The sequence below is a fragment of the Dermochelys coriacea genome, chromosome 1 (genome assembly GCF_009764565.3).
Source record: "Dermochelys coriacea isolate rDerCor1 chromosome 1, rDerCor1.pri.v4, whole genome shotgun sequence".
Classification (NCBI taxonomy): domain Eukaryota; kingdom Metazoa; phylum Chordata; order Testudines; family Dermochelyidae; genus Dermochelys; species Dermochelys coriacea.
The window spans coordinates 265,708,474-265,921,698 of record NC_050068.2 but is presented as its reverse complement, the minus strand read 5'-3'; the positions used below and the strand labels follow the sequence as shown (position 1 = coordinate 265,921,698).

General features: G+C 41.4%; 3 protein-coding genes across 7 annotated transcripts; 1 reads left to right on the top strand and 2 right to left on the bottom strand.

Moving 5' to 3' along the window:
• Positions 1–5,886: 5,886 nt before the first annotated feature.
• UTP20 (UTP20 small subunit processome component) lies at positions 5,887–88,356 on the top strand. Of its 2 annotated transcripts, XM_038400079.2 has the most exons (62): positions 5,887–6,047; positions 11,113–11,193; positions 11,914–11,980; positions 12,262–12,394; positions 12,956–13,144; positions 13,299–13,380; positions 14,668–14,805; positions 15,311–15,466; positions 16,314–16,460; positions 16,934–17,068; positions 18,204–18,281; positions 19,651–19,829; positions 21,546–21,701; positions 22,222–22,310; positions 24,858–24,963; positions 26,514–26,664; positions 26,903–26,965; positions 27,297–27,455; positions 29,198–29,274; positions 30,198–30,277; positions 31,000–31,243; positions 31,663–31,863; positions 33,593–33,683; positions 35,952–36,037; positions 36,768–36,893; positions 38,091–38,257; positions 38,956–39,164; positions 44,074–44,217; positions 47,895–47,974; positions 49,695–49,927; positions 50,868–51,012; positions 52,964–53,051; positions 54,339–54,482; positions 55,183–55,233; positions 55,326–55,478; positions 56,176–56,331; positions 57,303–57,443; positions 58,664–58,801; positions 59,915–60,054; positions 60,314–60,393; positions 61,066–61,376; positions 63,329–63,468; positions 64,056–64,212; positions 65,354–65,452; positions 66,108–66,275; positions 67,029–67,195; positions 68,416–68,557; positions 68,886–69,002; positions 70,813–70,983; positions 72,528–72,656; positions 73,241–73,351; positions 75,560–75,639; positions 76,914–76,983; positions 79,105–79,287; positions 80,288–80,419; positions 82,054–82,186; positions 83,480–83,676; positions 84,154–84,225; positions 85,368–85,610; positions 86,667–86,793; positions 87,537–87,682; positions 87,860–88,356. In XM_038400079.2, the coding sequence occupies exons 1-62, from the start codon at positions 6,003–6,005 to the stop codon at positions 88,013–88,015; spliced, it is 8,379 nt and encodes a 2,792-aa protein (XP_038256007.1). In that variant the 5' UTR covers positions 5,887–6,002; the 3' UTR covers positions 88,016–88,356. The 2 variants fall into 2 exon arrangements, with proteins under 2 accessions (XP_038256007.1, XP_043347372.1); XM_043491437.1 differs by lacking the exons at positions 84,154–84,225; positions 85,368–85,610; positions 86,667–86,793; positions 87,537–87,682; positions 87,860–88,356 and adding an exon at positions 83,815–84,142 and having other exon boundaries at positions 83,480–83,725.
• Positions 86,627–99,755, bottom strand: ARL1 (ADP ribosylation factor like GTPase 1). Its single transcript, XM_038400095.2, has 6 exons — positions 99,424–99,755; positions 95,355–95,492; positions 94,503–94,584; positions 91,685–91,796; positions 89,703–89,881; positions 86,627–89,486 (listed from the first exon to the last, which is right to left on the bottom strand). Exons 1-6 carry the CDS (start codon positions 99,425–99,427, stop codon positions 89,456–89,458), a joined length of 546 nt encoding a protein of 181 aa, XP_038256023.1. The 5' UTR covers positions 99,428–99,755; the 3' UTR covers positions 86,627–89,455.
• Positions 99,756–100,870: 1,115 nt separating this feature from the next.
• NUP205 (nucleoporin 205) lies at positions 100,871–180,004 on the bottom strand. Of its 4 annotated transcripts, none has more exons than XM_043491447.1 (43): positions 179,813–180,004; positions 173,173–173,315; positions 171,833–172,004; positions 170,271–170,415; positions 168,902–169,061; positions 163,303–163,531; positions 160,248–160,412; positions 159,218–159,393; positions 155,935–156,051; positions 154,193–154,330; positions 152,937–153,087; positions 151,654–151,859; positions 149,909–150,091; positions 144,522–144,572; positions 140,642–140,851; positions 139,413–139,512; positions 136,601–136,738; positions 136,146–136,335; positions 134,984–135,104; positions 134,158–134,239; positions 133,534–133,698; positions 128,680–128,804; positions 127,586–127,700; positions 125,501–125,650; positions 124,054–124,128; positions 123,162–123,319; positions 121,212–121,292; positions 120,560–120,751; positions 118,519–118,789; positions 117,912–118,010; positions 116,498–116,646; positions 115,252–115,443; positions 113,893–114,014; positions 112,047–112,185; positions 111,694–111,820; positions 110,531–110,607; positions 108,686–108,814; positions 108,347–108,473; positions 107,047–107,213; positions 106,204–106,327; positions 105,374–105,502; positions 104,549–104,628; positions 100,871–103,259 (listed from the first exon to the last, which is right to left on the bottom strand). In XM_043491447.1, the coding sequence occupies exons 1-43, from the start codon at positions 179,838–179,840 to the stop codon at positions 103,107–103,109; spliced, it is 6,051 nt and encodes a 2,016-aa protein (XP_043347382.1). In that variant the 5' UTR covers positions 179,841–180,004; the 3' UTR covers positions 100,871–103,106. The 4 variants fall into 4 exon arrangements, with proteins under 4 accessions (XP_043347382.1, XP_038267141.1, XP_043347392.1 ...); XM_038411213.2 differs by having other exon boundaries at positions 104,549–104,622; XM_043491457.1 differs by lacking the exon at positions 108,686–108,814.
• Between the last annotated feature and the right edge of the window lie 33,221 nt (positions 180,005–213,225).

The following is a 213,225-nucleotide window of genomic DNA, read 5'->3' as shown; positions in this document are numbered from 1 at the left end:
TTTACTCTATGACTGTATTTTAATCAACAGGAATGTTGCAAAACAAGCGGGAAGGCAAAATAATGATTCAAGGTAAGATTTCCCCTAAGCAAACACTTGAAGACAGAACCATGGGAGAGTCCTTAGCTCTGAGGAGACTATCTCGACCTTTCATGGAGCCCAACAAACTGGTTTTGGACAATACAGCCAAAAAGCACAAGTACTGAGAAGACAAAGGAACACCGACAGGATAAAAAGAACTCTATAGGGAAGAGGCAGTTATTGCTGGGGGCTTCCTGGGCCACTATCACAGATAGTGAGATAAGACATACACAGGCTGTTGTTTTAAAATCCTGTTTTCTAAGTGCTTTGTTCCCATTGTTAAAATTAAACAATTGTTTGGTTTAAGAAGGCAGTCTGGTCACTCTATTCACCACTGGTCACAGACTCCTGAAGGCCTGTGGGTGCTGAATACAATCAGACCTACTAGGTAAGCATGGTTGAAACACAGGGTACAGGAGCCCAGGGCCTGGTCTAACAGTGGGGGAATTGTATGATTCCTTTCCAGGAGAGGTAAATGCACAAAACCTAAGACCTGAGTGGCGGGCACTCAGAAAGGGGACAAAAGTGCAGTTAGCCCTGCAACCTGTAGCAAAGGGTTCCTGTGAAAGGAAAATCATCATTGTTGACCACTTTCTTGTGGTCTAACTGATCTCCATATCTGGGGTCAGGAAGGAATTTTCCACTTGTTCAGATTGGCAGAGACCCTGGTTTCTGCTGTTATTGTTGTTGTTGTTTTGCCCTTCTCTGCAGCATTGGGCACAGCTCACTTGCAGGTTTAAACTAGTGTAAATGGTGGATTCTCTGTAACTTGAGGTCTTTAAATCATGAATTAAAGATGTCAGTAGCTCAGGCAGAGGTTAGGGGTCTATTACAAGAGAGGGTAGGTGAAGTTCTGTGACCTGCAATGTGCAGGAGGTCACACTAAATGATTACGAGTCCATTGGACCGGATGCACTGCATCTGAGGGTGCTAAAAGAGTTGGTGGATGTGATTGCAGAGACATTGGCCATTATCTTTGAAAACTCATGGTGATCGGGGGAGGTCCCAGAAGACTGGAAAAAAGGCTAATGTAGTGCCACTCTTTAAAAAAGGAAAGAAGGAGGATCCGGGGAACTACAGGCCGGTCAGCCTCACCTCAGTCCCTTGAAAAATTATTGAGCAGGTCCTCAAGGAATCAATTCTGAAGCACTTGGAGGCGAGGAAAGTGATCAGGAACAGTCAGCATGGATTCGCCAAGGGCAAGTCATGCCTGACTAACCTAATTGCCTTCTATGATGAGATAACTGGCTCTGTGGATGAGGGGAAAGCAGTGGATGTGTTATTCCTTTACTTTAGCAAAGCTTTTGATACAGTCTCCCACAGTATTCTTGCCAGCAAGTTAAAGAAGTATGGGCTGGATGAATGGACTATAAGGTGGATAGAAAGCTGGCTAAATCATCAGGCTCAACAGGTAGTGATCAATCCATGTCCACCTGGCAGCTGGTATCAAGTGGAGTGCCCCAAGGGTTGGTCCTGGGGCCGGTAATGTTCAATATCTTAATTAAGGATCTGGAGGATGGCGTGGACTGCACCGTCAACAAGTTTGCAGATGACACTAAACTGGGAGGACTAGTAGATACGCTGGAGGGTAGGGATAGGATACAGAGGGACCTAGGCAAATTAGAGAATTGGGCCAAAAGTAATCTGATGAGGTTCAACAAGGACAAGTGCAGAGTCCTGCACTTAGGACAGAAGAATCCCATGCACTGCTACAGACTAGGGACCGAATGGCTAGGCAGCAGTTCTGCAGAAAAGGACCTAGGGGTTACAGTGGATGAGAAGCTGGATATGATTCAACAGTGTGCCCTTGTTGCCAAGAAGGCTAATGGCATTTTGGGATGTATAAGTAGGGGCATTGCCAGCAGATCAAGGGACGTGATCATTCCCCTCTTTTCGACATTGGTGAGGCCTCATCTGGAGTACTGTGTCCAGTTTTGGGCCCCACACTACAAGAAGGATGTGGAAAAATTGGACAGAGTCCAGCGGAGGGCAACAAAAATGATTAGTGGGCTGGAGCACATGACTTATGAGGAAAGGCTGAGGGATCTGGGATTGTTTATTCTGCAGAAGAGAAGAATGAGGGGGGATTTGATAGCTGCTTTCAACTACCTGAAAGGGGGTTCCAAAGAGGATGGATCTAGACTGTTCTCAGTGGTACCAAATGACAGAACCAGGAGGGAACCAAGTTGCAGTGAGGGAAGTTTAGATTGGATATTAGGAAAAACTTTTTCACTAGGAGGGTGATGAAGCACTGGAATGGGTTACCTAGGGAGGTGGTGGAATCTCCTTCCTTTGAGGTTTTTAAGGTCAGGCTTGACAAAGCCCTGGCTGGGATGATTTAATTGGGAATTGGTCCTGCTTTGAGCAGGGTGTTGGACTAGATGGCCTCCTGAGGTCCCTTCCAACCCTGATATTCTATGATTCTATGATCATGATGGTCCCTTCTGACCTTAAAGTGTGTGAGTCTAAATCAGTCACCATTTCCTTTTGGGTTAATATCTGACACATGTGCCCAGTTACCAGCTTTAGTGTTAATTAGAGTCTCAGTTTTCAAACTGTGAGTGGGTTACAAGTTTAAAAACATTTAGCGTTTGTGACTTTTGAAAACATCTCTTATGTTGCAGAATATCCAGCTTTCTTGCTGAAATCAGCCAGAACAGGTTGAGTTCTTCTCCTTGTTATCTGGTGCATATGCTAGTGCCTAGCTCTCTCCTTTATGAATTTGGGAGCATGCATATCCCAGGAAATCCACAATTTCGTAGTGTGCCTCCCACAAGAAAGAAAACCACAGATCTCCTGAACTGTGCCGCTCACAAGTTTGGAATATTGGGTGGGATACACTTTTCCATAGCATTAATTGGGTTTAGGCATAATTTACCTGCCATGCCTGTACTTCCTCATGGAGACATTTGGGTATGAGAGTACTAATGCCAACACTTTCAAACCTGGATGCCTAAAGTTAGGCATTTAGGCCCAGATCCTGAAAAGTAGTTAGGTGCCTAATTCATGGGCATTAGGTACCTAGCTCCCTTTGAGGATCTGGGCCTTATACCAGTCTTCCCCCACTGAATGTAAATAGCAAAAGTACCAATTACACAGCAGGAGGAAGACCAAGTGCTGGAAATAAAATAGTTCTTGTGATCTCACAGGTGAATACAATCATCCTCTTTTTACATATCTCTATCTCAGTTACGTATATGGCCCTTATTACACATTATCTGAGCTCTCCTTTAATGTCTTTATCCTCACAACAGAGCATTATTTAGATTGTAAGCTCATTGAGGCAGGGATTCGCTGTACAGTGCCTAGCATAATGGGGCCCCATTTTTGGTTGGCCCATAGGGTACCTCTACATGATGAACGAGGAGTGTGATTCTCCTGCTCATGTGCACATGTTCACTCTAGCTCTCACTGAGGTATCACAAGTATAAATAGTAGTGTAGCTGCAGTAGCAGTGGTAGTGGCAGCAGAGATATGGCTAAGCCTGTCTGAAGCTGATGGGTATGTAGTCAGCATGGCTAAGCTGTGCTTCTGCTACCTTGGCTACTCTATACTTGTGTTAGCTGGATGAGAGCTAGTGTGAGTGGGCGTAGCTAGGCTGGGGAATCACATCCAGCTCACAATGCAAATGTAATCTTAGTCATTACTGTAATAAATATGATTCAGAATAATAATCCCCACTTTATCTATTGGGATCTGAGGCACACATGAAGTCTGTGGGAAGGGAACCCATATCTCTCAAATCCCAGATTTACAGGCTAACCACTGGACCATCTTTCCTCCCAGTTGGAGAGGGAAGATAAGGAAACAGAGGTATAGAGAGGTGAAGCGACTTGCACAAAGTTACACAGCAAGCCAATGTCCAAGCTGGGACTAAGAACACAGGTTCCACAGTGCTATCCATGGGACCCAATTGCCTTCCTAAATGAGTGTGTGGTGGGTTTTTTTTGTTATAGTTTGGGAGAGTAGGGGTGTTTTAGCACATCTATCTCAGCAATTTCCAAAAGTTTATTAGCATGGCACAGTGTACAAGTGCAGCCCAAGTTAACATCCCAAGTGTCTAGATCTAGGAAAGGTTTCACACTGGAGTAGGGGGAATGCAATATTCAGTGTGTCAGTCTTGCATTGTTGTACATTTCTGGTTCGGTGGCAGGCTGTCATATACTGTGGGTGTTTCAGCAGCATCTTTCCTTTCTTTCAATGATATCTGTAAGTCTTCTTCACTGCTCTTTAGTGGGAAGCAAAAATGCAATGTAAATATCATTATACAAATAGCACGATAGCAGTGTCAAACATAGGATACATACACATACAAAAGAGTCTTACATTGAAACACCTACTTTTATTTGATAAATAATTTTAGCAGCATCATTATATTAGTTCAGATGATCAAGTACTAAGATACTTATATAGAGAGGGCCAGTGGTTAGGGCACTAGTCTTAGGGAGACCTGGGTTAAGCCCCTGCTCCACCAAAGGCTTCCTCTGCAACCCTGGGTAAGTCACGTAGCCTATCTGTACCTCAGTTCCCCGTCTGTAAAATGAGGATAATTGCACTTTCCTACTTCCCAGGGGTGCTGTGAGGATCAGTATGTTAAAGATTGTGAGGTATTCAAATACCGTAACTATGGGGGGCATATAAGTACCTATGATGGGTAGAAATAAACATAACTTTAATTTATCTTCACTAAAACTGTACCAGGTAAATATAGTAGGTGTGCTTACTAACTGTCCCACTAATATTTATTATATAGTAGTGATGTATATATATTGAGGGCTTGAAAAATCTACCTGCCCAGGATGAATAAGAAGCTCTCTCAAGTAAGTATATGAACTTAATTTTTTATTTAAAACAAAACAAAAAACCAATCCAAGTTTCTAGCCCTTATTGATTACAAAGATGACCTTCTGTAACCAAGCGTAGTCCTGTGCTGTACAGTAGAAGGTCAGAATTACGAACACCAGAGTTATGAACAGAGCAGTCAACTACACGCCTCATTTGGAACTGGAAATACGCAATCAGGCAGCACCAGAGACCAAAAAAAAAAAAAAAAAGCAGTAGTGTTAAATCTAGGTTACTAAAAAAAAATAAAGGGAAAGCAGCATTTTTCTTCTGCATAGTAAAGTTTCCAAGCGGTATTAAGTCAATGTTCAGTTGTAAACTTTTGAAAGAACAACCATAATGCTTTGTTTGGGATTTTGAACCTTTCAGAGTTAGGAACAACTTCATTCCCGAGGCGTTCGTAACTCTGAGGTTCTACTGTATTTGTCTTTCTAAGGCCTGGTGTACACTTAAAAATTCAGTTTTTTGAGCAGCTACGTTGCTCAGGGCTGTGAAATATTTCTGTGCCCTGAGCACTGTAGTTAGGTCAATCTAACCGCCCCAGGTGGATGCAAGCAGGTGGACAGAAGAATCCTGTCGATTCTCGGACAAATGGTCAATTTGCACTGCAGCTATTAAGACACTTGCAGGAACATGGGGATGTCGGGGAAGCCCACAAGTACCCCGGCATCGGGGAGGCAGAGCCGGAGGCTGGCACAAGACAGGGCCGCACTGGTATTTTTCAAGCTAGCTTCGACCTGGGGCAAGTCCTGCCGGATCTGATCGTGCCAATGTGCGTGGCGCTGCCAGTGTATCCGGCACCAGACCAGCCGCCAGCAGCTCCGTCCCGGGGCAAGCCCGGGCTCCTGGGGCAGAGGCCGCAGCCGGCAGGACTCTCCTTGGGCCAGTGAAGCGGCTTTGCCGGGCAGCAGCGGAGAGCTGCAGGGAGCCCGACGCCCGGCCCGGCCCGCCCCCGCCCGGCGCACGCGCGGCGGCCGCTGCCCGCCCCACTCCGACAAGATGGCGGCGCCCAGCAGCTAGGGCCGCACGTGTGTTTGGGTCCCGGCGCCCCGCGGAGGAGGCCCCGGCTGCTCGGGGCCATGAAGCCCAAATCCGCCTCGCACCGGTCCGAGAACACGCACAGGGTGAGTAGCGGCCCGGGTGGGCGAGCGGCGCCGCCGGCCCTGCCTGAGCCCCCGGCAGAGCCACGGGGGAGACGCCTGGTCATGAGTCACAGCCCCGGAGAGTGGGGCCGCCGAGCGCTGGCCTGGCCTGGCCTGGCCTGGCCTGGGGGTGCAGCACACGGCGGTGGCGGGTTAACGAACTGGCCCCGGGCTGAGAACACGCGTCTGGGGGGTGGCTCCTCCTCTTCCTCAAGCAGTATCCCCCTCCCCATTGCTGTTTTGGGCTCCCTAATTATTCTTTTAAGGCCCACATGCTGTGCTGGGCCCTGAAGACACAGTTGTGAAGAGGTTATAATCTCATCGCACTGTTCAAATGATGTTTCTGTTTAGAGTCCAGATATTACCCCGATCCCTCTTTGCATTTCCTGTTAGAATGAGTTTCAATTCATTTGGCCCTCTGCTATTCACCACTGCCCTTATCAGAATTCCTCCTCCACTTTCCCCTCACTGTGTGGGGCAGAGGAAACCAAAAGCAAAAATCCTGCTTTGGGGTCCTCACGCTGTTAGTGGATAAGAGAGCAAAAGCTGTAGTTTCCTCCCTGACTCTGAGTTCATGGAAACTTCTTCATACGAGCACAGTTTTTCCTACACTAGGGAAAAGCGCGTACCACTTGTCCAAACATGGATGCAGCACATGTTGTTGGGAATCTGCAGATTCACCTACACTAGGGAAATTTGTGTAAAAAAAATCTTACCATTGCCAATATCAATTTGACTGGCTCCACCAGTGCTAGCAATGTTGGCTAGTGTAGATGGCTGCTGGGAGCTTTTGTGTTATAAGCAGAGTGTCTTTTGGATCAGGGTTAGATACCACAGTGCTCAAGGCAGCAGACTATCCCTATGTTTGGGACCTAATGTTATCACCACCAGTAGAGCAGAAGTGATGTGAGCAAATTTTTGTCAAACTTTCCTAGCATAGAAAAGGCTTTTTATGAGTGTAAGTAAGAGGGGAGGTGGAGGTGTGGCTGGAGACAACATCCTTTGGCAAACCCCCAGGGAAACTTCCACAGGATTTACTGTAGACCCTGTCACCACAACATTATAAGTGCTTGACTTTGTTCCTTTTGTGGGGGTGAGAGTAAAAGTGCAGGGGTGAGATGGGCATAGGTAACGAGACTCTAGAGCAGTGGTTCTCAAACTGGGAGTCAAGACCCTCAGAGGGTCGCAAGGTTATTACATGGGTGGTCGCAAGCTGTCAACCTCCACCCCAACTCCGCTTTGCCTCCAACATTTATAATGGTGTTAAATATATTAAAAAGTGTTTTTAATTTATAAGGGGGGGAGTTGCACTCAGAGGCTTGCTATGTGAAAGGGGTCACCAGTAAAAAAGATTGAGAACCACTGCTCTAGAGGGAATCAGACTCCCTGGGTACGGCTGGAGGGATTCCCTGTCTGTCTGATCTGATGTTATGAGTCTCAGTGATTTCCTTCAGGGTTATGGGATATCTGCATGATTAGAGCATCCTGCCTAGATAACATAGAACACTCTACAAGTGCCTCCTGTATGTTTTTCTGCTATAGGGCATGATTTGGCCCTAGGAAACCTTTTAGTTGCATCTTTCTGCATTGTTATAGCAAACCTTGTATTTTGCTGAGGTTTTTTGCAGGAACATGTAATAGCCCTTATAATCTCTTTAATGTGAATATCTCAAAAATGGGTTTCTAAGTGATGTAACTGATGTTTAAAGAGACAGCATTAACTCAATTATTATATTTTTGTCTGACGGTTTTGTGCTTGCTATAGTTGCAAGTAATACTCAACACTGGTATAACAGAAAGGAGATAACAACAACAAAAAAAGTTCTAATTTTTTGGTTTGTTTACTTTGTGTATTTGATGACATTTCGCATGTACAGGTGAGTCGCATCATATGCGCATTTAACTTATGCGAATTCAACTATATGCACTTGGCAAAGAAAAAGAAAAATAACAAGATATCTGTAAATAGTACAGGTGGTTCCGCCCATCATTCTACTCAATGAGTGTATGGCCCGGAGTGAGCATGAGATGGGAGACATGAATCTGCTGTTCCCTCAGTCGGTCTCAGTTCCTGCTTGCCTCTCATAGTGTGAGCATCTCACCACGCTGAGTGTGATTCTAATGTTTAAAGATACTGTATGTATTTTTCATACAACATGGCTCCTAAACGCAAGCCAACTACTTCATCTGGTGCTCAACCGAAGAAACAGCAATATGTTCCAACGCTGGAGGAAAAACTGGCTGTGCTGGATTTATTGAGAGATGGTATGTCGGTCTCCAACGTGGCACGTAAATATGGCCGCAATGAATCTAGCATCCATGCCATCAAGATTAGAGAGAGAAATTCGTCAAGCCGTGGCATCAAATGCTCCAATAACTGCTAAGGTGACGAGCCCGGTGCGTGATAAGACTTAGTGAAGACTGAAAAGGCATTAAACTTATGGCTGGAAGACATGAACCGTAACCGTGTGCCTATCGATGGCAACACATTGCGAGAAAAGGCTCTTCGCCTCTACATGCTGTTCAAACCTCCCGCCGAAGCGGGACAGCCTTCTGATGAGAAGGAATTCAAAGCCAGCCAAGGTTGGCGTAACAGTTTTAGGAACTGCTTCAACCTCAAAAACGTGCAGACTATTGGTGAAGCTGCCTCTGCCAGTGAAGAAGCAGCAAAAGCCTACCCCGAACAATAGAAAAGAAAACAAAAGAAAATCATAGAAGAAAAGGGCTATCTTTTGGAACAAGTTTTTAATACTGATGAGACTGGGCTCTTCTGGAAAAAAAAAATGCCCAACTGCACTTACACTTCGAAATCAGAAAGACAAACCCAATTTGCTGAAGTTTTCCAAGTAGTGAAACACTTGAATGATTTAATTTCTGAATACGATCCCTCTATGGAACAAAGCCTCAAAATCACACGTAGTATTACGGACGATTTGAAACTGCATTAAGAAATGTTTGAGCAGCTCAAGAGACAATAGCAACAGTTGCCTATCACCATGTTTTTCAAGGAAAAACAACCAGCAGCAGATGAGCCTCTGCAATCAACTTCTTGAGCTGAACCAGAGCCAACCACTTTGTCTAGGACTCGCTCTCTGTCACCCAAGCTCTCCGTCTCCTGGATCGACATCAAGCCCTGACACCCCCCTGTAATTACTCCCTGTAATTAAAAATACAGTACAGTAAAATTATATTTTGCATATATACTCTTTATTATATACTGTACATTACTGTATACATTATACATATTACTGTACACGGCTGTGTACACAATCATGTACAGTATACTGTACTTTATGGGCGATTTAAGGGATTTTCAAGGATAATTTTGACTATACGCGATTTTAGCCTTTTGCGCTGACTTTAGAACCTAACCCCCGCATAAGATGCGACTCCACTGTAGTCATTTTCACTGTTTCCCAAGTCAGTCAATGTGCCCCCCTTGCTGAAAAGAGTCTAGAAACCCATTGACAGGATACGATGAGAAAACCCCCAATAAAATATTTCAGAAAGGCATTTACAAAAAATGAATTGAGGACATATTATTTAAAGACTACTCAGTCGGAAATTGTATTTTAAAATAAATCCGAATAGTGTCTGTTTAAAACAATGTTTAGTTGAATGATGCAAAATATTTGCTGTAATTCTTTGTTTTGGAAAGACTCCTTATACTGAAATATAACTAGTGTTCAGTCAGTCATTATTATTTTTATAGACATCTATAGATGAGTAATGTTCTGATAACTGAAGACAATTATGAACATGAAGATAATATATCTTTTAAAAAAGTTCTTGTGTTACTTGTAAAACTTTAGACAGTGTTAATAATCAATCTTCCATTGTGATCATGCAAGCTAACTGGCACTTGCATGCACACCCCCTTTCTTCCCCCTCCTATCCCTTACCTACCCTATCTCTACTCATCCATTGAAGACAATGGGGCACTGCATAGGCATTACTTAAGGCCAGGATCAAGCTCTGTGATAGGGGTGGCCAAACGTACTGACTCTCTGAGCCGCCTACAATAATCTTCAGAAGTTCAAAAGCTGGGTGCACCTGTCAGGATGGTGGGGCTAGCGGCTTTAGCCCCCCAGGAGACGCATTCCGGGGTTCGGGACTTCAGCCATAGCAGGGCTGAAGCCCCAAGCCCCTGCAAGTGCCTGTTGTGGGGCTGACACCCCTAGCACCACCCCACCACAGGGGAGAAGGCCCAAGCTTTCCCCCCCACCCCCTTTTGGTAGGTGGAGAATGGGCAGAGGCATAGGGGTTTTGTGAACCACACTTTAACTGTAAAAGAGCCGCATGTGGTTCGTGAGCCATGGTTTGGCCACCCCGCACTATGGTATGTGTTAGAACAGCTATGCACTGAAAACTAATCATTTTAAAAATCTAATGTTTACCTTCCTTCCCACCTTCCATTTATGCTCTTAGCTTACTTAAGTGTGCTTCACGCCACTTAGGCTTTGTCTACACTGGCACTTTGTTGGATATTTGGAGTGTTAACCCTCCCCCCCATGACAAAAATGTTACTGACGAAAAGCGCCGGTGTGAACATCGCTTTGTCGGAAAACTCCTGCCGACAAAACCGCTGCCACTCATGGTGGGGTGGAAATTTTCTGTCCGCAGGAGAGCTCTTTCCTATCGACAAACAGCAGCTACACCGCATGCCTTGTAGCGGTACATCCGTGTTGCTAAAAGCCTTAGAAATGAAACTTAAGTGACTGCTGTAGGTCTTTGTTTTTGTTCTCCTGCGTTAACAGGTACTACAGTGTTCAGCTGTAAACACCCCAGGCAGATATTTCTATCCACTCCCCCAATTAAAAAACAAACTAACAAAAAGACTGATTTCATTGACATAAAACCAGAATCTCTCTCTCTCTCTGTATATATATAAACAGCTTAATTTACACAACCTGAACTATTGACAGTGTTTTCTTTAAAAGCAGTGTCTGCAGTTATATAGTACATGTCATTGAGACTCATGTAAAAGGGATAATTCTGAAATAAACAGAACAAAGGCAACATTTGACTTAAGTTTTTGTTTTTACAGTTTCTCACCTTCTCTGAACGCTTAGGCAATGTTAATATCGATATTATTCATCGGATTGACAGGACTGGGAGCTATGCTGAGGTGAGAAGAATATAATAATTCTGCAATTCTATAACATCTTTCGACCGAGGATCTCAGAGCACTTTTTAGAAATGTATATTCACCAAGGTTCAGATTATCTAAAGATATTTAGTTTGTGTTGCTCCATTTAGACAGCTAAGTCCCATTTTCAAAAGTGACTTAAGAATTTAGGAGCCTAAGTCTTATTGAAAGTCAATGTTTCAGATTTGTTTGTAAGAGAAGAAAAAACAGTGGAATAAAGTGAGGTCCCGCTCCCACAAAGACATACACACACGGTTAATTTTATGGACAGTTGATAGCTCCATTTATTTTAATGGGACTAACTCCTAGTGTTTACATGTAAGCACTTATGTAAGTCTGTGCGAGATCATGGATTTAATTAGTTAATACATCGTGAAATTGCAGTAAAATCTCAAAGTATGTTTTTCACACATCAATAGCGTTACTTTTTAAAGATACTCTCTGATAATAAAACATTCGGGAGCTTATATGGCTTTGCACTTTGCATTATCGGGCCATATATTTTAAGCATTAAATGTGTTTCAGTAACTGATGCTGTTTTAAAGTGAAGTCATCAGCATTTCTTTAAATATCTCTCAAATGAATACTTGAGGCATTTGATTGTGCTTCATCTATTGAGCCTTCTATCTAATCTTTACATTGAAAGAATAGTTTTTATTTAGGGCTGTTTGCCTAATGCATGATCTTGATTTCTGACAGGAGGTTGAAACCTACTTTTATGAAGGACTGCAGAAATGGAGAGAACTGAACCTCACACAGCACTTTGGTATCTCTTTATAGTAAATCGTTTATAATTCATTTGCACTCTTTGCTTGCATAATGAGTTCATGCTTTACAGGGTGGAATTTGTTTACCTAGAATACCATCCTAATGCAGGGGGATTAGGATCCTGGTTCAGAGCTCATTGAAATCACTGGGAGACTTTCCATCAGCTTCAGTGGGTTTTGGATTGGGCTCTAGAGGAGGTGTTGTTATTCTCTTTAAAGTCCTTTATGTTTACCAGTAACTGGGACATAGTTCTTAAGTGTTCCTTTGTTTTTTGTACAGTGAAATTCTACAAAGAAGTGGCCGGCAAATGCCAGTCATTCAACCAGCTGGTGTATTATCAGGATGCCATAGTGCAGAGCTTGAAGACTCATCTGCAAGTCAAAAACAGTCTTGCGTATCAGCCCCTTTTGGAGTAAGTAAACACTAAAATAAATTCAGTGCCTTTGTGTCAATGTAGGGCGAAAAGTGTAAATGTGTCCTTGTTGTCACTGAAGAAAGAATTGCACTGCATGGATGTTACTGAGAGAGAGCCATACCGGTGATATTTTCTGTGTCTTTTATAATAGCATTCTAATTCTATGGTTTACTTTCAAAAATACTCCTAGAATATAACTAACCAAACAAATCTCCTCAACAACCCAAGAAACATGTTGGTGTGAGCTCATATCTTGTCACTGACGTATTCATGGCTGCTCTTGGTTTTGAGTCTCACTCTTAATGTCACCTAAACATGAAATTATTTGAGGTTGTTTGGTTGGTTTGTTTTCAGTTCAAAAACCCCTTTCATTCAAGCTAACATCATGTGTAGTGGTCAGATAAGAGACAGTGACAGCTTTACTTCCAATGAATCTGCATACTGAACACCCACTAGAGCCATTTTAATCTGCAGTGTAGTTGCACAATCAGGCAGTGACTATTTAGGTGTTTGGCATTTTAAACATATGAACATTGACATTTGTTGTTTGAACTCTAGCCTTGTGGTACAGCTGGCTCGAGATCTCCAGACAGACTTCTACCCTCACTTTCAAGACTTTTTTCTGACCATCACCATGTTATTGGATACCCAAGACACAGAGCTGCTAGAGTGGGCTTTTACCGCTCTTTCCTACCTTTACAAATACCTGTGGAGACTGATGGTGAAGGATATGGCCAATATATATAGGTAAGTTTTATTGGTCTGTGTTCACTAGATTATATTTTAATGTAAATGCCTCTTACTCTTCAGAATTAGTTGTCTTTTTAACAAAGAAATTATTGATGAGTTCTTTCTGGCTGAGTGTGAGTTGAATGGTTTTAATTGCCTGTTGTATTTGTAGTTTATACAGTACCTTGTTGGCACACAACAAGCAACACATCAGAAACTTTGCCGCAGAAAGCTTCACCTTTCTAATGAGGAAGGTAGGTGATGTGTTATTAACATGACTTTAACAACTTTCCACGGGGGCCCTTGGCTTCAAGCTAACCAATACTGAACAAAGCTGTAATGAGTCATGACAATGGGTGCCCTCTAGAGAATAAAGGGTTTAACAAAACACAAACTAGCATTCTATCCATTCTGAGTGGTTTGGTTTGATTTATGTAGTGACAAAGGTTTTATAGGAGACTTTATATGTAGCACAGCCGGAACAAAATGTGTTCATCACTTCACAGGATCAGGCCCTGACTATATATGTAATACGGATGATTTTTTTTTAAGAGCAGTGAAACTGAAGAGCTCATGGTCATCTTTCCAACATTTCTATAGAATCCCCGATAAGGAGAAAGGAACTCCACTGGACCTGGCTGGACTGCACCCTTAGTTTTTATACTTCACGTTTGGTCAATGCATTTTTTAAATAATGATTTGAGACATTTTGCTGCATTGTTTACAATTTCTGTGCCTCTTCATTTGAGCGCAGAAAATCTGAGTACATAATTTTTCTAGCCAAATTAATCAACCCTAAACTGCCATCATTTTGGTGAAGTAGGGAATAGAATGTATAGCCATTTGGTGTTGATTAAGCCAATATGTGCAGAAGCCAGGGTTCTCTAAAGTGACTGGTGAATTTGGCTGCCTTGAATTTTGGACATCCAACCTGAGACACCTTTAATGGAGCCTGATTTTCAGAAAGTGCTGATCCCTAATCCCTACAATTCAGGACCCTTTAAGGAGCCACAGGTTGGACGCCCAGAAACTGAGGATTTTGAAAATTTTGGGCAGAAATTCAAGCAGTGTTCTCCCATCTGTTTGCAGCATCAGAGTTCTTAATTATTGAATTCTGACTTAAAATGATCCAGTCCTTTTCTTAGACCCTAATGGAGTCCTTAGTGTTCCAGTGACTAGTTTACTACCACTTATTCACTGTGACATCTCATTATGGTCCGAGTTCAGCAAAGCACTTAACATGTACTTAACATTAAGCATGGAAGTAATCCCATCCTTGTTCATCAAAGCTCTTCAGCATGTGCTTAAGTCCCATTGATTTGAATGGGTATTGTTAGTGGAATTACACTGAGCGACATCAGCTGAGGATATGATCCTTCCTCTCCATTCTGTTGATGCATGTTATTGTAGAGAGAACGAGTTTGAACTGTTGGAGGGTGGAGTAGAGGAGTAAGATGGCACTGGCAGGAGTCATTTATGATTTCTTTCCATTTGATAGGTTTGAACTGAAGATAACTTTCTCTGTGGATTTTGTTTTGTAGGTTTCTGATAAAAATGCACTTTTCAATGTAATGTTTCTTGACCTGGGAGAGCACCCAGAAAAAGTAGAAGGCGTGGGACAGTTACTCTTTGAGATGTGCAAGGGGGTTAGGAACATGTTTCACTCCTGTGCAGAGAAGGTAAATAGCCTGAGCACATAAACCAAGTGGAAAATGACAAAGTTTTAAAGTACCTAATATGGGACATCACTATATTAGAGCCTGATATCGCACTCCTTGAAGGCAACAGGTGTCTTTCTGTTTGCTTCAGTGGATTTGGGATGTAAATTGTGCTGTTTATTGTAAGGTAATACATGTAATGATATCTCTTTAAAGATGGCTTTTCAAGTTTTTGCTTTTAGTAAATCCTGGGCAATATGTATGTGTTTTGAAATGATTGCATTGGGTGATAATGTGCATTTCTGTGGATTTATTTAGAGTCTATGAAACAATTTTGGATTTAAATATTAACTTTGGTACTGGGCAAAAAAAGACAGTTTTATAGGGGGGATCCAAATCCCCGTAATATTTTTAAAAAGTATCACATTGTCATTTAAAAAAAAAAAAATTCTGAAGCTAAAGGGTTTTAGAAATTTTTGGTCTCTTTTCTAAGCGTGAAGACATAACTGGCCTTTTCCTTCCACAGGCTATAAAGTTCATTCTGCTAAAGCTGGGGCCCATTACCGAGATTGAAGCTAAACTCCCATGGATTATTGTTGGAGAAGCTTTCAAACATATGGTAAAATCGGCTGCAGTGCATATCTACAAGGAGCATTTTGAGGTTCTTTTCAAATGTTTGGAAGTAAGTTTTAATTGTTGAGAAGCTGAAAAAAAAGGATGGTCTCCCTCCCCAAGAATAACATTTTGTGTGTGTTAAAGGAAAAGTGCGTGGTGTGTGATTTTTTTCTGCAGTAGGAACATTAAAATAAATGTTGCACAAAGGAGGAAAGCCTGGCCTTTTATCTGTGGGGACAGAGGGCCCTGATGGTTGTTGAACTGGTGCAGTTATGCTGTGCAGTTTGGGGTGGGATTTGGGGAAAGTAACTACTGCTTTCCTGCCATGGTTTTAGCTGCCAGCGAAGATCCTTCTCATCCTCTCTTCCCACTCCAACCAGTATAATAGCAATTCTTTGCCTTCCGCTATTAGGAGTTGTTTTATGTGATTAGTATTTTTGCATTCCCTGGACTAGATTCTGATCTCACACTAGTATACAACAAGGGTGAAGTATGGGTCCCATTGAAATCAATTGCAAAACTCCCACTGACTTCAATAGGACCATGATTTCACCACAGGAGTCAGTGGAGGTACTGAGATCAGTTGTGGTCAGAATCTGGCTCCAACCGTTCACGTGTAGCTAAGCACAAGGCATTTGTTTCTTCTCCTGTTTCTTTCCTATGCAACCTGTAAGCCTTCTGTGAAAGAGCACTTCATCTTGCAAGACTTCCAAGGGATGTGAGATGTTCATTATTGGATTATTGGAACAATCTGGCTATATTTTTCTTTTCCTGGAAAGGTTCATTTGTTGGATCAGAATAAGAAAGCTAGCAATAGTTTATCAGGCCAATGGAACATGCAGTTACCAGAATCGCTTCAGCTTAGCGTTATCCATGACAGGATCTGATCATTCATGTGAAACTGTCTCTTGCAGGAATCAGTGTTAGAATTGCAGGAGAGAATAACAAAGGCCAACTGCTGCGAAAGCTCAGAACAGATTGAAAGGATATTGCAAGTGTATTTGATCCTAGCAGAACATGCAAATGGGTCCAAAATCTCTCAACCTGAAGCAGTTTGTAAGGTGGGTCAGACCATCCTTTAGGCTACTGTGCACACAGATGAAGAGTGGGAAACCAGAGCATCTTCAGTATGCTCACCTGTTTTCTCTGGTTGTGTGGGTGTGCTGAGGTTTAGAAGTTGTGCTGGGGTAAAGTCAGTTTGGCAACCTTTGGGAGCCACCCCAGCAAATTTATGGGAATTCCCCTGTGTAATATAATGCTGATTCTGTCATCGTGATCTTATGGGAGTCCTTCTCTAAATGAATCCTCCACTGAGAGCAGGGCAGGAGGAGAAGTGGTCATAGACAATAGCTGCTGAGGACCATGTGAGGTCATGGTTCTTGAAGGAACTGTGCTGCTGTGGAGAAGGCAGCAGCCTGCGCAGCTGTGAAAGAGCATTTCCACATGGGTCATCATCCCCTCTGGCACGGCTGGAAGAAGTCATTGTCCTGTGGTGTGTGTGTAACATTGTCTTTCTCTCTCTCTTGTTCCTCAGACGTTAGCAAAAATGTTACAAACACCTGATCTCTCGGTGCCTTGCTGTAAGACCCTGCTTAAAACGGTTTCTGTTTTGCTGCTTGCTGAGAATGTTTTCCTGCCAGATGCTGTGACCAGGGAAACCATTGAGAAGGTAATGCAGTGCATTTTGCAACAGAAGAACCATAGATCAGTCTCTCTTGAATGAGTTGATTGCCACGCACAGCACTTACATTCTAGGAAATGTGTTACTCAGGGCTACTCTCATCCTTTTTGTGCAGGCGAGGTACAAGCCACTCCCTGGCTCAGCATATGGTGAATTTAGGGGGCTGATCCAAAGCCCAAGTCTGTTGTTTATTTGTATGACAGTAGTGCCTAGAGGTGCTAACTGAGAATGAAGTCCCATTATGACCTGTACAAATGCACTGTGAGCAACAGTCCCTGTCTAAGCAGACAAGGAAACAGAGAAGTGAAGTGACTTGCCCAAGGTTGTACAGCAGGTCAGTGGATTAGAACCCAGTCCCCTGACTCCTAGTCTGGTGACCTGTCCACTAGACTGTGCTGCCTCTTGATCTCAGGGACCTTTTTATCAGGCCCTTTGGCAAGCCTGGCAGTATTTTCTAAAGCAGGTTACATGTATATATTAGCACCGCTGCTGCTGCTGCTGGACCCAAACACAATGCTGCTTTGGTAGTGTATGCTTATTTTTAATCTGTTTTGTTGATTGAGGTGTATGTGAGGTGGCAGTATTTATTTTGGACATTTCAGTTTTTGTATGTTACTGTACATATTTATAATATAATTAATATGGGCAACTAGTTGTGCTGTAAGCAAAATAGATTTGCAGAGCAAAACAAAGCGATGGAGGTACATCTCTTGTATTTCTTGCAAAGGATGAAACCAAAAAATGTTTTCACAATAATGAAATAAGGCTGGAGGAATTATTAAGTCTGTCCGGTCTTTGGTGTTGATCTCTGGCTTAGTAGTATTAATTTTCTGCCTATCAACCCTGACAAATCTCTCAAGTTCTTCCCATAAGACCTGCATCCCGCCTATGTGAGTAATCCCATTGAACTCGATGGGGCTACTAACGTACATTGGAGTTATCCATGTGTGTAAGTATTTGCAGGGTCAGGAGGGGAGTAAGTATTTATATGTAACTCCTTTCAGTATTAAGAAACACTGTGTGCACTGGAGGAACATGGCTCATATGTCTTGATTCCCTTCATGAACAAATAAAGTGCTTGTTGCTTATATGCCCCTTCTAACCCTTCATTTGCTTTTGACAGGTATTTGGAAGTGGGTTTGAAAGGCGCCTCCTTTTGGATTTCTCCAAAACAGTGTTTTCAATGAATCAGTTTGAGCAGGTAGGTGAAGTTTTCATTCATGTATTTATTTTGTAGTCAGATGAGCAATGAGGAGTTGTGTTTCTGGGTGGGGAAAAATGAGTCTGATGGAGAGTTGTTTTGACTGCTGATCCTAGGAATGCCATTACACTTGGCAAATTCATAATATATATAGTTCCTATGATGAGTTATTTTTATTTGACATATATTTGAACTATCCATCTTCTGTGTCTTGGATGTTACCTGATGGGAGTAAAAGGGGCTGTTATTCTTCTGAGAGTGACTGAAAATGGCAATGCAAAAAAAGTCTTTTCATTACAATTTTATAGATTTTTTAAGAGCCAGAAGGGACCACTGTAATTATCTAATTTGAACTCCCACATAACACAGATCAGGGGATTCCTGCTGGGTTACTGAAGGGGCAGACATGGTCCAGGAGTCAAGGAGATGTCAGTGGTCTCTAATTAGTGTTATGTTGCAGCTTTGCATCTGACAGGAGCTTGAATGCCCATTGTGGCTGCACACCTCAATATGTACCCCCAACACTTGCTTGCCAGTGTCTTGTCTCTGGTATTCGTGACTTTTTCATGGTAGATTGGTTAATAGGGGATGTGTCTCAATGGAGGTATCAGTAGGCTGAGTATTTCAGGGTGTCTCTCTCACCTCTTTCCAGATCTTTTTTACACACATAGGACAGCCCAGAGAGATGGGGAAATTGCAAGGAGCGTACAGAGAGGCTCTCGGTTTAAGCCAGTCCCCGTTTTGAATGTAAAAGAGACAGTAAATGGGGAGGATAAAAGAGGGTTCCTACCATAACGAGTTGTAGCTCCTCCAAAAGCCGCTGGCCAGCTTCCTTAGCTGAGGTTTGATCTCTGACACCATGATTCAGAAGCAGAATCAGTGAATGGGGCAACAGATCTCTGTGTTGATGGAAGGAAAGTGGGGAGAGGAAACAAGTGTGAAGACGTGGGGTTGGGATGTGTATGGAATTTCTGTGTGGGGGTGGCGAAGGCTGAAATGGAGAACCAGGGATGTCTGATGGGTGGGGCCTGCGCATGGTGGCCCAGGACTCTGAGGAGAAGCATGGAGTTGAGGGGAGCAGGTTCTCTGCATGCTGTGAGGGGCTGAGCTTGGGGATCCTGAGCTCTGGTGGGAACCTGGAGTTTGGACAGGCCAGGGTCTTTATGTCAAATCACTGGCTTCTCAAAGGCTCCTGGTACTGATGCCTTGGTATCTTGGTGATCAGATGCATCAGGACTGGAGGAAACCTTTGTACTGCGACAGCTCATCCCAAAAAGCTTGGCTTTCCTGGCCCTAGTATCTTGGATCCCTGATTTGCTTGGTCAGAATTGGAGAGGCATGTTAAATCTCAATTTCTTTTCCCTTTCAGCATTTTCTTCCATGCTTTCTAGTGTATGTCGAGGACTGCTTCTCTGGAGAAGATGTCCTAGCTAGGGATGAGGCCATGGCAATTTTGGCTAAACTCATTCTGGAGAAAGCAGAACCTCCCACTGTTGGCTCAATGGCTTTTGAAAAATATCCCCTTGTTTTTACAGAACCACCGATAGGGTAAGTTCCTCACGCTCCACAGACGCTCTTACCTTGGAGCACTTTCAAAAGGTTTGGAATGTAGTGTTGCTAAGCCGACTGACAGTGGCGTCAGAACTGCCACTTCACCTAGTGTTCAGTCTTTCTTTGAGGACTTGGAATAATCTCTGCAGAGCTGGGTATTTAAATACTTGCTGCATTTCTGTCACAGAGAGGGGTGAATATTTGTCCCTTGTATAGGATTTTGTCTCATCTCAAAACAATGTAGAAATACTTTTTCTTCCTCTTATTCTTTGCTTCTGAGAATGCTGACATCAGGGACAAGAGAACAGGAAGAAGCAAATCGAATTGTATCTGATTGTATCGCTCTCTCCTCAGCTTGTCTTTCATATGTCACATAGTCTTTTAATCTGTAAGATCTTTAGATTAGGAACCTTGTCTTCCTAAACATTTTGTTCAGCCCAGGCAGGCCCAATCCCGATTTGGATGTCTGGATGGCAGTGCAATATAAATACCCAAAAATGATTATGAAGGAACAGCAGCAGCAGTCACAATAAATATTCTGCTGAGATGAATTCCATGTGCTCCTACAGTCTGTTTTTGTTTTAATCACGTTTCCATTTAGATGGTATCTAAGTGTAAGCAGGATTCTCCTATTTGGGGGCTATTTTTGTACAATTCAGCATTTCTCATAATAAATCTGCAGGGGAGTGCTGATTTTTTCCTGTGGGAAGAGGAGGGAATTATTCCCCTTCTACACCGCCAAGCTTCATTTCTCAGAAATTTCATAAACATTTATTTTTCTCTACAGTAATAGTGAACTCTTTCTCCACTGGCTTTTGTGATTATTAAGGATTTAGTTATGAGTACGCTCCCCTGCACGGGCTACCCACATCACGGATGACCAAAGAGGGGGCAAGAGGAGAGCACCACCCACTGGATCACAACATTACTTCCTCGTCTGGTGCAGATTGGTGGGGAGTGGGAGGAACCAAGGGTCCCCGGCCTCCCCATCCCAATGTACTCACAATACAGCTGAGCCAGCAACATGGGGGAAGTAATTTACACCAGAAAACAGGCTGCTGCAGTCACTTACTCCCCATGGAGCAAGGAGGAGGTAGTCAGTTTAGTCCTAGCTCTGCATCTGAGATAATACAGCTACATACTGCTCTCCAATTGGGGCAAATGGCAGGGCCCTTAGGTATCAAAAGGAGAACTTTCCTTATGACTAACTTCATCTTGTGAGTTAGATCGATTTGTAGCCTGTTGCAAATTCAGATGTATATGAAGTTGTTTTGGAGGAAAGTTCCAGGAGCTGGATCAGTTTGCTTGAGAACCACTTGCTGTAGAGCAGGTCTTACAGCTGTGTTGGAAATGTGGCAAAATCCCTTTAATGAATACAGAGCAGCATCAAAAAAGACACCATTCTTTTATACTTGAAAATTAATGGAATAACAGTGTTTACAGTACAGGAGCAAGCCCCGGATTCTGCTGGACCTCTTACTGTTGAGATGTAACCTTTTATGGAGCATTTCCTGCCTTGCACATTAGAAATGACTGTGTGGTACTTTGTGCCATGGAGATAGTGAAGATCCCATCAAAAAGTGTACTGTCCAAGTCAATGTGAAGCTTAGCCTTTTCTTAAAAGGAGACAACTTAATTTTAAATATCAGAGGAAGAAAAGTTCCACTGCTGTTGTTAAACTAGGTTACTGATTAAGCTTGGTTTTATTTTTAGATCCAATACAAGACAGAAGATGAGTAAGAGAAATGGAGAAAGGAAACAAATGCCAGTGTTGGATCATATTCTGTCTCTAATCCACTTACCAGAAAATGAAGACATTATTGATCTTTCACACCCTTGGGCTGCCCTTGTTGTACTTCCGCATGTTAGGTGAGGATGCTAAACATTCTGTTGCTGTTGTCTTGTATCTGAATAATAATACTACTTAGCTCATGTCTGATGTTTTTCACATATTGCTCTTCATTCAAAGCTTTTGCAAAGGAAAGGGAAAGTATTGTTACCCTGTTTGTACGAAAGGGGAAACTGAGGCACAGAGCCGTGATGTGACCTTGCCCATGGTTGCCCAGCAGGTCTGTGGCAGAGCTGGTAACAGAATGCAGGTTTCCTGCTTTCCTGTTCAGAAGGTCACATTTGCTGATACGAAACGGAGCCCTTAGAATTTTGTTGTTTCAGTCCCTAGGAAGAGAGCATGCTCAGTCAGTGCAATTACATTTTGTGGAAGAAAGACTTAGAAAGTAATCATTGGTGAAATGATTAGCAAAATAGTGGACTAATAATCAATTTGTTTGAAATCTATATTTAACATAAGAGAAATGTGAGAGAGAATCCAATGTTATCAAGTGTCTGACTTTAACAAAGAAATAAGCATTTGTACCTTTATTTTTGGCAGACCAATAGACAAGGAAAAAATCCTGCTACCAGTTACAAGTTTTATAGAATCTCTCTTCCTGGCTATTGACAGAGGAAGGCTCCTCAAAGGTCAGTTACAGTCATCTCTTGTTCATTAACTTTTTACTGGCACATAAAAAGACACAACTCTGCAATTATACTAGAGACCCAAGACATAACAATGAATAATAACTGCATTGTATCCTGATTTAATAAGCAGCACAATGAAACATAAAAGGCAAGATGGAAAAAATAACATGCAGGAAATAATATACCAAATGCCATCTATACTAATAATAGGATGGTGAAATAAATGTCATGCCAGGGACATGTAATTGGACAAGGAACTCACAAAAGTATAGATTCAAAATCTGAGTGACCAAGATGTTTAGAAAGATAGAATTTGAGAGACAGATTGTGAAGAAAAGGAAGAGGGAGTAAAAGAAATGGAAACTAAACCAAGCTGGGCTATCAAAGTCAAGCTTATAGCAAAAAGATAGGGATACACTTTTACATGTGTTCTTTGACTACATCGTTCACAATCTTTGGCTCCAGATCTGGAATTTTTCTTTCAACATCCTGGGTCTTGACAGTAATTCTAAAACTAAATAGTTTGCCTACATTTATAGCTTCACATATTAACAAATTGGTAGTCCTATCTATAACCTTTGCCCAGAGAAATCTTATGATTTAATTGGAAATATGCATCAAAATGATAACACTGAGTGGTTTTTAAAAAATTCAGCTTCTTAGAGAAGTATGAAAAAGTATCCAAACTTCCCTTAGTAAAGGGCTTTGAGGTCTATGGATGAAAAGGACTATATAAGAGGTAGGTATTCTTAGTGGCTATTAAATCCATTATACTTACTATCAATCTGCATAGAAATATCCAAAGTAGTGTACTACCTTCTGCTTTTCTTTTCTAATATTGCTTAGTCTGCGTCAGGAACATCCCCTATACTTCCTAACCCCTTTTTTCTATGTGGTATCCAGCTGTTGTAATCTATTGTAATTACTTTAAGGGGGGAAAAAACAACCAACTTTCTAAATTGGGGTGGGCAAACTTTTTGGTCTGAGGGCCACATCAGGGTTGAGAAATTGTATGGAGGGCTGGGTAGGGAAGGCTGTGCCTCCCCAAACAGCCTGGCTTCCGCCCCCTCCCACTTCCTGCCTCCTGACAGGCCCCCCGGGATTCCCATGCCTATCCAACCCCACCCTGTTCCCTGTCTTCTGACCACCCCCCACTAGAACCTCCACGCCATCCAACTGCCCCCTGCTCCCTTTCCCCTGACCACCCCCTGGAACCTCCTGCCCCTTATCCAACCCCCCCCCTCCCGCCCCCTTACCATGTCGCTCAGAGCAGCAGGAGCTCGCAGCCCTGCTGCCCGGCTGGAGCCAGCCATGCCACCGCGCTGCCCGGTAGGAGCAGCGGGCCAGAGTGTTGGCGGCACAGTGAGCTGAGGCTGCGGGGGAGGGGGGACAGCAGGGGAGGGGCTGGGGTCTAGTCTCCCTGGCCAGGAGCTCAAGAGCCAGGTAGGACAGTCCTGCAGGCTGTAGTTTGCCCACCTCTGTTCTAAATGGATATATAAAAGCGTGATTCTGCCATCAGTTTCTGTTTTTAAATGGAGAGCTTCCCATTTATTTCAGTAGGGAATTCCCTGTACAGACTAATGGTAAGAAAGAATCCCCAGGTAGCTGGGGAATTAAAGCAAATCAAAATTGAGGAGATTTTCTGAGACACAAGAAGGATTTAGATTCCCCAGCTCCCGTTCATTTTCTGTAAGAGTTGATTGCTTGACTGTCCTTTGTGCCATTGTAAGTCTCCCTTGATGTCCCTTGCATAGGGACAGTGACTCTTCTGTAAGAGAAGAAGGAAGGGAGTGAACCCTCTGGCCAATTTAGGAGTGGCATTGATGGGAACTGCTCTTCCCCATTCCTGACTGAGAGGATTTTGGCTGCAGTTAGGTGTTGATTATGATGAGAGTGGACCTGAGAGCTGTAGAGAAACTCTCTAACTCTAAAGAAAGGGAGCAGAAAGGAAACTACTTTCAGAGTTATCTTGGGTAAATGAAAGCTTAGTCCCATTAATTTTAGTGGGAATTGAGCTTCTGACTCACGTAGATGGGTCTGCAGATCCCACCCTGCATTTCCAAGGTGCAAGGATATATGGATGCTTGTGCAATTATCGTGTCCCCCCCTCTGCCCCCCTTTCCTTTCGGTAGTGCATTTGACAGCTCTTTCTGGTTTCCCAAGCACCATTTGTTGAGCAAAATTCTCTGAGACCCATCCAGCAGAGCTTAATTTCAGTACTGCTCTCCTCATATGCCCAGACTTCACATAGACAGACACGAACTGGGTATTCTGCATGTTCAGGGATGGCAGGGTTTCAAGATGGAGATCTGCCGTGATGATCAGAGGAGAATTCTACTCTAAACTTAGATCGTGGGTGGTGATGAATGTTGAATTGTTGCAGTTAGAAATAAAAATGTCATTTGTGGGCTATAGCATGTGAAATTACATTATAATCCTGTACACTTCTGTGGCACCTCTCATTTGAGGATCCCAAAGCACTTTACAAACAGAAATTCAATGTGAATGAATAACTACACAGTTTGTTCCCATTCCCTCTGCCCCTAGGAAGCTTGTTTGTGGCCTGCCAAGCTGTGAGCACGCTACTTAGTTTAACAGAATCTTCTGAAATTCTCCATTTGTTACCTGTGGAACGTGTGAAGAACTTGGTGAGGTAAGGGAACTCTTGACTCTCTGGTGTTCCACTTAATGTAGTGAAGAGATAACTTTGCCTTTATTTAAAAACTATTAAGCAAAACAAACACACTTGCTTTGTTTATTTCTTGTTGTCTTACACCAGCATGTTTCTTCAGGTTTTTAGCCATCCAGGGTAGGGATGTTGTCAGGCACTGCCAGATTACTGTACTGTATGGTGTACGCTTCATAGCCCTATCTCCATAATAACAATCTGCTCCTTTGAATTGTTTGAAAGCTGCAGATTAACTGTTTTGATGCTGTTGAATGTGTGAATGCAACAATGTTGGTTTTATCTTGCAGGATTGCAGCCGGCAATCTTGTTTTGCTTTACTTACAAAAAAAAGTAAAGTGAAAATAGTCTTGGCTAAACATAAATATCACATTTTAATTCTTGTTGTGGACTAGAGGATTCTCCTATAGTATTAGGAGGATTCCATTCCCCCCCTTAAATATTGATTTTAGACATTATTTTGTACTCTCCCTCAGTAAGAGGGAGCACCTCGCTTTTGACCTCCACATTTTAATAAACACTTATGAAAACTGACTACTCCATTAACCCTCTTCAACTAATAATTAACATATATAATAACTAGGGCCCTACCAAATTCATGGTCCATTTTGGTCAATTTTATAGTTGTAGGACTTCAAAAATAGTACATTTCATGATTTCAGCTATTTAAATCTGAAATTTCACAGTATTGTAATTGTAGGGGTCCTGACCCAAAAAGGAATGAGCGGCGGGGGGAGGTTTCAAAGTTATTGTGGGGTGGAGGAGGGAGTTTGCGGTACTGCTACCCTTACTTCTGCGCTGCTGCTGGTGGCGGCGCTGCATGCAGAGCTGGGCACCTGGCCAACAGCTGCCACTCTCTGGCCACCCAGCTCTGGGAGGCAGTGCAGAAGTAAGGGTGACAATACCGTGATCCCTCTAAAATAACCTTTTGACTCCTCTGCAACTCCCTTTTGGGTCAGGACCCCCAATTTGAGAAATGCTGGTCTTCCCCATGAAATCTGTATAATATAGGGTAAAAGCACACAAAAGACCAGATTTCACGGTCCGTGACACGTTTTTCATGGCCATGAATTTGGTAGGGCCCTAATAATAACTGAGCAGCTACAGAAAGTGTTTAAGATCTGTATGATCTCCCAACATAGTTCTCCCAATCCAGCCAGAGAAAACAGATTGGGACTTGCAGCATTACTACTTATATGGGCCCCCATCACCATTATATCTGAGTGCTTGACCGACATTAATGGGTTTTGTCCTCACAGCACCCTGTGCAGGTCCCTGCTCATTCAGGGTCTCTGCATGCACACGCTTAACCTTCCAGCCACAGAGCTGCAGGTCCAATTACAGGAAGAGAGGGAAACGAAAGACCCTCACACGTCTCATTTTGCCCTACATAACTTAGGCCTTACTGGTGTGAAATGTGCTAGCTGTCCTGATTTCAGGGAAGAGGGTTCCCCCATATGAGAATTTTTTTTATCATGGTTCACCTTGTACAATAATAAACAAATATTTTGTTTCAGCATCTTTCCTTCAGACCCATCAGCCTTGCTACTGGCTGATCTCTATTATACGAGGTTGGCTTTGTGTGGTTGCCTGGATTCTCTTTCCCATGAGAACTTAATGGATTTGTTTGATAAACTGAAAACAAATATTTCCTCCAGCATCTCCAAGGTAATCTTCTTTTCTAACTGTTTCCAATATGTGCAAGCTGATTTGTGTTTTAATGGAAAAATTAATTCTTAACTAGCGGGAAGTTGTCCTTGCGGTTTTTGAAATAAGCTGAATAAGGAAAGCCTAAAGGTGAAATGTGCAAGAATGAATGCCGTTCGTCTCTTTAAAATTGTGCCCATTTTCAGTGGCCTTTCACCATTTGCAGTACAGCTCTAAAATATGCTTTCACTTTTAATAGGTCCGACTCTTGACAGTAAGGATTTTAAATCATTTTGAGGCTCAGCTTCCTACATCAACCAAGGTAGTATTACAATTGCTGCTTTAACATTTCAAAGCCATGGGGTGTGTGGGGGTTAATATAAGTGGTTTTCTTGACACTGACTTTATTTGCCAGTTACACATGCTAGACTCTGTTCTTTAGTTAAAGTGGGCTCCCTTTATATCTGGTTTGTTTTTTCAGACTGTAACTTTGGGCCCAATCCTCAGCCGGTGGAAATCTCTGAAGCTCCATCGAGTTCAGTAGAGCTATGTCAGTTTACAGCAGCTGAGGCTCTGCCTTTAAATAGAGAATTATGACAAAACAATTGTCTAGAGGAATCCTCTAACAAAAGGCATTTCACTGGTTTGTTCAGGATGATGGAACAGGAGAGCTTCAGTCCGTGTTTGCCATATTACTTCAAGCTGAACTCGTACCAGCCAGTGTGAATGATTATAGAGAAAAACTTCTTCATTTAAGGAAACTGAGGCATGATGTGGTGCAGTCTGCAGTACCAGATGGACCTTTACATGAGGTGAGACGTTACTGCCAGAACATACACTGGATTGTTTCCTTTTATTAAGGCAAGAAAATTTTGCATTTTACTTAGCATGAGTTTTTTCAGTAACTTGTGAAGGCTTCCGTAAATGCAGGCCAGAAACAAACTAATCATCATGAGTGAGTTAGGAGCTCAATTCTCATTGCTAGTCACTAGGATTTGGCTCCCAACTCCCTTCGGTTTTCAGCACCAGAGCTCAAAGATGCAGGGTTTTACCCTGAAGATCAATGGAGAGCAAGGTGGAAAGATATCAGCATCCCGAACAAACGTCATCAAGCACACAACCGAAGAACCATGTGGGTTTTCGCTCCTGTGGAAAATATGGGTCACTTTAAACCACATCCGCACATTGCATGGTATTACGTGCCTGCCTTCTCCATACATGGGAATTAAGTGCTACAAACTTCTGCTGGTATAACTACGTTGCTCCGATGTGGAAAATCCACACTCCTGAGTAACATAGTTATACTGACGTGACCCCCAGGGTAGATAGGGCTGTGTTAACAGGAGGGCTTCTCCCATTGCCATAGCTACCACCTCTTGGGAGGTAGAGAAGCTCTCCCGTCGGCATAGGTAGCATCTTCATTAACATCTGCAATGCTGACTCCCAAAAACAGACATCAAACTATAGAACAGTGCTCAAAACCATCTCATTCCAGTGGTATCTCTGCTATCCACTCCACATCACTGGAAGCAATCAGTTGGATTGCCAATCTAGGCTTGGACATCACAAAAGAAGACAATGACTTGTGTGCTTTTGAAAGTCCCACCTGAGCAATGGTCTCTCTAGCCCATCCTTTCTCCACCAATGGCCAGTGCTTGATGTTTCAGAGGAAAGTATATGGTGCCATAATGCATTTAAATGTGCAGTATTGCACTAAGTTGGGAAATATCTTTGGCTCCAGTTGATGATCAGCATGTCTTGTTGTTGGGTGTTTTTATCCTGAACTGACTAAACAATATTTGCCTCAATATCTAGCCGGGGCAGAAACCGAAAAAAAGTGATGGTATTTCAATAAATGAGCTAAACATGACTGTGAAGAGTAGCGATAGTGAGAGGAGAAAGCAGGTGGAGGTGATGCAAAGGGCTTGGATGAGCTGTTAGCAATTTATCCCCGGACCTGGCAATGAACTCTGTGTCACTGGACCTCGTTGGAGCTTTGCATGGGCTCAGGGGTCTGCCTACTTAGAGCTCATTGCAGGATTGAGGCCTTATAGATTGCAGGGACATCTGTCTACGGTGGCTGAATCTGACTGTGCTGCTGTGGGCTTCACACTGTCGAGGCTGCTACGATCAGGATTTTTCCTGTACTAGCTAAATATTAACTTTTATTACTACTGATACTTAACTGCTTTTATAACTTTCCTCCTTGAGTTATAACTCCTTGGGGCAGGGATTGTGTGTGTGTCTGTATGTCACTTAGCTCAGTGAGGAGCCCAATCCAGATGGGGCCCTGGGTCTAATGCAGTGTAAGCTCTTCAGGGCAGGGAATATTCTCCTTGTTTTATATGTTTGTATAGTGCCTAGCACAATGTAGCCTTGGTGCTACCAAAGTACAAATAATAACCTAAATGTCTTAATTATTGGTGTTGATTCTGAGAGATTTTGACTTCATTGCTTTTTCTTGCAGTTCATCAATCAGTGGAGCTGTTTTTATACCTACTTTAAATATCATTGTTAGCTTTTTAAAACAAGGTTTTCTTGTGTGTCACTTTAGGTGCCTCTTCAGTATTTACTGGGAATGCTCTACATTAACTTCAGCCCTCTCTGGGATCCTGTTGTTGAGCTCATAACGTAAGTATGTGCTAGTGGATTGTGGGAGCCTGTTCTGTTGTATTGCAGCTGCCCCCAGACTTTTAAAAAAATGAAATAAAAATGTCGCATCCCTAAAAATAAATGCAAATATGCTCAAGCATGATGAACATTTACATGAGGTACCATAGAAATGCCTCTGATCTGTCAAGTAAATCTTGCTCTTTATAGACTGTTACTTTTTAACTTGTTTTGGGATGCACAAATATTAAAGACCACTCATAGGCAAAAGTATTGTTAAATTACATAGAGGGTTGGGACACAAAGGTAGCAGACTCGAATCCAAGATAGCCAACTCCTTATCTCACACTATTATGACTATCACGTGATAGGTGTTATATAAATAATAAATCAGTCCATCTCTCCTTCCTGCCCTCACTAAGGGCCTGGTGCAAAACCTACTTAAGTCAATGGAAGAGCTTCCATTGATTTGAATGGGCACTGGATTGAGCCCTGAGTTTGCAATGTCAGCTTTCAGGATGAATTGCTGGGATTTTGACCACTTAGCTTTTTGTCTGTACGTTCTGTGATATTATGTGTCATTTTCCCCATTAGAGAAGTGAAATCATGAAAATGATAACCTGCATCGTCAGTGAGTGAATCCTCGCTGACTCTGTGATGGGTTTAAGTGCTATGTTATTGCATAGGCAATATTGAAAGACGTGAAAACATCTGTACCAAAGGGTCCCTTTGTATTCACATGCTATAACCAGGCTATTCTGATAACAATGAACCTTTGGAATCTTCAGATGAAGGCAAAGAAATGTTATAGCTGCACACAGGAAATGTCTGGCCTTCATACATGCAGACTAGGGCTGGACACCAAGCCTTTAAACATACTAGCAGTATAACTGGCTAATATCACACGGAATTTTTTACTTAATTACTGTTTTGTTTATTGTTAGATCTCATGCAAACGAAATGGAGAATAAACAGTTCTGGAAAGTCTATTATGAGCACTTGGAGAAAGCGGCTGTCTATGCTGGTAATTCATGTCTTGTAGATGTTTAGACACTAACTTAACTATGGTCCGGGTGGTTCATGAACAGGGCTGGCTTTATGCTCTGGTATGCTCCAAACTGGCAAAAAGGGAAAAATCAGGATGTAAGTTTCCCCTCTACCTTTCTGGCCTCATTTCCTGAGTGGAGATCTGTCAGAATTGTTGCCTCCCCCTTGTCCTACTTGCCATGAAGTAAATAGGGACAGTCCATGAGTTGCAGAGTCCTCCTAGCGTATGGGGCACCAGGCAGTGCTTGTTTTGTGCCTAGACTGGCTCTGCCCAAGATGATGAGGGACACTAGGAGTCTGTGAGAATTTTCAATAATGTCTAGTCGCTAGAGAATCTTCCTCCCATCTTGTTCAACATGGAATCAGTAGAATTTCTGCCAAATGTATCTGTTTTCCTTGACCCTGCTCTTGAATGTGAATACTGGATTTCACTGTATGGCACAAGGACAGCCATTTATTGGGGCTACATGTGCTTAAAGTTAGGCTCCTTGCTGAAGTTCTAACATCCTAGGGTACCTTCTAACCTGTGTTGCAATTTCAGATCAATATTAAGCAGAATTTGCTAGGTAGATGGCCAACATTAATATAAACGGTTGCTGTTACTTACTCCAGGGCACTGACCCTACCACCAGCAATTACTGAATAAACTCTTTGAAGATTTCTTGAGGTAATGAGGATGGTGGTTTGTTTCCAATATAGAGAGGGAGCTGCAAGATGAGCTGAGTGAAGAGCAGGCAGGCACTGCAGATGCAGAGAGTGAGAAGATCCGAGAAGGAAATGTGGGAAGCTTGTATCTCGAGCAGCTGAGGTTTAGAACGGATTGCAGTGAGCGGATAGATTACGCAAACTTCCGGTTTCTGCTTTGGAAGGCATTGGCCAAGGTTCCAGACAGAGTGGAGCCCAGGTCAAGGGAGCTTTCCCCGCTTCTCTTGAGATTCATTAGGTAAGTGACCATGTTCAACAATGAGACATGTTGCTTGGAAATGTCATAAATGAAGGCAGAGTTACTAGGGTCCCTATAAGACAACTGATGGGTGGGTTTTGTTTTGTTTTGTTTTTAATGGATTTTATTTTCTGAGACCTCTGAATCCATAGAGTGGTATGATTTTATATTGAAATTGGTCCTTCCTTTTGGTTAAACATGGCTCATGCCAGAGAGAGAGAGAGTGGAAAAAATAAAAGCAACCTGAAATGTAAGCTGTCAATTGGTTGCTGCATTGAGCTTGAACCGGGGATCTTGAACTGTACAGTGTCACCAGGCACAACTCTGTGGATAATTGGAACTTCCAATTGTGAACAGCTTCAAATAAACCTCCCGCCAGCAGATACTGTTCTATTGATCGATTTTTATTTTTAATATAGCAATGAGTATTATCCAGCAGATTCTCTGGTGGCTCCAACCCAGGATCTTAGAAAGAAAAACAGTGGTGTAGTAGAAGAGGAAGAAAAACCCACTGAAGAGATACACCGAGCTACCGAGGAGGAGAAAGAGGAGGTGGAGGGAATGGACGAACCGGTGGTTGAAGGGTTGCAAAAAAAGAAAACAAGAAGAGCTGCAGCAAAGTGAGTTTTGCTTTGTTTGATGGGGCAGGGAGCAAGTAAAATGCAAACGTTAACCATTTGGTGTTTTAAAAAGTTTCATAGGAATGGGGTGACTCGCTTTGTTATGTTTCAGAGTAGCAGCCGTGTTGGTCTGTATCCACAAAAAGAACAGGAGGACTTGTGGCACCGCTCACAAAGAGCTCACAATCTCATGAAAGACTGGAACAGACAAAGGAAGGGGAAAGGGATGCACATAAGCCCAGTGATCATAACAAAGCGAAAAGAACAGGAGGACTTGTGGCACCTTAGAGACTAACAAATTTATTAGAGAAGTGGGCTATAGCCCACGAAAGCTTATGCTCTAATAAATTTGTAAGTTAGTAACAAAGTTAGTGTTTGGGGTGGGGATGGGGATAACTGTTGCATCTGTGTGTGTGTCTGCTTTTCTTTTAAAGTCAGTGGGAGCTGATGGGCGTGCAGCCCATTTTGAAAATCATTGTAGGCACCCAATTATGGATTTCAGAGTCTAGCTTTAGACACCCATTTTTGAAAATCTTGGCCCTGATGTCCTTGTACTGGACAGGTTTTTTGGTATTTCTTACTATAAATATCTGCTATTGTGACATCATTGTTCCACAGTATCAAGTTATTTTGTGAGTAAATGGTCTATGGCTTGTGTCTTAAAACACAGTTTGAAACTTCTTGATTATGGCCTTTTTACCCGGTTGATATCTGTGAAATACGCATTTTAGGTGATTCACATGAACTATTTTTGCCTGTTTGAGAATGACATTTGTAGCAACAAAGAACTTTAAAAATGTCATCTTGCACGAATTCTAGCCTATATTCTGGCTTAGTTGTAGGTGTTTTATCAGTTCTGTTATTTTGTTCTGTTCCCTAATCTGAGTGGTTCATATCTGTGAATTAGTAATAATTACAAAAATCAGATTGTCACCAGATTTGAACTTCCGCTTCAAAATGTTCTTGTTCCTAAATGGAAACTTTTAAAATGCTGGTAGCAATAACTAAGGTGTAAAAGATTTACTGGCTAGTTGTTAATGAATTCTTTAGTGAACGCTTTTCCTCTAGACCATGGACTCCTCATTATACTTTCAGATTTGCACCATTGTAGTTTAAGCTCTCACAAAATGTATATTGCAAACTCCTCCTTGAAAATGATGGAAAAATAAGAGCTAGGCGTGATGTGAGAGACTAGTGTGTGCCTGGTAACATGCAGAGTGCACAACTTCATCATTCAGCGGAAACCATAGTACTGGCTTTGGAGGGCAGGTAGTGGTTAAAGCACCTCTCTTTGCTGGGGTTAGACAGGGTGGAGGAAATTCAAATCATGTAGCAGATTCAGTAGAATTTTTTGGTGTGAAGCTCTGCAGGGAACTACTGAATCAGCATAGACTCTTGCTGTTCTGCACGTGTACCTTTTTGACCAGTCCTGACCGTTTTTGGCACGGTTGATTTCCTCCTCCCTCCACTTCTCCCTTTCCCCAGCAAATGGAGATGTGGCTGTTCTTGGGTGGTGCAGTCTCGTCCCCAGGTCCAGTTTACCCCTACTGCTCTTTTTGCACTGGTATAAATCAAATCCTTCCACTGCCATTTGAGCCTGTTGGTAAATGTAGTCCTACATACTGATATTCAGAAACTCCGAATCTTGGTACCATTCTCCTGCCCATTGGTAATAACACAGGGTGTGTATCTGTTTCATTGTTAAAAGCGTGTTTTGTTTTTGTTTCAGGCAGCTAATAGCCCATTTGCAAGTTTTCTCCAAGTTTTCGAATCCCCGTGCGCTGTATCTGGAACCAAAGTTAAATGAGTTGTACAATCAGGTGATAATACTTAACATTTTTGTATTGCTTAATAAACAAATACATTCCTGTCTTATCTGAACACCAAGCCAAAGGGTCCTTCTTTGTAAAGAGAATGACTGTTGCAGTGCAGTGTACAGCAGTTGTGTCTTAAAGGGACACTGTCAACTTGAATATCACCATCTGAAAATTTTGCACCATGTTAAAAGTGACTCTTAACGTTACCATAGCTTGGCAGTTCTTGATCTTTTCTATATTGTAGCCCCAGAGTACAAAGGAAAGTTTCAGGATCCCCTTTCCATCTAGCCATGGAGAAAGAAAGCTTGGTCATGACCATTAGTCTAAGCCCTGGTCTACACTTAAAATTCAGATTGACCTAACTATGTTGCTCAGGGGGTGTGAGAAATTCACACCCTTTGAGTGCTGTAGTTAAGCCAGCCTCACTGCCTCTCGGGGAGGTGGATTACCTGCACTGACAGGAAAATCTCTTTCATCGGTGTAGAGGAGCATCAGTGGGCAAAGCTGTGCTGCTGTAGCGCATGTAGTATACACATACCCTGAGAAACCATGCCAGATAGCTGAAAGAAATTGGAGAGGAAAATGCCTTTCTCTTTATTTTTCAGTTTCTTCACTTTTATTGTTTGATGGTGTCCATCCCTCCCCAGGCTCTGCAAAGGGGTTTTGCCGGTAATAGCAGACCACAAAGCTGAAACTGAATGTAAACGGGCAGCAAGCGGTAGCCAGAGGTGCAAAGAGAGAGGAAAGAGGGGGAGCATGTGTGGCTTATCTTGCCTAAAAGTCCCCTTCTAAATGTAGATGGGGAGAAGGGGAAAAGTAATTTTCAAGGGAAATTATAAAACTGTAAATCCAGGATATGCTATTTAAAGGGTGCTCCCTCAGGAAACCGAGCTGAGTTTATCAACTTGATTTTTGTGGAAATAAGTCTTTGTAAAAGTGTTCTGCAAAAGGAATTGCCAAAATCTTGTCTCCTTTAACAACACGTGTTGAATGATCATGCGTGAGACGTGAACTTAACTTGGATGTGTGAATGTATGTCTTGAATGATCATTCGGCACATACCAGCTAACCATTCATTCTGTGTTACTGCTTTAGTTCCCCAGTGTCCAGCCTGTCTCAGATCACCAGCTTCTGCTCTAGTGGAATGCTTTAGCATTCATTGTGCTCCTGTAAACCTCTGAACTTGGCTTAGAAAAGAGCTGCTCTCTGTGGGTTCGATTGCTTCTCTGTGATTTTTAGGAAAATATTGACCAGATTTGTACATTTTAAAAATATTTTATTTAACCAACATTTTTAAAGAGTGCAGAACAACCAAACATGGCAAAACAGGCATTTACCTGGTCTGCTATTTGTTAGCTCCGTGCTCTAGCATAACTACTGGATTGATACCATGCCTTCAGAATACTGGGGTGTTACAACAGATCACATCAAAAATGGGGATTCTGATATGTGCTGTTTATCATGAAACTGAAGAACTAGGTGGGGGAAAGGTGAGGTTTTTGGTAATGTTAGCCTGGCTACTGGGGCCATTCACCCTTTAATGCTATTGATGAGTTTTTGATTATTCCTCTTGTATTTCTCTTTTTAACAAGTCTAATGTTCTATGTGCATTTTTGTAACTTGGATATATGTGGTGCAAACCTTTTGGAATGGTTTGGCTGATCCATTATTTTACCTAGTGTGACACACAGCCTGAACCAATGCTGGTCCAAAGTGATCTTGCAAAAGACACTCTATTAAAAATAACTTGTTAAAACACAATTTATGATTGCGTAGTTTAATTGCTGTACCCATCAAACGGGCGCTGGAACAATTTGTACAGTTAGGGTTCTGAGAGCCATTGAACCAAACTAAACCCTGTATATGATGGAAACCACTTCAAGCCAGGGGGTGCTGCTGCACCCCCTGCATCTCTAGTTCCAGCACCTATGCCATCAAATACCAGCAATGATATCCTGTTTTTTTGGGTTTTGTTTTGTTTTTGTTTTTTAGAAACAAGTAACTTTTGTGTTCTGTAATTATCTCTCTTGGATGTATAGTGGTAGGAAATATTTGCTGCTTGGTGTCTTTTTTTTTTTTAAATGACCGTTCTAAAATGAAATTCCCTTTATTGTGGATCCCTTTAGGTTAGATGATTACTTCCCCCCTTCCCCCAAATTTAAGGGCTGAATTCTCTCTTGAATAAATCATCTTGATATAGTGGTAGAAGGAGAGGTATATATTATTTGGGCTTTCTCCTAATTTTCTTTTCTCGTAAAATGTTACCTTCAGCTGTTGTCCCATCAAGACCAGAATGTGCAAAAAGTAGCCCTTGACTGCATCATGACTTACAAGCATCCACATCTGCTGCCATACAAGTAAGAGCTTTAAAATTCTTCCAACATAGATAAATCACTAAGTATCACATCAACATATATTTATGATATTTGGCATCATCCGCTTCTAAGAGAAATATCCACAACTTTCTGAATCCAAGAAAAAATAATAATCCTATTCCAAATCTGAATTTGGAAATGGACAGAATTAAAAAAAGCTTCTCCTATTTATATTTAAATTAAAATGGAAAAAGCTTTTGTAGACTATAAAGAAGAAAAGAGGTTGTCACCTCCATGCCATTGTGCCTGAGATCTAGATACAGTCACAGAAGGTAACCTGGACTCATCTTGAAAAGCAGATATCTGAGAAGAGGAATTGCTGTTTTGTTTTAAAGGAGGAGTGCAGCAGGGCCATGTTCGTTCAGAAATGGAAAAACTGAAATATTTTATCTATCAGATTTGAACTCTTTCTCAAAACAAAACAAACCTTTTCAAACCTCCAGACCCACCATGGTATGTAGTGGCCAATTGTGTTCTTTTCAGTAAAGGAGTTTTGTAGTTCTTTATAATCATTAGGTAAAACTGTCAGCATAATACTATTGCACCCACTTGGATAGCCTTTACAGAACCTTGTATGATAAATAGTGGTCTATGCAGTGGTATTGAGCTAGTTGATTTACTTACCCTTTTATTAAAAGGGTAAGGATGTGATCTTTGAATAAATTGCATAGATCTTTTTTTAAACAAAAATAACTGTGTTTAATACTTGCAGGGAGAACTTGCAAAGGTTACTGGAAGATAAGAGCTTTAAAGAAGAAATAGTCCATTTCAGCATATCCGAGGAGAACACTATAGTTAAAATGCAACACCGACCAGATCTTGTTCTTGTTCTTATGAGGTGCGTGGGTGAAACACTACATAAACTTTGCATATTAAAATAAAACAATGTCTATAAAAGAAGCATAATGCAGCCTCTGGTTGATATTTTAAAGAGACAATACAAACTTATGGCTCTCACAGCAACTAAGGCTTCCTCGTTCATTACTGTACATGATATTCTCTTGAATACATTTGGGCTGTGTGTGGTGTATTGTTGAATGCATTAGTTAAGCTCATATTTTCCAGAAAAGTTCATCTTAAATGCCTAAGAAAAAATCTGAGAGATTTTCACCCTCAGGGTATTAGTTGTTTGATAAATACATGGAAATAGTGATTTACAGTGAAAGTGCTTCCTCAGCTATAACGTTGTCTTCATACTAGCACAGAGGTGGGCAAACTACGGCCCGTGGGCCACATCCGGCCAGTGGGATCATCCTGGCTAGCCCCTGGCCCCTCCCCCACTGTCCCCGCTCCTCTGCAGCTACGCCGCCGCGCAGTTTGCGCCCGTCCACCTCCCAGGCTTTCCAAAAAGCCTGTCCTGCCGCTCTGAGTGGCATGGTAAGGGGACGGGGAGGATTGGATAAGGGGCAGGAGGTCGCAGGGGGCAGTCAGGGGACAGAGGGCAGTTGGATGGGGCAGAGGTTCGGGGGGGTGGAGGGGAGCGGTCAGGAGACAGGGAGCAGGGGGGGTTGGATAGGTAGTGGGGTCCGGGGGGGGCAGTTAGGAATGGGGGTCCCGGGAGGGGGCGATAGGGGACAAGGAGCAGGGGGGGTTGGATGGGTCGAGGGTTCTGAGGGGGGTGGGAAGTGGGAGGGGGCAGATAGGGGGCAGGGGCCAGGCTGTTTGCAGAGGCACAGCCTTTGCTTCCCGGCCCTCCATACCTTTTCGCAACCCCGATGTGGCCCTTGGGCCAAAAAGTTTGCCCACCCCATACTAGAACGATGCTTTGCTAATTCATACTTAAGCCATGCTCCCATTCAGATCACTTGCAACATTTCCAGTGACCTTGTTGGGAGCAAGAGCACGCCGTTTCTGTTCATGCTACTGGGTGCCAAGCAGCAACAGAGGTAATAGTGGGGAGCATTAGTTAAGCCATGTAGTTCAGGTTATAGTTTCTAAACAAAGATTGTGAACCAGCCAGACTGCTCCTGCAATGCTTCAGAAACAGGCAGCTAGTGGAGAACTCACTAATACGATTTTCGTTTGGCTTTTGAAGAATTCTGTATGGGCGGATGAGAAACAAAACTGGAAGCAGAACTCAGGGCAAATCTGCAACAGGCACTCGTATGTCAATTGTTCTGAGGTTCCTTGCTGGCTCACTGCCTGAAGAGATTAGAATGTTCCTGGACCTGCTCTTTGAACCTGTGAAGCACTTCAGTGCTGGTATGCTTCTGCCATTAGAAACTGGGGATAATAGTTCTTCCCTACCTCACGGGTGGGGGAGGATAAATACTTTGAGGACTGTGAGGGGCTTAGATGTTATGGAAATGAGGACCATATAAGTACCCAGGATAAATTAAAGCACCCAATGGCACTGGTTATTTTTTTAAAATAAGAGTCAAGATTCCCCTGAGTCCTTGGCCACAGTTTCCCTTCCCTGCTGTACAATGTACTATTATTCCTGTACCGTTATTACAGAACTGAGGCACTGAGAGACTGAGTGACTTACCCATGGTCACCCAGGAGATCTGTGGCAGAGCAGGGAATTGAACCCAGAACGCCAGAGTCCCAGGCTGGCATCCGAACTACTGTGTTGTCCTTCCTCTCTGAAGGGCTGGTGAGCACAATGCCACAGGGGTATTATGAGGATAAGTGCATACACTGATTGTGAGGCACTCCGACACTACAGCAATGAGGGCCATATAAGAGCCATGATAGACAGGTGGGGCTGTTTGTTAATTTTACGTAAGAAGCTGAATTAGGAGCATTTAAAGATCTTGTAATTTAGGGCCAGATTTTGCCACCCTTTCTCACATTGAGACGAACCTCAGACATTGACATTTGGACCATTGAAATCGGGTCCTTACTTACCAAGGTAAAGATGAAATGATATATTTTCACTGTCCTCTTTCCTTCTGTAGGACCTTGCCAGGTTGCAGTACTCCAAACAATATCAGAACTGGATTTATCTAAAGTCCTGCCTCTAGGCCGTCAGCACAGTCTGTTCAACAGCCTTGAGGTTGTACTGAAAAACATGGGCCATCTGATCACTCAGTACTTACCTGAGATTTTACAGATTTTACTTTGTATGACAGCAACAGTATCCCACATCCTTCAACAAAGAGAGAAGGTAAGGAATATGGTACTGTGTGTGTGTGTGTGTGTGTGTGTGTATATATATATATATATATATGTGTATATATATATATGTATATTTTTCTCAACTCTATTGGTTCAAATTACGCTTGATGCCAATAAGGAGTAAAGCTTTAGAAACCAGTGAATAATAGAAAGATGGATAAAAATATAGGCCAGCAACATTGGTCTTAAAATGCCACAGCGATTATATAGAAAGAGTATATTGCTGTTAAACAGTTGTTTAAAATGCTGTTAAATTGTTGGCATTTCAGTCAGTCACAGTGTTGAATGTATTTAATAAAATAAGCTTTTTAAAACATTGCTTGTAACAATTCATACAAACAAGAATTTGAATGTCAAATACATTTTTTTTAAAAAAAACAATTACATTTCATTAAACAAAAGTGCACACACTAACTAGGAGTTTGTTTGGGGCAACTAGAACCCTTTCTGGACTTGAATTCAAACAGGTAAAGAAAAATTCTGTCTGTTTCTTTTTTTGGCCTTAATATCATGGTTCACCTCATGCTTCTCTAAGTGCTGTAGCAGTAGCTAGCAACAAGGGAGGGGTAATTTTAGGGCAGTTACAGTCCATAATCCAATTTACAGTAGTACACAAGTAATTTTATTTATCTCCAGAGTAATCATTTTTGTACTGTAAAGTTATTCAAGTAATGCTGTCTCTCACCTTCAGTTGTGACTGAGTAACTCTTGGAGAGGTATTTGTGGTGCCATGCTGTCATTTGTTAAACTTAATTTAACACTTCATTAGCTAGTGAGGTGTTAAGAGTTCAGAGAAGGATGCTAGAAATCTGTTTATCTTGGATAATTATTACAAGAAATTCCTGTGGGTTTGAGAGTCATTTATTGCAGGATGGTATTGCCCAAAGAGTTAAATATCTACTTTTGTAGTTCTGAGCTCAGTTACAGGTTTACTGTTTCCTACTGTTCACTTTCAATATGGAATCTGTCCATGTCTTTACATAGGCCTCTTCTCAAGGGGCATGCTCTATCTCCTTCCTCTTGTTTGAGTAGATGGGGAATCTGATTCAGTTTATTTGGTGCAAAAATTATCGTCTATCATTCTAATTTTTAGTAGCAAAAATCTTGTCTCTTGTGATAAAGATTGTGGTTGAGCATTAGACAAGGAGGAAACTAAGCTCAAAAGAAACAAGATTAAAGCACGGGACCTTAAGGGGAAGGACAGCAGAGAAGTTTGTACAAGCAGTAAGATAAGTGCCTGGAAACAGATTTGGTATTGGCTGAAGAAGAGTGGAACCACATCAAAAGAGTGAGGATTGCAGCAGCAGAAGAGGTGTGTGGACAATACAGTTGGGGAAAATGAAGGGAAAGAGAGGAGTTGTGTTGGACCGACGAAATGCAGGTAGCGATCTGAAATAAGAAAATGGTGCATAAAGAAAAAGACATAAGCCCATCAAGTGTGATTGAAAGCGAATACAAAGAAGCAAAGTGAGCTGCTAAGCAGGCAGTGACTGAAGCCAAAGAAAGTGCCATAGATGACCTGTATGCGGAGCTAGTAAACCACCCACATCTGGCTGGCCAAAAGATCTATAACATTGCAAAAATCAGATGCAAAGGGAAGGAGTATGGTATTGCAGCACCATTTGTAAATGATGACCAGGAGAGACTGCTAGTAACACCTGAAAGAATGAAGGTGAGGTGGAAGCAATGCTTCGAGAGTCTCTTAAATAAAGCAAACCCCTTTTTGGAAGAATTGCCAATATCCTAATATGCCTGAGTCTGACACAATGGAGGTGAGAAATGCAGTCTAGATAATGAAGAACAGTAAGGTGGTGGGACCGACGAAGTGACGGCGGACCTGGGGAAAGTCCTGTGCGAGAGAGGCATAAAATGGATGAGCAGAGCAGTTAAAGCAGGGGTCGACAGCCTTTGGCACGTGGCCCATCAGGGTAATCTGCTGGCGGGTCGCGAGACATTTTGTTTACATTGACCGTCCACAGGCATGGGAGCAGGCCAACGGGAGCTGCGGGAAGCGGCACGGGCCACGGGGATGTGCTGGCTGCTGCTTCCCGCAGCTCCCATTGGCTGGGAATGGTGAACTGTGGCCACTGGGAGCTACGGGTGGGCCAAGCCTGTGGACGGTCAACGTAAACAAAATGTCTTGCGGCCCACCAGCGGATTACCCTGATGGGCTGCGTGCCGAAGTTTGCTGACCCTGGGTTAAAGCCATACGGTGAGATATGTGAATATCCAAAGATTGGTGCAGGTCTATCTTGGTCCCAGTACATAAGCAGGGGAGCATCCTCGAATGTGTAAACTGTTGAAGGATAAAGTTCCTGTTGCATAGAATGAAGGTACTGGAACACATCTTGGATGCTACGGTTAGGAGAATGGTGGAACCCCTCCTCAGATAAGAACATTTCAGCTTCAGGAAAGGATGAGGAACCACAGATGCCATGTTTGTAATTCGGCAAGTGATCAAGAAGCAGTTAGAGCACCAACAGGATCTCTTCTGGGCTTTAATAGACTAAGAAAAGGCATAGTATAAAGTGGACAGAAGGATGCTCGCTCTAGTGCTGAGGAAATATGGCATGTCTGAGGATTTAATATCATCGAAAACAGCGATCTGAGCATGTTTTGGAATGACAGGCCCCTTTGATATGAAAGTCCAACTGCACCTGGGGCCCTTAGTCTGCTGCTGTTTATTATGTTGATGGAAGATCTCAATAGGAAAGGTGAGAAGCTGCTATATGCAGATGACATAGCTATAAGGGTGTCCTCAGAAGACAAGCTAGAGCAAAGAGTAAATCAATGGTAGGGCCAGGTAAGCTGACAAGGGAAGAAAATGGATATGACTAAGACCGAGGTAATATGGGTCAGTAGAGGTGCCTTAGGGAGATTGAATATAAAGATGAATGGAGTCTGACTAAACCAGACTGAATGGTTCAGGTATCTGGGTTGTGGACGACAGTGAGCATGAACGAGATACAGTCCTGACTGGGGAGTTCTGGAAGGCAGTGGAATAACATCCCACTGACGCTGAAAGCCCAATTGTATGTAGCAATGGTGTGCCCTGCAATGCTGTATGGTGCAGAAGCACGGGCAGAAAAGAGACGGGAAGTTCAATGCCTGATGATGTCCGAGATGAGATGTCTTTGTGCAGTATAGTCCCACAAAGGGATGGATTGCGATATGAAAGCATTAGGATGGAAATCTCAGCCCATGATGTGGCTGACAGAATCCGGGAAGCTCAACTTTGCTGGTTCAGACAGAGAGAGAGTGAATGAAGAGGATCTGGGGAAGATGGCATGGCAGGAGAGGGTGGAGAGGAAAGAGACCCAGAGGAAGTGATGGTGGATTGCATCAAAAAAGATGGTAAGCTGATGGACCTTAGTGCTGCCTCGGACCGACGAAGATGGCAGATGTTTTCACGGTGACCCAACCCTAGATGATGGGATAAGAGGAAGAAGTAGTAGTTTCTAAGTCACTTAGGAACTTTTGAAAGTGTTACCTAGAGGCCGTGTCTATACTTTGGGGAGTGTAGGGTACATGTAGCTACACACTGCAGCAAAAGGCAGGCTGCAGCCACACTCACTGCCATGTATAGCTGTATGTGACAGTGAAAGGCTCTGGCAGGGGGAAGTAGTGGGATGCTACACTGGTAAAAATAGCACGGAGGCACTGCATGGTTGTGCAGAGAGCCGTGTAGGGTACGTACCCACAGGGTTCTGGTGTGTCTATATTCCACTCACCTAAGCAGAGCCTCACCATCTGCCCTGCTGTTTATACCCATGCTAGGGAGGTATGCGGTGTCTGTACTCTGCATGTCGCCATAAGTGTAGCCCTTCCCAGGGGAGACCAGCAGAAAAGGCTGTAATATTATAAACAGATGGCTGATGAGCGTGCTTTATTCCAGTGTTGAATATCTTCCCCAAGGAAAGCTATAGAATGTAACTTCGTTATTGTTAAATGCATGGGTAGCGTAACTCTTTTTACTAGATTTTAGCCCTCTCCTCCTCATTCTGTCTTTGCTGGATTCCTCTCTCTCCTCTAAGTACATTTTCATGTGCTAAGAGGAAACTGACCTTTGGTCTCTAGTTTTGGTTGTGCTCTTTTTGGGGGGGTAATTTATTTAATATATTTTCATACAGAAACAGACAAAAGTACAAAAAAAATGTATGTGAGCTCCAATAGAATTATGCAATTGCAAGATTTTACAGTTTGTCAAAGATGCAAGACCAGGCAATGTACATAGACATAACATGTTAGGGTGGGGTAACAGTAGTAAAATAGGAGGGAAGGAGGGGACCAGGATGGGAGGGATGGAGGTTTGGCATTCCTTGAAGCATCTCAATATTTTTGTATTCAAATGTATCTAGAAATGGGGTCCACATTTCTCTGAATTCATATAATTGCTCTCTATAGCAATAAGTTATTCTGTATTTGGCTGCTAATTCAGATAGGCCCAAATACCACAGCTCTATTCTGGTGGTACTTTTGAAGACGTGTAAAGTAGTTTGAATATTGGGAGTGGGGTTTGTAGATTTCTTAAGGGCAGTGCTAAAAGCTGTAGTATTCACTTACAGTGGTTTTGGCCCCAGTCCTTCAGCGAGCTGTGTGCAAGTCGACTCTCGTTCCCAGGCAGAGTCCCAGTTAAGCCTTATGACTCTGTGCAGGATGTCACTTTCTTAGTCAGAAAGTTAAAATCATCTTTACAAGATAAAGGTAACTTGTTCACAGTAGCAAACAGGAGGAAACAATGTAATAGTCCAAGCAACAATCACTCATATCCATGATTGATTAAATACAGTATTTCATGCAGGGTAATTAACTTGTTATAGCTACAATAGTATTGTTATAGTACAATATAGAAGGTGTATTGCAGCAAGAATAGGTATTTTTGTTTTTATTTTTTCCAGATCCAACTAAGGTTTATTAACCCACTGAAAAATTTGAGGCGTCTTGGGATCAAACTTGTGGCAGAGTTTTTTTCTGATTTTGAGACCTACAGCTTTACAGTGGACGAGATTGATGCCATTTTTGAGGCAGTGATATGGCCCCAGGTAATGTTGACAGAGTAATGCATTTTATTCTGAGTTATCTAGTATGTAAAGATAAGCAAAGAATTGAAATACTTCTCTGATGGATTGTATTTACGTGGGACAACCTATCCTAATTTCTCAATTATTGAGGGACAATCTACACTCATCGCTATGCTTACTTTCCACAAGCTATTTTTAGTATAACTTTTTATGAGTGAAAAGAACGAGGAGTACTTGTGGCACTTTAGAGACTAATAAATTTATTTGAGCATAAGCTTTCATGGGCTAAAACCCACTTCATCAGATACATGCAGTGGAAAATATAGTAGGAAGATAGATAGATAGATATCAAGCCTAATTTAATGGTGAATAATGAGTAGAGACTGGGAGTGGATGGGTAATTACACAAAGTAAAACTATTTCCCCATGTTTATTTTCCCCCCCTTACTGTTACTCTCACCTTCTTGTCAACTGTTGGAAATGGGCCATCCTGATTATCACTACAAAAAGTTTTTTTTTTCTCCTGCTGATAATAGCTCACCTTAATTGATCACTCTCATTATAGTGTGTATGGCAACACCCATTTTTTCATGTTCTGTGTGCGTGTGTATGTATCTATATCTTCCTACCTTATTTTCCACTGCATGCATCTGATAAAGTGGGTTTTAGCCCGCGAAAACTTATGCTCAAATAAAATTATTAGTCTCTAAGGTGCCACAAGTACTCCTCGTTCTTTTTGCTGATACAGACTAACACGGCTACCACTCTGAAATCTGTTTTTATGAGTGATGTATCCGAATATTTGGATGCTTGTATTTAAAATTTAACGTATTGTTAAATTTATTAACCTTAATTTGGGATACTGCAGATTATGTACTATATTAATTGTATGACTTTTTAAACAAAACATTGTACTTTTGGATAATTTAAGCATTATAGCCAGATATATTAAAAACTCTTTTTAACTTGTATACTAGATAATTTTAACATTTGCTGCCTAGAAATCTCTAATTTCATTTGCTTGTATTAGGTGTGTGAAGGGCCGATCTTGGGTCTTAATAAGAAGGCCAAGCATCTGATTAATGCTGGGACTGCTTCTACATTCAAGTCATAATCAAAAATACTTACAGATTAATCTGAATAAAGTAAAAACTGTATCTCTCTTCTTTAACAATTGAAGCAAACTACTTGCTCTGACACTTCCTGGGGAACAAAATTGTACTGTTGGTATATGTTAGATGCCTAATCTGTCCAATTTAAAATGCCTGAGTATTTACCATTGAAAAAAATCTGAATAGTATCAGACATTACCTTGGTGGGCTAGGTATTCCTGTTCTGTGGTCAGTCTTAACCTATAATATGCCCCCTTCATCCATTTTTGTTCATTTTACTTATTTATTCCTTCCATATTTCTTGCATCTACCAGTATGGCACCTTACATGTGGCCAAATGACAGATGAACTAGCTGTATGCAAAGCACATAACCTTGTACCTCGGTTGATTAGGTAGAAGAAAATGTTGTTTTCCTGTCCCTCTTAGCCTTTCAGCTGTCTCTTTCTATGCCCCCAGCTACTCCAGCATTGGGAAACTAAGACTCCGATTCAGCAAAGTCCCATAGAAGTCAAAGCAGGATGTGATTAAGTGCTTTGCTAAATCAGTGTCTCAGAGCTTTGTGTTTGGAAAGCACTGTGTACATAAGAATGACCATAACTGGGTCAGACCAAAGGTCCATCTAGCCCAGTATTCCGTCTTCCAACAATGGCCAGTGCCAAGTGCCCCAGAGGAAATGAACAGAACATTCCCAGCTTCTGGCAAACAGAGGCTAGGGACGCCATCCCTGCCCATCCTGGCTAATAGCCATCAGTGGACCTATCCTCCGTGAATTTATCTAGTTCTTTTTTGAACCCTGTTACAATCTTGGCTTTCACAACATCCCCTGGCAAAGAGTTCCACAGGCTGTCTTGTGTTGCCATTGTCTGAATATTTTCCAATTCCAATATATCATTTTTGAGATGGAGTGATCACATCTGCACGCAGTATTCAAGATGTGGGCGTACCATGGATTTATACAGAGGCAATATAATATTTTCAGTTTTATTATCTATGCCTTTCTTAATGATTCCCAACATTTTCTTAGCTTTTTTGAGTGCCGCTGCACATTGAGTGGATGTTTTCAATGAACTATCCACAATGATTCCAAGAGCTCTTTCTTGAGCGGTAACAGCAAATTTAGATTCCATCATTTTATATATATAGTTGGGATTATGTATCCCAAGATCCTTTGGTAGCTCTTCACAGTCTGCTTTGGACTTAACTGTCTTGAGTAGTTTTGTATCATCTGCAAATTTTGCCACTTCACTGTTTACCCCTTTCCTCCAGATCATTTATGAATTTGTTGAATAGGACTGGTCCCATTTGATGATGCTCTATAATTTCTGTAAATAGGAATGATAACTGGTTTAAAGAAATAATGCTCATTTCCTGTATGACCTAGTGTATCCCAGGGGGTGTCTACACTGCAATTAAAAACCCACATCTGGCCTGTCCTAGCTGACTCAGCCTGAGCCTTATGAGCCTAAGAGGCTGTTTAACTGCAGTGTAGACATTCAGGCTCAGGCTGGAGCCTGAGATCTGGGACCCTGCGAGGTGGGAAGGACCCAGAGTTTGGGCCGAGCGTGAATTCCTGCACCGCAATTAGCCCCTTAGCCTGAATCCTGTGAGCCTGAGTCAGCTGGCACAGGTCCCTGTCTGTATCTAACTGCAGTGTAGGCATATCTCCAGAGACCAGCACTATATGATAGGATACTGACTCCAAAAATAATCCAGTAGCTCCCTCTAGGGGAATTTCAGCCATTGATTCTCTCTGAGATATTTTTTGCAGAAGACTCATTTGATTTTGTGCTTTATTTTAAAGGCTTTGAAACCATGAGGCTTGTGAGATGGTGCGGGAGGAGGGAGAATTCTAATCCTTGTGCTTGGAATTGGAGTTTCCTGATTGTTAACTGCACAAAAATCTACTAGTGGGACTCGATAGTAGTAGTCCACATAGCAGACTTCCTTCCCATAGGATTGCATTAAAGATTCCTTTGTTTCTGTTATGTTCAGAAAAGCACTGCTTAATACAGAGCAGTGGGGCACTCAATCATTTTGGGCAACTGAATAAGCTTTCTAAGACTTAGATCTGTTCCCCCCATTGCCTCCATTTCAGTTTTACACAGTCCAATCTGCAGTGCAGACTGAGCATCCCTAAACTCCACTCTCACCATCCTGATGCATTAAACCAAAAGAACATGGACGACCTCCTGGCTGCTCAGTAGCAGTCAACACATAGCAGAGGCGTTCTCACTCATATTGATGCCGCTGATCCTGCTGCAGACAGGAATATAAGTGTGAGACAGTCACTTTGGCTGCATCTGTGTGCAAAGCACAAGGAGAGGGAAAATAACTCCCAAGGGGAGGACAAAAATAGTGGGTGGGATAATTTTGTTTTCAAGCTTTTAAGGTGAAACAAAAGATGCTCCATTAGTAGCTATCAGCAGTATTGAAGGGATTAGAAAGTGAGCAATGATATTTTTTAAGATAAATTTATCATTCACAGAGAATTATTTAAACTTATTTTCTGTCAAATTTGATGTTTTAAATAGTGATGCGTGGTCACACTGTTTTGTTTTGTGATTTATCCTCTCTTTGTCTTCTAGATCAGCAGGCTCGCTTCCGAAAGCCAGTATTCTCCTACTCTGTTACTCAAACTCATTCACATCTGGAGCAAGAATTCCAGGTAAACTTTTCCTTTGTGGAGAAGCAAGATAAATGCATAGTGTCTGCTGTGAATAACACACAACACGGAAAGAAAGATGGTCACACATTATTCCTCCTTGCAACCTCAAAAAAGTTATTGGGTACAAAATGGCTGCAAAGAGCAGTATTTTGATCAACATGTAAATTTCATAGATTCCAAGGCCAGAAAGGATCATTGTGATCACTTAGTCTGACCTCCTGTGTAACTGAGGCCAGAGAACTTCCCCCAAATAAATCCTAGAGCAGATCTTTTAGAAAAACATCCAATCTTGATTTTGAAATGGTCAGTGATGGAGAATCCACCACAACCCTGGGTAAATTGTTCCACTGGTTAATTACTTTCACTATTAAAAAAGGTGATTTTGCACTTCATTTAATGTTATTTAGCTCTTTTTCATCGTAGTTCACAAAGCCATGACAAAGGACGGTATTGTTATTCCTCTGTTAAATATGGGGAAACTGAGGCTCAGAGTGGGGAATTGATTTGTGCAAGATCTCACAATAGTTCAGTGAGAGCACCTGGATTAGAATCCAGGTTTCCAGGCTCCCCAGTCTAGGGCTGTATCCACTAGACCAAACAGCTGTGCTTGCTTTTCTTTTCCTCTTTTCCTTTAATTACTGTACTTTCTTGTTATTGCTTAACAGTATTTTACATAGGGTATTGAGCCTGAGGGAAAAGCCTAGAATAGGAAATATACCAAATACCTGAATTCCAGCCACTCTATTTTAAGTGGTGGACTTCGATTTTCCGTTACATTTTTCTGAAAATGTAAGTATAAACCTGGGCCTCAACCCTGCAGACACATATACATGCGCTTAACTTAAAATGCATGAATAATCCCATTACCAATTGACTTGTCAATGGGATTATTTGCATGCTTAAAGTTAAACATTTACCTAAGTATTTGCAGGACTGGGGTCTTAATTCTGATTTATTTCCCCTAGGAATAAACAGGGTATAAAATAACTGTAGCTATGTTGTGTCAAGACCCTGGTGTATCTAGACTATGACTCTAATGCTCCCTAATAAATGCAACTCCCGATCTTTCCAGTTTTTGGAGATTATTCTCTGTAATATCAGGCCATTTTCCCCACATATGAACAGCCAGACAGGTTTGTAGCCAACATCTAGCTCAGATTTTGAGGGGAGAGGGATGAGCTAGTGGAAAATGGTAGCCAATCCAGTTTTAAATAAAAATCTTGTGTCCTTCCCCTTTGAACTGTATTGATTTGTTAATGTTCTGTAGTGTCAGCTAGATCCCTGTTTACTATTCATTTACATAATAACGTGTGAATTGGATACCGCTCAGATATAGAAGTAAAACAAGTCAGAAGGAGTTGGCCTTTAGATATCTGGGGTGAAATCCTGGCTCTACTGAAGTCAATAGGACCCGGATTTCACCCCTGACTTTTAACTCCCCTTCGTACTCTCATTTGGTTCCATCACCATGGTATTTCAGTTCTTACCTCCAGATTTACCATTGTCAGAAATGAAGAATGTATTTTCTGTTTACGTACCAAACTGGTCTTGGGTCATAAGAATTTTTCCTTTTTAATGGTCTCTCCCAGAAGGTAGAAGAACATCTCTTTACCTTCAGTCTTTTTGTATGTGACTTTATGGAGGAAGTGTTTGTAAAAGTTTTATTTTTTTTTTTTAAAAGTGAACTGTGAATTTTTCTTGTTCTGTGTCTGTTACTCAGGTATTTCCCTTTGCTGGCCAAGCAGAGACCAGGGCACCCAGAATACGATACACTGTTGAATGTCTTTGCTCTGCTGTCCACCAAGAATCTCTGTGAGGCAACAGCTGGTGTTGTGATGGATGTGGCTGGCAACCTCCTCAATAGTCCAGATTTTGAACCCACAGACCTGATTTCCAGCTTGACAGTGACTGACTGCGTTTGTATAGAGTCTGACACCGATGGAATGACAGAAGGTATGAATGAACAGTAATCAGAATGATGAGGAACTCGACTAAGCATGAGTGTATGTTTTGGATCCTGTTGGGATATTCTGCGCCTTTGGCAAGAACGCCTTTTTAGAAGGAAAATTCCCTGCTAAGGCTTGTCTTCCCTTAGTATGTTCATTCATCCCTCTGCAGACAAGTTCCATATTTGTGTGCTAGTCGCCAGGACCCAGAAAGGTTTATTCTCTGTTAAAGGGAAGGGGGAGAATGTTCATAGTAACGGGCGAACTCCATTGGTTAAGTTATAACCCGGAGGGCAGCCTTGGCAATTAGAACAAGTGGTTTGCACGAACGTCCACTTAATTTTTTTCTTTAAAAATAAATTCACCCAGCCATACACTCACTGCAATTCATTTTAATTTGCACTCCCTTGCAATAAAGACTTGTAGTTCATCACCTTTACCCTTCGCCTGCACTTCCTTTAACATTGGTTAGCTCTTTTTCAGCGGTTGCTCTCAAAGCCATGACAAAGGAAGGCAGGGATTGTTATCCCCTTGGTACAGATGGGGAAACTGAGGCTCAGAATGGGGAATTGATTTGCACAAGGTCACACAACAGCCCATTGACAGAACCGGGATTAGAATCCAGTCTGGGGCTCTGTCCACTGGACTAGCTAAGCCCTTGTATCACAGACTTGTTAGTGAACTAATGAGGAGGGGAGCTCTTGAGGTTTTTGTGTGTGGGGGGGGCGTTAATAGCCTTCAGTCCCGTAGAATTTTAAACGCCTGCAGGGCTGATTTTCAGAGGCATTGAGCACTCGCAGCTCCCGCTGACTTCCTTTGGAGTGGAGGATGCTCAGCACTTCTGAACATCGGGCCTCCTAGTTCACCATTGTCCCCATGTTTGTGTAGGATTGGGTCTCTTCTTTTTGCTCTAAAACGCACTAGTAACCACCTTGTATCCATTACAGAGTCCCCCAGCTTGGGTGCACGGTTAATTCTGCCTCACGTTCCTGCAGTACTTCAGTATCTCGGCAAAACCATGTTAAATGTGGAAAAGGTGAAAAAGAAAAAATTCAGAGCTCAAGTCAGCAAAGAGCTCAACATTCTTTCCAGGTAAGTGATTCCTCATGGTTCAAAAGAGAGAAGCTTTGAAACAATGATCCCTCAGGATGGACTGCAAATATACAATCAGTTACTTGTCACAATGAATTTAAATTCAAAGCCATTTAAAACGTGTGAACTTGTCACTCGACTTCCAGGTCACTGGTGGTCAATTCCCATCACCGCTGACTGAATTTTAAAAGCGTCCATAAGTGAAACTGGCATTGTGACAGAGTCTGTGTAGCCTAAGGCACTGTGACAAGTGTCCCCACAAGGAGATAATTGGTTAAGGACTGGATGATTAACCAATTAACAAAGTGAATCAGCTCCTCAGTCGAGGAGACAAAGAGGGGCATGGGGAAGTCAGGAAGGAAGAGCCGACGAAGCCCAGGAGCTCGGAGGATATGTCTACGCTGCAGTTAAAAAACATGACTGGGCTGTGCCAGATGATTCAGGCTCACGGGACTGTTTAATTGTTGTGTAGACATTCGGGCTTGGGCTGGAGCCCAGGTTGTAGGATCCTGTGAAGTGGGAGGGTCCCAGAGCCCAGGCTGCAACCCGAATCCAAATGTCTACACATAAACAGTCCCTTAGCTCAAGCTCAATTCAGCTGGCACGGGCCAGCCGGGAGTGTTTCACTGCAGTGTAGACATACCCTGAGCTATGAGATCTTTCCCCCCTCTTGCTATGTGCCTTGGGAGAAGGTAAAAGACTTTTGTTGTGGGGAAACAAGTACTTGTATAGCACACTAAGAAAAGCAGTTGGCATTGAACTTGCTGCTGGTTTGGATGAGGACTGTTTGTGGTGAGAATCCAGGGTGAGGAAACCCTGTCCTGTGACAGGCACTCTAGATATTAATACTATGAGCAATCTGAGACTGCTCCCCTTGGGGCTATAAAAATATTGAAGTGGTCAAAAGTGGCTGCAGCATTCTGGTTTGCATGGATACAGCAAACTTGTACGTCGGGTTCTTTGTAACTCTCTTCCCAAAGAAGGAAACAAATCATGAATTTGCAGGGCAGACAGTTATACTGTGTTTCTAGAAAAGGAGAAATACAGATGTACATATCCACACAGGCACAGAGTGGATCCAGTTGCCGAATCAAGACCTTTGTTCCCAGACATAGAAAATTCAAAATTGTAGTCCGAGTTCAGATGTCAGCCTTGACTTTGAATTTCTTGCCTTTCACCAATTTTGTGTCTCAAACTTTGTTTAAGTGTACTTTTAAATGATGAAGAACAATCAGTGAGGGCTGTAAAACAAGGGAGTCATTGGACTTCTTAATCCAGGCAGATAACTTACCCAGGACTGATTTGATTGTCTGTTGCATAACTTTGTTTTGAGGGCACTATTTAAATGTCTTAAAATGATCAGAAAAAACCTTTATGGAAAATAGTTTAACATATCCACATTGTTTAGTTTTTTGTTCTTTTTAAAATTCAAAATACTAATGACTATTTAACAGGAGACATATTTTGTCCTCGTATGACAACTCCCACCTGACTGAAGGCAGAATTTAACCCTCAGTGACGTGCTAGGCATTAGTTTTAAAATTGACCCTTGTGCAATTTAAAATGGGCTGATCTGATTTTATTTGAATATTCTCTTTAAAAAATCTTCAGCTGATTCCTCACGTGCTAAATTGCATCCTACTGTTAATGTAAATGTTTGAGGCCCTGATCCTGCCTCTGAGTGTATGGGTCTTAGGTCCACAGAGTCCTTTTGAAGTCGGTGGCTCTATGTGAGTTCAAGAGTCCATTCACATGGATTCAAAGGCAACATCAGGACCTGAGCTTGTAACCCTTAAAAATACAGGTTCAGAGTGGATGTGCTGACATAATTTTCTATTCTAGCACCAAAGTTTCACAGCTTTTATTGCAGCTCATGAAATCCCTGTTCACTTTGTATGGGTGAGTATGTGGATGCAAGATTAACCAATTAACCTTTTTTTAAATAATGTAGGATCAGCAAGTTTATACAGGACAAGGGTCAGAGTTCTGTGCTCATCAGCCTCCTCCTCCCTTTCCTTCACCAGAGTAGCATTATGCAGGTAGGTGTTACTACTTTCAGTGAAACACATTTATTTTCTTTTGTAAATGGGATTATTTTTATGATGCATTTAAAAAATCTAGTAATTATGTGCGAGTTATTGCAGTCATTCTTAACCATTTGAACGGATGTAATAAATCTATAGGATATTTCTAGAATGCAACACTTGGTGCCATGTGCAAGACTACAATAACACCGTTTTTGTCCAGGAAAGGCCTTCTAGTGAATCCCCCTTTTATTCCCCACACAGACTATTCTGTCATATTAAGCTGCCCTCCCCAGTAGAATCAGTCTTAGTGGTTGTCTTGCAAGAGAAAACATAGCTGGGGTGGTTGTGCCCCCTCTTTTGCCAAGGGAAGATTTGCAGAAGTACTTCTGTGATTTCTAATGCTTTGACCATTCTCACCACTGCGATGTAGTTTATTTCCCAAGTAGCGGGAGCCCATGAAACCCTCACACTTATTATTGCGACAGTATTAGAGCTGCTGTGATCCATCAGTTGCAGCCACTGAAGAGCAATCTAAACACACACTGGAGTAGGTCTGACATTCCTTCAGGTATCCACAAATGGTACATAAGTACGTTGTGAGAGGAGAGATAAAGGTAACATAGTATTATACACAGGGTCCCGCTTGTTTGCCAAGCCTCATTTTTCAAAGCAAGACTCCATCCCCGGTGAATGAAGTGCACAGGCCATCCAGCTGCAGGCCCAAATCATTAAATCAAGATGTGGATACCTTTCTAAAGGGTGTGCCGGAGTTCAGTTAGAAATTATGGGCTTGATGTAGGAATTACTTGGTGAAATTCTGTGGTCTTTGTTATACAGGAGGTCAGACTAGATTATCATAATAGTCCCTCTGGCGTGAAAATCTACGAATCTATAAGGAAATGTATTAAGTTTTGTTAGGAAGACATTATAACTACATGCTGCTGTAACAAAGACTTCATTGCTCAGCTCTGCCAGTCCTACTTGCCTTTCATTTGAGAAAGGATCCAAAAGAAATCACCGTAGGCATGATTAGTCTAACCTGCTCACACTGTGTAATTAATAGCTAATTAAAACACTGAGTTATTTCTCCAAGTGCTTATAGGAAATCTGTAATGAGGGAATTGATTTTCTGCTTACAGTCACTAATTCTCATTTAATATTTGTAATGTGCATAAATCAAATCAAAAGCTTAAGATCACACTATGGCATGAGACACTTCTCAAGGAAATTAAATGATTTAACAATGCTCTTATGATTCTTGGACAACTGTCTCTTTCTTTCTTTCTTTCTTTCTTTCAGGATACAGAGATTGACATCTTGGTGACAGTGCAGAACTTGCTGAGGCATTGCTTAAACCCCACAAGCTTCCTTAAGCCTCTGGCAAAACTGTTTTCAGTTATCCAGAACAAATTATCTCGACAGACACTCTGTGTGGTTTTTCAGGTATTACATTTTTAAGTGCCTTTCTGTAATTTTCTTATCCTTCTAGTTCTGAAAGATAAGGAACAATCATAAGTAAATTCATCTGCATTGTTCCATATAGACTTATAGATCTTTAAATCTACATCAAGTTATATAATAAAAATAATTGTGCCTGACAGCTGTTAGTGAAGTAGAAAGACAGTTGTCAACATACTATTTTGGCCTGCTGCATTCCGATTGATATGCGAATCTATTTAGATCTGTTGCATTTTAAACCAATCAAAGAGCACCTTATTTATAACAAATCCTCTACATGTATGAGGAAAAGCTGGATTTTGACTGCCTGAAGTAGATTTTATTTTTACTCCCCCATCCCCAGTGTGATAAGCATCACCTAAGCTGTTTTGCATGTTCCTGGAATGGCACACATTACATTCGTTTTCAGTAGGAAATCTGTGAAAGATACAGCATAGATCCAGAAATTAGAAATGTGCACCTTTGAAATCGAAGGAGAGAGGCCCTGGTGTTAAAATGACAAAATGTCAGTTTCTCTCCTTCACACTCTCCTGTATTTTTTTAACCTACTTTCTAAAGGGGTCAAAATTAAGAGCCTGATTCTCCTCCAAATTGTAGTAGGAAGAGGCTCTAAGGTTCTAATATTTATTTGCTGCATATGATTTAACTAGTTTTGGTTTTAACTTTTTTTTTTTATTTTTTAAAGACTTTATCTGATCTGGAAGGTGAATTGAAATACATTACTGAGGTAGTTAAGGTATGTACATTTTTTTACTTTTTTTAATCAATGTGTTGAATCATTTTTTAAAAATTCTTTTAAATTAATGATTTGTTGTTCGTCTCTGTTAGTTGAATGCCTTTGATCAACGACATCTCAATGATATCAATTTTGATGTTCGCTTGTCAGCGTTCCAAGGAATCACTTCTCAGGTCAAAGAAATGCAAAGAGTGGACAGCAACTTTCTTATTCCAGTTATGCATAACTGTTTCCACACCATACAGGTTAGTGGAAAGTTTCTTCTCTTGTGTTATCATAGGGATTGTGTAATTAATGTTACTTTCCAGTTCTTTTGCTAGTTTTTGGTGCCAAGAAATAGCATCCATAAAATGGTTTCCTTTTCACAAAAGCCAAGATTTGGCACTTCCCTAGCGATGTCCATGCTGCGTTTTCTATGAATGTTCTGATATGCAAGCACAGTGCAGCAAGAGGAATACGAACTGCCTAACACTGGACCATGGTGCCTCTTCAGCACAGAGCCAAGGACCTCTGTGATGAATCTGGGCTTCACGGCCACAGAGGTACACTGGGAATCTTGAAAAGCTGCTTTTCCCTCAGTGGCAGTTACATGGGCCCTATTCTAACACTCAGTGACGTCCAATGAGAGTCTTTCCATTGAGTTCAACGGGCCATTGGATCTGGCCCATATCTTTTCCTGGGAAGGGAATAGAAAGTTTTGTATAACTTCTGGATCCATGGTGGGCTTTGTTATAATATTTCAAATGGTACCACCCAGTCTAGACTTGTGGAGAGTAAATGTTCTCTCTGTTACAGCTCTCTGAAACAGGTGTGTTGGGGTGGAGGAAGGGGAGAGTGGTAATCAAGTGTTGAAGCTGTAGCTCATGGTGAAATATGGAGATTTAGTCTTTCATTGTGGTCTTGTTTTTAGACTTATGTGATATGATCTTTTTACTGTCTCAGTTAGGGGACATGTCTTTAAGTGACAGTGCCAGCCTGTGTTTGACCAGTATTATCTACCGGATAGCAGAAATCAGCCACACAGAAGATGAATACAAAGAAATAATCCAGCACACTCTCCTGCTGTCTCTGAGAAAAGGACTGAAGAGCAAGACTGAGGTAAGCACTTGAGGTCATAATGATTATCCTCTGGTTATACTGATGATTAGAGCCTACCAAATTTATGGTCCATTTTGATCAATTTCACAGCCAGAGGGTTTTAAAATTGGTCAGTTTCACATTTTCACTGTTTTCATCTGAAATTTCAGGGTGTTGTAACTCTGGGGGTCCGAACCCAAAAGGTACGCGGAGGTGGGTCTGATCTCCCTCCCTTCCCACCCCACAGCAGCCCTGCAGGGGAAGAACAAGTCCTGTCCCTCCCCAGCCCAGCAGGGATTCAGAGCTAGGAGCCCGCTGGCTGGGGCACTTCCAGCAGCAGGGGGAGATCCGACCCACCTCCATAAGCCACCTCCAGGGCTGCTGCCAACACTGGAGCTTCCTCAGCCAGGGGCTGCACTCAGAGCTGGTTCTGATCTCCCTCCAAGAGCAGCTGTGCAAGGAATTGACAAGTTCTGTCCCTCCCCAACCTGACGGGGACATGCAGCTAGGATCCCCCTGCTGGGGCGCTCCCAGCAGCAAATGGGAGATCAGATTTCACGAGGAAGGGCTTATTTCACGGTCTGTGACACGTTTTTTGCGGCCGTGAAATTGATAGGGCTGTGCTGATGATATTAGAATCCATGAAGCATTTGATCATCTTTACCATTGTAATGGCAAACAGGAGTGGTTTAATGCACAGAAAATTTATTCTTGGATTTAAATCTTAAAAAAAAAAACACCAAAAAACAGCCCACCCTCTTTTCTGTATTTCCCTGCATAGCTTAGCTTTCCTCTAGGTAGCCCTTTGGGGCAGGGATTTTCTTAATTTTTGTGCACATTGCACAAAACTAAACAATCTGTACTAAACAAATAATAAAAGGCATGACTGTGTCAAACATGTTTGTAAGTAGCACTGACATTACTAGCTGTTCTACACCAGGGATTGCTGCATTTCCTATCAACACTAACCTTTGGTCACTTGCTGTTTGTAGAACATTCAACAAGACTATACTTCGTTACTTTCCTGCTTGATTCGAACTTTTCCAAAGCACCCAGAGTTTCAAGACTTGGTCCAGCTAACTAACTGTCATGATCCTGAAATGGATTTCTTTGAGAATATGAAACACATTCAGGTAAAACACAGTGTGCTCCTTTTCCATTGTAAAACATTAGCATTTGCTCAAGAGTAAAATTTTCAAAAGTGACTTAGGCTTATAAGGCACTGGGAGTTTAAGCCAGAATTCCAGTGGGCGGCGGGGACTGTGGGAACTGGGGGATAGCTACCCGCAGTGCACTGCTACGGCATTTGATGCTAGCCTTGGTACTGTGGACGCATTCCGCCGAATTCATGTGCTTTAGTGGGGACACAGAAGACCGAATATATAAAAAAGCTTCCGAAAATTTGAATAGAATAATGTCAAAATAATTTTTGTACTGTAGAAGTACCCTTAGGTTCACAACTACTTCTGAAAATGGGACTGGGTGCCTTAGTTACTTCAGTGATTAATTGCTTTATCTCAACTCTCTTTTATAAATCTAAGTAAAGTTTGTATTTACATAAAATTGTTCATACTTTAGTTACAGTATCTTGTATTGTCTGTATATATACTCTCCATCATTTGGCTAAAAGGAGTGATCTCTTCAGTATTCATTAGTAAAATGTCATAGATTTGAATGTTCTTATTTCTTAGCAGCCCCATGTTCCTGACTGTAACTCAATCTTGCTTTGTCCCTTCTTAACAGTATGAATAAAACCTGTGAGGGTTTGTTGTACAAACACTATCCATGTATGTTTGTATTGAATAAATTGATGAATAGTCTTTGAAAATATTTTAGCATGCATGTAGGGCCTGACTTGAATGGGCATTGGATCAGGTCTTGAATTTCCTAATCTCTGTTGCATCTCTTCATTCTTTTTTAAATATATCCATCTGGAAGCTTCAATTTCCCCTTTTTGCTTAGAGTAAATATGTGACATACAGTATTCCTTTTCAGAGAGAGCTTTTCTTACATTCCTAGCTACATGCTGCCTATGTTGTCTAAATTTCCCTTCTCACATAATTTCTCATCCACTTTTCCCCCATTATAATCAATTACCTTCTCCTGTCTGATGCCTTGAGGATGCCATAAGCCACTGTTTGTAATTTATTTACTGAATTTGCTCCATTCATAAAGAAGCAAAGCTAAAGAAGGTTCAGAGATGGAGGGGGGAAAATGTAACCCTTCAATAGAAATGGTGACGCATATTTATTTAATTGTGTTTAAGCTTTTGGCACTCTTACAATTGTTTCATCAAAAATTATTAAATGCAAATGTTCTGTTAAATGTTCATGAATTTGCCAATCTCTCCCAGATCCACAGAAGAGCTCGAGCCTTAAAGAAATTGGCGAAGCTGCTAACTGAAGACAAAATCGTACTGTCCTCCAAATCTCTGCAGAACTACATCATGCCTTATGCAACTACTACGATTTTTGATGAGAAAATGCTTAAGGTAGGTTATTAACATAAAGCTAATTTAATTCCAATGTATCCATCTTTGTCACATTGTTCTGCCTACAGTACTTGTCACCTTAAAAGGGTGACAGATGTGGAGTATTTTGCTTTTTAGATGACAGTACTGTGCCTCTTTCCATTGGTGAAGGAGGATTAAGAAGGCACAGATGCAGCTAGGATCCAGTCCTGTCAGATGTGAAGCACTTCCTGCATCTTAGAGAATTTGGTCCCTTTATTACTTTCCTTGCTTTCTATGTTGCTAATTTTTTGTCATACAGATGATTAATTTACAAAGTGGTGTCGGTGGAAATTTTTCCCTCTGTCTCCAAAATTCCCAGAAGCTCCATTGCAGAGAGCTTGTCATATTAGTTTCTCAAGGAGACAGTATGCACCTGGTATGGAGTGTGTACAGAGAGAGAGATAGGTATGACATCAATAAAAAACTCAGATCATCCAAAGTCAGCAGCAATTTCGTAATTGAAATAGCCAACTTGAAGCATGATGACATCTAGTCTGTCATTCTTGTTTAAAAGGTTATTTCTTGTACAAAATATACGAAACAAAACTACTTTTAGGGCCAGGGTTACATAGACTCACAACACTATGTCGGGTTGATATTTAGAAAGCCAGAGGTGGGTTGGGTTTTTTTGTTTGTTTTTTTTTTAAAAGAGTTGTTCTGTACTGCCTGAGAGATTTCAGTGTTCTAGAGATAAACAGCAAAGGATCTAGCAGGGAATCACAACAAGCAAATAGGATTTGTTCAATTTTTGTAATGTGAGAAATTCTCTTTGGCCCGGACACTGAAAATGCTTTCATGTGTTTATCTTTACACAAGTGGTCCCATTGTCTTTGATGGAATTACTCATGTGATCAAAGTTTATTACGTGGATAAGTATTTGCAGGATTGGCACCTTAGAAATCTATTTCTTAGTCCATTCTGTGACTATCTGATTCATTTTCAGGGACTTGGGAAAATCTGAAAGAGCTAGAAAGAAATCCGCCATATATTGACTTCGTTTATTTTAGTCCTGTGTTTCATTGATTTAAATACGTTTTATATCTTGTTTAAAATATATTAATCATTATGATTTTTTTGTTTGTGTTTCGGCAGCATGAAAATATGATAACGGCTTCAGTTGAAGTTGTAGGCGCTGTTTGCAGGCGTCTCTCTTGGTCAGCATATATGTACCATTTAAAACATTTCATACACGTTTTGCAAACTGGACAGATGAATCAAAAACTGGCTGTCAGGTACAGTAATGCTTATTTTCAGTGCTCACTGTCATGCTACAAATAAAGATTCAGCATGTTAATGGATGGTTTTAGGATTTTAGTGTTGTCACTGTTTTGAGGCAACTGCACTCTCAGTTGGAGTCCTGTAACTGAAAATCAGTTGGAAAAAAAATCCCTAAAAAAGTGGCTTCAAGGTTTTTTTCACCCACAATCACTCTAAACATCCTTTTCCTTATATGCAAATAACTGATCTTTAATTCAATCTGTTGTTTGACAGCTTGTTAGTGACTGTGCTAGAAGCTTTTCATTTTGACCATGAAACCCTTGAAAAGCAACTTGAGACTCTTCAGAATGAAGGTGAGTTTTCAGATTCCTAGTGATGGAACCTCACATGCTAGTTGCTCATAGTCTAGATACTTAAAGTTTTCTGAGTAGCAGCTGTGTTAGTCTGTATCTGCAAAAAGAAAAAGAGTACTTGTGGCACCTTAGAGACTAACACATTTATTTGAGCATAAGCTTTCGTGAGCATCCAATGAAGTGAGCTGTAGCTCACGAAAGCTTATGCTCAAATAAATGCGTTAGTCTCCAAGGTGCCACAAGTACTCCTTTTCTTTTTAAAGTTTTCTATCGCTTTATACCTCAGGTTAGCTCCTTCAGGCTGTTAAGACATACTAATTGGAAGGTCTGTTTTGACTAATCTAGTCTTTGTCTGTCTTCATAATTAGCACTGGTCTTGGAGCTTCCACAAGTCAAAATAGCCTTGGCATAACTTAGACTGGGCTAAGGGATGCTCTAATTTACACAGGCTGGAGCAGCAGTCTTGCAGGGATTGCTTTGCTGGCCAAAGATTGGGTAGAGTGCTGTGTGCTCCACCCTATCCCTACTGCAGCTACAATGAAGGAACTTGTGTTTGTAGCATATTCACATTTGTGGTTATTTATTTAGTGACTTTGGGGCTTTTCTGGAAGTGGTGTGGGGACATCTCACATGCTGCCTCCACGTGGTCTGTGATTTGATTTTGCCCGACAGATGCAGCGGCCATGGATGCTGAGGAAGCAGCAGAGAATGAAGCCATGGAATTGGAGCAGAGTGAGGGGGAGGAGGAGGCTGAGGGAGAGAAGAGCAAGAACCTGCCTGAGGACAGTGAGAAGCAGAGGGATCCTGAACTGGTTCAGCATGAACAGGCAGGCACTGGAGAATCTGAGGAGACCCAGAAAGCCACAAAATCCATTTCTTCCCTTCCCAGAAATAAGGAGGAGCTAGAGTGTCTGATTGAACACATTCAAGGAACAGTAACTGGCAGCATCTTGCCCAAATTACACAGGTGTCTTGCCGCAAAGGTGCGTGTTCAGCATTGAAAAGATGGTCTGTAAATGTACGTGGCTGTAAGTGACTCTTGTGCAGGTGCCAAGAGCCAGGCTGAAGGGTACTATTCAGAGAACAGGTACAGCATGTGCAGGAGAATGGCAAATTGCCTAGACTCATTACTTCAACCCTTGACTTGGAAAGAGGCCATATCGAAGCATGAGAGAGTGTTCACTCTCCTTTGCAATCACTGGGATTGCTGACAAGCCCTTATAGAATCATAGAATACCAGGGTTGGAAGGGACCTCAGGAGGTCATCTAGTCCAACCCCCTGCTCAAAGCAGGATCAATCCCCAGCTTTTGCCCCAGATCCCTAAATGGCTCCCTTAAGGATTGAACTCACAACTCTGGGTTTAGCAGGCCAATGCTCAAACCACTGAGTTATCCCTCCCCCTTCAATTCACCTCGGTTGTGACGCATTCACCTGCCTGCTGTGGATGGGTTTGGAACCACTTACTTCATGCAGGCCTCTCAACGGCCCTCGGCTGATTGTCAATACCCAGTTTAGTTTCAGTGTTACGGATGCAGAAAAAAGATGGTCCAGTGTTTAGGGTGCTCGCCAGAGACCTGGGTTCAGTTCCCTGTCTGCCAGACTTCTGGTATGGGCTTGGGAAAGTCACTTAGTTTCTCCGTGCCTCAGTTCGGTAAAATGGGGATTCCCTGCCTCATGGGGGTGTTTGGAGGATCAGTATATTGCATACAGTGGGGTGCTTGGTAAAGGGCGCCATATAGGAAGCTAAGACAAATGCGTTTAGCTCAGCGGTTCTCAACGTGCTGCCTGCGGGCTACATGCAACACAGTTAGCACACAGCTGTGGCCCTGCTGTGTGCTAGAGGCTGCAGGCCCACGAGGCTGGGGTCTGGGCTGCTGGACTGCTCCGCCGGCACAGCAGGGTCTGGAGTCGCCAGGGCTGCCCTGCCCTTCTCTGTCCCATGTGGCGGGGTCCAGGACTGCTGGGCATGATGGTGACCAGGGCTACCCTGCCCTTCCCTGCCCGATGCAGCTGGGTCTGGGTCTGGGGCTGCCCTGCCTTGCTGCATGGTGGGGTCCGGGGCTTCCCAGCCTCCCAACCCTGCAGTGGGGTCTACTCCTGGCCCCACTCTGTGGAAGGGCCTCTTCTGGGCAGGGACAGGTGCTGGGCACAGGGGTGGGGTGGGGGGCCCACAGTGGTTTTCACTTGATTACAGACCTAAGAGTGGCTATCCTTCAACAAAAAAGCTTCAAAAACAGACTCCAACGAGAGACTGCTGAATTGGAATTAATTTGCAAACTGGATACAATTAACTTAGACTTGAATAGAGACTGGGAATGGATGAGTCATTACACAAAGTAAAACTATTTCCCCATGTTGTTTCTCTCCCTCACCCCACCCCCCACTGTTCCTCAGATATTCTTGTTAACTGCTGGAAATAGCCTAACTTGCTTGTCACCATGAAAGGTTTTCCTCCTTTTTCTCCCCCTGCTGCTGGTGATGGCTTATCTTAAGTGATCACTCTCCTTACAGTGTGTATGATAAACCCATTGTTTCATGTTCTGTGTGTGTGTATATCAATCTCCCCTCTGTTTTTTCCACCAAATGCATCCGATGAAGTGAGCTGTAGCTCATGAAAGCTTATGCTCTAATAAATTTGTTAGTCTCTAAGGTGCCACAAGTACTCTAAACAGTGTGTCACTGTAACAGAGTCCCCGATAAACAGTTTCCAAAGGACATAGTCTATGAAGTTCTCTGGGGTTCTTCAGGATGGATAAGGTGTTAGGCACATATACAATAACATTTGTTAAAAGGTAATTACTGGACTGTCCAGTTTACTTAAAACTTTAAAATGCAGTCAGCCTGCTCTTCATGGGGTTAAGAACTGGGTACTTGAAAAAGTTGTTCATTTGCATCACCAGTGTAGTGTTAAAAGGGATCTGCCCCATGTTCCAGGTGAAAAGAGATGAGGAACACAAGCTTGTGAAATCCAAGGCTGTGAATGATGAAGAGGTGGTTCGGGTGCCATTAGCGTTTGCCATGGTCAAAGTGATGCAGTCTCTCCCACAAGAGGTCATGGAAGCTAACCTGCCAAGGTATGGGGGAAGAGTCGCTCCTCAAATGTCAGTTATTGTGCTAAAAGATTAAGGGCCGGATTTTTAAAAGCCTGCATTTTTGCATCTGGCTAAAGCCAGGCTGGAGAGAAATGGCCCTTAAAATACCTTGCAATTTTTTTTACAAACATATATTTTCACAATGTGTTTGGGTTTAATGTTGATGCCCTTTGGCCCTTGACTTTTTCCTTATATAGGGTCCAGCTACATGTGAAAAGTGCTTGATAAATCCTTAAGTAGTAATCAGAACTGTGGGGTGAAGCATGAAGAGGTGACAGAGCTGGGGGTTAGAAACCAGACTGTCAGTCCTGTAATTTACCCACCTTTCCTCTATACAATAACACCATTTGAGGATGGTACATTTGTGTGTGATACACACATGGTCTTAAGGCCATATATGAAAAGAAGAGGGCCTCAGTGCCTGGTTTTAGGGTAGCTCAACTATTCCCTATGTAAAGCTGTCTGAGAAAATCAGTGAAATTGTCCTGGAAAGCAGCCAGGGCAGTTAGTGTAGTGTTTGGTTCTGTGCTGGTTTGTGACTGTGCTGAGCTGTTGATCTCTGGTTCCAGCATTCTTCTGAAAGTCTGCTCACTTCTGAGGAACCGGGCGCAGGAAATCCGGGACATCGCACGCAACACCCTCACCAAAATCATGGAGGCTTTGGGAGCACAGTACCTGCAGTATGTCTTAAGAGAGATGCAGTCGATACTCATCCATGGCTACCAGGTAATCCCATGGTTCTTCCTCTTGTTCTCTGTAGCTTTTTCTAATTAAGAACATAAGAATGGTCATACTGGGTCAGACCAAAGCTCCATCTAGCCCAGTATCCTGTCGTCCCACAGTGGCCAGTGCCAGGTTCCCCAGAGGGAATGAACAGAACAGGTAATCATCAACAATCCATCCCCTGTCGTCCATTCCCAGCTTCTGGCAAACAGACGCTAGGGACACTGCAGAGCATGGTTTTGCTGGGAGTAGACTTCAATGGGAAATTAGAACCAGGATTTTTACTTTGCTTTGTGCTGTGGAAAAATAACTTAGTATTAATTTGTAGTACAGTAGTGGCTGCAGGCCCCAACTGAGAATCAGTTCTCATTGTGCTGGGCACGTTACAGACATAAAGGCAGTCCTGGAAGATAGACAAGATGGGGAAAGGAAGTGATATTGTCCCCAATTTACAGAAGGGTTAAGGGTGAAATCCTGACCCAACTGAAGTTTTCCCCCTGACTTCAGTAGGGCCAGGATTTCACCCTCAATTCCTTGTCCAAGGTCAGACAGTGAGTGTGTGACAGAGCTGGGAATAGAAACCCAATCTCTTGAGTCCCAGTCCAGTGCCTTAACCACACGGTCATTGTTCCTCTCACTGTAACCTATGATAAGAATGGCTTGTCAGATGAGCTGTCCCAGTGGGGAGATGCTAGCTTTCTGCTGCTGGACTCTGGCAGATGAAAAGTGCTGGTCTTAGCTGTGGGAAGAGAACAATCTCTAAAAGCTCTGTCTGTATCACCGTCTGCTCAGAACAGTGCTGGTGTGGCTCTGGACATGTGTGTGTACCATTCTAGCTGTCTGAAATGAGCTGCTGGCCAAGCAGGCATCTTGGGATATGCTGAAATGGGTAAAAAATACAAATTTTGAAAAAAAGTGACTCATTTTGAATTGAGTTTTGAGAGAACAGGTAAATCCTTTCCAGCCGTGGGTTTTTGGACAATTCTCAGTAGTTTTCCCGTCGAGAGTATTTGAGTATATTATTTGAGAAATGTGAGAGCTCTGCTGTGGGAATTCTCAAGTCTGATTATTTTCAAAACAACCCCACCACCAAAAAAATCCCAGCTTGGGAATGGTAAATGTAATGCTGATTGTTTGTCTCTAGGTCCATGTGCTGACTTTCACTGTGCACCTGTTACTGAAAGGCCTGACCAGCAGGCTTAGCACTGGCGATTTGGACACCTGCTTAGACATTATGATTGAGGTAGGAGTTAATTGAAATTGAAGTCATGACACTTGTCAAATGCGAAGGGAACATGCTTGGATAAAGAGACATGTTGCAAGAGATGACGCTGGCAACCTCAGCCTTCTGAAAGGGGAATCTTTGATTTCAATATACATTGATTGTGTACTACAAAAATCCTATTCTTAGCACAAGTAACTGGCTGTGTGCATGGTGGCGGGAGAGGGGAGATAACTCTCCACGCATAGCTTGTGCTCTTCTACTGCAGTCTCATGGCTACAGGTGCCACTCTGATCCTACACCACCCCCTGATGGGGGAAGAACTGGCTTGCCATTCCAGGGCACATCCACAGGTTCCTTCCCTCCTTCCCCTTGTTTCCAGGAACTTTCTCCATAGAGGATTCAGAGAACACCCATGGAGCTGTGTTCCACAGGGAATTGGTGTATGGACTACCTGCATGTATTCCCAGTGTCCCCTTCCCCTCTGCTGCGCCTGATGCAGTACCAAGTCCTTTGTGCCTGCAAGACAGGGGAGGGCAGAATCTGCTTTGAGCTTCCAGAACTTTTTTTTTTATTGTGGTTGCAAAGAAAATGCCGTTCTCTGCTGTTGCTGCAATAATCAAGTCCCTAGTGATTCTGCTGTTCTCATTAGTTTCTCTCTACTATATTTCAAAAGATTTTCAATCAGGAGCTGTTTGGGGATGTTGCTGAGGAAAAGGAAGTGAAGGGGATAGTCTCCAAGGTCATGGAGGCTCGCAGAAGCAAGAGTTACGATTCTTACGAAATCCTTGCCAAGTACGTAGGGAAGGACCAAGTCACAAAGATCATTCTTCCGTTGAAAGAGGTAAGCATATCCAGTCAGCACTTTCGGTAGGAGCTCTGCCTTTAACACTGAACGCGATCAGATGGGCTGTGTGAAAGGAAGAATCGGAGAGCTCCGAGGGGCAAAGGTGGCATAACCGCACAGGTGGGATCTGGCTGTTGGTTTTTCCCTTGCTGGAAATCAGTATTCTTTTAGAGGATAAAATAGGGATTTACTGTTTATTTCTATAGCAAGAGGTAACTTACCTCCTCCTTCTCCCCACCCCGTGCAAAAGAAGTATCCACTCTGGATGTTTTCTGCTCGACTTCTCAGATGTCATTTGCCTCTGATTACGTTATTTATACTGGAACTCATAAAGGCCCCAATCCTGCAAGTTATTCTGCCTGAGTGGAAGCCTGTGTATGCATGGAACCCTGCTGAAGTCAGGGACTCCAGACATGGAGAAATACCCACCCATGGGGCACCCTAGTGACTTGAGTGGGGCTCTCCACGTGAGTGGACTTCTGCCCATGTAGAACGTTGGCAGGAATGGAGTCCCATACACTCATACGCTCTGGGGCCCCACTGTGCTTTTAGACTCTTCATTTGCTGATTAATCTGGAGGTGGGTGGGGAGAATGTGAAGGGATTTCTCTGTCCTGGTGAGGCGGGTGGGCAGCAGGATTCTGCTTGTGCTGGAGGCAATTTGGATTGGCCGTTCTTGTAACTTCCTCCTGCTGCCCACAGAGAGCTGCCCTGCTGTGTTAAAGCTTAACGTGACTCTTGTGCTGTCTAGATTTTAGAGAGCACCATGAGCCTGAAAATGTCCCGCAAAGTGCACGAAACGTTACGTCGCATCGTGTCAGGGTTGATCCTAAATCCGGAAATGAGTGCGGAATCCATTCTCGTGCTCAGCCACGGCCTGATCAGCGAAAATCTGCCCCTGCTAACGGAAAAAGCCAGGTAAATTACAGAGAATGACATCGTCCATCTGCTATTGATTGGTCTTTGCTGTCTGAGAGTTCTGGTTTCTTGAGATTTTGCTCTTGGAATGATTCTATGAAATCTGGGGAAACTACAGTGGCTCATAGGGAGAAGTGAACTGTCAGACTGGAGGAGGGAGGTCTCCCATGTTTAAGAAAGATGAATTCAGACTTGAACAAGTGCAGAGAAGGGCTTCTAGGATGATCTGAGGAATGGAAAACCTACTGTATGAGAGGAGATTTCTCCCAAATCAGATTGGCAGAGACTCTGGGGGTTTTTCGCCTTCCTCTGCAGCATGGGCCAGGCTCACTTGCAGGTTTAAACTAGTGTAAATGGTGGATTCTCTGTAACTTGAAGTCTTTAAACCATGATTTGAAGACTTCAGTAACTCAGCCAGAGATGAGGGCTCTATTACAGGAATGGATGGATGAGGTTCTGTGGCCTGCAACTTGCAGGATGTCCAACTAAATGATCATGATGGTCCCTTCTGGCCTTAAAGTCTATGAGTTTCCCCCAGTCACATTAGGGTTTCTCCCTCATGCTCCTCACAGCCTTAAATTTACACTTCATCCCAGGTTGGGACAGATTATACTGAGCCTCTGAAAAGCAGGGCTGCCAAAGTCTGAAGATGGCTGGGTTAGGAGATGGTAGAAGCGGGACTCTCTCAGGAGTCTGTACTTGTATCCCATGGGCTGCTCTCCTGTTGGAAAAGGGTTGGATTTCGATGGCTTCCCTGCTTAAGTTTTTGTTCCAAGTGTTTTCGTTTTCTCATTTTAGCTAGAAGCTTCTCCCGATACAGGGAAGGGCCGTTTATAAATGAGATGAAAGCTGCGGTTATTGTGGATCAGGTTTGGAAATTGAAATGCCTTTCAATTTGGACAGTTTTTTAAAAGAAAGTTTTTAAATTTGCATTGCACTAGCTATTGGATTTTGCCTCTTTAGGAGGGTTTTTACCAGTGATAAACTTAAACGTGAGAAAACAGTAGAAATGTTACATGACACAAAACACACTTCTTAGTCCTCACAGAAGTAAAAATGCTCTTCCATTTGTTCCATTGACTTTCACTTCTAGGACCTGAATTGCTCTTTGCAATGTGTGTTGTCAGCAATAGAGGCAGTGAAATTCTCTTCACTGCCAGCAGTGAGTCTCCAGTGACATCAAAGTCTAACAGTACCTTTCACCTCATGATAATTTTCAGAACGAAAGCCCCGGCTCCTCCAGATTCTCGTCTGCAGCCAGAAAGCTGCTTGTTACTCCCACCAGTCCCAGCTCGAGGCGGGCAGAAAGCACCTGTTAGCAGCAAGACTAACATGCATATCTTGGTCGACTCGGGACTTAGGGTAAGGGTCTCCCCAGATGTGAAACAAGTGCTGTGGGGTCAATTGTTCTGCTTTCCTTAAAAAAAAAAACAAAAAAAAAAAACCTTCTGTCCCTGTCTGGTATTAATGACAATCCCTGGGGGTCTGGCTGCCCATAGTAACTTCAGTGCGGAGCTTCTAGGGTGCTGCTAAGAGCACTTAATTTGTTAAAGTCTTAATGTGCTGTTGTGTGGTTTCTAATGTGTCCTGAAATTGTGTTTTGGGGTTTTTTTTAACCCCTTTTGAGTTACATGACAATGTCCTCATCCTCTCTTTGTGACTAATGAAAAATGTGTTTTCAACACTGTAGCTACTGTACATGAGCCTGAAGAGATCCAAAATAAATTCCTCGGATGAGCATGTGTTAGAAATGTTGGATCCTTTTGTTCAGCTGCTTATAGATTGCCTGCAGTCCACGGATGTTAAGGTAGGGGGTCTTAGGTCAATTTACACTTGCCTCTTCTACCCAGCTCCATTTCAGAATTCAGGCTAACCACGGATTCCAAAGACTTCCCTACATTGTCCTTGAACTATAAAGCCCAGTTTGAAACCTGATTTCTTAGCTGTTAAGGTAAATAATTAGTTTGGGGGTACGATACCTTGGGAGTTTTGTAATCCAGGGGATACTGAATGTTTTGCCTCTGAATTGCTGGTTGAAACATGGCCAAAGTCAGCAGTGAGGGGTTCTTACCATGCAGGTGCTGCTAGACAGCTGCGAAATACATGGGTGCTCTTGATCTCGTTCTAGCAATTGTCCCTGTCCCTATCATAACTAGCCTCCTTGTTGGGAATCTCAGCAGAGTCCAAGGATCGAACGGGCCTAGAAACAGGACCTGCCCAGTTGCTCTGGAGGAGAGGTCCCTTGAGATCAGAGTTAAAGGGCAGTGTAGGGAGCTGACATGATCTCTGCACACCTTGTGCTGTGGCTGTTCTGCAGATTGGGCCATCTGCCTCTGGTGCTATTACTGTGACACCTTTGCGACCGTAGTTCACTTACAATAATAATTAAAAGGGAAACCCTAAATTTTTCTTCCCCTGTAGAGAAAAGGTAACAAGATCCTGCTGTGAAACTTTTCCTTTCGTTTCCTTCTCTTCCCCCTCCTCTTCTTTGTTCCTGTTCAGATTGTAGAAACTACCCAGGAGCAGAACCTGCTCTTGCTGCTGCCGCAGTGACGCTTTTCTGCCTGTGGGACAGCCGCACTCAGTACTGGCTTAACCTGCCTTGGGAGGGAGCTTCCCGAAGTTTTCTTGTGCTGCCTTGGGCCCACCCTAATTAACTAAACTTGGGGCTCTTTGAGCTTTTCTTAATTCCTTAGCTTGATTTCTCCCCTATCACTACCACCCATCCTGTTCCCTTTGCAGTGCATAAGTATGAAATCCTGGATTCCCAGCGCCAGGGGATCAACTTGCATCCCTTTCCTTCACCCGAATGCATTGCTTACTGAGTAATGTAGTCTGACAAAAACCTTATGCAGTCCTTCATAACTGGCTTAACCTCGCTAAGTGCTGGGCATGCCTATCTCACTAAATCCATGGGATTTGAGGGCACTCAGCACCTCTCCCAGGATTAGGCCCACTAGGACAGTTAAAGCTTCAGAAGCAGAATGGTCTCGTAGCAAAGGACCAATGTTTTGTGCTCGGTAGCAGGCAGGTTCTAAGCGAGGGGAGAGCCGTGAGGTTCTCGCTTGTATGCTAACTTGCGGGGCAGACATCAGGTTAACCAGTCACCAGGCAGTGCAGCAGTACTGTATCCAAGTGAGCAAAGCGGCCAAATAAACCCCTCCCTCTGCAGATTTTGGGGTGTTCAGGAATGCAGAGTCTGACCTGGGCACTCTTTTCTCCACAACAAAAGGCACCTGACACACTGGCTCAGGTGGCTCGACTAATTTGCCAACAAACACTGGGGCCAAGATTTTCATGTGACTGGTGATTTTGGGGCACCCACCCTCTGAAAATCAGACCCCTTAGAGGTGTCTCAAGCTAGGCACCAGAAATCAGTAGCCACATCTGAAAATCTTGGCCCTAGATTGGTGTGTGCTATGTATTACCTTTCCCGTCAGGTTGACTAGCCATTTCTATTTCACGTAAAAGGTTTGGGAGATCTTAACTTGCATGTTAATTCCAGCTTCCAGCTGTAGATAGTCACCTGAGCGTGCTAGTAATTATAGACGGGGGGGGGGGCAATGCTCTTTAAATCCTGTTAATCTCACATGCTGTTCTTCGGCTCCTATTCCCAGGTGATCACTGGCGCCCTGCAGTCTTTGGTGTGGATTTTAAAGTTCCCTTTGCCTTCTATTGAAAAGAACACAGAGCAACTAACCAAGCAGCTTTTTCTGCTGCTGAAGGACTTTGCCAAGCCAGGAGCAGCCAGGGGCCAGAACTTCCATTTGGTGGTGAACTGTTTCAAAGTAAGCGGGGCCAAATAGGACAGTTCATAGGCGACTCGTGGGGAAGGAAGGGTCGAATGTCCCCTACCCCCCAACAGCTCCGGGCATGCCTGGGTGAGGAGTGGAAGGCCAGAGCCTCTTCCAGCCAGGCTGCCTGAGACGCTGACTGGGACTGGGAGAGCAGCGGGCTGCCCCCTGCCCAGGCTCAGCTTCCGGGAACAGTGGCCAAGGGAGCTGGAACACGCTCCCTCTCTCCCCAGCATGCTCGGAGCCTGGGCAGGGAGCGGGCTGCCGCTGCCACCCCTCCCCAGAAAGGCTCTTGCTGCTGCGCACAGAGCATGGCGGGTGGGCTCCAGTTCCCTCAGCTGCTGTCCCGGAAGCCAAGCCCGGGCGGGAAGCAGCCTCCTGCTGCTGCTGTAGCCAGGCACTCTCCCAGGCAGCTGTTGCGCTGCACGAGGCAGTGTCTCAGTGTGGCTCAGTCCTGCTCCCTGCCTGTGTCTGGCTGCCAGGAAGAGCAGCCAAATGTGCCCGGAGGGGGGAGGGGGAACCGGCGCAGCAGGAGGACAGAGACCACCCCCCCAGGTAACATGGGCTGGGGAGAGCGTGGGGGACTTGGCTGGTTGGGGAGGAGACACACATAGGGAAGTCATGTGTCCTCTTTAGCTGGTGCCCCTCTGTATGGGGGCGGGGTGTGTGCACCAGTCATCTGTGGAACAGTTCAATGTTAATTTCATGGAATCAGGAAAGCCCAGCTATAGATCACTCAACCCTGCAGTCTGTGCCTGCACGGAACCTCTTATGCCCGTCTGCACGATTCAGGACGCTAGGGAGGGAAAGAAATTGTCTTGCTGTTGCTGTCTTCACTGAAAACCTAATAAAAGTCACCTGAATGAGCACAGGTCTCTGTGTTAGCAAAGTGTTTTACAGAAGCGTGTTTGCTGGACACTTTTGTTTCACTGAAACAGTTTTTTGTTCCCATTGTCTCTCTCGATAGATGTCACTTCTGTTTGATCAGCTTGTTTGCTTTTAAATTAAATAGGTTTAAAAAAAAAACAGCAGCTGAAATGAGCGTAGGAAAACTGGGCAATTAACAGCAGTAATCTTTATTTTGTGTAGTGTATTTCTGACAAATATATCTCCAAAATGCTTTACCAAATTATAATTACCTTATCCTGGGGATAGTTGCAGGATAAATAATACTAAATAGAAGCGTGGAAGGATTTTTTCTCAGTGTGGTCCTGATTCCGCAAACCTTTTTGTTCCCGGGCCAATGTTTTGTTGAATGTGTTGGTATATATTTCGTCTCCAACCTTAGTCACGCTTTTTGTCTCAAATTTGCCAGCTGTAAACATGCTAACGTTTGCTTCTTGTGGGAAGAAGACCAGCTGTATCCTCCAGGGTTAACGTTTGTGTATTACACCAGTGCTATCCACTAAATCAGGCTTCAACAAGAGTGTGTGTTGCTGAATGTAGCAGTTATTGATTTTATCACATTATGGAAGTGCAAATTATCTGCTGGAACATGCCGTTCTAGTCATGTTACAATACCTACTTTTAATTTGCAGTGCGTAACTAGACTTGTGAGGAACACAAACAGTCACATAACAGAGAAACAGCTCCAAGTGTTGCTGGGATATGCTGAAGAAGATATCTATGATTCCTCGCGGCAAGCCACTGCCTTCGGCCTTTTAAAGGTATTACTATAGAGCGTGTGTTTGGTTTACAATTTCCGAATTGTAGAAATGAAAGTGCTTATACTGTCTACCTGTTAATACAAAGCAGGTGAAAGATTACACAATGTCTGTTAAAGGTGCCCTTGCTGTAAAGAAGGCCATGAAGCTTTTCTGCTTGACCTTAACATTAGAAGTTAAGGTTCTGTCTAGGTTAGACCATCTACAATGACTAGAGAACTAGTGAAATGATGAGATCACAAGAGTTCTTAGAGGAAAAGTAGAGCAATATGGAGTTTAAAACTATTTCTGGGAGTTGTTTTGTTAACACATTTAACTTCAAAGAGTAATGAACATTTTGGATAAATGATGCCTGTGTTAAAAACTTGACAATCCCCGTCCCTTCAACTGAGCTCACCATGAACATGCTAACAGTCCTCCAGCAAAAGCAGACCTGACTTTGCAGGCCACCTCCTTTAAAAGGAGTTACTCTGGCAATAAGACATTCAAAGGCGGATGTTAAAATAACACTAAAGTTTGTTTTGCCACTGGGTGGTGCTGTTGTATCTGAGAATGACATGGGTTGTACTTTCACATGTTTTTTTAAGGCTATTTTATCCAGAAAGCTGATTGTTCCTGAAATCGATGCCATCATGCAGAAGGTTGCCAAGTTTGCCATCACAGGCCAGAGTGAGCCAGTGCGAGTCCAGTGCAGGCAGGTCAGTAGAAGGAGGTTTCTTTCCTTAAGCTCCATGATCTATTTTTATAAAACCCTATTAACAGAATCTCTTTTATTAATGATGATAAGCATGTTTAACAGCCCAGCTTCTAGCACTCAACCCAAAATTGGCCTCATATCTTAGGAGTTGCCTGACTGGATCAGACCCCAAGTCCATCTAGTCTGGTATCTTGTCTCAGACAGTGGTCAGTACCAGATGCTCAAGAGGAAGATGTAAGACTCCTGCAGCAGGCAGATATGGGATAATCTGCCCCCTCCACCATTAAGTCTCCTCTTGATCTATAATAGTTCAAGATCAGCTTAAGCACTGAGCAGGAGGTTTAACATCTCTTACAACTTTTTTTGTTAGCGATATCTGTTTATAACTCTACATAGTCTTGTTATTGCTATAAATGTTGAGTCCCATTTTGAATCTCTTATTTCTCAGCCTTGATTACTTCATGTGGCAGTAAGTTCCACAGTCTCATCGCACATTGTGTGAAAAGTATTTCCTTTTGAATTTCCCACATTTAATTTTGCTGCCTGCCCCCTTTTTCTTGTTTGTATAAGATAGGGAGAGCAGAAGCTTCCAGCCTACCTTCTCTAAACCATTCATTATTTTATATACTTGTCCCCTCTTATTCATCTCCTTTCAAAGGTAAAGAAGCCCAATTTCTTGGTTATTCTTGTTTTCCCTTCTCTGAACTCCCTCTCACGTTTAGGATATTTATTGTCTGATAAGGAACAGCATTACAGCCCTGACTCAACTAGACGCCCAAGTACATGCTTAACCTGAAACATAAGAACAGTCCCGGGATGTTATTTCTAGCATGCTTAAAGGCCAGTATATCCTTCAATGCTTTGCTGAATTAGGACCTGAGTTACAGAGGGAGGAAGGGATAAATATCTTAGAGAGCAAGGTGAATCCTACTTCCTCTCAGAGAGCAAACTGGTTGGTGCTCTGCTGTATTTGGAAGGGCTCCCAGGTTGTGGTTGGAAAAGGAAGGGGTAGTATTTAAGAAGTAGAATTGGATGATGATCATTGTCAGGGGAACGCGGTTCCAGATTGTGGGGCTGAAAACAGAATTTTTAAAAAAAACAACCCATCCTCTGCACATGAACCCTTTTGAAATCACTGGAGCATCAAGACACAGCAAAGAAATTTGCCACCTGGGGTGATGTGGGTTCGCCCTACTGTATTTGACTCTCAAAAAATGAAAATGTTTTCTGAAGAAATAATTTGCAGCCAGGCTGACCACTTGGATATTTTTATTTATTTTCTGTATTGTGATGTGTCTGATGCCTACTGCGACCTTTATAGCACCACCCACATAAACTTAAATTCATGCTAAGGTGTCCTTTTTTAACACTAAAGGTAATTAACCTTTGGAACAATGTTCATAGGATCCTCTCACTTCAAGTCTTTACATCAAGACTGGATGAGTTTCTAAAAGATCTGCTCTAGCTGATACAGGAATTATTCTAAGGCCTGTGTTATGGAGGTGGTGAGGCTAGATGTTCACAATGGTCCCTTCGGAGTCCGTTACAATAAACAGGGCAGATTTATAATGGACGCAGCTGATGATCTTAGCATTAGGGACCGTACTAAAATGAGTTTTAGTTTAATATTTAGAGAACTTATTTTGAGGTTTGTTGAGCCTGTCATTTTAAACAGAGACATCATATATTCATAAGTGCATTACCAAGACAGTCATTACCAAGACTAAAGGCTTGTCCACACTGTGGGGACCATAGCAGTGTAGCTATGCCATTATAACCCCACAGTCTAGACACATCCTACAGCAGTGGAAGGGGTTTTTCGATTGCTCTAGGAACTCCACCTCCTCAAGTGACAGCAACTAGGTTGACTGAAGCATTCTTCCAGTGACTTACCGTATCTACCCTGGGCGTTAGGTTGGCCTACCGACAAAGTTCAAGGGTGTGGATTTTTCACACCCCTGAGGGCCGTAGCTATGTCGACTTAAGTTTTTAAGGGACTGATCTGGTAAGGTGCTGTGTGTCTGTAACTCCCATGCAAGTCAATGGAAGTTGAGATGGCTTGTGCTTTGCAAGATGAGGCTTTATGTACACACGAAAGGGAGATGTGGATCTTGTTAATAGTTTGTTGCAAAAAGCGTTGTTCTCATCGTTACATTTTCACAAACTGATCTCGTTGTTTCTGGTAATTCTTCCTTCTCTATTTTTTCAGATTTACCTGAAATACATTCTTGACTATCCCCTTGGTGAAAAGCTGAAACCCAATTTGGAGTTCATATTTGCTCAGCTCAAGTGAGTTTGCAATCCTTGTTGTGTGCATGGCTTTTCAAAAAGAGCAGTGCTATAAATCTTTTCTCATGCAAATGTTCCATTGATCCCAGTGGCGCTGCTCATGAGAATAAGGGTATGCAGGGTCGGCACCACGTTTTCCTAGCTGTAAAAGTAAAATGTTCACTTTGTTAGAAGCAAACAAAAGAACATTTATGGCAAATAGATACCGCACCTATCGATTTTTTTCTTAATTTCTGTACTGGTTTTGTCTGTTGCTGTTACATAACCAAAGTATGGCTTTAATTGTTTGCTGTTAATGGTTAGTCAGCTGCACTGCTGGCTTGTGTACACACCCCTGTCATCCACACTGTGACAGTGAATTACAGAGCACGCCAGTGTGGTGGGCTAACTGCCTCTTGTGGACCGTGTTAATGTAGCCCTCTTCACAGGATGATGTTAACACAGACTTAAGTAGCTTCTAGTTTGCATTAGCAGCATCCACCTAGGGCAGTTACAACACATTCTGGTGCATTCTGCAAATGTCCCTGTATAATTTACTCTCAGTGCCAGCAGCATATTCCAATACCCGCCATGCTGACTCAGTGGCGTTGACCATTAAGTGCGGGATGGAAGAGTAGAGCCAACAGACTCCCCATTCCTGTCTCTGTACATGTGCTCTGGGAGGTGGAGTAAGTGATCACTGTGGTTGGTTACTCCTAATGCCAAGACCCAAGTCCCAGGTAACCTGCACTGGGGTGCAAGGGAGGTCTTTAATTCCCCTCCCTCCCTTGCCTGGGTAGGTAACACATGTCATTCTAGCCCCAACTAGTTTATTTTTTGTAAGATCCCATTCATCTTTCCACTTGGGCAGTGGTCCTTTGGGGATGTGCATGCCGTCTCCATTGACGCTGCATTCATCAGTGGGTCCTCTTGTGTACTGTGAATTCTGCTGATAGAACACATAACATGGAGGGCTGAATCCTGCTACCCTACCCCACTCAGAAGTATCTTACTCCTCCAGTAGTGTCTGTGGGGTGCCGGAGGGGAGAGGTACTTCTCTAGGTGAGTAAGGCCGACTCTTAGTTATCACAGTTCAAATGTGTTAGTCTTCAGTTAAGCAAGTTGAGCAAATTGTTTGTCTCCACTATGGAACAGGCATCGATTATAAAGATCTGTTTGTTCAAAGATCCTTGGTGCATATATTTGGAGAAACCCAAAATGTTTGCAATTTTCTGAATTTCCTGCAATTTTGGAAGATGCTAACCCACTCCATCTTGTTAATTATTTTCTTTCAGTTATGACTATGAGACGGGAAGAGAGTCTGCGCTGGAGATGATTGCTTACCTCTTTGAAATGTTCCCTCAGGTAACATATGTCTTAGTTTCAAGCATCAAGCAATCAGTGCTTTTTAGTTATATCCAGTAACTGGATTTGCAGATTTATTAGAACTGGATGCACTTGGCTGTTCACATCCTCTCCTATCACAAATGTACGGCACAGTTCTCAGAACATTAGTGTTGGTTGTGCTCTAAAAAGTGACAGTTGAAATGACACACTGGAGTTTCACACGGATTGTCTTTCATGGTTCCATGTCAGATTTGCTCATTTTACAAGCAAAATGGTGTTGCTATATGCACTAGAAGCTGCTTAAACCAACTTGGAAATGTTTGAGTTAGTGAGAAATGCTAAAAGAGCAGAAATGAAACACAACAGGATTGGGGAGTGCATTTAAATGCAATCACTGTATAATGGAGTAGCAGTAGCTGTTCTGTAGTTCAGGTTGAAGTAGCCTTCTATGAGCTTCCTTTTCCCTTCAACTTTGGGGAACATTTTTCAGAAATGTTAGGGAAAAAAGTCAGTATTGGAATTTTAAAACTAGGCTGTTTCAAGAATTGTCCTGTTTTTAAGATTTTCCTAAATCTTTTTTTGGACTTCCCATCTTTAAACTAATTTGGCCAACAATCTCCAGACTTGTGTCTTGGCTTTTCTGGAGAGAGACTGTGCTTTTAGTGGGGGGACTCACAACAAGGTCTAAAGAACTGGACTCATGTCCGTACAGAGTAACATTTAAAACAGTGTTACATTTATTTATAAACAGACCCGCTGCTGACTCCAGGAGGATCTGTTGCAACTGCTGGGCTGAATCAGAGGCTGTGGGCGTGGATTGGGATGTAGGAGACTCAGGAATGGGAAGAAAGACCATCATGCATAATGAGATGTGAATTTCCATCTATTGCAGTGGTGCCTAAACTTTTCCTGGCGCGCCCCAGTTTACCAATAATGGAATCTGTTCACACCCCCCTTCCATTACTGCACAGTTGGCTGAGCAGAGGAGCTTGGGCTGAAGGCGGAGCTGGGGGCAGAACTGGGGGTAGGGGAGGAGCTGGCTTGGGGGCAGAGAGGGAATGAGGGTAGAGCTGGGTTGGGGACAGCAGGGGGTGGAGTAAAGCTGCGGTTGGAGTCAGAGCTGGTCTGGGAGCAGAGCGGGGCTGGGTGGTGCTCCCTCCCCACCCCCCATGAGGGCTGGCCTGGGCCCCGCCATGCCCCCCCACCCCCGGAATGTTCCTCTGCAGCCCTCTAAGTTTGAGGACCACAGTTTGAGCACCACTGATCTATCATATGTAGATGGCTCCAATTCCAATGATGTCTGAGCACCTCACAATCTTTACTATATTTATCCCCCCGACATCCCTGTGAGGTAGGGATTAAATGGGGAAGCAAAGCACAGAGAGACTAATTAATTCCCTGCCTTGATAAGGGCCACGGTCATTAGTGGCACCTTGGTCTCTCCTGCTCTCTGCCTGAGGCACACAGCATTTTAGTCTCCTGAGGACTGAAATACTTTAGGTCTTTGGGCTTAATATAGAGCTGCAGTTCCCAAACTGTGGGTGACAACCCCAGCAGATGGGGTCATGACAATCCCTGCTGTGCACAGGATGCCATTTTGCTCCACGCAGTATGAACGTCACAAAACATGTAGAATGCCATTTCACTTCACAAAATGGCATCCTCTATGCAGCATGACCTTGCACACGCCATACATATGAGGTCACGCTGTGCGGAGGACGCCATCTCGCTCTTCTGGTGTCCCAGCAAGAATGACTTCATTCAAACGGGGTCATGCTGGCAGAAAGTTTGAGAACCCGTGATCTAGAGGTCTCTGGGTGAAGATGAAGGGCCTGTGGTACACAGGAGGGCAGACGGGTTGATCGGATCGTCCCTTCTGGCTTTTAACTCTGTGAAATACATGGATTGCCCAAGGTTGCATGAGAAGTCAGTGGCAGACCAGCAGGTACAGGTCTCTGAAGTCCAACAACTGGACCACCCTTCCTCTGTTTGGCTTCCTCTATTTGGGCCCAGAGTTGGGTCTCAGGAATCCTCCTGTTTGTGTTGGGGGGGTAAAATAAAACTTTTTTTTTTTTTTTTTTTAAATGCAGAAAGCCTTCTGTAGATTGCCAGGTGATTGACTGATTTGTTTCCTTTCAGGGATTACTCCATCAATACTGCGGGCTGTTCTTTGTCCCTCTCTGTATGATGATGGTAAATGACGACTCTGCCAAGTGCAAGAAAATGGCAGCCATGGCAAACAAATCTCTGCTCATTAAAGTAAACTCTGCAAATCGAGATTTGATGTTCTCACTAGTCACCATGTGGTTTAACAGCGAGAAGGTATTGTTCGTTTCAGTGCACTCCGGCTCTTTTCACTGGGAGAATGGAATTGGAGCAATCCAGGGTTTATAAATGTTTAATCTCAGAGGGTAGGTGGTGTGTTTAGTTAAACTTGTGTGGTGGTGCAGGGATAAGATTGTGGAGCATACCAGTCCTAGAGTCACAGCTTGTTAAAACTCCACTGTCCTGCAGAGTCCTCGCTGGCAAGGAGTGGAAGAAGCTATGTAGATTCATTCTTGAATAGGTCCAGCAGAAGTGGCTGCTCTAGCTAAGGTTATAAAACAATTTCCGTTAGAGCCTGCCTTGTTTTACATGCTTATGGCTTCCTGAAAGTTCACCATTTGGGTTGAACAATTCTCCTTGTTCAGTGTTTGCCCAAAGCTACACGTTTTGGTGGTGAAATTTGAGCAAAATCCCTTTGAACTTGAGCTTAGTAATTGGCTGATGATGCTATTTTTGTTCATCTGCTGCTTAGTCAATCCTCTCTATTACTGGGATGTAGCAGATTTAAGACCTTTTGGGTCCAGTCCTGACTTGAGTAGTTCTGTTGACTTTTTGAATAGGCAAAGTGTGTCTCCATTTGAGCTCTTTCATCTACAATATGCTAATCAAATAGATGATCTGAAGCTATGGGTAACTTTGTGTTGTGCTTCAAAACCCTGTAGTTTTGGAAACTTGCTAAAAATTAGCATTCTTGAAAATTCAGCTTTATGATGTGAGCCTACGTTTTCTCACATGACTAGGGATATTGCGTGTCTTAGGCTCCCAACCTGACACCATAAAGAGGCCTGATTTTTCAGAGAGTGGATTGGTGCGCACATTCTGGAAATCAGTTTCCTTTAAAATTGTCCCAGTTTGGGTATGCAGAACAGAGGCACTCAAAATCACTAGTGACATCTGAAAATTTAATGCCTTATTCGCTGAGTTGTATTACAGAGTGATGAGTTCTTCATATTATATCAAGAAATAATGATTGCTCTGCCCTCCCCTCTGTTGGCAGAGCTCACACAAGAGGCTAGCCACCCAGGCCTGTGGTTTGTTCGTGGAAGCCGAGGGAGTGGCGTTTGAAAGTCAACTTGGAGCCGTTCTCCCACTGATCGAAAAAGAAATTGAACCTCTGAAATTTGAAGATGTAAGTCATTAGACCGGGGATGAAACTTTGGGAAAGAGACAGGTTTAGCTGGAGAAATTGCAATAAATAAGTGGGAGGGGGAAGAGAAAAGGATAATGGAGGCAAGAATAAAAGATTAAACTCTTTGGGCCTGTTACTTGACCAGCGTGACTGATAAGACATGTGCCCAATACATAAGTTCTTAAAGGGACACTGTCAACAAAAATCACACTGTGTCTGTAAATGAAAACCTTCTCATGTGAAATGTCAGTCTACAGGGAGGTTGGTCTGCGTGTGTGTGGGAGAATCTAATAGAACCACCAAACTGTATGCATACCTATGCTGAGTGACCACATGATCATGTTGCTGTAAATGTCAGCTCTTCTTGCCCCAGCCTCTCTCCAACTTTTGTCACCCTTGCTCATTGTCACATCTGAAATTCCTATTGTAAGCTCATCAGGACAGGGACAGGTCTGCTGTGAGGTGCCCAGTATGCTTTTGGGCACTATAAAATAATGGTAGTAAGATGACTGGAACTGAAAAAGATTAGAGAAAAAGCATCTGACCTTCTCTTTTTATAATTTGTTGACTTTGTGCATTTGAGAGCATCTGATGTGTAGCATGTCAGCTCTTCCTGTCTGGATGAGGCTCTTCCACAGCAGTAGGAGAGAAGAAACACTTCTTTAAACAAAATGGGGATTGTAAAACCACAAAAATGGGCAGGAGGCTGATGTCGCGTCTGACACTTTTTGGGATCCATTTATTTAAAAACAGACTAACTATCAAGTTGGTGGTATTCTTGTAACTGAGAATATCAACTCCCAGAAGCCCATAGGTTTACATGGATATGAAAGGTCAGAAATACTTCACTGAGATTCTTAGTTTAACATATAGAAAATATTAAAGTATTCAGTTCAATTCCCTTCCTGTAATTCAGTCACTGGTTTATTTGATGAAAGTCAGTTCAGTGCACCTGTTTTGGCTTCAGATTACGTGGCTTCCACTGATTCTGATCAGTTGGTGAGCACTCTGTCATACTAATCACTGGTCATAAAGAAGCTGCCATGTATTTAATAAGGAATGCCAAAACAATGAACAAGATAGAAGAGCTCAAGGAAGACCCAGGTGATGTGAGACAACTACAGCTGCAACTGGATTATTCTGACATGGTTGCTGACACTGTAATCACTACATGTACATCCTTAATGATCCTGTGGATAAGCAGGCTGACTACAGTCAAGCTGATAGCTGCAGAGCTGATCAAAAGCAGGAAGCAGTTTAATACTATGCAGTTTACACTGTGTCACTCTAACAGGAACACGGTGCTTCACAGTTGCTACTGATAAAATCAAACCTAGTTCATGAGAAGATTTAAGTACTAGTTATAAATGATATAGTGTGTTTGTGTACATATGTCTGCATGTACATATATACAAAGATAAGCGACACAACAATCTTCCCTTGGAAACTGTGAATCCTTGTGAAACAGTTTTAATGGACTCGTTACATTAAATTCATATAGTAAATATAAAGCGGTCATAGGGGTCAACGTGGAAGATTTCAGCCATCAGATACTAAACATACAAAATAAGCCCTTCTGTACAATTTCTAGCCAGCCATTATAACTGTCTTTGTTGATTTATGTTTCTTTTTAGATAACAGAAGAGACTGAAGAAAAGGCAGCAGACAGATTGTTGTTCAGTTTTCTAACTTTGATAATAAAATTAATCAAGGAATGCAACATTATTCTGTTAATCAAACATAATGAGATTTTGAGCAATATCTGGCGTAAGTATGAATAATATTTTCTTCTGTCTTAGAACAGAATTAGAATTAGAATTATTGGTAATTTGTGTAGTTGTGGTTGTCCTAATGCAAACAGACAAAGATCTGTGCCGTAAGATTTGCATTTTGAAGAGGCATCTATAATATATGGCAGTTACTAGTGAAAGAACAGATGCTAATAGAAAAGGTTAGAGCATCAGGGAAAACAATCGGCCTCTCTCTTCTGGTTGCTAAGAACTATTTTGGGTAATCCAAAGACTGCAAACTGGTGCCTGTTTGGCTGTAATTATATCCCCTCAGAATACAGCTTTCAGTTCTCTAAGAAAAATGGTTGTCTCTGTTAGATCATAAATAGCAGCCAGTGAACAGGTGACACGTGGCATAGCAGCTCTTAAACAGGGTGTGTGTTTGGAAGGTCCATCTCAAAACCATTTTATTGATTGGCTATAAGTGATGCACTGACATGTTAAGCTAACTCATTTTGGCGTGTGGTGTTGGTGGGTTGTATTTTTTTTTAATTGCTTCTCTCACTGTCTGAAAAGGGCTTGTATTGGATTGATTGTGTCTTTAAGAACAACAGGCCTCCAAGGGTCTTTTTAAAAATCCCAGCAGGTGTCCTTGACAGGACTGGAGGTCCTGAATTCATCCATGGAACAGATGCAGCAGGGCAGAGATGATGCAAACTTCCCCATGCTGTGCCGCTGTTGTCCTTCAATGTGTGGCTGGAGATGCAAGCTCTAGGGGACAGAGGGCAACTCACTCTGCTTACTGGGGCAATCGCTGGCTTCTTCGCTGAGCTTGTCTATAAGGTTGCCAGTGGTGATGGATTTTAGAATGTGGTCACCTGTCCCCTGAGAACTGGACTGAGACCTTCAACACAGCTCACAGGAGAAGTCACTGAACAGCCCCTGGTTTAAAAAAATACTCAACAGCAGAGTTTCAAACCATAGCACTTAAACTAATGTAGGCTGTTCAGGGATGGGAGCATTGCTGTAGCCTACTGGAGTGTTGTTCTTATGCAGGGGAGGGGGGCTCTCAGATGGCCACAACCTTTGTCCCCTGCCGTCCTGGGCTGGATTGGAATGGCTGGTGACCCAGAAGCCTGCAGTCAAACTCAAAACAAATCAGCACAGTTTACAGTACTCTCCTCCTGACTGTAGCATGAACAGTGATGACTCCAGTCCCCATAACTGTATATGCTGGGCATGTGCATAACCTTGCTGAGGTGCCTGGGTACTTTCCCCTCTCGTATGGAAAGGGTTATGTTGGTTGAAAAGCTTTTTCTTTTCCCTGAAGGTCACGTTCAGTCCCATTTGTGGTACCCTCACAGCTGGGTGTGGCTGACAGCTGCTCAAATTTTTGGCTTGTTGTTTGCTTCTCACAAGCCAGAGGAACTTGTTAGCAAATGGAATGAGAGGAAGGCAGGCAATGGCAAAAAGACCATGTTGGAGCCAGCAGCAACCAGGTTCTTCACAGATGAGCTGGACAAAAAGGTAAGGATGTTCCTGCTAATTCCCCCCCGCTGCCAGTGTCTGTTGCCTGGCTAAAAAGAAAAGGAGGACTTGTGGCACCTTAAAGACTAACACATTTATTTGAGCATAAGCTTTCATGAGCTACAGCTAACTTCATCAGCTGGCGTTTCTGGTTGTTGCAATGCAAAGTAGCATTAGTTGCTGGTCTCCCATTTGTCTTTAAAGTTTGGACGCTCTCCACTGCTCTGTACTGATTGTTGGCAGGCTTCTCCCATAGGATTGCAGACTGCCTCACTTGGGTCTCGCCCTCATCAGGAAAAAGGCTCCCATGAAGATCAGTATCTCTGAGCAAGAATTCTAGCCCATCTAAGTGTTTGGGCCTCCCTTTAGCCTTTGGGAATTGTCTCTATAGGACGGTAAACTAACCCCTTGGGCTTCAACATCATCCTGCATGTTCCCTGTTATGTAAAGAATTCCAACTCCCTTTTCTCTCCACAGATGAAGGAACTTGCTTTAGCGTTCTGTCACCAGCTGCAGTCCAAGTTCCTGGATCAGTCTCTGGGAGAGCAGGTACGAGTCTGAGTAGGTTTCAAACTGCTGGGGGTATAGACTAAACTATGGGATAATCCACTATCCCTACAGAAAGCGCGAGTGCTCTTGGCTAGAAAGTGGAACACGCGGCATGTGCCATAGAAATGGTGAACGTTGAGGTGAAGATAAAATATCGCCAGAGAACCAGATTCTCTGGTCAGCTGAGATCAGCACTTACGCAAACGGCCTAGTGGAAAATCCTGTCGTGCGGAGGAACTTTCTGTTGATGTAAATCTGCCAGCAGTGGTGCTGCCACTACCCGCCTGAGCTGCATTGTCACATCTAGCGTGAGAGGCAGGGAACTACCCATGGTACCCTCTCCTAGCAGGGTGTGGAGGCTGTATGCTGGAGTTGGGCTCTGTGATACCAGATCCTTCATTGGCAGAAGGTTCCTGAGCTCCCAGGGCTGTCCTGTGCAGCCGTCGCATGGTGAGCTGGGCAACTCTGAATCATGGAGCCACAACCAGCTTCCCTGCAACCAGCTCACCTCACTCCCCCCTTGCAAGTCCAGCTCAGACAGTGTGGAGAATCGAAGCCTGCCTGCTCGCTGTGAACCAAAACTTCTGCACTCAGCTCGAGTTATATGGCTGAGCTGAAGTTCTGATGTCCGTTGGAATTGGCTTAGATCCACCCAGTGCGAGCCAGATTCTGTTCTAGGATGGGCAGGCCACAGGGAGCACTCCCACTGCAGGCCCTGACTAGACATAGAGCCTGCTCCCTCTGAGCACTGCTATGGACGCTAGCCATCTCCAGGGGAAGAATGGGGGCATGACCATAGCATCCCCACCAGCTCCCAGGGCAGCCTCTGTAAGGGCGCAGGAGATAACTCTCTGATGTGTCTCTGGCATAATTCTGAACTGTTTGGCCTTAATACATTTTCCTCCCAAAGCCCACTGAAGTCCATGGGAATTTTCCATTGGCTTCTATGGTCTTTGGATTGGGCCCAAAGGGGGGTGTCTGCATTCTAAGTACAAAACTTGCTTTGCTGTGTGCAGCGGTCTACATGAATTGCACTCCCTTGGGTTTGATAATCCCAACCTCTTTAAAACCTCTCACCTGCCTCCTTCATGCCCCAGGGTCCATACTGGCAGCTCAATTGTTTTTTCTTTTCACTGTTGAAGGTTATAAAGAACTTGTTGTTTGTGGCCAGAGTTCTCTACCTTCTGGTCCCAGATTCAGAGGAAGGGGAGGAGACCAAAGATTATGAAATGGGAGGGCAGGAGGATGCTTCTGAAGACGAAGGTGAAAAGGCAGCATCTGCTCAGGAAGAGAAAAGCAGACCAGCCACAGTGTTGTGGGTGATGAAAAGACTTTCTCTGATGGCAAAGCGAGAAGCAGCATATTCCCCTAAAAACCCTGTGAAGGTAAGAACTGTCTTGTCCCTCCCTCCATTTGACAGCATTGGGAGCTGCTCCGTGGAAAGCCTACAAATGTTGTCCTTTAGCTCCTCAGGAACTAGCTTGGGATGCCTGCTGGGAGGCAGGTGCTAGGCCGAGGAGGAATAGAAGTTTGAGTAGCGAGAGATGATGGAGCTTGTTGCTGTAGAGAGTCCCCGTTCTGGTTCTCTGCTCTGCCTTCCCTCCCTCCCTCTGCTTCCTGCTCTACCTTCTTTCCCCACCCCTGCTCCTTTCATTCCCAGGCCTCCACCTTCTCTACATTAGTATTTTTTAACTTTGAGCGAATTGGCCAGTCAGGATGCTCCACGAATGTTTGTTCTTTATGTTGGGAGCCATGTGTGTCCTGGAACAAGTGCTCAGTGTCCAGACAGGCACGTAGAGGAAAGTTCCATCTTCCTCTTTCTGCCTGGGGCACTGGGCTGCTCTCTCATACATTCCCCCACTCCCATGAAGCACCAGAACACACCCTCTCCCCCTTAGCAAGGGTCACAAGTGTTACCTTCCCCACTGGTCTGCTGCCACACAGCTCATGATGACAGTTCGGTAGGGCAGAGGTTCTCAAACTGTGGTCCGTGGATAGTTCCCTCTAAGGTGTGTGCCCTGGGCAGTTGCATATGAGAGAATGGAAGAGCCACCCATCTGTGTGGCTTCAAGAATTAGGTGCATGGATCAGATGCTGAGGATAGGGGGGAATCAGGGCTGCGGTGGGGAGAGAAAGGTGACTTTCCCGGGCTGCAGCTGCTGGGGAAAGACCCCCCTTCCCAGCCCTAGCTCGGGGGCGGCCGCAGCGGGGGAGAGAGGGCACATCCATCGCATTAGAAAGGTAAGACTACTGATAGTAAAATATGAGTTTTTTTATATAGCGCTTTTATCCAAAGCGCTTTACAATAGTTAGCTAATGGTGGTCAGCCGAGACCCTCAACAATTTTCAGGTAGTCTGTGGAAAATAAAGTTTGAGAACCACAGCTGTGCATTTTTTTTTCCCCTTCCAGTCTCTCATTTCTGGCATGTCTGTACTTTCAGAGAACTTGCATCTTTAAGTTCCTTGGAGCTGTAGCAATGGATCTTGGGAAAGACAGGATCAAGCCATACCTTCCAACAATCATCACCCCTCTGCACAGAGAGCTGAGTAGCACCTATGCAGAACAAGGTAATTGCCAAACCCCACTAAGGAAATGGCACTGGGTCTGTTCTGCTTAGCGCTGTCCATGCAGACAGCCCCAATCCAAACACCCTCTGTCATTCACATTGTCACCCAGATGCCTTCATTCAGGGAATGGAAGCTAATTAAAATATAGCCAGCATATATGGATAGTGGAGCAGAGGAGATTAAGAGGGGGAAAGCAGTGATGCAGGCCTTTGAAGGTGAGAACATGAGATGGAGGAAGGGGACTCGTGCAGAGGGAAAGGTGCTATAACCAGACTGACCGACAAAGGTGGTTACCACGAGGCATGGCACATACAGAGCTAAGATGGGGAGTTGGGAAATAGGCAAGCTTATTACAAATATGAAGTGCTAAGATCTGGAGGCAGGAGTACACTCCTTGAAGTGTATGAAATGTTCCTTAGTAGTTTCTCCCTCCCATGATACTCCTGAATAAGTATGGTCCATTGTGGCTCACTGATAAATGACCGAAAAAAGACATTAATGCAACTCCTGTTTAACATGTTCCAGAACACTGCTTAATGTGCAATTCATATCTACAGGAAACATGCTGTCTGGGGGTAAGTTCTAATGTTACATGCAGGTTAGGCCATTGGAAAATAAGCACCAGAGACAAATCTTCGCTTTTAAGCTTGTACATTGTGTTTTCATGCAAATGGAAGAGAAATCAGTAGAGTCCCCTAAGTAGACTGTTTCAGAATGAGGAAGTCATCTCTTTATTTTACTAGATCCAACACTGAAGAACCTATCCCAGGAAATCATAGAACTGCTCAAGAAACTAGTTGGCCTGGAGACCTTTTCACTTGCCTTTGCTTCTGTGCAGAAACAGGCTAGTCAGAAGAGGGCTAGCAGGAAAAAACAGAGAGCGCTGCAGGTAAGACTTTATTTTCAACTCTGATTGCCCTTTCAGTACAAAAGAGTACTAAAAATTTTAAGGTAGGACCTTACTTCAGAGGTGCTTGATCAGAAAGATTTTTTTAAAGGGACAATGTCAGCTTTAAACATCACCATATTCTTGAAAAGCACAAAATTAATATCTGCTTTTTATTAGACTGTAGCGAACCCTGACATTGCTGCCAGGAAGAAGCTGAAGAAACACAAGAATAAAATAGAAGCAAGGAAGAGGAAAATAGAATTCCTGCGTCCTGGCTACAAGGCCAAGAAATCAAGGAGCCATGCGCTAAAAGACTTAGCAATGGTGGAATGAAACATACTTGGAAACAGCGCTATGGTCATGTGTATATATGATGGTCGAGTACTGAATTTCTTTTCAATACCTAACACAGGGTAGAGAGCTACACTTTTCACTGCTGATGCAGTAGCTTAACTGCCTCTTGGTATTTTTTTTATGCGAGTTCAATCTTAATGTATTTATTTGTAATTAATTGTAAAGTCTGCACAGATCTTATGTAAAAACCATCAAGCTGTTTGCTCTCCTTTCATGCAGAGAATGCAACAGGCTGACTTGCTGTGCTTGAGTAAAAATGGAACACGTGAATGTAGAGTTTAATGTACCAAGACTGTGCATTTTTCTAATTAAATGTGTTTCCACCCTGTTTTATGAATAAAGGTCTAGGCTCTGATCTTTCAGGTATGCTGAGCACATGAAATCTACAATAAAGCCATGCGAGTCCCTTAAATATTCTATTGGTTAAGGATTAATAACCCTGCTGTTTTCTCTATAGCGTTCCACTTATTTACAGCAGAAGGCAGCTCTATCCAATACTCTAGGTTAAGTTAAATGTGGTAGTTACAACAGTATATGATCACTTAACTTTGCAACATAACCACAGAAAGGAGCAAGGTACTGCCAACTCTGAGTGGTACAGGAGGGGGAGAACTACTTCACCCATCCCCAACTTGAAATGGTGCAAAATAGGATAATGAGCACTCCTGTAATCACAGACTCCCATAGCTGTGCACACTAGGTATTTAAATCACTGACCAAAGGTGACATTCAATCATAGCCTCTAAGATTGTAGGACAGCATCTTTGAAAAATATTTTATCTACTCAAACAAAACTTGCTACCATCATGTGTTAAAATATAAAAAACCCTGCACTTGCTTCAAATCTGGAAGACTGCTAGCTATATCCTGCAACTGAGATTCCAGCTCTGAACACCTAGATACTAATTTCAAAACTAGACTTTCCTCATCTACAGGTGGGTTTTTCAACTCATGACTAAGAAGTGGGCATGGTCTATGAGAGCGAGCACTAATGCTCAGTTGAGTTTCCAACAGCACTCTAAAGTAGCTCAAAACAGGTGACAGGCTTCAAGTGTGGGACATGCACCTAACAGAAATATTTAGACAAGTGACACTTCAAAGATTTGTGTTTACAGGAATAAAATAGGTGATGCTACTAAAGATTCATAACAAAAATTTATTTTAACCTGTCTCAGTCTATTGTCAATTAAGTCTTCCATACAAATTAACATAAGTACATACCTTAACACAGGAGAGCAAGGAAGGAGTATTTTAATATAATACAGACAGACAGACATTCATTCATGTTTACAAGACAAGTCAGCCCCCTTTACGACAGTCAATTCCATCAGTCCTATTTACAGTACATGGCATTAACTTGCTTGACTGCAAAGAAAGGGATGCTTGGATGTGTTTAACCATCATGTGGCAAGGTTGTTTTTACTGCCTGTTCTTCAAGGCCTCCACCAACCTAAGGAAAAAATTGAGAGAGTTTATTTACTGAAGACTCCATTTCCAATATGCTGAGAAGTTGTGCATAGTGCACTGGAATAATCATGTAGCCTAGGGGCTCATGCTTTGTTCACTTAGAAAAAAAGTTAAAATTAGCACCAAGAATATCCAATGTTAGATCTTTTGAGGAACATTATAACAGCATTAGTTATCAAGACTTGAGTTAAACAGTTACCATTCCATTGCCTCATCAAGCCCAGTGCCTTTGGTTGCAGAGGTTTTGAAAATCTGCCACTTTTTGTCCTTCAAAGCTGGTAGGCCAAGTGAGTTTGCCATTTCTGTGGGAGTCATGGCCTGCTCCATGTCCTGTTTGTTTGCAAACACCACTAAAATGGCTTTTTTCAGCTCTTCTTCCTAAAAAAGAAATTATGCAAGTAACTCTATTCTTCCCCTGACCTCAACAGAATTTAAAGCAAACTACAGGTTTATTCATGTAGAGAAAACTTTGGTTCAGTCTTTACATACAGTAAATCCTTCAAAAGTAAAAGCTAGGCTTACTAGTAAACCTAAACTAAAATTTGATGTCCGTTTACTATAGGAAGTAGTTTCAAATAGACTTTTACAGAATACTTTAAATCCAAGTATAGATTTATCATTCATTGGGCCAACAAAGGTATCCAAAATTCATTAAATTCAGTTACTTAGGGCACAATTCTGCCACCCTTGCATCATAAGATACTAAATTTCATAAGTAATCCTATTAAAATCATTGATATCACTAAGTTCAAGGCTGGCAGAACTGGCCCTAAATAATGACAAAGCACTAAGAAGCTATACTAGTAACAGATTATATTCAGGTAAGTGCCCACACAAAGGCTTATCTGAACTGACATGAAACATGGAAGACTGATAAAAGCATTAAACATATTGAAAATATTCTGCAGTCAAAAGCTTTGTACAATACCTCTTCACTTAATATCGTCCCGGTTAACATTGTTACATTGCTGATCAATTAGAGAACATGCTTGTTTAAAGTTGCGCAGTGCTCCCTTGTAACATTGGGTGGCAGCTCCCTGTTTTGTCCACTGCTTGCAGAAAGAGCAGCTTATTGGAGCTAGCTGGTGGGGGGCTTGGAACCAGGGTGGACCAGCAGCCCCCCTAAGTTCCCTGTGCAGCAGCTGCCCCTCTCCCCCGACTGCCGTGTGCTGCTCCTGCCCTCTGCCTTGGAGCTGCTCTTGGGAACCTCCTGCTTGCTGTGCAAGTGGGGGGGGAGAGAAGAGGGGTACTAATGTTAGGGTGTCTGCTGCCCCCCACTCCTGCACCTCATTTCCACAGAGTGGGACAGGGGACATAACAGGGTGCAGATGGAGGGAGCGTGCTGGCAGCAGCTGCTGCTGTCAATTTGCTGATCTACTTAAAAAAGTGTACTTAGAGTGGGGTCAGCATACTTAAAGGGGCAATGCACAGAGACAATGATGTGTCTCCTTCCTCCATTCCTGCTGCCTTGTAGGGCGTGAAGCTATATTGTGTTAACCCTTGAGGGCTGAGCCGAGTGCTAGTTCATCATTTAGCAGGAATCAGAGTAGCAGCCATGTTAGTCTGTATTTGCAAAAAAAGGACTTGTGGCACCTTAGAGACTAACAAATTTATTTGAGCATAAGCTTTCGTGAGCTACAGCTCACTTCATCGGATGCATTCTGTGGAAAATACAGTGGGGTGCATCCAATGAAGTGAGCTGTAGCTCACGAAAGCTTATGCTCAAATAAATTTGTTAGTCTCTAAGGTGCCACAAGTCCTCCTTTTCTATTTAGCAGGAAGGCATTCCCTGGGAAATATCCCTCCCTCTTCCACCCTCTGACTTCACCACCTCAACCAAGCTTCACAATCATCATTATTGTGTACACTATTAAAATGTTTAAAACATATGCACTGTGTATATATTATGAGAGAGTCTTGTCTGGTGAAAAATGTTTTCCTGGAACCTACCCCTCCATTTACATTATGGGGAAATTGGATTCCTTTAAACAATTTCACTTAAAGTTGCATTTTTCAGGAACATAACTACAACGTTAAGGGAACAGTTACTGTAATATGCTACTTCCTTCCTAAGGATGCAAGACAACTTGATTCTAAGCAGAGTTCATTGTGGTAGGTGCTGGTTTGTTTTAGATTTTCTTTAAGAAGAAAGATCTACAGTTAGTATCTTTGTTTTCTTACCTCCAACATAGCAACAAGTTCTGATTTTGAAATGCCAATTCTGTCTCGATCACAGCTGTCTACTACATAAATGACTGCATCTGTATTTGAATAGTAACACCGCCAATATGGCCTAGAAAAGAACAGGCTAGTTTAGTTCACAAAGTTTAGTTTAACTAAAATGAAAGGAACCCAACACAATGGCAGTTATAACAATGTGATGGCCAATGCTTGGGGGGGGGGGGGGGGGAAAACACCTACTTGCTCAGGGAGAGTCAAGTTGTCCCCATCAGGTAAGTGGCCTAAAAGGCGACTGAGTATCTTAAAAGGGGAGGAAAGGAGCAGACCACTCCAAACACTATTACTCAAAGAAGAAGGGAGTAAAACTACATGTGGACAACTATTTATTGGCAGAATGAAGATGTGCCAAAGTTAAGTTCATTGTTTTGAGGGGCAGTGCTACAGATATTTCAGTTAAGTGTTTCTAAGCCCTGTCTTTTACCATGAAAGCTCCAATTAAGCTTTAAATAAAGTTTGACAAAATTAGTTGTGCAAAAAGCATCTGCCATGGATTTTGCTATTAAGGCAAAAAAATTAAAGCAAACAAAAAATAAGACCTGATTTGATTCTTCAAATTAACTAGGTTCCCAATTAAATCTTCATTTTAGAAGAACTGTGCCTACTGAAGTATTTTATTCAGGATCAAAAGTGAGCTTTGCATCTGAGGAAAGTAGTTCTTGATCTTCAGCAACTAAAGTTTGTAAAAATCTATTTTTGAAAGAAACACGGCAAACAAGATTCCACAAAAGGATATCTACTGCAAGAGATGGCCATATTCCCAAGGTTGTACTATATCATTAAAATTGTCAAAGGAATTTGTTACCCATTCCTAAATTTAACATTAGGGCTGTCACAAAGTAATTGTGCAATTAATCATGCTGTTAAACAATAGAATACCCTTTATTTAAATATTTTTGGGTGTTTTCTACATTTTCAAATCATTCATTTCAATTACAACACAGAATACAAAGTGTACAGTGCTCACTTTGATTACAAGTATTTGCAGTGTAAAAAACACAAATAGTATTTTTCAATTCACCTATCACAAGTATTGTAGTGCAATCTCTCCATAATGAAAGTTGAACCCACAAATGTAGAATTATGTGCAAAAAACTGCATTCAAAAACAAAATGCAAAACCTCAGAGCCCTCAAGTCCACTCAGTCCCACTTCTTGTTCAGCCAATCGCACAAACAAGTTTGTTTACACCTGCAGGAGAATGCTGCCCACTTGTTCACAATGTCACCTGAAAGTGAGAACTGGTGTTCTCGTGGCATCACAAGACATCCAAGTGCCAGATGCACCAAAGACTCATGTCCCCTCATGCCTCAGCCACCATTCCATGCTGATGACTGTTTCTGCTCTGTAACAATCCAAAGCAGTGCAGTCCGATACATGATTATGTTAATTTTCATTATCTGAGTCAGGCACCAGCAGCAGAAGGTTGATTTTCATTTTTGGTGGTTTGGGTTCTATAATTTCCGCATCGGAGTGTTGCTCTTTTAAGACTTCGAAAAGCATGCTCCACACCTCATCCAACTCAGATTTTGAAAGGCACTTCAGATTCTTAAACCTTGGGTCTAGTGCTGTAGCTATCTTTAGAAATCTCACATTGGTACCTTCTGTGTGTTTTGTCAAATCTACAGAGAGAGTGTTCTTAAAATGAAGAATGTGCTGGGTCATCCGAGACTGCTATAACATGAAATATATTGCAGAATGTGGATAAAACACAGTAGGAGACATTGAACTCCTCGGGGGGGAACTGTGTCACAAATTTAATTAACGCATTTTTTTTTTAACGAGCATCAGCATGAAAGCATGTCCTCTGGAATGGTGGCCGAAGAATGAAGAGGCATACGAATGTTCAGCATAGCTGGCATGCAAATACGCAACGCCAGCAACAAAAGTGCCATGCAAATGCCTGCTCTCACTTTCTGGTGACATTGCAAACAAGAAAAGGGCAGCATTATCTCCTGCAAATGTAAACAAACTTGTTAGTCTTAGCAACTGTCTGAACAAGAAGTAGGACTGAGTGGACCTGCAGGCTCCGAAGTTCCACATTGTTCTGTTTGAGTGCAGTTATATAATACCCCCCACCCCTGAATCTACATTTGTAAGTTGCACCTTTACCACAAAGAGATTGCACTATAGTGCTAGTATGAGGCAAACTGAAAAATACTATTTCTCCTGTTTACAAATATTTGCACTGTAAAAATGATCAAAAATATACACTTTGATTTCAGTTACAACACAGAATACAATATATATGCAAATGTAGAAAAACATCCAAAATATTTAATAAATTTCAATTGGTATTCTATTGTTTAACAGTGCAATTAATCGACAGCCCTATTTATCATTTTAGCCTAACATGCTAAAATGTCGAGATATTTCAAAGATACATGGAAATAAAGCTAAGCATTACCAGTTTCTATTATCTCAACACTGCATAGATTAGTAGAAAAATTCATTTAAAGACCTTATTTTCTTAACATTTTTATTTGCATGCAGATAAAGTTTCTGTATTTTGTATCAAAATTGGATTGCAAAATTTAATGTATTTAGCCAATCCAAACATAAGAACATTCCATACAGCCACTATCCCCTCATGTTAATTGGAATGCTTCTAAAATCAAATTTATGGGCTTGATGTTCAGAAGTACAGAGCACCCAAGATTCCCACCAAAGTTCTACGTTGTCAGCACTTCTGAATATCAGGTCCCAAGCGTTCATTCCAGTTGGTTATGCCGTATCAGTCTCAGTAACGTGAAATTTCTTACCTGATACTTGTCTGTCCTCCCAAGTCCCAGACTTGAAACTTTAGATTCTTGTATGTTACTGTCTCAACATTGAAACCAATTGCTGAAATATATATAGAGAGACTACCTTAGTGCTGCTCTTGGGGAAGAACATTCCAGCAAGAGAGGAGCTGTAATACATTCCAACTTCAGCTAGAATCTTTAATCCTCACAAGTGTAATTAAAGCCTACACAGCTAGTTAAGTCCATACTTCTTCACAGACCATGTTACTAGCTGCTTTTTTGATGATCAAATAAATGCACTGTGCTTTGACTGAGATAAAATGCAGTATTTTAAAAAGAAATAAGAGCAACTTTTAAAAAATTTGTGGAGTTACAAAAGTATATATACGGTTGTTTTAAATAAGAGCATTGTTTATAACAAAAGCTTAGGCCCAGGGACGCCTGCTTTCCCTGTGAGAACGAACACAAACGAATTTAGCATTGACTTTCTCTTTCCTGTCTAGAGAGTTTGATTTGTAGATAAAGAGAGCCTTCACAGAGTTCATGTTAAAGATACATTTGAGAGCTTGACTTTGCTGGACTGCCATCATTAATGCACATTAACACTACAACAAGAACCTACCAAACTCATGGAAACAAAATTCAGATGTGTGACTAAACACTTTAGTGTGTAGTTAGCAGCATTAAATACTTCCTTTCTCAGTGTAGCTGCATATGGGAAGACACACAAACAAGGATACATGAGGTTCCAGCAACTTCTAAAGACTGCTGATTAACTAAACCAAACTTTGTGCATGCACACTTCATAAACAAAGAAAGTGTATGTATTAGATCTTCACTGGATCAGTTAGTCTTGAGAGAAGCACTTACTGGGGATGGTGGTAACAACTTCACCAACTTGTAGCCTGTACAGAATTGTTGTTTTTCCTGCCCCATCTAGTCCCAAGATTAAGATTCTCATCTCCCGAGTGCCAAACAAACTGGAAAAGATAGTGGAAAAAAAGCCACCTAAAAAAAACAGAACAGAAACAAAATTTCAGTACCATGTTACAGTAGCATTAACACTAAGAAGTCAGAGAGCTTTGACAACGTGTCCTATTGAACACCAGGAAGTATATCTGCTTTAAAAATATCCACTAGTCTGAACTATTGGATTGTTCCCTTCAGGGGAAGTGAAAACAGCTCAAGCTGTTGATTAGTTACATACCTGCCGGCTCAATCACACCTACCCCTTCCTGTTCTCCAAAAGTTTGACCTCAGTCAGCAAGATCAGGTGGCAGAAGCAATTTTTCCTGCTGTTAGTTCACTAACTGCCAGTAGAGAAGCAAATGCTTATTCCTTTTTCTATTGCCCTCTATGTTTCTGGTGCATTAAATTACACAGGGACCTTAAAAACCTGATGTTAGAAAGGAAATTAAGTTCTCCTTCAATATGACCCACCAACATGTACATTTATTAGTTTAATAGGGTACATGCTGTATAGTCTGATATATGCTAACTGAGGCCAGGCCTACACTATAATCTTACATCACTATAACTGCGTCACTCAGGGTTCTGAAAAAACTCACACCCTCGCAATGCAGTTACACCGACCTAACCCCCTGCTGTAGACAGCACTATGTTGACAAGAGAAGCTCAACAGGTGGAGACAATGCTGTCAATGGGACATAGCTATTCCTTCTTGTGGAGGTTAATTAACTACACCGATGGAAGCAGCTCTCCTGTCAGCGTAATAGCGTCTTCACTGAAGCACTACACTGGTGCCGCTGCAGTGTTTTAAGTGTAGCCATGTCTTTAATGTTAAAGATTATGAAAGTGTACTGACAATAAATGTATACAAACAGGTGTCTAACCCACCTTCAGAAGTGTTCACCTAGGCTGGGACAGGAATAGGAAAAGGGTGGCTGGACAGACAGATTATTAAGCAAAAGCTTCAACTATCTTCATTTCCACTGTAGAGAGAAACAGTACAATACTGCAAACTAGCGTAGATGTTAATGACCTAACTTTCTTTGAGACAAGTTTTTTAATCCATGTGGAATACATTCTTGTCAGTTGTTAGTTTAAATTCAGAGCTTTAAAGAGATGGGCTAGGTTCAAAATTTGACTTTATCATCTGATAGGTGACACCTCCAAATCAAATTAATGAGAAATTTTACATCAAACTGTTACGATTAGAATAGGCATGCTTGTTGGACCAAAGAGTCCACCATCCAAGCCGAGTTTTGTTACACAAGCAATAAAGCTATTTTTGAAGTGAGGTTTAGTTCATGACTCCATTCCAGTTAACTTTGTGTCAATCGTCTAGTGTGTAACATCCTTATTTGGTATTCCATATCCAATCTGTCCGGCAGTCTGTTTGCTGCTAGCTTTATAACTAGCATATCTATCTATCTATCTATCTATGTTATATGCTATATAACTAGCATATGAGATAACTTTCCCCTTAACTTTACAAGCCTGACAATAAGAAGTTTTGGGTGGATGGGACATGTCCTCCTGCAATCTCAACCGTCAACAATTTTGCAAATATCCTGCCTAAAAAGAGATCAGAATTACACACAATATTCTAAATGTGGTACATAAAGGGACACCACCAATTTAAAGTTACTATTCTATTTGAAAGTTATTTTACCTACTATATTTATAACAACTAATACTAGAACTGGAAGTTGTGAGAAATAGTATAGCCAGTTTCCCCTTTTGTTTATGTGGGTCTCAAAGTGGTTATCAAAACACAAAGTGGTAGGAAAATATAAAAGGGGCAAGATGAGGTAACAAAAAGCTTTAAATCTAATTTTATTTCCAGTTGATATTGCTTAAGTGTCCAGCCCAAAATGATTTCATCGACTCCAAGGCCAGAAGGGGTCACTGATGTCACATGATCTGACCTCCTGTACAACACAGACCACAGAACTTCCTCAATATAAATTCCTAGATCTTTCAGTGAAAACATCCAATCTGGATTTAAAAATTGCCAGCGAGGACAAACCACCACAACCCTTGGTAAATTGATCCAGCGGTTAATTACCCTCACTGTTAAAAATCTACACCTTCTAATTTCAATTTATCTAGTTTCAATTTCTAGCTGGTCCCACTATACCTTTCTTTGCTAAACTGAAGATCACATTATCAAATATTTGTTCCCCATGTAGGTACTTATAGACTGTAATCAAGTCACCACTTAACCTTTTCTTTGTTAAACTAAATAGACTGAGCTCAAGTCTCTCACTATGAAGCATGTTTTCTAACCCTTTAATCATTCTTGTGGCTCTTCCCTGAATCCTCTCCAATTTCATTCTTCTTGAATTGTGGGCATCAGATCTAAACACAGTATTCCAGCAGTAGTCACACCCCAGTGCCAAATGCAGAGGTAAAATAACCTGTCCGCTCCTATCCGAGACTCCTGGTCATGCATCCGAGGATTACATTAGCCCTTTTGGCCAACATGACGCACTGCAAACTCATGTTCAGCTGATTATTCGCTAGAACCCCCAAATCTTCAGAGTCACTACTGCCCAGGACAGGCCCGCATCCTGTAAATATAGCTTACATTCTTTGTTCCTAGATGCATACATTTGCATTTGGCTGTATTAAAACATACACTGATTGGTTGTGCCCAGCTTACCAAGCCATCCAAATAGTTTTGTATAGTGACCTGTCCTCCTCTTTATTTACCACTCCCTCAATTTGTGTATCATCTGAAAACTTTATCAGCTATGATTTTATGTTTTCTTCCAGATCATTGATAACCATGTTAAATAGCATAGGGCCAAGAGCTAATCCCTGGGGGACCCCACTAGAAATACACCCACTTTGAGGAAGTCTGATCAACAGAAAAGCAAGGTTGATTGGAAACTGCTTCATAACCAGGGATACTACTGTTTGTGGTTAGTGATTGCTGTGTCTGCATAAATCCTACCAGATTCTATTTCAGTCCAATATATCCATCTCAGATTCTCTTTGTATTTTCACACCCACAGTATCAAATAATGAGTTGATGGCTCTAGTAGAGTCATCAACACTTTGAAGAACATTCCTGGTGTTTAGTTGTACAGAGCAGAACATATAAAGCTGCATTTAACTTGGTTTTCCTTCAAATAGATACTGTACTGCATTAGGTAAATGGCAATGTCTCAAGTATGGTTTAGAAGAACTATCAGATGAAGCTATTTGAGAGATCAGGAGAGACTGTGGCCCTGGGAGGGGACTAGACAGGGAGATTACAGCACTTTACACCCATAGTTACAAAGGAGCTTTGTATCATTATCCCCATTTTAACGGATGGGAAAATGGAGGCACAGGTAAGGAACTGACTTGGCCAGGTCACCCTGTAAAGTGGAGGTAGAGCTAGGAACTGAACCCATGGCTCCGGGTCCCAGTCCACGCAGTGCCCCAGCCACGGAGCCTCCCTGACAGACTTCTGGTTGCAGGTGCAGCCTCTGCCCTAGCTTGACCTTCGCAGCGTCCTTACATCTGTTTTCTCAAAAGGCCTTTGTAAAGACACGACCGGCGTTCACACTGCCGGGGGCTCCGGGAGGGGAAGCTCTGCCTGCTCCTCGCCAGGGACCCCACCCCCGAAATAGCGACAATGGCACGATCTGCCCCGGCACCGACCCACGCAGTCGCCTCGGCCAGGCCGGGACTTCCCACTCTCCCTCCGCCGCGCGGACTGACCTGCCAGCCCCCGCCCCCGCCCCCGCCGCCAGCCGGGCTGCTGCTGCTCAGGGGCTTCGCACCCGCCTCTGGAGAACAGGCGGCCCCGCGTCCCGCTCCCCTAAGGGCGGCTACCTGCCGGCGCCGGGTGGGGGGGGGGCTCCCCGCCCCCGAGCAGCAGCGCGGCCCGGGCCCCCGCCCGGTACTGTGGGGCCGAGTCTCGCGCTGCCCCCTCCCCCCAGCAAGCGCCGGCAAGACCCGTCCCCGCCGCCACCGAGCTCACCCATGGTGCCGCCGCCGCCGCCACCAGTTTCCACGTCGGCGCAGTCGCTTCTGCTGCGGGAAGTAAATGAGGCGCCGCCCGCCGCCTCCCACTTTCGGCACGGAGTCGAGCTTTAGCCCGTTGGAGCCGGTGGGGGAGGGGCCGCTGGCGGGGGCAGGGGTCGAGCGCGCGCAGGGTTCCCTAATCCCGCGGGCCAGGGACGCTCCCCCTCTCCCGTCCGGGCTTCTTCCCACCAACGCGAAGCGACGAATCTGCGGCTGCGGACCCGGGCGCTAGAGCCGCTGCGACGTGCCGAAGAGGGGAGGGGTGACTCGGCGCAAATGGGGCGGGGCCTGCTAGCGCAAATAGGGCGGAGCTACCCGCGTTCCTCCTCCTGCCTCTGGCCCGCGGCCGGCGGCGGAGCGCAGAGGGCTGGAACGAGCCGGGAAGGCTCCGGGCCCCAGCGCTGCCCCTGCCCGAGGGGAGGGAGCGGTGCAGGGCGCAGCACGTTCCCCTTTAGGCGTTGTTCACGGTCGGGGGGTAGGGAACCGCTTTACGGTCATACGCCCCCAGGCTTTGCAACCCTGCCTTCAGCCCCCACTTTTTACTCAGGCCAGGCAGGAGCGGGGCTAGGGCCTTGCACCCTCCTACAATCCTGGGTCAGATCAATAGAACAAGGGGACAAAACATTAAGCAAGGAAGGACCCACGCTACAGGAGGTCTACCGCCTTCAAGGCCCTGGAAGGGTACAACAAAAGCGTGGAGAGGGTTGTTTTTTGTTTTTAAAAGTGTAATTTTGGAAACAGGATTTATACCTCAGTGCATCTTGCCAGGACTGTAGTTCTGTCCTCCAAGGTACACCTCTAAAAGCCGCAAAGCAGAAGAGAATCTATTCTCCCATCCCTCAGCTCATAATATAAACAGTACCATATGCATTGCCTCCTCTGAACAAGCATTACCGGGTTATTTGGTTAGAGGTCTAATACCAAGGGAGATGAATCAAAATTGCTGAGGACACATTTACTGCTCTTCTTGCCTTTCTAAGGGAGCAGATAGTCCTCTGTACACAAGCATCCATGTCAGCAAAATGTATAACCTAGTGAAAGTGTGCAAGTTACATAGTAGATACAGAATAGTAAGGTACAATAACTGTACAAGACCAAAAGGAAGCTTTAAAGAAGTTATTTTCCAGAAGAGTTGCATCACACTATTGCAATATAACACATTTTTTTAAAAAAAATCACAAGAGGGATTTATTCAACAAATGATCCTTTAAAAGAATAAAAGCTAAAGAATACTGTGCAACCCTCTTAAACATGTATTATAGCCACATCCCCTCATTTAACTATTTTTAAGGGGGCATTGAGCCATTCAATACCAAAATCTTAACTAATATTAATTAGGTTATTAATAGCAATTACTGCTACTTACACTTATTTCCCTCATTTATTAGCAGCAAGATTTCCAGTTAAGCTGAAATGTTTATTGCACTGGGGAGTATATGAACAGTATGTTTACAGCTTAATAATCATCATAGAAAAGCTTAGATATTAACTAATTACAAGCCATGTATTTTTTCACAACTATTCATGTTATTCTTTTTTTAAACAGGACAAAACTAAAGCACATATGAAACAAAAAGTAAAACAAAACCCACTGCTTTTCTACCCCTGCATGGGTTTTAAAAAATGACATCTTTTTCCAAGATGTCTCCGTAGTGTAAACATGGAAGTTTAACTAATTTGATCAAATAACTATGGACACAGGTTAAAATGAATTTTTCATTTTTTCTTTTAGGTCATTCCTGAAATCACTATGATTGGTCAGTGTAATGTTAGGCTTGTAGCCCAGAAAAAGCTGCTACATATTTGTACAGCACTAACAGTGTGGTAGGTGCTCTACAGACACTTAATCTTCATAAGGTTCCTTGACCTAAAGAGTTTCTAATCTAAATAACATAATTACTCTTGATTTGGGACATAAGAATATTAATAATATGGGTGCATTTCTCAGGATTGTTAAACATGTGCAAGGTGGCCAAATATAAAACAGGAAAAATGGATGCATGCCTCTGTTTTTTAACTGAGAGAACAAGGAGGAATGGTTTCAGGTAATGCATACTATAGGTCCTTGGGCAATAGGGTCTACTATTTTATAAAACATGGTAAAAATGTGGCAGATTATTACAAAATGTATTATCCAAAGAGTAAACCAGAGTTTGAAAAGTTATAGCACCACCTATTTATGTTGGTGTAGTAGAGAGTAAGTTAATTTCATTGGCTTTCAGGAGTCCTGACCCAATAAGGAATTATTATTGGCCAAAATAAAGAATTCCCTTAATCTGTTCTTGAAGTACTGAACAAATACTAGTCAGTTCCATATCACAGTTTTCCAAGGTGCAGTAAAGTACGTTAAGGTCATCAGATTTCTAGAATTATAGTTTTGCATTCTCTTCACAGGGAGTCCTGTCCACTTACTTTCTTCATTTTGTGGGGATAAGATAGGTGTGTGTATGAGGAAGAGAAGGGAAATTGGTTGAGAATCACCAAGACTTCACTAAAGAATAAACAATTTGTATCTAACACTATTCTGTCAAAACCACTAATAACCACATATTGAAAGACTGGACCATAAAATAATCCCAGCTAGACAAATATACCAATCTACTGTACACCACAAACTGATGACAAAGGGAGCAATTATTAATTGTGATTAATAAAAAATTCTAGGCAATGGAAATTTAGAAAAGACAGAACTCACCTGCAAATGTGAAGTCTGCAGTAAAAACAATATATGGAAGTATTAAAGAGTTCCAATGGCAATGTATACCAGAGTTGATTTACTATTCTTCTCTGTGTAAAAGAAGATTTTGGTATCTCTTTTTCCTCTTTTGGGCCAAACACAATGTTCAAGTCTGTTTCCTCTTTTGTCACAAATTTCATTCTGTCCCTTAGGTATCTTTATGCCCAATGCCTGGCACGCTAGCAAATAGGAATGAACCCCAAAGGAGGCCTAAGATGTAGAACAAGCCACATACGAGGAGCAAGTGAATAGAACTCAGCTTTTCCAATCACATTTCCCAGCATGGATCAGCCTCCCCCCACATACTTCCCCATTTCCTCAGCACCTAGAATCGTACAAATACACATATATACATTCATGTCTGTTGGAAGGAACAAGACAAGAAGTGAACAGAAGCAGGCTAGTCATTGGATGGAATAATGGCCTTCCACCAAGCAATCCATTTTGAGAATGACACACACATCTTATCCTCAAGAACTGGACCAAGAAATCCACATTTCCATTAAGCGGGTGATCCACAATGTGGAGGAAGCATCAGTGAGAACACCATAAATGGGGCCTGGCAGTTTCGCATTTCTTTCAAATCATCACATGGATATGTGCAGGATTTCCCAAATACAAAACTCGAGATTCTTGTTAAATTTTCCGTTGTATTTCCAGTATATTCCGTCTATTCTCTTACAGTGACCATAACGCATCTTTAAAAAAAATCCTTTATTTTTCCTGTGAGGATGGCAGTAGGCAAGAAAGAATACACAACACTGATTAATTAGTGATATGAAAAAAAGGTAACAAAATATTTTTGGCCATAATTTAGAAAAGGTAGGTTCTATAAACTCTGAGTTTAGGCAGTTTGTCCTGGTTCGTTACTTGTGGAGGCAGGTAGCATGAGGAGGAGTCCTTTAGGTCCTTGATACCCTTAGTAGACCACGGATACGTCTGACAAGTGCTTGAATGAAAGTATAGCGTGACCGGACTTTCGAGTATAACCCTTCAATATCAAGGAGCTTCTTCTGCAGAGATTCACCAAAGCTGTTGGTGGCTTCAATCTGAAGCTGAGGAAGAGAAGAAATTTGGTGAAATGGACAGTGATGTCTAGTCCTCTTGTTAAAGGAGGTCTTTTCATCATTAATCACCACCCATCACCCTTACCCATGCCACACCCCCTTCCATTGCTTCAAGCCCCCTCTTAGAAGAATATAAATATGGCTGGGGGGGAATCTAGTTTGGCAAATATTAAACAGATCCTTATGTTTGTCAATCTGAATCATACACTGGAAAGTATTTCTGTGGAGGGTTTTCTGGTGAAGTACTTAACATTTTAAAACACATGTATATGTTTTGACTTTAAAAATACTACTTATGTGCTGCAATCTAAGCACATACACGTTTGGCAAATCAGAGCCTTAGTGTTATATAACTTGACTTCTTAAATTAAGGAATTGTAGTAGAGAGTTGCCCTTACAGGCAAAATCTCAATATACGTTACAAGCTATATAAGAAAAAAATCTATGTATTGAAAAACATGTTTTGTTATTACTGATGGAAAAGGCTATTTTTAAAAAGAGCTGAATTCTAGACGTTGTAGGATGTTATTGTATATATTCTCTTGAGTGGTTGGGTATAGCCACAAAAGCGTATGCACCTTATTTTACAACTCTTGTATACCGTTAATTGTGATTGAAACAAAAAGTTTTTAATTTTCTTATTTGCACACAAACATCAAGGCTTTATGTTCACAGAGTTCTGAGAATAGATCATTAGTTAACCTATGCTGGTTTTGCAGGCCTTACCTCCAAAGAGCACAAATTATTTTAGGTTCTACATAAGCAGTGGAAATTTCTTAGTTACATCATAGTCAGCTCACCTTTCTCTCTCTTTACTATGGTCCATCTGCAGCTGACCAAAAATGAACAGTTGCAGCATCACACAAAACTAGGAACCCTGTCTTCAATACATAAAACTAGCCATCCTTCAAGGACAACTGACAATTTATTTCAGAAGCAAATTATTAAACAGCTGCAGTTTATTAGTCTAATTTGCAAGAGAATAAGAAAAATATTTTTTTCAGTAATTTGGACCTTGGTATTTTATTTGCAATGTTCTAGATTTTGTGCATTAACATGGCTGTGTGCAGGATTCGAAAATACACGTATAGCTGTGCAACTGATACCTTTTGAAAAATCGTGTTACACCCTTTTTGTAGTTCAACTAAGAATTTAGCAGCAAGGTATCACAGATCACTCCTAAACATGGAAGCTATAGACAGACTGCTGACAATAACTGCATGTTAGCAACACATCAGGTATGCCGTAATTAAGAATATTTTTCTGCTGCATCTCACCTGATCTATGTCATGCTGGCTCACTCGATTCTTCCCATTTCTAAAATCCAAGTTAGGCTCCGAACTGAAGGAATCTTGGAATAAAATTCACAAATTTAAATTCTTCATTCCACCTGCTGGTGAATACCATATATGTGCAGGTATGAAGCAAGGTTAACACACCAAATGCCTATTTTGTACATAACAGAAAGTTAAACAAGGATGAAGAGAAAAATCACAATTGATCTTTCTCGACCTATTGATGAATTCTCTCTCAACCATTAGTGTAGTAACTTCATATAGTTCTGGATTACACAACATGGCATGGTCAGCAACAATAACCTCCCCGTATTATCTTTCCTTCCCTGACTTTTTTCCCTTCCTCACCAAATCCACTGGTGAGTTAATACTGTATCAAGTTAAAAATACTTTTAGAAAACAAATGTCCTTACATCTATTCTTAATATCACCTTCAATTATTACATTTGAAAACATTTTAAAAAATATGTAATTTACTTTTCACCATTATTACTTGTTTACTTTTTCAATTTCACTCAGTTTGACCAACAGAAACAAGACTTGTTTCTAGACAAACTCACTTTTTACTTCTCATCCACTACTACAATGCAGCAATATTTGGGCTGCAAATACTGCATGGGTATGTTTAAATCCAAACAAAAACCTTTTATTACAAACAAATTAGTAAAATGTTATTAATGTTAAGTTTTGTAAAAATCTATTTTAGAAAACCTAAATTTTGATGTTCAATCTCTTGGTATTGCCACATATTTTTATGTTTAATTTACAAACTAATGTAAAGGCACCTTGGGGTTTAAGAAATGTTACCTTGTAGCCTTCTGCTCTTAAATGGAGTCCTGGAGGTCAGCAACGAATCTTGGGAATCAGTAGGGGTGCAATGCAATAGATAGTATTCCAGGTGACGCCAAAGAATAAAGAGGCATGTTTCTATGATATCTGTAGACATGCTCAGTGAAGGAGACTAAAGTTAATTTATGCTGATTTTAGATTGTAGCCCTATTAGAGGTTTCAAAAACTTCCATGCATGTTTAACTCCGTGCATCGTGAGTAGTGATTGCAATGGGCCTATTCATATGGGTAAAGTTAAGCATGTGTTTGCAAGACTGGGGACCAAGGTATCTGTTTCCTGGGGACCGAAATAACTCTGATAAACAGCTCCTAGTTGCCATGGCCCTCCATTTTTTGCACAACAACAGTTCCAAGTTACACACATGGCTTGTACATCCTGACAGCATGCTTGGTGGACCCATACACTTGATTCTTTTACTGTTACCTGCTTCCAGCTCTAAGAGCTTTGTTATTCAGCTGTATTTCCACTTCACCACAATGGAGGAAAATCACCAGCCTAATCACGTCAATTAACTTTATTTGTTGCTGACTTCTGTGGAGAGGATGCTATGTTACCACAAATAGAAAATAAACGTTTACATGCTGAGCGTAGAGAAACATGTGCCTCCTATCAACTGATTTAATCATCAATATCTGAATATTTTCTTTCCTAAGATTGGCATTTTTTAAAGTGGCCTGAAACCCAATTGACTGCTAGGCAATAAAGCAAACTACTCCCATTTCTCAGCCAACTTTTTCAATTTTTCTGGAGTGTCATCATTGGAGCTGTCATAATTCCAAAAGGATACAGGAACATAGGGAAAGCAACTTGGCCCGATTGTTTATCAGCTTCACCAGACGCCGCCTTGCCAAAACGTATTTTTGGGCAGTAGAAATTTTGTCTACCCCAGCTGGCATCACTGACTGACACAGCTATGGCAAGAAGAAAAGATGCACAAAGATTCAACATTATGTAGCAAACCAGAACAAAGTGTTAAAAGTCAAGAAAATACCCACAACAGCCTTGTAGCATTTTGTCTCCTGGGAAAGTTCTCTCTCTCTCTTCTTAGCCTCCCTCTCTCCCCACCCCAGTCACCACAAAAACAAATAAACCAAGTCCTACCCCACACTTTTCTGGCAAAATCTAAAGTGTTCCTTCAGGATCAAAACTATTTTATCAGTTCATGTTGGTGGAACAGTGGTCACTTATCTTCAGTTCAATTATCCCTCCCCTCTGTAACCCAATCATCGCTGCAGAGACTGATGGGAAACTCATACCTGTTTAATGTCTACTTATTTTGTCTGGCTGGCTAGTCACGAGATATCAGTGGCGACCAGTCTGATAAAGGTCAGCATGACATATACATTAAGAGTGACAGTAGTAATAGTTTCCAATATAATTCGCAGTAAATATCCACTCAGTACCCTCCACAAAACTTAACCTGACATTTTTTTACCCTAATATAAATGATCACTTCCATGGCCATTTAGTTCCCACTTCGTCAACTCCAACACACCCCACACCCCGACAGTAAAAAGGAATAAGTATAAGATTGTCACAGCTCCATACTACAGTTGTTTATACATTTAGTTTAATTTACAGGCAACAGATACTTCTGACTGTTCATGATAAAGTCTACAGATTCTGTTACCTCCTTTATCTCATCTGGTGGGAGCTGCTCCACATTCTGTAGCTTGTTAACATTCTGACGGTGGCTATCATAGTAACTGAAGAAATCATTAGCATTCTGTTTCAGCAGATAGACAATGATGCCCAAGCCAGGCAGGCGCCAATATGGGACCACTGGTGCTTGTGTATCTAGGGGAGACCACCATCAAAGTTAAAACAAGTTCTCTCTGAAGCCCCCACAGCTATGCAGCTTTTCCTCTACTGTTTGTCACCACCATAGTGTCAAGGATATGTAAGTACTGGTAAACTTTATTTTGGATGTGTGGGCCACACTTATTACAAATGAGATACTAGGACAAAACTCAGTGATTTCATCTCTTGCTGACACATGGCAGGCAAGCAGACAGCTGTTAGCATTCAATTCCCCACATTTTCTTTTGTCTTTTTCCTTATCATTCTTTTCTTTTTCCTTATAATTTCTGCTTTGTGCTGAGCTCACATCCAGTCTCCCTCCCTGTTAATCAGCGGCAACAAAAAGAGCTTAACGGTGTATGCCGTACAAGGGGAAATTTCAACTGTGGTGCAAATCATTATTTCAAGCCTGGGGTAGTAGGAGTACTGGAGCTATACGTTAGCCACAAAAGATTACTTCCATGATTTGCACAACAGCTCAGGGTTATTAAACCCTAGAATTTTCAAGTGTCCTCAGACAGTCATTCTGGGATGCTGAAAGGATAAAAACAAATGACTTCACGTAAACCCAATCCATTTATCACTCAGGCTTTCCACCATAGATCACTCTCAATAGTATACATGCTACCTATAATTTTTCACTGAACTAACTCAGGCTTCAAAGGTCTCAAAAAGCTAATTTTTATAGTAATAGTAATTCTACACCTTTTAAGATGGCTATTCTAACAGGGGAAGAGGAGAATTCTTGAAAAACATGTTCTTACACATATAAGATAATTAAATGGAAAATAAAAGTCACTGGTTGGATCAAGGCATTGGTATCAAGACAACTTAGAGATAACAGCACCATTTCTTTCTAATAGCACTGCAAAACATTTACTGCCAAGAAAAACTTAATTTGCGCTGTTGGGGTTTTGGTGTATTGTTTTAATATACTAAATTTTCCACCAGTCAGTCAATCTCATGCTACCCCCATCCCCCAATTTGTTGCAACTTGGCACAATTAACATCTCCAATAAGTTAGAAAAGGCACGTTGCACACGTCATGAACGAGGTGTATTACCTGCTATCAGTCCAACTTTCACAATTCAGTCTCGGATGCATACAAAACAAGTAAACCACAAACTCACCCTGACGGGGACCATCTCGATTAGTTGACTCTGACAGACTAGGAGTGAACAGACAAACTGTGTGCTGAAAGGTGGGGGCACACTGTAACATAAGTGACTGGCAGTACTCCATTACATTTGCACAGATCTACAGAAGAGGAATCACAGCAAGTCAATACAAATAAGACTGATGAAATATTGGGTAGACAATTAATACTATTTTCAGAACTCTTCAAATTGCATACATCAGTATGACGACTAGAAATGGCTACAAATCAGCCATGCCAGATATTTCATAATTCCCAACTGATGATTTTAGCAGTGCTGTGAAGATGTAACTTTGTTCCTCAGTTTCCTCACCTGTTGCATGGCCAATTCAATCTCATCCCTCTTGCTCACTCTGTCTCCCTCAGCACTGTCATCTTGCAGTTTAAACTGATGGAGTCTGTCTGAACCTCCAAACCGACTTAGAAGTCCCAAGCACTGGCGCTGTGACAGGAAGCAAACTTTGGTGAGTATCTCCACCAAAAAGTTAAAAAAATCCTTTGATATTTACAAGCAATAAAAATGATACATTTGCATTAATAATAATCTTACAGCCCTCATTAACCCTTTACTATCCATTCTATAACACAAGAAGCGGCAAGACAAATTAAGCATTTCACATCACATGGGAATAATTTTGTAAGCTAAGAAACTCATATTTACCTTAAAATGTTTAAATCACAAAGAATATAAGTGTACTTTTTGCCTGTCCTTAAATCAATTTGAAAGCAAATGGTACTTTTAAAGGGCCCCAATGGAACCCAATCTTAAATTTTGAGAAATTATCCCAATTCAGATATGTCCAGTTTAGTTAGACTGTATCCTCCAGTATGTCATCTGAAAACACATTGGAGATAAATGTCTTCAAACCCTCTTCATGTTTTCAGTTTCCTGAAAAAGGCCCAATGTCACCAAACTGTGTTGGTTTAGATAAGAACAGACAACACTGGATTGTGATTAGCACCAACCATTTACAAATTCTAAAACGAAGATTAGACAAGAAGATACTAAACCGTGTAAATCTGAATTAACCAACCATTTCCAAGTCAAATACTCTGTATATTGCATGGCCTGACAGGACAGCAGTAATAACTACCTACCAGGATGGTTGTGTTCTTTGTTTAAGTAGGGCTATTAAGATCACCAAATATACCTCAAACACTAAACCAGTTCCACATGGCAATTATTAAAATATACCTTAGAAATACTTATTGCTAAATACTTTTGGGGGGAGGGAAGTGTAGAGAGAAAAATAATTAAGTCTTCTTTTCTTACTTGATGACTACAGTGGCATATGGGCTAGAATACAGTACTTGCTATCTTTTCACTCAATTTGTTATAAGCATATTATTCAGGCCACCCATTTTTAAATTAATAAAGAAATTAAATTGCAGAAAATAGGAACCCTTTCTTTGGTTTTCCAGGGGGACTCATGCTGAGGGATGCAGAAGTTGAGCACTCAGTCCCATCAGTACTACAAGCTGCTTACTGCTTGCAAGCCCTCTTTTGGCTCATCTGTGGGGTAGCAATAATCAGGGGTTCAAGAGAACACATTATCTTACTCTCCTGTTCAAAAGCACTTGGTGTGGCAGCCTCTTTATACAATTAGGTTAGAAAGAAGTAGTTCCTACTAGTGGAAAAAAGCAGTACAACAGCAAGGCTTCAGAGCAGAAAGTAGGGTGTGAACCCTGGATATGGGACTGTTGTTATGGATTCTAATCAAGACCTACTGACCTGCACCATATATCTGGTTTCTCCTTAAAAGGGACAAGGAAAGAAATATGACTTTGGGTGTATCAGACACATCAACAGGTGGAGCTGAGGATGTCCTTGTGGTGAAAGTGGAATACTTCTGAATTACTTCATTTTGGTATTGGTCTCAAATCCCTCCCCCTTCTTCACATCTAGTAGATGAATCCTTCAGATCTTTGCAGGCTCGACTGTAAAATGAAAGTCTCTAACCTAACTTTCCTTTTGTCAAAGACTTCAATTCTTTTTTTTTTTTTTTTGAGGGGTGGGGAGGGGAGGTAAGATTCTCAATTCTTAGTTAGAGAGTAACAGGTATTTGTTCTATGAAAACCGGTACAAAATTAGGATGCAATTCTCATTTAAATATGAAATTCCAAATAGACATGAGACTAAAACATAAAACTCAGTTACCTGAAATCGTCCTATATGCCCTTGTAGCTCCATTTGCGTCCCTTCATTAATATCAATATCGAATTCACCTAACACACCTAACAAAACAGACATGAGAGGATACAATACCTGGGTGTTTTTTCTTTTAATTAAAAACACTTATGGTTTAGTATTTTACATTTAACTAATAGAGCTGGTCAGAAAATGTCCATCAAAATGAAATTTTGACAAAACTTTGCACAAACATTTTTGTGAAGAATGTGTTCAGATCTAGCTGTAGCTACTTGGATATATACGATTATGTAATTACTTTATTTTTTGAGTAATACTATATGCATTTTTTAAAATAAAAGTTTTGGGGTGAATTTCAGCACTTATGAAAAAAAAAAAAAGCCTTGGCAAAGAACTGGCAGTTGTTGTGCTAGTCTTTCCACATAGCTAAACCAATAAACTTCAGTTACGACCTACAGCACTGTATGGCCATTGTAATTCTAGTCATAGGCCCCTCGTGAGGAAACACTGCCAATCATGATTTTAAACATAGTATGGTGAATTTGGGAGGAGCCCAAATATGTCCACAAGGGTCTAGAGAAGACCACCAAACCCAGCACAATAGCGAATAGATACTTTCATGAAGGTAGACCCTCAGAGAGAGGAGGTTAGTGCACTAACCTACAGTATCGCCCCCCCCAAAAAAACTTTGTATAAATAAAAATGTAGGAAACATTAATTATCACCAACTAGGAAAAAAAACTAGATTATTTTAGGCAAATAAATTTCTGTGCCTGCATTTTCTCAGTTGTAAAGTGGACTGGCTGAACAATCCCCTTGTATCTACCTCCCAGTTGCATTGTGAAGATGAATTGTAGTAGGCTAATATTAGAACACTGAAAGCACTGTAGAAGTATTAGGTATTATTATGCAAATGCAGCAGGAAAGTCAAGCCTACATCAACATATTGTGGATTCCACATCCACTGCCAGCCTACCATTCTTTGCCTCAATAACAATTATTTTCCATGTCTCTTTCCAAAGCCATACATTCCAATAAGATACAATTTTTAACAGATTTTCCATGATGCATTTTATTCCTTTGACAGTACATCAAAAAGAATCAAGCTTATGCGACTAAGTCAGACAAGTGTAACAAAATTGGAGTTTTTGCAATCTAAGATATAACCCTACCAGGCAGAGCTGCTTTGCTGATTATTCCTGTCAGAAAGGCTAGTTCCTGAAGTGATCCTGCACTGACATCTTGACACCGCAAGATTGCCTGAATAGTATCTGAATGGGATATTAGAAACTGCAAAACCTAAACCACAGAAAGGGGGAAGGAAAACATGAGTGATGAAAAAATTGAATATAATAAATAAAATCAGAATTATTACTATTAGAACTTTAGTGCAATTTCTCATATTGGTGAAAACATTATAAAGAAAATGTTACTGACAGAACAAATATTATACATAATCTGGCAGCAAACAGTATCATCAGCCAATGTTGGACACCGAAAGATAATTCTTGGCCTCTTAGCTTACCTGTCCAGCTGCCTGCAGATGCTGTGCCATGCTGGATGTGAGGATCACCTGGCACAGCTGGAGGGCTGGGAGAAGAATCTGGCGATAGCGCTCCACAGGAGCGGGAATGAAGACAGGCGGATCTCTCATTCCAAACATTCTGAAGAGATTTAAGATGAAAGGTATCAATAGTTGAAGGAAACTGGAGGCTACAAAAACAGGCAGTTTACAAGTACCTTAAAGGGTACAGAAACATCACAGTACTCAATAATAGCTCCTTAGTTAAGGATGTTAGCTTTCCAGTAGAAGGCCAATTTCACATAGATCCCTTTTTAACTTCCTCGGAAAGCTGCTTTAGATCTGAAGTTTCCCATACATTCTCTAGCTAGACAATTTTCAGAGTAGCAGCCGTGTTAGTCTGTATTCGCAAAAAGAAAAGGAGTACTTGTGGCACCTTAGAGACTAACAAATTTATTAGAGCATAAGCTTTCGTGAGCTACAGCTCACTTCATCGGATGCATTTTTCATCCGATGAAGTGAGCTGTAGCTCACGAAAGCTTATGCTCTAATAAATTTGTTAGTCTCTAAGGTGCCACAAGTACTCCTTTTCTTTTAGCTAGACAATGTTTCTTTGAAAATGTCCAGATTAATCAGATGGACTTGGTCTAGAAACACCAGATTTGTCTTCCTCAGTTGTCCTCAGTGAAAACAAGCGGCTTCTAAAACACTCCTTTCAGGTTCCAACAGAGCATGTAAACTCCAGCTGATATATTTAGACCTAAGTGCTTATTGAAACCTCCCTATGCCGCCCCCCCCCCCTTTTTTTTTTTTTTTTTTTTAGTTTCTAGCTCTTTTTGTTACAAAGATTACCTTGGAAATGTAAAGTGAATATCAGGGTTGGAAATTAGTCAAGATGTTTTTTTCCTAAACATACAAGTTACTCCTTTTCTTCCCCCAGCCGCCTCACAACCAAAAGTTGCACATTGTGTCCCCACCCCAACAGATACTGGCCATCTGAGCTCCTGCTCCTGATTGCTAGCACCTTAAAAATAATTAGACATACAAACTTCCTGCTGGGTAAGTTAGGCAGTGTTTAGATTACTCTAATTAACAAATTTAACAATACTGTACAACTCCATGGAGTTCATAGAATCATAGAATATCAGGGTTGGAAGGGACCTCAGGAGGTCATCTAGTCCAACCCCCTGCTCAAAGCAGGACCAATCCCCAATTTTTGGCCCAGATCCCTGAATGGCCCGCTCAAGGATTGAACTCACAACCCTGTGTTTAGCAGGCCAATGCTCAAACCACTGAGCTATCCCCTCCCCCCAAGTTGCTGTGTCACATATTATGAATATCATGAAAACTTGGAAATTAAATTTACTTCAATATTGTATGTTCTGTGTGTTCTTATAGGAAGGAAGAGGAGAATGTATCAAACATGGGCTCTAACCACCACCTTCAAACCACCTCCAATCCCTCAAAAATTAAATCTACAATATATAGAAAAATGGTTTAAAGAACACTAATTTTCGCTGCTGTAGATTTCAGCAACTTCAGCTCTAAACTAGCAGAACCTAATTTATGTTTAAAAAATTCTGGACTACTTTCCACAGAATCAGATAAGCTAGAGGGCTTTATATCCTGGATCCAACTGGAAAGTACCATAATTTACCCCTTCATGCCTGGTACACTGGAATTTTCCATGCCAACAAGACAGCTTTAATTTAGCTACTGAAAAGTTAAACAGAGAAAACATTTTTAACACAAGGATGAAAGACTACAAAAGTCAGTGATTTTCGCATCCTCCAAGAATGGGTTTTATGGTCTAGCACTCAGTTAAAGGACCAACTCCATGGACACCTACCCCTGATGATGTGTCTCTGGTCGCATGTCATATACCTGACACTGTGCAAGCCTCACAATCACTCCAGACCTCAGCAACTCTAATGCTCCCTGTTGGATTTTAGCAACTCTGGTCAAGAATGCCTAGAGTATAGAAGAGAACAGGGAAAAAACAGTCTTGCAAACTTACAGTGAGACTCCATTTATAGGTTTCAGAGTGGTAGCCGTGTTAGTCTGTATCAGCAAAAAGAACGAGGAGTACTTGTGGCACCTTAGAGACTAACAAATTTATCATGGCATAAGCTTTCATGGGCTAAAACCGACTTCATCAGATGCATGCAGTGGAAAATACAGTAGGAAGATAGACAGATAGATAGACAGACAGACAGAGAACATGAAAAAATGGGGGTTGCCATACCAGTTGACAAGAAGCTGTGAGTAACAGAAGCGGAAAAATTAGCAGGTTTAAATAGTCACATCAGCCACACCATCAGGGGCTAGTTCACCTGCACATCTACCAATGTGATATATGCCATCATGTGCCAGCAATGCCCCTCTGCCATGTACATTGGCCAAACCGGACAATCTCTACGCAAAAGAATAAATGGACACAAATCAGACATCAAGAATTGTAACATTCAAAAACCAGTCGGAGAACACTTCAACCTCCCTGGACATTCAATTACAGACCTAAAAGTCGCAATTCTTCAACAAAAAACTACAAAAACAGACTTCAACGAGAAACTGCAGAACTGGAATTAATTTGCAAACTGGACACCATTAAATTAGGCTTGAATAAAGACTGGGAGTGGATGGGTCATTACACAAACTAAAAACTATTTCCACCTGCTAATTTTTCCCCTACTGTTACTCACACCTTCTTGTCAACTATTTGAAATAGGCCATCCTGATTATCACTACAAAAGGTTTTTTTATTTTTTTCCTCTGGCTGATAACAGCCCACCTTAATTGATTAGTCTCGTTAGAGTTGGTATTGCAACCCCCTTTTTTCATGTTCTCTCTCTCATTTCTATTCCTACTGTATTTTCCACTGCATGCATCCGATGAAGTGGGTTTTAGCCCATGAAAGCTTATGCCATGATAAATTTGTTAGTCTCTAAGGTGCCACAAGTACTCCATTTATATTAATGTTCTCGCACTCCTTGCTTTCAACAGTATCCCAAAACATATCTATTATATGCAGAACAACTTTTGTTGTTGTTGAAAATACCATAAATTGAAAACGTATTGATGAAACAGAAAGGCCCATATGTTTTTTAAATATGTCATCTGTTAATTGGACATGCACTCTTATCAAGAATGTGAAGCTCGAGAAAGCAACTTTTGTTTGTGAAGAAAACAGTCCCGGGTGAGCTCATACCATTTTGGATTCATAGGTGTAAAGAGCTTTAAGTAAAGGAGGTTGAGGCGTGAGTAAGCTCTGAAGAGTGAAGTCATCATCTGCTAGGCTATCCACAAGCACCTTCAGGTAGCCACTGTTGGAGAGATACAAGAGCCATTGCTGCTGCTTGTCTACTGAGACAATGCGATCAAGTAAAGCCAGTGCTAGCATCTAAAAATAATAAACAAAAAATAATTAAATCAATTAGCCTGAATGCTGAGATTTCTAATACATGCCTAGAGACAGGCAACGTGTTTATATATTGAAATTCAGACCTTGTTTTGGTCCATTATTTGTAGAAATCTCTTAACAAATCTGAATATATTTTTTCCCCACACACTAACCTGTTCTTTTATTTGGAAGTTATTGCACCATCTAGTTCGTGGGGTTTTAATACAGAGGAAACCAACTTGACTCCCTTTGTTGTTTATGGCTCTATCTAGCAAAACTAATACTTAGAATATCTTCAAAATGCTTCCAAACACTATAGGGACACTTATCTACTTGAAAATAATATTTGTATTTTTTTTTAAGTCTACTCTTGTTACAAATAGCATATAACCTCACTATATCTGAAAAATAAGTGAAAACATTTTCTCTCTTCAGTTTCTTTACTGGCACATTTTGACAAAACTACCTGTCTCGTCATTTTCACTCCTTCCCCTGGATCTTTCATACAGCAAGAGGAGAAAGAGAAATGTTTTAAAAAATTGAAAATATGATGGTATAAATCACTAAGATAGGACAGTGAAATACCTGAAATTATCTTTAAACACAGTTTTTGAAAATGATGAAATCCCTGTGAGGATTTTATTCACATTTTGTAAGTAAGGAAACGGACACAAGGAAATCAAGAGATTTGCCCAAAATCAAACAGCAGGTCAATATCAGATCTAGACATGGGATTCAGCAAGTCCTAGCTTCCACTCCTGTGCTTTGTCCTCTAGACCATACTACCTCTGCAACTGCATTAATAACGGTCCTGCTTCGCACAGCTAGCAGGGTGAGTTCACACATTGCTTTTCAATGGAACATACGAAAATAATATTTTTTTAAAAAAAATACATCTAAATTGTCGAGTGATTTTTTATTTCAGTAGATATTTGTAATACTCACCAAATTACAATTTAAAAAATTATCAAATGTTCTCCGAAATAGTTGAAAAGCATCCCTTTAAAAACAAACAAACAACAAGTTTAGGCTACAAGGGAATAGATTCATTTACCCGGCCTATCTCATGGCCATCACAGGCATCTCTGCAGACCACCTCCATGAGGGCAGCACCGTAGCTTTCAATAATTGCCATGTTTTCTCGCTGCAGTTTACTGAATGCATCTTCTGGAGCTGTCAGACGTTCCCACATTGTTTTCTTGGCTATAAAAAAAGTGAGAAAAATAGAATTAAAGGAGATGCAGAAGGATGAAGTGGTTTGATGCAGCAAACAGCAACCTAGATGCAGCAAAACAGCAGCCACTACTTTCTATTAAAGTAGTCATAATCTACACATAGTCTCAGTAAGTGTGTGGGCGGGGGGGAAGGAAGCGCGCTGCTGAAATGACAAGGTTCCTGTACAAATATATTTGGTCCTAAAATCAGTTACCCTGGCCAGAACATCCAAGTAGGGGGTGTGTGTATACATGTACGTGTATCTCCCCTCCCCTCAGATGGTCTGGTCAGGAAAACTTACTGTAGGATAAAATACATATACATGCGTAGGTACTGGAACTAGGGGTATGGGGGGGGTCTGGCTTGAAGTGGTTACCATTATATACAGGATTTACAGTTTGGTTCAATGGCTCACAGCACCCCCGCTATAAAAAATTGCCCCTGTACACATGCAAACTCTTTCAATTGAGCCTAAAAAACTTCCACTGAGATCAAAGCAATCAATCTTAAGGGAAGCAAACAAGATGCATCCAGTGGAAAATAGTTATGTCCAAAGCAATCAATAAACTGTAAAGAAATTGTAACAATTTTACTGACACTTTCAATCACTGCAATTCCCAGCACTAATCAAATCATAGTGGTGGTAGTCTGAATGACCAGGCATGAGAACCAAGCTTGATTTCTGATTCTGATCCCTTGCTCTGAGATTCAGCAGTGGCTAGGAATATCGAAGAGGCAAAGAATTCTGCCCTTAGACAGAAAGAGTGTGGCTGGCACCAGTAGCCCTGCTGGTTGCTTAAGGAGCAGTCTCGATTAGCTTTGAAAATGAGTTCCTTCCAAGTCATCTTCAGCTAGAGGAATAAAAACAGCACCAAAGAGCAGTAAGAGGTTCCTGTAGTTCCAAATGAAACATTGAGAGAGAGTACATAAGCAGGAATGCAAAGAATGTTTTCCAATAGCTTCCAACAATGTTAACAAATTTAATAATTTCCCACAGGCCCCGAGACCTTTAACAGATTTGTAATTATGGTTCACTCCTCGTTAAATGGACACTGAATAACAAATCACATATTTTAATCCTTGATATCAGGAAATCCAAAGCTCATGGTACAGAATACATTTTGAATGAATACTTAGAAATGGCCGTTGACAATTCTCTGTCCTGACTTAATTCTAACACAGTGGGATAACAAACAGCACTGGGTTTGATACCCAATTGGTCTTCTTTTTCTCAAAACACAATTGTATCCTACCTGCTTCTAAGGTGTCTGGTTCATCTGGTCTCTGGGCAATCTGTAAGTAATAAAGCAGTGATCCATACAGATGTGTTCTCACTCGTTGGAATCCACCACCTGGTCATAGGAAACAGTTATTTGTAACAGGGAACAAATTGGTATAAGTCAAATTATTATTCTGTTAATACCATCTGTGCCCCCCACTTAATTTATCTTCACAATGCTAGTGCTGACAGTAGCAAAACAAGTGAAAAATTACGTTTTCTTATACGAGAGCTTTGCCTTACTGATCCAGGGTTACGAGAATGAGTTTAGCAAAGCAAGGTCTTGTCTGATAAGCTATAACCACTGCAATATTCAATCCCCTTTTATACATACACACTACATAGCCCTCTACCTCAACAGTTCTGATTTTCAGGATAGCATGCTAAGTAACTGTCTCCTCAGAGTAACGTAAAACTTACAGGATATCTATAAAGGTAACTCTGAAAGGTGCACCTGTATTAATGCCATAAAGAAGTTCAATCCAATGATTTAAGGGTGGTTCACAGTGCATTTATGCAGTTTTGGCATGTTAGAATCCACTCACAGACAGTGCAATTATTTTATGCTTTTAACGGCATACCTGTTTTCAAAATGAAATCCAATAGTTTTTTTAAGATGATATGGAGGGAAGAGTCACCAATGGAAGCAAAACCCACAGATATGCCCTCTGAACCAGGTGATGATGTGAAAGAACCATCCAGCATCAAGACATACTGGGAGTGTCCAGGTACAGGGACTGCAAGTGGCCGCTTTTGCTCAGTGCGCACAGACTGGCTAAGGTGGGCAGTGAGGGTAAACACAGCCCCTGCCACCACTGGCATTAACTCCTGAGCTGCATCATCATCCAGAATCTTAAGAGGACGGGGGGAAAAAAGAGAACATGTTTGATTTCAGGAGGTACCAGACCACTTATTCAGCTGCCCACAGCTGCATAATTTCTGCAAGCAAAAGGAACGCATCTTAATGTTACATTATTTGACATTTTTATTTCATGAAATTAGAAATAGAAGATTTTCTATACAAAATAAATCAATAACTGAACACAGTGTCTTTTTTCAAAAACAGTGTAATATAATATTTTGGACTAGACTCTTAGCCTTATGGTTCTCACTCCCCCAAACATAATGACACATGTATTTGGGCAGGGAAACAGAAGGGAGTAGAGTGCAGATGTATTAAAGCCTGATTTTAAATATTTCACATATAAACAAACAAGTCAGAGAAAGAACAATTCAGCTATGTTACATTTCAATATCTAAAAAAAAATCTGTATTAGTAAAAAGAAAAGTTAAACAAGACACAATTTAGTAAAACTTGGTACCCATCTGAGAGCAGCCACAAGAATTCTTCAGGAAGGGGATAAAGTCAGTCTTTCATTTGACCATTTAAAGGGTAAAATTACCTTCTCAGTTCCTTGTTTATATAAATATCCTTTGCAACCCAAGTTCTTTTCCTAACTTGCCTTTTTATACATATAAAATGATTTGGCACAATTATTTCTTTGTTGTCTTTACAAACTGGTAAAAATTATTCATTTGCACAAGAATATGACGACATAAAAGCTTCAGCAAAATAAATAAATAAATCACTCTTAACACAACCAGTAATATGTACATTTCAAAGAAGCAGATGGTTTAGCTGTTGATCTCCAAAATACTCTGGGAATTCAATGTGCTTTGGCCATGGGAGGCCTCCCTTATGTTTCCATTAGTGTAACAAACATCTTGGGAATAAAAAAGAGAGACTCATACAATTTTTCTTTAAAATAATTCCTACCAAACACACACAGATGGAAAATGTAATAAAAATCAGACAATTTGTACTTTTACCTGGACAAAAATGAGAATAAAAATGTTTCGAAAATTCTGCTATAAATTTCTCCATAAATAGGACACCTAATAAAACGATTGTGTATGACATGTCAGACATTAGGTCGCTGCAAGAAAATCAAAAATAAAGTTGGAATGCTTCAGTGCTCTAACCACCACAATATTCCTCATCAAACGTTGTCCTGGATAGACAGTAATGGTTGTGGCCAGTTGTTCAGCTAGTAACAAATTACTGAAACAATTCAGTGGTAAAACAGCCCAAGATATTTTAGTTACAAAATAATTCACATTTTTAAAAGTCCCTCCCTACTGTAAAATCAAATTTTTGCATTTTCATGCGACATATTTTTTCTCTCCCCAAGAAACCAAAAACGGAATATGCAGCTAATCATCCAAATGGACTGAATTAACATCTGAGGTGTTTATTTTTCCCTGCTGGGGGTCCACTATGTCCCTGAGGATTCTCCTTTCCCAAAACATTATTTTTCCTTTTAACACATTCCTACCAGTCACTGTCTTTCTGGCTTTCATAATCAGACTGAAACCTCTTTGGCATTTGTCAACAAGTTGTTCTATAGTCAACATATTGTTAATGAGTGATACAAAGCATTCCCTCTCTCCATAGCACATGCAATTTTTGCTAGCATAGTGATAGTGATGGAGGAAAACTGAAATACGAACGCAGCCCAGTAGGTGTTTTGTAAAATGGTAAAAAGATGAAATTTTCCCTTTAATGCAAAATCAAGTACTACCACAGTTCAGAAAGATGGTTGGTTTCCAAAAGAGCATTACCTTGTCATGCACATCTTGTAAGAGGTCCCGTATAATCAGCTGTCTATCTTCAGCCTGTATGAGGTCTTGTGGGCAGGCAGTGAGTATAATTTCCACCAGCTGTCTCCAGGACTCCAGTGCATGCCGCTTTGCATGGAGACACTGCAGCAACTTATTCCGCTCCACCACATACTGCAGAATTGTGTTGATCTCCTGGACTCCCAAGAAAAGGAAATTATAGTTAAATTATATAGCACAAGAATATGATGACAGACTACAGGTGGCTTCTCTTACTTTATGATCATAATCTCTGAAAAAAATAAACCTCTTAAATATCTTTAGGCTATCAGAAAAAGCAATGGGATTGTTCATTCAATTCAATGGGACTAGGAACTTTTCCAAGTAGGGTGTAAATCTACAGAGCTCTAGAGTGCCGTGCACTAACTGGCCATATTGACCCTGCTACCAGGCATTAAAAGTTCCCTCGTGTGCTTTGACCTTCTCCCATTTCAAACATCAGTAGGTCAAAGCACACAAGGGAACTTTTAGTGCATGGAGGCAGGTTCCACACAATTAGTGCACACCAATCTTGTGTGCTGTAGATTTACACCCCAGCTTGCTGCATACTACCTCTCTATCAAGGCAAGCTCTAGGTTATTTTGACTAGATTTACCTCCATAAGTAAAGGTCTCTGTCCAATGGCTGCCATTCCTGGAAGGGCATTAACTTCTGCAACCAGAACTCTGTGAAGATACTGGAATTGAAAGAGCAGGAGAAAAAAAAAAAATCAAACTAATAGAATGAAAGAGGGTTCCAGTATGCCTAAATACTGCCGTGTCTAGATTGTGAACTTCCCCGCTGTCTGGAAATGTTTGCAACACATAAACATAGTGGATTCAGCTTAGGAGACAGCTGCACACTTAGGTCTTGTCTACACTACCAAGGTAAGTCGACCTAAGTTATGCTACTCCAGCTACAGGAATAACATAGTTGGAATCAACGGAGCTTAGGTCGATTTACTGTGGTGACTACACTGTGCTGCGTTGATGGGAGACACTCTCCCATTGACTTACCATACTCATCTCATTCTGGTGGAGTACCAGAGTCGACAGGAGAGTGCTCTGTGGTCGATTTAGCAGGTCTTCACTAGACCTGCTAAATCAACCCCCCCTGCATCGATTGCAGCGGCAGCAATCCCCATTAAGTGTAGACATGGCCTTAGTTTCCTTGATTTTGCATATCCCCCCTTATCTCACCCCTCTCCTATTTCTGCAGCCCTTCAACTGCCCAATTTCACTCTCTCTACCCATTGTGCTTCACACCCTCCTTTCCTCACTTCCCATTTTCCTTTTCCCTAACAGTTTTCCTCTTCCTTTATCCACCCCCTCTTATTCCCACAATCCCTTCCTCTTCCCACTTCAATTGCAACTACTCCAAAAAAAAGTCCTAAAGATTTTTAAAACAATTATATTTTAAAAGTCATGGAACACCCTGGAATCAACATGGCCAAGTTCTTACAATCACCCAGATCACTGCTTACATGTTGTATCCTTTCCCCGACCCTTTATCTGCTCTTTGTCTTACAGACTTTAAAGTCTTCAAGGCAGAGATTTGGTCTTCCTATATGTTCATACAGCACCCAGCCCAATGGAACCATGATCCTGACTGCTGCCTTTGCATGCTACTCCAATCTATAGGTATATAAATAAGTGACAATTTATATATGTATATAAATAAGTGACAATTTAAGTCACATTATTAATAAAATTTGGGGGGAGAGGGAGTTTAGAATGGAAAAATATTGCAAAACACAAAAACTCCCCTGACAGCATCCATCGTCAGTATAACACAGATGGAGGACCAAGAGCTCTTATACAAGATATGGACATTAAAAAGAAAATCAGTTTTAAGTCTAATTAGCTCACACAATGAAACATCCAACTAAAACCAGTAAAAATAACTGTGTTCACATACTGAAATGGCTAAACTCTTTCTTTTGGAGAAGGAATAACAGGTTTGGGTCTGTAAATGGAGGTAAACCTAATGGCTTTTAATATAATAACCAGGCAATTGTAGTGATGTAAGTAGTTGCTAGACAAAACTTGTTTAACCTGTGTCTGAGCTAATGAAGGAGAAACAGCAAGGGTAGTAAACAAGATCCAGTTAAAACAAGTTCTGAGTGCTTTGGAACTTTCTACTCGATAATAAAGGGTAACAACAATAGCAGGTGAAGTTGCTCATAAGGTCCACAGGTAGCCAAGACTCTGGAGCACTTGGTAGAAGTGGAGGTTCTGCTCCTGGCCCTACTGTAACTGATCGCAGCTCACAGTGGTTGGGAGGGTGGGGGATAGATAATAAGTGAATTGCCAATTGTTGCATGCTTGTAACATGCTACTGAGCTGATCAGCCTTTATTAGTTCAAAGATATTTTTAGTTTAATTGTCCACTATCTAAACCTCATTGGGAAGGTAAATCCCAGCATGGGGGCCAGGGGCACTATCAGTGTGTACAATGACCAGTAATAACAGAACCCAAACCCCACCAGCCATTTTTTTTAAAATTACCAAATTAAATTTTAGACATCGTGTTTATCTTGAGACAGCACTCTCCAAACACTGTTTACCTTGACGTTGCAGATAATTTGTCCACGTGCATTCTTGTGCTCACAGTTAGCAATCACCTGCTCAACCTGAGCACGATCAAAAAAATCCAGCTGCAAAGGTTCAGGAATCTCCTGGCTGAAGTCAATGGAATCCAGAATACTCAAGATCTTCCTGCGTACTGTGGAAGAAAATGAACTATTGTCCTATTCAGAAATACCAAGGACCTATTGGGACCTTAACTGACCTTTGTAAATACAATTCTTCACTTTAACAAGCCTCACAAGAAGAGCTTTCTGAGCCGCTAAGGCTATGAATCTATGTTAACAGAATAGATATTTGTCTTTTATGATTTAGATGACTAACTCATTTCTACATCATTTCTCATTTTATATATGCACATGGGCCAAAATTTTCAGGTGTCTAAAATTCAGCTCCTAAATAAAAACAGCCTGATTTTAAGAGGTGAAGAGAACTTGCAGCAACATTTGGGTGCCTGACATGGATTTAGGAGTTCAACTTTAGTTACCTAGGGTTTTTTAAAAAAATAATTATTTTTTAAACACAAATGCAAATATTTTCAGTCACAGAAACTTAATGACACTATTTTGGGGTGTGTCACAGTAAAATGGGTTACGTGCCAGTTCACTTGACTGCATCCTCCTGCCTTTTGCCCTCCCTTGTGCATTACTCTTTTACCTCCTCTCCTGTTCCCGTATTTTTCCCTCATTATAAAACGGTCACTTGCTTTCTAAAATCCATTATTTCATGCTAAATAATAGTCTGCATACTGCAATTGTTGCTGTTGCTTATGTCTCCCATTTTTCATGCTGAAGTAGATCTGCTAGAGGCAGCCCTTCCTGTTCATAAGCAGAAAATCTTTATTAAGAAATAATGAATCTCCAGAGCATTTACCTTTGGAGGCAATGTCAATGTGAAGAAATGCACTGATCGATCGACTTTCATCTTCCATCCCTCCTTCACCATCAGCTAAGGATATTGAAATACAATAAATCAGAAAATGAAGGTAGAGAAAATATGCAAACAATTTGACCAAGCCCGAAAGGGCACATAACACGACAGCAGACCAGTCAATTTCTCACTTTTAGGTCACTACTTTTAGGATGGTAGAAAGTGAAAATAGTTACTGTCTGTTCGCTGGTAACTGGTAATGTCTGTAGAATACTTTAAAGGGTTAAAACACAATGGAAATGATAAGTATTGATATTACTGTTTGGTGGCCAATGTAAAATGAATAGATGGTCTCAATCCAGTTCCTAATAATCATACATCCACCTCACCAAAATCAGGTCAGGGTTGAGACTGGTGAAGGCGGATGGGGAAGAAACTGTTTGGTTGTGGCCCTTCCTGTGCATCTCCTCAGCTATTCCACTTACTTTATAATGGGAAGATTTCTGCTGCCACCTTTTAACATTTGTTTTGCAGAACAAAGTAAATATATAATGTGGTGACATTGTGTCTTTGAGTTGCAACATGACATCATTGAGTACTGTCATGATACAATATTGTATCATAATGATACAACCTCAAAGCCTGAAATAACTTGGGACTCGACTTGCTACAAGAGACTTGTGAAGAGTGAAACTGTCTGACTTTCAGCCTGGGTGAAAACCTTATCTAAACCAGCCAGCAAGGAAGATGCTCCACCTGCTAGGAGACAGAAACAAGCAAGGACTATGAGCCATCAACCTTTTATATAGTACATGATTTTACCAAATCCATCTACTGGCCTCTAAAACCAAGTGTCTAGACCAGTGGTTCTCAAACTATGGGTTGGGACCCCCTTTGAATGGGGTTTCCAGGGCTGGCTTAGACTTGCTGGGGTCCAGGCCTGAAGCCTGAGGCCCACTGCCCAGGGCCAAAGCCAAAGCCTGAGGGCTTCAGCTTTGGCCCCCCTGCCCAGAACGATGAGGCTTGGGCTTTGGCCCCACCACCCCAAGGTAGTGGGGCTCAGGGAAGCTTAAGCTTCGGTCCCCGCTCCTGGGATTGTGAAGTAATTTTTGTTGTCAGAAGGGGGTCGCAGTGCAATTAAGTTTGAGAACCCCTGGTCCAGACTGATACAGAAGAATGAACAGAGACGCTTCAAACTAACCAACAGCCAAACGAAAAAGAATGAAAGGGAGAAAAAGAGTGTAATCCTGTGTTCCATATATTGCAGTCCACATTCCTCACTCTCGCAGTGCCAATACCAAACCAAATACCAGAAAGGTTTTCAAATGTTAGATGAGAACTAAAATGTGTATGTATATAAAAGAGGAGTAATTTAAGTAAAGAAAGAGGATTCTCTCACTAGTTCAAGTCTTGGTTTCCCCATTCTCCCCCAGAACATACCCCTTTTTACCTAAGTAAGGTTTTACAGGCATGTCATCCAGCAGCAGATGCAACAGTCTCTGTGTGTGGGAACGCTGGCGATTCAACGATGTCACACGCAGTTCTATAGATGCAGTTTTCATCAGCCAAGACATCTGGTTTAGAGCTGAAATCTCATGTTCTAGGTAAGGGAGATACAGAAAGAATCACACAGCTGAGTAAAAATAATACTCCATATTACAAGAAAATTGTTTCTTTGTTTGGGTGGGGTTTTTTGGATGGTGTGGTTTGGATGGATGGGTTTTATAATAGCGTGTGAGAGAAGTGATTTTCAACTTAATTGAACCTGGCTAAATTGTTTCCTTACTTCTTGCTCATGAAAGGTAAGGACTGACAGAACTGTCCAATGCCAGGAATAGCTGCAGTTTGTGGTGGTCACACATGTATGCACAAAAAATTCTGACAATTAATTTCAGTCTTAACTTGCAGCACCATCTACATTACACAGTACTCTGCCTTTTCTGAGCAAAGAGGGTCAATTCTGATCAATTATGATGTCTTTATGATCTGGATAAATATCAACTAGGGACTAAGCAGAGACAGAATGTACTCAGCCTAAGTCTATAATTACAGCAGCATGGAGAGCACACATTGGACACCCAGTTAGCATGGGTGTAAACAGCAGTGTAGATGGTGAGGCACGGCTTAGATGAGTAGAGTAGAGGAGTAGAGCAGAGCACCCTACATGCCTGAACCCCATAGATATATACCATGAATGGGCTCTCTACAAGCCCAAGCAGTGCCTCCCGTATCTGTAGTGTCCCACTGCCTCCAGACTGCCAGAGCCTTTCCCTGCCACAATGAGAAAGGCTCTGGCAGCAGGGCTAGGCTCTGACAAGAGGGAAAGAGTAGGGAAAGGCTCCAGCAGAGAGAAGGCAGAGGGGAAAGGCTCCAGAAGGGAGAAGCTGACAGAGCCTTTCCCCACAGCCTCCCTGCTGCTGGAACCTTTCATTGCAGCATGTAGCTACACATGTATCAGAGTAGCAGCCGTGTTAGTCTGTATTTGCAAAAAGAAAAGGAGTACTTGTGGCACCTTAGAGACTAACAAATTTATTAGAGCATAAGCTTTCGTGCATCTGATGAAGTGAGCTGTAGCTCACGAAAGCTTATGCTCAAATAAATTTGTTAGTCTCTAAGGTGCCACAAATACTCCTTTTCTTTTTGCTACACATGTAGTGTCTCTACTTTATACGCTGCCATTAGTCAAACTTCACCAGGCTTGAACTGTCGTCTCCAGAAATCTTCATGTTCTATGTTCATCTAATTTAGGATTGTAAAATCTTTGAGCGAGACACTGTTTTTTAATCTCTGTAAAGGATTATCCAAAGTCATGGCACTATATACACATTCACTAACAAATAGTAAATTAATACACTGCATCACCTAGACCAGCCTTTGTTACATCCAAATAATTTTTAAACTTATTCTCATTATTACAGCTGAGAAATATCTTTAGAAACATTAAAATGTACTTATTATTCAAAAATTAATGCCAGCACTAGAAATAATATCAGCCAATTATTCATAACAAGGAAGCCCTTCGTAACATCTCATAACATTCATACTTGGCATGGTGCAATGAACAATTCTTCACTTCCTGGCTCTACCTGGATCCAAAAGCCTTCCCCACTTTTCAGAATGTAAGATTCCGTAGTAGGATCTAACAGATTTGTAACGGAAGTGAAACTTACAAATACTCTAGACTTTTGTGGGATGTGCAAAGTAAACAGGGATGAATTGCAAACCACAATAATAAAATATTTTGAGAAAAAAATGTACCTTGAAATGTGTCTCTGTCTTCCATGTCCCCTCTCACCCATGCCTACTCAGTCTGCAAACTTGATATGATGGTGTACAACAGCTTCACAATTAGTTTGGATTTCAGACTAGCTAATCCAAGGAGATTACTTGGCTAAATCAACAAGTCAGCAGACAGGTTGGATTAAATCCATTCAATCAAGAATTTACCTAGAACCTTGACTCCTCTCAGTATCAAAGGGATAAACTTAATTTTAAATTAACATGAATTTTTCTTCTAAATAAAAACAAGTTTTACCTTTGATAGAAAATGGCAAATGCTGCAACTGAGAGAATAAGAAATCCTGGCTGGTCCTCAAATATCTCATAGTTGGACCTGATGTATCTGAGCATGCACACAACTGATAGATCACCTGATAACGGAACAAAAGTAAGATTTTAATTTCTGTTCCAAACTTAAAAGACACTAAGTCAAAAGAAAAATAAAATACACACAAAAATACATGACTTAACTAATACTATGTCTGTGTTTAAAACAAACATCCCATCGGTCTACTCCCAGGCTGAATAAATCACTTATATCAAACACCAGATTGTCACACCATTGAAGGACTAGATGAACAGGTAGATGATTAGCTTCTATTCAGACATGCTGTGGCACCATATAAGCACCATCCTGTTCTCTTAGCTGGGAAGGTATGGAGGCTTCTCAATCCTTGGATCCACCAAAGGAAGGAAATATACTCCATGTCTCTTTCCTTCTGTGGCACGTCTTCCTTCCTGACTTTAGAACCAATTTGAATGAATTCCATTTGAAGTCATTTTTATTTCAAAAGGCTTTTAGCATGACATGTTGACTCATTTATATTTTTATCTGATTTGATTTTATATGCAAGGCACCTAGCTCATCAATGACGCATACATGCCTAATTAAATTATGTCCATTTAGAGTACAATTATTTATCATTGCTGCAAAGTTAAGGGGAGACACTCCACACTAGATTTTGAGAATTCTTTAAAGTAAGGATTAGTCTTAATTTTTATTCTCTAGGCAAACAATTGATGGTGCAAAAATAGAGTAACCCACTCCTTGTTTAATTAACCAGCCACACATTAGTAGGAGAAACACAAAGCGAAGGTTGATTTATAAAGAGTATCCATTTACTAACTTTGATGTGACTGCAGGTTCTTTATACTGTAAATGTGCAGTAATCCATTTTTACATACTGATGGGTAGAAGGAGTAAAAGTTTTAGTATGTAAAAAAATCTAGCATAAACATTTAGGTACAAAAACTGTATCAAATCACAACCACCTTTGTGCTCATTACTAACCAAGAAGTGGCAAACCCTGTTTCAGCTTCTGCCAACACAAAATATTCTGTATAAAATACCTGATAACACAGTTCTGCAAGATGGGGAGATTCTAGCACTGCTGTAGGGCCCGTCCTCATTTCAGTCCCTTTCTCCAGTATATTCAAGATAGCATGAAGGCAAGTTCTGGGGCAACCCAAGACACCTTAAAATAGAAGATTATTTTTTTTTTTTTTTAGCATTGGTTGACTTTCATAAATATCATTAAACATGCATAGCTTACATATTCACCCTCACACAGACCATGCACTGCTCACACAGTTCCATGTATCAGCATTACAAAATCTGGCAGAGATTTCAGTATGGTAATATAAACAGAAGTGGGAATTGCACCTTAAACACTTTCTCTTTACTAATGCAAGAAAAGAGTCTGTTATTAAAATTCATAAGAGAGAACAAATAGTCCCATACATGTCAAACAGTTTATTTAAGACCCTTTTCCTTCAATTCTATTAAAAAACAGTGAATTCAGTAAGTTTTTAATATTCTTGATAAACTGCATAAGAATTTGGGATTCCTGCTCTCTACCAAGCTTTGAAATTATTGGTCAATATTCCATTGAAAGGAGAGTTGAATACTCGTCTTCCATTGATTATATCATGAAATTTACATGGTTAAACTTGCACACCAACCAAGAAAAAATGATTCAGTGTGAAAATGGAACCCTTTCTTTTCGTTCTTTTTTTAATCACTATCTCCTTCAAATGATAAACAGAGCAAGTTCCATGCCTGTAGTTTCAGAATCTGGTTGAAGAGTAGGATGGGGAGGAAACATCATTAATCATATTTGTTAATCTATGGCATGATAATCACCCAACTTGTAAAATGATTAATAGTATCTAAATAATAATAAACGGTCTATAGTGAGATAAGAAATTAAGGGTTTGAGATGGCAACGTAAGCCATGAGAGCAAAGCATCATAAGCATCCCAGTGTGAAATGTTTTGTTTAACTGCTGCACACAGATATGCACATCTATCACTTCCTACCAGAAAGGACTGAAATAAAACAAACCTAAAGATCCTAAAATAATTATACAAAAGGTATTATCTTGAAAATCGTTCTTTAAAATATCTCCATTCATCAGAAGAACAGAATTTTTTTTTTCAATGCTAAAGTCAGATTCAACACAATTTACTTAAACCGTTAAACCAAAAACATAATGTTCACCTGGACTGAAATCTCCATACCTGTTTTTAATGCTAAATGAGTTTTAGAAAGTCAAACATATGACTTGGGGAGTGTCATAATAAATTGAAGATCTACTTAATGTTATAATGATGTAAAAGTACTTTGTACCTAGGTCAAAATGGAGACATTCAAGATGACTATATTAAGTGCCTCTAGCTTTCCTGGTAAGGCTACCTGTGGATAAGATCAAGTAGTTTACATAACTGGCCATTGTTAAGCTATTATACAGTAGACGCTTGTTTGCAGCAACACCTTGTAAGTGCCACCGCCGCATGCGAGCAACATTTCCGGTGGGAACACTTTCCCCATATGAACTGTCAAAGCTCCACATAACAGTCACGTAGGAGCAACATAGCAAAATTGCACCAATATGTTGCTACTAATGAGAGTCTACTGTATTTTGAAACTGCCAAACCCACTGTCAGCAAGTAAAAGTGACCTGCAAGTGAGAAAAAAGGACTAATTTCCTTGTGTGTCTTTTTGGTGCATAAATATATTATTTTTTTCTTCTTATAAATTCTTCTTTTTCTTCTTATAAATTCAGGTTCCATCCACCCCACTCTTACTGGAAGGTTATGGACAACTGGAAATTTGCTGGGATTATATCCAACACCAAGCAATTGCAAGCTGATTGGGAGGTGTATTTGGTTTTGTTCAGAGTATTTAAAACAGGTTTTTAATATTTGTTTCTTCTTCAAGGCTTTGTCCCATCTATATGGGGTTGGCTCTTTGAGTCTTTCTTCATCCCAGTCTGTCTTAAAGCTATTCCTTGGAAACGCTGCAGCTAATCAAATACTTTTGTATGATATCTATCTACCTATTTATCCAGTTTTGGGTCTTCCAACACTTCTCTTAAACTTACAAGTGGAGGGTAAAACTCTGTTTCCTATATATTCTTCCGATCTTCTTTTTTCACATGCCCTCAACCTGAATTCCCTCAACCTTTCTATAATTAGTACCACCACACTTCCATAATGCTTTTGTTCTGAACATACTCCTTCCTTGTAACTCTAATCGTTTATCTCAACATTTCATTTTCCGCTGTATTCAAGATCCGCTCCTATGTCTTCCTCTTTGCCCAGCATTCAGTGTCATACAAAAGTACAGGCTTAATTACGATAGTGTAGATCTTACTTTTCAATTTGATAGGCATTCTCCTATTGCAGATAACTCCAAACAGGTTTTTAGTTGTTTTCATTAACACCTATTTATCTAAAACAATCTATAAAAGAGGTGGAAGAAAAAGTCTGTTTCATAAATATATCTCACAACTAGGGCTATCAAGCGATTGATCGTGTGATTAAAAAAATTAATAATGATTAAATTGCACTGTTAAACAATAAGAATACCACTTATTTAAATATTTTTGGATGTTTTCTACATTTTTCAAATATATTGATTTCAATTACAACAAAGAATACAAAGTGTACAGTGCTCACTTTGTATTTATTTTTGATTACAAGTATTTGCACTGTAAAAAAACAAAATAGTATTTTTCAATTCACCTAATACAAGTACTATAGTGCAATCTCTATCATGAAAGTTGAACTTGCAAATGTAGAATTATGTACAAAAAACTGCATTCAAAAATAAAACAATGTAAAATTTTAGAGCCTTCAAGTCCACTTAGTCCTACTTCAGCCAATCGCTCAGACAAACAAGTTTGGTTACAATTTGCAGGAGATAATGCTGCCTGCTTCTTGTTTATAATGTCACCTGAAAGTGAAAACAGGGGTTCACATGGCACTGTTGTAGCCAGCGCCACAAGATATTTACATGCCAGATGCGTTAAAGATTCATGTGTTCCTTCATGCTACAACCACCATTGCAGAGGACATGCGTCGAAGCTGATGACGGGTTCTGCTTGATAACAATCCAAAGCAGATTGGACCGACGCATGTTCATTTTCATCATCTGAGTCACATGCCACCAGCAGTTGTTGATTTTCTTTTTTGGTGGTTTGGGTTCTGTAGTTTCTGTATCTGAGTGTTGCTCTTTTAAGTCTTCTGAAAGCATTCTCCACACCTCACCCCTCAGATTTTGACCGGCACTTCAGATTCTTAAACCTTGGGTCGAGTGCCGTAGCTATTTTTACAAATCTCACATTGGTACCTTCTTTGCATTTTGTCAAAGTGAAAGTGCTGTGAAAGTGTTCTTAAAACAAACATGTGCTGAGTCATCATCCGAGACTGCTATGAGATTAACTATATGGCAGAATGCAGGTAAAACAGAACAGGAGACATACAATTCTCCCTCAAGGTGTTCAGTCACAAATGTAATTAACACATCGTTTTTTTAACAAGCATCATCAGCATGGAAGCATGTCCTCTGGAATGTTGGCCGAAGAATGAAGGGGCATACGAATGTTTAGCATATCTGACATGTAAATACACCGGACCCTCGCTAGAACGCGGGATTTGGGATCCATGCGCAGTACCGCGTTAATACCGGGACTGCGTTATAGCGGGGACCCGTGTTAAAATGAATTGAAATTAAACTAATTAAATTTGGGATCAATGGCCGCAACCGCGTTATATGCTAATTTGTGCTAATACACACGCGTTCTAGCGAAGGTCTGGTGTACCTTGCAACGCTGGCTACAAAAGTGCCATGTGAACGCCTGTTCTCAAGTTCAGGTGACATTATAAACAAGAAGCAGGTAGCATTATCTCCTGCAAATTTTAACCAAACTTGTTTGTCTGAGTGATTGGCTGAAGTACGATTGAGTGGACTTGTAGGCGCTGAAGTTTTATGTTGTTTTATTTTTGAATGCAGTTATTTTTTTGTACATAATTCTACATTTGTAAGTTCAACTTTCATGATAAAGAGATTGCACTACAATACTTGTTAGGTGAACTGAAAAATCTATTTCTTTTGTTTTTTACAGTGCAAATATTTGTAATCAAAATAAATATAAAGTGAGCACTGTACACTTTGTATTCTGTAAAAAGAAAAGGAGTACTTGTGGCACCTTAGAGACGAACAAATTTATTAGAGCATAAGCTTTCGTGAGCTACAGCTCACTTCATCGGATGCATCCTTAGTCTCTAAGGTGCCACAAGTACTCCTTTTCTTTTTGCGAATACAGACTAACACGGCTGCTACTCTGAAACCTTTGTATTCTGTGTCGTAACTGAAATAAATATATTTGAAACTGGAGAAAAGATCCAAAAATATTCAATAAATTTCATTTGGTATTCTATTGTTTAACAGTGTGATTAATCGCAAATAATTTTTTTTTTTTTTTTTTAAAGAGACTTGCTATTCCTGACACTTCTAAAAGGTTTCTAACAAGCAAAAACAAAAGAAAATCCACCCATGCTCAGACACATTTTACAGGCCTTTTTTATACATCTTACAAGGCAAAAATTCACTTTCTTCTTCCACAGATTACCTTGAGGAGAGAAAGGCCAACTCCTACGTGATAAAACTGGTTCAAACCAGGTTAGCATCTGTATATCTCCAGGTTCTCCTTACTGCGTAAAAGAATGTGTCCTATGGTAGCTTACACTCCATATTTGAGTATCAATATACTTTTAAAATCCAATTCTTTAAGGTTAAGGCCATTCCCTTTGATATCATGAACGAGGAATCAGGATTTCTTCCACTGAGCTTTCCAATACATTGTCTCAACATTGATACAAAAGCTAGATAAATGCTAGATCCCCTTTTCATCCACATACCTGGATCTTGCAGATTTGTGGTGCTGACAGGTTTCTTCAGTTCATACCCCAAAAAATACAGGGCCAGGTTCGGTGGACTGCACTCCAGAGAGGTGATGAGAAGGTTCAGGATGTGAATTTTTGTTTCATGGTGGATCCGAGACTGCTTCTTTTCAGATTCCAGATCTTATTAGAAAGTGAAAAAAGGTCAGATGAAAACTAAAATGAAAATAATGTAAATACTGCATGGCCTTCCCTCACCACAACATACAAACCAAATAAAAGAAAGCTACAAGTAAAACTCAGATCACTCTAGAAATTTCCAGGAATTAATTCCAAATAACTATTGAATATAATCCTACACAATTTGTCGAGAGCAATTTATAATATTTTCTCTTAAGAACTGGTTCAATTTTGAACAGGCTGTTCTTACAATATTGTCCTAATTTAAAATAAACAAGGAATACTCTTCATCCAACTATGGGGCCCTCTGTGTAATTGAGATGCCAAAACCATAACGGTTTCAGGGTTTACTTGCTCAGTAATTTGAAAGTTGTACTTGCTGAAAGCACGCTAAGGAAATACATGCAATTTGAAATCTATACAAAAGATAATCATGTAAATAAAATGTGACCAGTCACATACCATCTTCTGGATTAATTAATTCCTCTGCATCTTCATTGTCCAAACACTCCACAAACCCAGCCATCAGCTTCTGACTTATGCTCTGGATTCAGAAATGGAAGGTTGGGAATGAAAAACACAGAATTTTGATGAAGATAAAACACTGATTTAAGTACAAGATTATTTTAAAAAATGAAATTTTATAGTTTCACACACAGGTGTAAATTTCATTGACAAAAATGTGATCATACTAGTGAGCATTCATTATCGGGGCCTTAACTGTTCTAAGCATACGTCAACTGTTAAGCCACATGATAAATAATATTTTAAACTCTAACATCTTAAAAATACGTTATATTAACCTCCCCTAGGGAGAACAGTCTAACCAAAGAAAAGGGTTAGTATGTCATACAAAACTGTCTGCTCCTTATCGTGGTAAAGGTTCCATTAAAAAACGTAATGCCATGAATAAGTAGCCAATCTTTATGGTGCTATGGCAGTTCTCAAACTTTTGTACTGGTGACCCCTTTCACATAGCAAGTCTTTGAGTGCGACTCCCTTTATAAATTAAACACCCGTTTTAACACATTTAACAGTATTTTAAATGCTGGAGGAAAAGTGGAGTTTGGGGTGGAGGTTGACAGCTTGCGACACCCCTCCCCCCCCCCCGAAGGGTCCCAACCCCCAGTTTGAGAACCCCTGTGCTATGGAAAAATAAGCTTTTTGTATAGACAAGGCACTATGTAGCCTTATCATATATAATCTAGGTTTGTTTTTATTAAGTAGTAAAAGTATTGTTTTCCCTTCACTACTTTCTTCCCCCAAATTCAAACAGAATGGTGGTTACCTGATCATGTGTGAAATCTCCTACTAGCTTTATCTGAATGTTGGAGTTACAAGAAATGCAACAAAGGATCTTGGCACTTTCAAAAGCCAGTTCAGGATTGCTGTTGCCATGATAAAGATACCTTTAAAAAAATTGCAAGAATAATGTAATTAAATTGTTGGTCACTCCAGAGTTCCCAGAGAATACTATCCAGAGGAAAAAAGAACATTTGTAAACTGAAACAATTTAAAATAAAATCTGAATAATCCTGTATATATAGCAAACTTTTTAAATTATAGATTGAGAATTTTGTCTACAAAGGTTCACAGCAGCTAAACCCTCTCACCATCAGTAATAAAGACTGACCAGGAGAGAGATTACTCCCAGAAATTTTTCTGCCGTTTCCTTTACCCTATATCCACCTTAAAGGGGTCAATATAAATGAAAGAAGACATTTGGACACACCCTAAGGAAATAGGTGGACAAAGAGCAATGGTCTGAAAGACATCTATCTGAAAACTGTATACTTACTATTGCTATATGCAACATCTGAGATTACGATAACAAGAGGATTAGAGAAAAAACTACACACTTTGTTTTTACAGGGCTGTGTGTGTAAAGATTTCACTGTTTCTCCTCTGTAGTCAGTTTTCCAGTTGTTTGTATTGGCCTGCCTATAGTAAAATGCCAGTGTAAACCACAAACATTGGCAGAGGGACTCAATGGCAAGTGTGGTATTTAAAACTGCATTGCTCTCCGTTTGAAAATCAAGTTAATAGTATCCCTTTAATGGGAATAATTAACGAGCAGTGCTGCAAAAGGCTAGGGTGGCAGATTGGGTCAAAGGAACGTTTACTGGCCGAATCTATGGCTATCGTGAAAAAGTCCAGGTTGGAGAAATGAAGGTTATACACAAGTAAGCAATGAAATTAAAAGTTCGGAATTTCACAAAAAGTATGAGTAACTCAGAAGAATTCCTCAGAACAGAGGAATTGCCCCACTCTTGCAATCAAATGTATGCAGGTGGACCCTTCAAGCTGTGCAGAATTCACCGTGCAGCGAGGCTCTGAGCAAGCAGAAGGGTCTTCTGTGTGGATGAAACTGAAGAATTACAGCCACAATGGCCTCTCTTCACTTTCCAACACAGCCGAAGTGCCTGCCTCCCAAAGTAATTTGTGCCTACCTGGCAACGTTTACCACATTGTCTGCCTTTTTAGTGCGGGGGTTGATTCCTTGCAGCAGCTGTTCCAGAGGTGTGACAATTAGGGAAAGGTGGCTCTCACGTAAGAGGTCCATGAAGAGGTTCTCCTTCTGTAGGGTCAGATTAAGAAGTGCAAGGCAATATTGCACTGCTTTCTCCAAATGCATCTTCCCTACAGTACATAAGCAAAAAAGCAAACACATACAATAGTTACAAAGCAAGCCACAATTCCTGGAGCCTCTACAAAAAGGTAATATTTGAACAGCTCATCAAAGTACTCTGTCAGAAAAGTACCTTGAGATCTGTTAACTTTTTTCAATTATCTTCCCTTAGAACTTTATATATTTGAGAAACAAAATATATATAGAAATACCGGTGTTATATCACTGTTGGTAAACTCTTCATTAATATTTTAAAAATACACTAATGGCACATACCAGGAAAGGGGGCATACGTATCAAGCTGTTTAACCCCTTCTTCCAGCAGACTAAGGGACAGTTCCAACATTGGTGACTCATTCAATAAATGATACATCAGACTGAATCCCGGTGGTTTATGTGCTATTATTTCTTCTCCTAAAAAAGAAAAAGAAAATGGGGGAAATTACTTACTACTACTTCTGTTTGTCAGAGGCATCCTCTTACTCCATTCCATACCAGAAAACATCTCAACAATAGCTACAATGTGATACATCACAGGAAAATTCTTTGGAGCACTTTCCACCCAAAAGCCACTTAAGCAGATAGCAGCTCATAAAAGCTAGAAAAGAATAGCGGTGGGCGATTGCCAAAAGACAGACTTTGAAATCTAAAAGCAGAATTTTAGCTTTCACCAGATGTACTCTTCCTGGAAACATCCAACCTTTACATTTAAATCAATAAAGGATGCCCAAGCCACAATCTCTTCAGAATCACCTACTCTGGGTTCTTCAGGATGTTTTTAGATTACAGAAACAAATTTGCATTACTTCAGATTCCTTTGAAGGCCTTGTGAGAGGAAAAAAGAAAACTGATGATGAATGAAATGTTTGATATACGTATTATAAATATCTGCTGCAATGAACTTGAGTGTAGAAGAAAACTATTCATAGATATTCATAGAATATCAGGGTTGGAAGGGACCTCAGGAGGTCATCTAGTCCAACCCCTATTGTTCGTATGATACTCAAAGGTCATCAGAAAACAAAATCAACTGGCAAAAGAAATAACGTTGTAAATAAGAAAAAGTCTACATTAACACTCCCAGTTTACTTATCCCCCTAAACAAGACAAAGGAAGATGATGTAGGACACAAACACTGGAGCTGAAAGGATCCTTTTTACTGTGTGATCTAGAGGCCTTCCAGTCTGTGCCAAACTTACTAGAAAGACATATTTCTGCCTGTCTCTCCACCTAAGCACTGTTTCTAAAGGCTCTTTGAGCCTGTTGCAAATTAACAAGCATCACTTAGAGAAAAATTTTAAGAGGAAACCTCACATTAAAAAATGTGCAGTACAAAACTAAGATGAATAAACTCAACTTTAGCCTCAAACTCACTATAATGCAGCAATTGCCTTCTTTCTTGGCCTCAGAAGAGTAGTATCCCTCATTAAAGTTGAGTTCAGGAAGTACTAATTTTAACATCCTAGAATGAATCATTTCTAAACTAGATAACCTTCACTGTTCAGTAACATCAATAGAAAATTGGCTACAGAACACATCAAGTAAGCATCCTTAACTGGCTGTGTGATTACAATGGAGATTTAGATATAAGCCATAGAAACAGAAATTCAGGCCCAAGAATAAGATATTTAAAATCTCAAAGTAAAAATAAATTGTTAAATGCTGTTTTTAATGAGATAATTATAGTTACTAGAAAATCTAATGCAAAGTCACAATAAATATAATGTTTTTTTCTCATAAAGTAGCAGTGCCTATGTCCTAAGGCAGAGAGGTTCCCCTCAAACCAGCTGCCAAATGGTTATTGGTAAACCACAGAAGACAGTAGGCAAATGACTGATGTCTCCCCATATAGCCAGTAATTAATAAATTGAGATCCAGTCCTAAAAAGTGAACCAATTATCATTTCCCCAATCTGGTTTCCATGTCATGGAGACAAGATATAAGGTTTAAAGCCTAGACCCATAAGTTCAAGGTTGGCATTTCCACCAACTCCTATCTTTTCAAATATGTGGCTACTTTAAGGACTATAAGCACCTATTTTCAGTCAGACCCACACCCCACCTGTGAGAGCAAGCAGTTGGACTAGAAGAAAAGATCATCTCTCACAAAAGGACAGGAACATGCCATAGCAAGTCTACAATATAAAGAAAACAGCATCTACTAATTAGAATCAGCAGAGGACAAGAACTGAGTCCTGTAAAACTGGTTTAGAGCTTTTGATCCACAGGGTAAGCTTTGACCTGATGCCCTCTTCCTTCTACAACTAAGAAGAACGTTCTTTTCCCTACTGCCTTTCGGCCTATCGCACTTCTTTCTGCATTCTTTTCTTCTACCTTCTATAGAGAAAGAGCAAGAAGAAAACACAAAGACTCAAACTAAAGGAATCTGGATGCTAGTATGCAAGGAGGAAAAGACTGAGTAAGTGAGTGGGTTGTGCTTTTCTACCAATCTTGACAGACAGTTCACTTGCCTCCTTGGGTCCTGGTAACTAGCAATTTATTGCCGTATGGCAGGATGTTTTCTGCTGTGGTATGCGGGGGCAAGGGATTAGAAAATACACAACAAAAAAGTGCTCCAACATCTTATATTATATTATTCTTTCTGAAGGAATGCAAAGTGCTTCACAAATTATACATATGCAAAAAATTACTTCACCACCATCCAGAGTGAAAGGAAGCAGCTGCTTAACTGTATAGAATATTCATACTACAATCTCTAAATGAAATTGCAGGACAAGTTCTGGTCAACAAAATGTAACTTCCTAATTCAATTTTGGTCATGATGCTCCTAATCTTCTGAGTGTGCTATGGGATCTTTAATGACCACAAATGTGCAGGATGTCAGTTTTATATCTCATCTTAAAGACACCACCTCCAGAAGCACATTGCCCCCTAGTTCCATGCTGGGGCATTGATTCAGAAAAGAGTGCAGCCTACTGAGTCAGCAGCACATTAGAGTTTCTTGGATATTTCCTATCTAAGCATGGACTCCGCTTGCTTGTAAAATGTGATAAGATCACAATACAGAGGTATGGAAGTAGAGTGAAAGTAATAATCTTGTTTGACAGTACATAAATGAACTAATTAACCTTGTAACTCCACATATTGGTCCGCAAAGTCTTCAAGTTGAGGTTCGTAGTCTCTTAGCAGCTTGTAAAAAACCTCCAGAACCACCTCAGCTACCTCCCACTGTGGACAACCACAAAAAAACACACCACACAGGATATTATTAATATTCACAAAATCGGGATGACAGAACAATATAACTAGAAGGGAAAATAAAACAAGTCAACAATGGATTGGGCAAGACTTCAAGAAAAATGTGTCTGCTTTTAAAATTACCATCCCGCAGCAGTAGGAAATTGCTCAAGTCAGAGAATTTGAAAAACTATCAGTGTGCTTTTTTGAACTAAAAAGAACATCTGCAAATATAACGATAGTTATTTTTCATATATTCAAAACCAGATGCAAACTTATTCTGAAATGTATAAAAGAATGAATATGCTGGTAAACTTGACTGTTTGCCTGCCTGGGTCACTCCACTTTCAATGTAAATGCATTTTCATCAAAAAAGCATATTGAGGAACTCAAATTCCATGCTTCAAAAAGTTACAATACTATGTTAACGCTATTTGGTTAAATAATCTTGTGAAATGGTCATGATGAAAGAACTAACTGGTGGATGAAGGTTCTAATTATTCAGGTCTATGAAAGCTACTTAGGTTTAGCAATCATTAGCCAAACTGGTAAAATTCTGGTAACAAAGCAATTTATAAAATATCATAATGTAACAACTGCGGATAGCTAATTCCATGTATTTCTCACGTGGTTAGAGACTCTTTACTTTCAGAAATAGAGTTCTTATCATACCAAAGGAGTATGGAAACCCAATAGAACTCTCACCCCGACCGTTTACTAATTTTAGCCTGCTTTTGACAATGCAAACAGTGGTGTTTGAAAATGCTCTTTCCAGGCTACATTCTGTGCTGCACATTTGCTCATTGGCAAACTTCGACATCTCCTTGCTGGCTGTTGAAAGGCTATTACATCTTGTCGATTTAATGTGTTAGTATCAAGAAACTCAGTGCTTCTAGTCCTTTACGGACAACCAAGCGAGTCTTGAACAATGAAGATATATACTGTAAATCTCTCTGCAATCTGCTTCTCAGGAGTGGAGGATGTCATTTGGCTACAGCTTTGATTTAAAGAATCCATGGCCTCATCACAGCTGCATCAAACTTGCACATCACAGCTCTTCCGAGGCCAGGGACTAAAGTGCTTTAGTCCCAAAAGAACTATCTTCACAACTAAAAATTACCTTTTCAGCAGCAATCCGATAAGCTCTGGTGCGAAATCGGAGAAACACAGTGTCTCTGAGGAACTGGAGATAGGGGTCAAAGCCTGGTGGGCGCAGTCCTGCCCCCAAGTTAGAAGGGAATGAACTCTCCACCAGCGTGCTGATTAGCCGACAGAAGGCGCGGGTTAAAGGATACTCCTCACACCGAGATTCAACCTCATTCAGTTCAACCTTCCCAAGAGGAGGGGGGAAAAAAAACCCATCAAGACCTCAACTTAAGAAATAACACTAAAGAACCAGACAACAGCAACAAGATTCCACCTCAAAAGATTTGTAATTAAAATCAACATACATTCAAAATAATAAGGCTGAAACACAACCAAAAAAAGGGAAGGGAATGTTGACTGAAGGCTGAAATAACTGAAATTCATTCTCATTGACTTCAGTGGGAGTCAGGGTGCACAGGGAAAGTAGGATTGGGCCCAATTTTTTTTTTTAATTTAAGAAGTTACCTACTTTGACCCTTCATTATTTGAAAAGCAATTAGCATTATAATGTAGTGATAGCTCTTACTCTTATTAAGCTCTACTGTTGCTTTATCTACCATTCTTTTTAATAGCAATACCATTTTCTTCACCACTACTCACCACAAAAACAAGCAAAGCCCGAACCCACAATGTGATGCACATGTGCTGGCTCCAACACTACATCCAATTATCTTCTGTGGGACTCTGCACAGGCACAGAAGTCCTCTTATATGCATCAGATTTCAAGATTGTAGCCTAAAACATATTCTAAGCTGCCACCAGTTTTCAAGTGTCTTGGCCATTAGGTGATTTTAAAAACAATGTTGGAAAAGAGGACAGATAATAGTTTATAGTACATTCACCTCTTAAAATTGTTGTTTACACAGAATTAAGATTGACTGGCAGTGCCTTATACTGTTCTAAGATGCTAAATGCACCTGTACTTAAACCTCTGAAAACCAGCTAATACAGAATTACGGTACACAACTGCCCGATCCTACAATCTCTACTCCGTCCTCTGGAAGTGGCAATGGCCATTGGGGATATACGGTAAGTAGGAATCAGTCTGGGCTGATAAGCAGACATGAGGAACGACTCAGTGTTCTGGGAGGACACAAGGCATCGCCAGTCAACCTTAACTCTGCATTAAAGTGTTTGGGCAGTGACTTTTCCTGGAATTTTGAGGAAGTGGTGGTAGTGTGGGAGCATGATTGAGGGGTGCCTGTGGGAAGGCACAAGGCTGGGAACACCTCACTGCCACTCTCTACTGGCTCTGCCCTCCTCCTGACCCCTCTATGCTCCCAATAGGGCTGGAGCAGCCATGAGAAGGAATGAAGGTGGTAACAGAGGAGCATATCTACCAGCTGGAGGCAGCAATGGTGGGGAGCCTCATACTTTTTACTTTTCTTCAAGACCTCATGTAGAGGGAATGGACTCTGTACTATCCCCTGCAGCACAGCAAGTCTGAATGCTCCGCTGAATCAAATCAGCCCATGGAAATTAATGCAGCCTGACACAAGAAATCAGAATGTGAAGTGACCCCTTCATCTCAATGGGTGTATGCTCCCCTCTCCCAGTGCTGTAGAATATCAATTCAAAACAATCCTGTTACACCTCTGGTTTTAAAGAAATTTGAATATTAAAATAAGACTTATTGGAGGGAGGCAGCATCTGAGGGATCCCTTGATCAAATGACTCCAAATCTGCACCTTTATCTCTACGCTTAGCACTAATGTAACCCAGCAATGTTATATGGGTTGGTAATGTCACCCACAGTTAAGGCTGCACCAAGATTTCCATTTTAACTGGAGTGAAAAAGGTCTACAAACTCTCTCTTTTTTGCATCGTAATATAATTCTTAAAGGTTTACTGTAATTTGTTCATTGCTTGATTTTTCTATAGCAACATGTGAGGCAAAAATATTGTTTGATGTGACTGTTTTTAAGGGCCAAGCGACTAATTTTTTCCTAGTGTCTGACATTTCCTTCAGACTCCCCTCCACCTCCTTTTGTTTTTTTTTACACACAAAAATTACAATTGAGAGATAAAACTGATAGGCATGAATCTTTGGTTTGTGTAGATCATATGAATTACTGCATAAAGTTGAGATTTGTTTTCTATATTTATTCTATGCTTATAAACATAAGTTACTTTTCGACTGATGATAGTATGCTGGCACCACATTAGTCAATGTTGACCTTATGCCAGCCTTGAGAATAGGGCTCTCTATTACAAGTGCATTTGCTGATGCTCACTATCCCCTTTGATCATGCTGACATAGGAATTGCAGCTACTTGCTTTTCTTTGATCACACTCAGTCTCACTGCTCAGGAATTAGATGCATACAGCATGATCACATTATCCTAGTGCTGCTGCTTACTAGTCTTCCATCTTCCCTTTGTTTAATTAAGCTATTTCCTTGACAATACTTCTAATGTAAAATGAGTATGCATATGGGGACTATACTCAAATATTGGCTCTTAAGTCATAAGCTTTGTATCGGGACAAAACTTCTAGAAGGAGCCTCTGCAGAATACAGACAGAGCAACTAATGAGTACAACACACATTCTCAGCAAGCTTTCATGGGCAGGATTCAAACTGAATGTATGTGGGTACTGCTTGGGCTGAATAGCCACAGCACATCACCTTTAGCCACCCACTTACTCTAACATCAGACTGCCTACACTCTGTCTTGCCCCATTCCTGCTGTACATGCACAAATTACTTTCTCTGGCTTTAGAGACACAAGGTGGACGAGGTAATAATATAGTTTAATTGGACCAAATTCCTTTGGCGAGAGAGAAAAGCAGAGCTCTTAGTCAGGTCTGGGACACACTTGCCGGTTTGTCTCAACCCACATTGTAAATCCAGCTTTAACAACTTTTTAAATATTGGTTTTTCCAAGAGAAAAATGAGTGTTAGACACTAGCTAAAAATCAATTCTGAGTGGGTGAGATCAGTTATGGGAGGATCAGAACTATAATAAGAACAACAGATGGGTCCACAAAAAGTTATAAGAACTTAAGAACTGCAAAAAAATTAATGTGGTATTTATTTGGGGACACCTCTCTGAGTGATGCAAGTTGCATCAAATTAAAGCAGTGGCCACACTGCACAATGTCGACGGGAGACACTCTCCTGTGGACATAGGTTCTGCCTCTCGCGGAGTGCAATAATTATCTACACCAGAAGGGTACAGCAGCACCAACGCATTGGTGCAGCTGTGTGGATGTAGCAGGGTAGTGTAGATTTGCCCTTAAACCACCTGTTAAACGTAAACAAGTTTCAACCTTAGCTATAATGGAACTACTGCCCAACTATAATGATATACATTGCATGTCTGATTAGAATGTAACCTTTACATGTGTTTTGTTTAAAGGGGGATGGAGGGAGGAAAAGTCTGAAAACAAATGAGAGCAAGAATACCTACAAAAGTCTGATGCACTAATCCATACTGATAAGCAAAAATGAGTATGATTCCTTTTTCTAGCTAAACCACAACGGATTTTATGTGACTTAAAACTGAGTGATAATGCAGAAAAAATGAAATACAGGAAACAATAAGCAGTCTAGGAATTCTAGAAAAATGTGTACATAACAAGCAAGCAGTGAGGAAAGAAGGGCAAAGACATCTATTCCACACATATTAGAAAGCTGCTAGGCATGGCCAAACAAATTTTAAGAACTCCATTAGATTTACAAAGCAAAATAAAAACAGACTTCTAGGAGCCATGAGTAGGTTTGGGAATAACAGATACAAAGCAAAGAGGGATTTTATTCCAAGACTCAATAGCAGGCACAACCTCTAAATTTTCCCCCTTGCACTCATCTGTATAGAAATCAAAGTGGCTTCCTAGAAGAGAAGAACCCTTACCTCAATGCCAGTTGCTTGCCTCTGGCCTGGAGCTCTTACAGTCTGTAATATCTTAAACAGAAAGGGGAAAAAAATGTGTTTCTACATAGCTACTAACAGAAATAGCTGATGTTTACATGTACAAAAAATGCTTATTGTACTCCCTACTAACCACTTCTTTCAAGGGGAACAGGAGCTTTTAAAAAAAAAAATCTCTAATCAGCTGATAGAACAATGGACTGCCCATCTCTGAGAGTTGTACAGATCCTCCACATTCACTTTTACCCCCCAACCCTCAAAGGGCTACGTCATGTTGCTTCATTTCAGCCAAGCACTGGACAGAACTCCTTCCAGTGCAGTGATGTCACTCCTATAACATCTAGAGATGTCAAACGCTATCTTGTGATCTCTTACAATAGCATTACTTCGGGATTCACAGATCTTTACATTTCCCCTGGTATGCGAGTTGGGGACTGATCCTGCTTTGAGCAGGGGGTTGGACTAGGCGACCTCCTGAGGTCCCTTCTAAGCCGGAGATTCTATACCCTGGTCTACACTAGGCATTGAGGTCGAATTTAGCAGCGTTAAATCGATGTAACCCTGCACCTGTCCACATGACAAAGCCCTTTTTTTCGACTTAAAGGGTTCTTAAAATCAATTTCCTTACTCCGCCCCCGACAAGGGGATTAGCGCTGAAATCGGTTTTGCTGGGTCGAATTTGGGGTACTGTGGACGCAATTAGATGGTACTGGCCTCCGGGAGCTATCCCAGAGTGCTCCATTGTGACCGCTCTGGACAGCACACTCAACTCAGATGCACTGACCAGGTAGACAGGAAAAGGCCCGCGAACTTTTGAATTTCAATTTCCTATTTGGCCAGTGTGGCAAGCTGCAGGTGACCACACAGAGCTCATCAGCAGAAGTGACCATGCAGAGCTCATCAGCAGAGGTGACCATGATGGAGTCCCAAAATTGCAAAAGAGTTCCAGCACGGACTGAACGGGAGGTACGGGATCTGATCGCTGTATGGGGAGAGGAATCCGTGCTATCAGAACTACGTTCCAGTTTTCGAAATGCCAAAACATTTGTCAAAATCTCCCAGGGCATGAAGGACAGAGGCCATAACAGGGACCCAAAGCAGTGCCGCGTGAAACTTAAGGAGCTGAGGCAAGCCTACCAGAAAACCAGAGAGGCAAACGGCCGCTTCGGTTCAGAGCCCCAAACATGCCGCTTCTATGATGAGCTGCATGCCATTTTAGGGGGTTCAGCTACCACTACCCCAGCCGTGTTGTTTGACTCCTTCAATGGAGAGGGAGGCAACACTGAAGGAGGTTTTGGGGACGAGGAAGACTATGATGAGGAGGCTGTAGATAGCTCACAGCAAACAAGTGGAGAAACCGGTTTTCCCGACAGCCAGGAACTGTTTCTCACCCTGGACCTGGAGCCAGTACCCCCCGGACCCACCAACGGAGAAAGGACCTCTGGTGAGTGTACCTTTTAAAATACTATAAAAGGTTTAAAAGCCAGCATGTTTAATGATTAATTTGCCCTGGCATTCGTGGCTCTCCTGGATATACTCCCAAGGCCTTTGCAAAAGGTTTCTGGGGAGGGCAGCCTTATTCCATCCACCATGGTAGGACACTTTTACCACTCCAGGCCAGTAGCACGTACTCGGGAATCATTGTAAAACAAAGCATTGCAGTGTATGTTCGCTGGCGTTCAAACAACATCCACTCTTTATCTCTCTGTGTTATCCTCAGGAGAGTGATATCATTCATGGTCACCTGGTTGAAATAGGGTGCTTTTCTTAAGGGGACATTCAGAGGTGCCCGTTCCTGCTGGGCTGTTTGCCTATGGCTGAACAGAAATGTTCCCCGCTGTTAGCCATGCGGGGGGGGGGGGGAGGCAAAATGCGACCTTGTAACGAAAGCACGTGCTATGTATGTAACATTAACAGCAAGGTTTACCGTGAAAGAGTGTACCCATTGTTCTATAAAATGTGTCTTCTCAAATACCACTGTCCCTTTTTTTTTCTCCACCAGCTGCATATGTTTCAAGGATCACAGGATCTTCTCCTTCCCAGAGGCTAGCGAAGATTAGAAGGCGAAAAAAACGCACTCGCGATGAAATGTTCTCTGATCTCATGCTGTCCTCCCACACTGACAGAGCACAGACGAATGCATGGAAGCAGACAATGTCAGAGTGCAGGAAAGCACAAAATGACCAGGAGGAGAGGTGGCGGGCTGAAGAGAGTAAGTGGCGGGCTGAAGAGAGGGCTGAAGCTGAAAGGTGGCAGCAGCATGATGAGAGGAGGCAGGATTCAATGCTGAGGCTGCTGGAGGATCAAACTAATACGCTCCAGCGTATGGTTGAGCTGCAGAAAAGGCAGCTGGAGCACAGACCGCCGCTACAGCCCCTGTGTAATCAACCACCCTCCTCACCAAGTTCCATAGCCTCCTCACCCAGATGCCCAAGAACGCGGTGGGGGGGCCTCCGGCCACCCAGCCACTCCACCACAGAGGATTGCCTAAGTAACAGAAGGCTGGCATTCAATAAGTTTTAAACTTTTAAAGTGCTATGTGGCCTCGTCCTTCCCTCCTCCACTACCCCTCCTAGGCTACCTTGGTAATTATCCCCCTATTTGTGTGATGAATTAATAAAGAATGCATGAATGTGAAGCAACAATGACTTTATTGCCTCTGCAAGTGGTGATCGAATGGAGGTGGGGAGGGTGGTTAGCTTACAGGGAAGTAGAGTGAACCAAGGGGCAGGGGGTTTCATCAAGGAGAAACAAACAGAACTTTCACACCGTAGCCTGGCCAGTCATGAAACTGGTTTTCAAAGCTTCTCTGATGCGCATCGCACCCTTCTGTGCTCTTCTAACCGCCCTGATGTCTGGCTGTGCGTAACCAGCAGCCAGGCGATTTGCCTCAACCTCCCACCCCGCCATAAACGTCTCCCCCTTACTCTCACAGATATTGTGGAGCGCACAGCAAGCAGTAATAACAGTGGAAATATTGGTTTCGCTGAGGTCTAACCGAGTCAGTAAACTGCGCCAGCGCGCTTTTAAACGTCCAAATGCACATTCTACCACCATTCGGCTCTTACTCAACCTGTAGTTGAACAGCTCCTGACTACTCTCCAGGCTGCCTATGTATGGCTTCATGAGCCATGGCATTAAGGGGTAGGCTGGGTCCTCAAGGATAACTATCGGCATTTTAACATCCCCAACCGTTATTTTCTGGTCTGGGAAGAAAGTCCTTTCCTGCAGCTTTTGAAACAGACCAGAGTTCCTGAAGATGCAAGCGTCATGTACCTTTCCCGGCCATCCCACGTTGATGTTGGTGAAACGTCCCTTGTGATCCAGCAGTGCTTGCAGCACTATTGAAAAGTACCCCTTGAGGTTTATGTACTCGCTGGCTTGGTGCTCTGGTCCCAAGATACAGATATGCATTCCATCTATAGCCCCACCACAGTTAAGGAATCCCATTGCAGCAAAGCCATCCACTATGACCTGCACATTTCCCAGGGTCACTACCCTTGATATCAACAGATCTTTGATTGTGTTGGTTACTTGCATCACAGCAGCCCCCACAGTAGATTTGCCCACTCCAAATGGATTCCCGACTTACTGGTAGCTGTCTGGTGTTGCAAGCTTCCACAGGGCTATTGCCACTCACTTCTCAGCTGTGAGGGCTGCTCTCATCTTGGTATTCTTGCGCCTCAGGGCAGGGGAAAGCAAGTCACAAAGTTCCATGAAAGTGCCCTTACGCATACGAAAGTTTCGCAGCCACTGGGAATCGTCCCAGACCTGCAACACTATGCGGTCCCACCAGTCTGTGCTTGTTTCCCGAGCCCAGAATCGGCATTCCACCACATGAACCTGCCCCATTAGCACCATGATGCCCACATTGGCAGGGCACGTGCTTTGAGAGAAGTCTGTGTCCATGTCCTCATCACTCTCGTCACCGCGCTGATGTCGCCTACTCGCCCGGTTTCACTTTGCCAGGTTCTGGTGCTGCATATACTGCTGGATAATGTGTGTGGTGTTTAATGTGCTCCTAATTGCCAAAGTGATCTGAGCGGGCTCCATGATTGCTCCATGGCATCTGCACAGAAAAAAGGCGCAGAACGATTGTCTGCTGTTGCCCTGACGGAAGGAGGGGCGACTGACAACATGGCTTACAGGGTTGGCTTAAAGGGAATTAAAATCAACAAAGGGGGTGGCTTTGTGAGAAACTGAATGGCCGCCTCAAATATAGAACTCAAAACCTCAAGGACAGAACTCAAAACTGGGTTTAGCAGGCCATCGATTTCACAGAGGGAGGGAGGAGAAAATGAACACAAAACAAATCTGGTCTATTTCTTGTTTTGAGCCACTTCATCTATCTTTATACATCATGCTAGCAGCAGACTGTGCAGTACGACCACTAGCCATTGTCACCTCCTGGATGCTCGGCAGAAGACGGTGCAGTATGACTACTGGCCATCGTCTTCTGCTGGCTGCAAATTAAAAGACAGTGCACTGCCGGTAGGACTCAATCGCCATGAGACGAAACAAGGGAAATGACCTGGCTGAGTCACTCCCATGTTTGCCCAGGCACCCGGTTAAAAGAGCACCCAGGACTACGTCAACGACGGCTACCAGTCATACTGCACTGTCTGCTGCCAAAAGGCAATAAACTGCTGCTGTGTACCAATGCAGTACCATGTCCGCCAACACCCAGGAGACGTATGGTGACGGTTAGTTGAGCAGGCTCCATGCTTGCCGTGGTATGGCGTCTGCACAGGTAACTCAAAAAAAAAAGGTGCAAAATGATTGTTTGCCCTTGCTTTTACGGAGCGAGGGAGGGAATGGGGGCCCGATATGTACCCAGAACTGCCCGCGACAAGGTTTTAGCCCCATCAGGCACTGGGATTTCTACCCAGAATTCAAATGTGTGGTGGAGACTGCGGGAACTGTGGGATAGCTACCCACAGTGCAAAGCTCCGGAAGTCGACTGTTGCCTTGGTACTGTGGACACAGTCCGCCGACTACATACACTTAGAGCATTTGTGTGGGGACACACACACTCGACTTTATAAAAACGCTTTCTACAAAACCAACTTCTATAAATTCGACCTAATTTCGTAGTGTAGACATACCCTATGATTCAAAGGGCCAGCTTCTCCCCATTCCCTTTCCTTGCGCAATAACAATACACCACTATTATCAGTACACAGGCCTTTTCTACAGCAAGAAACAATGTGAATTTGATAATTAGCAATGGAAATAAATGATTAAAAGAGCATTTAGGAAAAGCGTGTCATATTACTGCTAAGATTTAAGTATATAATGTTAAAATATATTACAATTCAGCCAGGACTCAGTTACTACAGTTCTAAGCAGTCTATGAAATCCTAAAATACCTGTGCATATTCCAGTGATTGCCAGAGTGAAGCAGCTATCTCAGGAGATTTTCCAAAGGCAGTAAGAGTCTCTAATAGTTCGGCTTTCAAAATGGGAGGGATGCTACATTGTAGGAGTCCCAAAATGACTATCACTGGAGTCCACTGGGGGTGCTCACAGAGTGCCAAACGAGCATTCTCACTCTGCAGAACAATACACAAAACAAGAGGGGAGGGTGGAGTACACACTGTCACTTTGAAAGGTCTTGGAGTTTTGCAACACCTAACTCAAATGATTCAAAGTCTCAGGGCTTGTCTAGACTACCGAGAGGGGTCCATCTAAGATACGCAACTTCAGCTACGTGAATAGCATAGCTGAAATCGACATCTTTAGATCTACTTACCACAGTGTCTTCACTGCAGTATGTCGACAGCTGATGCTCTCCCGTCGACTCTGCTTGCGCTTCTTGTTCTGGTGGAGTACCGGAGTCGATGGGAGAGCGCTCCGCAGCCGATTTATCGCATCTATACTAGATACGATAAAATGACCCCCGCTGGATCGATGGCAGCCCACCAATCTGGCAGGTAGTGTAGACAAGCCCTAAGCAATGGTGATGCCATTTTCTAGCCCAACACATCTTAGAGATGGGAAGAATGGAAGACTGCTCCAACTTAAAGCATCACTTTTAACTGATTAAAAACATTGATTAAGAAGCTTATTTTTAAAAATAATTGAATACAATTAACAAGCATTTCACCCTCTTTCTTCTTTCAACATGTACTAAAGGAATTGTGCATATATGTGCTGGAAGCTCAAGTCTCTTCTGTACGTCCCAAGTATATACTAGCAGGAACACACTCACACAACTGTCTCTAGAGAAATCAAGTGCCTATACTTCAACAGCCCCTTCACACCAGAGCAGATAAGGGCTCTGTCATTATTTCTATTACAAGCCTGTATTATCTATTTTTAACATTCGCTAAGTTGAAATTAAACTTGTTAAGATCTAAAAGCTGGGTAGGGCTAGTTAAAGCATACCTGAGACCTCTTGCTAAGCTTTTCAACTGGCATACAGTTCTAGTATAGCTAGATAATTCTAAGCATACTTAATATAGAATTACCCTCTCCTATTGTGGGTGTTCAGTAACTGAACTAAAGCTGTACCACCTATGTAGAGCCTGCACTGACACATTATTTTCATAACCATTGGTTGGGGTTTCCACCCCTTTAACTCAAGGTGCCTTTTCAGCTATAGGTCTGGCAGCCATTTAAACCCAGCCTGGATTTAAGTTTCACTAGCAGTTGGTTTCCCCTGCCATTTTCTCTCTTTTATTTTAGTTTACTTCTTCTGGCTTTTCCCCTCTCAAATTATTAAATGTAAATGCTCAGAGTTCTTCAGCTCTGACTTGATTTCTTTTAAACTTGTCTTAGCTGTGAAAGAAAGAGACAACTCCTCCACAACAGGGAAGGGAGTCTTGAAAGTTAAAAATCAGCAATTTGCAGTACCAATAACAGACCCTGCCCCTTCTTGCTTTATCATGTGCTTGTCCAACCCAGTCATTCCTGCTATCACTTATGAAGTCCAGAAAACAAATCACAGCACCTGCTAGCTGACTCTGCCCAGCGTGCCATTTTGGGCAAATGTGGCATAGGTCACCACTAGTGAGTTACGTGCAAACTCAAATCTGTAAGTCAGTTTAAATGTCATCTTGCAAGAGATACAGAAACGTACTAGCGAGACACAAGAAAGAAAAGGATTACCTACCCACTTCACTATAGTAGTTGTAAGCTGTAAAAAGGAAATCAATCCATCCTGTTCTTTCTGGGTGATTCCTCGGAGGGGGAGGTGACGGTATTGAACACTATCTGCACTTGGCAAATCCTTCCTTAAGTGCTCATGATACAGCATCAAGGAGCGGAAGAAATGCTCCCAGGAGACAGGGCTGCCACCTGTTCCTTGGATGTTTTCAGCTGGAAAAGAAAAAATGTTCAAACTGATTACAAAATAATTTTGCTCTTTTACAGGGGGGCAAAGAGGATATCAAACTTTAAAAAACTGCCCTAACTTGTACTCAGCATAGTATTCTGGAAGCTGAAGTAATAAGAAATTCTTCTCACTGTCTACAAGAGGTTGTGCACTTTTATTATTATTTATCATTTATGTTAATGCCCACAACATGTGAGGTATTTTTCAAGCATTCTGAGTTGAGAAAAAAAAAAGTGCCTATTGAAATCCATAAAACACCTCCCCATTCCTTCTCCTTAACCATCTGTACCCTGCAATGGCACACCAGAATTGGAGATAAATCGGTGATCTCAACTTTCAGTTCAGATTCAAAGTGGGCCAGAGAGGAAAACAAAGTTTATGATAAACGCCTGGTGTTGGTGAGCTTTGTGCTCTTATGGTCTTTTTGAAGAGCTATGACATTACTAATATGATAATGAGGTGTAAAATAGGTTTACTGTTTTAATCGCGCTATCATATGGGTTTATGAATCAGAACCTTTGTCATGCTGAATGTGTAAAGACAATGTTAGTCTCGTAATTTTTTTCCCCTGACAAGCTAGTATGAAAACAAAACAGAAACTCTTATATTACCTGTGTTACAAATGATGGCATTTTCTCAGGATGCCTCTAAAAGCAACCACAGAAATGCCAGCCATCATTTAAAAATGTATTTGCAAATACACAGCCTGGCTTTTTTATGCTAATAAGTGACTCTTCAACATGCTTTACTGAGCAAAAGTGATATATTGAAGCTCTCATTGATTTTAAAATGTTTTATAGCTTTCTGTTAAATATATTAGGAATTCAGCCACTCCCATAATCAGGACACTCAAATATTTAATTAACATATATAAACCAGTATCTTTATGCAGACCACAACTGAAAGTGAAAATGAGTTTTACCTTTGTACTAAAGGTGTAAGACTAATAATAGCTAACTAAAGTAGTAAACTACAATTAATCTCATCCAGATCTGTATTCTTGTCTAATTTGTCTAGGAAAAGAGTTGGGAGGTGAGCCTACTGTCAAACACCTTTCTTACCATGACTGCTGCCATTGACCTTCAGCAAACTGAAGCAATAATGAGCACATTGGGGCCCACTGGCCAATCCCCGAAGCATTTTCAAATATGGGATGTAAATTGTGGAGGGGAGTAGGTCTCCCATTTGTCTAACAAACTTTGACAAGACGACCTGGAATGAAAAGGGTAAATGTTTAAAAGGAAATCTAACCCTATTTTGGGGTGACAACAGACACCAAAATGATAACGTATATTCTGGTTTGGACTTAAAAAATACAAAACCCCCACCACAACTCCAAAATAAATATACTTGTGAACTGCTTGTTCTGTTTCATTGAATAGAAAATATCCACATTTTGAAGAGAAGAGAAAAGAGATGCACAAAATATTCAGGATATTGCAAAGGAACACATGTTAATCAATAAGGGTGCAATAATCTTTGATAACATTAGCTGCAGTGATGCCAAAAGGGGAAAACTATGAAGAAAATCTAACATGTCTTTCTTTAAAAATAAATCTAATCTGAGACCATAATCTCTAAATAATTGCATGGCATTTACGTTACTACAGGGCACAGCTAAGGTTGTTTGGATGCCTTAACTGTGCATTTCTTACCTTAACATATTTGGATTGGTTTTAATCCTAATTTATATCCTTGGGTTTTAGATAATTACAACATCCTTGTAATGTTTTCTACCCTTAAGAGACCTTAACTGCACTTTAACAGAGTTTTTCCTCTGGGAATATCAATAAAACACTTTGATATAATCAGACAGAAGGTACAACGTAAGTGCAAAATATTATTATTAGTCATGTTCACTGAGAAAATGTAGCTGCTTGTGTAGAAGTCTTTGATTAGGTAGCTCAAGCATAAACAAGAGTTTTGAAAGTGGTTAGATTCTTTCCCATTAATACCCACCGACACCCCAGAGAACAATCTACAGCCAAGGACAACTGCTAAAGGTTCCCTTTATAGCATGCCTATAGTGCCCATACAACAAACAGTGGGAGCACTGCACTAATATCTTGGCAATGGATAACAGGTTCTTAAGACCATATGAGAGTGGTTCTACCAGTTTCTCAAAAACCACCTTTACTCCTCTCGATTCCAGGAGCTATTAGTGCTCCAGCCTGCAGCTTTTAACACCATGACACTAAGGTAAATGACATTTTTTAAAGGAAAGGAAAGGAAAGGAAAGGAAAGGAAAGGAAAGGAAAGGAAAGGAAAAAGTTTTTCCACTGAAAACATTGGAGGAAAAAAGTTGAATTTGGCTAACCTGACGCTGAGGAGGTCGCTGATGGGCTACTCCAAGATAAGATCCCATAATGGTGGAGCTTTGGAGAGGTTCTGAAGGACACCAATACTCAAGAGCAAGTTCCAGATTAAAGGGATCCTTCCTGTACAACTCAGCAATCTGTAGGGGGACAAAAAATACATTTCTTGAGAGATAAAATGTCAACGCAAATAAAAAGGCCAAGATTTTAACAATGAACACTACTTCAGCACAACTTGGAAATACAGGAAGAAAAATAATCTCATTGTTAATACATAATTTTTTTAATATTCCCTTCCTGAAAATGGCAGTTTCTATGCAGTAATGGGAGAACAATCCATAGCTAAAAAACCCTGAAATTTCCAGATTTTTTTAATAATTTTTATTTGTAAATTTCAATGGTATTCTCCCTCTGTTGCCTATAAAACCCTGGATATCAACACACTGGTATTTCCTTTAAATGAACATTTGGGTATTTGCGCTGCAATTAGCTTAAAATAAATCAGCCAGTGTTGGGATTAAAAGCTTTTAACTGTTCTTTGACTGGTCAAATTTCCTTCAGAATAATTTCTGTTTCAATTTCTTCATTTTATAGGTTTGTTATAGCTTTGTGCCAGAGCCATAACAAGTTCTGATTAAGAAGGAATTTTCATTCTAAGCCCCTTTTTTAATTATTTATAAAATTGTCTAATAGTTTTTGTGGATAAAAAATATTTTTAATGTTTCTCTAGCTTTAAAATGGTTAGAATTTAAAATTTCAAACTTGCCTGGTACACTGTATTTAAGGAGGAATTTGTATACTTAACCAATTATTTTTATTATAACATTTATTTTTTAACAATGATGGAAAAAATGTACACTACCCACATGTAATATTTGAATATGTTATCTAACTTTAATAATCACAAATTGAAATAAACACACAAGACCAACTTTAATTTCTTTTAAAACAAACAAAGAAATAGAATGGAAAAAGACCCTTCTATAGAGGCAACATTATGGTTGAAATTTTACTCTAATGAAACACAGGAAATTTAGTTACAATTCCCACATCGGCTGTAACTTCGTCTTTTTGCATTTAAGATCTCAACTCCATGTACATAGCAGCCTTGCAAAACTGTTATGAAAAATTACAATATCAGATGCAAAAAAAATCTACACACTCATCCTTTATCGTAATGACTGCTAATCATGTAAATTTAATGATATTTTATTCACCCAAGGTGAATAGATAGAATTTTGCTAGGAAGTTGCAGAAACACAAAACACTACATAAGCACAAAGTGCCCCAAAGACTTTTAGATGGGAACCATAATTCTGAGATTTGTAAACTTGGAATTTCAATTTTAAAGTTGTGTTAACATGGGGGGAGGAGTTACATTTAAAATACTGCACAATGTATACACAATCATACGTCAAAAGATATTCAGGGTTCTAAACAGTATTTCAAATGCAACAAATGGTGCAATATTTACATGTTGAACAAAAATAAACTGATATTTATTAGCAGGGGAAGTCAAGTCAGCAAATTAATTCAACTACATCACTAGTTAATGAAAATGTCTACTTCTAATTTAACCAAAAATATGAAGATTTCCACTTACAATTAAAAATAGGTAAGGTATGCCCCACACAGTATCTTCCTATTCAAATAATGTGTTTTACTGTTAAGGTATCAGAAGTTTTCAACAGGAAAACCCCCAAATAATCCCTTTTTACGAATATAATTAAAAAGTAGGACTTACTAAAAGCATAAGATGTTCCAGATCCCGCCGAAGGGAAATAGGTGGTTCATTACCCATCTGTATACTCATGTGGATCATACGAGCATCTTCATCTGCACGGTTTCTCAACTGTTTCACCTATACAATTTATGAAGTGGAGAAGAACGTTGGTCTATTTTTAGCCAACAAAAAAAAAATTATCTTAAAAATTACAAATAGCAACCTACTCTTATCTATTTTTATAAAAAACATTTTAACACTCCTAAGCATGTCCTTAATAAACAAAAATGCTATTGAAATAGATTGAAATTCATTATCAAATTGCAGGGTTTTATTTTAATTTTCTGTTTAAATTGTTACCATATCATCCAATAGTAGGAAGAAATTCTCAGCGGTTCAAGGTATAAATCAAATGTCTGATAACCAATAATATGATAACCACAATGTTATGTCCACATGGATCCCTCCTTCCCTGCTACTATGGAGTCTTTCTCCTCTAGGACAGTGGTTCTCAACCCTGGGGATATGCAGAGGTCTTCCAGGAGGTGCATCAAATCGTCTAGTATTTGCCAAGTTTTACAAAAGGCTACATAAAAAGCACTAGCAAAGTCAGTACAAACTAAAATTTTATATAGCACACAATAACTTGTTTATGCTGCTCTATATACTATACTCTGAAATATTTATATTCCAATTGATTTATTTTACAATTATATGGTAAAAATGAGAAAGTCAGCAATCTGTCAATAATAGTGTGCTGTGGAACTTTTATATTTGTTATGTCTTTTGATTTTGTAAGCAAGTAGTTTTTAAGTGAAATGAAACTTGGCGGTACACAAGACAAATCAGACTTCTGAAAGGAATACAGTGATCTGGAAACGTTAAGAGCCACTGTTCTACAATTCTGTATTGGTGAAGAAAGTGAGGGATGGTTGGACCTGCCCCACCCATTATGCCCTCAGGTGAAGGGGCACAAGGTTCAGGCACGATTCCAGACAGACACTGCTGTGCAAAAGAATTCCATCTTGTGTGCATGGAGAGCATGTGCACCAAGAGTGGGATCCATGAGGACAAATACTTGAAGAACCACCACTAATTCGCGGAGCTGATAATCGAGAGAAATATTTAACCACTTCGTTTCTCTCAAGGCTCTTCTCATCTGCAACAAGAGCCTGATCCAAGTCAATGGGAGTATTTCCATTGACTTCAGTGTGATCTGGATCAGACCCCAAAGCTACATCCTCTAATATTTTCAATTGGGAAAGCTAGATAGATTAAATGAACTTCTGTACCAAAATCAAAAATTTAAGTTAATTATACGAATATGTTTGTGTATGTGGAGTGTAGAGAGAGAAAACAGAGCTAGCATTATAGGATAGTGCCTTGTATGAACAGAATTGAGAAGAACTAAATTCCTCAAGGAATCAGCTACTATACTGAATGGTAGCAAATGCCTTCTTTATCTTTTTGAAGAGTTCTGGGGTGATCTAGGGAATTACATGCCAGTCAGCACTGCTTCAATATCAGTAAAATTGTTTGCTATAATTAAAGTGTTAAAATGGCTAGAATGAATGCAATATGATGGGGGGAAAGAAAAAAGTACATCTTCTTTAATGGAAAATTGTGCCTCTCTAATCTACTAGAATTCTCTGAATTTGTCAACAAATTATTGGATAAAAGAAAACCAGCTGACATAATTTTTTTGAATTTCAAAAAGCCTTTGACGAAGTACTTCACAAGTGACTACCATTTGTCAGTGCACTGGCCCAAAACATAATTAACTTGCAGAAGTTTCTGCCAGAAGATTAAGCATTTATGTGGATAATAAAAACATTCAAAGTTCTATAATGTAATAAGGCATATAAATTCCATAATCCAACCATTAACTAATATGGATTGCAAAGGATTCTTTCACAAGCAAGAATTCTCTAACTGTCTGCTGCAAGGTTTTTTCCTCTGAAGCAACTGTTACTGCCACCGACAGAAACAGGATACCCAAACAGATGGACAGACCACTGATCTGATCCTATATGGCAATATTCTGTTCCTAAAGAGAATCCCTTTGCACCTCTAGGTCATCGCTTTAATACAGTCCAGGGCTGCAGCTAATGGAAAGACATTACTATACTGTGACTATTCAATGCATTACATGAAATGAGCGTATTTCCTAAGGGATATGTCTGCATCAGACAGACAAACCACCTTCGTTCACAGCCTTAGCAGAAATGCCAAAGCCTGTTACAGCATGTTACTCCCCTCTAGGTGTTTATATGTGGTCCCTACAGAAGTGGACTGAGGCACACTAGTGAGGCTGTGTATACAGGATTCTTGCATTGACATTGCCAGTGCTGTACCTGCTGTGAATTCAGAAAAGCTTTTAAAACAATTTAGCAATCATCATAATAAACAAAGAATTTTAAATAAATGAGAATTAAACAGTCTACAAATATGTTTATATGTGCACTCAAAAAGATTCTTAAAAAACTGAAGGAATGATTTTTTCCACAGACATTCTCATGCCAGCCTAAAATGAACAAAGAGATCCTTTAAGGTATGCACATAAAAAAAGAATTAAAAATTATGACTGCACAGCCATTATTTGACAACTCAAATGGACACACAACTGCTCGACAAAACAGACACAAAATAAAGCTTTCACCAATTATTAAAAAAAAAGACACTACACTTTCCCAGATCTCTTGCTTTCAATGCACGGATACAAGTTCTTGCACAAATGAAATAGCTCACATTGCTACAAACACATCTCTTTTATTTTTGCTTTACAGCACAAATGTTTCAATTCCTGGTAAATCAAATAGTTATATCCATAGGAACAGTATTCTGCTGCAAGGAAAGATAGCAACCCTCCCATACACATATGCAAAAGTCTATTCCTGGCAAAAAATTCAAAAGCACTGACACTGTACAGTGGGATTACTGATCTTTTCCCATTCACAAATAACTTCAGCTGTGATACTATGTCTATATAGAAAAAATGGCATTTATTAAAAATTATAAGTACTATCAAATGAACAGTTTGCTTTTAAAATTTCACTATACTCATGTAAACTTTGATTTTTAGAGCATCATTATTTGGAAACTAAATTGAAAACTGTATTAATTCCATAAATCAAATACATAATTAATTGGTAGTTTTCTGAATCCTAGCACTTCAAGACCATGTTGATAGATGCCTTATCTGGATCTCCATATTATCCAAAATTCTATCTGCTCCTGTACATGACATTTGGATTATACATCCAAAATTCTCATCAACTGCTAGTCCACATGCATAACAACTTACTTTCATCGGCATGAGCGCAAGAAAGTCTGTGGTAAGGTTATGAATTTTGCGGATGTAAAATTCTTCCTGGTAGAAGTTTTCAGACCCCACTACAGATTCAGTAAGGAACAGGAAGACATCATCAGCAATTGCTAGCTCTGCCATTGCCTCATCGGCCTCAGTGAATTCTGCAAGAGCTAGAAAGAATAAAGAAGGGGAAGAGGAAAAAAGAATGCAATTATCTCACTTACCAATGTTTCCAAGTTCCTGGCTTACTTGCAAATGAACATAAACGTTTACTACCTAAGTCTTTTGGATGTTCAAAAGAACAGTGGTCTGTAAAAGTTATGCCAATACAGTGGGACAGCCAGTACCTGAACTCTGATCAAAGAGGAAAGATGTGCATAATCCACTTAGTCCTCTGAGTAGGTGAGACCAAATCCAGTTATGCAGGACTGTAGGCCCCTATTATTTATAACAATCAAAAACTATTCTTTTAAGACCGTTAGAACTGTGAAGTTTAATTCTAATTTAACTTCACAGAAAGGATATTCTGAAACTGATCTAAATCTGATCCACTACAGCACTTCAGAAGTCCACATCTTTTGGAAGAAAACTATCCAATGTTCTCAAATATCCTTTCAGAAGACAATGTGTCTTACAATATCCAGCTATAATGGAGCTGCCTTTAACTCAAAGGCTATAACACAAATTGGAATCTATTTTTGTTTTTTAATGTTAGAGTTACCAGCATAGGGCACCAACTAGCATTAAATGAAATTTTACACATTTTTTAAGCACAATATTAATTTGCTATTGAAATGAAGGGATATTATGGAGTTTGTATCATGAAATAGTAAGTATTTCTAATCCTGTGTATATTTCAGACTAATATAATTCTCAGTCAAACTCTCAAATACAAGTTATCAGTTGCACAGTTCTGTGATAGAGGGCAGTTACTGTTACCCCAAAAAGTAACAGCTGCTCTCACTTGTAATATTAAGGGGCCCTGAAGACTTAGCTATAGCAGTTTCATTTTGGATTCATTTACCTGTCACATCAGACAGTTGGGATATTCCTCGCAATGTTAGTGCCCATGCTAATCTAACAGTAGCTTGCAGCCCTGGTAGTTTCCATGGTTGGGAATCTTGAAGGCGAGTGTGGATTGTTGCTATGTACTGTCTCTCTGTTAACAGAGGCAGCTGGAGCATCAAATCTGGAAAAACAAAGTGACTCATCATTATATAAAAAAGTGAAACACTAAATTCTTATTTCCATTAAAAAAAATATGAACAATTCCTGAAATGTATAGCCTTGGAGAACAAATGTAGCTTACTTCTCCAATTAGCTATTACAATAATTGTCACTTTTTCTATCTCTTTAAACTGATCAGTTGATTCTTTCAAGTAGTCTGAAGCCCAAACAGTATACAGTAACTCCTCACTTAAGGTTATAGTTATGTTCCTGAAAAATGCTACTTTAAGTGAAACGATGTTAAACAAATCCAATTTCCCCATCAGAATTAACGTAAATGGGGAGGAGTTAGGTTCCAGGGAAATTTTTTCATCAGACAAAAGACACTCTCTCTCTTTCTGTGTATGTATATATATACTCTGTGTGTACACACACACACACACAGAGTATAAGTTTTAAACAATTTAATACCGTACACAACAATGATAATTGTGAAGCTTGGTTGAGGTGGTTAAGTCAGAGGGTGAGACATTTCCCAGGGAATGCCTTACTGCTAAATGATGAACTAGTACTCAGCTGAGCCCTCAAGGGTTAACACATTGTAGTTAATGTAGCCTCATACTCTACAAGGCAGCATGAATGGAGGGAGGAGAGAAAGCATGGCAGAGAGAGACAGAGACACACACTGTGTGCGAGAGAGAGAGAGAGAGATGAGCACTGGCCCTTTAAGTACGCTGACCACACTAACTCAGAGGTGGGCAAACTACAGCCCACGGGCCACATCCAGCCTGCAGGACCCTCCTGCTCGGCCCCTGAGTTCCTGGCCCAGGAGGCTAGTCCCAGGCCCCTCCCCTGCTGTTCCCCCTCCCCCGCAGCCTCAGCTCACTGTGCCACTGGCGCAATGCTCTGGGCAGTGGGGCTGCGAAATCTTGCCAGGCCGCACAGCTGCAGAGGGGGCTGAATGGGGGAAGGGGCCCAGGGAGTGGCAGTCAGGAAGGAGGGGGGGTTGGATGGAGTGGTGAAAGGCAGTCAGGAGCAAGGGTTCCAGGGGTGGTCAGGGAGAAGGGGTGGTTGAATGGGCCAGGGGTCCCTGGGGCAGGCAGTCAGGAAGGGGGGGGGTAGGATGGTGCAGCGGGGGGGCAGTCAGGGGCAGGGGTTCTGCGGGCGGTCATGGAACAGGGAGGGTTGGATGGGGCAGGAGTCCCAGGGGGGTTGTCAGGGGGAGAGAAGCAAGGAGAGTCAAATGGGGGCAGGAGCCGGGCCACGCCTGGCTGTTTTGGGAGGCACAGCCTCCCCTAACCGGCCCTCCATACAATTCTGGAAACCCAAAGTGGCTTTCAGGCCAAAAAGTTTCCCCACCCCTGCTCTAAGTACTCTGTCTTTTTAAGTAGATCAGCAAGTTGAGACAGCAGCTGCTGCCAGCAAGCTCCCTCTGTCCTGAGCCCTGTCATGTCCCCACCCCTGCTCTGTGGAGATAGGGTAAAGGAGCAGGGGGCTGGGGGATTCCCTGACATTAGCACCCCTTCCCCGCCCCTGCACAGCAAGCAGGAGGCTCCCGAGAGCAGCTCCAAAGCAGAGGGTAGGAGCAGCACACAGCAGTGGGAGGAGGGACAGCTGAACTGCCCAGCAATTGGTAGCCTGCTGGGCGGCTGCTGCACAGGGAACTTAGGGGAGCCGATAAGGGGGCTGCCGGTCCATCCTGGTTCCAAGCCCCCACCAGCTCGCTGCAATGTGCTGCTCTTTCTGCAAGCAGTGGGCAAAGCAGGCAGCTGCCAAACAATGTTATAAGGGAGCACTATGCAACTTTAAACGAGCATGTTCTCTCATTGATCAGCAACATAACAATGAAACAACATTGACTGGGACGACGTTACATGAGGAGTTACTGTACAGTATGCATTCATTTAAAAGTTTTATGACTCAACATACATTTTATACTATTTCTTTCTCTATGTAATAAAAAAAGCAGCCATCATTCTCTGGATGCATGTACAAAGCTATGAAACAAGACTGCTACCACCTCCAAAGTCAACCTAAATGACTCCCTTTCAAAAACCAAAACTTGACTGTCAATAACCCTTCCTCAAGCAGAGGCCCGTATAAATCAATAGGCCTTGCAACAAACTCTGAAAGTTATATATGTCAGATTCCATCAATGTAAAAGGGAAACAGAATCTCGCATTTTCCCCAGCTTAAAAAAAGGACTGTCCCATTGCACATTGAAATAAATACATTAATGTGCGATTACTTACTCACTTGCTCCTCCCTTATTTAAAAAATGAGAGAAATTCCATAAAGTTACTTTACTGCACTGTTAGAGGTGAGAATTTACATGAACAAGTCAGAAAAGTTGTGAGTCAACTGTAACTGCACCATTTTGTGTGTGTGTATATATCTATCTATATCAAGGTATAAATGTAAACAGCATAATGAATCTTAGAACATTATAATTGTTCAACCTCAAAACTCTTTCACCATGAATGAATTAAATCTCAGCATCCCTGCCAGGGTATTCTCAGCCCCATTTTACATGAGGAAATTGAGCCATAAATAATTTATGCCACAAAGCCACAAAGGAAATCAGTGTAAAGATTCAGGATTACAACTCAAGAATATTCAGGATTAAAACTCTAGCCCCATACTTAGACCAGGCCCTTCCTCTATTACCCACATAACTGAACTCAGTTTTTTTCATCTAGTATCAAGTACACCACTATAAGTAGGTTTCAAGTCAACCTTTACCCCAGTGAAGTATTTTCCCTGTATCAAGAAATGTTCTGTTTAAAATGTATACCCCACCCAAGTATGATGCCTAACTGTAGTAAATAATGATTAAAATGTTAGTGATAGTAACAATTAAAGCTACATTTTGTGGAATAGTAAGGTACAACTTAAGAAAATTCTACCATTACCTTCCCGATCCTCTGTGCTCTGTTCTAGAAAACTGACATCAAAGCAGTAAAGAAGAGCCATGAGGAGGGACAAATTCACACAGTCCAATAAGCCATCAGCTTCAACGGTCACTTTCTCCAGATAACTAATAAGGATTAAAGTATCATCCCTGTTCAGTGGAGACTGGCAGGTCCAGACAAACAGGCTTTCAGCCAATGACTGTCGGCACTCTTTGATAAGGTCAGAAACCTAGTTAAAAAAAAAAAATTTACAGTTATTTTCATACAATTATTTTCAAATTGTTCAAGCTTGTCTTGCTCAGTCAGTCAATATGACTAGGACCAATTATACAAGCTTATTTGGAATCCCAAATGAACTTGTGAAACTGCTGTTCTTTAAAACATGATTGAATCAATTAGGATTTATTCTTGGCTTGATATATACATGCCATCGCCATTAACATGAATGGGATTTACACATGCATATAGCTAGAGCCTTACCGAATTCATGGTCCATTTCGGTCAATTTCATGATCACGAGGGTTTAAAATTAGTTAACTTCATGTTTTTGGATCTTTACATCTGAAACTTCAGTGTTGTAACCATGGGGGTCCCGATCCAAAATGCGGACAGGATGGGAGGGTCGCAAGGCTATTGTAGGGGGGTCATGGGATTGCCACCCTTACTTCTGCCCTGCTACTGACAGAGGCACTAAAGCTATCACCACCAGCAGCAGCAGTGCAGAGATGAGAGTAGTAGGGTATGGGGATGGGTTTGTTTGTTTGTTTTTTTTTGCCATATGTCCGGTTTTCCCAACAGTCTCCCACTTATGTAGAGAGTTAACAACTGGTGCCACCGCCTCCCCACGCAGGGAGGTGACGGCTGGCACCGAGGAGCTTCCTGCAGCTGGGGTTGATCCCAGAGGTGGGTCTGACCCACCCCAGAAGTGGCCCTTGCAGGGGAAGAGGAAGTCTAGTCCTTTCAAATCCTTGGCCAGGACTCGCAGCTGGAACCCTGTGTAGGGTAGGAGCCCCTGGCTGGGCACCAGATTTCACAAGGAAGATCAGATTCCGTGGTCCATGACACATTTTTCACAATCATGAATTGGTCCATGAATAGGGCCCTACATATAGACAACCCTGAGAGTCTGAATCGGTGTACTTTTTCTGAATCTCCATTAATGTATGGAACAAGATGTGTAAACCCATTTTTTCTTTCTAACACACACAGGCATTTTCTTAGCATGTTCTAAACCTATGTTAGTATTCAAAGCCTTGGTAAGATCTCAAACAAAAGGACTCTTCTCACAAAGCCAATGCTTTAATTTATCCTAACACTAAACTCATAAATAAGATTGTTCATGGATTAAGATATGTAAAATGGTTACTAATTTATCATAAAACAATTTTTTAACATATTATAAATGGAGCAAACAGCATGGTCTATATAAAGGTTGCCCAAGCATTTCCATGCTAAAGGCATGATTTTCAATTTATTATTTTCCAAAAATGTATTTGTTAGACTGAAATTTGATATACTTGCTCTCCAACAGGGATCAGTTTGTTTGGTTTTTTTTTTTTGAAAGTTCCACCAAAAGTAAGAACAAAGTGATAAAATCCTACTGAGAAAAATAGAAAGGAGTGTAAACTCTGGCAAATCAAGTGTAAAAATATAATTAGGCAGGCAAAAAAAGAATCTGAAGAGCAACTAGCCTTCCAAAAAAAAAAAAAAAAAAAAAATCACCCGGCCATTGGACAATCAAGACGTTAAAGAAGCACTCAAGGCTATTGTGGAGAAGATAAATGAATTCTTTCCATTGCAGAGAATGTAAGGGAATTTTCCACACCTGAGCCATTCTTTTTAGGTGACAAATCTGAGGAACAGTCTCAGATCGAGGTGTCAACAGAGGTGGTTTTGGAACAAAGTGATAAATTAAACAGTAGTAAGTCACTCAAATACTCAAATTTAGTATTTTGGAACTCAAATACAAAATTACTAAACTATGGTGTGTAACGTATCACTTACATCAGCTCTATACCAAATGACTAGAAGATAGCTAATGTGACGCCAATTGATTTTTTTTTTTTTTTAAAAGGCTCCAGTGGCAATTCTAGCAATTGCAGGCTGGTAAGCCTAACTTCGCTACCAGGCAAACTAGTTGAAACTATAGTAAAGAACAGAATTATCAGACAAATAGATGAACACAACATGTTAGGGAAGAGTCAAACATGTCTTTTGTGAAGGGAAATCATGCCTCACCAATCTATTAGAATTCTTTGAAGATGTCAACAAGCATGGGGTCAAGGGTAATCCAGTGGATAGAGTGAACTTGGACTTTTCAAAAAGCCTTTGACAGAAGTCCCCACCAAAGGCTCTTAAGCAAAGTAAAGTAGTCATGGGATGAGAGGGAAGGTCCTTTCATGCATTAGTAACTGGTTAAAAGATAGGAAACAAAGGGTAGGAATAAATGGTCCATTTTCACAATGAAGAGAGTTAAACAGAGGATCCCCCAAGAATCTTTACTGGAACCAGCTGTTCAACTTATTCATAAGTGATCCAAAAAAGGGAGTAAACAGTGAGGTGGCAAAAATACACAGATAATACAAAGTTACTCCAGATGGTTAAGTCCAAAGCTGACTGTGAAGAGTTACAAAAGGATCTCCCTAAAGTGAGTGACTGGTCAACAAAATGGCAGATGAAATTCAATGCTGATAAATGCAAAGTAATGCACATTGGAAAAAATAATCCCAACTAATACATACAAAACAATGGCATCTAAATTAGGTGTTACCCCTCAAGAGAGAGAGATCTTGGAGTCATCATGGATAATTCTCTGAAAAAAAACTGTTCAATGCGCAGCAACAGTCAAAAAGAGCTAACAGAATGTTAGGAACCATTAGGAAAGGGATAGATAAAAAGACACAAAAATATCATGACACTATATAAATACATGGTACACCACAACTTGAAGACTACTTGCAGCTCTGGTCACCAGTTTAAAAGAGATGTATTATAACTGGAAAAGGTACAGAGAAGGGCTACAAACATGATTAGGTGTAAGGAACAGCTTCCATATGAATAGAGATTAAAAAGACTGGATCTGTTCATCTTAGAAAAGAAGTAACTAAGAGGGGATATGATAGAGGTCTATAAAGTCATGACTGATGTGGAGAAAGTGAATAAAGAAGTGTTATTTACTCCTTCACATAACACAAGAACCAGGGGTCATCCAATAAAATGAATAGGCAGCAGGTTTAAAACATACATAAGGAAGAGTAAAAAGAAAAGGAGTACTTGTGGCACCTTAGAGACTAACAAATTTATTAGAGCATAAGCTTTCGTGAGCTACAGCTCACTTCATCGGATGCATCCGATGAAGTGAGCTGTAGCTCACGAAAGCTTATGCTCTAATAAATTTGTTAGTCTCTAAGGTGCCACAAGTACTCCTTTTCTTTTTGCGAATACAGACTAACACGGCTGCTACTCTGAAATAAGGAAGAGTTTCACACAATGCAATCCACCTGTGGAACTTTTTGCCAGGGAATGTTGTGAAGGGCAAAAGTATAACCAGGTTAAAAAAATTATATAAATTCATAGAGAATAGGTCCAACAATAGCTAAGATGGTCCGGGACACAACCCCATGCTCTGGGTATCCCTAAGTCTCCGACTACCAGAAGCTGGGACTAGACAACAAAGGATGGTTCATTCTATAATTTCCCTGTTCCGTTTGTTTGCTCTGAAGCATCTGGCATTGGCCACTGTGGGAAGACAGGATACTGGGCTAGATGGACCATTGGCCTGACCCTGTATGGCCATTTTTTATGTTCTTATGCATTTTATCCGTAACAGATTCTCTTCCTTTCCCTTTCTCCACTCCCCCAAAGTCCATCATGTATTTGAATAGCTTTTGTATATCAGCCAAAGGGGACAGAGAGTTCAAATCTGGAATATTTCCCCTACATCACTGATTTGGTGCCTTTGAGTGACTCAGTAAAAATCAATTTCATTTGGCTGTATTTTAAGAGTTTCTAAACTGTACTTGACACATGCTCTCCATTTCTGGTAAAATATGAAAATTAACCATCTGCCAATGTCCCATTTTTATTGTGCATGTATTTTTATTAATAGTGAAAAACTGATTAAATCTTTCAATATTCCAATGGATTTGTGCACGTATGCATATTATAGTTGAGTATAACACCAGTTTTAATTAATATGTAGAATATTCTGGAGTATCATCTGTAAAATTGCATATGGAAGGAAGCAAAGGTCGGAAATACATTTTCTATTCTGCTTTAATGTTGGTTTAACATTCATACACAAACATTTAATGTAAATATCATTGTTCTTTACATGATTCCTGGAGTAACATCCAAGTAGATGAGAGACTAGCTCCTTGCTTTAGGCCCCCAAACTGCCAAGACCATATATTATTATACTTTTCAGAAGGACTGTCACTATGAGCAATAAGCACAGAAAAAAAACTGTAAAATGTTAAAGTTTGGGTCTGATCCAGTTCCCATTGCAGACAGTGTCTACACGCACAATAACTCCGAAGGGTGCAGAAATGAGCACTCTATTTTAAGTACTTTTCAGTATTTACTATTAGAGGTATATCTTACCAAATTAAATTTAACACAGCTGGATATACAAAATATGCTTAAATGACTGGACCCTATTTTGTCCTGTTTTGTTTATTTTTGAAATTTAGTTCTCCATTTTTAATCCCCCTCTTTTTTTATTTGTAGTGCTTAAAGTAAAAAAAAAAAAAAAAATTACTGTGTTCTTGATTTTACGCTATATCTTTATATTTAATTTGCTCTTCTGTTGTCCTTGCTTCTACTACTTTGCTGAAGGTAGAGAGGGGCTGCTCTGGTAAAGGGTAGGGGAATTCATGCAGGACAAGCATGCAGAAACCCACCCCCTGAACTGGGGAAGCCAAGTTATTTACAATACCTCATCCAGTGACAAAGGATGAAGAAGCAGAGCGGAGGAAAATAAAAATCATCATCGGTAATTTTGGAGACAGGGGAGAAAGATGCCACTACAACCCACCAGCAGATCTGAGGGAAGGAAAGAAGCCAGAATCACAAGCAAGGGAAGGAGATGACAAGAGTATCAGCAGTGGATCAGCAGGCTGAGAGAGAGCTTTTGATTTACCTCAGCAGTCCCTGTCTGAAACTACTATCAGAAGTCAGAATGTTGGCTTTTTTACTCCTTGGTTTTTTACTCCTGAAAGCTGCAGCATACAGCCTTCACTGGTTCTTTTCTCACCATCCAAACACAACTATGGCCACAAGTTCCTGCTTCCTCAAACTGAATTCTCTCTTTCATTTGATGTAGTGTCCCTCCCTAAAAGCTGGAACCGTCTGGTTGATCTGTCTCTGCTCACCATCTAATCTCCAGAACGTCTTGGACCCTGCCCTCAATCAGTAAGTGGAAGAAGTAGCAGATGAGGAGAAAATGATCTAAAACTGGAGTATAACTTAAAAAGAAATAAACAAACTGCCAATGAGATTTTATTTCAGAGAAGACCCACAAATTTAAAACAAAATATTCTGCAGGGGATTATAACTACATTTTAATCTTTGCAGTAATTTGCCAAAGAGATTCTCTTACCTCTTTGCGATGTTTCTCACTGCCCAGACCTCGCTCCCTTTGTAGTTTCTCAAACTCATTGTTCACATTGATATGAGATACCAGAGTTAGGATCTTCTGAGTCAAACCCTGCTCCATCAGCTCATCTGTAAAGCGTGTTGTCATGGACACCAACTCTGTGCTAAAATGAAGAGACACAACGTATTAACAAGTGAAACAACAAATAATGCTATTCCGGACCACAGTAGAAGAAATGTGATGAATAAGGCTATGATTTAGTCAATGGAAGTCACAGCAGTCATGGATTCCGTGACTTCACCGGACCTCCATGACATCTACACTTCAGGAGGCGGGACTGTGCACCCCTGCCCTGCAACTGGGGCTGGTAGGAACCAGGACCCTGCAGCCCCAGCCCCGGGGACGCGCGCCCCAGCCCCGTGTCGTCCCGGGCTTGGCAGGGGCTGCAGCCAGGGCCATGCGCTCCTGCCCGCCAGGGTCCCGGCTTGGCAGGGGCTGCAGCCGCAGCTGTGTGCCTCAGCCCTGCAGTTTCCTGAGGCAGTGCACCCTTGCCCGGCAGCATCCCAGGCTTGGCGGGGCTGTAGCCAGGGCTGCGCACCCCCTTTGCAGCTTCCCAGGGCCATGCACCTTCTAATTCCTCCATTATCTTCACTGTAAGTAACAATGCCCACATTCACATTCTACAGACTTCTCTTCCTCAACAATCCTTGCAACTGGGCAAATTTCCATAGCCCCACCACTCCAGTGAGATATCCATAAATTGATCATCCCTCTCACACTAGGGTATTTGTGATTACACTATATTCCAACTCAATACAAACTATGTTCGTATACCTGGAGTCGACCAGCCAAGGTATGCTTCTACTGTATACTGTGTTTGTTTTATATTTCACCAAGAGTACCTCACATGCACATATTAATTTCTACAATAAAATTTGCATTTAAATAAAAATAAGTTAAAATGTCTCTGTTTCTCTGCTTCTGTAAGAGCTAGGAGTCTTGCAAAGGCAGAGAATTCAGTCTGCGTAGTGGACACAAGCACTTCACAACATGCTTGAGTGACTATCACTTGTCAGTGCTTGGAGCAGCATTAACTGGCTCTTCAGGGAGCAGCACTTGCCACAACACAGAGCCAGACGGTGAAGGGGAATACAGGAGCAGAAGAAAAGGGGAATCCCAGGTAATCAATAAAATGTATTTAAAATATGGAAGAATAGTGTGCTGAAAAGACATGAAAGCAACACCATCAAGGTATAGTGAACAAATATGGAAATTCTTACATCCCCAAAAACTAACCAGCCTAAAAGCCATCAGTGGCCAAGCTTTTTAGCATGCCTCATATCCAAGTCCCAAACGTAACTAAAAGACAGACCTGAGTTCCAATGTCCATGTCTTGCCCCGCCGTGACTGGATGAGGGCTCGCAGTGAATTGGCAATGCATCTCTTTCCATCCCAGTACAAAAGAACTGCCACTAAACCCCTTGTAAGGCCAGGAAAATGAGGTTGCTGGTGCTCCCCTACAGAATGAAAAATATAGAACCACCAAAAAAACAAAAAAAAACAGCTCTCAACATACATAATCAATCACATCTTTGTATTTGATAGTTTTATTTTTTTAAAAATAGAAGTACAACAAACCTATAACAAAACTCTGAGTCCAAGTTATATTTGAAAACAAATGTTTATCTTACCCTCATACACTGCAAAAGCAAAGGACAATAACAGTTTAATTGTACTTAAGTCAGTTTTTCAGTGCTCATTCAGACAGAAAACCTTAATTTCCAATTTTGTTTAATTTGCCTCAGGACTTCATGGTGACCTTTCACACGTGACCAACATTTTACCAACAGGGTCATATCCACATTTAATATAAATGGGCATATTCAAAAAACTCGCATCAGATGTGACAAAGTAGCTGATAATGATTCCTAATGGAATATCTTTTTTAAAAAACATAGACTTTAAAGTCAAAAGGGACTATGATGATCATCTAGTCTGCCTTCCTGCACACTGGAGGCCGCAGAACTTCACCCACCCTCTCATGTAATAGACCCATAACCTCTGGCTGAATTACTGACATCCTCAAATCATGATTTAAAGACTTCAAGTTAAAGAGAATTCACAAACATCACTTTTCTGCCTGTCAGATGATGTGGATTACTTGCAATCATATTATTCATATCCTGAGCATCAGCTTCTATGTCATGGCTCACAGTACAGCCATAAGCACATAGTACAGTTTCATAGATACTAAGGTTGGAAGGGACCATTACGATCATCTAGTCCGACCTCCTGCACAACGCAGGCCACAGAATCTCACCCACCCCCTCCTGCGAAAAACCTCTCCACCTGAATTAAGCGCATAGCACCCAGGCGCTCAGTCTCGCGACAGCCCCCTCCTCCCCAGGTGCTTTGACCATGGCTGCGAGAGTTTCGGTCACGTGCAAACCTAGGACGTCCGCCCCATCTGCTGAATGGGACCAGCCTACCGCTTTGAGAGCCTGAGGCTAACACACACATCACAAAATGAATCACTACTACATTGTTTTATGGAGAAATTAATAATCAGCTATAAGTAATCAATTATTTCTTGAATCCAGTGATAAATTACTTGTTCAAAGTAACTAACAATCTTGATTGTCAGCTCTCTACAGATTATTTCCCCTTTTACAATGACTGACAAAAATAATTTAATGGATTCAAAATATTATTTTTCTACCACATTACAGTACTAGGAATCATTTTAGATCTTTATGAACATCTTACAGAGTTAGATACTAAAGCCCTAGTCCAACAGAGCATTTAAACATGTGCTTAGCTCTAAATAAACGAGTAGTTCCAATAAGAAGCGTGTAAGAATTGAATTACCCCAATTCTAAGGATGTATTTAGCGTTCAATGAAACTATTGTCCCCTCAGTTCAGTGCTTCCTTACCAGCTAGAAGGAGTTCAACAGCTGCCAGCTCTCCAATATCAAAGAGGTCACTCAGGATAAAGGCTTCTCTAATGAGCTGCTCTGGCAAAAGTCTGGTACCCTGCTGACCCTGGATGGCAACCCCTTCAGTACTTGCCTTCTGAATCTTCTCGTGCTGTTGCACATTCTTTGGCTTTAAAAGAAATAAGTAACAGAAGTTCCCAAAACGGCAAGATGCGGAACAATTATTCATTTCTGTCAAAGCTGATCAGAGAGCAAGCAAAGCTTGTCGCATTAATTCTTCTTTACAGCTACCACTCTGACATGTTAGGCTTTCATCAAAAGCATTGCCTATATTTTTTACATTCAGGTAGTAAAAGTGTCCTCAAAGTTATTTTACAGTGTAATGCGGAGCAAGGCTTCTTGTGAGGCTATACCAAAAATGATCGTATATCCTCAGTGCTGGAGCTTACTTTACTTAGAATTATTTAAGCTCTCAAAGTAGCTTTTGATATATTCCCAACAGGAATTTTCCCATCAGAAACTGATCTAACCTCAATGAAAGACATCATGAATGTTGATGAGAAATTGTTAAAGAATAAATAGTTTTACAAATAATATATTATTCCTTTTTTGGATGTCAGTCAACTGCTAAAATGTAGAGAAACAAGATCCTATACATGACTAAAGCCTTCAACCTATCAACTTTACAAATAAAAATGAAAGTTTCCACTATAAATGTTTCAGGAAAGATGTTTCTTCATTACTGTAATGTTATTTTTAAACGGATATCTACTCCTCCATCAGTCAAGTGCTAAATGGGTTTTTCCACCTCATCCCACAATCTTCAGAAGGAGCATCCTGTATGCTTTTTATTTTCAGATTGTTACCTGTTTTGCCTACTGACATGCTTAAGTAACTGCATCATAAGCATGGAAAAAACACAAGAAGGAATAATTATGTGCTCCATCTCAGAAGCCTGGATCAAACAGAAAAACCCATCAGCACTTGATTGACTGAGCAGAGGGTATTGTGATGGATAAATAAATTATCCCTCTGCAAACAGTCTGTTTGAAAACCAGTGAAACAAAATTATGATCAACATTAAATTATTTAAGTGTTCAATTGCAAGAGAAGCCAGATAAATAAGAAGATTCTTTCAAGTAATTTTTATTCTTATAGCACGTAAGGGTTCCAACCAGTATTGCGACCCCATTTTGCAAGGTACTGGATAAATATAAAATACAAGATAACAACTCTTTGAGGTAGGGGCTAATCTTAAAAAAGGGGGGAAAAAACGTCAAGACAAACAAAGCACACTAGTCTCTCCCCAACCCATTACAAAAGAGAAAGTTAATTACCGGATTTCTGTACAGTGAGATAAAGTCAGGTTTGTGTTTCTTTAAAACCTGGTCAAGGAGATGGATGGCTTCAGGTTGCCTTTTCCAGATACCATTTACCACTGTTTGCCAGATGTCCTTGTACGGACCCCACAAACTGGCAGCTAAAAAGAAAAGTTTGAAAAAAAAAAAAACCATATTGTAAGTGGGAAGAGTAGAGGAAAGATTATTTCTCCACACAGTACATTCTAGAAACAGACTATTATTTAGATTTACTGCATAGTCGCAACGTGAAAACACAGGAAGTTATGCACACAAATCTTTTACATCCAAAATGAGAATATGCCACCAAATAAAGACAATGCTTTTCTTATATTGGGAGGTGGAAATCTCCTTGGATTGGGAAGGGAGGAGACAGGGAGTGGAGAAGAGATGAAGATGACAGCTGATAAATTCTGGAACTATATTTTCTTTACACAGACATCTTTGTTACAGATATAGGCCTGATCCTGCATCCTATCAACTTCAGCAGGACTACTGGGATAAGTAAGGGTTGAAGAGTGTACCAGAATCAGGTGAGGCAAAGCAAGCTTCCTGCTTTCAGCTGTTGATACAACAGACCAAAATGGAACAAAATCAACAATATCAGAAACTATACATGAACAACAGTGTTCTGTCATACTTGATTTATTATTACATCTGTCTATGTAAAACATTTTGTTAAGCTATTAAGTTATATATAACCTTTCAAATGTCGTCCTTTTCTGATATTAATAGAAGTACAGTTTAAAACGTGATTTTTATTCACCAGATTGTACTATATTAATAAGTTTTTTCCCGATGTTTGTTGCTGCCAAACCACATAATGACAGGAGAGTGAGAAATACAGTAAACAAAAAAAAAAACCCGAATAAAGCATTGTATTGATAAACATCTGATAGAAGTGTAAATTCTGGCTATTAATATTTTATACATAGATCCTTAGGACTGGATAATACATGTTCATCCTCTACAGCAATAAAAAAGTTAGTTATACAAATATGAATTTGTTTTACAATACAAAAAGATTAATGAAGCAGCATTAACTTAGTACACTGAGATGCTTTTCACAAGGGTTATTTTTGGAAGCTACCCTGTGTTACCAATTGTTATTTAGGCCAAGTCTCAGACCCTATTCTATAATCCAACTCTCCTCCTTCACTTGTTGCCACTGGCACAAGTTTTGCTTAGAAATGCTATGTCTGAATTTAGCATTGAGGATGAGTGATCTCTTCACAGTAGAAAGGATATCATTCTAGATCAAAGTTTCTTTGCACAGGGAGGAATTTAGGAATCCTACACTAAAAGTTTACTTACTTTCTTTCACCAGCACATACACAAAAAACAACATCCTACATTATCTATCAACAGCAAACTTAATATTCAGACACTGATACCGTAATGCAGAATCATGCTTCAGTCTAGATAGTAAAACTGGAAACAGTCTGAAGGCATGATATTTGGTAAATAATTCCTGCTTACAGAGTATAATCTAGTATTCTGATGGTTAAAAAAAAAAAAAACCTCTCCAAATAACCAGTTACAATCTAACATAGAAATGCCAAAGTTTTATTTGCTGGATATATCTGATATTCCTGAAACAATTTATATATTCTTCCCAAAACAAATCACCACCAAGAGTACCTACTGTATTATTATTTGTATTGCAGTATGCCTAGAGGCCACCAAATCAAGGATCAGGGCCCCACTATGCTAGGTACTGCACAACAAATATAACACAAAGATGGTCTCTGCCCCAAAGAACTTTCAATCTAATGAGTAGTCTACACACACAACTTGAAATACTTTAACTAAAACTGGATTAGGCTTTGTTTTCACTGCAAAAAGGTGTAACTATTTCAGTGTAAACTCAAAGTGGAGACAAGGCAAAGATGGTCATATCAGCAGAAAGAACAAGGAATACTTGTGGCACCTTAGAGACTAACAAATTTATTTGAGCATAAGCTTTCGTGGGTCTCTAAGGTGCCACAAGTACTCCTCGTTCTTTCTGCTGATATAGACTAACACGGCTACCACTCTGAAACATTTAAACTCAGTGTTACGAGTAGAGGTCAACTTTATATTGGCAACCTGGGGTTTACCTCAATTAACTACTTGAGTAATGAACTACACAAGCCTTGTCTCCACCATGAGTTTACACTAAGATAGCGATACTTTTTTTTTTGCAGTGAAGACATAGCTTTAGTTAAACCAATGCAACCTCTATATACATGTTCATAAGTCAGTTTATACAAGACGTATATCAATTTAATTTAAGTCCAACTAGCAATTCATCCTAGCCAACCAGTGAAAGTAGTAGCAGAATGAAACTGACAATTCTGATCTGTTTCATTATTTCTAAACAGTCTTGAAAATGGAGCCCAACCATGTCTATTTTGCTCTGTGATAGTTGGAGGAAAATACCAAATTTTGTGAATATGAGAAGGAAACTGGGGAAGACAAAACCTGTGTATGTGTGTGTGTGTGTGTGTGTGTGTGTGTGTGTAAATCTCTCCTCTGCTTTTTCCACCAAATGCATCCGATGAAGTGAGCTGTAGCTCACGAAAGCTTATGCTCTAATAAATTTGTTAGTCTCTAAGGTGCCACGGGTACTCCTTTTCTTTTTTGCGAATACAGACTAACACGGCTGCTACTCTGAAACCTGTCAAAAAAGAGGGAAGACAAAAAAGGGAAAGGGAACAAAAAACCTTTAGAGAGTGAAGCGCTTTCCACGCTACAACATCTAGAAGACGAAAGAGACAGGAGCACATTTCCACCATTTCTTAGCTAAGCATGGATTCTCTGAGCAGGGTCCAACAGTACTCTGGTGGGAATTACAACATGTCCTCCCTTCAAGATGGATTGAGAATGGTGTTGTATGCACATGTTCATGTGCATGCAGAACTCTATCAAAAGTTCATCTGGACCCAGCTGCAGCCCCATCATCCTCTTCCATAATCTCAAGGATGTTTTAGTAGTTTATTTCAAACCACAGCAAAAATTCCTCCTCATGAAAAATAAGCCACATGCAATGGCCTCAATCCTTAAAACATGTACACCTTTCATTTTAAGTGGGGGAGTATCTCCATTGGCTTCAAGCGTTCATAGGACAGGGCTAAATCTGGTTCAGCTATTTCCAATTTATGGAGTAGGGCTTTTTATAAAAGGTTAGGATTTAGATGTTGGAAATATACCTGCTGGAGGGAAACTCTCTGCACCCATTAGGGAGTAATGAACACACCAGATGACACAACGGAGCAAGGGGTTCTACCTCCCAAAGCCTCATCTTCCTCATGTTACCTAGGTTGCCAACTCTCACAATGTCATTATTTATATTTAGGTTTCAGAGTAGCAGCCGTGTTAGTCTGTATTCGCAAAAAGAAAAGGAGTACTTGTGGCACCTTAGAGACTAACAAATTTATTAGAGCATAAGCTTTCGTGAGCTACAGCTCACTTCATCGGATGCATTTGGTGGAAAAAGCAGAGGAGAGATTTATATACACACACACAGAGAACATGAAACAATGGGTTTATCATACACACTGTAAGGAGAGTGATCACTTAAGATAAGCCATCACCAGCAGCGGGGGGGGGAAAGGAGGAAAACCTTTCATGGTGACAAGCAAGGTAGGCTAATTCCAGCAGTTAACAAGAATATCAGAGGAACAGTGGGGGTGGGGGGGTGGGAGGGAGAAATACCATGGGGAAATAGTTTTACTTTGTGTAATGACTCATCCATTCCCAGTCTCTATTCAAGCCTAAGTTAATTGTATCCAGTTTGCAAATTAATTCCAATTCAGCAGTCTCTCGTTGGAGTCTGTTTTTGAAGCTTTTTTGTTGAAGTATAGCCACTCTTAGGTCTGTGATCGAGTGACCAGAGAGATTGAAGTGTTCTCCAACTGGTTTTTGAATGTTATAATTCTTGACGTCTGATTTGTGTCCATTCATTCTTTTACGTAGAGACTGTCCAGTTTGGCCAATGTACATGGCAGAGGGGCATTGCTGGCACATGATGGCATATATCACATTGGTAGATGCGCAGGTGAACGAGCCTCTGATAGTGTGGCTGATGTGATTAAGCCCTATGATGGTGTCCCTTGAATAGATATGTGGACAGAGTTGGCAACGGGCTTTGTTGCAAGGATAGGTTCCTGGGTTAGTGGTTCTGTTGTGTGGTTGCTGGTGAGTATTTGCTTCAGATTGGGGGGCTGTCTGTAAGCAAGGACTGGTCTGTCTCCCAAGATCTGTGAGAGTGATGGGTCGTCCTTCAGGATAGGTTGTAGATCCTTGATGATGCGTTGGAGAGGTTTTAGTTGGGGGCTGAAGGTGATGGCTAGTGGCATTCTGTTGTTTTCTTTGTTGGGCCTGTCCTGTAGTAGGTGACTTTTGGGTACTCTTCTGGCTCTGTCAATCTGTTTCTTCACTTCAGCAGGTGGGTATTGTAGTTGTAGGAATGCATGATAGAGATCTTGTAGGTGTTTGTCTCTGTCTGAGGGGTTGGAGCAAATGCGGTTATATCGTAGCGCTTGGCTGTAGACAATGGATCGAGTGGTATGATCTGGATGAAAGCTAGAGGCATGTAGGTAGGAATAGCGGTCAGTAGGTTTCCGATATAGGGTGGTGTTTATGTGACCATCGCTTATTAGCACCGTAGTGTCCAGGAAGTGGATCTCTTGTGTGGACTGGTCCAGGCTGAGGTTGATGGTGGGATGGAAATTGTTGAAATCATGGTGGAATTCCTCAAGAGCTTCTTTTCCATGGGTCCAGATGATGAAGATGTCATCAATGTAGCGCAAATAGAGTAGGGGCATTAGGGGACGAGAGCTGAGGAAGCGTTGTTCTAAGTCAGCCATAAAAATGTTGGCATACTGTGGGGCCATGCGGGTACCCATCGCAGTGCCGCTGATTTGAAGGTATACATTGTCACCAAATGTGAAATAGTTATGGGTCAGGACAAAGTCACAAAGTTCTGCCACCAGGTTAGCCGTGACAGTATCGGGGATACTGTTCCTGACGGCTTGTAGTCCATCTTTGCGTGGAATGTTGGTGTAGAGGGCTTCTACATCCATAGTGGCTAGGATGGTGTTTTTAGGAAGATCACCAATGGACTGTAGTTTCCTCAGGAAGTCAGTGGTGTCTCGAAGATAGCTGGGAGTGCTGGTAACGAAGGGCCTGAGGAGGGAGTCTACATAGCCAGACAATCCTGCTGTCAGGGTGCCAATGCCTGAGATGATGGGGCATCCAGGATTTCCAGGTTTATGGATCTTGGGTAGCAGATAGAATACCCCAGGTCGGGGCTCCAGGGGTGTGTCTGTGCGGATTTGTTCTTGTGCTTTTTCAGGGAGTTTCTTGAGCAAATGCTGTAGATCAAAGACCTAAGAGTGGCTATACTTCAACAAAAAAGCTTCAAAAACAGACTCCAACGAGAGACTGCTGAATTGGAATTAATTTGCAAACTGGATACAATTAACTTAGGCTTGAATAGAGACTGGGAATGGATGAGTCATTACACAAAGTAAAACTATTTCCCCATGGTATTTCTCCCCCCAACCCCACCCCCCACTGTTCCTCTGATATTCTTGTTAACTGCTGGAATTAGCCTACCTCGCTTGTCACCATGAAAGGTTTTCCTCCTTCCCCCCCCCCCCCTGCTGTTGGTGATGGCTTATCTTAAGTGATCACTCTCCTTACAGTGTGTATGATAAACCCATTGTTTCATGTTCTCTGTGTGTGTGTATATAAATCTCTCCTCTGCTTTTTCCACCAAATGCATCTGATGAAGTGAGCTGTAGCTCACGAAAGCTTATGCTCTAATAAATTTGTTCGTCTCTAAGGTGCCACGGGTACTCCTATTATTTATATTGCTATAGTGGCTAGGAGCTCTAGTCTTGGACCAGAACACAGTTGTGCCAGGCGCTGTACAAAAGAACAAAGAGTCCCTGCACCAAGCAGTTTACAGTCCAAGAGTGAGACAAGAAATGAGAGATGTATTCAACAGATGGAGGACTACAAAGAAATGAGATAGCACTGGTCAGCACCGTAAGCTGTGGGCTCAGCTCACCAGCAGCCTAACTGTTGTCATAGGATTTTCTGACTCGGGACACATTTTGTGTTTTGGTTAGAGCTCCAGCTCCTGGACTCTTGTGATTACGCGAGACTCAAGAGTTTTCATGTCCATGCTGGAGGGGCGGTTCTAGCCTTGACGGCTGCAGAGAACAACTGGGTGGCGGGGAGGGCCGAGAGCCCCTAGGGGGCTCAGAAACCAAAAGGCAAAGAACAAGCCTCCATTTATTCATTTGACTTCCGCGGGGGAGCCGCTGGTGCAGGCTCTTTACCAGCGGGGGACACGGCGCCCGGCAGCCGCTGCCGGACCCAGACACCCACCCAGACTCCGAGAAACGGGCGGGGCGGGAACAGCCGGGACCTCGCCCACGCCCGTCGGGCCCGGGCCGGAGCCGAGGGGCCCCGCGCGGGGACAGGGGTCGCAGACGACGCCTCCTCCACTCCCCCCAGGAGCTCCTGGCCCCGACGGGGCGCCCCCGCCTGCCGATAGGGGCGGGGGAAGCACGAGCCGGTGCCGCGCCGCCCCCGATAACCGCCCTCGCCCTGAGGTTCGTTTTACCTGAATTTACCGCCAACAGCGCCGCCATCTTGGAAATCAACGAACAGGCTAGCGCCGCCGCCGCAGAGAGGCCCAGAAAGAGTTGGGGCGCCCAATGCGCTGCCTGCCTAAAAATATCACTGTCCTCGACGCCTACAGGGAACGCTACTCCCCGTAAAACCCTAGTGGGAGAGTCCCTAATACGTTTATACACTATACCCCGCGTAGTGAGTCTCTTTTAAACAGGCAGGGCTGCCTTTGGAAAGCCGGGGTCTACATGGGCAGAGCGCGATGCATGCTGGGAATTGTAGTTCATTTCTGGATTGTATGAAGTTATGCAAACGACTGAACTAAAATTCCCACGTAGCCCATCTGTCCCACACTCTTTACCCAGGGTGAAACTGGATGGATGAATGTGTTCAGGATCTTTATTCTCCTCAATAAAAAAACCACGTTACTAGTGAGCCTACTATCATATGTGCAAAACGTAAAAAATATATATTTGCACAAGGACCACACCAGGGACAAAAATCTACTCACCCACCCTAGAATGGGAAAAAAGTGTTACTTACAGTCCTGTTTAATAAATAAATAAACTATTTGATTAAAAAAACTAGAATTTCCAAAGGTTATATTAATATAACCTGTTTAAGTAGTCACAATGACCAATCTTTCCTCCTCTATGTGACCCTTTATAATTTTCTCAGAAAAGGTTTGTTTTTTACTAGAATGTATATTAACAAGCTGGACTGCAATGTTACAAACTAGATCAATGTCTGACAGGAAAACAGACCTCATGTCCCATCTTGATTATCACTACAAACGTTTTTTTCTCCTGCTGATAATCGCTCATCTTAACTAATTAGCCTCTCACAGTTTGTATGGTAACTTCCAACATATCTGTATATATATATCTTGCTGTATGTTCCATTCTATGCATCCAATGAAGTGGGCTGTAGCCCATGAAAGCTTATGCTCTAATAAATTTGTTAGTCTCTAAGGTGCCACAAGTACTCCTGTTCTATTTACAAAAATGACGCAACTGTAATAAAACAAGTATTAAGAGTGTGCAATTTAGTTTATATTATGGTCTGTGAAGTGAGTTCTATAGCAATTATAATCTTAATAGGAGAAGTCATTGGGAAGCATTAGTGTGCTTGTTTCCTTATTAATTATATATTTCACATTAATGATTTCTTTGTATTAATGTGTTTTCTACTTTTATTAAAACATTTTCAATGGGACTGCTCACAGTAATAAAATTAGGTACATGTATAAGTGTTCACAGGATCAGGGCCACAACTGGAACCTTATGAGCCAATCAGACTCTATGCATACAGTGTTGTTGTAGTCCTATCAGTCCCAGGATATTACAGACAGAAGGTGGGTGAAGTAACATCTATTTTTGGACCAACTTCTGTTGGTGAGAGAGACAAGCTTTCAAGCTTACACAGGGCTCTTCTTCAGGTCTGAAGTTGGTCCAGAAAAAGATATTTCCTCACCCACCTTGTCTCGCTAATCAGATACTATGTTTCATAACTTCTATCTTACATAATGAAAACAACATATATAAGTTTTATCCCTCTCAATTTTTTTCCTCCCTTCCTTTTTCAGGTCCTGATGAAGAAAGTGCCTTACGTTTTGTCCCTCTCCTTAGAGCCATCACTGTAGGAAAATATGCCTGAAATGTGTATCCTAAGAAAAGTGTATGATTGCATTAATTTATATAGACACTAGAATATTTCCCAGTTTTTTCAACTAAAAGCCATAAACCAATATGCACATTTCAGGTTTTCAAAAACTGAATATCTTCATTTTCTGCAGTTGTTCATTAAAAAACTGGGAAATTTTGAAAGAAACAAATATTTTCAAAAAATGTTTTTTGGTGAAAAATGGCCTTTGTTCTGGAAAAAATTCATTTACCAAAAAATAAAACTAAATTTTAATTTAAAAAATCCTTAAGTTTTTGACCAATTCTAAAAGCAAGTGTATTGGATTTGGAATCATATGTCTTGTAGTCTTTGATTATAGACTAGAGTTTCCTATCCTGGACACTAAGGGACCTAGCCATCCCAATAGAGTTCAACATGGGACAAGGAACATTTCAATTGTGACAAGATCAGTAGTCTCAAAAGAAAGTTGAGGAAAGGACTGTTAGAAATTAAGAGGAAAATGCACAGAAGAGACTTGGACACATACCTAGAGCTAAGGAAGGTGTACTAATATCTGACAAGTCTCCCACATCTGAATATCGCCTATTGCCTTTCTGCTTTGAAATAATATCTCTTTCTGCAAGGCTCTTCCAGCCATTATAGTGATTGCAACTTTTCTTCAGCATATTCCCATAGAGATAGGTGATGCCTTCAAGAGACACATTTATGTCAGCACCCAATAGTCTAACACTTTCACATTTGAATTGTATTAAAATTAAGTTTCTCTTGCTGCAAAATCATGTTCTACAAACTATATCCACGGAAAGCAGACAGCAAATACTGATGAAATAGAGGGGAGAAAGACAACAGGATAGGAGAGGAAAGAAAAGAGACAATACAGAGAAAGCAGAGACTCTGAAGAGTCAGGATGAATTAGGGAGAGACAACTGAGGAAAAGAGACAAAAGCCAGAAGAAAGGGAATTACAGTGGAGAGTAGTCAAAGCAGAAAGAAGAGAGATGAAAAGAAAGCAAGAACGAGCAAACCCATCCTGCCAGAAAGAATTCCTCTCACAGAGCTTGAAGAGTAAATATTTGAGAAAGGGATATCTTTTCTTTAGACCATTGCTCACATTGAACTAATTTGTTTATTTTAATGAAAGGAGTTGTATTCCATAAACTCTTCCTCATTCTGGTCCTGGCCATTTGTCAATGATAGATCTAGCCCACTCAGAGGTCAGAAAATGACAGAGGTGACGGACGGGATACTCAAATTTATTGATCTCAGGTAGGAAAAAATAGTGCAAGAGAGGGGGTGGAAATTGAAAGTAAAAAAGATAAAGCAGAAAACAAAAATAGGAAACAGATTTATTTTGGCAGAAAGGAAGGTTACCACATTTCATTTGCCATTAAGATGTTTCCAGATTGTGTGCATTAAAAATAAAATCCCATTGGAAGAGGAGATCCTGTGTAACCGCTCAGATATAAACATTTAAAACTTCCAGATAATTCATCAACATGCTCTGCCAATAGCTTAGATAGCAGCAACAACAACAAAATACAATGAAAAATTAGTAGGAGAGGAGATCCTTCAGGAAGAACATACAGTTTGGCCTGGTCTATTTACGGTTTTTATACCAGTTCAACTTTGTGCGTGGGTATGATTTTTTTTTTACCAAAATAGTTATATTAATACAATTCCTTGGGTGAATTCAGCTATACTGGTACAGTAGTACCTAATAGCAGTATACCTTATTCCCTTTCATGTATGTGAATAAGTTATATTGGTATAAACACCCTTGTTATGTTCAAACTAGGGAATTTGTAATGCTTTATCTATACTGATATAGTACACATTAGGGAGGTTGTACTGCTTTAACAATACTGATATAGTTAAAGTAGTACAATTTTTGGTGTAGACAAGCCCCTTAGACAATGATCCTTTGCTTATTCCTACTTTATTTGTTATCTTGTAATTTATGATCCCATTGTTCACCCAGAATCACAGAAAGGTGGAATATGTCAGTCTACACTTACAAGCTATATCGACATAGCTACATCGGTTAGGGTTGTGAAAAAAAACACACACCCTGACTGACATAGTTATGCCAACAAAATCCACAGTGTAGATGCAGCTATGTTGATGGAAGAATGCTTCTGTCATACAGCTAGTCATTTGGGGAGGTGGTGTTCCTACACCAATAGCGAAACTCCTTCTGTCAGCATAGGCTGTATCTACACTAAGGGGTTATGCTGGCATACCTATGTCAACATAGTCTCCGTAGTGTAGATATAGCCTAAGGGCATGGCTACACTTGCAGATGTAGAGTGCTTTGAGTTAAACCTGCCATTGGAGAGCACAGTAGGGAAAGCGCTGCAGTCTGTCCACAGTGACAGGAACAAGCGCACTGGTGTGGCCACATTTGCGGCACTTGCAGCAGCAATGGGAGCAGTGCATTATGGGCAGCTATCCCACAGAGCACCTCTTCCCATTCTGGTGCTGTGGTTTGTGGGAAAGGGGCATTCTGGGTCCTATCCCAAAGCCCAGTGATGCATCAGTTAGCATCTCAGCAATCCCTGTGCTTCCATCCACATTTGGCGCCGTCTTTCAATGTTTTTTGTACTGCGCGCTCTATCTTCCCTTTCAGTCTGTGGGAATGGAGCCCGAACTGCGTCACGTTTGGCAGTCGTCCCAGTCATGGCCCCTTTCCATCATGTCCCTTGATATCTGCCCGAAGGTATCATAATTCCTATGGCTGGAACGCAGCTGGGACTGGACAGATTCCTCTCCCCAAACACTGATTAGGTCCAGCACCTCGCCATTGCTCCATATTGGGGATTGCCTGGCACGTGGAGGCATGGTCACCTGGAAACATGCACTGAGAGCACTCCACACCTGGCTGAGCAAATAGGAAGGGGATTTTCAAAATTCCCAGAGAATTTAAAGGGCGGGTCTGATGGTTGGTTACCAGAGGGCAGGGCAGTAGAGTTCAAAGTGATGACCAGAGTGGCTAGGACAGGCATTGTGGGACACTTCTGGAGGCCGATCAGAGTGCACTATAGGACTTGGGCGTCCACACTGGTGCTGTGGTGCTCCAGAGGGGGCGCAGCAAACATTATTCCACTCGCCAAGGTGGAGTACCAGCAGCACTGTAGCCGTGGAGTCAGAGCACTCTATGTGCCTTGCCAGTGTGGAAGGGTAGTGAGCTAGTGTGCCTGGGGCTCCTTTATTGCGCTGTAACTTGCAAGCGTAGCCAAGTGTAGCCAAGCCCTAAGACTTATTGATCCTGCTGGCTTGGCTCAAGTCATCCCTGGTTTAGCCAATGGAGCGTGATCAGAGATGGATTTGACGCATTGTGCTTTAATGATATTCTGAGATAAAGTTTAGACACAAAACAAGAAAAACAGTCAGTTCTGTGGCTTTTACTGGGTATTACATATTTGGTTGTGATATATGAGATCCTCATATGAAAGATGCTATATACTGTAAGTGGAAATAATTATTCCTAATAATTAAAATTATTAGCACATGGGACCCTGATTGGCATTCTAGGAGCTACCTACTATAATACAAATAAATAATAATATACATAGACATCATAGTTGTGAGCTAAACCACACATTTATAACAATGGGGTTATTTTAGTATCTTTTTCATTTACCATAATTTCTTTTCTAGGCTTAATTATTAGTGGCCTTGTTATCACCTGCAGCTTGATGAGTTGAGTAAAAATTAAAAGGCATTTCTGCGTTGTAGCAGACAAAAATGGCTTGTAAAAGAAGTACTCCTTTATGCAAGTACAGTACATTCTTTAAATTGTGGAATGTACTTGTGCATCCCAAATGTTGGAAGAGATGCGGTGTTGACTACTGATCAGAGCACAAGAATTTCTGAGACCTGTCCATGCTCTGACACTGTCTGTGTCTCAGGCCTGGTCTACACTACGAGTTTATGTTGGATTTAGCAGCGTTAAATCCGAATTAACCCTGCACCCTTCCACACAAGGAAGCCCTTTTTTTGACATAAAGGGCTCTTAAAACCGATTTCTGTACTCCTCCCCTACGAGGGGATTAGCGCTGAAATTGACATCGCCATTTCGAATTAGGGTTAGTGTGGATGCAATTCGAATTAGGGTTAATGTGGCCTCCGGGAGCTATCCCACAGTGCACCATTGTGACCGCTCTGGACAGCACTCTGAAGTCAGATGCACTGGCCAGGTGTACAGGAAAAGCCCCAGGAACTTTTGAATCTCATTTCCTGTTTGGCCAGGCGAGCTCATCAGCATAGGCGATCATGCAGAGCTCATCAGCACAGGTAACCATGAAGTCCCAGAATCGAAAAAGAGCTCCAGCATGGACCGAACGGGAGGTACTGGATCTGATTGCTGTATGGGGAGAGGAATCCATGCTATCAGAACTACATTCCAAAAGGCGAAATGCCAAAACATTTAAAAAAATCTCAGAGGCCATGAAGGACAGAGGCTACATCAGGGACGCAACACAGTGCCGCATGAAACCTAAGGAGCTCAGACAAGCATACCAGAAAACCAAAGAATCAAACAGATGCTCCAGGACAGAGCCCCAGGCTTGCCGCTTCTACGCTGAGCTGCATGCAATTCTAGGGGGGGCTGCCACCACTACCCCACCCTTGTTATAAAAGCAAGCGTTTTTTAATGATTAAGTAGCCCTGAGGACTTGGGATGCATTCATGGCCAGTACTGATACTGAAAAAGTCTGTTAACGTGTCTAGAGATGGAGCAGGAATCCTCCAGTGACATCTCCATGAAGCTCTCCTGGAGGTACTCTAAAAGCCTTGTGCAGAAGGTTTCTGGGGAAAGCAGCCTTATTCCATCCTTCATGGTAGGACACTTTACCATGCCATGCTAGTAGCAAGTAATCTGATATCATTGCATGACAAAGCCAGGCAGCGTATGGTCCTGGTGTTTGCTGGCATTCAAGCAAAATCCGTTCGTTATCTCTCTGTGTTATCCTCAGGAGAGAGATATCGTTCATGGTAACGTGGTTGAAATAGGGGAAATTAATTAAGGGGACATTCAGAGGTGCCCGTTCCTACTGGGCTGTTTGCCTGTGGCTGAAAAGAAATCCTCCCCGCAGTTAGCCAAGCGGTGGGGGGCGGGGGGCATTGGCGCTGAGCTGTTCGCGTCTGGCTAGCAGGGATCTTCCCTGATACCAGCCAGGTGGTGGGGGAGGGGAAAAGCAATCATCCCAGAGAATTGGATGTGGGGAGGGGGTTAGTTTGGTTTCTGCTGCTGCTGCTGTTAACAGGAAAACCACAGCCAACTAAATGGCCAACTCAACAGGTTTTGCTTGGTATGGGAAAGGAGGGCGCTGCTGTTATGAAGGTTGCAGAAGCCAAAAGACTATGGCTTACCATGGCCACCTGCAAGCCGAATTCTGTTGCCCGGCCCTGCGTGTGTGATCTCTAACACCAAAGCCACAAGCACTCAATATAAGATGCAAAATGCGATCTTGTACCAAAATCACATGTGCTATGTAATGTGAATAGCATTGTTCACCGTGAAAAAGTATAGCCATTGTTCTGTAAAATGTATCTTTTAAAATACTTCACTCCCTTTTTTTCCTCCAGCAGCTGCAAATGTTTCAAACCTCCCTCCTCCATCCCAAAGCCTATCTCAGATAAGGCGGCAAAAAAACGCACGTGCGATGAAATGTTCTCTGAGCTCATGCAGTCATCCTGTACTGACAGAGCTGTGTGGAGGGACACAATAGCAGAGTACAGGACAGGTGGCGGCAGGAAGATCAGAGGAGGCATGAGGCAACACGGGGGCTACTGTGGGATCAAACGGACATGCTCTGGCATCTGGTGGAGGTTCATGAACGGCAGCAGGATCACAGACCTCCGCTGCATCCATTGTACAACTGCCTGACCTCCTCCCCAAGTTCCATAGCCTCCTCACCCAGATGCCCAAGAACGCAGGCAGGGGAGGCTCCAGGCACCCAACCACTCCACACCAGTGGACAGCCCAAGCAACAGAAGGCTGTCATTCAACAAGTTTTAAAGTGGCCTTTTCCTTCACTCCTACCCTCCACCCACATCCCACCCAGGCTACCTTGTGAGTTATCTCCCTATTTTTATAATCAATTAATAAAGAATACATGTTTTTTAAATGATAGTGACTTTATTTCCTTTGCAAGCAAGCTGTGATCGAAGCGGGGAGGCGGGTGGCTTACAGGGAATTTAGAGGCAACCAATGGGGTGGGTTTTCATCAAGGAGAAACAAACAGAAGTGTCACACAGTACACTGGACAGTCATGAAACTGGTTTTCAAAGCTTCTCTGATGCGCAGCGCTTCCTGCTGTGCTCTTCTAACCGCCCTGGTGTCTGGCTGCGCGTATTCAGCGGCCAGGCAATTTGCATCAACCTCCCACCCCGCCATAAACATCTCTCCGTTACTCTCACAGAGAATGTGGAGCACACAGCAAGCAGCAATAACAATGGGAATGTTGGTTTTGCTGAGGTCTGAGTGAGTCAGTAAACTGCGCCAGCGACCCTTTAAATGTCCAAATGCACACTCTACCACCATTCTGCACTTGATCAGCCTATAGTTAAACAGCTCCTTACTACTGTCCAGGGTGCCTGTGTACAGCTTCATGAGCCAGGGCATTAAGGGGTAGGCTTAGTCCCCAAGGATAACTATAGACATGTCAACATCCCCAACAGTTATTTTCTGGTCTGGGAAGTAAATCCCTTCCTGCAGCTGTTGAAACAGACCAGAATTCCTGAAGACACAAGTGTCATGAACCTTTCCCGGCCATCCCACGTTGATGTTGGGGAAACGTCCCTTGTGATCCACCAGTGCTTGCAGCACCACTGAAAAGTACCCCTTGTGGTTTATGTACTGGCTGCCCTGGTGGTCCGGTCTCAAGATAGAGATATGCGTTCCGTCTATAGCCCCACCACAGTTAAGGAATACCATTGCAGCAAAGCCATCTAATATGACCTGCACATTTCCCAGAGTCACTACCTTTTATAGCAACAGCTCAATGATTGCATTGGCTACTTGCATCACAGCAATCCCCACAGTAGATTTGCCCAGTCCAAATTGATTACCGACTGATTGGTATCTGTCTGGCGTTGCAAGCTTCCACAGGGCTATTGCCACTCACTTGTGAACTGTGAGGGCTGCTCTCATCTTTGTATTCTTGTGCTTCAGGGCAGGGGAAGCAAGTCACAAATTTCCATGAAAGTGCCCTTACACATGCAAAAGTTTCGGAGCCACTGGGAATCATCCCAGACCTGCAACACTATGCGATCCCACCACTCTGGTGCTTGTTTCCCAGGCCCAGAATCGGCGTTCCATGGCATGAGCCTGCCCCATTAACACCATGATCTCCAAATTGCAGGAGAATGCAGTTTTAGAGAAAAGTGTGTTCATGTCCTCATCATTGCTTTTCCGTCGCCTCCTCGCCTGGTTTTTCAGGTGCTGGTTCTGCATAAACTGCACGATAATGCGTGAGGTGTTTACAGTGGTCATCACTGCTGTGGTGAGCTGAACGGGCTGCACGCTTGCTGTGCTATGGCGTCTGCTCCTGCTCGGGCAATCCAGAGAAAAGGGTGCGAGATGATTGTTTGCCGTTGCTCTGACAGAGGGAAGGGCGACCAACAACATGGTTTGCAGGGTTGGCTTACAGGGAATTAAAAACAACAAAAGCAGTGGCTTTGTGAAAAACAGAATGGCTCCCTCAAGGATAGAACTCAAAAACTGGGTTTAGCAGGCTGTTGATTTCACGGAGGGAGGGAGGAAGGAAGGGAGGAGAAAATGAATACAAAACAAATCTGGTCTATTTCTTGTTTTGATACACTTCATCTATCTTTATATATCTTGCTGGCTGCAGACTGTGCAGTACGACCGCTAGCCATCATCATCTCCTGGGTGCTCGGTAGAAGACGATACAGTTTGACTGCTGGCCATCATCGTCTCCTGGCTGCTCATTAAAAGACGGTGCAGTAGGACTGCCGATAGGACTGAATCGCTATGAGACGAAACTTAAAAGGGTAATGAACTGGCTGAGTCACTCCCATGTTTGCCCAGGCACCCCTGACCTCATCAAGGTCGGTTAAAAGAGCACCCTGGAATACGTCGACAATGGCTACTAGTCATACTGCACTGTCTGCTGCCAAAAGGCAATAAACTGCTGCTATGTAGCAATGCAGTACCACATCTGCCAACACCCAGGAGACATACAGTAACGGTGAGCTGAGCGGGCTCCATGCTTGCCGGGGTATGGTGTCTGCACGGGTAACCAAGGAAAAAAGGCACGAAATGATTGTCTGCCATTGCTTTCACGGAGGGAGGGAGGGAAGGGCGGCCTGATGATATGTATCCAGAACCACCCGCGACAATGTTTTAGCCCCATCAGGCATTGGGATTTCTACCCAGAATTCCAATGGGCAGCGGAGACTGCGGGAACTGTGGGATAGCTACCCACAGTGCAACGCTCCAGAAGTCGATGGTTGCCTCAGTACTGTAGACACATTCTGCCGACTACATGCACTTAGAGCATTTGTGTGGGGACACACACAATTGACTGTATAAAAATGCTTTCTACAAAACTGACTTCTATAAATGCAACCTAATTTCATAATGTAGACAAGGCCTCAGGTGTGTCTGTGCTACAGAGACCATGCCAGCATAGCTATGTCAGCGAAGCTGTGCTACTATAACCCCATTGAATAGACACAGCCTACACCAATGGACAGGGTTTTTCTATCTCTGTAGGGATGTCACCTCTCTGAATAACTATAGCTAAGTTGACAGAAGCATTCTCCCATTGCCATAGCAGCATCTACACTGGTAGTTAGGTTGACATGGCTCCAGCATTCAGGGCTGTGTTTTTTCACACCCCTGACTGTCGTAGCTATGTAGACCTAACTTTTAAGTGTAGATCAAGTCTCAGTTTACTCATCAGTAATAAACTGGTATAATATTTCACAGTAGGTCTGGACTGCTGAGCAATTGGGTAGTTACTATGGTAGAGATTGTGCCCCTGCCTAGACTTGCAAAAAGGGTGTATTTTTCAATTGTGTTAGCTCAACTGCATGAAAAAAAAAAAAACCCTTACCACTTGTTAAGATGCAGGTTAACATATCTGAAACCTTGTTAGCTGACTGTGGCTATGTCTTCTCTGAAAAAAATCTGTGTTTTATACATCAGCTGTCTCAAAGTAAAATCTTAGTGGAGGCAAGCCACAGGTAGTTTTTACTTCAATGTAACTAGATCAGCAGGAGGTATAAGGCTACAATTAGGCAATGACTTCAGTAACTTGTCTCTAGTAGGATTTTACATGAGTTAGGGCTTGTCTACACTTAAAATCCTGCAGCTGTGCTGTTGTAGCACTTCAGTATACAGAGTAGCAGCTGTGTTAGTCTGTATTCGCAAAAATAAAAGGAGTACTTGTGGCACCTTAGAGACTAACAAATTTATTTGAGCATAAGCTTTCGTGAGCTACAGCTCACTTCATCGGATGCATTTGGTGGAAAACCAAGTGCATCCGATGAAGTGAGCTGTATCTCACGAAAGCTTATGCTCAAATAAATTTGTTAGTCTCTAAGATGCCACAAGTACTCCTTTCACTTCAGTATAGACACTGTCTATCTAGGTAATCCACCTCCACAAGAGGCAGTAGTTAGGTTGATGAAAGAATTCTTCCGTTGACTAGTACTGTCTACATAGGGACTTGGGTCAGCTTAACTATGCTACTCAGGGGGGTGGATTTTTCACACCCTGACCAACATAGTTATGCGCACCTAGTTTTCTAGTGTAGATGAAAAAAACACAGCTTTTTTGCAGTGATGATGTTACCTGTGCTGTCACTTAGGGAGGAGCATAGATTTTAACTTTATCAGTTTAGCAATTGCAATTTCTATGTCATGCCTAGAGTTTTAGAAGGTGTTAATCACGCCTCTGAATCCTAATTTAGACAAGACCTTTAGCTCAATAGGTTTTCAAAAAACAATGCATCTCTATCTGGCTTCCCATCCTAGGTGCTTCCCATGATACCTAGACTAGTCAGGAAAACCATAGTAAGTTGTTGCTAGCATGGTTTCAACTGTAGTAAGGAGATGGGTTCTTCCTACTCCAAGACAGAAAATGGGCTGAAAGGTCTCAGCATTTCTTGAATAACTGCCTCAGAATCTGTGTGGGGGTGAACATTGACATCTATTGTCCCTCTTACCAGAGTTGCAACAATTAGCAATTATTATACTAATAATATCTTTTTGAAATAATTATTTATTTGCTTATTAAATAATATCAATAATCTTTTCTTTTCAAAGGCTGGATCTCTCCGATTATACATTCATGCTAGAGCAGTCAAATTAAATTACTATTATTTGTCAGATGATGCATCCTGATTTGTGTGGAGAATGGGACTTTTCATTAGATAATTCCTGCTGGTTGGTCCACTGGTCTGTTGATCTTTTTAATCTTTGTTCCCTGGCATGGGGTTAAGAATATGTTTTGCCCCCCCCTTCAGAAATAATTTCTGATTTTAGCTTCTAAAGGGAATGGGGGTGGGCCCAGGTCTCAAAAATAATCTGATGATTGTGACAATTTATCAGATGGTGGCTGATGAAAGAAAACATAGTTAACATCTCCCTGTTACCACATAAACTGGGATTCTCCCATAAAAAGTGACTCTAAAAATGGCAGTGTGGAGTTCCATATTACTATTAGTAATTTGTATTGTAGTTGTGCCTAGAACTTCCAGGCCCCATTGTGCTAGGCACTGTACATATGTAAATAAAAAGACAGTCCATGCCCCACAAAGTTTGCAATCTTAGCATGTTGTGTGAGATAATAGTTGGGTAAAACGGACAAAAAGGAAAATGAAGCAGGAAATCAAGGTACAAGGTATCAGGTAATTATAGGTCTATCAACCTGACATTACTCCCCGGGCAAGATAATCAAGCAAGAAGCATCTGCGTGAAAGAAAAAGGGATACCATTCCCTTGGATCAGAAGCCCGCCACTGGGTATCTGGCTAATTAGCCCAGCCGCTGCACCTGGGAAAAGACCATCACACTTAATTGGCTGATTTTCGTAAAAAAAGGAGCAGGAAATGGAAGAGGGTTGCAGTGCCTGCCATAGCCTGGAGCAACTGCTGGGAGGAAAAATACAGATAGGTAGAAGGAAGATTGGGGAAAGTCCAGGTATCACAAAGCCTCTAAGATAAGAACCAGGAACTTTTGGATTGATGAACTTGTTGGGTAAGGGACAGGCTTGGAGTAAGGGATTTAATTCCTACAGATTCTGATGGGAGAGGCTGTGAAGGTTTGGTCCTGTTTTTGTTAAGAAGGTTGATATAAAACCCACAGCAATTAATCAGTCTGGAAACTACCCTCCCTGGATTCTGTGAAATGGCTCCAGGCAGAATTTCCCTGGGGAGAGAGTGGTCTCAGCTGGAACTTGGCTAGGCAGAGCTGGAAGAGGGTGCTATAAAGTAGGCCCCAATCCTTTACTGTCTGGCACAGGACTTGATTAGTAAAGAATTAAAGGAGGTTAATGTAACTTAATGCAAATCAACATGGGCTTATGGAAAATAGATCCTGTCAAACTAGCTTGATACCTTTTTTTGATGAGATTTCAAGTTTGATTGATAAAGGTGATCGTGTTGACATAATATATGTGGATTTCTGTACCGCATTTTGATTAAAATTAGACCAATGTAAAATTAACATGGCACATGTTACATGGATTAAAAACTGGCTAACTGATAGGTCTCAAACTGCAGCTGTAAATGGGGAATTGTTATAAAGTGGGTATGCTTCCAATGGGATCCCTTAAGGATTGGTTTTTGGCCGGGGGGATGAGTTATATGGGGCCATGGTGCCCAGGCTCCAGCAATATTCCAGGCCGGGTCTCTTTCCTCCAGCCCCGCCTGCTACCCTTGCGCGCCTCCCCTGGAGTATCCTGCCTGGGCGCCAGCTCTGCTGCTCCGCACTGTGCTCCCTCACCTGCTGCTGCTGGCTACAAAAGGGAGTGGTGCTGGCGGCAGGCTGAGGCGGCAGCTGTGCCACCATCTGTGGGAGGAGGAGGAGCACACGTGATAGAAGTGGATGCGAGGGGGCTTCCTGGACCTGACAGGGGACCTAGCAGCATGTGCAGTGAAAGTGGTGTGAGTAAGTGTGCTGGAGAGGGTGGCTGCTGCCCTACAGAGCTTGCTGAGGCTGGTGGGGAGAGGGCTGGGGAGAGTCTTTTCTGGCTCCACCACAGAACCTACACCCTGAACCCCTCATCCCTGGCCCCACCTTGCAGCCCACACTCCAACCCTCTGCCCTAGCCCTGAGCTCCTCCCCACTCCCTCACCCAGAACCCTCATCTCCCTGCAGCCCAATCCTCTGCCCTAGCCCCCTCCCAAACCCCTCATCCCCAGCCAGAGTCCTCATCCCACGCCCCCACTCTCCACATTTTGCAATATAAGAAAACGGTTAAACGCTTACTGTTTCCAGTCCATTTTTACATTTTAAAAAATAGATATCGGCTTGCAAGGTGGGTGGGTGGGACCCGTTCAGGGCACCACCAAAAGTATACAAACCTGCCACCCCTGTTCTTGGATGACCCACATTGGAACCCATAGGGGATATATTCAAACAATTACAATCCATACTCGATGGGGACCACATCCTGAAAGAAATCTTTTCCCAAACTCCCTCTTCTTGCCTTCCATCAACCCTCCAGCCTCATCAAGCTCATCAGAAGCAAGCTCCCCACAGACCAGGACACACCAATTCAAAGTGGCACTGGACCCTGTCAGAACAGCAGATGCAAAACTTGCAGATAAATCTCCATTGCAACAATGATCAATATCCATCTGTCAAGATTTATGGGTCCTACATGTGCATGTCACAACAGGTGGTGTACCTCCAGTGCATCAAATGGCCCAACAACAACAATGTGGGTGAAACCAGACAATCACCATGCTCCCAAATTAACTCCCACAGAAAAATGATAAAGACAAAAACTCCATATCACCCATGGGTGAAAATTTTTAATAAAGCGATCAGTCCATTTCTGATCTTTCAGTACTCATCTTTAAAGGAAACATGCACAACATCGTCAAAAGACAAACTTGTGAACTTAAACTCCTAGCTCTGATAGACATCAAAAACCATGGACACTGGTTTTATGGCTCATTACAACAATTTGTAACTCACCCCAATGCCTGCTCTTTACTTGCCCACTTCAAACTCCTTATGCATAACAATCTAACCCTCACTTGCCCACTTCTTTTCAAGGGGCATCCTACAACGTTACCCCTTATGTTTAACTATCTGTCCCAACTTGTATTTAGCTCAGACACTATTTATGCCTTTTCCCCAGACCTGAAGAAGAGCTCTGTGTAGCTCAAAAGCTTTTATCTACCAACAGAAGTAGGTCCAGTAAAAGATTTTTACTGCACCTACCTTGCCTCTCTCAAATACAAATAGGCATATGGACCCATCTGAAAAGAGCTTAAAAGAGGAAAGTGATGTTCAAGTGGATTTGAAGAAAGAATAGGAGGAAGTTTGGCACAAGGAAAATGGGGGATTTCACCAGGCAGGAGAGGCAACATGGAAGAGTTAAGACCAAGAATAGGAGGAGGAGAGGATAAGGGAGGAGAGGAGTGAGGGGAAGCAGGGTAATGAGAGGAAGTGTAGACAAGTGGGAATTGTTCAGAAGCTTGAAACTAGTACAGTGACTTGAAAAGAATGGTGCATTGCAAGCAGCAGGAAGAACCTTTGTCTTGTCCGCTTAACCTGCATGCTAAAGTTGGTTTGCGTTTTGTAGAAGGAAAGGATTCTTGAAGAACTTTTAGGATGTCAAACTGCAAATCTCCTTATATCAGATGATTCCATAGTCCTCCTGGAACTAAAAGTGGAAGCAGAGATTAGAAACTTTTATAAATGAAGAGCTAATTGGTTTCTTCTACAGGCTCTATGAATAATTCAGGATCTTTAAAGAAGAGAGCTCAAACTGAGCCCATCCTTGCATTCCCATTTCCTTGTTATTCTGTTGATACTAAGTATACTTAGCATAATTTAGATATCATCTTAGTAATTAAAGGCCTGTTAGCCTGACATTTATCCTGGGCAAGATAACGGAGCAGCTGATATGAGACTGGATTGATTAAGAACTAAAGGAGGGCAATGTAATTAATTCACATCAACATGGGTTTATGGAAAATATATCCCAGCAAACTAACTTGATAGCTATCTTTGAGATTACAAGTTTGGCTGAGAAAGGTAATAGTGTTGACATAATATACTTATATTTCTGCAAGGTATTTGACTTGATACCACATGACACTTTGATTTAAAAAAACTAGAATGATATAAAATGAACATGGCATATATTAAATGGATTAAAAACTGGCTAACTGATAAGTTTCAGATTGTAACTGTAAATGAGGAATTGTCATTGCGTGGGTCTGCAATGGTTCTATGATAATTACTATTTTTATCAATGACCTGGAAGAAAACATAAAATCACTGATAGTGTGCAGATGATACAAAAATTGGGAGAGTGTAAATAATGAAGAGAACAGATCACTGATTCAGAGCTATCTGGATAGCTTGGTATACTGGGCATAAGTAAACAATATTGTGTACATATTAAAACAGATCTAGGATCAAATGTAGGCCATACTTACAAGATGGGGGACTCTACTCTAGGAAGCAGTGACTCTGAAAAAGATTTGGGGATTGGGGTGGATAAACAGCTAAACATGATCTCCCCATGTGAGGCTGTGGCCAAAAGAGTTAATGCGATCCTGGAATGAATAAACAGAAAGGTTATTTTACCTCTGTATTTGGCACAGGTGTGACTGCTGCTGGAATACTGTGTCCAGTTCTGGTGCTCACAATTCAAAAAGGGTGTTGATTAAATTGGAGAGGGTTCAGAGAAGAGTCATGAAAATGATTAAAGGATTAGAAAACATGCCTTATAGTGATAAACTAGAGTGAGCTCCTTGAGTCATCTTAACAAAAAGAAGGATAAGGGGTGACTTTATTACAGTCTATAAGTATCTACATGGAAATAAATATTTAATAAAGAACAGTTCAATTTAGCAGAGAAAGGTGAAACATAATCCAATGGCTGGGAGTTGAAGATAGACAAATTCAGGCTGGAAATAAGGTGTACACTTTTAATAGTGAGTAATTAACCATTTAATTAACCATGGAACTATTTACCAAAGGTTCTTGTGATTTCTACGTCACTGACAATTTTTAAATCCGGATTGGATGCTTTTCCAAAAAAGATACCCTAGGAATTATTTGAGGTAAATTCTCTAGCCAGTACAGGAGGTTGGACTAGATTATCACAGATAATCACTAGATATCCTTCTGGCCTTGGAATCTGTTTAGTAAAATAAATTGCAATGTCAGCAAATCAACTGCCTTATTGGTATTCATTGTGTTCAGTAATTTCCATATCTAATCTGCAGGCAGTAGATGTTTTTTCTAACTGACAGTCCCAGAAACTCAGTCTGGGTTTGGACAGTTGAGCTGGGTTCTTTCTATCTTGCATATCATTTGACATCAGTTGTATAGCTTCTGCACACTAAATTATGCCCTCAATTACATTGTGCAATCCCATTGATTCCAAATTATGAATTGGGTGAAATGGATGTGACCCGAAATAAAGGTAATGGGATTGCATAGGAATCGAGGGCATAATCAGAAGGTAATGGGATGCAAAAGCATATCTGTGGTCACAAGATAACCTAGAGCAGTGTTTTCCAAACTTGGGACGCCACTTGTTCAGGGAAAGCCTCTGGCGGGCTGGGCCGGTTTGTTTACCTGCTGCATCCGCAGGTTCAGCCGATCGCGGCTCCCACTGGCCGCGGTTCACTGTGCATGGACAATGGGGGCCCTGCCGCTTTCCCTGAACAAGTGGCATCCCAAGTTTGGGAAACACTGATCTAGAGGGTCTCTATTACTGCAGGAGATGAGGGGGAAAAACCCAGCTTGATAGAGCCCATGCTAAATTGGCAGAGCTGGCCATTTAATACTTGCAAACTAAGCACACTTCCTATGGGAATAGGTGAGACTCAATGAATATGAACCCCACATTTTACGGTAGAGCCATGTTTTAAATACTTCACAAATTATATTTCTATGCCATTAATTATTTTGCAAGGTGCAAGTTTCTTTAGTGTTCTGCATGTATTCCTATTCCAGTAGGTTTCAAAATAGCAGCCATGTTAGTCTGTATTCGCAAAAGGAAAAGGAGTACTTGTGGCACCTTAGAGACTAACAAATTTATTTGAGCATAAGCTCACGAAAGCTTATGCTCAAATAAATTTGTTAGTCTCTAAGGTGCCACAAGTACTCTTTTTCTTTTTATTCCAGAAGGAAATCTGAAACAAAGCCTTGTTTGAACCGTCTGCAGAATCAGTACAAGGGTAGGAAACTGTAAATGGAAGGAGCAGCTTTCTGCTCAGACGTTTAGTAACTACATTATAGGGATGTTCCATTTTGGTTCCCCTGAACCTGTCTATGGACCATGTCATAACCATACAGCTACGGGTAGCCTAGAATTCATCCTTACCTGTAAGAGGTTAAGAAGCTCAAATAACCTGGTTGGCACCGGACCAAAAGGACCAATGGGGAAAGAAGATACTTTCAAATCTTGGAGCTGGGGAAGGCTTTGTTTGTGCTTTTTGTTGGGTGTTCTCTCTCCATCTCCTCCAACCAATCCTGAACCAGTGTCTAATATTACAAAAATAGTAAGAAAGGCCAGGCAAGGCGTGTTAGATTATCTTTTGTTTTAGCTTGTGAATTTTCCCTTTGCTTGTGGAAGGTTTATTCCTGTTTTTGTAACTTTGAACTAAGCCTAGAGGGAGTTCCTCTGTTTTTGTGAATCTTTTAACTTTACAGGGTATCTTTCATCCTGATTTTACAGAGGTGATTTACCTTTTCTTTAAATAAAATTCTTCTTTTAAGAACCTGATTGGTTTTCAGTGTCCTCTGACCCGGGGGGTGGGGTTGATCTGTGCTCACTTTGTAACCAGTTGTTTAGGATATTATTCTTAAGCCTCCCCAGCAAAGGGGGTGAAAGGGCTTTGGGGGGATATTTTGGGGAGATAGGCTCCAAGTGACCCTCCCTGAAGGTTTGTTTAAATCACTTGGTGGTGCCAGCATACTGTCCAAGGACAAAAGGGATTTGTGCCTTGGGGAAATTTTAACCTAAGCTGGTAGAAATAAGCTTAGGGGGTTGTCATGCGGGTCCCCATATATGTACCTTAAAGTTCAGAGTGGGGAGGGAACCCTGAAAGACCAAATGGTCTTTGTTCATGCCTTGGCAGGAATAATTTGAAGGACACACAAGCACTGAATCTAGTCACTGATGGGACAACCCTATTAGTTGATTGTGTCTACTCTAGTGACTGACCTCCAGTTAACAACATGGCTACCAACAACACTGCATACTCCAATTAAAAAAGCATTGAATTACAAACCACACATCTGTTACAGTTCCCTCTTTCATTTTCACATGGTCTGTGTGTGGAAAGATAATGAGAAACAATCTCAGCTACTATGGGGCTATTATTGAGACTACAGACTTAATAATTCCTAGTGAGGTGACACCTTAGATTTTGGGAACATTGAACTACCTGATGTGCTTCGGTGATGAAGGCTGAAGTTTATGGTTCATGCTCACTCAGTTGCTCAACTGCTTATTAGTGGGGTAGGGAAAAACATTTTTCTTAAGTGCAGGTTTCTTGAGTGCTTGGCATTTGTAACTCATAAATCTCCTCTGAACAATGTTGGTTAGGTGGTCAAAATACATGGTTGTGACCCTCCCTAATACTAGAGAACTTTCCTATCCTAAAACAGGCTGGTTCAGGGAAACTAAATCTCTGCCTTCAAAATCAGGGGCTGAAAAACAATTGATAACTAGACTGAACTCTAAAATAAAATGAGCACCAGCCATTAAACAAGATGAAATTCTCAATGTTAAATTTATATGCCTGAATTAGCAGCAAAAGAAAGAATGGCTCATTGATGTAGATAGCAATGATATGAATTTGAAGAAATGTGGACCCTGTTTCTTGATACATTTGGATAAAGAATGCTGCAATAGGTCAAATAATGCCATTCCACCTGACCTCTCTGCTTTTTCCCTCCTCTTCCTAGCTCTCTCCTTTCCTTTTTTGCCTGTTTGGTTTTTTTTTCATTTTTTTTTAAATTGTTACCCCCATCCTAATATGTTCTCTGTGTAGTATTGTCTGATTTTGCATTGCCAGGTCTTTGTCAAGTTGTATATTGCATAACTGCTATAATTTTATTAACTATCCTGTGAAGTGTTATTTGTATTTACAAAAATACAGTGACAAGTGTACAGTGACAAGCACACTGGAGTGCCAATCACTGGGACTGCTAGGCTTTTCTGCAATCCAGATAAATAATAATTATAATAATAATCGAGTGAAGCTTAGAGAAAGCATAAAGGAAGATGAAACTTACTTGGGAGGCTATCCTTGTATCTGTTGTCTTCAGTATAAGATCTCAATTTGTATATAAAATACTGGCTTGAGAAGCAAGGTTTCAGAGCTTAAAAAATCTCACATCAAACAGTGACCCACTTCAGTTGTGGGCTTTTGTCTGCACAGAGACATCACACCAGTTGTCTTGTAATATTGTGGTAGCTGCAGCTTGTGAATATGACTTCAGTAAATATAAGATCATAAGTCTTTTGTCTTTACAGAACTCAATAAATACTTGCCTGACGTTACTTTTCTAAGCACTCAGTAAACATCACTGTGTTGCATCCCTAGGTGACATGATCTCATTAATTACATCATTTCATAGGTTTTTTTATGTCTCATAGTTTTAGCATTACTTAATCTACAACAAGGCTGTACAGTTTAAAGGTCACGGCAGAGTAGGAGCTGGGAAAATTTTGAGTTACTGATTCATTGTACAACACTGAGAATGAGGCTTGCTTTATGCTCACTCAAAACAAGCAGCCATATGGGGAGAACCAAGCTGTAAGAGGCCATCAGAGAGCACTTGGACTTCTTTGTAACAAAGACTTCAGTGTGCCTTTATTTGGGTTACAGTGCTTTGCTTACAGTGCCCTATTCTAGAGAATCTCCAGGTTTTGCTTCCATGAACAACCTTATAACTGAAGGATCCTCCCGAAAACCCAATCCCTCACTGTCTGGTTTTCTAACATCTCATTCTGTGTAGCATCAAAAAAAAGGCCCCACAGACATGTTTGAGAACCACTCCTCTAGACTAACTCACCTGGTAGTGGTCCTGATTTATATGCAGCTGCGTCCCCATTAAACACCATATTAAAAAATACACATCTGTGGTAACTTTTGTAACAGTTGCCACTAGAGATAGTGGATACTGAACTGTCATGTGACAGAGGTACTCATCCTTTTTGTAACCTTAAGCCAAGCCATGCCAGGTTCCTGGAGCCAGGAAACAAAGTTTAGGCTTTTATCTGTACTCCTGTGTGTCACACCTTATTAAGCTTTACCTCCGGGCCACTGCACTGTAGCCATTAGCCCTCTACACCTTATATTTGTCTCCCACTAAAATAGTCATGGCTCACTTTTAGTGTGTGTGTTTGAATAGCTGCTGTTAGTTGGGCCTATGATTTTAACAGGGCTAATGTTTTTACTTTTGAATCTCAAATCTATTAATGTCTCTGTCAATCAGTGGGACCAGGAAACATAGTGCTTTCTCTTTACAGCTTTTTCTTCAATAAGTCTTAAAGCTTTAATTTTGTTAGTAAAATCTCCCACTAAAAACTCCCTTGCCTTTGACCCCTTATGGAGCACTAACAGGTCACTTTAGGTGCTGGGGGTGAGATCTTTGGACCTGCTCCAGCCCCTCAGGGGCAGGTAAAAGGGCTGGAGTGGTGTAAAAGGGTTCTAAAAGCCCTGGATCCAGTTAGGGTAGAATCCCCCCAGGTGCAACCACTGAACAAGACAGCATCCAGCACAGGCTGCCTTCTGAGCCTCCTTCACAAGCCCTGCCATGCAGGGTGTTTTGGGAGCAAAACATAGACCTTCTCTGATTATAATCCTAGCTCTGTCACATACCTCAAAGTAATCCACACACATCCTCATGTCACAAACATACCTTTACCAAGCAGACCCAACTACTGCCTCCACCATTTAGTGTAGGTACAGCGAACACCCAGTATGCTGACTGAACCTCTGGTGTATTCAAATAATTCCCATTGGCTGCTGCCAGGGGAACCGAAGGAAGGTGGTGTGTGCCCCGATAGACAATATTGTGAACATTCCCTGTGGAGTTAAGAAACTTTACTGAATGAAGTAAAACCTTAACTGAGTTAGGGTTAACACCTCTGGAGTTCATTGTATGACAAAGGCAAATGTTTATGTATTATTGCGAGATTGTTTGTCTTCCTGCTAAAGAAGTGCCAAGACTAATGCAATCTCTGGAAGGTATGAGGGAGTTCAAAGGACTGTTTGGAACAACATGTGAAGTGGATTTCCTTAGGACATACACTGAGGTGAGGGGAAGAATTTGTGTTCCCATCTGAAGTCAGCCGTTTGAAGCTATGTCTAGGGTAAGAGCCTTTTTGAATACAAATGACCTGCTTCTGAAAACTCCAGTTCAAAGACTCTTGAATTGTATGAAAAGGAAATTGAACATGTTATGAGGGTGCTTGCTTTGAGCTAAAAATCGGCACGTGTAACCCCTAGGATACCCCTAGGGTAGGGCATTTAGACAGCACTTGCCAAAACTCTTGTGAGAATTGGGATGAACTTTGGTAAGCTCATTAGCACGTGTAGGTTCTTATTTTTTTTAATGTTTTCTCTGTAATGCTTTGTACCTTAAGAATAAAGTAAGCTTGCTTAGAAAACTGTGTGGTAACTTTTGTCTGTAACAATTACACTGTTATCAGACTCTGGAGAGAAAGCAAGCAGGGCAACCTGTGTGTGCTCAGAATGACACAGTGAAAGCAGGGAACTGTTCAGCCTGAGAATGCCATGGTCAGAAAGGAGATAGGTGCATGATTCCACCGAAGAGATGCAAGAGCTGGAAGCCTGAGAGTGGGTGCCCTTGTTGAACCCCTGAGGGGAAATACACATGCAGTTGACCTCAACTATGACAGCATGAACTATCTTTTTTGTTTTGGGGTGGTTTTTTTTGGTCCTTTAATAGTGTTAGATGGAATCCTGTGGGTGAGCAAGAATGGGTTGTAAAAGGAGGTGAAGAGTTTGTACATTTCAGCAACTGTGGGATTGGCAGAGTAAAGGTATGGGTGTTGTTGGGGCATTGCTGAAAGAGGGTAGAGTTAAATTTGCATGGGCAACCTTAACTCTGCATTTCCTGGTTTTCAGAAGTTGAGTTTTACTTAATTCCGTGTTCTGCAAAGGGGATGGCATACCACCATGCAACCTGAACTTTGTGTCACCAGTTTTTTGCCATTGGATTCGTCATTGCTTTGCATCTTGTGGAATCACTTATACCTTTGAAAAGAGGGTGTAAAATGCTACCAGATCAGAATGGGAAATGTCTATACAAGATGTAATAAGTGGAGAATCAAGCTTCAGGAACCCTAAGGTGCCCTTGCTTGGACAAGTTATGTCTTCTTCTTTGTGCCTCAGTTATCCAAGATGGAAAGTTTTCCTACTCAAACTAAATACAGTATGACAGATAAGCTTTCCTAGTGAAATAACTTACCCATAAAATAATTTTGGCTGTTCAGTTACATCAACAATTATAAACTTAATGCATAATAAATCTGAATTAAGCCATCTATTTCTCTGTTGTGTAATAGTACAACAGAGCCATTGTTACCCCCTCAATGGTTCTATTTATATATTATGACTCACCAAGAACTGTGTGTGGTGGTATTACACCTTTTGTGAAAATAAAAAGGTCCATGCAGCAATCTACATAGGTTTTTATGCTGCTCCTGATGCAATAGTATCAACACCTAATCAAACGGTGAATGGGAAACCTGAAACTCAAACAAAGAAACATTTTTCTTTTATTTGTATCAGCTGTTCTTCATAGATTCCAAGGCCAGAAGGGACTGTCGTGATCATGTAGTCTAATCTCTTGTATAACACAAGCCATAGAACTTCCCTAAAGTAATGTATAGAGCAGAACTTTTAGAAAAACATTTATTAATGTAGTTTAACTGAAAACAAGGCTTAAAGGTCTTGGAAAGGAAACCAAAGCCTAAGGAAACCAATGAGGTCATATCTTCATTTAGTGTACAGCCCCTCCCCCCCGCCCCAAAAGTGTTCTTGTCACACAGTAATTAACGCAAGGTAAATCCTAAGGAAGAGAACTCAGTTTGTAGTTTTCATACGTGTTAGCAGGTTGAGGCAAAACCTAGGCTCCCCACTAGTGAACGTGGGCTGCTGGTGGCCTGCTTCTTCACTCCTATGTTTAAGAGATAAGAGTCTATTCACCAGCCTTCCTTCCTTCACTAGGATTTTATCTCATGTTACTATGAGTTAGCTAACCCAAGGTAAGAACACACCTTTCATCCTAGCAAGCACAAGGCCTGAGGCTCTTTCCATTGATTTCCTTGGCTTTTAATCAGGTCCAAAGTGAGGAAAGATATATCTTATGCCCATTAGGGAAGAAAGGCTGGTCAGTAGACTCCATCTCCAAAACGTGCAAGTGGAGAAGCAGGCCACCAGCAGTTCATCTTCTTCCACGGTCCTGATTTCTGCAGGAGGAGCAGACTTTCAGCAATCTCTCATTGCAATCCATTTGTTATCCGAGTGTGAAGAGACTCATTCGCAGCTTTCACCTATGATCTTGATCCTCTTCTTTCCATGGGGGAGGAGGGCGAACTGACCACCAGGATCTCACATGAAGTGGTTTTCTCTGAAGGAAAGCAGAGCTGTTCAATCACCCCGAATCAGAACCGGCTGGCACACATCACCTTGTGTATCTTGCAGTATTGTAAACTCTTAATACTTATTTCAACAGATTTTTAATTACCTAGAATTCTTCTCATTGTGATTTTTAACCTGAAGTATTTCTAAAATGTATCTGAACACACAAAATTAAGTCTGCTAAACTATGAATAGTTTTGTAGATTACATGTTTTATTGTTTGCATCCAAGTACTTACACATTACAGCCACCATTTTCTGATATGGATGTTTAAAATTCAGCACATAAATCCATAAGTGAATGACTTTCAGAGGTGCTGAGCTCTTACTGACATCACTTGAAGTTGCAGATGGTCAGCACATTTAAAAATCAGACTTTTTTTATGCCTAAAATATGGATTTATGTGCATAAATTAGATACCCCATTGATAAATGTTGTCCTTCAGACATGGAAAATGATTATATTAATTATGAGGGCATTTGTATAACTGAAAAAAAATCTCAGCAATAGAAACTTACTCTAAAAACACCCAGTTGTACAGTACATTTCCTAGGTTTGGCCCAAATTGAGTTTGTACAGTCAAACTGTCTAGAATGGCTCCAGAGCATGAGTACCAACCTCAGGGCAGATTGCTACAAACCAGGGCACAAATCCCAAACTGGTTGTGAGTTCCATACATAGATCTCACGAACCAAGCATCAAGCGTGAACACCTTAAGCACTATGACAGCCTTAACATGGAGTCAATCCCTTTGGGTAGTCTGGTCTATCTTGACACCCAGGCAAGCTTGCCTTTGTGATAGATGGTCTCATACACTGAAAATCATAACAATATTCAGCTTGCTCTGTCACAAAGGCCCAGTCACTCACCTCACGTCAACAGCATGTTACATATCACACCACGGACAATGCTTGTAGCTAATCCATAATGAACGAGCTAAAGATTTATTAACTAAGAAAAAGAAATGAGTTGTTTCCAAGGTTAAAGCAGGTAAACATACACACACAAATGAGTTAGTCTTAGGTTTCAAAAGGTGGTAGATGCTTCTATAATAAGCAAATACTATATGTCCTTTAGGGCTAACCAAGGCCAAGCACTGGGGATCTTTTGCTTATGCTTATTAATCCTTGCCCCTCAGAGTCCAAGCAGCATAAATGGTACAGTTTCTCCTTGTCAGGGATTTTTATTCCCTTCCCCTAGAGTTCAAGCTGATGGAACAAGTGCACAGGCATGTCTTCTCTTCATGGGTGTGCATGGCGGGGGGGGGGGTAGGGAAGGACAAAATCTCTTGTCCTCTGATGTTCCACATTGGTTTGTCCAATGTCTATGGACCTTGTTTTGTTGGGCAGGAGATATCACCTCCTGTGGCAAACTAAAAGGAGTACTTGTGGCACCTTAGAGACTAACAAATTTATTTGAGCATAAGCTTTCGTGAGCTACAGCTCACTTCATCGGATGCATTCAGTGGCAAACTACTATTTCAGTTGGCAGTAATGCTTCTCTCCTGCCTGGTGGTTTAGTTTTAGAGCAAACATTTTTACAGTTATAGAGCAAACACTTAAATATTTACCATATAACATGGGATATAGACATTATAAATGAGATTAATACATGCAGCAACATACCAACATTTTATAGAGGCTAAACACATTCTTATAAATCTAACATCTATTTTAACAATGCTAACACACAGGTGAGCCAAACTGGTTTCCAACTGCATATTGGTCAATGTTCAGTGTAGGTCTATGGGCCTAGACATGAGTTGGCACCTGGTCTGCCAGCATCACACAAACCAGTTATAAACACCTCAAAAAAGTGTGACACGGTACCATGGAAGTGCAATGACAACAACTTTAACTTTAGAGCCGCAAGAGTTGCTATTGTGAAATGGGTTATCGGTCTTATTTACAGCTGAAACTTTTATATAGTTATTTATTATAATAACTCTATAGAAATTTTCTACAAGTAATTCAATTTTGATTTTTAAGATATGATATACTGCCACAATCAAATTGCAGCTTGCGAATAAAAAACACTAACATTTTATAACCAAGTTAGAAACTCAAATAAAACACGGCCTCCTCCTGTATTTGACCTACAATTCACACTGGGCTATTGAAGGCTGAGAACTGAGGTGTTTTTGTCTATTTTTTTTAAAATCCAAATTAGAGTAATATTTATTAGATCTATTCAACATTTCAAATGTACAATTGGTCCTGTAGCACTGAATTCTAATATCACATAACATAGTAAATATTTTAAAAATTCTGTAGAGAAAAAACACATTCCCATAATATATTCTGTTAGTTTCCTTGTTTAACACACATTTTAAAACACTCTCCTAAAATATAAACTTTTAAATCCTTGGTGGTCATGGTACCAGGCTGGCATCTGTTCCCCTCTGGATATATGCCCTGCCAACACCTTCACTGGCAGTCAATCTACCCCTGTAATGCCAAATGGCACTCAAGGGACCTTAAGGTAGCAAGAGAACAGACCAGAAAACAGCATATAGCATAACTTTCAGTCTGTCAACATGTCAAACACAGGCTGTAAAAACAAGGAAATGTTCTGTATCAGAATATAAAGCTCTGGTTCCTTTGTACAGCAACCAAATTTGTATGTCATGTAGTTGTGATTAAGGCTCTGTCTATATGCAAGACAGATCTTATTATTCTAGGCTCTCTAATCTGTCCTCATTGTAATATGTTTCTTCCAACTCTGTAGGAACATCTTCATATTCCTAGTTAACATACGTTGGCTTTCTATTTAATCTATTTTAATTACTCAAGCTTCAGAGGGGTAGCCGTGTTAGTCTGGATCTGTAAAAGCGGCAAAGAGTCCTGTGGCACCTTATAGACTAACAGACGTATTGGAGCATGAGCTTTCATGGGTGAATACCCACTTTGTCGGATCCAACGAAGTGGGTATTCACCCACGAAAGCTCATGCTCCAATACATCTGTTAGTCTATAAGGTTCCACAGGAGTCTTTGCCACTTTTAATTACTCAGTCTGTCTAATGTCAGGCTGTCTGTCAAACATCAGGATTTATAAATCAGTTGTGTATCTAACATTTCTCTGGCAAAGGAAAAATTAAGCCTGGACAACTGCAAATTATAGCCGGAGCTTGTGTGCTGCTGTGATCTTTTTGCTAGTGTGTATGTGTACCACTACACATTAGTGAAGGCAATGTAAGACCTTCTCTACATGTGGGATCATGTCACACCAACCCATGGAGGATGCAAGTCTTAATGCTTAGACTTAATGGAAATTCTCCTTTAACTAAAGTGTTCTATTTCCACAATGGCCATAGAATTAATACACTGGGCAAAGTACTGCATTTTCCCAGTTCATGCAGTTTTTACTTAATCTCAGCAGATTCCTTACATCTGAAGCATTTTTACAAGAGAGCTACTAAGCTGGAAATCTGGAGGAAGTAGTACATGCTGTTGAATGCCAGCATGGGGCAGTGGAGAAAAAAATAATTTCTTTGACTATAATAATAAATATACTTAACTTACAATAATACACAATACTTTCTTCTTATAATGAATGTTATACTCTTTTTAAAAGCTGATCACTCATCAAAAACAATAACCAATATTCTGCTTAGGCCTTGTCTAAATGGGAAAGGTTTTTTTTGGAATAACTATTTTTTTCCCCACATAAACAGCACTGAATCCAAACACAATTCCCACCCCTCCCTGAATTAACCTGCTTTTTATTCCAAATTAATTAATTCACTGTGGAAGTGAAATACTCTGAGTAATGATTTTTTTTTTTCCGGAATACGGTTTATGTGGATACATGTGGCAGTTGTCATATTTCAGATTAATCATTCCACTTGTGGCAGTTCTCCCACTGCTATCCCATGCTGCATTGCTTCTTACCTGGCCTGGTCTGGCCTGTGTGCGCTTTTCTGCTCTGGGATCATCGTGACCAGTAGTCTCCTCCCCATTTAAATACTGGTGTGCTGCCAGATGCATCCCTTTTGTGATACCAGCTTGTGGCAAGTTCACAGATGCAGAATCACATACCCAGTATTGCAGCCATGCCCTCTGTTTCTAAGCGGACCCTGCAGGAGGTCCTGGACTTCCTTGCCCTCTTGGGAGAGGAGCATGTCTAAGCCCCTCAGAACAGCAGTCACCAGAATGCCAAGATTTACAAGTGGCTGGAAGAGCAACTGCAGGAGAAAAGGTACTTCTGGGACATGGACTAATGCCGTATCAAAAAGAGCTACAGCAGAACTACAAGAATGCAAAGCCCAAGAACAGGCCCTCCAGTAATTCTATCTACCCATACTATCAGGAGCTGGACTGGATTTTTGCAATGGAGGGCACTACTGAGCCCTGGCATGGTGTTCTGAATAGTTTGGGAAGGAGGGCCTTGGAAGGCACCCATGTGACGCTGAACCTCAACCAGGAGTAGATTCTTCCAGACAGCCAAGATCTTTTCAGCACACACCATACTCTAAGCCAGAGATCCAAGTGCTGGAGATGCCCTCCGAAACCCAAGGAACAAACTAGCCTGAAAATGCTGCATAAAATGGAGCACTACTAGTAATGTGCTGTATTACAACCATATAAGGGGATTTGTTCTGGGTATCTGTTGGGGGTGCTGCCATTTTGGCTGGATGTGAGCTATGAGCCTTTCTTCACCTGCTTGGCTTCCCCGCCATGAGCATGCTCAAAATGTCATCCCACAGCTATTGGCCAAATGTTCTGCTCCTCTAACCTCCTTCCTGTGTCGCTCAATTCTCCCTCTCTCTCCCGATGGACCACGGCACCACAGGGGTTAAAAATCAAACACATTGCATGATACTCATATTTTTGTAACAGCAGATACAGAAAGAGAAAAAGCAATAGAAAAAGTACTTTGACTCAGTGTTTGATCAGTGCCTTGAGCTTTGAGCTCTTTTTACATTTTGTGAAGTAAACTGCCAATATTAGCCATAGAGATTATAGTGATGGCTATTCTTCACCAGAGCCTCAGCATTGTTAACCCCTTGGTTTCAAACTAATTACTTCAAAAGTCTATTTATTTTGTAGTGCACTTTTAAAGAGCATTTAAGGCAAATTTCCATTTTGGCATGAACATTACAAGGTAATGCAGCCTTCTTGGGGCAGGAACAGCCTCAGCCATTTTGCCAGTTAGAGCAGAAAACACTTCCTCAGCAGCGGAGCAACAAAAAGAAACTTCTCCCCTTCCACCAAAAAGGCTGAGTGCAGCAGTTCACTGCCCTCAGGAAGTTGGTTCTGTCATGCGCTGCATCCCCTAGAACCATCCCTGCTTCCTGAGGATGCCAGGATCACCAAGACCAGATGGTGTTCACTCAAGAGTATGGATGGAACTCAAACATGAAAGTGCAGAACTACTAACAGTAGTATGTAACCTATTGCTTAAATCAGACTTTACTCCAGATGACTACTGGCTAACTAATGTAATGCCAATTTTTAAAAAAGGCTCCAGAGGTGATCCTGGCAATTACAAGTAAGTAAGCCTATCTTCAGTATCATTCAAATTTGTTGAAATTATAGTAAAGAACAGAGTCATCAGACACATAGATGAATAGAATATGTTAGGGAAGCGTCAACACAGCTTTTGTGAAGTGAAATCATACCTCACCAGTCTATTACAATTCTTTGAGGGGGTCAACAAGCCTGTGGACAAGGGTGATCCAGCTGATATAGCATACCTGGACCTTCAGAAAGCCTTTGACAAGTTCCCACATCAAAGGCTCTTACGCAAAGTAGGTAGTCATGGGAGAAGAGAAAAGGTCCTCTCATGGATCAGTAACTGGTTAAAAGATTGGAAGCAAAGGGTAGGAATAAATGGTCAGTTTTCATAATGGAAAGAGGTAGATAGCAGGATTTCCCAAGAATCTGTACTAGACCCTATGCTGTTCAACATATTTAGAAATGATCTAGAAAAAGGGGTGAAGAGTGGAGGTGGTAATGTTTTCAGATGAAACTTGATACTTGAAACTTACTTGATAGCTAAATCCAAAGCTCATTGTGAAGAATAACAAAGAGATCTCATAGAACTGTGTGACTGTGTCACAAAATGGCAGATGAAATTCAATGCTGATAAATGCAAAGTAATGCACATTAGAAAATATAATCCCAACTATAAATACAAAATCATTCAGTGTAAATTAACTGTTATCACTTAAAAGAAAGAGATTTTGGAGTCATTGTGTATAGTTCTCAAAAACACCTGCCCATTGCACAATGGCAGTCAAAAAAAGCTAACAATGTTGTGAACTATTAGAAAAGGAATCGATAATAAGACAGAAAATATCATAATGTCACTATATAAATCCATGCCATGCTCATACCTTGAATACTGCATACAGTTCTGGTCACCGCATCTATTTTAGAATTGGAAAAAGTACAGAGAAGGGCAACAAAAATTTTGAGGAGTATATAACAGCTTCCATATGAAGACAGCCTTAAAAAAACCTTTTCCGATTAGAAAAGAGATGACTAAAAGGGGTTATAAGAGAGGTCTATAAAATCATGAATGGTGTGGAGAACGGGAATAAGGAAATGTTGTTTACTCCTTCACATAACATGAGAACCAGGGCTCATCCAATTACATTAATAGACAGCATGTTTTAAAACCAACACACAGTCAACCTGTGGCACTCGTTGTCAGGGGATGTTGTGAAGGCCAAAAGTATAACAAAAGTTCAAAAAAGAATTAGATAAATTCATGGAGGACATCAATGGCTATTACCTAAGATGGTCAGGAATGCAATCCAGTGCCAGAAGCATGACGGGATGAATCACTCGATAATTGCTTTGTTCTGTTAATTCCCTCTAAAGCATCTGGCATTTGCCACTGTGGGAAGACAGGATACTGGGCTAGATGGACCATTGGTCTGACCCAGTATGGCCATTCTTATATTCTAAGACAGGTGGTTTTTCCGTTCCGTTTACATCATCCTGGTAAACAGCAGTGCTGCATATCTTTCCAGTTTGTTCACTACCTTTTTGAATAAGACCCTGTCCTACCTCTTGGGGACATGGCTTAGAGTAAAATCTCCAACGTAAGCATAGCCTGCAGAGATACATATGCAATTACTAACCTGCACCCTGCTGTCTCCCCACCTGCCAACACTGACACAGCATTGATTCAGGGATTCTATAGAAAGGAGAAGTAAGGTAGAAAATGTCTTACCATCTCCAAGTGCACCCCATACAGGGAAAAGCAGATGGCAATGACATTGCAAAATTGAAAAAAAAGAAACTTTTCATTATTGTTCACATGAAGACTAATATTGGGACTCAGGAACTGTGGCAGAAAGAGGAGACTGTTTATAAAGTGGGGAGATTTGTGTGAGGCGCTAGAGACAAAAGCAAATGTTAGCTGCCACTGACCACAGGGCAGATGTACTTTACTGGACACTTCTGCATGAAAGTTGGTGTGCAGTTTCTTACTACCGCTGCTCAAGAAAACAGGACCTGAGTATATTTTGTAGTTAAAGAAATGACACCAAGAAAATACCCCACTCAATGTCCATTTCCATTCCAAATGAGAAACTGATGTGCAAGGCTCTAAAAAAATGCTACTGCTCAGAAAAGGGGCAACAATATTTAAATGATTGTTACCATATAATAATGAGATCTGAGCACACACAAATGCTCAGCAAAAATGGGGAGGAGGTTTACAGTGATGCTGAGTATGCCAGGCAAGGCAGAATGACAGCTTCCACTGGGGTAGCACAAGAAGTAGAGCAGTATCAAAGGCTGGGGCGAGGTGCAGTGAAGACAGTTGGGATGACGGGCAACCTGATTGGTGGAAGAGGAAATCAAATTCTACAGATTCAGAGGCAGATGTCCTCAAGAAGATGGTATCCTGTCCATCAGGAAGTGCTACTTGATCTCTTTTCCCAGAACATCTCTGCACCTGTGGGGCTAGATTAGGGGGATTGGGGCAGGGGGGAGGAAGGAAATCCACCACAGCTGGGGACTATGCAGTCAATTAGAGGATATTAAAAATGGAGAGAGCTGTGGCACTGAGTCAAAAAGGTGGCACAGCATCTACAACTTGCAGGGTGTATGAAGCCATCAGGAGATGGCTTATGTATTCACTATACAGAATAAGAAACCACTACAGGCATCCCTAGTGTACACCACAACAGGGTTGGGCAACAGTGCAATCTGTCAATGGGAGGCCAGGGTGCAAATATATGTGATCCCTGATAAAGTAGCAAACCACTGAGAACATAATCTCACACACCTGAGATGTTATCATAAAGATTCCCTGCTTTTTTCATGCCTGTAAAATGAGTAATGGTTGCTACAAAATGTATTTCCATTTAAGTCAATGGCAAAAAACATCCACTAACATAAGCAGAAACAGGATTGGGCCCATAAAACCCACTGAAATCAATGGGCTCAGGCTCAAATCTATTCACAGTAAGGATTTTAACAGCTTTCCTTAACTAAATCCTATTGCTTGAAATATACCTGATACCATGAATTTTTAAAAGAGAGTTAACTACATGGACAATCTAAAAGGGTAATTAATAACCAACTGGTTTTGATCTAGGGGAAAACGAAGCCAAACTTTTAAATCAGCAAAAAGAAAAGGAGTACTTGTGGCACCTTAGAGACTAACAAATTTATTAGAGCATAAGCTTTCGTGAGCTACAGCTCACTTCTCACGAAAGCTTATGCTCTAATAAATTTGTTAGTCTCTAAGGTGCCACAAGTACTCCTTTTCTTTTTGCGAATACAGACTAACACGGCTGCTACTCTGAAACTTTTAAATCAGCGTAACTTTTGAATGAGCTGTAACAACAAAACAGTTTGTTGTCTTTTCAGCTGATTTCACAGAAATGATCCTCCTTTGCCCTCTAAATAAGTGGTTTATCAGGTTTGGTGCAAACCGTGGCCATGGCA

What these genes read in the sequence shown, in the direction of transcription:
- NUP205 (XM_043491447.1), bottom strand. Translation starts at nt 179,840, where the DNA reads ATGGCGGCGCTGTTGGCGGTAAATTCAG. An exon ending in ACATGGACATTGGAACTCAG is followed by an intron (nt 169,062 to 170,270) that starts GTCTGTCTTTTA and finishes TCTTCATTTTAG; the next exon opens with CACAGAGTTGGTGTCCATGA. An exon ending in ATCGGATTGCTGCTGAAAAG is followed by an intron (nt 139,513 to 140,641) that starts GTAATTTTTAGT and finishes GGTTGTCCACAG; the next exon opens with TGGGAGGTAGCTGAGGTGGT.
- UTP20 (XM_038400079.2), top strand. Translation starts at nt 6,003, where the DNA reads ATGAAGCCCAAATCCGCCTCGCACCGGTCCGAGAACACGCACAGG. An exon ending in TAAATGAGTTGTACAATCAG is followed by an intron (nt 33,684 to 35,951) that starts GTGATAATACTT and finishes TGTTACCTTCAG; the next exon opens with CTGTTGTCCCATCAAGACCA. An exon ending in TGTGAAGCACTTCAGTGCTG is followed by an intron (nt 38,258 to 38,955) that starts GTATGCTTCTGC and finishes TTCCTTCTGTAG; the next exon opens with GACCTTGCCAGGTTGCAGTA.
- ARL1 (XM_038400095.2), bottom strand. An exon ending in GGAGGACAGACAAGTATCAG is followed by an intron (nt 91,797 to 94,502) that starts GTAAGAAATTTC and finishes GTTCTTTTCTAG; the next exon opens with GCCATATTGGCGGTGTTACT. An exon ending in AACTTGTTGCTATGTTGGAG is followed by an intron (nt 89,882 to 91,684) that starts GTAAGAAAACAA and finishes TTTCTTTTTTAG; the next exon opens with GAAGAAGAGCTGAAAAAAGC.